Below are 245545 nucleotides of genomic sequence, written 5' to 3'. Positions count from 1 at the left end.
CTGCTTCAGGAGACCCCTGGGACAGCCAGGCCCGAAAGACCTCCTTCTTCAGCTTGATGGCTTCCCTAACCACCGATGTCCACCATCGTGATTGCTGCCATGACTGGCACAGATGACGCTTTGGCCATAGCTCCTGGCAGCTGTGTCCACAATAGAGGCTAGAGACACAGCCCACTTGAATTCCACATCCCCAACCTCCATTGGGACACATGAGAAGCTCTGGTGGAGGTGGGAGTTGAAGAACCCCATGGACAGGGGCCTCGGCCAGACGATCCCAGTTCACCCACACCACTTATTGGGTTTTCTAGGTCTGTGTGGCCATCTGATCCAACTCACCACCAGGTGGTGATCAGTTGACAGCTCTGCACCTCTCTTTACCCGAGTGTCCAAGACATGCGGCCACAGATCAGACGATACAACCATGATATCTTATGAGCCACCTTATGCTCAAACATGGTGTTTCTTTATGGCAAATCCATGGCTACCACAGAACTCAGCAAAACACCACTCAGGTTCAGATCAGGCAGGCCATCCATCGCAATCTACCCCATTTCACTCCTTCTCCATCATTGCCCACATGAGCGTTGAAGTCCCACAGAAGAACTATAGAGTCCTCAGGTGGTGCCACTTCCAGGACCCCACTCAAGAGAGACTCCAAGAAGCCCAAATACTCCAAACTGTTGTTAGGTGCATAAGCACAGACAACAGTCTTAGTCTTCACAGTAGCACTCACCTGTGGGCTCGTGAGTACCCCCACACCCGCCCGGCACCTCTCACCCTGGACAACTCCAGAAAAGGACCCTGCCACCTGGTTCTAGTCTGGCCTCTCCCCAGGAACCAATTTGCTATGTTGCCTGTCAACTCAGTAGTTATTATTATTACATGAGTACTCAGTAGTTGTTACTACCTTATTACATGACTGCCCAGTACTCATGGGTTGCAGCTTACCCATCTTCAAAGTTGGCATTTATTTTGATCTAAATTACACACATCAATAGCAGTCTCACTGTTGCAGCGGGTAAAAAAGTCATTATCATAGCATGCATTATGTTGAATTTTAAATAATCTTGACAAAGCACTTTGTTAAATCTCAAGAATGTAAGAACTGTGTTTTCTTAAATTGTGACATGCTACAACATGAAATAGTGTGTGATGTTGCTCAGGATGATACTGTAGTTGTGTCAGCAGTTATGGCCTGAAGAAGGATTTGCAGGCTGACTAACAGAAGGTGCTAGCAGCGCTCAATATGTCATTGTCTCTTGTTTGGCTAATTGCAGCATGGTGCCGGTGTCAGCCCTCTAGCAAGCCAACACACACACACACACACACACACACACACACACACACACACACACACACACAAGCACACACACACACACACACACACACACTAACAATCAATGCATGATGCCACATTAATTTGTGTGGGCTAAGATTTTAATTCATCTATGGAGATGCTTCCAGTGACAGTAAAATATAAAAATAATATTATAAAGAGTACGGCTAGATCCACTCTATTTGAAAAGCCCCTTGAGATAACTTCTGTCGTAACTTTGCTATATGAATAAAAATTGACTTGACTTGACTGTTACCTTGTGCATAGTTTGTGTAACCTTCTACATAGCGATCTAACCTTTTTCTATCTCTCAGATATCACTATTGTCAGTATTTGAGAGTATTTCAGCATTTTTTCTTATGAAACAACTTTCTTCTTGCCATTTTTATTGCAGTGGCTTCTTGGTGAATCAAACAAGGTGACAAAAGGCTACAGTCTGAGCTGTTATAATCAAGCTCCTCAATCACAGACTGCATGTTCCTATGGCAGGCTGTCAGAGGTTAAAGAGTATAGTCTTTATTTTCTGTTATTACATGTTTGTCTGACTGCTGTACAGTCAAACCTGTGTCTGGGGTCACAGGGGAAATTATGTCTATTTATTTATTAGCCTATCTTGTTTTATTGTGTTAGTCTTTGAATTGGAACATTTATTTTTCCATAGTGGAGCTTAATGAGCTGCCTGGAACTGTGACTGTCCACAAAGGACCCAATTAAATTAAACATGAGGACCATCATTCTTCTCTCCCCTTGCTTGTGTGTTTTGTGATTCTCCCACCTCCAGAATGGTAGGATGTGGAGAAGGGAATGGTTTGATTCATTTTCTGTTGCCAATTAATTGTGTGTTAAGTATGTCAGACGAGACTCTTGTTTGTGTGTTGTGGAAATTAGATTACTTCCTCTTCCATCTGAACTGAAGACACATATTATTTTAACACAATTTAGGGATTGTACACAAATTATTTAGGGGGAGCTGAGGTCAGAAAATGGGGATGGTTATGTATTTTTTCTTTTTGCTGAGAGCAGGGCAGCAATATACACAGAAATATCCTTATTTTTTAACACCCCATATTTATATTTCAGCATGGTCTTGTGAGATTGATAAAATACAATGTCATAATGATGCACTTCGAGATAGACAGAGGACAACAATCCTGTTTATTTCTCCCATCTCACTAAATCTTATGTTTACCGAAAGTTGCGTTTCCTCCTTCAATTTCTTCTGCATCATAGCAAAAAGTTTGAAGAGTAAAATGTGTTATATAAAGTTGGTCTGTAATTCAGCAGCCTTTTGTTATATTTGCCATAAATTTTGAGATTGTTGCTTCCATTTCTAATTTGTGTATTGGTGGCTATTATAGAAATGATTAGCCCATAAATACAATAAGTTTTAAATAAGATAATACCATCTTAAACACTAATCCTTTGAAGGATCCTGCAATTTAAAAAACATAAGATTGAATACCCCTCCCCAGTCTATTAATTTTTGTATAGTTCCTTAACTCAGCATTTCTGCTGTCTGTGGTCCTCAGTTCAATATTCATTATAATCACTTATTATCATCACTTATTATTTCCCTATTCACTATTCTATTTAGTTTCTGACATCTTCAAATTATGTTCACTATCAGTTAAGTGAGAGATCAAAGGTTTTCCTTTTTTATTTCTATCATTATTTTTGCGATATTTGCACTTGTACATGACTGAAGATGATGACTGTAAATGTAAGACAGCTTGTTAAATAGCGTGTTAGATAGCGTGTTATGGATATGGTCTTCCTGAACACAGGAACTATAACTGGAACAATTAACAATTAAAACTTTGGCTTATAATGAATTCTAAAGGGGTTTTAGTTTTGTGGTGGGAGGCCAGACTTTATCCTACATGGCTTTTACTTACCAAGGGCATTTTAGCTTAACACCCACACACATCAGTCCACTACAGTGGAGAAGAAGACGCCGCTGGGTTTCATACCGCAGTATTGAGAGACACAGAGAGAGAGAGAGAGAGAGAGAGAGAGAGAGAGAGAGGGAGAGAGAGAGAGAGGGAGAGAGAGAGAGGTGTGGTTGTAGCTGAGTATTTTGTCTTTGTTTTTGTTAATACCTCTGTTTTTTTTATGTATAGGCTTTTATGCTCACTGTGTGCGCCCATACGCTGCCCTCTGCAACCCCTGTTCCCTCAGTGATTTCCGAAATATACATTTTCTCCCTGTTTGCCGCCACTTCACCAGCAGTTGAAATTGCACATTAGAGAAGTGCGGTGTCTTTAGGTTGCCATAGCGACAGGGTGAGTCATTCTGCTGCAGTCAGTTTAGTCACACTCGCACTGACTGTATGTTTCCCTCTCTTTCCTTTTTTTTTTCCAACTCACTGTCCCTCTGCCTTCCTGCCCTCCACACACGCACACACCCACCCACATACACACACACACACACACACAAACACACACACACACACACACACAGAAAGAGAGGAAGAGTTCTGTCTTGTCTCTTAGTTTATTCTAAAACACATAAAGGTAGAGTGCATGTGTGTCCAATTTTTTGGCCCCAACTCTCATCAGCAGTGATGTAAACACAACACCGGGCTGAACATACAAGTTTTTGGCCCTTTTCCGTCTTTCAGAGCACACAAACACTGTAAACAGACCTGTGACCACGGTCCTGTTAAACCACAAACACCAAAGTAAGTTGTAAAAACACACAATTAATTACTGACTTAAGCATCTCACAGAGAGGCTCTGACACTTACAGGAGCACCAACCCGGGGATGAGACACAATGGATCCATTTTACCAGTCTGCACAACAGCTACCATCTCACTCTTTTCATCTCGGTTGCTGTCGACCAGTTTAAAGCATGTGTAAAACAGTTGCTATCTGTGCTGTGACTGCTGCCTGACTGACTAACTGAAGACAGTGATCTGCTCGCTTAAACTGTTGGACAGAAAAAGGTAAACTTTGTGAGATAGTTCTGGCCTTGAACCTTCGAGAAGGCCTAGGGCTATGAATTTTGGTCCCACCCACTATAAATGAAAATGTGATTAGTTCATTCACCTGCCACTTTCTAATCAAACACATGTGGGCTTCAGGCCTTGTGCCCCAGTTATGAAATCCAAACTAATGAGTGAGGCAGCTAACCTTTTCTCTCACTGAAACAGTAAGCTTTTCAATTCTGAAGCAAACTTGATAGAAAATGAGGACAAAATTAGAATTAGAAGAGAATAATAATTAAATAAAAGAGATTAAATATAACATTTAAATTGCTGATACGTTCTGTGAAGGCTGAGAAGACCCTGAGGGTTCTCCACTGATGTGTGCATTTGTGATGTGTGTGAGCAATAGAGCAGGCTGATAATAAGGGCGAGCGGAATGTCGCTGTTCTTGCTTTGATTACTTATTTATGGATCAGGATAATCAGTTAACCCACAGCTGAGAAGCACACTGTGAAGAAGAGATGAGGGAGGAAAAAAAGAGGAAGGGGCCACCTAACCTTCATTTTCTTCCAAAATCACAATTTGCAGCCAGGATTTTTTTTTTCTCTTTGATTGCCATTACGGGAAGTTGTTTCCTGTTTTCCTATAATAAGACTTTGCAAGTGTACAGCTGTGTCTCCCAGCATTAGCAATACCCCCTTAATTAGGAAATGAATCATCACACACCTCATTGTCTACTAATACAGATGTGTTTGAACTGTAGTTCAGTGTAATTGAACTGCAATTGAATAGATATGGTGTTACATTGTCAATGCACAGTATTTTAATCTCCATACAACCAACTATGTACTTATACAAAGTTGTTGATGACGAATACATCATGAAGTCGTTAACATGGAAATGTCTCCAATCTCCACCTTTCATCTCACTCATAAGACCTATGTTTTCATGGTAACAATCAGTGCTTACATGCTGATTTTTAACACGTTCACTGTTAATCATGTTCACAATTTTAGTTTAGCATGTTTACATGCTAAAATTTGCTACTTAAAACTCAAAACAAAAGCAGAGTTTCCACGGCAGGAACTTTCCCCAGCAACCAGGAACCTTTTGAGGAACTATGCACGTTTCAATCGCAGGAACCAGGGTCTAAATTCAGTTCTGGGGCAATTGATCGACCCCCAAAAAAGTCCCTGGTCGGGGGGTAGTAATTTCCAAAGGTTCAGGAACTTTGGGTGTTGTGGTCTGCAGTGCTGAACATTTCTGCCTGGTCGAGTGCTCGAGTACTGCATTTTATTTCACCCATCATGTTTAAAAGTCTGCATGGAGCGTGCGAGCGAACACATTTTCCACACTGTGAAACAAGACCGGGAGCAGGTAAAAAAATGAATACGGGGCGCAATTTGTCCTAAATTTCATTCATGTTATGTCTTCAAAGTGAGGTGGATAACGTAATGTCAAGTAATAATTTTGCATCATCTTCCCGGGACTTTAGGCCATGGTGGAAACACAGACAACAATGGGCCAGAGGAACCTTTTAGTTCCTGAAGAAAAGTACCTGGAACTAACGCGGCTAGAATTCAGCTGAGGCTGACGGGAACGTCATTAGCTTTACTTTGCTGTGTGATTATGAACATGAAGGGGGCTAGATGAGAAGTCAAGTGAAGTCAAGAGTTGTGCTTGTATTTTACATACACAAACCTGATCTCTAGATCTAATTTGAGCCTAGCTCACACCCATTTATAATACGCAGCAGTTCTTAGGTCTCAGCTATGTCACCACGTGTCTTCTTCGTTTTAGTTGTTAACCTTCTCTACTTTGCTCTCTGCATTGTTTCTATCAGGCCTGTGATGACAACTGGAATGGAAATTAGAATAGAAAATCAGCTAGTTTCTTTGGCAACTTTACTTTTCTTCTTCAGTTCCTGAAGCCCTGTGTGACCTAGATAAGTATTGATATTTTGATGAGGAGGATAGTTGAGTCATAACCCTCCAGTGGTAGTGCTGACTTCAGTGTTGATGTGTTGGATTGCATGTTTCAAGATATAGTGAGTCACTCTTTTCTTGAATTTACGTCAGCGTAGACCCACATCTTTCCTTGCCGTAATGAGAATTGGAGAGATCAGAGCAGTCACTGGGGTTGGCTATACACAGGCTGGACACAGGAGTCTGTGTGTGACAGATTAACAAAATTAACATCTCTCCATCTGCAGGATCGCAAAAAGGTTTGGAAATAGGGTTTTCCACCTTCACCTGTAAGCACAGTAACCACAAACCACACACTGGAGAGGTGAGGAAACTCCCAACAACACATTCATACTGTTACACAAATATTTTCATATGTTTCACCTCTTAAATATTGTTTGCGTCAACTGAAACTTAAATACATTTAACACAGAGAGATGAAAATGAAATCCTTGAGTATCTAAAAGCCAGGGTGGGATCTCTCACAGAGCTTTAATGAAACGCATTGCTACAGTTAAAGAGGTTTTACAGCATGGTTGATAAATAAATGATAACTCTCTATTGTGTGGAATAAGGTCTGCAAGTATTTTGGTGTGTTTTCGTCCTTCAATCCATCATGAAGCATAGCCACTGTAACAAATACCCCAAAAGCCCTAGTCTGAATGTAATAACAAAGCTTAGCATTGGAGAGTTCTCCTCCGTCCCCGAGAGAGGTGGGAGGAGGGTGGGGGCGCGCACACAATGAAGAGCTGGATGACGCAGCTGAGAAAGGAAAGGCAGGAATGGATAGAGCAGAATCCTGAACAAGGAGAAGAGGAGTAGGAGGAGGATGAGGAGGTGGAGAGAGGCAGCGTAGGCAGACTGCGTGGGAAGGAGATGCTGCATAATCAGCTTTCTAGGGTTTTCTCCTGCTCTCTTTTTCCCTTTATTGTCTTTTTTAGATCTTTTTATTTCTGAGTGATACCATTCATCTCTGTCAGCCCCTATATATGTGTCTGCCTCGCTCGTCTGCCTTGCTTTTCTCATCTGCTTGTTTTTGTCTCTATCACCGTCTTAATTTTTGCTGTTTTTATTTTTATGGTTATGCTGCTTTAATAGACTCTCCCTGTGCCACACTTGTTTGGTAAAAGAATGAAAAAATCATCTCATCTCTATGAATATCTGCAGTCAAAACCTGAGTGTCTAATAGAAGAGAATGGTGTTATTGTCATTGTTGTTTAAATGAAAATCGAACTGCCTTTTACCTGTATTTTGCTCAACACAAATAGACCAATACAAAAAAAAATTATTATTATAATTTGGCTATTAATTTCCTGTACAATTCACAAAACAACACTCTAGTAGTGAAGCCCATTTTAGCTTTACAGTTGTCTAATACACAACTAAGGTCAGCTGAGTCAATATTATTACACACTTATCAGCTTTTAGCATCACATTTATTTAGTCGCATATAATAAGTGAGAAACTGAACAGCAGTCAAATCGTGAGCAGAGAGGACCCCAGTGAGTCATCGGCTTCTCTCGCACGTTCGAGCAGCACCTGGAGCTGATCTTTTTCAAAGGCAATCTGGTGAGAGAGAGCAAGGCGGGGGAGGAGGGGAATGCGTGGGTGGAGGGGGAACAGAGGGAGCAGGTGGTGGTGGTGGTGGGGAAGGGAGGGAGAGAGGGATGGGGTTTTCCTCTCAGAAACGTCCCTGAATACTGAGCACCTCCCTGACAGGCGTCTCATGTCTGAGGCAGAGCAGGAGGGGAGGTGGAGGAGAGGTGCAGGGGATTGCGGAGGCAAATATGTGTTCATTCATGTGTGTACGGTAGACCTTAAATGTGCGATGTGTGGGCGGGTGTGTGAAGCAAGGGCACAAAACAGGGAACACCATCGCCATCACTATTTGTGGTTCTAGACGGTATGAGTAACAGTTAAGTTGTGAATGGAGCGGCCTGAATAAGTTAGTGTTTACTTAGTGGAGTGATGTAACTGTAACAAACCATGACAGCTGAAGCATTTCATAATATCCTCATTCACGTAATATTGTTTTTAGTGACGTGTCTGTCTGTCCGCAAGATGGATATTGGTTAAAGGGAGCTCCTGTACACACAAGGTCACAAGTTCAATCCCCACTGCAGCCGTTGTGTCAGTCAGGAGGCATTGAGAACCAAAGTCCTGATGTTGCATCCGGGCAAGCCTCTGTTCCACTAGCTTCTCTCTTTTAGCTTCACTTTCATCAGACTGTCTGACAAAAAAATCAATCATGTCCCTGAGGTTTACTTTCCATATTGTAAGAAAAATTGGGCTCCACTACAGCAGTCACTTTTAGAAGTTGAAGCCTTCATGACTTTAAACAACGATTAATTTGTCAGCATACAAAAAAACAACAACACACTTGTCCCACCTTTGCAGCTGTAATCTGCTGTCTGACACTGCTGTTATTACAGACATGTCTGAACTTGCCGCAGTGCCTCCACTCCCCTGTAGACCTCTTTAACCCAAGATGGTCTAGGGGCTTATGGGAAGTCGTGTTTGGAAAAATTCAATAAACAACAATATTAGATTTCTTTTTTTTTTAATTACCAATAACAATAACAATATTTAAGAAATTGCACAATGTGAATGGAATATAAAATAGATTTTAACATAGTGATCCTCTGCAAGACAGGACCAAAAGATTATGTTATAATGAAGAATTTAGTTGATCTTGAGCTTTTATGTTGCAAATTTGCAATTCATTGCAACTGACAGTGACACTGGTGCTTTTGGGGCCCCAGGAAATGTAATGACTCAAAGGATGCATGGAGGTTTTCATTCATCATGGAGGTTTTCATTCAACTCTACATTGGTATTTTGACAGACTTGGACATGGATATGTGAATGGCTTCAAAGGATGTTTCGCTGGATTTGCCACACTGCACAGACGATGACGTAACTTCACATACTGAAGGAAACCCCCTCTAAAATCGTCCGACTGGCTGACTGTCGAGGTTTCTGGCTCAGTGATTGGCTGACAGACAATAAAGAGTCATGGGGGTAAGGCTCAGGGTGATGCAAAAGAATGAAACACAGTAGAGAGAGGCAGTCTGAAACCATGGCTGTCTACTTCACTTCCAGAAAACCTCAGTGTCAGATTCCCTAAAGCCCTCACCTTACACTGAAGGAATGTAGCTTGTTCAGACTGTACTGTTCACCCTGCAGTTCCTCAGTATGAAGTGCAAAGTGATGTGTATTAAATCAGTAAACTGACAGTTTATGCATAGAGCACCATACGTGTGCTGTAATGAAAATTGTATTTTTCCAACTGAATAATTGGGATGATACAGCTTGAGGCAGAGAAACACACACTGCAACTCTCAAGCCTGTTGAATGTCTCACTTTGTTTTTATATGAAGACTCTTCTTATTGCTTGTCTGGTTATTCTTCATTCATTTTTATTGAATTATCATTCATCGACTCTTATAATTAACAACACTTTTTAATCTATAACAGCTACAATATCTTGGACACAAGAATATGATTATAATGCACTCCCATGTCACTGTGACATATTTTCACTTCAGTTATTGTTACGTGTGTGTGTGACTTTCTTCTCTGCAGCAGCAGCAGCAGCAGCAGCAGCAGTCTCTGCTCTCCTCCCTGCAGTCGTCTCCATTTCATCCACCAGCACTCTGCAGTTTGCCTCACCTTGACCTTGATTTATGGTTTTGAGTGATGGGTTGGCTTCATCGCAGACTTTAATTTGGCAATCTGTGGCCTTTGCTGTGACAAGCGTGTTCCAGTACAGGAAGTGTGAGGCTTCATATTAATCTGGATCAATCCGTTTTCATCACTTCCTGTCCATATCAGTTAGATAGGGACGTGGTTTAGATTGATGCAAAGGAGTCCTGTTTTACACAATGCTCACACCCACGCGTTTATTCACAACTGTGCCTCCAGTAGTTCTTGCATTAGTCATTGCACCCTTTGTAAGGTGTTACATCTTGTTCATTAAAAGTTGTTTTCTCTTGTTTTTCTCCTTATTGAGAAATACCCAAGAAATGTTTTTTGTGGCAACCCTGGCTGGTTGGTCCACAACTTTGGTCCAGACCAAAATATTTCAACAACTATTAGATGGATCCCCATGACATTTTGAACAGATATTCATGGTTCCCAGAGGATGAATCTGGTCTGACTCTGGTGATCCCTTAACCTTTTAACTAGCACGATAGTCAGGTCAGATTTTTAATTTTTCAAATTCTTTGGTTAATTTCCTCAGTTCAATTCTTTGTCAAATATTATATGAAATTATTCTGGTGATAGCTGTCACTCTTCTCTCTGTTTGGTTTAGAGTTTCGGGGGCAGTACATTCCATCAAATGTGCTTGACGGATGTTGAATAACGTCGGAAACCCCCTTTCCTCGCATCTTCTCGACGTTGAGCTGGTGGGTGTTTGTCATTTTCCAAAACCGACTATCCAACATACACACCCACATCATGCCATGATTGGCCAGCTGCGTGGCCGGGGTTTGGACTACTCTCTTTCTTCATTATTTACGCAACTATCTCTGTCATTTCTGAAGTGAACAACCAATTACAACATTATGAATGTTGTTCAGGACAGTCTGAAAACGTGTGCCCATTCCCATATTTTAACAATATCGTGTCTCCTACATTTCTGACAAAGTCGGACAACATGTCTTGCAAACTTATGTTCTAGCATAGACCGATCCTTGTCAACCCATTTAAATTTCTAGTTCCAGTTGTGATAAATGTGTGTCTTCCATAGGCATTAAGCAAGCACCTAGCAGCATAAAGCTGTGTCATTGTATAGCTGTATTTCACCACTGGCTGTTTTCTAAACTATATCTAAACCCTGCAAGGCGTAGATCAGGGGTAAGATTAACAAATGTGAAGAGGAAGGCAGTCGTGTGAGATGTTCCCTTTGTAGATCACAGGCTGGATTTGGCTTTTCTCTCCAATTAATTTAGAGGACATGATAAGGAGAGGCAAGAAATCAATATGAGCCTAAGTAAAAGAGAAAAATGAAATGAGATTCATGAGAGGGAACGTTACCTGCAATCCATTCCCACGCCTTGATTAACAAGCATTCCCTTGGAGTAAGACAAGTTAGAACCGTTTTTTTGCTTCATTTGTTTATTCACAGATTGAAAAACAACCCTAAAATAACACCTTTTTTGATTTGGTCCCTCAAGGCTCAATAGATTTGGATCAACAAAAGCAAAGTTGTTAAGAAAGCTCGCCTTTTTTTCTTTGAGAAATTACGCAGTTTACTAACAAGCAAGGAATACAGAAATACTTCTACTTTCAAAGAGATAAATCCCACAAAATCTCATCAGTTACAGCATCCTAGGATGACTCTTAAAAGTGGATTCCATAAAATACAAAATCTCTAGTCATACCAATAGTTCCACTTCTGCCTTAAACAAATGAACATTAACTATGGACTTGATCATTTTGTACTGTAAGTCTGAGAAAACATGAAGATTTGTACTAAAATGTTAACTCTCATGCAGACCTACACACAGCGATGCATCAATGCATTTGACAGGCTACTGGTTAGTATACAAACACCATTTACCACAGTGTCCCCAGCTATACAGTATCTGTCTAAGCCTAATAAAGGACATTGATTGAGTCTAGCTCCTGTGACATTGTGCTTTTATACACAGTTGAATCTTTGTACAAATGTACCAATTGATAATCAACCTTTATGGCCATTTTCTTTGAAATGTTATGGTTACTGTAGTGTTGTCATCTAGCACTGACTCAGCTCTGAGACATTTTGACTTTTGATCTGTGGGAAATGCAGCTGTCTTCCTCTTTCCCCAGAACTGTCCGAATTTGCTGAGTAATTATTATCATCAAGGAAGCATCAGTACGGTCATAACTGAGAGGGGGATTACCAATATTTTACTTCCTTCCTGCTGATTAGTGCCAACATAAAAAGAATTTAATTGCACAAAATTGTGCTGATTTACCCTGATGTTTCCTCGTGGTGATGTAGTGATTCAGTGTGTGTTTGAGGGGGCTACATGAAAGAGAGAGCAAAAAAAAAAAAAAACACTATCCTCTTTACTCCTCATTTGAGTTCACCTCTTTTCATCTAAGTCATTGTTCCCATAATGAGGAACGCAGCTTCTGCCTCAGACTCCACTTAGCCACAAGAGGAGAGCAGCAGAGAAAGATCTAATCTGGGTAGGCTGGAAAAGAGCATCATCATCGCATGTAAACAAAGTGAGGAGGATAATGTTTTTTTTCCCTCGATTTTCTATTTACCCCCTTCAAATTACTGCATGGTAAATACCTCAAAGAACAAGGGAAGGGAGACAGGATGAAAAGAAGACTTCCCTTTTCTTGTTATTATTAATATTCAACACCATCATTCTGCAGTAGCTCCCCGCACTGCACGAGGGAGAGATTGAAAAGCCCAACAGCCCCTCTGAGAATAAGACTTCATGAGCGAAACTGGGTTACAATCAACCTCTTGCTGCTGCTTAGGATGTTCTTCCCCCACTGGACATAATGTGCTGATGTGGTTTCATTTGAATGGCAGTACCAGTTTGTTTTAATCGCACAGAGGAGGCCAAATAAGAGAAAAACTAAAGTCGACTTAACTACAAATAACGTCTTTGTTCGGTTTGGTTTTATAAGCTGGCAGGAAGTGAAGTCCTCGTCCCCCGAGGGAGGCATCTACTACACTGTCAACTTTCTCAGGAGAAGAGAGGAAGAGGAGGGAAAAACAAGAATGTCAGATGTGGACAAATAAAGCCTGTTCTGGGATCCCCATGCACGAGAAAGCATGCCTTTCTTATAAATTCAATAAACACCAAAGGTTTGTGAGGGCAGCCATCCTGTCTAATAGCTTTAATGTAACTGCCCACCCCATGGCTGTAGACTCAGACTGAGTTTGCTCTAGTGTCAGTGACGACCAGAGCTACTTTTAGAGTAAGAGTACTCTAGGAGTAGCTTATGGGGTCGTATATTATTATCACATCTGTGACTAATAAAGAGCCATCATACCAGAGAGCTAGTGGCTGTCTGGTCTGCTAGTTCTGTCTGTTGTTGAAAAAAACCTGTCCTTTTCAAACCTGCCACACTGTCAGTTTTCATTGTCATTCGAGCAATGCAGACATACAAAAATATATTACAACTCAGTAAACAAACTAATAAAAATAATAAAAAAAGACATTTATCACATAGCTGAGAAGCAATTTCAGTCAAAACCAACAAACATCATGACCAGTGAGACACTCAGTGAGGAGAATCAAAAGATATTTTCCATTTCAAATCAAATAATTCTGGGAGAAACTTTTCTGCCCTTCCTTATTCTTGTCCATCCGTCTAAACCAGTGGCCCCTAACCTTTTTGGCCTATAGCCCCTTAAAAAGGAGCAGTGTCTACCTGTGACCCATAATGACCGCTTCCCTTGACGTTTGAAACAACTGACCAATCAGAGTTTTGTAGGCGGGACAAAGATGTCACCTTCCCACATTGCTAGCTATATCCGTGAAAAATGTGTGGCAGAAAATGGCCAAAAATAGGTAACAAGCATGGATGACACTGACATAGCAATACAGCTCAACGTATTTCATCCATTGATGTGAAAAAAAGTTAACTGCTCCTAGCAACTGCTACAATAGCTTGTATTTTGAGTGAAAATAATGTTCGCGGGAAAGGTACGTCACTTGCGCCTAATTGGTAAGGACATAACCTAATAAAATAAACAAAATAAAAATAAACATGATCTTGTCAAAAGAGAGAAATACATTTTTTTGTGTTATTTGTTTAGTCTCATTCGTATTTAATAACCTAACGACTGTTCAGATCTTTCCTGCTACCTGCTGGGGGATTCTGACCCACAGGTTTGGAACCACTGATCTAAATAACCAGTCTGAACAACTCCATGTAAGTAACCTCTTCCATATTTTGGAATCTAGTCTCAGTCGCACATGTTTAGAAGGTCTAGATAATCACAGAATAGGCCTACATCCAGGTAAAGTATGACTCATATAGCTTTGATTAATTATGATATTCTAACTAATCTCTTAGCTCATAAGTATGATAAAACAACTTATTTTCCAGTAACTTATGATGACAGGGCTGACAGGTACCTGTTAGGTCCAGATCTGTAGTTCTCTTCATGTCTAATAGCACCTGGTTTCACAGTGGATCAGCAAGTACAGAGGCCAAACTGGCCCTCAGCTTCACTTACTCTTACTGGAGAGCAGAGACAGGAATGACAGCAGTAGAGACATGAAAACAGAGACTAATTAGACTACAGAAAAACAAATGGACAAACAGCTATAACTAAAACCATCATTTTTGATATGTTAGCTCTGTTAATTTATTATTTTGATTTCTTAACTTCAAAATGGCAACACTAAACAGTTTAGTAATGCTAACAGGCATAAAGAGAGACTTGATGCACTTCTAGTGGATCAACTGTATCTAACATTATCTGAGAATAAGTTTAGTTATGGACTGATTTAAAGCATACATTCCATTGTTTCTTCAGGGGTCTGGATCACACCATTCAAGCTGTATACAGAGAGACATTTAAACCGAGGCAAGACAAATCAAACAGAAAAAAAGTGTGTATCAGCAGGAGTGAGGCTGACGAGGAGGACAAGTGGAGCCCTGCTACACTGGGCTGTGGTCTGGAGAAGCATGTGTGGCCGTCACCGTCACACACTCAGTGGCTGTGTCTCTGGTCCTGCGAAGGCCCGTGTACAGTCTCTCATCCAGGTTAACAGTCAGTTTGTCTGTGAGCTCTGCTGTGATGGTTTGCGGGCCGTAGCCTGAGGAGTCGGGCAGCTGAGGGGGCGAGCGCTCGTCCGGAGGCTCGGGAGGGAGTCCTGACTGTTTGCTGTCCTCCTGAAGGTCAGGGTGGTCACTCAGCCCTTCATCTTTCTCTGAAATGGAGGGATGAGGAGGTGGAGGAGAAGAGGGGGTGTGGTCCTCAGTGTCCCTGACAGTGATGCCCTGCTTCCTATTCTTGCCCTCATCCTCAATGGCCGTAGTCTGTTCCTTTGGAGTGTCAGGAGTGCTGCCGGTCCCATCGCTGGTCTCCTCGTCAGGAGCGCTGACGATGCGGGGCAGAGTGCTGTGGTAACTTGTGTCCAGTGGGTAGTTTACACTGTCACCCCTCCGCAGTGGGGTCCGCTGTCTCTCAAAGGAGGAGTGGAAGTGTCTGACACCAGGGTCGCTCCACTGCTTGTGCCGCTGCCACTGCTTGCGGAGGTGGATTCGGGACCGGTGTTTCCTTAGCGGCGACTCCTGCTGATCAAACTGAGGGTCATGGCGGAGAAACTCATGGAATAATGCGTCCGTCTTCTCGTCTATACTGTAGTCTCGTCGGTGCAGGGTTGGTGGTTGAGGTGCAGGTTGCGCAGCATCTCGAGGTGTGAGCATCTGACCATATGGGAACCAACTCAGTGAACCAGCACCTGTTTCTATGGAAACTCCTCCACTGGCACCCAACAACAACTCATCTTCTGGCTCCTCCTCAAAGAGATGAGACTCAAAGCTGTCACCAATAGTTCCACTTCGCCCTGCGTTGGTGAAGTGGTGTCTTTTCTCGTGGGCTGTCCTGTCCTTAGGGCTGCCGTTGATGCTGCTGCTCCCAAAGAGTCGCAGGTCTTCTGGACCTCGAGATGGAGCCTCTATCGATGCATAGCCGCTGTCCATCTGTAGCAGTTTACGAGTCCCTGTTTCTCCTTCGCTGCCCCCTCGCTCTGATTCTGTGCTTTCCTGTTTCCTCTTTTTTCCCTCCTTCATCTCCAACCTCTCATCCATATACAACAAAAAGCCCTTGTCATCCTCTCCACCCTCTGCCTCATCCCCTAAATCCTGCGATGGGTAGCTGGGTAGTCCTCCCTTTTCCATCTCTGTGCGTCCACCCAGCGAACACACACTGTCAGCATCACTGCAGACAGAGTTCCTGTCATTGTTGCTGCTCTGATCAGAGGCGGCGTACTGTTCAAGTGATGCACGAAGGGTCCAGATGTCTTTGTAAAGTGACTGGGGGTCCTGGGGATCTAAGGGGTCCAAGGGGTCGGCATGTTCCCTTCTTGCCAGGCTTAGTGCTTCGTCTTGGGGATCAGGGGATAGGCCAATCACCCCTGGTCCTCCATGGCTGCAGCGGGGCTCCACCATCACCTCTACCTCTACCCTGTAGTGTGCACACAGGGATGGAGACACGAGATAAAATGAAAGAAATAAGGAGAGAAGGGAGGGGCGAAACAGCCATGCAAAACAAATGTCAGTGTTAGAGCATTTACCTAAATAACACATTCATCTGTGAAATGGCTGTGTTCACAGTGCACAGAATGATTTTCATGACTGGCAATGGCTGCTGTTGCATGTCCTTAAACTGAAGTCAATAAAAGCTGAATAATGAAAACAAGTGTGCTTCTCAGAAATCCCCTGCTTTAACTTGGGACAGTAAATTTAAAGAATGCATACTGCATGGAACATCACTGGAGACGTAGCAGTAGCAATAAACTAAATAAGTGCCAGGATCATCAAATTTCTCAGGTCACGGAAAAAAGCTTCCCAGAAATTGCTTTTATTTTCAACAACAAACATCTGCAAACATGAACAGGAAATACCCGGAAATACTGATTTAATGTAATCTAATATTAAGAAAAAGAAAATAAATAGTTATATAAGAAGATACATAGGGAAGTTATTTCTGTTGTATAACCTAATATTCTGCAAAAATCTGCATTACTATAATCGCAAACTTAAAACAACAAAATCACCTCGACCCTTGCACTTTTGCGGACATCATGACATTATCAGACCATGTCAGCGATGGAATGGTTTCCTATGCCAGATATAAACCCTGTGTCCCAATTCTCCACTCCACTCTCCTAGAAAAAGTGCACTCTGGGAATCCCCTACATCTGGCTTCAAATCATGAAATTGGTTTTGAAAGAACTCTTGTTTAAAGGGTTCATCGCATACAAATCATAGTTAACTAGTATTTACAGTAAGCCAGCGTGGACTGTTCTCATCTAATTAAATGTCATAGCAAAACAATTAATGTGGAAACAATGAGAGGGAAGTTTTCAAACGTGATTTTCTCTTTGAGTTTTTTGCAATGCGGTTTTTAACCAGGTTATATAAGCACACTTTTATGTCAAGGCAAAGTGGTGGAGAATCATTTCTTACATTTCTATCATTTCTAGCTGCTGTAAAGAAATGAGTGCAAGGCAGCAAAGCAGTGGACAGGATGAATGGCAAGGGAATTAAAGATACCTGCCGAGGGAGGGGGGTGGTGTAGAAGGAGGTGAGAGGAGGCGTGTAGTGGGCTGGCTGGGACAGTAGGTGACGTCCTGGGTGCGGGCGATGTACTGGATGAGGTCTATGTGGTGTGCGTCATTGTCGTCCTGGTCCATGCTCTCGCTGGCGGCTCGCTGGCGCTGGAACTGTCTTCTCTTCGGAGAGCCTGGCTCACACCAAACATGGGGAGAGAGCAGCGAGTTATACAGGTTGTGTAACAGCAGGCTGGAGTGAAGTGACACTTAATTCATGAGAAAGCTTCCATCAACTGTTGTGGTCTCTGAGGGGGATTTGGTGATCTTTTTTTGGTCAGTTGGCGTGATAGAAGACTTGAGCCTCAGGAAGAGCAGGGAGAAGAGTGTGTGTATATAGGATGAAGGGGATCGGCAGTGAGGATTCACTCAGGGGCTCAAATTGACTTGGAAAGACCAATCCTTGCGTCACTGAGCCATCTGTCTTGTATGTGTGTGTGTGTGTGTGTGTGTGTGTGTGTGTGTGTGTCTGTGTGTCTGTGTGTGTGTCTGAATGTATATCCGACTCTTTGCAGCCAAGAGGCATCTCACAGTTGGTTGCTGGAGCCCCCTGCTTAACCACTGTCTATTTACCACAAGAGAATATTGCCAAAAAATACTAAACACACAAATACATAGAAAGAATACACATAAGAAAGACAATATGAACATTATAGCTTTATTTTTCCAGTTATGATTATGACAAAGAACCACAAAGAATCGCTTCACTTCTTCGCTGCATTGGCAAAGATTGTTCCTAAAAATAATACAACAGAAATAGACTTCAAGGATCCATTACCTCTGGTGTCCAGACTCGAGGCTCTCTGGCTGCTGTCCAGCTTCCATTTCTTGATCTTAAAGTAGGGACTTGCCCCTTCCAGACTAGCATGGCGCCGCAGTTTAGTGAAGAATTGTAGCATGGGCCCCTGGCTTCCTCCACTGCCGCCAGCAGGAGGGGCACTGCTACCCACCGAGGCCCCTTCTCCAACACTGACGCTGCTGCCTCTGCCCCGGGGCCCAGCTCCCATCATCTCAATCTGGGTAGAGAGAGAGAAATGGTCAGAAAGAAAACCTGCCAAGACTGGTGGTCTGTGTATAATCCTCTCTGACAGTGATGTTCCACATTGGCTTTCTTGTTTACCCATCAGCCATCACTCTTGTCAGCCCTCCCTCAGGCTCTGTGACCCTCTAATGTCCGTGTGGATGACTCACTGCTTGGCTGGCTGGTTGGTGTACTGACTGACTGACTTAAGAAAATGTATCACTTTACAAATGATTAACTCCACAAACTTCATGTTGACCTCGATGCTACTCTTGTGTAGCAGTATCGAGGTCAACATGAAGCTTTTACAGGTGATTTGTATGCACACTCACTACTTGTGAGCTTTTTGCATTCATGTTTTTTTAATGTCCGGCTTTTCAGCAAGAAAATCACTGTGTGACTTGCCAAAATTTCTTCACCATAAGTATCAAAATTATTTAATACCTGATGACAAATATTTTTTATTTTACAGTAACTGGAGGTAACGTACAGAGCTGGAGCTAGGCTCTTTAGTGCTGAGCACGATAGTGTTCTCGCTGAAGCTGGTGTCCACCACAGAGTTGAGAGCATCTCCAGGGAGGGCACAGCTGGGATTGACACTCAGGCTGGTCAATGCTGTTTGTGGAAGGGGGCACAACATTGGCTGCGGGAAAGAACACACAAAGGTACACTTTTATGCCTTTTGAATCATTTTCTGAGCATGCATGTTTTTCTGCAAAGCCCTGTTAATAAATCCAGTTATGCACAATCGAGAAAACACCGTCTACTGTACTGCAGCTTAGTTGCTACACTTCCAAAGCGTGTTTTCATATTTAGGTAAAGTATTAAGGTAAGTTTTCCAGTCCAGATTCCCTCCTCAGCTGACAGCCCAGTACCAGTGATTAAATAGCCTCACCTGAATGGTAAATCAATGTGCAGGCCCTGTTGAAATGAGCAGGCAAAGGGATCCCTGGTCGCTGTGTTTGGGTACATTAAGCTGATACATTTTCTCGCACAGACCCAAGTGATTGATGTTGTAATTGGCCCCGATCAAGACTAATGATGCATCAGGACAAATGGCAGGTCAAGGCTGTCACCTGGAAGATGGAAAGTGCTGACTTAGCGACAGGGCGTGTTGTCATGGTGATGGTGTTCTCGACTGAGTCGCACTCGTGGATGGTGACTATCTTGAGGGCCGGGGGAGGGATGTGGAGGTGTGTGAGGCGGGCATTCTTCAGGTGGTGAAAGTCACCCTCGGTCAGAGTGTACCTGGGGTGCAAAACACAAAGTCCTATAAAATGCTATAAAATCTGAGCAAGTAGAGACATAGGGTGCATGCACCGTTGATAGCATATCCTTGCATGCGAGACAAACAGCCAAGGGGAAATATGCAACTTCAAACCCATCACATCTACTCTGGATTCTGCATTGAGCCCTGGAGAATGATTCCCTCTGAAAAATTTGCTTATCAGGCTCAGGGCAGTGAAATAATGAGAAAGGGTGAGAGCTCTTTATGTCCACATCAGACATAATGCATTATGAATTATTCTTAACCCTAAACTAGCATACAAGTGAAATGAACCCAGTTGAATATGTACATCCTTTGATCTCAGAAAGCAGTAAAGCTGGAGTGTATGGTCATTAATCAGAGGTGAAAACTGAATAAAAAGCAGAGATTTGTAAATGTGGCCTTCTGTATAAGAGTTGGCTTTCTGACCTGCGGCCCTTCTCCTGGGCCTTCTTTCCATGATCGAAGAGTGCAGCCTCATTGAAGGAGACACGACGGCCTGTGGTGCCTGTGGAGAGGAATCGCTCTGTCTCTTGGTCGTGAGAGCTGGCCATTGACAGGCAGTCTGACTCATCCACCCTGATGGTGATTTCTACCCAGTGAAAAAGGGAAAAACAAAACAGAAGAGATGGACAATTAAGTGGATAAATGGAGGAAGGAAGAGCAAGACGTGATGGCAAAGAAAGACTTAAGTGCACTCAGAGTTTACCTGTTGCTTATTGATAATAATGTATTTAAAGGAAGAGTTCAGAATTTTAAGGTATGCTAACTCTGTGGCTCTATGGATGTCTGAATTGTTCTGGGGTTGTAGGTGTGCAACCATTCTCCAAATCCACGTTTGACTTCAAATGAACCTCAAATTTTGAACCACGGCTAGCCTAACTTTTACCTAAGGTGGGATCACTCAATTATGATTGGTTCCATCTTCTGGTATTGCGACATCAGACCAGAGTCGTTACACCCCTAGTGGATCATTTTTCCTTGAATAGTCTGAACAACATTCATCATCCCCAGAGGATGAATCCTACCGATTTTGTTGATCACCTGACTTTCATCAAGCAGTAGGTCAAAATGTTCACTTACCCAAGGTTAGGATGAAACATCTACAATATGGTTTAGCACCAAATTTCATAAAGACATTCATAATTACTACATGATGAATCCTACTGACTTTGTTGGTGACTTGACTTTTTTTTCTACCTTCACCATGAGGTTGACATTTTTGGTTTTGTGTAAAATACCTCAATAACTATTGGATGGATTACCTTTAGCAACACACATTCATGTTCCCCTTGGGATGAAGTGCAATTACTTCTGATTTTTTGTTCTATCTCGCAATTTAGCATTTAGCTCAAAGTGCCACTATACCTAAGTATAGCCTCACAGAGCCGCTAGCATGGTTGTAGATCCTCAGTCTTGTTTTGTCACATTTTGTATATACACTTTGGCCCAGCTAACAGGTGATGTTTCATCTAATATTTTATAGGATTACTATAGATCAAGCAAAGGTCTGTTATAAGTGGGAGTGCCCTGATGACGTAGGGGCTTAGGGTATTGACCATGATGCGCAATGCCCCCGGTTCAAGTCTGCCCACGGACCTTAATTGCGTATCACTCCCTCACTCTCCCATTTTCTACTCATTTCCTGTTATCTTTCAACTGCACGAAGTGTACTAAAAACATAAAATACCACAAAAATATATTACAGAAGTCTATCCAAAGTGAACCCACATCTGTATAACTTAAATCAAACATCCGATGTTGAGACACCTTTTTGAAAGATGAGTATGGTAATATGGAAAAATGCTGACTGGAAAAATTAAGACAAAAAGCCTTACAAAAGCAGGTGGATGCCAAACTGAAGTTGGCTTTTAATAAATAAGTTTCACTGGAGAGTACATTCAGTGGTCCCAAAATATCAAAATGGGTTCCAGGAGTGGTACGGCTACTTAAACTAATTGGGTTGAGATCACAATACTGTAATGGAATAGACATTACACATTTGTGCTGATGCTATAAAAAATATCCCTGCTTCAGTCAATCCAGTCCTTCCAGCCTTCCTGTCTTAATCACTCCTCCCTCTCTTAGCTACTCTCCTCTTTATCTGTTCCTCTATCGCAACATCTCTTTCTCTTTGTCCATTTTTCTCTTACCATGGGTGGGCTGAGACTCCTCCACATAGATGGTGTTGGTTTTCTCAGGGTCATCGTTGGACCTGGGGCACACAGAAACATTCAGATCAATATGGTGACATGATTGCCCCCGAAGTCTGTCTTTCATCTGTCAGATCCCGCTGATTCGGACGGCCACACTGGCAACCACAGTGATCAGCTGCACTACTATTTGACCTTTCTGTTTGGCAGGAGTTCACATACACATACAAGTCAACAGTTTAAAAATCGAGCTTTAAGACAACTAAAAGGACAAGGCCATAGGACTGAATGTTTACTATGCTGTTTGTCTAAACAGCTGGCTGTCTGGCTGCATAATCAGCGAGGGCCTAAATCATTGCCAGTAACATGATAACCTTCAGGGCTGGGGAACCTGTTGAATGGATAAAGCATGGTGCTTTATTGGATTGCATGTTTCCCCTCATCTTTAAGGACACAGAGAAAATACTCGATAAAGGTCATATTGTTTAGGGGATGGAGTGTAAATTATTCTTTTAGTAACATTTTTCTGTTAACCCTCCTGTTTAAATGTCTTTAAATGCTGTTGATTCTCCATAGTGCTTCTTAAATCCCATGCCCAGGATTTACTTGATGAGGCAGAAGAAAGAAACTGAAAGCTCCTTCCAGTCATTTTTCTCCATCTAATTTCTTTGTGCAGAGATATGAGTTTTGTGTGTGTGTGTGTGTGTGTGTGTGTGTGTGTGTGTGTGTGCGTGTGTGTGTGTGTGTGTGTGTGTGTGTAAAGTGACTTGAGGGATTTCTCCATCCACCCAGATCTGTGCTTCTTCTTGTCTTTCATTTCCTCTGTTGCTCCTGCTTCCCGCGCTTGTATGTGCGCGTGTGTGTGTGTGCGTGTGTGTATTCACCGTGTGCACACGGGGCTGGGTTGAGACGCTAGATTAATCACTGCCGATGGCTGCTATGAAATCTCATTACACTCATCATTTGTACCAGTCTGCCCGATTCTTCTGCTCTCCCCCGGCAAGCCTCGCCTTTTCACGGCTCAGCCTCTGCTCTCTGTTTATCTGCATCTAGCTGGTGAGCTCTCATACGTTCAAGTGTATGTGGTAATGTGTGCTGCTGTGGAGAGGGACAAAGCAACTTGAGGGTAGCCATGTTACTGCTGAATGAACACAGATGAATCACAAATAAGTGAGCATGAATGCTGAATGTGCTGCCACCAAGGTGTTTTCATAACAGCCCCACTGAGGGTCCTGACACTCACACAGCTGACACTTTTAATGAGTGAATGCACTGTGTTGTGCTGCATTAACATGCTTACATGAGTGGGGTTGCTTTTTTTTTTCTAACACTTTCTGCAATACAGCTTTAATTTGTTTAATGGATCACTGTATTGTCTGGCAGTGAAGTCACATCAAAGATGGGTTTGGGATTCACTTGGGTGGAGTAAACAGGAAGAAGTTAGCTTCATTTGCAATTGTAATGAGCCTTATCTATTATGTAAGTATACACATTCAGTGTCATTACCGGTTTGTCTTTAAATAACAGTTGCATGTTAGCTCAGGAGGAGCCATCTGTCTGTCAGCAAACTGTGTGTACTCATGTGTGTGTGTGTGTGTGTGTGTGTGTGTGTGTGTGTGTGTGTGTGTGTGTGTGTGTGTGTGTGTGTGGACACGTGCTTTCATGCAACACTGGTGCACCTGGATATGCAGACGAAACCCCCTTTATGAAGAAAAACATTGTTAGTTTTTGTTGAACCTGCGTAGGAGTGGTGTTAATTTAAGTGTGTGCAAATTTCCAAGGCTGTAGAGTTTGGTTTTATTGTGTTGACCAGTATATTATAATGAAAGCCAATACAACATTGCCACAGAGTTGAATGAACACCTCTGTGGCACAGTGTCAACAAACACTGAACATTACAGACATTCTTTAGGTTATTACAGGGCTCTTGTTATTATCAGCCCTCAACTGTTGGTTCCTTATGGTGTTTTGCACTTTATGTACTTCTTCTTTAAGTTAACTCTGGACGAGGGTGTCAGGTGAACTGCCAAACTGCTAAATGTAATACATCATTTGTGCATCGCACCTGTCATAGCATTGCCCTCCTCGACAGCAGCGACGGCAGGCGATGAAGAGGACAGGGATGAAGATCAGTGTTCCTACCAGGAAGATGGAGAGGATCACCAGGAGGAGCACATAGCCATCTTGCTGCTCCTCGACCTCAAATGGGATCTCCTGAGGTAATAAGGAGGGAAAAAATATATCATTAGATAGATAGATAGATAGATAGATAGATAGATAGATAGATAGATAGATAGATAGATAGATAGATAGATAGATAGATAGATAGATAGATAGATAGATAGATAGATAGATAGATAGATAGGTGTTTTCAAGTTAATTCATCTAAATTTGTGTGTAGGCAGTGAGGGGAAGTTAAGTAGATAGCAGGAGGTAAGGTAGGTGTGTTCCTGTTCTGAGTTTGGACAATACATATGCTTGTTTAAGAGTAAGAGGGCAAGAAAAAGCTTCCCACACGAACAATAAAAGCACTGAAACCACTCACTGATGGTTGATGCAGCTCCTTTCTCAGCTCACAGCTCACTCACAGTTTTCACCTCTTACTCTTATTTTTGCTACCCAGATATAAAATATGGAAAGTTTTATTAAAGGTTTATTAAAAGTCTGTAGTAAGATACAGCCACATACCATCATTATGCCATTCGTATAACCATACCTGATAATGGAAACTGCCCCGAAAGGCATCACTGTACAGTAGAGTGCACTTTGCAGTTTCAGTGTAAGACATTCACAGACATTTGGTTTGCAACGTGAAACGCCTGGCACCTCAACAGCAGACTAGATTTGCAGATGTTTTACTCTTCCAGTAACACCACACAGCTAAAAAGATTGATTTAGCTCCACTGGTTGGTTGGCCTGCCTAAAATGAATCTATAAATGCAACAGTGCAATTAATCAATAAGGGCCAGGGCTATTAACCTGTCTACAGTGTACCTTAAGCTCTCATAGGGAGGACTGCAGCTGAGTGAATTAACCACACAAAAGGCACCAGTAGAGCATCTTCTTTCCATTGCTACAGACAACAGCACTCCGTTTTATAAACATAAACATTTTTCATCAAAAGAGAACGAGCCATCTTGAAATCTCTTCCTCTTCATTAGGAGAAACTTTCTTAAATCCACATGGGCTTTTTTTTTTTTTTTTTTTTTAAAAAGCAGACAGAAAATACCAAATAAATACAATGTTCAAATCAATTCCTAACAACAACAAAAATAATAATAGACTAATTACATTTGTATGTAAGTAGTGTTAAGTATAGGTATACAGTATGTAGTTTCTCCTGTCACCTCCAGTGTATTTTATTATGTAAGCTTTAACATATTAGTATGTTAATGTTAGTTACTTAATTTATTATGTTAGCTTTATTTATGTCAACAAATTTATTTTCTATTTGCAGTATAATGAATATGTGGAATTAATTCATTACCTCAGATTATTCTTGGTTTGTTTGTACATTATATATCATATATTACATAAAAATTTTAGGACCCATTTTATTTTCCTTATACTCGCTCCCCTTAGGTTCCATCTTCCAAAAATACAATATCGCCTATCATGGCTATGCAGACGATACTCAGCTATACCTCCCATTAGAACCTGGTGATAATGTTACTAATTCAGTTAGCTCTCTCTTTGACTTCCTCCAGGATGTGAAATATTGGATGGCAAATGACTGTCTTCAATTAAATGATAGCAAGACTGAAGTGGTCTGGTTTGGTCCCAGTGTAACACATTTTAGGATCCCTGGCCCCTCACCTCCATGCTCAGACCAAAAATCTTGGTGTCATCTTTGACTAAGCCCTAAAATTTGACAAACAAATCAAAAACTCAAACCATTCCTCTCTTTCAATGATTTGAGGGTCGTCACAAATGCCTTAATTACCTCCCGACTGGATTATTGCAATGCCCTCTATTAGGCGTTACCCAATCCACCTTGTCCCGACTACAGCTGATGCAGAACGACTGATAACTGGTACTAGGAAAAGAAATTAGGAGGAGAAACATCATCACACTCATACTGCACTGGTTACCAGTCAAATACCGCAGAGAGTTCAAAGTTCTTTTATTTGTTTTTAAGGCCTTACATGGCCTGGCACCAGAATATATCTCTGAGCTCCTCTGCCCCCTCTCCATCCCCAGCTACTCCTGGCCGTCCCTTGGCCGAGGCTAAGTGGAAAGGGTGATAAGGCTTTTGCAGTTGCTGCCTCAAAACTTTGGAACAGTTTACCTAATCTTAAAACCCACGTTTTCGTTGGCTTTTGAGTGTCCCTAAGACTTTTATCTCCCACTTTTATCCCTTGTGTTTTTAATACAAACTGTTCCATGTCTGTCTCAGATTATGAGATAGCTAATTCTATGTTGTGTGTTTCTTGCTCTATTTTATTGTACAGCACTCTGGTCAACCCTGGTTGTTCAAATGTCCTTTATAAATTAACTTGATTTGATTTGATTTAAACTGATAAAATTGTCTGAATTTTCTTTGTGTGTTTTACCTTTTCCATTGAAAATAGTTGAACTGTGCTTATTAATGCAATTGTAATAGCAAAATAGTGTTTTCCAAGCAGGTTTCTTTGTACCCATGTAGGTTACAAAATGGGGCTTGAAACTGCAGTAAAATGATAGATGGCGTATGAGTTGGGAGAATAGAGGTGATGTAAAGATAACAGATAGTGGATATCACAATAATGATCTTAAAGGTGGGGTGTTATGCTGAATTGTATGAGGGAGAATGCACAGCAAGTGTTAATGAGCGCTGGACTCTGACGTCACACTGTAATTTCTCTGCGAGGGGAAATTAAAACTGAGATTAGATCAGAGATTTAATTATTTCAGGTCCAGGTCAGGATGTTCTCTATTAGCCAGTCAATCGGCCAGAAAAGAATATGAGGCAAAGTATGGTTCTGGTGCTGAGCTGGATACAACACACACACACACACACACACACACACACACACACACGCACACACACAAATACACACACAGGAAGTTTGAAAATAAGCCAGTGGTGAAAGGCAGACTTACTGTGGAGTTTTTTGGTAGGATGTTCCAGACGGTAGACTCATTGCTCATGGTCCAGGCTGACGAGAGGGTCCCCCTGAGAGATAACACATGCACACACACAAACACACACAGGAAATGACTGTTCCTGGTGCTGTTAATCAAATCACAGAGTTAACCACCAAAGATACTGCAGATGATCTGCATTAACAAATCCAGATATACTGTGCATGTAAACATAAAATAAAACTTCTCTGAATACATAGAATGAAGAATGGCAGTACAGTCAACTAATACATAGCAAATTAACATTTAGGTTACTCTGTATAATATAGTAGAAAATGCCCATTGCAGCAGGAAAATCTGGTTGTATCTTAAACGGCCCTGAAAGACTGCAAGAAGAAGCAGAAAAATAATGTATGTGTGTACGGCGTGTACTTCTACGCATGCGCTGAATCCAGAAGATGCAAATGTTAGCATCTTGCCTGTAAATCATCACCAATATTTCCTTATCAGCCCAAAGAGTCTATCTACCTCCCACACACACGACCACACACAAACAACACACACACTCAGAACGGGGAGAAACATCAGCTCTTACTGAACAGGAGCTGAGTTCCACTACGGCTGCTGATATGATGCTTTTGTTCTTACAGATCATAGCCATTAATACTGCTGCTGCACCAAACGCCTACACATACATACACACACACACACACACACACACCCTGGGTAGATCTACTCACCCATCAGGGGAGAAGCAACATGCCAGCAGCACTCAGCACTGCTTGCTCGCCTGCCAGTCACTGCAGCACTCAACTTCAGCACCACAACCTGTAAGCTATTGCTGAGCTTTTTGCTGCAAGCTTGTCTAATTCCCTGCATCTACCGTCCAAGCATGAAAACTATTACGGGAAACACATCGGGCAGGCTGTGACCAGAATGCTTTCCTTTTCAGCACTGTACCCACATCCTGCTTTCTACCAGCCCAGTAGTCTTACCCTGATGGAGGGCAGTGCGCAGCAGCAGCTGGATGTGTGTGTCAGGCTGTGGTTCGGGAGTCTCCTCCTCAGCTCCCTTGCTGCATCCTCAGCACTCCAGCCCACCCAGCCGACTGAGCCTGAGCAGCAGTGTTTCCCCCTCAGGGCTGGCCCGATGGCCTAGGAGCAACAGGATGGCAGTGCTGCATGGCTGCTAACAAATGTACATACAGCAGAATGATTGTTTAATTATTCAGTTGTTTGTGTGGATAAGTTTTACATTACATAAGTGCCTGCAGCCAACAAATGCACATCAAAGACAGACTTCCCTATATAGTCTGTTTCAGTGGCGATGGTCATAGAAAAATGCTATATTTCTCAACACAGTTTCATGTAGAATGACAAAATTTATGAAAAATATTCATTGTTCAATTCTTGCAACAGAAAGAAAGCTAAATATGCCTCACTGTATTCATTAAATAAAATAATACACTTTGGTCGAAATGACAGGCAACACTATTACACATAACTGTCTCTGTTAAGCATAAAGAAATAAAAGGAAAAATAAACATATTCATCAAGGCTATAAAAATCTATTTAGCCTAACACTTGCTTACTTCTGTGGTGTTGCGATCCCGGAGGATTGCTGTATTGATTAGTAGGCTGAGCAGATGGTGAGACATGGGTGTCCCAGCAATGCCATATCCCGTCATGTGCTTAACAAAATTTCGGTGTATTACTGGTATCATACACAGTATCGTTGTCGATTCGAGTAGCCTTTTACAATTCATCTCATACAATAATTACCTCAATAATGGTTCATTTTGGACCCTGTAAAAACTTGTTTATATTAAGAAATGGTTGCACAAAAGAAAGCATCCCACTTCTTAGTGCTCGCTACCGCAACATTTTTCCCCGGAACAAAATAATGAGCATCGGCTCTGCCAGTGGCAGCTGTTTCCTTGTGGAGGTTTAGCTCATAAAATCTTTTGCAAGAATGTAAAATCACATCACACTACGTAATGAAATGAAGCCAATTGTAAACTTAAAAACTGGATGAAAAGCAGCTGTACTCCGACCAGCGAAGCGAGGTAAATAAATATACCATCCTGATATTTCACAGGCGCTTATGATTTTCATCAGTCCGGTGACACCGACAGGGGAAGCTCACGATTTGAATTGGCTGCACAAACAGACAGGCAGGCATGCAGCGACGGAAGCACTCACCTACTCAACTAGTCTGGTCCATGCAGGGGTGGAGGGGCAAAGCCAATAACATGAAACCCTTCGGTGAACACTTTAATGTGGATTTTAAAGCTAAAAGTATTTATGAATGAAACCCCACTGTTTAAGACACGCCCACCACCCAGTCAGAGGCGCACCACGTGACGCAACGAGTGAGGCAGAGCTGAGTGACTTGAACGGTTTCTCAAGATGATCCAGATGCTCAGGTCAGTCCTCACAGCTGCACACAAACAGGGTCAGTGTCGAGGAAGTGCCAAGTGAACGTGTCTCCCTGAATGTAAACTGTAATGTATCACCCTTTTCAAATAGGAACCGTTTCAGCAATTTTACGAATTCTCTTTTGTGCCCTTTACTTCTTTTATTGGTTTGTTTAACATTAGTTATACAGTCACTCGCCTGCAGGTGAGGAGAAAATGGACAAGCAGTGCAGGTTCACGAGTGTGTTAGTCTGTCTACAGGTGGTGGTTCTGTGGTGCCATACAAGTGGCAATACAGCAACAAAAACTTGGTCTCAGATGTGAGTAGTGTGTCTCTACCTACTGAGGCCTATACAACATGACACATGGTTTTCGCGCCATCTAGTGGCGGTGTATGTTCAGTGGCTTTCTACTTGAACAGACAGTAAATGTATGGAATAAACGTTTTGTTAATTGGACTATTCTTCCCTTGTTGTTCTGTAAATCTTTTTTCTGATGAAAACCTAGCAAGAAGGAATATAAAGCTGTTTCCGACTCAACAGACTCAGCACGTAGACGGAGCGAGGGGGGGCAACTTATGCGGCTCTTTTCCCAAAAGCCCCGAATCTTATATGAAGTTTATTATAACATTATTTATAATTATAACTTCAACTTGATGTCATTGAGTAAGAGGAAATGAGTAAGATAGCGCGGGGACAGGACAGGAAACCCTGTAGACCAGGAGAGGAAGCAGGAATGGAAAGGAGAGAAAAGCTGAAGTTAAGAGAAGAAGAGAGGAGAAAAAATTGTGATGAAGGACCATGAGGAGAGGGGTCAAGATGAGGTGAGGGAGGAGTGAGAGAGAAAGTGTGGAAAAGAATGACGGAGAGAAGGGGAAATGATTGTGAAAACTTGTGCAGGTGAAGAGAAAGAGGGATGGAGGTAGATTTTGTCCCAACATTATCTATGTGAACTGATTGACAGTCAGAGTAAATGTGTGATCTGTAAATATAAAACACCTTCCACAAATACAAAAAATACATTTGTAAACTCACAAAAATATCTTGCAAATATAAAACGGATCTACAAACAAATTTCACGAAAATCTGTGAATACATACAATTAATTTACAAATAAATTAAAAGCATTGGTGAATATCTTCCTAATATTTACAACTTTCAAACAAACATTTGTGAATCAACTGTCTTTCCTCTACGCTTGTGGATTTGCGTTTTACACACAGAGTTTAAGACAAACCTTCTGACGGTCTGAACGAAAATCGATTTGTATCCGAACAAAAAAGTGATCGCCTGCTCACGTCGCCATTTCCAGCTTTTCAAAGTAGGAGCACGCAGTCTTCTTTGAGCTGTTTTATTTCCTCAAATAATCGGCGACAAGTAATGTGCGCTACGTTAACGGTTGTAAGATATGAAGTGACAAAACAAAACCCAGTTAAGGTCTTTGATAGTATGGCTTTTAGTGTTGATATTGATAAGATATGGCATATTATAATTAGGCTACCTTAACGTTAACTGCTAAACCGGAACCCGTTGCCAGGGTGACAGTGAACAGTCATGTTGCAGAAAGATGGAATGAAAACAGGGTTTCATACTGATGAAGATGCATTGTAAATAGACCACATTTCATACCCTTCAAACCTGTAAAGAGATAGCTGGTGTCATTTCTTTACCATGGAGTTTATTGTAATCATTCAGTCCATTTGCTGTTTTCTACATGCAAGGAGTATGGACTCACTCAGGACTGTTGTGGAGAGACGCATGTAATGTAAGATGGAGGCCATCTTAGACAATACCAACCATCCTCTCCACTACATTGTGGCAGGACAGAGAAGCAGCTACAGGTGCAGCAAATGTCTCATCTCACTGCACTGCAGAACAGAGAGGTTTAGGAGATCCTTTGTTCCCACTGCCATCATTTCAGTAGGTTGTTCCTTTCATTTATTACAGTTTGATTAAATCTAAGGTGCAGTGCTGAGAGTTGGACAGATGAGGGCACCACATACCATTTAATTCAGCATGTTTGACCTCAGACTGTATGACAGAGTGGAACTGCAGCTGTACTCAATGTAACGTGCAGATGTATGTGTTTGTTCATATAAGGTTTTATTTGATGTATTTTTATTATAAGTAGGCCTACATGATAACCATATTACAAGAGCAAGTAAACTACAATATATTTAATGCTTCTTACAATGTGGCTTCAGCAAAGTTTGTGTGGTCATCATGACGTAATGATGGGACACCTGAGAACTGCAATGGCAGCTGTGGCTAGAAGAAGGATGATTTGGTTTGTGGCCTATCTACCCTAACTACTCTATCAGCCCTATCTACCCCTCTAACTACCCTATCATTCCTATCTACTCTATCAGCCCTATCTATCCTATCTACCCCTCTATCAGCCCTATCTATCTTATCTACCCCTCTATCAGCCCTATCTATCCTATCTACCCCCCTATCTATCCTATCTACCCCCCTATCTATCCTATCTACCCCCCTATCTATCCTGTCTACCCTGCCACCCCATCTATATAAGTGGTGATTCGGCTGATCTGGCTGGCTAGGCGGGTGTTCCCTTCGTCCTCCACCGGTCCCCAAGGCCCGAAGGCCGGTGGAGGAGGACGGGGTGCCCCCGGCGGACTTCCACCCATCCATATGCCGGTAGCTGCGCTCTCCAGCTATAAATAAATAACCAGTTTGAGGTCCTATATACAACCTCGGTTCAGCGAAATCCGTGTCGTCATCATGAGCAAATAATGACCAAAATTCCAAGGGCCATTCTCGTGACTTGTTACGTGACAATCGGTCCACCAACGGATGTGTGTTTGAAGTGCTCATGGCCCCCACCGATGGCCGTGAGTCCACGAGACTCTCGGTTAAACAGCTTGTCGGTGGGGGACTCAGCACGTGCTGAGGTGACACCATATACTGTAAATAAAAATGGTCGTAGGCTGCGGGGCTGAGAAGTGAAGCCAATGCGGAAGTGACTTTACATGCAATACCACTGATGGCCACTAGGGGCGGGCTCCAAAACTCTGGCTCCAATATACACCCATTCAATAAACGCTAACGTTTCTAATGAAATATTCAGTCAGTCAATATTAAAACTCATTACGGTGTCATTGGCTAAATTCACACCTCTTGCTCAGTGTTCCGGTTGTCCATCTGAAAATAATCATCTAATTAATGAGATATTAGGCCTTAAAATCAGTTATTTCAGTTGAAATTTGCTTAGTTATACTACTTCTCACCAATAGGTGGCGGTAGCAGCCTTGTAATCTGAATGACTGACGCTGTAAACCTTCGGTAGAGGAAGTCTGCTCAGTCATATCAAAGACAGTCATAGCTACAGCAGCGTGATTGAAAATTCACAGACTGTCTTTCTGTTTGGTTGCAGGTGAGATAAGTATTGATGTTAAGGGTATTCGCGTTTGTTTGTTACATTTATGTTTTATATGTGTATTAAGCGGTACAAGGAAAGGCAGCTAAAACTAGCTTCAACCGCGATGTTAGCATGGCGGCACGCTAGTTTTATGGCCGTATAGTAATGTTTGACTTGACCTTGTAATATTATTGGTATATAAGTTGATGTATAATGCTGGTTTCAGTCTGTACTAGCCATAAGCATCAGTTAACGAAGAAAACAGGCTTTATTATAGTAGTAGTATTCATTCTTGTATTTACAATGTTTATTGGTTAAAGGAAGTCCGCTCAGTCTTATCAAAGACAGTCACAGTTAGAGCAGCCTGATTGAAAATTCACAGACTGTCTTTCTGTTTGGTTGCAGTTGCAGCATTTCTGAGTAAAAATAAAATCCTCTTGCACCTGCATCACTAGTGTCTGCATTCAGTGTGTAACACCTACAGTTTTAACGTGTATGAAGCTCCCGAAAAGCTAGAGCGTTTTTTTCCTACGTGTTTTGACCGGACAACGGGAGATAGTTAACATCCAAATATATATTAGAGTTAATGTGAATTACGGATGTACTTTGCTAACCTAGCTAGCTGATAACTTCGTGTTTGTTATGCTAACCGTAGCTGGTCCCAAACATGCAAACTTTTGCAGGACAAGGAGAAATATAGTTTAACATTTAATTCAGCATCATGTTCTTAGAAAAAAATAAGTCGCTGGTATAATTTTCCTACATGCAGCAAAACATTCAGGTTCATTTCATTAACGTATTTTCCGTCTCCTGATCTCACTGGTATCGTATTGTATTGAGAACAATGCACAATGTATAGAAGAACATTATCTTGTAGGGGTTTGTCATTTAATACTGTAAATTCATACACAACAGTCTTGAACTAAAGCAGACTGTCCTGACAGCTGATATATGTGTGTGATTAACTTTGATTTACCATGTCTGAACTTAAGTATTTGTCTTTTACTGTCATTCAAAGGTGTCCACACTGAAAACTGAATGACCACTGGCAACAGAAGGAGGAGCTCATGTATGGACAAAGGAGACTGCATGTACTTCCTTAGTTCTGAAATGGGCTGTGGTGGTGTTGGTGGTGATGATGATGATGATGCCAAGAAAACCAATTCCAGTTCATCTTCCTCTTGTGAGAGGACAAACCAGCCGTTTAGACATTTATTTTGTGTGTTATTCTCTGTCCTCAGTGTTCACAGGTTCAGTTTCTTGCCTCTTACTTCATTTCTACTGTTGTTGATAGATGATAGTAATACAAATTTTAAGAACAGAAGCTATAATTATTAAATTGGAATTAAGTGGTGGATCAACTCTAGCACAGTCACCACCTTGACAGGTGAAAGTATTTACCAGTTTAACATCAAAACGTTGTTGAGTATCTAACAGCTAGAACTGACTGACCAGAAGTGCAACCTGGAGCAAAACCAGACTCTTCATAGATGTGATGCTGTTTCCTCATAGGTGTATGTATTAGCTTTACACACTGTTTAGTGTTAACTGAAAATTGACAGTTAAGATTTTGAAGCGGTTGTCAGTGTTGTACAGCTCATGTACATTAGTTTTATTCATAACTTATTATTGTCATTGATCAGGTTTTCAATAAATAAACCTACTGTGATTAACTTGTACCGGGTATGTTTTTCCAAATTGACCATATGCCTCATGATGAATCTAACAGGACACATTGATGAATTAGTGTTTTCAGTGTTATTAGAATTGTTAAGTACATAGGCCACACTAGAAAAGTACAAACTCTAATATTTTATCTCTAGATCCTTTATTGTCAGTGTTCAAGGACAGCAACATTTAAACATTTCTATTATTTTTGTTGTTGGTTAAAGCCAACATAGAAATAGTTTCTTCATCAATTAAAAATTCAGGAAAAACTTCCATCAACGTAATGTGTGATTACAATACCGCATGTGTTGCTACTGTTAAAATTCATACCAGACACGCTCCATAGTGGAGGTTCTACAGTCAGTCAGCCTTTCAGTAGGTTGTTCCCTTCATTTATTACAGTTTGATTAAATCTAAGGTGCGGTGCTGAGAGTTGGACAGATGAGGGCACCACATACCATTTAATTCAGCATGTTTGACCTCAGACTGTATGACAGAGTGGAACTGCAGCTGTACTCAATGTAACGTGCAAATGTATGTGTTTGTTCATATAAGGTTTTATTTGATGTATTTTTATTATAAGTAGGCCTACATGATAACCATATTACAAGAGCAAGTAAACTACAATATATTTAATGCTTCTTACAATGTGGCTTCAGCAAAGTTTGTGTGGTCATCATGACGTAATGATGGGACACCTGAGAACTGCAATGGCAGCTGTGGCTAGAAGAAGGATGATTTGGTTTGTCGCCTATCTACCCTATCTACTCTATCAGCCCTATCTACCCCTCTAACTACCCTATCAGCCCTATCTACCCTTCTAACTACCCTATCATTCCTATCTACTCTATCAGCCCTATCTATCCTATCTACCCTTCCTATCTACTCTATCAGCCCTATCTATCCTATCTACTCTATCAGCCCTATCTATCCTATCTACCCCCCTATCTATCCTATCTATCCTATCTACCCCCCTATCTATCCTATCTACCCTGCCACCCCATCTATCTAAGTGGTGATTCGGCTGATCTGGCTGGCTAGGCGGGTGTTCCCTTCGTCCTCCACCGGTCCCCAAGGCCCGAAGGCCGGTGGAGGAGGACGGGGTGCCCCCGGCGGACTTCCACCCATCCATATGCCGGTAGCTGCGCTCTCCAGCTACAAATAAATAACCAGTTTGAGGTCCTATATACAACCTCGGTTCAGCGAAATCCGTGTCGTCATCATGAGCAAATAATGACCAAAATTCCAAGGGCCATTCTCGTGACTTGTTACGTGACAATCGGTCCACCAACGGATGTGTGTTTGAAGTGCTCATGGCCCCCACCGATGGCCGTGAGTCCACAAGACTCTCGGTTAAATAGCTTGTCGGTGGGGGACTCAGCACGTGCTGAGGTGACACCATATACTGTAAATAAAAATGGTCGTAGGCTGCGGGGCTGAGAAGTGAAGCCAATGCGGAAGTGACTTTACATGCAATACCACTGATGGCCACTAGGGGCGGGCTCCAAAACTCTGGCTCCAATATACACCCATTCAATAAACGCTAACGTTTCTAATGAAATATTCAGTCAGTCAATATTAAAACTCATTACAGTGTCATTGGCTAAATTCACACCTCTCGCTCAGTGTTCCGGTTGTCCATCTGAAAATAATCATCTAATTAATGAGATATTAGGCCTTAAAATCAGTTATTTCAGTTGAAATTTGCTTAGTTATACTACTTGTCACCAATAGGTGGCGGTAGCAGCCATGTAATCTGAATGACTGACGCTGTAAACCTTCGTTAGAGGAAGTCCGCTCAGTCATATCAAAGACAGTCATAGTTACAGCAGCGTGATTGAAATTTCACAGACTGTCTTTCTGTTTGGTTGCAGGTGAGATAAGTACACAAGTAGTGCGATAAGTATTGATGTTAAGGGTATTTGCGTTTGTTTGTTACATTTATGTTTTATATGTGTATTAAGCGGTACAAGGAAAGGCAGCTAAAACTAGCTCCAACCGCGATGTTAGCATGGCGGCACGCTAGTTTTATGGCCGTATAGTAATGTTTGACTTGACTATGTAATATTATTGGTATATAAGTTGATGTATAATGCTGGTTTCAGTCTGTACTAGCCATAAGCATCAGTTAACGAAGAAAACAGGCTTTATTATAGTATTAGTATTCATTCTTGTATTTACAATGTTTATTGGTTAAAGGAAGTCAGCTCAGTCTTATCAAAGACAGTCACAGTTAGAGCAGCCTGATTGAAAATTCACAGACTGTCTTTCTGTTTGGTTGCAGTTGCAGCATTTCTGAGTAAAAATAAAATCCTCTTGCACCTGGATCAATAGTGTCTGCATTCAGTGTGTAACACCTACAGTTTTAACGTGTATGAAGCTCCCGAAAAGCTAGAGCGTTTTTTTCCTACGTGTTTTGATCGGATAACGGGAGACAGTTAACATCCAAATATATATTAGAGTTAATGTGAATTACGGATGTACTTTGCTAACCTAGCTAGCTGATAACTTCGTGTTTGTTATGCTAACCGTAGCTGGTCCCAAACATGCAAACTTTTGCAGGACAAGGAGAAATATAGTTTAACATTTAATTCAGCATCATGTTCTTAGAAAAAAATAATTCGCTGGTAGAATTTTCCTACATGCAGCAAAACATTCAGGTTCATTTCATTAACGTATTTTCCGTCTCCTGATCTCACTGGTATCGTATTGTATTGAGAACAATACACAATGTATAGAAGAACATTATCTTGTAGGGGTTTGTCATTTAATACTGTAAATTCAAACACAACAGTCCTGAACTAAAGCAGACTGTCCTGACAGCTGATATATGTGTGTGATTAACTTTGATTTACCATGTCTGAACTTAAGTATTTGTCTTTTACTGTCATTCAAAGGTGTCCACACTGAAAACTGAATGACCACTGGCAACAGAAGGAGGAGCTCATGTATGGACAAAGGAGACTGCATGTACTTCCTTAGTTCTGAAATGGGCTGTGGTGGTGTTGGTGGTGATGATGATGATGATGATGATGATGCCAAGAAAACCAATTCCAGTTCATCTTCCTCTTGTGAGAGGACAAACCAGCCGTTTAGACATTTATTTTGTGTGTTATTCTCTGTCCTCAGTGTTCACAGGTTCAGTTTCTTGCCTCTTACTTCATTTCTACTGTTGTTGATAGATGATAGTAATACAAATTTTAAGAACAGAAGCTATAATTATTAATTTGGAATTAAGTGGTGGATCAACTCTAGCACACTCACCACCTTGACAGGTGAAAGTATTTACCAGTTTAACATCAAAACGTTGTTGAGTATCTAACAGCTAGAACTGACTGACCAGAAGTGCAACCTGGAGCAAAACCAGACTCTTCATAGATGTGATGCTGTTTCCTCATAGGTGTATGTATTAGCTTTACACACTGTTTAGTGTTAACTGAAAATTGACAGTTAAGATTTTGAAGCGGTTGTCAGTGTTGTACAGCTCATGTACATTAGTTTTATTCATAACTTATTATTGTCATTGATCAGGTTTTCAATAAATAAACCTACTGTGATTAACTTGTACCGGGTATGTTTTTCCAAATTGACCATATGCCTCATGATGAATCTAACAGGACACATTGATGAATTAGTGTTTTCAGTGTTATTAGAATTGTTAAGTACATAGGCCACACTAGAAAAGTACAAACTCTAATATTTTATCTCTAGATCCTTTATTGTCAGTGTTCAAGGACAGCAACATTTAAACATTTCTATTATTTTTGTTGTTGGTTAAAGCCAACATAGAAATAGTTTCTTCATCAATTAAAAATTCAGGAAAAACTTCCATCAACGTAATGTGTGATTACAATACCGCATGTGTTGCTACTGTTAAAATTCATACCAGACACGCTCCATAGTGGAGGTTCTACAGTCAGTCAGCCTTTCAGTAGGTTGTTCCCTTCATTTATTACAGTTTGATTAAATCTAAGGTGCGGTGCTGAGAGTTGGACAGATGAGGGCACCACATACCATTTAATTCAGCATGTTTGACCTCAGACTGTATGACAGAGTGGAACTGCAGCTGTACTCAATGTAACGTGCAGATGTATGTGTTTGTTCATATAAGGTTTTATTTGATGTATTTTTATTATAAGTAGGCCTACATGATAACCATATTACAAGAGCAAGTAAACTACAATATATTTAATGCTTCTTACAATGTGGCTTCAGCAAAGTTTGTGTGGTCATCATGACGTAATGATGGGACACCTGAGAACTGCAATGGCAGCTGTGGCTAGAAGAAGGATGATTTGGTTTGTGGCCTATCTACCCTAACTACTCTATCAGCCCTATCTACCCCTCTAACTACCCTATCAGCCCTATCTACCCCTCTAACTACCCTATCATTCCTATCTACTCTATCAGCCCTATCTATCCTATCTACCCCTCCTATCTACTCTTATCAGCCCTATCTATCCTATCTACCCCTCTATCAGCCCTATCTATCCTATCTACCCCTCTATCAGCCCTATCTATCCTATATACCCCCCTATCTATCCTATCTACCCCCCTATCTGCCCTATCTATCCTGTCTACCCTGCCACCCCATCTATCTAAGTGGTGATTCGGCTGATCTGGCTGGCTAGGCGGGTGTTCCCTTCGTCCTCCACCGGTCCCCAAGGCCCGAAGGCCGGTGGAGGAGGACGGGGTGCCCCCGGCGGACTTCCACCCATCCATATGCCGGTAGCTGCGCTCTCCAGCTACAAATAAATAACCAGTTTGAGGTCCTATATACAACCTCGGTTCAGCGAAATCCGTGTCGTCATCATGAGCAAATAATGACCAAAATTCCAAGGGCCATTCTCGTGACTTGTTACGTGACAATCGGTCCACCAACGGATGTGTGTTTGAAGTGCTCATGGCCCCCACCGATGGCCGTGAGTCCACGAGACTCTCGGTTAAATAGCTTGTCGGTGGGGGACTCAGCACGTGCTGAGGTGACACCATATACTGTAAATAAAAATGGTCGTAGGCTGCGGGGCTGAGAAGTGAAGCCAATGCGGAAGTGACTTTACATGCAATACCACTGATGGCCACTAGGGGCGGGCTCCAAAACTCTGGCTCCAATATACACCCATTCAATAAACGCTAACGTTTCTAATGAAATATTCAGTCAGTCAATATTAAAACTCATTACGGTGTCATTGGCTAAATTCACACCTCTCGCTCAGTGTTCCGGTTGTCCATCTGAAAATAATCATCTAATTAATGAGATATTAGGCCTTAAAATCAGTTATTTCAGTTGAAATTTGCTTAGTTATACTACTTGTCACCAATAGGTGGCGGTAGCAGCCTTGTAATCTGAATGACTGACGCTGTAAACCTTCGGTAGAGGAAGTCCGCTCAGTCATATCAAAGACAGTCATAGCTACAGCAGCGTGATTGAAAATTCACAGACTGTCTTTCTGTTTGGTTGCAGGTGAGATAAGTATTGATGTTAAGGGTATTCGCGTTTGTTTGTTACATTTATGTTTTATATGTGTATTAAGCGGTACAAGGAAAGGCAGCTAAAACTAGTTTCAACCGCGATGTTAGCATGGCGGCACGCTAGTTTTATGGCCGTATAGTAATGTTTGACTTGACCTTGTAATATTATTGGTATATAAGTTGATGTATAATGCTGGTTTCAGTCTGTACTAGCCATAAGCATCAGTTAACGAAGAAAACAGGCTTTATTTTAGTATTAGTATTCATTCTTGTATTTTCAATGTTTATTGGTTAAAGGAAGTCCGCTCAGTCTTATCAAAGACAGTCACAGTTAGAGCAGCCTGATTGAAAATTCACAGACTGTCTTTCTGTTTGGTTGCAGTTGCAGCATTTCTGAGTAAAAATAAAATCCTCTTGCACCTGCATCACTAGTGTCTGCATTCAGTGTGTAACACCTACAGTTTTAACGTGTATGAAGCTCCCGAAAAGCTAGAGCGTTTTTTTTCCTACGTGTTTTGACCGGACAACGGGAGACAGTTAACATCCAAATATATATTAGAGTTAATGTGAATTACGGATGTACTTTGCTAACCTAGCTAGCTGATAACTTCGTGTTTGTTATGCTAACCGTAGCTGGTCCCAAACATGCAAACTTTTGCAGGACAAGGAGAAATATAGTTTAACATTTAATTCAGCATCATGTTCTTAGAAAAAAATAAGTCGCTGGTAGAATTTTCCTACATGCAGCAAAACATTCAGGTTTATTTCATTAACGTATTTTCCGTCTCCTGATCTCACTGGTATCGTATTGTATTGAGAACTATACACAATGTATAGAAGAACATTATCTTGTAGGGGTTTGTCATTTAATACTGTAAATTCATACACAACAGTCCTGAACTAAAGCAGACTGTCCTGACAGCTGATATATGTGTGTGATTAACTTTGATTTACCATGTCTGAACTTAAGTATTTGTCTTTTACTGTCATTCAAAGGTGTCCACACTGAAAACTGAATGACCACTGGCAACAGAAGGAGGAGCTCATGTATGGACAAAGGAGACTGCATGTACTTCCTTAGTTCTGAAATGGGCTGTGGTGGTGTTGGTGGTGATGATGATGATGATGATGATGATGCCAAGAAAACCAATTCCAGTTCATCTTCCTCTTGTGAGAGGACAAACCAGCCGTTTAGACATTTATTTTGTGTGTTATTCTCTGTCCTCAGTGTTCACAGGTTCAGTTTCTTGCCTCTTACTTCATTTCTACTGTTGTTGATAGATGATAGTAATACAAATTTTAAGAACAGAAGCTATAATTATTAAATTGGAATTAAGTGGTGGATCAACTCTAGCACAGTCACCACCTTGACAGGTGAAAGTATTTACCAGTTTAACATCAAAACGTTGTTGAGTATCTAACAGCTAGAACTGACTGACCAGAAGTGCAACCTGGAGCAAAACCAGACTCTTCATAGATGTGATGCTGTTTCCTCATAGGTGTATGTATTAGCTTTACACACTGTTTAGTGTTAACTGAAAATTGACAGTTAAGATTTTGAAGCGGTTGTCAGTGTTGTACAGCTCATGTACATTAGTTTTATTCATAACTTATTATTGTCATTGATCAGGTTTTCAATAAATAAACCTACTGTGATTAACTTGTACCGGGTATGTTTTTCCAAATTGACCATATGCCTCATGATGAATCTAACAGGACACATTGATGAATTAGTGTTTTCAGTGTTATTAGAATTGTTAAGTACATAGGCCACACTAGAAAAGTACGAACTCTAATATTTTATCTCTAGATCCTTTATTGTCAGTGTTCAAGGACAGCAACATTTAAACATTTCTATTATTTTTGTTGTTGGTTAAAGCCAACATAGAAATAGTTTCTTCATCAATTAAAAATTCAGGAAAAACTTCCATCAACGTAATGTGTGATTACAATACCGCATGTGTTGCTACTGTTAAAATTCATACCAGACACGCTCCATAGTGGAGGTTCTACAGTCAGTCAGCCTTTCAGTAGGTTGTTCCCTTCATTTATTACGGTTTGATTAAATCTAAGGTGCGGTGCTGAGAGTTGGACAGATGAGGGCACCACATACCATTTAATTCAGGATGTTTGACCTCAGACTGTATGACAGAGTGGAACTGCAGCTGTACTCAATGTAACGTGCAGATGTATGTGTTTGTTCATATAAGGTTTTATTTGATGTATTTTTATTATAAGTAGGCCTACATGATAACCATATTACAAGAGCAAGTAAACTACAATATATTTAATGCTTCTTACAATGTGGCTTCAGCAAAGTTTGTGTGGTCATCATGACGTAATGATGGGACACCTGAGAACTGCAATGGCAGCTGTGGCTAGAAGAAGGATGATTTGGTTTGTGGCCTATCTACCCTAACTACTCTATCAGCCCTATCTACCCCTCTAACTACCCTATCAGCCCTATCTACCCCTCTAACTACCCTATCATTCCTATCTACTCTATCAGCCCTATCTATCCTATCTACTCTATCAGCCCTATCTATCCTATCTACCCCTCTATCAGCCCTATCTATCCTATATACCCCCCTATCTATTCTATCTACCCCCCTATCTGCCCTATCTATCCTGTCTACCCTGCCACCCCATCTATCTAAGTGGTGATTCGGCTGATCTGGCTGGCTAGGCGGGTGTTCCCTTCGTCCTCCACCGGTCCCCAAGGCCCGAAGGCCGGTGGAGGAGGACGGGGTGCCCCCGGCGGACTTCCACCCATCCATATGCCGGTAGCTGCGCTCTCCAGCTACAAATAAATAACCAGTTTGAGGTCCTATATACAACCTCGGTTCAGCGAAATCCGTGTCGTCATCATGAGCAAATAATGACCAAAATTCCAAGGGCCATTCTCGTGACTTGTTACGTGACAATCGGTCCACCAACGGATGTGTGTTTGAAGTGCTCATGGCCCCCACCGATGGCCGTGAGTCCACGAGACTCTCGGTTAAACAGCTTGTCGGTGGGGGACTCAGCACGTGCTGAGGTGACACCATATACTGTAAATAAAAATGGTCGTAGGCTGCGGGGCTGAGAAGTGAAGCCAATGCGGAAGTGACTTTACATGCAATACCACTGATGGCCACTAGGGGCGGGCTCCAAAACTCTGGCTCCAATATACACCCATTCAATAAACGCTAACGTTTCTAATGAAATATTCAGTCAGTCAATATTAAAACTCATTACGGTGTCATTGGCTAAATTCACACCTCTCGCTCAGTGTTCCGGTTGTCCATCTGAAAATAATCATCTAATTAATGAGATATTAGGCCTTAAAATCAGTTATTTCAGTTGAAATTTGCTTAGTTATACTACTTGTCACCAATAGGTGGCGGTAGCAGCCTTGTAATCTGAATGACTGACGCTGTAAACCTTCGGTAGAGGAAGTCCGCTCAGTCATATCAAAGACAGTCGTAGCTACAGCAGCGTGATTGAAAATTCACAGACTGTCTTTCTGTTTGGTTGCAGGTGAGATAAGTATTGATGTTAAGGGTATTCGCGTTTGTTTGTTACATTTATGTTTTATATGTGTATTAAGCGGTACAAGGAAAGGCAGCTAAAACTAGCTCCAACCGCGATGTTAGCATGGCGGCACGCTAGTTTTATGGCCGTATAGTAATGTTTGACTTGACTATGTAATATTATTGGTATATAAGTTGATGTATAATGCTGGTTTCAGTCTGTATTAGCCATAAGCATCAGTTAACGAAGAAAACAGGCTTTATTATAGTATTAGTATTCATTCTTGTATTTACAATGTTTATTGGTTAAAGGAAGTCAGCTCAGTCTTATCAAAGACAGTCACAGTTAGAGCAGCCTGATTGAAAATTCACAGACTGTCTTTCCGTTTGGTTGCAGTTGCAGCATTTCTGAGTAAAAATAAAATCCTCTTGCACCTGGATCACTAGTGTCGGTGTGGCACCCTGGGCATTTCATGAGTTCAAATTGTTTCCAGAATTGTGTTTAGATTAGTTTATGTTAGTAACCTGGCCCCCACCATTATTTTTGTGATTATAATTATTATTTTTAATACTTGTGTAAATAGGAGAAAACTCATCTGATTTCTGTTGAAGTTGACTTATTAGTTATAATACTTCTCACCAATAGGTGGCGGTAGCGGCCTGGTAATATGAATGACTGACGCTGTAAAACCGTTGGTTACGGAAGTCCGCTCAGTCATATCAGAGACAGTTACAGGAGCGTATGTGAGAACTCACACTGTCTTTTGTTTTCTGTTTGGTTGCAGGTGAGATAAGTATTGATGTTAAAGGTATTGACGTTTGTTTGTTACAGTTATGTTCTACATGTGTATTAAGCGGTACAAGGAAGGGCAGCTAAAACTAGCTTCAACCGCGAAGTTAGCATGGCGGCACGCTAGCCGACATGTACGGTAATATAAATGATTGACGCTGTAAAACCGTTGGTTACGGAAGTCCGCTCAGTCATATCAGAGACAGTTACAGGAGCGTATGTGAGAACTCACACTGTCTTTTGTTTTCTGTTTGGTTGCAGCATTTCTGATAATAAAAATAAAATCCTCTTACACCTGGATCACCAGCGTGGGCATTCAGTGTGTAACATAATTTGGCGAGCCAGCCAGGAGGGACTTTAAGACAGCTGAGAGTCCCTTCCCAAGAGACGAACCTAGACAAGTACGTTCAGCGAAAATCCAAGATGGAGCAACTCCAGGACGAGATCAGTGCAGTGCTGTGGACGCTTGTGAAATCAGAGCTCATCACAGTGTGTCAGCATCTACAGTGCAGCGAGCCATCAGGGGACGGATTCAGAGAACAGTCTCGTCGGGCCCTAATCCGGCTAGCCGAGGGCACTTTGGAAGAGATGGAAGAGAGTGAGGAGCCTCAGGTGTTCCAGCAGTTCATGCACGATCTCCAATTATTCCTCCGGTCATTACAAAAACAAGCTTCAGATGAAGCAGAGACACAACTAGCAGCGCCTAGTGAAATTGAGAGACTGAAACAGGAGTATGGACAGCTCCAGCAGGCTCAGGCAGAAGCACGTCGGGCGCTAGAGGAGAAGATAGGAGCTTTGGGGGCCCGGTTCAGCAGCATGGCAGTAGTGAAGGAAAGGGAAGCCAATCAGCCTACACCCCTCACAGCCCCAGAAGTGACTTTGAGAAAAGAGTTCCGGATTTGGGGCCAAATAGGGGAGGCGGGACAGAAAGATAAATTATCTTTCACCAGCTTGACCAACCAGATCGAGTCTGGGCTCAAAAAGGGCTACTCAGAGACTGAAATAATCGAGGCTGTGATTAAAGCTGCAAGCCCGGGCCTTCACCTTCGAGACCTGCTGGAAGTGAAGCGAGACCTCACACTTCCCACATTAAAAACCATATTGAGAGGACATTACAAAGTTGACTCATCATCAGACCTGCTCCACAGACTCATGAACATTGCCCAAGATCCCAAAGAATCGGCTCAGGGTTTTCTGTTCAGGGCAATAGAGCTCAGGAGAAACTGCTCTGGAAGTCTGGTGATGAGGATGAGGGGGAACAATTCAGCTCAGACTTAATCCAGCGTAAATTCCTTCGCTCATTAGAGACTGGTCTGTTCAGCGAGGCAGTGAAGTTTCAGCTGAAACCTCACCTTAGCAACCCCAGAGTCACCGATGAGGTACTGATTGAAAAAATGAATGAGGCTGCCAGTCTTGAGCTAGAACGACAAAATAAGCTCAGGAGAAACACGGCCGTCAAGCCACCTAGAGTAAACGAGATACACACAGAGCTGCGAGCTAACAAAAGCCAGTTGCCTCCCAATAGTGAAACAGATACAAATGATGAAACACAGACAAAAGTAGGGAATATAGTCTCCACAAAGAAAAAACAAGGACAGAGTAAAGGACCAGATCCAGAGACTGTGAAACTTATTGAGGGCCTCAGGGCTGATGTTCTTGAAGTGAAGAGAATGTTCAGTGAAACATTAGAAGCAACAAAATCAAGGCCAAGCACAGACACCCGGCCATCACCAGCTGCAAGAGGGGCTAGAGGATGTCAGGTATGCAGAGAGGCTCAGGCAGGTGACACATGTAGACACTGCTTTCGATGTGGACAGGAAGGCCACCTTTCTCGTGGCTGCAGGCAGGCCAGAAGCACGCAGGGAAACGGGAGGGGGTTGCTGAGCCGGGATCCACAGTAGCCCTTCCATCCTCCAGGTCCCAATTCAACCCCGTGTCTCTGCAAAATGCCCCCTCACGTTCACAAAAGCCACCAAGTGATCACACAGACATACTGTATGCCAACCCACAACCCGCCAGAAACCCCCAAGAGAACACACACACCAGCTATGTGCCCTCACAACGCCAAAACAAGCTCATCAGTCTCATCGGAAGAAGATGCATGGTCCAGTGCCACCTAGACAACGTACCAACTGAGGGTCTATGGGACACTGGAGCTCAGGCAAGTCTCATCAATAATGACTGGCGAAAACGACACCTCCCACACAGCACTGTCAGGCCACTTATTGAACTTTTGGGGACAGAACCACTGGTAGCATTAGCCGCAAATGGGAGTGAAATACCGTATGACGGGTGGGTAGAAACAGAGTTTTATTTGGACTGTGACACACACCCAGAAAAGACACTCCGAGTTCCCATGTTAGTGTCCAGTGATCCCAATGTTGCAGAAAAACCCATTATTGGATTCAATGTGATTGAAGAAGTCGTGGGTAAATGGGGCAGACGGCAGTCAAAACCACAGAACATTCAAAAAATCAGCAGAATGTTCTCAATGTCGGTGAAAACAGCTAAAGCAGTGCTGAAATTACTACAGACACAAGATCCAAGCCAAAGTGTGGGTACAGTGCGGACAGGGAAAAGGGGAATACGCCTGGCTGCTGAACAGATAACCACCTCATACATCTGTGCACATGTGGGAGCCCAGTTTGCTGGACAAAGCCTGCTGTTTGTTCCCGATGAGCTATCACAGCTACCTGAGGGTCTGGTCATCCAGGAGGGGTTGGTCACTGTCAGCGAGCGGAAGTCGGTATACATCCCAGTCTCAATAGCCAACACCAGCAAGCATGATGTCACCTTAAGCCCTCACACCATTCTGGGATGCCTGGAAGAAATTAAAGCAGTGTACCCCATCACAGTGGATTCCTCTGATGAGACACTGGGGGCAGCAGAACAGAACACCTTGCGGCCTCCCATCCAGCTAAATGAGGTAACCAGCAACCTACAACACAGCCATGAACCACCTCAGTGGAATCCTCCTGTTAAACTGGATCACCTTAGCAAAGATCAGCAGGAGAGGGTGAAGCAGGTGTTAAGAGAGGAGTGTCATGCTTTTGCTTATGATGACAAGGACATTGGGTGCATTCCCACCTTAAACATGCACATCACACTGCACGACACTACACCTGTTCGTAAGACCTATATATCAGTGCCAAAACCCCTGCACCAAGAGGTGAAGGATTATCTCCAAGACCTCTTGAACCGCGGGTGGATTTCAGAGTCACGGTCACCCTACTCCTCCCCAATCGTCTGTGTTCGCAAAAAGTCAGGTGAACTGAGACTGTGCTGTGATTACAGAGAGCTCAACAGGAAATCTGTACCAGACAGGCATCCGATTCCCAGAATTCAGGATATGCTAGACTCCCTGCATGGCAGCTCCTGGTTTTCAGTTCTTGATCAGGGCAAAGCTTATCACCAGGGGTTCCTGGACCCTGAGAGTCGCCCCCTCACAGCCTTTATAACACCTTGGGGCTTATATCAGTGGAACCGCATACCATTTGGCCTCAGCTCAGCCCCAGCAGAGTTTCAAAGGAGTATGGAGGACTGTCTGAAGGGGCTTCGTGATGTCACCTGCCAGCCATATTTAGATGACAACCTAGTCCACTCTCCTTCATTTGACAGTCATGTGGACCACATCCGAGCTGTCCTGCAGAGATACCAAAAACATGGTGTCAAACTCAGTCCACAGAAATGTGAGGTCTTCCAGCAAAAAGTTCGCTTCCTTGGACGGATGATATCAGAAGAGGGTTATACCATGGACCCAGCCGAAATAGCTCCTGTTCAGGCGCTCAAAGACCAACCACCATCGACAGTGGGGGAACTGAGCCGAGTTCTAGGTTTCCTCTCCTACTACAGGGCCTATATCCCAGACTTCTCTAAGGTGGCAAAACCGCTGTACCAGCTACTGACCCTCCCTCCAGACAGAGCCTCACCACCTGTATCCAGAAAAAAAGGAAAAGTGGTTAGTACAAGACAGAAGGGCCGGTCACCACCCAACACACCCATCAGTTGGACTCAGAGTCATCAGGATGCTTTAAATAAGCTGGCTGACTGTCTAACAGAGCCGCCAATTTTAGGCTATCCTGATTTTGCAGAGCCGTTCATACTCCACTGTGACGCCTCACAAGAGGGCCTGGGGGCTGTGTTATATCAGAGACAAGAAGGCAAGATGAAGGTCATTGCATATGGCTCACGGACATTAACACCCCCTGAGAAGAATTACCATATGCATTCTGGGAAACTGGAATTCCTGGCCCTAAAATGGTCAATTTGTGAACGCTTCCGAGACTATCTCTATTATGCACCACATTTTGTTGTCTACACAGACAATAATCCCCTAACATATGTCCTCACAACAGCAAAACTGAACGCAACAGGCCACCGCTGGGTGGGTGAACTGGCCGACTTTAACTTCACAATCAGATACCGACCAGGCCGGAGGAATGCTGATGCTGATGGACTGTCTCGGCTACCCCTCGACATTAACCAGTACATGGCCCAGTGCACCGTGGAGGTAGAGCAGGATGTTATCGGAGCTGCTGTGGAGAGCGCAGTGCTACAGAGAAAGAGCACCTTTCCTGAGACCACTGTAGTCAGCCAGATTGCCATCAGTTTAGTGCAAGACACCACACCACTGTCTGCTGGGAAGTCTCTTTCTCAAGATGACATCAGAGCGAGTCAGGAGCAAGATCCTGTGATTGGCCGCTTCATACAACATAAAGCCAATGACTACCTGCCAAAAGGTCGCGCCCTGAAAGTAGAACCACCTGAGGTCAGAATCCTGTTGAGACAGTGGAGCAGACTGTATGTAAATGATGATGGAGTCCTCTACAGGAGAGCTAATGGGAGAGATCAGCTTTTCCTCCCTAAAGAACACAGAGACACTGTATTCAGAGAACTCCATAAAGAAATGGGACATTTGGGGGCAGAAAGAACTCTGGGACTAATAAGAGACAGATTCTACTGGCCCCGAATGCAAAGTGATGTGGAGCATTTCGTGATGCATGCCTGTGAATGCTTGAAGAGGAAACGGCCAAGCAAGGTAACGAGAGCCCCACTGACCTCCATCACCACTACTTACCCCTTCGAGCTGGTCTCCATAGACTTTTTACATCTAGAGACCTGCAAGCATGGTTATGAATACATCCTGGTGGTGATGGACCACTTTACACGTTTCGCACAAGCATATGCGACAAAAAACAAGTCTGCAAAAACAGTGGTGGAAAAAGTCTTCAATCACTTCGCCGTGAACTTCGGCTTTCCTGCAAGAATCCATCATGACATGGGCAGAGAATTCGAGAATCAGATGTTTTCCCAGCTGCAAAAGATCTGTGGTATGCGTGGCTCCCATACTACCCCATATCACCCACAGGGAAATGGTCAAGTGGAGCGTTTTAATAGAACTCTCCTGTCCATGTTGAGAACACTGACCGACGATGAAAAAGCAGACTGGAAAAGCTCTCTGGCAAAAATAGTGCATGCTTACAATTGCACTCGGAGTGAGGCTACGGGGTTTTCTCCTTACTATTTGCTGTTCGGCCGCTCTCCTCGACTCCCTGTAGATATCTTGTTCAACTTACCATCAAAAGAGCAGCAAGTAAGCTACACAGAGTATGTGGCAAAATGGCAATCACAAATGAAAGAGGCCTATGAGATTGCATCAGCAGCAGCTCAGAAAGAGGCTTCGCGAGGCAAACGATATTATGACCACAAGACCTACGGAGCCCAACTGCATCCTGGCAACAGAGTCCTGCTCCGCAATCTCAGAGAAAGAGGAGGGCCTGGCAAGCTCCGTTCACACTGGGAGGATACAGTGTACGTGGTGGTGAGTCAAAAGAGCCCTGACATGCCGGTGTATGAGATCAAACCTGAGAGAGGGGACAAAAGCCGCACAGTACACAGAAACCTGTTGCTTCCATGTGACAGCTTACCTGTGGAAAAGCCGGAGAGGAAGGGGCGAGAAAAAAGCAAGAAACGTCGGAGACAAAATAAGGGGGAAGATCAGCAACAGCTACAACAACAGGGCACAGATGTGGAAAGTGAGGAGGAGGGGGAACTTGTGTGGAGGTTGCCACAGCAACACAACAATGATGGCAGAGTTACTGCTCCAACTCCTGGCGTTGAGGCCTGGAAACAACAGGTGGGAGAACTTCAAGAAAGAGGGAGTGAGCCGGATGTAGAGGAGGCGGAGCTTGAGCTGCAGATCACACAGGATCATCACGACCAACAGGAGCAACACAAAGAACACACATCTGATGAAGAAGAACACCAACACCAAGGGAACAGAGACTCTGACATAGAACAGTGGTCATCACCTCTGACAGTCCACACTCATCCTCAGAGAGAGCGGCGGCAGCCAAGGATGCTGACGTATGATACGCTGGGACAACCTACTGTCAGACAAGCTGGTATGGGCTGCATAGAGATGGGCAAAACAGCACCTTGCTTCCAGAGACTGTGGCGCCCCTGGGTGCTCATGGATGCAAACAAGGGGCTGGAGACTATGGTAAACTGATACAGTTTAAAGAGACTAAGATATAAAAAAAAAAAAAAAAAGAGAACATTGCAAGGAAAACGCTGAAAAAAAGGATGGACAGAATATTACTCATCTTAACAGATCTTAACAGTAAAGACTGTAGTGTCACAGATTGAAATTAATATAGTGACAAATACATGTTATGGTGTCTTCATATGTAAACAATGGAAGAGTGGTAACAGACTAAAGTGAAGTGTCGGCCGAGTATTGAGTCTAGTTACAGTAGAATTCATCACAGTGAGATGAAGTTGTTTACTAATCTTGATGGGAAAATAATGGTTACTCTCCATATGATTTGCTCTGATGTATCAACTGAGCAGTGCTAACTTCTATGGTTTTAAATGTGTTTAACCTAAGTATGCTTTTATTGGACAGGTAAGTGCCAATAGGGTGCAACCATGATTATTATTCAAGAATAGACACTAGTTGTACAGTATTGGGTTAATGGAGTAACAACAATTTTTTTTATTTTATTTTTTTTTTATTTTTTTTTTATTTTATTTTTTTTTTATTAAGTAGGGGAGGGTGTGGCACCCTGGGCATTTCATGAGTTCAAATTGTTTCCAGAATTGTGTTTAGATTAGTTTATGTTAGTAACCTGGCCCCCACCATTATTTTTGTGATTATAATTATTATTTTTAATACTTGTGTAAATAGGAGAAAACTCATCTGATTTCTGTTGAAGTTGACTTATTAGTTATAATACTTCTCACCAATAGGTGGCGGTAGCGGCCTGGTAATATGAATGACTGACGCTGTAAAACCGTTGGTTACGGAAGTCCGCTCAGTCATATCAGAGACAGTTACAGGAGCGTATGTGAGAACTCACACTGTCTTTTGTTTTCTGTTTGGTTGCAGGTGAGATAAGTATTGATGTTAAAGGTATTGACGTTTGTTTGTTACAGTTATGTTCTACATGTGTATTAAGCGGTACAAGGAAGGGCAGCTAAAACTAGCTTCAACCGCGAAGTTAGCATGGCGGCACGCTAGCCGACATGTACGGTAATATAAATGATTGACGCTGTAAAACCGTTGGTTACGGAAGTCCGCTCAGTCATATCAGAGACAGTTACAGGAGCGTATGTGAGAACTCACACTGTCTTTTGTTTTCTGTTTGGTTGCAGCATTTCTGATAATAAAAATAAAATCCTCTTACACCTGGATCACCAGCGTGGGCATTCAGTGTGTAACATCTGCATTCAGTGTGTAACACCTACAGTTTTAACGTGTATGAAGCTCCCGAAAAGCTAGAGCGTTTTTTTCCTACGTGTTTTGATCGGACAACGGGAGACAGTTAACATCCAAATATATATTAGAGTTAATGTGAATTACGGATGTACTTTGCTAACCTAGCTAGCTGATAACTTCGTGTTTGTTATGCTAACCGTAGCTGGTCCCAAACATGCAAACTTTTGCAGGACAAGGAGAAATATAGTTTAACATTTAATTCAGCATCATGTTCTTAGAAAAAAATAAGTCGCTGGTAGAATTTTCCTACATGCAGCAAAACATTCAGGTTCATTTCATTAACGTATTTTCCGTCTCCTGATCTCACTGGTATCGTATTGTATTGAGAACAATACACAATGTATAGAAGAACATTATCTTGTAGGGGTTTGTCATTTATTACTGTAAATTCAAACACAACAGTCCTGAACTAAAGCAGACTGTCCTGACAGCTGATATATGTGTGTGATTAACTTTGATTTACCATGTCTGAACTTAAGTATTTGTCTTTTACTGTCATTCAAAGGTGTCCACACTGAAAACTGAATGACCACTGGCAACAGAAGGAGGAGCTCATGTATGGACAAAGGAGACTGCATGTACTTCCTTAGTTCTGAAATGGGCTGTGGTGGTGTTGGTGGTGATGATGATGATGATGATGATGCCAAGAAAACCAATTCCAGTTCATCTTCCTCTTGTGAGAGGACAAACCAGCCGTTTAGACATTTATTTTGTGTGTTATTCTCTGTCCTCAGTGTTCACAGGTTCAGTTTCTTGCCTCTTACTTCATTTCTACTGTTGTTGATAGATGATAGTAATACAAATTTTAAGAACAGAAGCTATAATTATTAATTTGGAATTAAGTGGTGGATCAACTCTAGCACACTCACCACCTTGACAGGTGAAAGTATTTACCAGTTTAACATCAAAACGTTGTTGAGTATCTAACAGCTAGAACTGACTGACCAGAAGTGCAACCTGGAGCAAAACCAGACTCTTCATAGATGTGATGCTGTTTCCTCATAGGTGTATGTATTAGCTTTACACACTGTTTAGTGTTAACTGAAAATTGACAGTTAAGATTTTGAAGCGGTTGTCAGTGTTGTACAGCTCATGTACATTAGTTTTATTCATAACTTATTATTGTCATTGATCAGGTTTTCAATAAATAAACCTACTGTGATTAACTTGTACCGGGTATGTTTTTCCAAATTGACCATATGCCTCATGATGAATCTAACAGGACACATTGATGAATTAGTGTTTTCAGTGTTATTAGAATTGTTAAGTACATAGGCCACACTAGAAAAGTACAAACTCTAATATTTTATCTCTAGATCCTTTATTGTCAGTGTTCAAGGACAGCAACATTTAAACATTTCTATTATTTTTGTTGTTGGTTAAAGCCAACATAGAAATAGTTTCTTCATCAATTAAAAATTCAGGAAAAACTTCCATCAACGTAATGTGTGATTACAATACCGCATGTGTTGCTACTGTTAAAATTCATACCAGACACGCTCCATAGTGGAGGTTCTACAGTCAGTCAGCCTTTCAGTATGTTGTTCCCTTCATTTATTACAGTTTGATTAAATCTAAGGTGCGGTGCTGAGAGTTGGACAGATGAGGGCACCACATACCATTTAATTCAGCATGTTTGACCTCAGACTGTATGACAGAGTGGAACTGCAGCTGTACTCAATGTAACGTGCAAATGTATGTGTTTGTTCATATAAGGTTTTATTTGATGTATTTTTATTATAAGTAGGCCTACATGATAACCATATTACAAGAGCAAGTAAACTACAATATATTTAATGCTTCTTACAATGTGGCTTCAGCAAAGTTTGTGTGGTCATCATGACGTAATGATGGGACACCTGAGAACTGCAATGGCAGCTGTGGCTAGAAGAAGGATGATTTGGTTTGTGGCCTATCTACCCTATCTACTCTATCAGCCCTATCTACCCCTCTAACTACCCTATCAGCCCTATCTATCCTATCTACCCCTCCTATCTACTCTATCAGCCCTATCTATCCTATCTACCCTTCCTATCTACTCTATCAGCCCTATCTATCCTATCTACTCTATCAGCCCTATCTATCCTATCTACCCCCCTATCTATCCTATCTATCCTATCTACCCCCCTATCTATCCTATCTATCCTATCTACCCCCCTATCTATCCTATCTACCCTGCCACCCCATCTATCTAAGTGGTGATTCGGCTGATCTGGCTGGCTAGGCGGGTGTTCCCTTCGTCCTCCACCGGTCCCCAAGGCCCGAAGGCCGGTGGAGGAGGACGGGGTGCCCCCGGCGGACTTCCACCCATCCATATGCCGGTAGCTGCGCTCTCCAGCTACAAATAAATAACCAGTTTGAGGTCCTATATACAACCTCGGTTCAGCGAAATCCGTGTCGTCATCATGAGCAAATAATGACCAAAATTCCAAGGGCCATTCTCGTGACTTGTTACGTGACAATCGGTCCACCAACGGATGTGTGTTTGAAGTGCTCATGGCCCCCACCGATGGCCGTGAGTCCACGAGACTCTCGGTTAAATAGCTTGTCGGTGGGGGACTCAGCACGTGCTGAGGTGACACCATATACTGTAAATAAAAATGGTCGTAGGCTGCGGGGCTGAGAAGTGAAGCCAATGCGGAAGTGACTTTACATGCAATACCACTGATGGCCACTAGGGGCGGGCTCCAAAACTCTGGCTCCAATATACACCCATTCAATAAACGCTAACGTTTCTAATGAAATATTCAGTCAGTCAATATTAAAACTCATTACAGTGTCATTGGCTAAATTCACACCTCTCGCTCAGTGTTCCGGTTGTCCATCTGAAAATAATCATCTAATTAATGAGATATTAGGCCTTAAAATCAGTTATTTCAGTTGAAATTTGCTTAGTTATACTACTTGTCACCAATAGGTGGCGGTAGCAGCCTTGTAATCTGAATGACTAACGCTGTAAACCTTCGTTAGAGGAAGTCCGCTCAGTCATATCAAAGACAGTCATAGTTACAGCAGCGTGATTGAAATTTCACAGACTGTTTTTCTGTTTGGTTGCAGGTGAGATAAGTACACAAGTAGTGCGATAAGTATTGATGTTAAGGGTATTCGCGTTTGTTTGTTACATTTATGTTTTATATGTGTATTAAGCGGTACAAGGAAAGGCAGCTAAAACTAGCTCCAACCGCGATGTTAGCATGGCGGCACGCTAGTTTTATGGCCGTATAGTAATGTTTGACTTGACTGTAATATTATTGGTATATAAGTTGATGTATAATGCTGGTTTCAGTCTGTACTAGCCATAAGCATCAGTTAACGAAGAAAACAGGCTTTATTATAGTATTAGTATTCATTCTTGTATTTACAATGTTTATTGGTTAAAGGAAGTCAGCTCAGTCTTATCAAAGACAGTCACAGTTAGAGCAGCCTGATTGAAAATTCACAGACTGTCTTTCTGTTTGGTTGCAGTTGCAGCATTTCTGAGTAAAAATAAAATCCTCTTGCACCTGGATCAATAGTGTCTGCATTCAGTGTGTAACACCTACAGTTTTAACGTGTATGAAGCTCCCGAAAAGCTAGAGCGTTTTTTTCCTACGTGTTTTGATCGGATAACGGGAGACAGTTAACATCCAAATATATATTAGAGTTAATGTGAATTACGGATGTACTTTGCTAACCTAGCTAGCTGATAACTTCGTGTTTGTTATGCTAACCGTAGCTGGTCCCAAACATGCAAACTTTTGCAGGACAAGGAGAAATATAGTTTAACATTTAATTCAGCATCATGTTCTTAGAAAAAAATAATTCGCTGGTAGAATTTTCCTACATGCAGCAAAACATTCAGGTTCATTTCATTAACGTATTTTCCGTCTCCTGATCTCACTGGTATCGTATTGTATTGAGAACAATACACAATGTATAGAAGAACATTATCTTGTAGGGGTTTGTCATTTAATACTGTAAATTCAAACACAACAGTCCTGAACTAAAGCAGACTGTCCTGACAGCTGATATATGTGTGTGATTAACTTTGATTTACCATGTCTGAACTTAAGTATTTGTCTTTTACTGTCATTCAAAGGTGTCCACACTGAAAACTGAATGACCACTGGCAACAGAAGGAGGAGCTCATGTATGGACAAAGGAGACTGCATGTACTTCCTTAGTTCTGAAATGGGCTGTGGTGGTGTTGGTGTTGGTGGTGATGATGCCAAGAAAACCAATTCCAGTTCATCTTCCTCTTGTGAGAGGACAAACCAGCCGTTTAGACATTTATTTTGTGTGTTATTCTCTGTCCTCAGTGTTCACGGTTCAGTTTCTTGCCTCTTACTTCATTTCTACTGTTGTTGATAGATGATAGTAATACAAATTTTAAGAACAGAAGCTATAATTATTAATTTGGAATTAAGTGGTGGATCAACTCTAGCACACTCACCACCTTGACAGGTGAAAGTATTTACCAGTTTAACATCAAAACGTTGTTGAGTATCTAACAGCTAGAACTGACTGACCAGAAGTGCAACCTGGAGCAAAACCAGACTCTTCATAGATGTGATGCTGTTTCCTCATAGGTGTATGTATTAGCTTTACACACTGTTTAGTGTTAACTGAAAATTGACAGTTAAGATTTTGAAGCGGTTGTCAGTGTTGTACAGCTCATGTACATTAGTTTTATTCATAACTTATTATTGTCATTGATCAGGTTTTCAATAAATAAACCTACTGTGATTAACTTGTACCGGGTATGTTTTTCCAAATTGACCATATGCCTCATGATGAATCTAACAGGACACATTGATGAATTAGTGTTTTCAGTGTTATTAGAATTGTTAAGTACATAGGCCACACTAGAAAAGTACAAACTCTAATATTTTATCTCTAGATCCTTTATTGTCAGTGTTCAAGGACAGCAACATTTAAACATTTCTATTATTTTTGTTGTTGGTTAAAGCCAACATAGAAATAGTTTCTTCATCAATTAAAAATTCAGGAAAAACTTCCATCAACGTAATGTGTGATTACAATACCGCATGTGTTGCTACTGTTAAAATTCATACCAGACACGCTCCATAGTGGAGGTTCTACAGTCAGTCAGCCTTTCAGTAGGTTGTTCCCTTCATTTATTACAGTTTGATTAAATCTAAGGTGCGGTGCTGAGAGTTGGACAGATGAGGGCACCACATACCATTTAATTCAGCATGTTTGACCTCAGACTGTATGACAGAGTGGAACTGCAGCTGTACTCAATGTAACGTGCAGATGTATGTGTTTGTTCATATAAGGTTTTATTTGATGTATTTTTATTATAAGTAGGCCTACATGATAACCATATTACAAGAGCAAGTAAACTACAATATATTTAATGCTTCTTACAATGTGGCTTCAGCAAAGTTTGTGTGGTCATCATGACGTAATGATGGGACACCTGAGAACTGCAATGGCAGCTGTGGCTAGAAGAAGGATGATTTGGTTTGTGGCCTATCTACCTTAACTACTCTATCGGCCCTATCTACCCCTCTAACTACCCTATCATTCCTATCTACTCTATCAGCCCTATCTATCCTATCTACTCTATCAGCCCTATCTATCCTATCTACCCCTCTATCAGCCCTATCTATCCTATCTACCCCCCTATCTATCCTATCTACCCTGCCACCCCATCTATCTAAGTGGTGATTCGGCTGATCTGGCTGGCTAGGCGGGTGTTCCCTTCGTCCTCCACCGGTCCCCAAGGCCCGAAGGCCGGTGGAGGAGGACGGGGTGCCCCCGGCGGACTTCCACCCATCCATATGCCGGTAGCTGCGCTCTCCAGCTACAAATAAATAACCAGTTTGAGGTCCTATATACAACCTCGGTTCAGCGAAATCCGTGTCGTCATCATGAGCAAATAATGACCAAAATTCCAAGGGCCATTCTCGTGACTTGTTACGTGACAATCGGTCCACCAACGGATGTGTGTTTGAAGTGCTCATGGCCCCCACCGATGGCCGTGAGTCCACGAGACTCTCGGTTAAATAGCTTGTCGGTGGGGGACTCAGCACGTGCTGAGGTGACACCATATACTGTAAATAAAAATGGTCGTAGGCTGCGGGGCTGAGAAGTGAAGCCAATGCGGAAGTGACTTTACATGCAATACCACTGATGGCCACTAGAGGCGGGCTCCAAAACTCTGGCTCCAATATACACCCATTCAATAAACGCTAACGTTTCTAATGAAATATTCAGTCAGTCAATATTAAAACTCATTACAGTGTCATTGGCTAAATTCACACCTCTCGCTCAGTGTTCCGGTTGTCCATCTGAAAATAATCATCTAATTAATGAGATATTAGGCCTTAAAATCAGTTATTTCAGTTGAAATTTGCTTAGTTATACTACTTGTCACCAATAGGTGGCGGTAGCAGCCTTGTAATCTGAATGACTGACGCTGTAAACCTTCGGTAGAGGAAGTCCGCTCAGTCATATCAAAGACAGTCATAGCTACAGCAGCGTGATTGAAAATTCACAGACTGTTTTTCTGTTTGGTTGCAGGTGAGATAAGTATTGATGTTAAGGGTATTCGCGTTTGTTTGTTACATTTATGTTTTATATGTGTATTAAGCGGTACAAGGAAAGGCAGCTAAAACTAGCTTCAACTGCGATGTTAGCATGGCGGCACGCTAGTTTTATGGCCGTATAGTAATGTTTGACTTGACCTTGTAATATTATTGGTATATAAGTTGATGTATAATGCTGGTTTCAGTCTGTACTAGCCATAAGCATCAGTTAACGAAGAAAACAGGCTTTATTATAGTATTAGTATTCATTCTTGTATTTACAATGTTTATTGGTTAAAGGAAGTCCGCTCAGTCTTATCAAAGACAGTCACAGTTAGAGCAGCCTGATTGAAAATTCACAGACTGTCTTTCTGTTTGGTTGCAGTTGCAGCATTTCTGAGTAAAAATAAAATCCTCTTGCACCTGCATCACTAGTGTCTGCATTCAGTGTGTAACACCTACAGTTTTAACGTGTATGAAGCTCCCGAAAAGCTAGAGCGTTTTTTTCCTACGTGTTTTGATCGGACAACGGGAGACAGTTAACATCCAAATATATATTAGAGTTAATGTGAATTACGGATGTACTTTGCTAACCTAGCTAGCTGGCTAGCTAGCTGGTAACTTCGTGTTTGTTATGCTAACCGTAGCTGGTCCCAAACATGCAAACTTTTGCAGGACAAGGAGAAATATAGTTTAACATTTAATTCAGCATCATGTTCTTAGAAAAAAATAAGTCGCTGGTAGAATTTTCCTACATGCAGCAAAACATTCAGGTTTATTTCATTAACGTATTTTCCGTCTCCTGATCTCACTGGTATCGTATTGTATTGAGAAAAATACACAATGTATAGAAAAACATTATCTTGTAGGGGTTTGTCATTTAATACTGTAAATTCATACACAACAGTCCTGAACTAAAGCAGACTGTCCTGACAGCTGATATATGTGTGTGATTAACTTTGATTTACCATGTCTGAACTTAAGTATTTGTCTTTTACTGTCATTCAAAGGTGTCCACACTGAAAACTGAATGACCACTGGCAACAGAAGGAGGAGCTCATGTATGGACAAAGGAGACTGCATGTACTTCCTTAGTTCTGAAATGGGCTGTGGTGGTGTTGGTGGTGATGATGATGATGATGATGATGATGATGATGATGCCAAGAAAACCAATTCCAGTTCATCTTCCTCTTGTGAGAGGACAAACCAGCCGTTTAGACATTTATTTTGTGTGTTATTCTCTGTCCTCAGTGTTCACAGGTTCAGTTTCTTGCCTCTTACTTCATTTCTACTGTTGTTGATAGATGATAGTAATACAAATTTTAAGAACAGAAGCTATAATTATTAAATTGGAATTAAGTGGTGGATCAACTCTAGCACAGTCACCACCTTGACAGGTGAAAGTATTTACCAGTTTAACATCAAAACGTTGTTGAGTATCTAACAGCTAGAACTGACTGACCAGAAGTGCAACCTGGAGCAAAACCAGACTCTTCATAGATGTGATGCTGTTTCCTCATAGGTGTATGTATTAGCTTTACACACTGTTTAGTGTTAACTGAAAATTGACAGTTAAGATTTTGAAGCGGTTGTCAGTGTTGTACAGCTCATGTACATTAGTTTTATTCATAACTTATTATTGTCATTGATCAGGTTTTCAATAAATAAACCTACTGTGATTAACTTGTACCGGGTATGTTTTTCCAAATTGACCATATGCCTCATGATGAATCTAACAGGACACATTGATGAATTAGTGTTTTCAGTGTTATTAGAATTGTTAAGTACATAGGCCACACTAGAAAAGTACAAACTCTAATATTTTATCTCTAGATCCTTTATTGTCAGTGTTCAAGGACAGCAACATTTAAACATTTCTATTATTTTTGTTGTTGGTTAAAGCCAACATAGAAATAGTTTCTTCATCAATTAAAAATTCAGGAAAAACTTCCATCAACGTAATGTGTGATTACAATACCGCATGTGTTGCTACTGTTAAAATTCATACCAGACACGCTCCATAGTGGAGGTTCTACAGTCAGTCAGCCTTTCAGTAGGTTGTTCCCTTCATTTATTACAGTTTGATTAAATCTAAGGTGCGGTGCTGAGAGTTGGACAGATGAGGGCACCACATACCATTTAATTCAGCATGTTTGACCTCAGACTGTATGACAGAGTGGAACTGCAGCTGTACTCAATGTAACGTGCAGATGTATGTGTTTGTTCATATAAGGTTTTATTTGATGTATTTTTATTATAAGTAGGCCTACATGATAACCATTTTACAAGAGCAAGTAAACTACAATATATTTAATGCTTCTTACAATGTGGCTTCAGCAAAGTTTGTGTGGTCATCATGACGTAATGATGGGACATCTGAGAACTGCAATGGCAGCTGTGGCTAGAAGAAGGACGATTTGGTTTGTGGCCTAACTACTCTATCAGCCAGTGGCGATTGTTCTAAGGCTGCAAGGGAGGCTCAGCTTCCCCTAAAATGTCAACAAAATAATTGGTCAAATATGTACTGTTGTGTGTACATTTCATTGACTAAATATGCGCTAGAACACGTTCATCTTTTGTTCAGAATCAGCTACTTATCACAGGTAACCGACACGACTTCCTTCTGATTCATCCCCGCAGCGCTACAGTGCTTTATACAGTGTAGACGCCGAGAGTCTACTGACTTCAATGGGGAAGCATAGAGTGGGTTGTTCCACTGCAGCGAAACTAGACGGTCATTGGATAAATGGTGGGCTTTGTCCCGCCCATCGGACGCTCAGCGTCTCTGGGGGTCTATGGGACAGTGGGCTGGCCCAGACGCTTGGCTTCTGCATGATGATTGGATGATCTGTCTGAGGCTGAGTCCCTTTTTGATTGACAGCGAAATGAGCGAATCAGCGATCTTGAAGTATAAGCATCCACCGGAGCATTTTTTCAGTTTTTCATTCCGTTGTTCGGAGTTGATCTGGAGACGTTACTGATCCTCAGCGACTTTGTCTATGTTAAAAACGACTAGCGTTGTGTTTGGCGACTCTTCTGTCACTCTGCGAATTTACATAAAAATAAACGGACACATTTCATGATGTAGGCCGAAAATGAGCTTCCCCTCATTATAAGACCAGCAGCCGCCACTGAGCATGACGTAGTACAGGTACAGCAATACGACTAAGACAAAACATGCGCAAATCAGCAGAAACAGTTTATTTTCTCAGAAAAAAAAATAAAAAAATCATCAGTTGACGTAAGCTCAAAAGTAGCGAGTAACGAGAGCATCAATATAAATATAGTGGAGTAAAAAGTACAATATTTGTCCCTCAAATGTAGCGGAGTGAAAGTAAAAGTGTTCCCCAAAAATAATACTCAAGTAAAGTACAGATACTCAAAAACTGTACTTAAGTGCAGTACTTAAGTAAATTTACTTCGTTATTGTCCACCACTGGCGACAAATGATACGGTATGTTATACAAGCTACGGTGTTGATTGCACGCTTAGATGGATCCATGACTGCACGTCTAGGCAACTTGTGTTCCGAAGACTACACTACCCTGCATCCTTTGCGTCTCCGTAAAGCCTTATGGGTAGGTTACCAACGTCCTTGTCCTACCAAGCGCACACCGACTGCCTTCACGCAAGGGCTTGGGGATTCTCTGTCATTCACTTGTACTTGAATTAAAACTGATTTTCTGACATGATGGCAGCAAGATTTCTCCGCCGTGCTCTCCCCGTCCTGAAGCACTCTCGCTCCTACGCCGAGGCCGCCTCCGGTGCACCGCAGATGTCCTTCACTTTCGCCTCCCCGTCACAGGTAGCTAGCTAATGTTAACGTTACTTGCGAGGCTTCTCGGGCCCAGCTAGCCACTCGGCTAACTTATTTCTTCTCGTTGACATGCACCGTCACAGTTTGCAGTAAACACTGCCTCCGGGGTCATTTAGAGGTTTTGTACTAATGCATGGCATTGCTATCATTACTACACATATTATTATAGTTAATGTACGCATGCAGTTTTGACGTAGTCAGAGTTTGCGGTAAAGGGGGTTAGCTTAGCTAGGTAACGATAACCAACCTAGGTGTCATTCACTGTCTTTGACCGGCAATGGGTCAGTGTGTACTTGCGAAACTGTACCATTAAACCAGTTTTGTGTTTAAGTTTAGTAATCTTAAGTAAATATCTGCAGATACAATATCTTTCCACACGTGTGTATCCGTGAAACCGTTACTAAACAAGCGTGAGTTTAGTGTAAAGATCTCTAACCTTGAGACTCATGACAGTGATTCTCGTCTCACTTGCGGGTTTCAGTAAATTCAGTCTAGTGGTTGTATCATATTGATGACTCTATGCTCTGTCTACTCTTAAAAATTTGGCCAGCTGCATCTTTGACCAGTCACCATTTGTTAATGTTGAACTGTTTCAGGGCTGTTCTTATGTCAGTGAATGCATCTCCATTCTCCAGGTGTTTTTCAAAGAGGCCAGTGTGAAGCAGGTTGATGTGCCCACACTTACTGGTGCATTCGGTATCCTCCCTGCCCACGTACCCACCCTGCAGGTCCTCCGGCCAGGAGTTGTCACAGTCTTCAGTGACGATGGCTCCTCTGCCAAATACTTTGGTAAGATTGTGTTTTACAAAAACAAGTGAGTGACTGTGGACAAGCCTTCCCTAAAGGGGCTTGAGGTCCATTTCCTGCTGATTAAATTAATGATGACTTGTAAGCATACATTCTTATGACATGTACCAGTGGCATCTTGTGTAGGCTACTAATAGCTTGTAATAATTTGTTACACATTATGAAAAGCAAAGAAAAATATAAGATCACTGTGTATTAACACTACCATAAGGGGATTATTATAGAATTGGAACCTTCTTGGTTTAATCTGGCTCCTACATCATAGTATTTAATTCAGTATCTGCTTAGACAATTCATATATCAGTGGTGTCAATCTAAATCTAAAGAAGTTTGTGCCCAGCTTCCTCACCTTCTTTTGAGGTACCCCTCACATTTGTTTAAATAACAAGCATGATACCTGGAGTTTTCTGTCGGTATTTGCTGCCATGTTAGCTCTGCTGTCCACCTATATTTGGAAGCTGTTGATAACAAAATTAATATTTATCTTTTTTAGCATCTGCAGGTCATTCATTTTGGCTATCAAATACAATGGTAGATCCCTACACTATTTAGCTTAGAATACCCAGATGTCATGTTTCGGCTGTTCACATAGATGAAAGAAATCCTCAGTGCGAAAATGCACTGGAACAGAAGCTAGCTTGAGAGTGGGGCAGGACATCTGCTTGACTACAACACACGCATCATTGGTTTCAAAAGCCAGTGAAGTTAGTAACACTGTTTATGTGTGTGTCTACGCAGTGAGCAGTGGGTCAGTAACAGTCAATGCTGATTCTTCAGTGCAACTGCTGGCTGAGGAGGCTGTTCCCTTGGACCAGCTGGACGTTGCAGTGAGTATAACAGTTTCTTCATGTCACTCGTATACATACTAGAACTGCATCTGTACTAATACTGGCTAGCATGAGTGTGTATATACCATGAGATTTTGTTGGAAATTTTACGAAACAGTGAATTGTTATTCCTTTCATTACTCAAATGCAATTTTGCAAATCCGTCAGCAGAACTGCAGGACTTGCCGATACTTGATTCACAGGATTGTTGGATCAATGTAATGAAATCCTTAATTTGTCTTTTTTTTCTTTTCTTTTTTTTGCAATATTAGCCAAAAACAGATGTACCTGTCATTTTTAGTGTATATGCATTTTCTCAACTTAGTTTCTTGATATTTACTGTATCAAGATAAATCTATACTTTGTAGTTGCTCTGTAAAATTCCATTTACTGTGAGATTTTATCCATATTACTAATCAACCTATTTGCAATACTGAATTTTATTTGTGTAGTCTACTTTTATCCACAAGAGGTTAAAGAGGCTAAAACTAGTTCTCTCTGTTAAAAAAAAAAAAAGAAAAAAAAAAAGGCAGACAATGAAAGGCTTAACATGAAAAAAGATTAATGTCCTTAAAGTGCCATTCAAAACGCTCTTCTGAGTTTTTAGAGACAGGAGAGCATGAGACGAACAAGTTTCACCTTGGATTGAAAGGAACTGAAATAACATGTAAACGTCACAGCAACAACAACAAAAAAACTCCAGATACTTTAAAGTTGGTGCAGAAAAGTAGGGGCAGGTACAACAATATGAACACCTGTAAAATATGATGCAGTTCAAAATTTATAAACTCTTTTTTTTATTATGCTGACACACTCCCCAGATATTTTTTCACAATGCAGGGTTAATTGATCAGATTGTGTTATATCCTACAGGTTATCCTTTAATTGCATCGACTAATCCTATATTTGCTGTAATGATTTAGCCAACTAATAGTGGTATTTATCTTTTTATCATAAAATATGTAATGGTTTTTAATGATCTTTTATAGTAAATATTTTAATGAGTTATAAATGCTCAAGGTCAGTATTTGGGGCATCTAATGAACCCTGCACAAACACTTTGACCTTGAGGACTAAGATTCAGAATTGCAACATAAGGGATCCTCCTATAAGAAAAATCTCTAAAATGTAAAAAATTAAGAAAACTAGAATTTATTAAAATATTTAAATAAATATTATTCATGTATTTATTATCAAGTAATAGTTTGAATCTTCTGTAAGTTGACTCGTTGGTCAGTTGTCAACAGAATGTCATTTGTAAAATCGGTTTTAGATATTGAATTGCTCATGAAATCCTCTAACAGTTAATTTCCTTTGGTCCTTTGCATTCATATTATAGCAATTGTAGACGTTACGTACAATCAGAAGCTGATTGTTTTTGTCATCTCTGTTTATTTAAAAACAGACTGGATTGGTATTACAGTTTTACATTTTGCTTCTCGAGACCATGCAGCAATTATCTTTGTACCTCAGGTGTCACTTGAGTGTGTGAAAACCTGAACAGTTCTGTAGTTCCACAGTTTTGACTGTTGACTGTGGAGACGGGCAAGCAAAGATGAATTTCTCCTATTGATGTTATTATGATTGTGTGTGTGTGTGTATCAAACCTGATGTCATTCACTATCAGTTAAAAAGGTTAAAGTAAGTATCTCGTCTTCAAAGTTCATGTGAAGTACATTTTTGTCATAAATGTATCTCAAAAGTTTTTACACACAACTAAGGTCAGATTTTTTTTCATCTTTTTGTTGTTTCTGAAATCTGAACATGTGAAGTTATTGGAGCTGTAATCTTTTACTTTGCGCTCTTGACCATCTAGTATGGCCGACTCAGTGTTGACAAATTATATCTTCAAAATGTCAGTCTAGTGTGGGTTAGTCAATTCTTTATGGATCTTTGATGTTTTAATGAGATTTGTGTGATGGGTGTCCATATCCAATTTGTTGAGGCATGCATAATTACCGATTGTTCACCCTGGTTTGTCTCCCAGCAGGGACATGGTCTTTGACAGCAGAGACTATACTTTAAACCCACACTAGATTTCATCCTCTTTCATTTTGATCTGCTGTGCTGATAAGCACCTCCCAGCTGATGATCATCCATCTGATCAGAGTTGCAGTTGGACCTCAACGTGGAGTCCATGTTTAAATGTCAGTCTTGTTAATGCCGGGCTGCGTTATTATGCACTTGCCATGGAGGTGTCTGTCTTTGACCTTGGGCAGTGCCAGTGTCACTGTCAAGTTGACTTCATCGCAGTAAATGAGTAATTTTTTTTTTCCCCCACTTGTCGTCTTCCACTCTGCAGTAACAATGCACATGGGCCCACGCTGTTAATAAGGAGGGAAAGGTCAGTCACTGTTGAGTTATAGCAGATGTGTCAAATCCCTGCTGGGAGACCTTTAACTTCCAGCTATGTTTGGCATTTCTCGATTCTAATCGCTACTGTGACAAATAGAGCTTTCAGAGCAAAGAGGCAGAGAGGATTTTCTCTGCTCATCTTTCTACCCACTTTTGACTTTTACATTTCAGTTAGCCTCAGGATTTTTTTTGGATGATTGGAGTTGGTTAGGTTTTTTTCCCCTTCTCTTTTCTTTTTGAGTCAATTTCTTCTTGGACAGTGAGAGGTTATGTGATTTTTCTGAGAAACAGGATGGCGAACCTGTTTAGAGACTTTGTTTTATTGTTGGGTAACAGATGATAATGTTCCTCCTTGATATACATTATACTTTTCTGTCTATGTCTAGGCTGCCAAGGCCAACCTGGAGAAGGCCCAGTCTGAACTGGCTGGCACATCTGATGAGGCAGCGAGGGCAGAAGTTCAGATCAGCATAGAGGCCAATGAGGCCATCGTCAAGGCTCTGGAGTAGACCTGTGGTACGACACTTCAGCTTCATCACCATGATCAGATTACCAGTCCTGTTAATGTGTTTAATCCAACTCAGAATAATGATTCAGAACTGTTTATAGTTGTTATTATGGAAAGTGGAAACATTGAACATTCAGCATTATGTTTTGTGTGTATCAAACTGAGTTACTTTTTTCCCTCCTCCAGGTAACCTTTTCTGTTTTTTTTTTTGATGGAAATCAATGGTCCATCTATGTTTCCAGCTCAGTCACGTCAGTGTCCAGAAGATTCCATGCTTCTTTGTACAGTGGATGAAATTAAAAATAAATTTATTTGGAATTACCTGCTGGTTAAATTGGTGGTGTTTTCTTTAAATCTGACCCTCTGCTGCTATGATTAATAAAGTCAATGTAGTCCTATTGATTCCACTAGATTTTATAATTTGTTTGCAGTCTACTGTAAAGGAATCAGCTCACAGCAGTCACATGTATCTTCACATGTATCAAGTGCTTTTCATTAAGCAGACTTGCCATGTTGTGTGGAAAAGAACACTAATGAAGAAAACCTCCAAGTCAGGGTTTTTTTAGGTCTTTTTTTGCAGTGTGTTGTGTGTTTCTGCCACTTGGGGGCAGCAGATAGCTGTAGTTGGCACCAGAGCATTTCAGATAGAGTCTTATTTGACATCATACCAAACCACAGTTTCAGGGAAGGAATTTGTGAATATTTGTCATAACTTCACTGTCGTAAATTTCCCCTAGGGGATAAATAGAGTATCTATCTAATTATCTATCCAACCTCTGCTGGATATGATTTCCTTTGAGGTAACTCCTTACAAGAGGGATCCAATTTCTGGATTACAGAGCTGTGTATCAGCTTCTGTATCTGGTGTGAGCTTAGTTACTTTTACTGTAACAGTAAACTCACTGCTTTGATTTTGTGTTGGCAGTGCTTGTTTGCCATGAGTGATGACCTCAGGTTTGTGTGACCAGGCCAGGAAAAGTCCTCCACTGCCCATCCTGTGGAAAACTGGGCCTTTCTCTTGTTTCATAACCACAGGTTTCAGTTCAGACTTGCTGCAGGAGGCGCTGACCTCATTCACGTGCCGACTTGAGGATTTCAGAGCAGAAACCGCAACCCGTTTATTTTGAATGTCAAAACTCTCGAGGACCTTTTAACAAGTGGAAGTACCAGTGTTTACACAGAAATGCTCTCATAGCTATGCTAATGTGTATGATGAAACTGCTGCTATATGTTATATACTGCTTATATGTTTTAAAGCAGTATCATCTGCATCAAGGGCTGGCCTCTCTTGTCAGAACAGGAACATTGATATATTTGTCATTACAGAAAACAGATACACCTCTATAATCAGTGAATCCAGATTACACAGTGTTTTATAAATGTCAAATGTGTTGAAATATCTTCTTTTCCACTGATTAAGCACATGCTGTGCAGACTTGCAGACTGTGACTTAGGCAAGTCTCCATTAATAAAAAAAAAAAAAAAAAAAAACCTTCTCAACACCTCCCGCACATCCTCCTTTCTGTTCTCCTTTCCAATCTGTCTGTCTGTTTGATCAAAACCTTCTCATCTCCGTTGCACACATACACACACACACACATTTGTGGACAATACACCCTCATACTCACTCATCAGTCAGCCTCAGAGCCTGGAGAAATGCGAGTGAGTAACACTTCAGACAGACAAGATGAAACAGTCATGTCAAAACCACCACTTCTTTAATCCATATTTATTATAGGGAATGTTGAAACTGAGCTTTATTCCATTCTCTTTTCTTCTCCACACTCAGATGCATCGCTTGTCGAAAGGCATAGCAGAAAATGACCATGTGCACATTCTGTTCTCTCAGTTTGTGTGCAGTCATGAAGCTTAAACAGAGAGTGCAGAATGTTCCAGTCCTTTCTGGAAAAAAATACTGTACTGTAGATACTGTAATTGAGGAACTAGTCTTTCTGGTCTTTGACATGTCCAGTTTTAGTTTTGGTGGATTTAAACTGCCACAGTATGCGTTTTTAGTGACCAGAAATAACTAGTCATCTCCTCTTCAGCCACACAGCCTAATGAAATAAATGAACTGTCTGGCCCGAGTGCTGAGGTGCTGTACATTGATATAAACATGGTGAAGTGCTGTACATTGATATAGAAGTGGCAAAGTGCTGTGGATTGATAAAGGATGATGAGTATCCAGTGAGAGCCCTTATTCAAGAGCCACTCTGTGTTGTATGGCTGATGAGGCCTGTGATAATAAGTCACAGTCTACATCATCTCCCATGGATAACCATGTGCTGTAATTAAAAGATTGCACTGTCTGCACCTGGGAGAGAATAACATGATACACACCATGACAATCCATGGTGTCATCTTTGAGTGGTACTCTTAACACAAAGCAGCTCCCAGCTTTGTGAGGACTCATTTGGCTGTACAGTTTTTACTGAGTCAACCAAGGCAGGAATATAGGAGACAAGCCCATGTGAGTCAACATATTTTGAATGGCACCAGCTCTAAAATGATAGTAGAGCAGTGCATTCTTCTGTGAGATTTCAGCTTGAAAAGAGGCCACTGACTTGACAGCCTTTGGTGTCACCGACAGCTGAGCAATTTTAAGATGAAAAGCTTGGAATGGTCGAGCATGGAAACAATTCGTTGGTCAACATTGGTACACCCCACCTTTAAGTGGCCCTTTAAAGGGTGCACAAAACTCCACCAGTGACCCAACAAACTCATAAGACACCTCTAAAATAATAAAGGGTCTATTTAACATAAATGTGCAAAAGGACATTAAATTAAGACAACAAAAGATACAAAAAACACACAAGAGAACACAACAAGAATCCCAGGCTGAGAGGCAGCTAAACCAGCAGCCCCCATGCCGAAAGCCTCTCCCTTTCTGCAGCTGGCACCAGAGTTTTTAACCTTTTCTTCCCAGGCCAGGTGGATCCCATGGAATAATCAGGGCGGGCCTTGGCGGAGCTGCAGGGGAGGCAGGACAAGGAAAAGACAAAAAACACTGGGAGGGCATAAATGAATCATCAGCAATTACGATATTCCATTTATGGTCTAGTCATTTATCAAATTTTGGTTTAATCGTTGGTTATACAAACTCTAGGGTTGCAATTAACAATTGCTGTAATAGATTATTTTAAAGATCATTCGCGGAGTAGTACTTCCATACTCTCACTTGCTATTTTGAGTGCATGAGTGCATTCACATTGACAAGTATAGCAACATACAGTGCACTATAAGTATCCGGATAGTGCGCTCAAAACGGTCCAAAAATTGAGTGTTAAAGGATGTACACTTCTCACCCTCAACGGTCACCATCTTGGCTGTGTAGCAGAAGGGGAGGGACCACCAATGTAATTTCAAACTTGTGAAAATGGCGACCGAAGAAGGAGGACACGTTGTCTGTCCTGATAGTGGTTTAATTTCCATGCTGCATGACACATGGGGCAGCCACACGAAAGTAAGACGTTCATTTTTAAGTCAAGTGAGCAAAGCAGATAGCAGGTGTGCAACAATCACGATAACTTGCAATCGTCATTTCCGATGAGCACTCAATGCTAGTGTTTGATTTCGGCCAACACTAACCTGTTGAAATTCTTGCACCATGTCAGTGAGTGCACTGTGTACATGTTGTACTACATGTGAGTGTACTGACTGAAGTATATTACCTGAGACACAACACATGATTCCCAAACCCAAAGATATTTTAGAGGTAATTAGCAAATGATCGCATGCTCAACATGCTAAACTAAAATGGCTTTACCTGCTGTACAATCAGCATATTGGCATTTAGCTCAGAGCACAGACTCACAGAGCTGCTATCATGGCTTGTTGGTTGATAAATGACTTCATCATTGATTATTAAAATAGTTGGCTTTTTTGATGATCGAATTATTGACTGGTTGACTAATTGTTTCATCTCTTAAGAAAAATAAATTTCATGATACTAAATGTTTAATTGGTCAGAAAAAAATAAGATTAATTCAAAATGAAGATGGCAGCCCAAAAGTAGTGTATAAGAAACAGAAGATAAAATATAATATAAATTCAACAATGGAACTAGATTAGATTTGAGCTTTCATCTTATTAAACTCAGCAGGGCGTAGTTCGGCTTGTGCCCAAGCATCTGTCGGTGTAATGGTAAGAGCTCACTGTCAAGTAGTGGGCAGTAAAATGAATCATACGGCCAATGGAAAGAATCAAGGCACAAGATTTTCTTTATGTACTGGCAGTGGATCCAACATGACACACACTGGCTGTGAGACAGTGGGATATTTTCCTGTATGCTTTCAGAGCGTCTTGATACAGGCTTAGTCACCAGCTATATGGACAGGAATATGGAGTGACTTTAACCTCATCAGACTTGGAACATCGATGAGAGTCTCTCAGTGGATACTCAAACTGAAACCCTCTTCATCTGTTTAATATCAATGCTCTTATTAGCCTCATGAAATCATGGGACATACTTCACATGCACCCCCATTGACATTTCACTCCTCATGTTAATGATAATTCATGCAGCTGACAGCATTGGGAGACCTGTTAATTTATCAGACACGATTATGAAAAAATAAAACGGTGTAATAGGTGAATAATAAGAGAGTTACGCATAAAACGGGGGAGTGACAGATGACACATTATAAAAGAGTAATCTGATATTTAACCGGGTGCTGTGACTCATGAAAAACACATCAAGATGTGCATACCTTTACTTTAAACAAAAGACTTGAGATCACACCACAGATTACTCATTCACCTGGAGTAACGTAATGTTTTGATTCGATAACTCAGGGGGAAAAACAATCATTGGGCCCAATCTGTTTGCCTTGTTTGTCCTGTTTTTTTACCCGTGCCGTAAAGATACCCACCCAGTCTTGTTATGTTAACAAATATTTGATTGATCGTCTGAAGAGGAAGTATTTTCCAGTGGCAGGTGGTACGTGACGGGATATTGAGAGTGCCTCATGTGTGAAGGCAAATTAGAGACCGGAGAAGGAACTGAGAGGAAATTAAAGGTCCCTGAAAATTTTAACGCTTCGAGTGATGAGCCAGCTATGATTTTGGGGATGGCAATTTTCCATACACCAAAGTGCAACAGAAATTACACATATCATCCAGCGTTTATAATCATCTGCCTTGGAACTTTAATGTGCAGTGGATGTTATGTGGTACAGATACAAAGATGCGTTTTGGGGCTGCTTTCGTGTGTGTGAAAACTACATTTCCCCCTGTGAGATATGGTCAAGCACGGCTAAGTGTGCATCAAGGGGGCGAATGGAGGCTCTGCAGTGGTAAGAGAGAAAGAGCGGCATCCAGAGAGCAGAGCTGATTGAAGTACTGACCTTTTGGTGGGACTGTGTAAAGAGGGGGCCTGCAGACTCTCAGTCAGCTGTCAGATACTGCATCCAGCCTGATAGTGGGAGTAGGGCCCTGACACCAGCCTCCCACCACTCTGCCCTGTTTGTGTCATCCATCCCTCCATTCTTACAGCCTTCCATTCCACACAAACACCCACCCACCCGTCAAACACACACCACTCACACACACACACACACAGCCGGGCACCGCCGCAAACACTGAACCAGACGCAAACATCCACACAAACACAAACATATTTCAGCCTGTGCCAGCTAGGTAACATTTCTACAAATAGCAGTGTGGGCATTTGGGAGAAAATCGCAAAGCTGCAAACACAGCCTGCTGTAGGGGTGAGATAATCAGCTTTGTGGTAAGAGCAAATGGCCCCTGAGTGGCAAGGCAGGTAATCATTGCAGTGTTTTTGTGGGAGAGGGGAAGTGTGCTTTTCCGTCCTTGTGTGTGTCTATGCATATTCACATGGAAATGAGCAGCTGATTCAAGGGCATGCAGGTATAAAAATTAACCCTAAAAGCACCCGTGACTGCATATCTATCACCAACACTGTCCACATCAAAATAAGAATTCACAAAACAACCCAAAATAAATATACATTGATGTTGCCATGAAATCTGAAGCCATTTTTGTTTGTGACATCTTCTTGTAAACCTGGGTCATAATGGCACACCACTAAAAAGATACAAAAAGGTCCCTGCTGACGTCAGTGTTGCTCCTCAACTTTCTAGAAGCAGCACAGGTGGGGCACCATTTACATAAGCAGCAACAAACAGGCTGCAGATTTGCTTAAATTGCGTTTGGAGTTATTCCATATCCCTGATCTGTTTCCAGTTTTGCATGTGCTTTGATGATCTTCACTCAATTACAAATTACCAAAGAAAACATCCACTCTTCCTTTTTATTGTAAATCCAAGGCCCTAATTGGAAGAGCTGAACGGTTTCATGCACATTTCTACACCAATATGCATAAATGTAAACTAAAGGATGCAATCACTGTAACAAAAGGCGGTGCGAGCGGAATTAAATATTCCCTTGAAGAAAGATTGAATAAAGAAAATGAGAGAAGGCTGAGCATGTGTGTGCATGTGTTTGTGAAAGTATACGAGGATGATGTGGGGTTTTCTTTGGCTGGGATGTGTAAAATATCCATCTTTCCCCAGAAGCTGCTGACAATGGGATTTGTGGCTGTTTGGAATTCCAACTTGAGGTGTCACATGCTACAGGGTTCAAATGAGTGCATTAGCAGGGTGTGACCCAACCTGTGAGTACAGTACAACATGAGTAGGTGTGTGTTCCTGTGGAGGGGAGGAGGTTTAGAGACAAAGATGGTGCTGACAGAAAGGGGAGATCTGAAAAGGAGAGATATGGTATAAGGTAAGAGAATGTAAAGCCACACAAGATGCTGTTCAAGGAAGTGAGATAAGAGCGCACATGGCTTTTCATGCCCCTGCTGATAATATGCACAGATCTATATGAGGCCAGTGAGGAGGCTCAACATTTCTCATGCTTTTTTTCAGTAGGAAGTTTCTGCCTAAGTAACCAACAAAACAGAATATAGTACATAAGCAGCATAAATCTGTTGCTCTACAACAAGGATTTCCAACCAGAGGTGCTTGCACCCCAGGGGCTACTTATGCAGGATGGGGTACATGTAAAGATTGTGCGTAGCTCAACTAATCAAAATTCAAAAATAAAAATTGAAATAGGGGTTAGGATATATATATAACAGGATATACCCATACTTAGTCAGCTATAACACCTAAACACTACATTGTGAATGAAACAGCAAGAATGTAGAGAAGTTGAAAGTTTAAATGGTGGACAAATAACAGTTCAAGTTAGTTAGATAAATAAAATAGCTAAAAGTAATGGGTAAGTAGTTGCAATAAATGGTGGTGTTGTTGAAGGAGTATTTGAATTCATCTAACAGGGCTGTGGGGGAACAGCTGACAAAAAAGGTTGGGAAACACTGCTATATGATCTAGCAATGTAATCATCATACAGTGATTAATTGCCATGGTAGACAGGTGGTACACTTGCCACCTGTGTAATAGTTCATGTTAGAGTCAATATATGGGGGGGGGGGGGGGGGGGGGGGGGGGGGCATCTGAGCTGACGCCTGTGAACCAGAGCTAACAGTAGTATGAATGCCACTAATCCCGATGCCGACACTTGACTCGTTCCAACCAAAGGACGTAACACTGATCCCCCAGTGCAGATGACGTCTGATTTGCTCCACTATCCGTTTGCAGTATTAGTCATCTCAGGGATGATCTCAATTTTCCTGTCCTAGCTAGTCCCATGTGATCTGTCCTTCAGGCCCATGGGGTTTTTCTGCCTCCTGGTACTTTTTCACATACATTTTCCTGTAGTCTGTCTTTAGCTGGGTTAAGCTGCTGTGCCCCCTTTTTCCAAAACGACTCCTGGATCTGCCCGGGCACGTGATGACACATTCACACTTGAGAGCACATGAACATACACACATTCATCATGAAAGTGCAGTTGGTTATTTGTTGCCCTTTTAATTGCATGTTTTGAACAGGTGAGCGCCCTGTTCTGTGCCTATATGTGTTTGTGTGTGTGTGTGTGTGTGTATGCGTGCGCACGTGTGCGTGTGTGTGTGTGCGCATGCTTAACCACAACATGCCAAAAGAGGAATTGAGGCAAAGTGTAAATAGCACCATAGGAGCACCTCTGGGTTTCCTTTCCTTCCTCTAAAGCTGTGTTGAAACCTTTGTGTCATTGTTTCTGTTCTGCCACCTGTGCTGTTTTGAAACTTTCCAACTGACACAGGATTTCTTGAAATCTCAATGATGCTGTCGTATTACCTTACAAATGATAAAATAAGAAAACAATTAAGTCCATTATGAGGTCATTTTAGTGAAATATAAGTGACTCTTCTTTCTGGTAAAGAGAGATGGGACACTGTCCAATGTTAACAAGCTTGTGTAAAGTTTGGGTTTTGTACTACTTGTCTTTGTGCCCATAGAGATTTGTCTGCACATTTGTCATGGTGTCTGCAGTGAGAAATTCACCACTATTCAAATTGTGTGAATGAAAAACAACTTCCTCAGAAATGTCCATTCTAGGTCATCCCTCACACTAAACATGAAAACCCATAACTTTTTGTCAAATTATATGTGACTGAGTGCTGTGCTTTCTTATTAATGCATTATATGTGCTGTCAAACGAAAAATGTAACAGGGGAAGCAAGACATTTCACGTTCAGGCATCTTTTAAACTGTTCATGTCAGTGTGAACTTTAAATTAGAGAAACAATGAGAGCAAATTACAGAAATGAAACTGCATGTGGCACGCTTTGTGAGATGACTGGTGTAAATGTGCTCTCCTTGAACCTTCACCAGACCAGCTAATCCCTCTGAGCTGGGTGACGCTCACTTCTGTTCCCAGAGTGACTGACAACTCATTGTGGCTTCATAGTCACAAGACTCTCCGCTGAAGCACTGTAGGAAAATATGCCAACAAGCTACTGTAGTTTCCACCTAGGACACCGAAGGCATGCAGGAATAACTCCCTCAACACGCATGGATCAGCTCTGGGGTGGATTCCAGGTCTGGGGCCTCGTGCTGGTGGCTCCTCAACAGCACATATTGTGGTTGTAGGGCCCAACAAAGGAGCTAATAATGGTGATGAGTGATGATGATGTACAAACAATAAAGTGTGCATGACTCCTGTTAAGAAAATGACTGAATAATGACACTGACCGCAAATCAAATGTTCAGAGTATAGCACTACTAACAGGGCCTTTTATGCTGCAGAGGAGCAAAACTGAGCGTAGCTTCATTTCACATAACATAACAACACATGTTACCCTGCTTGTGATTGTTGTAACATGCAGTCCATGTAGCATATAGTGCTATTGCATGAGCTGGTGTTTCGCATGAGTTGAGCAGAGGCCAGACATCCTCTGAATGCAGCTACTGACTGATTCCACACGTGGAAGCTGGGGAGGTGGGATTGTTCCATGACTGCAAATAGAAGGCCATGGTACTTTTAAATGACTCTGAAAAGGTCAGATAGATGGATTTCAGTATAGAAGCACTTCGACATACAGACACTACCTATGGTCATAGTGTTTTATCAGCGTGCAGTGTTCAAATATTAAGCAAATATTCAAGTATTGCACCCAGGCAAGAAATAGTTCGACATCAACACACCATAAAACCTAAGCAGGTTGTCTTCACATTTAAATCTTGTTACGGAACTGAACTGTTGTAATAAAAATTAAAAATTAACTGCAGCAAAGGCCCCCAAAATGTTAATAACTAGAATGCCTGACAGCAGGCCATGCCATACACTATGTTGATGTGGAAGTACATTATGTACCTTGCCATCTAGTTACTTATTAGTCTACTGTCTGTCAACAATTCACGGGTCAAAAATCATATTTAATGTTGTTGGTGTTATAGAGAACATTAACAATGAAAGTGTCAGGGAGGAGGAAGCCATAAAAAATGTTTGTACTCACAGTGGCAGTGAGTCAAAAGTCTTGGGAAATGTGAATGATCTTAGTCATGATTTCAACAAAGATCATAAAGGTCCATAATGATACTGATTACCTTTATCATATCTCGACTGAGACAGACTTAACATTTCACATCCACAGAGATCACAGAGTGAATTTACCTGATCCGCTGATGATATTGCCTGACAAAACATTTTAAATTATGATGACACACTAGTGTGTACCAGGGAATTACTGCCTCCACACCCATTTGTAGTCGCAAATTAGCCTTTAAACTCCCTCTGAACTTGGCACATCACAGCCAACCCACCAAGAAATGTGTCTGATTGTATAATTTTTTTCATCCACAGTCTTGATTTTGTGCAAAAAACACTGATTAATGCTGGATAAACACGCTCTTAACAAGCAGTCAACACCAGACACGTCAGCTGGTATAAATAGACACAACTGACTAATTAACCATGAACTCATAGTGGGCAGACTGGCTGTATCAAGTAACATCAAACAGAAAGAATAGACATGACTAAACATAGACAGGGCCAGAGCCTGGTGGAGCGAGCGAGGTGAGGTTAGTTATCATCTGGTTTATAATTCAGTGCTTCAGGCATGTTGATGAAGGTTAAGACTAGCATGATGGTGAGAGACAGGACTGGGATGACAAACAACTGCAGTCAGTTGAATGTAAGCTGATGAGGTCTGTTTGTTGTCGTGACTATTCTGGTCCTGAACAACTATTTTTAAAGGCCTCTGGTTCCTGGCATGCCCCAGCGTCAGCCAACTAATATAGAACGAAGCACGAATAAAGCAAAAATAAAGGAGTTATGATGATTTAGTGTCTTTTTCTAGGTAATCCGCCTTTGACACATTGTTGCTATTAGAGCTATTGATATGATTATTTCCACAAGCTAAGGTTTTTAGCATGGCTAATAACTAAAAATGTATGCACAAATTTAAGAACAACAAAGTGTAAATGTTATATATTGTATGTACTAGGAATATGTGTGTTACTGAGTATTTAACTGGGATACTTCATTAATTGTATTCTTGTTGTGCGACCTTTGATATTTTGATGTGCCACTTCCTGTAGATTCACGCTATTCTCTTAAGCTAAGACTGTACAAGTGATCCCGTCGATAGTGTGCGAAAAGATGTAAAAGTGCTGAAAAGAGGTATTAATTTTACTTTGTACAGGTTAATGCAGTTCCTTGTTGTTATAGTGGTGGTTTCAGTGTATGTATGTATGTTTATCATGTGCAGCACTTTATGTATAGTATGCTAGTTAACTGGTCTCAAGCTAGGCTAATGGAGCTTGGAGACGGTTTCTCATGCGGTCCGCTGCTCTCTCCCTTTCTCCTTTAAAGGTGTGCATGTAGAAAACTGGTCATGAGAAGTTGCTCCACTGATATTATTGTGTTATGCTCAGGTATGTGAGCTCCCTATTTGTTATTTTATTATGATAAAGTGTTTTGTATTGATAATTTAGCTTTTTTCATAAATATAGTGTATATTTACATCTATGTTCATGTATACAGTTTGATAATAATTCATAAAATTGCTGCTGGTGGGTGGGAAAATAGCTTTCACAGGGATACTGAAACTGTAGCTATACAATCAAAATGTGATGTATTCTGATTTATTGTTGAAATAGAAGATAGCGGGTGGTAAATGTAATGATGCAGTCATACAGAGTCGTGTCAGGCTAGGCTGAGGAGAAATGTGCATGTAGAAACCTGGTCATGAGAAGTTGCTATACATATATATTATTAAGGACTTTAAGCGGTAACAGTTGAAGGGATGGCCATGGCGTGACATGAGGACGTAGATTCTATCAACACACCAGTTGTTCTCCTGTAGTAGATAGTTGCTGCAACAGTAGGAAGTGTCATACTAGCCAAAGCTGTCCGTTCAACTGTCGCTACTTAAAGTCCCAACTGTGTTACAAGCAAAGAGCCCGTGGGAGAATAAATCCCCCCAGCTGGCAATGCAACAGTCTTGTCTCATTCCTTATCGTCCACCAACACAACGCAGAATTTGTAGCGTGTCAAGCCATGCAAGAAGAAGAAAAACAGTGGCATCAAAAATACGTAACAACAGGATACCTGCTGTGTGACTGGTTGAGCTGTCACAGCAGAACAAACGCTGCCTCGCTTGTAGACAGGGTTAAATTGAAGCCTCGCCTTTGATCATTAGTTATATAGATACAGAGGGTCAGGTCAGCCTTCCCTGTGTGACTCACTTTTGCTTCATGGCATTCCACCCATACACAGTAAATATTTAACTACACGTCATTGGTGGCATTCTGTTTTCAGTATCCAAGTGCACCTCTTCTCCGAAATGACGACGGCATGTCATTGATTTCGACAATAATGCTTGACTTTTTTTCAAGTGCTGGGGAAGCGGCATGCTGTGGAAGGCTGCATTCATTTGCATGTTAGTGATAATCATTTTTCAGAAGAAACACTGAATGGAGGTTTTCCTGATAGACAATATTACAGAACTAGAAATAGCTGTCTGCTAGAGAGCAATCAGTATAAAGTACAATGAACTCTCTTTAATGGAATTACTGCTGTTATCATGAAACACAAACAGAATGATGGCAAAGAAAAAGGGGGAAAGGCGGATCAGCAAGGGCTGGAAAGTTAGAAGAGGAGGGGGTGGAAAAAAGAGAGCAAATGGGGAAAAGGGGAGAGTGGGGCCAGAGCGAGACAGGAATGGGTGACGTCGTCATTGGGGACAGAGGGCTATTTTAAGAATATGATAGGGAGAAGGCCGCTGCGCACGTCTCTGGGCTGACGTCACAGATGAGATCAACTCGCTGCACAGGCTGCCAACCTGATCATGTGACCTGTAATGACCTTCCCTATCAGTGATTAGATTACTGCATGTCAACTGCAGAGCAAAGACCTGCTGTAGGGAGTAGATATGCTGCTGCAGAGGAAACAACAGGAGAGAGTAACAGAAAGTAAAAAATAGACAGAAGAATCAACAGTCCTTCTGTTGAGAAAAGAAGTGGGGGGTAAAAGCAGAAGGAGAGATAGAGAAAAAAAAAACTAATTAAGCAAGAGTACGAGTGCAAGGACCAAGGGTGGAGAACAGAAAGACAACAGGAGAGATGTAAAACAGAGGAGCACCAGCCAAGATTGAATTAGCCCACAGCTTCAGCTACCCCTAAGCCTGGGATGGAGGAGGATTAGTGGGCAGGGATTCTGGAGTGTGTGTGGGTGTGTGTGGAAGTATTCAACCGTGTGGGAGGAGAGCAGGGTGATTTGGCAAGTTCTGAACTTGCTTGCACCAACAAAGGAAATGCCTGCATCTGGTATTCATCACTGCATACAGTACACACCAATACACATGCACACACACACACACACACACACACACACACACACACACATACGTGCACACACACACACACACACACACACACACACATACACACACACACACACACACACACATACGTGCACACACACACACACACACACACACACACACACACACACACACACACACACACACACACTGCTATTATCTCCTATCTGTTTTCTTTTAGTGCAAAAGTGCTGTGAGTACTGGTGCACATCACAACATGTTGCTCTTAAACTGATTTGGTGTCCCCTAAACAGACACTGACCTCAAAGAGCAAAATTTCTTTACAACCGATATTACTGAGTGAATGGGTAGAACCATTGCAAAAGTCATATCTTTGTTTTACCAGAAGTAATACGCAAGAAGTCCATTCTGCATTGCCAAAACCACCTACCCAGCCACCCACACTTCCTGCCCTGAGTCTCTCTCTCCTCCACTCTCGCACTCCTATTTTCTCCCGTCTCTCCCTCTCTCTCACACACTTGTTCTGCTCTCTTCTATTTTATACACTCCACACTGACACCTAACCTTTGTCGGACCACCAGTTCCTCTGGCGCTACGCTGTGGGCTGTCAAACAGACAAATAAACAAACAGATAGCGCTAACACCCTCCCAGCGTGGCCGAGTTTCACAGCTAGAAAGGTTCTTATCGTGCCCGGCTTGTGTCCTGTGGGTGGATTTCATTAGCTTATTTAGCACATTCAGCCCAGTTCCAGGTTGAGTCCTATTGTAGGCCTTTTAATGTGAGCAGACTGGCTCTGTAAAAGAAAACAATTATCAGGTCCACCATTTGGATTAGGCTGTGCAGTAAGTGGTTAACAGGCCTGGATCTGGGGTTTGGGAGAACAGTGCAGCACCACTAGTGTCTTATGAGTCGTGCAGCACCACAACACGAGAGGCTATGAATATGACAAACGGTTCGCTGCACATGGACAGAATATGGAGAGTAGTGTGAACTATCCTGTTGCAGACGTGATAGGCTTTGCCACAACAGCACATCATATTCTCACAGGATCAATGTGGAGGCTCAAATCACAGTGGTGTGCTGATTTACATTACTATGCTACCGAGAGCCAGTGGTTTTAATTATAGAGGTTGCATTAAGGATACCTAGGCATTTTTCACTTATTTGCTTTCTTGCCAAAAGCAGTCACAAACAAGACACACTTGGTAACCATTGTACGTATCATTAACTTTGCCTGCCACTTGAGAATGTGTTGACTAAGGATCGAATAACTAACATGTTCAAAATGTCATACAGAAAGAAAGGGAGAATATAATATTACTCATCATTGACACACACACACACACACACACACACACACACACATATACAGCATACACTCAGCCTTATGATAAATGTACCACTTGCAGAGAATGAATACAGTGAGCTTGATTGTGACATGTTTGGACAGTTTCCACTGTGCCTCTGGGCGCAGTTCAGTGTATAGAGGTTGTTGTGATTAGTCATTAATCACTCACTCAGCAGCAACTGAAATACATAAACTTTACAGTATGTACTGTATCCAAGTTGATGTTTATCTGATTCATTTATCAGTCGATGAATCATTTGGAAGATGAAATTTCTGCTTCCTATAAAGTTTCATTAAAAAGTTTTGATGACAAAAGTCAAGGGAATGTCGTGACTCACGATACTGGAAATGGGGCTCTGGTCAAAATGTTCCTGGCTTGGATGTTCAGAAGATACTGTAAAGTGTGACTGTGACTAAATCATAGTCTGAAGTGACACTTTCTTTTCTTGTCCCGTCGTTGCACGTTTTTCACATTTTCTCTCGCTTTGTTTCTCGAGCAGGGGCTCTGACACTCTCTCTGGCACGTTGTCTGCTTTAGTGTGTAAAGCTGTAGAGCTCGAGATGTGTCATCAGTCATCTGTGCTGTGAGCCGATGGGGCGAGCGAGCAAGTGCTTCAAACAGGGCTCCTTCTGCAGGTGTGGGATCAGAGGTCCTGTCCACACTGAAATCCTTTCCACTCCCACTCGACTCATCACCCTTCTTCTCTCTCATGACTTTTTTTTTTTTATCCTACACTGTATCTTGGGTGCTTTTTGAACTCCATCCCAACATTTATTACTTATCCCACTCCACATTTGCTACTACTATGACCAGGTTTCTTCAAGCATGGAGGCACACATGTTTATAGCAAAATCTCTGAGAACTAAGTCATACCTGTAGCTAAATGTACAGAGAAATTGGTGTTTCTGGGGAACATAGACAAATCAAACATGTTTAAACTGCTCCCTAATGTATTTTCTCATATAATGTTGTTTTATTCCGCATAAAAGAACATTCTAGGCAATACCAGACTCAAGGTTACATCATTTTTGAATTGTATTTGTGCTTGAATCCTTTTTAAATCTATTTTGTGATGATATTATCTATACATTTGTCATATTGCATGCATTCACATACTGACATGCACAGGCTAGAGAAAAAGGACATTTAGAAATGTGCTTTTATTTAATAATGTCTTATTAATTTTTGAATACTGAACACTTTGGGTCATAGGTCATACTTGTTCCTTATTTCTATGAATCTTGTCTCCAAGTTTGAACATGAGTCTGCATTCAAAAGTCAATCTCACCCACCAACCTGTCTGTGCACACCATTCAAATGGCTGAACATCCAAATAATTCAGAAACTTTATCCACTCACTGAAACCGGCACTTAGGCTGCAATCAATACTGTCTGAAAGATAACATGTAAATCAAATTAGAGACACATAAAGATCTGGGCTGTGTTGTTAAAACCAAGAACAGAGAAGGGTTATATAGCTGGTCAGTCCATATCAGTACCACCATGTTTGCATCATTTCTTCGAAAAACAAAACATAAGAATTTTTCTTGTTCTGATTCTACATGGCCATGTGTCAAATGTTTGGTCAAGTAATCACAGTCTCACTAGTTTCGTGGGAATTAGGGCTAAGTGATGCTGTACCTTACGTCAAAAAAGTGTGATGTTAATCAAATCTGCACCTCACACACTTTTCCTTTGTCTGCTGTATGTTTGTGTCTGTGCATGTTTGTATGAGCACTGCCCACTTATTTTGGAGCCACCCTTACATCTGTCAACGATATAGAGACGGTGCTTGTATGTTTTACAAGCATTCATTTGCACCGTTTGTATCAGCATGTAAGGAATGCAGGCATCTCTGTGTGTCAGCTTCCGGTGGTAATGTTGTGAGCGTAGCGTTGCGATGGCCGGTGAGGTGTGTCTACCCCACTCGCAACCACTCAGGGTGAATCAGGAGGAAATGGTGGCAGGAGAACAACAGCAGCAGGATGAGCGCGTCGGGCATGGTTCATTTTTCTCCCGAGGCAGAGGGCGGCCCACTGGTGACTTTGACGGATAGGAATGTTGCTCACCCACACACACACACACGCCCACACATGTCCCACACACTCAAGCTCTCACACAACAACTCGTGTGCTGTTGCTCGTGCATGGACACACATACGCAAACTCGCAGATGGGTACACGCACAATCACACACAGGCGGCTCTATCCCACCAGATCTGATATCCAACGTGAAATGTTTACGACCCGCCCACACGGCCTTCCTCCCTTGTCAATAAACTCTTCCCAGAAGTATGTGTGATACATTATCATGTAGATGGCTGCATATGAGGGTTGCTCTTGCACCCTCCATCACAGGATTATCCATGTGCATCCTACTGCACCATGCAGCACATAGAGAAAAACATTTGGCTTTTAAGCTGCGTGATGATTAATTTGTGCATTAACACAATTCTTTTACTTAATCACATTGTGATTTGTCACATTAGCACAGATAGAATGGGGGGTCACACTGTACCAGCTACTGGGGATTAAAACAAATGACATATTGAAAGAAGGTCTCAACTCAAAATGCTAAAAAACATGTCCTCTACTGAAGAATGAAAAACTGCCAATTACAAGACAATGTCAGGATCAGGATTACATGTGGTGAGGGTTGCACCTTTGTCACAAAACATATCAGCTTGTCAGCTCAACTACAAAGTCTAATTCAGGCAAAGAAGGTCAGAGTGTTCTGCATGACCAGAGCTGTGTTGACAGCTAGACCTGCTGACGAGCACAGCCAAGCCGTCTCATGGCTGAAAGAAGAACTTGACTCTCAAGCGGCCAGAGTGACACACATCAACGCACATTGGCTTCCTCTGTGTATGAGAGTCTTGTACGCACAGTTCCTGTAATGTGCTCCTGCCAGCAAGACAAGCATCAAAACAGGCTATGGAGCGAGCTAATTCAAAAGCGCAGCATTTGACTCGAACAAAGGGTTGGGTTTCAAGTAGAGGAGGGCGTTTAACCAACTCCTTTCACTTTGTTCCACTGAATCAGCATCTCCCAGAGAGAAATAGAGAGATGGAGACTGATAAAGAGCAAGAGAGGGAGCTGTTGGGGCTAGGCATAGACAGGCACTTTTGTCTGATCGTGGAGTCTCTGGGAGATAACGGCAATGTTTCTTTTGAACACACACTGCTTTGTCTCTCTCCCTAAGACACACAAACACACACACTTACACATGGATGATTCAGTTCTCAGACAATGTGATAATATGCTGGTAGGGCAAAACGTCCCCTGCACAGCAGGGAGGAGTGTGTCTCTGTAATCAGACAGACAGTCTGTGCTGGTCCTGAGGCTGGAAGGAAGGACAGTTCTTGGCTGGTGAATGTGAGCTGACTCTGAGGCAGAGTCAGGTCTTTTTTTCTTTCCTTTGACACATTGCACAACATCTCTCTTGTCCTTCAGGTGAACCTTATTGTGATGATTATCACACATGTGAGCTACATGGACGCAATCAGTGCACAGGCATTATACAATAGCCTGTCCTGACCTACAGTATGTTTACATTCAGTGCTGGAAAGTACATTTACTCAAGTACTGTAGTTAAGTACACATTTAGGGTACTTGTACCTGAGTAGTTCCATTTGTATTATTTTATACTGCTACTCGAATGCACTTCAGAGGAAAATATTGTACTTTTAACATTCCTTTATTTATCTATATATCTATACTTACTACATACTTTGCAGATATAGACTTTGTAATATGGTAGGCTAAACTTATAAAAACTTGTATTTTTTATAGATTAAACAATATGCTTACATGTGAATGCATCAGTAATATGTTTCATACTGCGATATTTCTACTTCTACTTAAGAATCTAAATTATTCTTCCGCTACTTTCTATTTGGTTAATAGCCTACAACAATGAGCGGTATTTCTGTCAATATTTCAGAAGCAAGACTGGTTTTGCTAGCATAAATAATACTGATTTAACATATTTTTTGACAAATATCCATAAAATTCCCCAAAACAAGTGAATTTCCTCAAACACAGAAGTGCAGTTTTTGTTTATCGGTGTACGTGCCCTCGTATCCAGGGAGCCTGTTTACCTGCTCTGTTGCCCAGTGACATATTTCTCTATGTCGTCTAAGTGTGGCAACACCCCTGACATCGCCAAAGCACTCATTTCATTGACTCTCTGTTAAGGTGGTAGGCCACAGGCTGGTGGTGTTTTGTTTCTATTTAGATATCTGCTCCCATTAAAAGCCTTATTCTGCTGCTCGGAGAGCCACGGCATTGACACAGTTGGATATCTTTATCTGTTGCCGCTTTGCGTAGGCACATTCTTTCCCACCGGCGAGAACGCGTTGAACAGCGAAGCAAGGCCACCTTAAATCACATGCTGACACACCAAGAACTCTACTCTCCACCCATCTCCGAGAAGAGTCCGTAAAGAGGTGTCTCACCTTCCCAACTACGCGCTTATTATCACGAAGGAAACCGGTACAGCAACAGCACGCGGAGGACAGTTAGAACACAACTGCATCTCCTCATTGGCCAGCAGTCCTGAGGTCTGGTGCGTAATGCCGCGCGCTGGGCACGCACGGACCCACCAGAGAATTTACTGAAGAAAAATCTTGTGGATATTGAAGAGTTTGGATTTATTTATCTGAGAGTTTTTAACACGGTCTGGGTTTACATTACATGCCAAAGCTGGGGGAACAGACTGGAACACAACAGACTTCTGCGCGAAGCTTCACAGTTTTCGCCACAATTATTGGTAAGTACACTTCAATATCACGTCCAAGTAACTCTATTAGGATTTTATTTTTATAGCAAGTTAACTGAGATGCTAAGTGCATCTCATGTAGTGATGTAGTCGATTACGGATCGATAAAAGCATGTTGTCAAGTGATTGGATCTGCCTCCTTCCATGTAAATTCAGTGGGCATGATTAACTTAATAAGGCCGGTATTGACGACAGGAGAATGTTACTGTTAGTGTAAATTATAATTGGTAGCTGACTGAAAGTCGCTGCTGATGTCGTCTGTTTAGAAGCACAATAACAACCGTATTAAATGATACTGGAGTAGTGACAGTCATGCTAAGAGTATTGTAGCTCATTTTATGATAGACCCTAAAGCATAAACAAGTGAATTCATATCTTCTTAAAGATAAATTCTCGTTATAAAGCCCCACCTGAATTGTCTTCCATTGTTAGGCACAAGTAAACTATGACTCACTTCCAAGTTTTGATTGTGAAAGTTTCTTCCTTGGCCACTGGGTGGCGACCGAGTATCTGCTTTTTAGTGCTGAAACCCTTACTTGTGTTGCAAGAAAATGTAGGGGTGGACTCTGTGTTGGCTATAGATGCCTGTATATTCTCAATCTATCCCTCTTTGTGTGTAAGCGTGTCTGGTTTGTTTTGTCTATGACATTTTTTGGTTACCTCAGACTGGAAAACATGAACTTCTCCAACACCAGTCACAGCTGCACCTTCTTGCATGTATCAAGTCAGAATTAACATTTACCTTTACATGCTGCATTCTCTATTGCTATCTTTTACTGCCAAATGTAACACTGTATAGACAGTGAGTTGTCCGGTATATTTCTTCCTGGAGAGTATATCCCTTTCAGCGGGTAATTTGCATAGGCTACTATTCCCGATCACTTTAATGGTTTCTTGTATGTTGCTGAGGTCAGGGGAAAGAGAATGGCGTCAGCACTATTAATGTCATTACAATCCATCTGATAACTTAGATTTACCAGTGAAGAGTGTAACAACTGCTCTTTATATACAGGCTTTAAAATAGCTGCATCCACACTAGTGTTGATTTGTAGCCTGCTGTAAAGGAAGAGAGTGAAACCTGATCAAAACACTGATACTCTCTTTGATATGGTTACAATTTTATTTTCACTAATGTGATGTCGGATCAGAACATTCATTAATTACAATTATCCTGTCCTTTGAATCACTAATCTAAGATCAGTCTGTATCTCTTAACTTATGTAGTTTTTTTAATGATGAATGCTATTTTAAGCCTGTTGCACACTTCACAAGCAAGATGGCCCTCAAATACACAGAATTACAAATTAAAAGATTAATAGTGAGTAAGTTAGTGGTAGGAAAAAGTAAAGAATTCGTCATTTTAATTGGGTCCTCCTCAGATCATCAAGAGACCTCCAAAGTAACCTCAGTAAAGGAACCACGGCTGTAGGCTACTGTGGTAAGGACACATATTTTGTTCTATGCTGTAATTTATTATGAATGGCCTAAACTCGCTTGCCCTCCACGTGGGTGTGGATCTCATCTTCCTATTGGCTGATGGCAGCAACGTCCTGAAGGAGCTCTCCTGTGATTGGTCTGGCCGCCCCGGGGCTGTGGGCGTATTTTATCGATGGTGGAAGTGGGATACTTTGTGACAATGTTCATTGTCGATATTTCACCGGAGCTGCCGTGGGTATGAGTGCTCGGCGAAGAGCCTCTCACTACTAGCCGTGTGAGGCTTTGCAGCTTACGGAACATTTATTTTCTCCTCTAAAGCTTGCAAAAGCTTTCAAAACACCAAGAGGAATTTATGTTATTTTTATTAGACCTCGCAGGTTTTGTTTTAAAGGTAACCTCTTACGTAAATGAATGTCCGTGGCATTTTTTGCTGACTGCATACTTGCGTTTCTGCCTGGTATTTGCACATCTATGTAGCATATAAGAAGACTTTTGCTGGCACACCGGAAAGGGCAACATTAAAGAGAAAGATCAAACGAAGAAAAAAAAGAGCTTTATGTAGTTTACTTTCCCAGGGGAATATTCTCATGATATCGACCGGAGAGAAGACGGATTGGGTTTTATTCTGACTCTCGGAGAGCGAGAGAAAGGAGGCACCAAGAGGTAGAGCGAGCGAGAGAGAGAGAAAGACAGAAAGCTTTCTGAATGCTGCATTTGATTTACAAGCAGAACAAGGGACGGTAGCCGAAGGACGGATCCGCTTCACCATCCTCTTCACCCTCTTCATCCCCGGCTCTGCTCGTCTTGTCTCCCCCTTCTCTGACCACAGATTATCGGATGGACCAGCATCCCAGCGCCCGGAGCTGCACCAGTCGCGGGGCTTCGTCCTGCGAGGCCGTCCCGACTGAGCCCTCCATGAATCTGTACATCCACTCCACCACCGGTACACGATTCGAGCTTTCCTTGCCCCTGGAGGAGACCGTAGAGGGACTGAAGAGGAGGCTATCGCAAAGACTCAAAGTACCCAAAGAGAGACTCGCTCTGCTACACAAAGAAACGTGAGTAAACCTCATATAAGCATGATTGAAATGTGTTCACTGCAAGTGCCTTTCTGTACCGGGAAAAGAGTCGTAAACATTTAATTATGGTTCTGTGTTAAAACGCCAGCCTGTGTTTGAGACTTTGTACTATAGACGGACACCATGAGCCATAATGTATAAGCTATTCCGCAGTTCAAAATGTGAATAACCCCAGTTTAGGTGCGTTCACTCTTCGACCCTGCAGTGATATATTTGAATCTATACTTTGTATTTATTCGTGCTTGAGCTCTCTGGAGCTTCAGACACAACCTTGGCTGCTTTGGTCATCAATACATTCAAGGAAACTACTGACCACGGTATTGGAATTACGCATAGGGGACGCACCGGTCACTGGAACAGTATTGACAAGGCGATCTGCAGACTTGCATTGATTCATCCCCCCTTCATTATAAATACCGAAGCCTGACTGAATTGCTAATGCTGTGTGAATCATACACGTTAAACATTGATGAGTACAGTCACACAGACTTGGTAGCCTGTAATTTATTTACTGTGCCACTGCAGGCATACATATGGCTCATCCTAGACATGTTACTGTATAATGGGAGATGGATATAACCTGTGCTTGGATTGGGATCTAAGTGTCTAGTTACATGGCAATAGACAGTATCTTTGGAAGCAGAATAACTCCTTAATGGTTTTAGTGAATTTCTGGGTGTGAGGTGTCGGCTGGCCAGTTTTCTTGAGTTCTCAAAATGCTCCTGTAATAGCACATTAGGACACAGCTGCTTGAGCGAGGGAGTAGTTAAACCTTTATAAAATCTTTATTATTTAAAACGGAAAACCTACAGTGTTAGTCGGTTTTCAAACGAATCAGACCCAGGTTAAATGAGCTAACAATAGTGCAGGTGGTGTTATGCAAAATAGCGGGGGGGGGGGGGGGGGGGGCTTTAGTATATGCAAACAGTCAGCATTGTTTTTCAGCCCCCCCACCACACCCCCCACCCCCACCCATTGTAATCACCCAATAAATCACATCATCCTTTAAAACCTGAAACCCCCCTTTTTAATCCCCTCCTGCTCCTCAAACTGTAGACCTACAGTATCTCAGTGCTGAGGGCCTTTGTTCAGCTGCATAGGGTGAGATTTGGGTCATGTTTGTACAGCAGGTTGTCCTAAACAATCTCCATGAGACTATAGGAGGTACTACACCTGGATGTGAGTGGTTTTAGTGCATCGTGACCTGCAAGATAAAAGCTTTTCCTCATTGTGGAACAGATACTCCTGCTCTGCACCAAACATTAAATAGTAAAGCCCTGTAAATGTATTATATATCACTTGGCTAAACTTTCTTTAGAATTGCAGAAACAACCCTCACATCGCTCTATATTTCAACTGAGAACAATAGATTTGCAGTGTCAACAATAGTTCATTGCTGTACTGTTTATCTGTTCTCATAATCATTAAAAGGGCTGTGGTTTTGGTTTCACCTTGGAGTTTCTGCTTATCATTCGTACGACTCAAAATGCCAAAAGAAAATACTTACCTCCACTTAGGCAAGTGGCAGTGGTGCCAAATATCCACTGCGAGCAATTGTCAAGCTCCACTATACTCGAAATTGAAATATGACAGCCCAATCAATACTTCTCTTTCATGGAGCTTTTCACCCACGGCTCTTTTCGAAACTAGTTTTGAAGTGTGTCTGCCCCCCCTGGCTGAAGGGTGTTTGTGTGTCTGAAGAGAGAAGATATTGTCAGCACAGTCTAATTATCTTGTTCTCTCTAACCCTGCAGGCGACTAAGTTCAGGCAAACTCCAGGATCTAGGCATCTCTGATGGGAGCAAGTTAACACTTGTTCCAACAGTTGAAGCAGGATTAATGGTAAGGCTCACCTGACTGTAATTTTATTTTAGTTTGGGCTCCTAATATTAATTAAGTACTGTTTATTAGCATTACTAATAAATATTTTTGCATAGAAATTTCTTTAGATAATTGGTGTATGTGTGTAATTGGAAAATGATTGATTTTTTAACATCCCCTTCTCTTTCTGTGCAGTCTCAAGCATCAAGACCAGAACAGTCAGTAATGCAAGCCTTGGAGAGCTTAACAGAAACTCAGGTAAGAAACAGTTTCTCTGTGTTGACCCTGAAAAAATATTGATGTAGCAAAGTTAGTATCCTACCATGGCGGTAATCTAAACTGAACTATGGACCTTTTGTGTTTGTGTTTGCATGGGGGATATGGGAGGTTATAGCTTTACAGAGAACACCCAGATATGACAGAGACAGAGAGAGAGATGAGATGAGATGAGCAGGCTGCACAAGCACAAGCCTCTTTGCTTGTCTAATCTCAGCCTCTTAAGCAATCCAAGCCAAGCTAGACATCCAGTGTGAGCTGTTAGGATATAATAAGCAGCAACACCCTCCTGTATCCTAGTAACATCTGTGATAGTGTGTGTGTGTGTGTATGTGCATGTATGCCTCTGCAGGAAGCCAGAGTGAACACCACACAAGAAAGGCGTATTTGTGAGATGCTGAGAGGACAAGCACATAACACTTAGTTCCATGTTTCTGTTTATACCTTTATCTGTAATCTCTCTCCACTCCCTCTGTGTTTCATGCTCTAACAGACACACACACACGCACGCACGCACGCACGCACGCACGCACGCACGCACGCACGCACGCACGCACACACACACACACACACACACACACACACACACACACACACACACACATGCACAGGCAAGTTTCCAGGAAGTGTGCTGTGGCTACATGGAGATTGAGTGTAGTCTCACTAACTCATAAACAGAGTGCTGGATCATCAGATGACAGCCTTCTCAGTCAGTATTAGCATAGGGTTCCTGGAAGCCTGGCATGTATAGTCTGAGTGGGGCCTACACCCTGACTTACAGTGAAACAGCTATGTAGGCCTAGTGAAATACACTGTGCTTTTGAGTCAGTGTGGCATGACTCACCAAAATGATCAATAGTGAGAGTAAAGAAAAAAAGGCAAATAGTTCTCCACGCTGGCCGCAGAGAGAGTGCAAGCGAGAAGACAGGCGATAAGGCTGAATGCACACAGACAACACTGTGACGTATGAAACACTCCGCAGCTGACTGACTGACTCAGATCAACTTCCTTTTGTAGCGTTTGGTAACACTGTGATGTACGTAACTGCATCAGTGATGCGCCGCTGAATGATGTCAAAACAGTACAAGATGGTGAAATTGTGTGCGGATGTAAGGAGTTAAGTGTGTCAGCGATGCAGCGGTTACGTCCAGATGAATTTGACCAAAGAACGATTCTCTAAATTTAATGCAATTTTTTTTTTCTCAGAGGATGTGGGCTGTTCAGAGATAGTTGAGTATGGTTGGTATGGCTTCATTCCCTGCTGATAATTTTATGGTGGAAATCCAGATCATGTTGTGTGTGTGTGAACTCAGCATGCCTCTTGTAGCACAGACAGCAGATGACTGCATGTGTGTAGGTGTGCGTAAGTGGAGATGTGTGTGTGTGTGTGTGTGTGTGTGTGTGTGTGTGTGTGTATGTCACAGTGGTAGTGGGCTGGAAGGAAGCCTTGCCCATCATGTGGTACGCCTTTGCTGGGCAGCCATGAGTGACTGTCATTTTCACCAGAGGCAGACTATAATTCAACAACTGAGAGAAGATTTCTCACTCTGCCTTTCTTCTTGCATCTCTCTCTGGCCACATAACCCTGTAACACTCAGGATCATTATGAGTCATGTGCTTGCGTTTTTTCTCGAGAATTGTTCACTGTACATTACTGAAGCATGCATATTTATTGTGATGTTAATCGTAATCCTGCAGTGGGGCTAGAAAGAGTAAAGGGCACAGCAAGAATGATATCAGGCTAAAAGGTTAAAATAAAGGTATAAAGCTGCTTTAGTGTGTTTTTATCCAGAGAAATTGATTCCTCTTTATAATTCATGAAGCGGAAGGGAATGATATAGATTGCGGAGAGATTACGGATCTGAGTAAGATTAGAAAATAGGAACACAAAAGCCCCCCCCCCCCCCCAACCCCTCAACTCTGGGGCTATCAAAAATCAATCAATGCACTTAGCTCTTAAAAGTGTCTGACACGATAACTGATATGCCCATACACCCAAAAATAGCCAAGGGGGGATATGGGTTGGCTGTTAGCTGTGGTAGCCTTAGAAGAAGTGGGTATGAACACCTGGACCTCTTATTACTCTTCACCCCTCCATATATTTTGGTCGTGTCAGGTCTGATTTCCAGCTTGGGTGTTTTCCCAGGAAGTGTGTGTATTCATGGAAGCCTGGGCTGAGTATAACACCTTATGTCTTCTCCTTTATCAGAATTCTGGAGGAGTCTGCAGCTAGCAGCTAGCCAACTAGCCAGACAGAACATGACAGCTTCCAGTGGCTGTTTCAGACTTTTGTGGAGCAAGTTAGATAGGAAATATTTTATGGAAATTGAACCCCAGCAATTATCGAAATGAGATTTTTTTTTTTTCTCCCCGTGCGCCGTCTCCCCCTTTCCCTCCTTTCCCTACTTCTCCCTCTCTTGTTTCTGCTTAACAGCTCTCCCAGGGCCCTATAATTTAAATGTGCTGTGGTTTGCAAGTCCAGCTAGCTGCCTCAGTTTGACCGTGATGGCTCTGGCTTCTTTAGCAAGGACAATCCTGGCTGCCTTAATTCTTCCTCTGGCATCTCACTAGACTTTCTTTGCATGACATGTAAGCTGTATTAAGCCACTGCCTCCTGACAGCCCATCAAAATACAGTTGCCTGCGCCACTCTCTTCTCATTCTGTCTGCTAAATAGAGGTTGTGTGTACAGCTTACTTATGCAGTCATGCACAGGCACGTACACACACACACACACACACACACACACACACACACACCAGAATTGAAAGGATATATTTAAGAGGATTTCTGATCCTGCTCAGTGAATGAGAAAATGTCTGATCCTAGTAGTAAAATGAATGTATACTTACAAGACAAGCAGTGAAAGGGAAATGAAAGCAATATTCACTATTTCTGGGCACATGTAGGCAGTGACATCAGCCCCTCATCTATTGATCTTGGTATTTGACAGAAGGATTATATGTCCCTCTCAGCACACAGGGACGATTTGCTCATTGATGCACATTGATGTTAGAATAAAAGCCAACCAGGCAGGCAGGCATCACCCTTACCATCCCCCCATTGCCCTTCCCCCATGCAGCCCCCTCTTTGTTCCTGTCTTAAAGCATGAGCACCAAACCTGCCCAGCTGACAAACTCTCCAACACACAACAACGATTGAGGGGTCACTCTTTTTAAGTTGGGCTCTCCCCCATGATCCCCTTTCATCCGCCATACATCCATAGGCATCAGCTCTACCCAATTGAGTGCAGCCACAGCAGTGCATACTGGTTTCAAAATCAATGCACGGCCCAGCTGGACCGAGGCTCAGTGGGCTGCAGATTGACAAATTTTGCCTTGAACACTAACACAGATTGCTTTGGGAGGAGGATGTGTGTTGCCATTCCATATGTCCCTGCGGAATACGCTGTTACGTATCTGCTCTACTTTTCTCACTCCCGCTAGCAAGCACCTCCTGTCCTCATCCACTCTTATCCTCCTCCTCCTCCTCCTCCTCTTCTAGGAACGGCAGACTCGGATATGGCACAGTTTTGTCATTGTGTCTAGAAGCAGACAGATGGAAACTAGTAGGATCTAACAATCTGTGGGGAGTCACCTCTGGGTCACCCTCACCTCATTTCCTCTGCTCTGCCTCCCTCATGGGGTGCCACAGTGGGCCAGATAGGTGGAGGAGAAAAGAAAGGGAGAGCTTAGCACACGTTGCTCTGTAAGATGTCATGTCGATGTGTGTGTGCAAGTTCTGCAGGCTGGAGGTAATGGGGAGGATGAGTACACATGCTTGGGTAACTCACAGATGTAGAAATACGGGGGGGGGGGTCTAATGGAAGGGAGGAAAACATACAAAAGAGGACGAAGGCTTTGGCTCTCTACTAGAAGAGGCAGATCTTGGAGAGTGGTGTGCATATAATGAACTATGTACCTGTGCACATCTGTGTGCTCCTATATGACTGTGTGTAAAACAGCTCAGTGCAGGTGGTCAATATGTTTCTTTTTCCAGCCCTGCACCCTGCCCACCACCTTGTCTAGATGCCAGTTAATCAGCAGGATTGACACTACTGGAAATCATTGAAGAGTAATAGTATTGAGGATTTGGGAGCGCAAGGAATTGAAAAATGACTGAGTCAGCCTGTTGGTCAATATGACAGGATCCTCCCCTTTTTATAGCATGCAGCTCCCTCTGTCCTTCTCACTGCCATTGAAATGAAGGCTTTTTATATGCATGCAGCTTAAGAGAAGGAGTCCTTGTTCTTTAGAATGGTAATTTGCTTTTTTGTTACTTAAATGAAAGCTACAGAAATTAATTTGTTGCTGAATGTGTAAATCAAATTGTGTATGGAATAAAAGACAATGCTGATCTAAAGGCCCATTCAGTCCCTGCACATGTAAATCCTGGCCTTGAAAATTGCATTAATAAGCTGATCATGCACTATTTTTTTGCACCTGTGTAATCCCCTTTGTGAGGCTTAAACGCACAGTGGGAGGGGAATGCTGGGACGGGTGGAGGGAATCAAGGTGTGTTGTGGGGCAATCAGGGGATAGATGGATTTTGCAGGGGATTTCATTGTCCTATTGTGTATATGCATCTGCTCACATGTATGTGTGTGTGTATGTGCCAACATCCATTTCTAATGTCTGTGTCTCTGTGTGCGTCCTCGTTCAGCGGCCGGGGGGGGGGGTCTTATTGCTCCATATGTGAGTCATGACCGTCATTGTTTTCCATTCCCTGGCGACACCGGGCTTTTGTGATTCAAGTAGCAGGCATCGTGACTAGTGGGGCTACTGCGTGGGAGGATGGAGGCCAGGAATATCACGTTTGATGGCCACCACCAAGTCTAATGAAGTCAATTAGGTGTATGCTGCTGTTGAAACTGAGACGCAGGGTCCCAGACCCAGTTCGATCCTCTAGGTCATAAAAAATACATACTGAAGAAGTTTTCTGGGGAAAGACAGCTTTTTTTGTACTTTCACAGCCGCTATTCCTTACCGCCACTCTCCTTGCCTTCTTTCCTTCACCAGTCACACAAAGCTCAGTCCTCTCTCACCTTCTCTCCATTTACCTGTACCCACTTTATCTCAAACCGATGAGATGCTATGTAAGACGAGTGTAAGCAGCAGGCGGACGAGTAAGAGAGAGGTTTTTTTTTTTGTGCAGTTGCTTGCCTTGAATTAATTAATTCTAACGCATGAGGGCTGGGGGTTGAGAGCCTTGTATGTGCATATGAATCGGCACAATGTAGCCGGTCAGTTGTTGGCAGCGTTGGAGTGTGAGGAGTGGCTTTAGCAGGAACCTGATCATCCTGAACTTTGCCATTCTGATCTCTGTTTTCACTCAGCCGATCAAATTCAGTGATGACCAGCTGGTCCTCTCTTGCTCCTTTCAGCCCCCTCTGTTTCTTATCAGGCAGTATTACAGACGCCTATCTTTCTAATGGGGCCTTTTGAAAAGCCCCCTGGCTGCCTTTTAGGATTTGGGGCATGATCCAAGTCATTGATTTTTTTTCCCTTCTCTCTTTTGAGAGCCTGTTATTGCATCTTTAGCTGGTGTGTGTCTGCACAGAGACTATCAATAGTGTCCTGGTGCGATCAAAACATCTAGGTCGATAGGCGGGTTAATAAGCAGCTTTTTGAACAGTACATTTCACCTAGCGGTTCGACAGGTGAGCAGCACTGGAACCAAAATATGGCTGGAGGAAACGGCTTCCTCCTCTCACGCCTTCCCTCTCTCCACCCTCCTGTCCCGCCCTCCAATCCTCTATCCTCTTTTCTCTGGCACAAAGCTGCTCAGTTGTTCATGAATGTCAGCTCAGTGCTGCCAGCACGCTCTATCTTTCCCTCCCTGTCCCTCTCACCCTCCCTCAGTCTCTCAGCCTCCCTCTTCCTCCCTCACTTCTTATCTCCCTCCCTTAGTTCGCTTAGTGTGCAAAGGAAGAACGACTGCAAATGAGTTCCTTGAACCACAGGGACCCCAATAAATAAAACTGTCAGCCAGAGATGTCGAAAGAAAAAAAAAAAAAGAAGGAAGGAGCCAGAGGCACACTCTCACTGAATATTTCATCACCCACCACCACCACCACCACCACCACTCTGACACCCTACCCCCATCGCCCGCATCCCCCATCCTCCCTCCCCCCTCACCATCCCTTGCTCTCTCCCTCTCTCATGCCATCCTCCCCCCCGTTTTCCTCCATCTTTTCTCCAACCCCTCCTCCCCCTGCCGCCTCTTATCAAATTCTCCCCCATCACTGCATAGCAACCAAAGCCTCCTGCTCAACAAAATATCACCTCCTGGACACCGACAACTAAAACAAAATGGTCGGTTGGCACTGGCTGTGGGGTCAGTTGCTAAAGAGGAGTGGCGAATGCAATTAAGTGCAAGAGCTCTTTATCAACACCTGTGTGTGTCTGAATAGACTCTGCTATGACATTGTGCCCATGCGGTTTCTGTTGAGTGTAATCACCTACGTATGTTGTTTTCAGCAAACACACACCTTGTTCCTCAGGCATGAGCTCCTCCTCTCTTTGCATACCACTGCTACTGCATCAGAAAGAGAACAATGAAGGGCTGGTTTCTCTCTGTCTGCCTTAACACAACAAAAGTGGGGCCCTCCACTCTCCTTGTCTTGCGTCTCTCATAACAAACCACCACAGACAGCCATAAGTTGCTTTTTTAAAGGATTGGAATTTGTCAAGTGCGCTCCGAGGAGCAAGGTGGAAAAACTGGAGGAAGAGGAGGAGGGTTGCAGACTTAAAGACAAGCCTAGAAGCTCTCTTTTGTTTGCCTGTGATGTTCCAGAAAGCTCTATCTGGTGTTTGTCCTGACGTCAGTGGTAGCCAGCCACATTGGCTGTCTTGGCTGTGCTCCTGAGAGCAGACAGGCATGTTTGGACTGGAGCTGAGCTGCTAGCTGAGACCTCTGGGAATCATTCGCTAGCCAGCTCTCCAGCACTAGAGAACCCCTTCCCCCCTACACACACACACACACACACACACACACACACACACACACACACACATACACGTACTCTCTAACACACTCCCTCCCCTTGTTTCTCTCACAGTCTCTGTCCGTCTGGAAGAGGCTTGTTGTTACACGATCACTCTCGCCAATCTAGCCTCTGGCAGGCAGGCAGGCAGGCCGCACGGTATCACCCTCCGCCTCCTCCTCTCCCTCAGGAAACGGGCCCTATTTCAGGTGTTCCACTCCACAGCTCCCGGCTCCCAGCTACACAAGCTGTTCACTCTCCTTTTCTGGGTGTTCAGGAGTGTCAGGAAAATAGCATGTCAGTTGAAAATGATGCAGCTCTTCATTTTGAGGAGCTGAATTCAACACCTGAAGGTTTACTTTGGCTCCTTTTGTTTATCTACTGAGGGCAAGGAAAGTGACCTATCAGATTATAGTAGTTGAGATGTTCCCTGTCATTTTCCCTGCAAATGAGATGTCTGTGTTTATGTGGGTTTGTGGCCTTTTAATTTCTTGCCTAAAGATGAAGTTGTGGTGGGTGGTGTGTGTATGTACGGAGACCCCATATGAGTCACTCGCATGGTTAGAGAGGAGGAGATCTCCACGCATTTTTAGCTCTCATGTATGTGAGACTAAGCGGGGCCTGTGTGAGCAACCTCCAAATTGACTTTATGAGTCAACGACTGAGACTTCGAGACCAGGAGTGACAAAAATCGACTGGAGGAGGGAAAAGAAGAAGAAAAAAAAAAAAAAGAAGCGTGAGGGAGAGAGCTTGCCTCTCGTGCAGGCTAATTTGATGCCTGCCATGTGGTGTTGGAAGCTCAGTAGGAGTACATGAATTTCATCTTGGTGGTTTTGAATAATCCACACTAGTCATTATAAGGGTAATCAAGCCTCCTCTCTGTTTCTCCTGCTGTCACTCACTGTCGTCCTTTTTTCTTTCACTTTCTCTCTCATTTGCCTGCACACACACATACAAACAGAAAAACAGAGTGGCCCTGTAAATCCTTGACATTAAATTGCATCATGGATGATCCCTTCATAGGAAGTGGATATAAACAGAGCCTTGACTGCTCTTAAAATGCACAATTGAACATATGTAGCACGGTGTGCACAGCATTTAGTGACTGCACATAAGTAACAGTTGATTTGCACTTCTCAAACGACTATGACAATCTGATCACAAGTAGTCACCCGAGACAGACTCTGATGCCAGGTATGAACTGTAACCTGTCTCAGCTTGATGCTCACACACTCTGGATATATCTGGATGTAGGAGAGGAGGTCTGAACTGTACCATAGACAAACAGACACTCACTTCCTGAGGCTGTTTCCCCCACAAACCTCTTCCCTCCCTCTGACTAAACACTGGGTTGATGGTCTCCCTCGGGGCCTCTCACTTTTGTGTGTGCGTCCGTTTGTGTGTGTGTGTGTGTGTTGTTGGTTGGCAAACTGTCGACTCATTCTCTTGACAGCTGTCAGTCACAGGCACAGTCAGCGTCTCCTCCCCCTCCTTTTCTCCTTTCTCTCTCTCACTCCCCCCACCCTCTTTGGGATTCTGCCTCCCCCCAAGGCCTCAAACTGACACACACACACACACACTCACACACACTCACACACACACACACACACACACACACATCTTGTCTATCAGGTGACCTTTTGTATGCGGAGTTTCCTAGAGCACTCTCACGTAACACCCTGCCCCTGTTCCCCTCCTCGTTTCACACCCTGCCTTGGGCCTGCTGAGTTTATTGTCTTACCACGATGGGGTAATCATGGCGGGTGTGGACTGTATCAACAAGCCATTAGTGACAGAGTTTACACTATGAAAAGGCTAAGTTTCTGTTTATCCTGCAGCTGCCTGTATGCTGATTTTTTTGCTGTCTTAGCTGTTGATTATTTACATGTTGAAATGCAGCCATCAGATCATCCCAACCCCCTCGTCCTTTCACTTGCCTCTCTTCTCCCTCCATCCTCTTTTCCACACCATGTCAATATCAATGTGCAAAGGTCACCCTGGCAACAGAGAGTCAGCGGTCGATAGAGAAATAAATAAGCAGAAGAAAAGGGAGAGAAGTGATGGAGGGCAGAGCCTGGTGATTCACAGGGTTAACTACAGGCCACCATCTCAGAAGCACACTCCAAAGGCTGCAGGGTCTGCAGGGAGTGAGACCTCTGATCTCTTTTGCTGTCTTTGTATGTATGTCTCTATTACTTGTTTTCTCTGCTTTGTCATTAGTCTTTCTGTCCATCTCCCGTCCTCTTTGTGTTCTCTCTTCCCCTCAAGTAGCTTTTTGGTGCTCCTTCTGTCTTCCTGTTTCCCCCTCCCTCCCTCCTTCTGTGCTTCTCTTGGGACTGAAAGCACACATGCAGTAAGGGTTGCCGAAACCTTTTTGGACAGAGGCGTCACTTTGTATTTGCCAGTGCTGTTTGTTTCTGTTTGCTTCTATTTGGGGAGAACCTGAGACGTCATTACTGCTGAGTCCTCATGGCCCAAAGAAGCTTTCTGACCCTCGAATGACTCTTCCAAGAAGATACACACACACACACACACACACACACACACACACACACACACACACACACACACACACACACACACACATACACATGCACGCTCTTCAGCAGTGAGTGGCAATACACAGCAAGAGAGATGCAGGCTCACAGGAGGGGGACAAGAGAACTTTTGTTGTTTAGTGTGAATCCTCCAGCCAAGTCGTGACAACTCTGCTATCCTGTGTGTATTTGTGTGTCCATCCGGGCCATGGGTGGGTCAGTGGAGGCCTCCACACTTGGCTTCTGTCAGCCATTGCCAGAGCTCCAAAAATGGGCAGCCCTTCCAGATCCGCCGCGGACCCACGGACAATCGGCCATTCTGTGTTTGAGAGGCAGGCGGGGTGTATTTCCTGGATGTGGGACTGATTTTTCAGGCCCCGGGCCAGACAGAAGGGTGGCCTTTGTCTCTGTGCTAAATGACACTGCTGACTAAGAATGGACTGAGGGGCAGTGGGAAGCCAGCAAGAGTGGGTTCTATTTGTGTGTGTGTGTTTTCCAATAGGTCTCCACATCCACCGCTCCCCAACAGAAGTAAATAGGCCAGTGTTACAGAATGGTGATTGATTGCATGATGGGCTAATGTGGCGTGTCCGTGTCTCTACGAGAGGGGAGCTCAAAGCACTGTTGTGTGTATTTTAACTGCTGTCCATGGTGCAGACTGTCCATTTACAAAGGAGGAAGTCAATATTCATGGGGCAGTCTCTCTTTTTGAAAGGCTTTGATGCAGACTAAGTTTGGAAGTGCCATTGCACCAATAAATGTGTGACATTGTCATTTGGCGAAGCTGTGCTGGAGACTTTTTCTGTAAAATCATAATGAAATTAATCAACTCAACGTTGTTTTCTTTTTTCTGCCTGCAGGTCAGTGACTTCCTGTCCGGCCGCTCCCCCCTCACCCTGGCACTGCGCGTAGGTGATCACATGATGTTCGTCCAGCTCCAGTTGGCGGCGCAGCAGTCCGGGGGTCCCCAGCTCCAGCACAGACACCTCATCACGCGGGGCAACGCGGAGACCGCAATGGGACAGCCCACAGGGCAGCCCCGTGTTCCCCACCCTCACCCAAACTCCCAACATCACCCCCATCATCCACACATTCACCCCAGCCCCCACTTGACCCAGCCTCATACGGTCCCTTCCTCCCCCTCCTCCCCGGGCTCCCCTTCCTTCCCCCTGCCCTCCACGCACCACCAGCCGCTCCCTCCCATGTACCACCAGTCGCCCTCCTCCGCTCATTGTAGCCCTCCTACTCCTCCTCCTCCACCACACTCCCCTCGCCCGTCCCACATCCCTGGAGGTCTTTTCCGCTCTCCATCTCATCACCATCATCATCATCACCACTACCACCAGCCTTCCTCAGGCCAACCCAGCCACGACATCGGCCAGGCCAGCCCTGTAGCCCCAGTCCTCTGCCCTGAGGTAAGCCTCAAAAATATTATTAGTACTTCACATTATTTATGTTTGTTTTTTTGCTGTCATCAGTCCTAGATAACTTTTACAGAAATAACTAATGTCATCATAGCCCTCTCATGAATGAAAAATGGAGGGAATGGGTTGTGACTGTTTGACACGAGTGACATGCTCACAGCTAAATCATCCTCCATTAAATTGATTAGATTAGTGGGATACCCCAGCAGCATGAGGGTAGAAGGTGAACTCGTGGTTTAGTCAGGTCTGGAGAAGATTTGCATGTGATGTGTGTGTTTCCAAAGTGCACATTGCAATTAGTCATCACCGCAGTGCAGTCTGCTTCCCAAATACATACAAACAGGCCAACACACACAATTAGCCAGGAGGACACGACATTCGTATGACCTCATCCTGCCCAGTGAGATGTATGGGGTTAAGGGGAAGATAAAGAGCATGAGAAAAAGAGAGGCAGATTTAATAATTCAGAGTTGGTTTTTCATGTGAAGACTGATCATTAACCTTGCTGTTTTCAGTCATTTATCATTAACCTTCACAGCCATTTTTTTAACTTTGGTTAACTCTAAGAACAGCTGCGCACACATTCACAAACACACTTACTCGTCTCCACCAACCAAATTGGCTGTTTATACTTTGTCTACCTCCCTGAGCTCCGGCCTATGGAAAGAGAATAAGAACCAGATGTCAGCGGACTATGTGGGAGGGATGGTTCACAACAAGAAAAACAGAAAGACAGGCCAGTTTAGCAGTGAGAAAACGGAAATGGCTATTCCTCATCGGGCTTTCACATGGGTGATACACACAAACACAGACTAACACACAGAGATCTTACCATGGGTTTCACTTTCAGACGTCAGTTGAGTGATCCACGTTAAGCAAAGGCGAAGTAGCAGGGCTGCCATGTTTGGTCCGACCTCAGGTTTGAGGTAACAAGATATCCTGGGTGTTTTGGGCCATCAATTGGCAGATTGCTCAGGTTTCCTTCTTCCTGTGGTTTTTTATAGCATCAGCCTTTACTGTATAGGTTACTTACATAGTGCAAATAGTAGTTACAACTCCGTCAAGTAAAGGTCACTTACAGAACTAATGGAGATATCCTCATTACAGAGCTTACATGACTTCAACACGTCACAGCTCACAACATGCTACAGTATGTATGAATGTCATGTGATGTACATGTTAACACAGTATGGGATGTGAATGTTCTTCCGCACACTGATTGACCACAGTTGTTGCATTCTCCTAAAACAGCCTTTCATGCTTTCAAGCCTAACTGTGCATGTGTCAAATTTTCCCTCCAGGCTAACTGCAGCACCAACAGCCCTAACAGTGGCACCAGTCCCTCGCCACGCTCCCGTAAACCTGGCGCCATCATTGAGAGCTTTGTCAACCATGCTCCCGGAGTCTTCTCAGGGACCTTTTCAGGTGAGGGGACACTGAGCTGCCATTAAGATTTATTGCTGCTCTAAGCAATAACCATTCACACATTGAGATCCACCTGAAATCCCTTTTTATTAAAAATTGTAAGGGAAAGAGGAAGAAAAAAAATACCCAGAAAATAAAATAGGCCCACAGTCGGCTGTTGTGGGAACATGAGTCTACAAATGACTTTAGATAATTTGGACTTTTTCTGCTGTTTGTTAAAAACTAAACAGACCCCTATAGTAAGACCTTTTCATCTTTCTTGCTCCCCCTCTCAGGCACTTTGCACCCTAACTGCCAGGACAGCAATGGGCGTCCCAGGCGAGACATTGGTACCATCCTGCAGATCCTCAATGACCTCCTGAGTGCCACACGCCACTACCAGGGCATGCCCCCCTCCCTCACCCAGCTTCGCTACCAGACCCAGTGTGGTTCGTCCACTTCCCCATCTCCCTCCCCGCCTCCTTCGCCCCCAGTCGCTGGCGTGACGGGCCTCTCTGCCAAAGCTACCTCTGTGCCTGCCGGCAGCCCTAGCAGCCCTCCGCCGACTCTTCATCCGCTGGTGCAGTGCCAGAGCCAGATCCGCATGTGCAAACCCCCTGGTGAGTGACTCTGCTACACACTCCCTCAGCTCATGCAGGCATGTCATGAACACAAACACACTCACATACACACATTAAGACATTGTGCATCCCTTGAGGCCCTTGTGAAGCAGATGTTGCAGCAGTTTCCACAGCTTTGGAGGAGTGTGTGTTCCTATGTGTGTGTGTGTGTGTGTGTGTGTGAAATGAATGCAGTCTAGAGCCTGTCATTTATCTGCGCTCTCCTCTTCCATTGCAACCTGCTAAAGAATTCATTGTCATCTTTGTCTTTCTGTTTCTATTCTCATAGCACATCATGGTTAGCTAACAGTTCTGTTGGGATGATTTGGCATCATTGTCTTACTGAAACACTTATTTTCATCTTTAAAATTCTGACAAAGCAAGAATGGAAAAGTCAGATTAAAGAACAAAAACAGTCAAATATCTCTCTTGGGTTTTGAGGCAGAGGAGAAGAGGAAAAGACTGGGGGGGGGGGGGGGGGTCTCCTTAGTAATGCAATACAAGCTTCTTCAGACCTGTTCAGTCAGGCTTCACTTGTCAGGCAGCAGAGTTGGCTTTGTTTTTGTGCACCAAGGATATAGGTTTACCCCCTTCAAGCCTGGGCTGAGCTATGTTTAGATTAGATTAGGCTTTGGGTGGTTTAACCAACCTCTTAAAGAATGGCTGCAACTGGGGCATGTATGGGCTGGGACTGGTTGGGGCTGGACAAACCTCGACATACCAGTGCCCAAGGGCTGGGTCAGGGCAGGTGCTGGAGTTCAGATGATACCATTTAGGGACTGGGTGTGGGTGTTTTAAAACCTCCTTTTCCTTGCAGAGACACAGGATGTTGAGTGTCAGACGGATGTCCAGAACTGATAACATTCAGTCAATGTTGTAAGGTTAGACTTGCTGTGCTGAGAGAAACAGCATTGTCCTCTACTGTCTCCTTATCTCTTGCTGAGGAAATCGAGCCAGTCTTTGGTCAGCTGCTAGTCAGTTTTGTTGAATAGTCTGGCGGGGAGGGTCCTGGAGTACATTGATTAATGTTTAATGTTTTCTTTTGTTTGAAAAAGCAAGAGCGTACATTTCTATTGTCATACTCTGGCTTTATGACCCTCTGTTTTGTGAGCTGAATGGCGACTTTCAGCTGTCGCAACTGAACACAGATTGACCAGGATTGTCCAGTATTCCTCTGCGTCACCCTGGGTGCCCTTACAAGTGCTCAATGAACAGTTGGAATAACACAGGCATATTTTCCTAACTCAGGGAACACCTTTCCTTCACTGCCCCCACCAACACCCTCCCCCCTGCTCTTCCCCTCTTCCCCCATACTTGTAATCTCTCTTCTTCTGTACTCAACAGCCCACACTGCTGTTTCTCCCATTTGCTGTCCAAAAACAGCCTTGTCTGTAAAATCCATCTCACTCTCTTCTGCCCCCCCCCCCCCCCCCCCCCCCCCTTCCCATGTCTGTGTTGTGCATCAATACGTTGTCTGTGTTCATTTGGCCTTTAAATAGATAGGTTTATTCCGAAATGCAGCTCTGAAAGGAATGTGCTTTGTGAACTAGTAAGAGGGAGGAGGAGGACGCGGAAGAGGGAGGCTGTTAAAACCACAATACTAAGCCTCCATTCATCATATGGGTGTTTATATCCTGTCCATCAGTCTACTAACTGCCCACTCACTGATTGACCGAGGGCGAAGTAAAAAAAAAAAAAAAAAAAAAAGGGTGAAAGAATAGCCTGTCTAATGCCCTTTTCCGACTTTACTGCCCCCGTCCGAACTTCCTGCTGACAATATACACTTACAGAAAGTGATGTGAATGGGTAACCTACCCAACCAAGCACAGGCAGCACACTGAGACAGTGAATGTGCTGGTGTGTTTTTGTGGACAGAGGCTGCGTGCCTATTTGTATCCTGTTCCACATGGTGTCCTAAAGAAGCCGATGACTAAGCGCTCTCAGGCAGTCTTATCAGCCGACACCTGATGGAAGACTTACTGGACTTAACACCGCGGCTTAACTCTGCTTCACAGAAACCTGCCTTCATTCAGCTACAGGAATAACCTGAGCTTCCCATCTGCCTGAATGTGTGTGTGCAGTCAAACACAGGTTGAGACAGCCTCTTGAAAATGTCACATAGCTTGGCTGTCTCCTGAGAGCCTTTACCCTTTCCACTGCAAGTTCATGTGCGAGGGGGAGAAGACAAGCGTAAATAAAAAGCTTGAATATACACACATGTGCGCACACACACACGCATATACACACACACACTCAGCCATAAATGCCTGGTTAAAGGCTTGGGTGACTAGCTTGGTTTCATGGCTTTGCTGTATAGTATTGCTGAGTGTGGGGATTTGTCAGCCCAGGACCCGTGTTGGATTTGAACAGGAAGGCTTTGGGATGGCCTGGCAGGCTGATTGTTAGCAAAATTCCTTTACTGAGTAGGGTGGACCTCCCCAACACCCCCCTCCAGCTCTCTAGCCCCCTGCCCAGCCGAACCCATTGTGCAGGGGCCAGGGACAGGGGCTACATACAGGGCACCAGGCTGAGCCATTGTGGGGTAGATGAGGGGAGGGCTATGGGATTATAGGGCTGCCTTTTAGTCCAACTCCCACTGCAGCTGCCTTAGTTCAACACAGGCACACAGAGAGGGGCAAAACAGGGGCAAAGTTAGCTCTGAAAGCTTCTCCAGCACCCCCTTCCTCTCTTGTGTTCCTTCCGCATCCCTTCACCCCCTCCTGTCCCTTTTCGATTTGTCAGGTCATGTTAGCTTCGTGCTGGCTGGGACTGGGCAAGCCAAAAGAGGAGGGATGGTGAGGGAGACAGGGAGAGAGACGCAGAGAAAGATCCTACACACTTAACCTTACCGAGCCCTGTATTTAAGCCCTGACCTGCTTGGCTGAGGCACCGCACATTATCCACTGGTAGGCCTTACTCCTCTCCCGTCACACACGGAGGTTTGGTGTGACGCACGTACTCCGGTAACTCAACAAATGCCCCAGCGATACAGCACAGCGCAGCGCTATCTAGCAAAGCCAGTCAAGCACATCAGGTGCCCTTTCATTGTCGACAAGTAGAGCAAGAGAGAGAGAGAGAGCGAGAATGCAAATGAAGTCTAAAAGTCATTGAAGAGCTTGTGTCCCTGCAGGGCTGTCAATGCCCTTTCACTGGCTGTCAAATGCTCATATTAGCTCTGATTTGATTGGCTGCTTCAGTTTGTGTCTGATAAGTTGGTTTATTATTTTTTTTTTTTTAGAGGTGGAGCAAAGAGCAACATAGGTCAGGTTTCCCAGTTTTGTAGCCAAACTGTTCTCGGACACAGAGTTAGATCCATCCGTTGTAGCCTCCAACCAGCCAATTAAAGAAATAATTGTGACACGCTTCATGTTCAGTGGTCGCTTGGTGTCTAATTTGTAAAATATCATAATACTATAGGGAAATTTTGAACCTGTTCACATGTTGACAGTTGGAATAGAATAAAGTGGTGCTAGACAAATAATTCAGTGTTATCGTGCATAATCCTCCCATATAATGATATTTTGAAAACTATACCAAGACATATTGATTTGGTTTACTAAAATATTCCAAGCTCCTGACTCACTGTTATAGCCACAATTTTGAATATTACAGTGATTATTGTTACATATTCATTCAGAAAAGACAGTAATATTGGAGGAAACTGAGGCTGACTTTGCTGCAATGTGATTTTCTTTCTTCCTCTTCTTCTTTCTTTCTCTCTCTCTCTCTCTCTCTCTCTCTCTCTATCTCTCTCTCCACCCCTCCCTCTTTCCCCTGGTTCCCTGGATGCTGAGCAAACACAATGTTCTCTCTGCAAGATCACAAGACTTATCAAGGCAAACAAACAAACAACAGCACTAAGACAACTGCAAATGAAGGCCAATCTTTATACAATCAATAAAAGGAGAAGCTCCTTTAATCTCCCCCTGCGTCCTGCACACTGCAGCCCTCCTCCCTTTTTCTCTACCTCCATCCTCTGCCTCTCCTCCTCCACCCACTCCTCCCACCCTTCCTCACCGTGCACTCCCTATCTCAGTCCTTGCTGTGTTGCTGGGCTGGGCTCAGAGGCAAGGAAAACTGACTGACGCATCGATTATTCATAGATCACCCCTTCTTTCTCTCTCTCTCTCTCTCTCTCTCTCTCTCTCTCTCTATCTCTCGCTCTGTCTGTTTTTCTCTGGCTTTCTCTGCAGTGCTCTGTGTATTTACAGGGCCTGTGTCAAAGTCTTCAGAGAGGAGAGTTTGGAGATGGAAAAATGCGCTGCTCTGGATTGAGTGCTGGTGTGACTGGCAGGTCGGGGGGGTGGTTAGAGGAGAGAGAATGAAACAGAGACTGGCGTTTGCTTCCTCCTTGTGCCCTTGACCTGTCTTAGGTTTGATATCTTCCACTGTGCGTTTCTAAAAAAAGACCCATTGTTGCTTAATCATTTCTTTTCTGTGTAAATTGGGTTTGCATCTGAGCATGGTTTCTCTCTCACTCTCATTCATTTCCTATGTCTCTTACCCACCTCTCTCTGGGTCCTCCAAGGTTATTGTGCTCACGTCAAACCCTAGTCTCTGCAGCCAGGCTCTGGGCCAGCCCGTGTGTATCTCAGTAGGTGTGTGTGTGTGTGTGTGTGTGTGTGTGTGTATGTGTGTGTGTGTGTGTGTGCTGTGTGTATATTCAGTCCTTCTAAGCCAGCCCTAATAATAGCCCTACTGTCATAAACATAGTCTGGAGATCCCTGTGGCCAGCTGTGTCCGGCCCAGTCGCCCAGGGCTCCGGTAGTGACGCTGATGAATGGCCACACACACACACAGGCACACACATACACACCAATTTTGGTGTAGCTCCAAGCACATTCCCAGAGCTCTTGCCAAGCCAAAGGCCAAGACCTCCTACAGCACCACCAAACTGCCCTTTATGCTGTGTGTGTGTGTGTGTGTGTGTGTGTGTGTGTGTGTGTGTGTGTGTGTGTGTGTGTGTGTGTGTGTGTGTGTGTGTGTGTGTGTGCATTTGTTCTCATATAATGCCAAGTTGTCTTTGCACTGGTTGGAAAACAGGATCATGACTGAGAGACTACACTGATGAAATAAAGAAAGAATTTAAACTGAGAGACTCTAAGGACATATTGCACCAGACCAAACAGATCTTGTATGTAGGCATGTGTTGGCTTTGTGCCATTTCATTGTGTACAGCCATATTTCGACACAGCCGATGGGCGGTTTCGCTTTTGGCTAGTCAGAACAGGGGAATAAGGGGAAGAGGGAGGACTGGAGGGGGAACAAAGCCTTACGGCAGCGTATATGGATGTCACATGGAGCTGAGGCAGTGGAACAATGGCTCTAATGTAGGAGAACCCCCCTCTGGTATACCCCCTTTTCTCTGGAGATGACATGCTGCCCTCACACACAGCATCTGGATGCACACTCATACATGTGTATCAGGACAGAGCATATTGGCAGGAAGTGGAAAAACCCCAGTCTGTCTTTGTGGCTGAGTGTAACATGAAGAAGTATTCTTTCCTGCTAACTCAGTGCCAGTGTTCACATCCTTTCTGTTCTGAAAAAGAAGCATCAAAGGTACTCGACGGCAGTTTAGTTCTTTAGTATGCACTGCCAAACAATGGTGAATATTTATAGCGGGAGAAAAGGCTCTGCGCTGCTCGATCCGATAAGCAAATGAGGGAAAGAGGTAAATTAGGCCCACACAGAGTCCGGAATTCATTCCGATGGGGGGAAGAGCAGAGGAGGGCACGATCGATTTTGAAAACTGCCACCTACGGCTGATCCTTTACCCTCTTCCATGTTCCTCCGTCCTTTTCTCTACCCCCCCTCCCTCCCTGGGGGAGGAATTCCTTAACCCACACCACCACAACCCACCCCCTCCTATTCCCTCCTGCTTCCTCTTCTTCACACTGCCCCACCTAGCTGTCTCTAGGGAGACATGGGGCAAGAGCTAGAAGAGGGAGGAGGGTCCTCCGTGTCTGTGTGTGAGGGGTGGAAAGGGGTGGAGGTGGTGGTGGGGGGTGTTGGGTCAATGAGCTGAGAGTAGGAAGCTACAGCCATAATAAAGAAAAAAAAATAGAAGGAAAAAACCCAATCTCTCCCTGTCTCTCTCTCTGCTTACAATTTCCATTTGCTTGCATTTTCTATTGAAAGCCAATAGCGTTGTCCTGGGCCCGAGATGGATGGCTGCACTAGAGCTAAGGTTTAATCAATAGGTCTTTTTAATTTGCCATCGATCCACGTTAAAAGCTACTGCGGTTGTTGCTGCTGTTGCTGTGTGTGTGTGTGCATGCACCTGTGAGCGCACACTTGTGTGCAGCTGTGTGTATGTGTGTGCATGTGTGTGCATATACGTACGTGCATGCGTGAACACATTGTGTATGGGTTTTTGTGTGAATACATGATGTACTCGAATGTGGATTTCAGTGTGTGTGTGTGCGTTGTGCTGTGCAGCAGAGGCAGAGATGGCCACTGTGCTTCGGTTTATTGACATTCTAGCCCGTTATTTAATTATTTAATTCCCAGACAGATACTAATGGAGCTGGCTAATAGATTGCGGTTGCTTTCCCTTCCTTCCAAGCTCCTGAATATACGTATAAATGGAATTAGGCTTGACTCGGTCACTGTAGGAAAGCATTCACAGTGCGATGCAAAGCCTCTCCCTCGAGACAGGATTCTCCTATAGGCACATCAACAGCTAGAAATGCACTTAGTAGCATACGCAGTCACCGAGGCATGTCATCTGCAATTATATGTGCAGATACCACAGGCAGCTTACACATAGTGTCGTCTGTGTGTTTTTGGCCTTGCTATTGGTTCTCAAGGAGATTCAGGTTGAAGAAGGTCTCCCCACTCAGCGATAAGGGGATGAAATAGCACTGAGGGGGCTAATGATGCTCAGTGGGGGAGGTTAAGCACCAGATTGCAGAGTTACATTGTGTGCATGGTGTGTGTGTGTGTGTTAGTGTGTGTATGTGTGTATGTCAGAGCCAAGGGAATGATCCTAGCATGTCTTGGCTTTATCATAAAGGCTGTGGGGCCTTATCTGCTAACTGCTAAACACAGACACACACACACACACACACACACACACACACACACATATTGACATCCTTCTCAAACCTGTTAGTGTAAATTCTGTTAACTGTAAGTAAACCAGTCCTCATGCAAACAGAAATGCCTCACTGACCAACTCTCCCCTCCCTCGTCCTTTCCCAGGTGACCGTCTGCGCCAGACCGAGAACCGTGCAACCCGCTGTAAGGTGGAACGCCTGCAGCTGTTGATGCAGCAGAAGCGTCTGCGCAGGAAGGCTAGGAGGGACCAGCGCGCTCCTTACCAGTGGCTCCCCAACCGCAAGGCCGGACGCAGCAACAGCAACAGCAGCATGTCCAGCGAGGGCTCCCTGGACCTGGACTTTGACGATTCAGTGTGGAAACCCGACGTCAAGGCTGATTTGAAGTCTGAGTTCGTCATGGCTTGAACCGTCTGATCCCTCATGCTGGGGCATAGATTCAAAGATGTGCAAAGCATTGCTTGGGATTTACTTAAAGATACATTTTGAGGGAGTGGATATGCAGGAGGGGACACAGAACTGTTCAAAGATGTGTTGTGCAAAGAGGAAATCAGAGTTGTTTCTAGTGACTGGAGTCTGTCACATGAAAATAAAAAAAGGCTCCCTGCAGACTTTAATCCCATTCTGTCCTTCACAGTTGACCTTGTGAAAAACGGCAACAATAGCAACAGAACTTTCTTGTCATGCTTGGATTTGGACAGGCAACAACCGGACTTAACAGTGTACAAGACTTTTTTAAGGTGTGATCACAGAGACCATACCTGAACTTGAGCATAGCAGAATTCAGTGGGTGGTGGTGGTGGTGGTATTTTCAGATTTTTTTTTTCTAAGATTTGTTTTTTAAGCGCACTCTGGACAGCAATGAAGAGATCTACACTGGACTTATTAAGAGGACAGGAGCACCAGAGGCCTCAGTGTTTCCTAATCACAAGAAAGGCAGAACTGCCGAACTATGGATTATTCCAACGGGCATTCTTATCGATCTCAAAACTCACCAACCAGAGTCCAGTTTTTACCTGTTACGGGGTGGTTAAACTTTTTTCTTTTTTCCATTTTGAAACATATTATTATATTTTATAAACAAAAAATATGTAGCATTGTTCACAAAGCATTCAGGTTTTCATAAAACAGTTCAAAGTAGTTGATTTGCACATTTTCTTGATTTATAACAGCTGGTCAATGTGTGCAAGAAGAAGGAGGAGGTGGGGCCTGAAATAGAATAAAAAATGAATATGGAAGTATTGATATCAACCTCAGTGGCATAGGGTATCGATAGGAATGATTAATGAATAAACAAAATGAATTAATATTAACAGAAAGTGCTTTAGAGGATTTTAAAATCTTTAAAATGTATATGGAAAAAAATCTATTTTTATTTCTCTTCCTATCTGCTGTTTTCAAAAAACAGCAGCCCTCTGTGGCTTTAGTCAAGTCCTTGACTACCGACAGATACATCCATTCAATCATTCATTAGCTCATTCATGAATTATAGTCGTCTAGCCACAACAAATGATACGGAAAGACAATTTTCATCCAGCCCGCCTCACGTCTTACAGACCTGAATGGACTTGTTGAGGGTTTGTTTTAGTTTGTGTACATAAATGTGACAATTGGCAAAAGGTTTATGAGGGTGTGTGTATGTTTGACCTTAGTGTAAATTGATTTAGATTATCCCATGTTCTTTTCCGACTTGTCTTCTTCCAATTGACACCATAGTTTTCTCAAAATCATGATGATCAGCTGCAGCGGATGCATGGGTCATAACAGGATAAAACATCAAATTCTAAGTTGGTTCCCAGTTCTAAGCCCATGTGATGTCTACTTTTACCACAATTCCTCATGATAATGACTATTTTTTTATTGGCAAAGAGGGAGAAGAGGTGGGATCTGTATCCAGCATCATTATCTAGTGCCTCCACCAGTACATCCATTGACATATCAGGTTAGGCCTTTCACAGTTTTGCTGCTACACATGGGGACGTCAAATGAAAAAAAAAAAAAAAGTGGGAGGGAAAAGTGACTTTTCTTTGCATGCAGAAGTGTGAAATTACACTGATCTTTTTTCTATTGATGGAAGAAATAAAAAAGAAACTGGTGCTGTGAGAATGAAGGTTAACAACATGCATGAATTTGTGAAGAAAATAAACAATGCTGCTTTTGTTGGTTAGGTTTTTGTAACTTTTATTTTTCAATGTTAGAACAACAGTGTCCTGCTAAAGTATTATGACGCAAAACCAAAACAGATGAAGTTAAGTGTGGACTCACGTCTTGCTCAGCACTGAACATTCCTGTTGTGTGACAATGAAGATGATGATGAGCAAAGAGCAGCTGACTCTCTCTACTCCCTGAACGCTGGTTTTTACCCCCCATGACTCTCAAGGACCCAGACAGCCTACAAACTGATAAGCCACCTCCCCTCCTCCCAGCCTGAATGCCAACCGAGGTTCGTGTGGACGCGTTTTCACAGGGAACCAACAGGCCGGCGGATTTACAGTACTGTCCGTCTAACCTGCTCAAGAGAAGCATCTGTCTGGCGTCTGTCTCTTTATCTGTCTGTCTGTCTGTCTATCTGATCGATCGACCACCCTACCACAATTGCACTCCCAGAGATTGCAGTGAGAGATTACCTTTTTGGTGAACCTCATCTTTTTTTTAAGTGGCCTTACCTTTCACTAAAAAAATGAGACACTTGGGGACAATGGGGGCGGGAATGGTTTTTTTTTTTTTTTTTTTTGGTTTTTAAACTTTCTGTGTGTATCGTTGTCGGACTTGTTGTCATCAAGGCGCCATTTTTGTCACTGAGGACACTGGGCATCTGTTGTTTAGTGCTTTTAGCTGGTGGAGTCTCTATTATGTCAAAGGCTTCTGTGCCTTAAAAATGTTGCCCTTGCAGTGTCGGTGTCAGATTTAAGCTTGTTTTCAATGGTTGATACACACGACTGTAGTATTCGCAGCCATGAGAGTTGTAGATTTTAGGGGTAAAGCTTGTTTGAGTGAATCAAATACTATTCAAAAAGTCGGTGTTGTTCCTCAAATACGGTCTTTGTCCCATTTCTTCATTGTGTTGCCATGCTTGTTGGTCTCCGTTGTTCGAACCTCACATCCCTCTTAACTCAGTCCTCCCACCAACAAGCTACAAAAAGCTACAAATCTGTGTAACTTATGCTAATCGAGGAAGTTTACACCACAGTACTTAGATGGCAAGAAACAGCCCTAATTCAGAATAAGAAAGGTCCTCTGAGGACTCCAGACTACATGCACTTCCTTTTTCCTTGGATACAACATTATCAAAGGACAGTTTATCCCTGCCTCTCACAAATTTTATTTAATTCTTTTTTTTTTTTTTGTATATGTATACTCTATACTCTGTGTGTGCCTCACTTCTGTGTGAAACTCAAAAAGATGAAACAAAACAAAAAAGATGACAAAAGCATTACAGAGAGGGTAAAAAACAGTATGTTGGTGGAATTCTGATCACGTCATTTAAGTTGCCTGTTCTTTCTTGTAGCCAACTATTGAAAATAACAGGATTCAAGAATACAATTTACAATGTTCTAGCTCTAGACCGGTGTAGCACATGTGTGACTGTATTAATTTATGAAACCAAAATGGTAACTGTGAATTATGTATTTCTTTGTGCATTTTTTTTTAAAAGCGGGGGAGAAGGTTGTCGGGACATGGCAGCAGCTGATGTCCGAAAAAACTTTTTGTTTTTGGTGGAATATAATGGAAACAACAATATGTTTTCGAAAAAGAGAAAAAAAAAGGAAAAAAAGGAGAAAAAAAAAAAAAACGAAAAAATATATGAATATATTTTTTTTTCTTAAGCAATACATTTCAGTGTGACTTGTGATAGAACATTTTTCTTTTTTTAGGTAATAAATAAAAAACAAAATGAGTACATCAGGTTGTCTCCATGAGTATTCATTACTAACCCATTCAATAGCATTGCGTGAAAAGCTGTCTAATATTTCATGTGAGAATCTATTTCATGAGGTAACATGATACTAGAAGCATATGAAAAAGGGCCTTGGAATTGCATGGATAAAATATTATCTTACCCTATATCAAAAGCTAATGTAATTGATGATTGGACTGAACCATCTCAGCTGATAGATGGTGGAGGTGGACAAGCCTATCAACCATGGGATCAGGGACACAAGGAGTCAGGGGGCCCCTAAGAGCTCAGTGTAAATATGGATGTCCTCATCATAAATTTTTACTGTTATTACTGAAACAATTCTGTTAATAATCAGTATCTGCTAATAATGTTAGATCATATATACATACATATATATACATATATATATATATATATATATATATATATATATATGTATCTGAGCAGACTACTGAAGTTCAGGTGCAGTTTTCAACCAATAAGAAAAGTTTAGACTTTTGGTTAACCTGTGAAATGCTGCTGAAAAGGCCCATAGACCAGGGGTTATGTGTGTGCGTGTGTGGGTGGAGGGAGGTTGAAAGAGGGCAGGTGGTTCAGTGAGAGAGCCAACAGAAATGTTCTCCACATCTGCGAGTGCAGCCCGCCTCAAGATGAGACAGAATGCGAAAGTGGAGTGACAGATTGGAGAGGGAGAAAGAGCTGTGCCTCATGTGAAGCCTGTTTCCTGACACATGTACTTACAGCAAAAGGTGTTTTGAAGCAGCACTTGTAGCTCCCTGCTCTTGTTTCCAGCGAGGCTGAGAACAGAGCTTGACTTGGAGCATCAAGAAATAGCTGAAAGAGGATTGAACATGAAAGGACAAAGCTACTATATGTCAAAGCATTGCTCACCCAATAACACAGCAGACACACTGAGAGAAGCTGCAACATAGCATGATGACAGACATCTGCTTCTGTGCTTGGGTTGCTACAGTGATCCACACCTGGTGATGAGTAAAAATTAATCTAATTTAAAATGGAATCAAAGTAACTCTTATTTACACAGACTAGAATACTAGGCATCTCTCAACAGCGCAAAAATGATCCAACTTTAGCTAAAAGCCTTGGATGACTTGTATGTCTGATATTTACCACACAAATTGTCAGTAATTCCAGATTAAAAAGCCATGTGTTCCAGCCGGAGAGGCCAGGTGCCTTGTGTTGTTTACATTTTCAGCCTGATAATAGCCAAGGACTAGAAATTGTTTCCTTTGGCCTTTTCTGATGCCTGGCCTCCCTTCCTCTTTCTGCAGAGACGATTCTGGTAATGAAAGCCTCCTACTCAGTGGCCTTCTGTAAATAAGCAAACACTCTTCCTTTCTGTCCGTGGCCTGTGGTGAACGCTGGGCCAGCCAAGTTTGATAAGAGAGAAGGCTGATGAAAAGAGAATATCAATGAGAGCTCATTTGTTGATTTGCTGATCAATAGCTTATAGTCATGTATTTCCCCGAAACCACAAGTATAGATAGAGGAAATTCCAAATATGGAGCAAATGATGTTGTTTTTATCAGCTTCCATCCCAGTAAAGTACCCAAACTCTCCATGGTTCATTTAATATCTGTCACTCTGCTATTCAACCTGGTTTAATGTTGGGTAGCAGCTGCTGTCCAAAAGCCACCACAATTATTTTTAACACTGAAAGCTTTTTTGGCATTGACCTACACACAAGGATATCTGATTGTGAATCTCAACACAGATATGGACTGAAATGTGAGGGTAAAATATAAATAATCGAAAATTATGCAACCAGAACTGCTGTGGTCATTTAATTCTGAAAGACAGAAAAATAAATGTATTCCTCTCCAGACACATTTTAAACTATGTAAAAAAAAAATACTTTGCTGTGATTAATATTTTGTTTAACATAGTTTCCCCACATAAAAAGTGACAAAAATGGATAACGGGGCAGGGAGCACGTCTACTCTTACTTCCTCATTGAGAAATTTGGATTAGGCTTTGTGCCCCGCCCACCACCGCTGCTTGCGCTAGATTGACAAGTGAAACGGTGGTACCCATCAATATTGTTAGTGGAGGAAACAGGCCACAGCCATATGTTTGAGCCTAAATCTGACCCAGACTCAGGAGTTTGTTCAGGAGTGAGGATATTGTTTTGCACCAAAATTGGCGACGAGAAGACATATCAGAAAGGTAAGCTAGTTATTTGTTTGTGTTGTTTGTTAGCTTGTAACTGGGGATAGCAGACAGAGTGGCTGTGCTAATGCAAACTCTCGCTCTCATGACAAGGTTTCGCTGACCGGTGAAAGTGTATCAAGATGGTTTGAGTTGGAGGAAACATTGAAGAGACTCAGCCACATGTTTGAGTCTCAGTCAGACTCGGATGAGGAGTGTGTTGTGCACCAAAGTCAGTGACTAGCTAGCATATTAGGACGGTTAGCGCAGTTAGCATCTTTTATTTTTATATATATATATGTATATAGATATTTATTAGCTTGAAAACTGACAGTGGCTGAATCAGTGTTAGTGGGTGTGTTAAATTGCAAACTCTTGCTCTCTGTACTGACAAGCTTTCCGGTTTAATTCGCCCGACCCCGACCCCATAGGTTGATGGGATTGGTTCCTTAGGTGTGTGACATAGGAAACTCTAGTTGTCAGAATCTGTTTTTATGACACTGTCATTGGTTCACTGCCTTTCCAAGGTGGAAATACACAGTCATGGCGTTGACTGATTATTTTGGTCACAATAGGTCTTGTATTAAATATCATATGGACATGTTGACAAGGTTAAAAACTTGATTTTCAATGGAGGGGGTCATCTATAAAGGACAACCTCCCTCTAGTTTTACAAGCCTTGTTCAGTCTTGCATTCTGTCTCTCAGCATTTATCTGTTGCTCTCAGACCTATGCTCAGCTTTTTCTTTTTTAAAGGAGGTCTGTAATTTCCTAAAACCCTTGGGACACTCATAGTTTTCAGCAAACATTACTCAAACAGAAGTCATTTGTTAGGGATTACTTTCAGCTGCGGATGAATACATATTTGTCGCTCTAACAAGTGTTTATGGCGGCAGGGCAGTGTATGTCGGATTGACTCAAATTAAACCATGACCACTGACAGTTCTCTATCCTGACTGGCTGGAGGGTTTATTATTAACTTAATATATGAACTTTTAGTAACCAAACACCTTTGAGGTTTGTTGCAATTGTAAATGAATGTATCACTATTAAACTGTAGGTGAAGACAGCAACGCTCAGTTTTGGCTGCAGAGCTTGGACCACCAGTTTTTGGACAACAACAGAGCTCTATGACACAAAGGGATAAGATATATCAGGCCCTGGATACATAAACAGTACTGGTTAGTAGGATCATTGTTGTTTATTGTTCTTGGTCTTTTCATGGGATTTACAGACAATAAGAAAAAAGTATATATAAATACCAAAATTCTTATCCTTTGTGTGGATGTTTTTATTTATTTGTTTATGTAACATTTTTCTCGATTCATGAATTTTGAAAACCTAAAAAAAATATGGCTAAAAAAGAGAAAGAACCAAACTTTATAATGCCAATATGCTTGTTTGATGAGAAAGTTACCGCCTCTGAGACAAAACAAACCACAAGCGAAAATGTTGACATATATTCCCAATGAATATTGCAGGTGTACCTACCGATCTGATTCTGCTCTTTTTGACTGCTCACTGTTTTCAGCTTTGCATTTTACTGGATATAACATGAGCTCGAAGCGCAGCAGTGCGCTTATAAATTCTCATGGCTTCCAGTCATACTGCAACTATCAAGAGCCTCTTCTGAGAAGTCACTGCCTATTTCTGACTGCATCTGACTGTCAGTCTCAGCCTCCACACTTATCTGCCGCTTTCTGCAAGCTTGCTGTCTGTGGATGTAACTGACTTTAGAGACAGAAAAGAACAGAGAGAGAGACAGAAAGACAGATGGAGAGAGAGAGAGAGAGAGAGAGAGAGAGAGAGAGAGAGAGACTCAGCTGCCACCGCAAACTGAAACCCTGTGGCTCTGGGATTGAGAGGAGTTCCGCAGAGTTGGGGTTTCACAAGTCGTTGTGTGATCTAAGATAAGACACGCTCAGCTGTATCCTCCCGTCACTTTAAATACACACACACGCACAGACACACACCCCACACACACACACACACACACACACACATAAGCGTAACGGAAAATATTCCAGGATGTCGCACTGCAAGAACACGAATGTCATGTACCCTCATGTCATAATGAAAGTTCATATGTGTACTTACTTGAATGCTACTTGTGTGTCTGTGTATGTATAGCCTGCATGTGTTGTGTGCATGCTCTGAACGCTGTTTTCAAAACCACAGAAAGATGGAGGTTTTTTTTTTTTTTTTTTTGAAAGAAGAAAAAATGGATGGATTTACTGTAATTCAAAAAAAGTTTGTGTTTTCTCTGTATATTGGAGAATCACAGTGTCACAGATCAGCAGAGATAGATTAGCCTTTAAATGAACGCTGTTTTTTTCTTAAAACTTTCTTAGCACTTGCTTTCTTCCTGAGAGTTCATTAGAAGATTATACCAATCTCATGGCTATACAGTAGATATGAAGCCACAGCCAGAACACTGTCTGATGGTAACAATCTGACTATGAGTGGCTCTATAGTTCAGTAATTCATGTTATAGCTCATCTGTTTAAATTAAACAAAAACTACAGTATAAAAACTAAGATAATTGGCTGTTAGCAGTAGGCTAGCTTCATATTTACACAACCATTATAGCTGTACATTTAAAGGCTAAAAGTTACTTTTCATTTTCAAGCCTCGCTGTTCCTCAAAACCTTCCCTTTTCGCTGTTCTGACATTTTTTGTTTTCATTTCTCTTGTTAAAGTAGATGCTTTTATCATTTTACATGGGGACGGCAAACAACTTCTTTTCTCTGATGAAAGCCCCATCTGCACAAGAGAGTAATGAAGCGAACACAGTGAAGATGCATTTTCTTCAGGTCAGGGCATAAACATCAGAGCTAGGCCTTAGAGTCTCCTCCTCTGCAAGACCCAGGGCTGTTCGCATGGTCAGCAGGGACCTTGTTGTCTTTTGTCTGTTCTTGTTTGTTCCCTGCACAGTTGAAAGAGAAGAATGGCTTTCTGTTTGAAACATTACCTGATGGATATTTATGCAGCTGTGAGGCTGTGAGGAGAACCTTTGATATCTTTTTCAGGCTTCACACACACACACACACACACACACACACAAACACATACACACACACACACACACAGCTCCTCTGTGAAACCCTGAACAAGCCATCACTGGGCCATTGCCGGACAAGTGAACACACACATATGCACTTATTACACTCAAAGGTGTTCAGCTGTCCATCCCCATCAGTGTGGAGCCCACTTTGGAGTTTGACCTCATGACCCACGAGGGGTAGTGCCACAGAGGTCATGGTTAAAATAAACCCCCCCAAACTATGTAAACAGGATGTGTACATCCACCCAGACATATGGCACTCACTAATCAAAAGCCACTGAGCTGAGAGAAAAACAAGTGGAAATCAACTCCACTGAAGCTACGAGCGCACGGTGTTAGTACAAACCTGCTGTACTGTAAAATAAATGGACCAAGCTGCTTAGCAACAAAATCAGCCTCTGGAGCTCAGAGATAGTTCTTTTATCAAAGGCACTGTAATTTATTTTAAGACTGAGACAAATACTTGTGAGAGGGAATTATACATGTCAAAGTATTATGTACAGAGAGTGGAGGTCCCTCTCACCAATAATAGACCATGATGCACTGATAATGAGATGGTTCAAACAGGTCGGTTGGTTTCTTATCAGGCATATACCTAGCATTACTGCCTCCAATCATGTTGGGTAGACTTGTACGTCTGCATGTTCCTAATATTACAATTAAGAGAACACACCTTTGACGTCTTGTGCTTCAAACCATATGTGCACCTATCTTGAAATGTGTTGTTTTCAGTCCTGGTAGCTGGCAGATATAAGTGTCTTACCATTCAGTGCAATAAATTCTTACCTTGCAATGTGGGTTATAATAAGCTTGATAATCTGAATTCCTGTTTTCTTTCGATTCATTCATTCAGTCTGACATTGTGTTCATGTAAGCTGATTGCTTTTTGGGAAGTGAGGGTATTTTGTTTTGCCCTAACTAGTCAGTAGCCGGCGATGTACAGCTCCTGCTGACGTTGTAATTGAAAATGAAAGTTGTGGTAGTTAACCTAGCATTTTTCACTACAGTCAAAAAAAATAACAGACTTGTTTTTGGTTTTAGATTTTACTCTTCATTATTAGTGCAAACAATTTTAAGCTTGAACGTCAAGGATCATTCTTGACCACAGAAACACTGTCACCTCAGGGTCCATTTAGCAGCTGTTCTAGAGCTTTTCATCATATCTCATGATATTCACCAACAGATGGAAATTGCCCAGTTTTCAAAGACTTGGAGATCTTCAAATTTACACTTTTACACACTGATAAATCACTTTAAGTTAGGTGAAATTTCAACATCTACGCATTCATGAGGACTCCCATCTGCTATTGAAGATCATATGATATGATTGAAAGCTCCAGACCAGCTGGACCTTGAAGTTAGATTGCTTTGTCAAAAGTCATGTTTTTTGTGCTTTAGTTGGTCTTGTTAGTAATTGGTTACAATTACATCGCAGGTTACTCTCATTTTCCTAAAAATGTGGATCACTTCATCTTTTGTGATTTTGTAGTGGTGTACTCAAACCTTTTACTTCATAGTTTCCTTTTGTGGCTGTCTCTGTGTGTCAACATCCGCACGCTGTGTGTGCGAGGGTTGCTGTTACCTACAGATTTAGCACTTGGGAGGTTTCTGGCAACTGTCATATGTCAAATGCTCTTTTTGTTGGTGTCCTCCACCTGTCTGTCTTTCTTCTGAGAAAAAGATCAGGTACCTTTCAGCAGTTGCCCCAGTGACCTTTAGCAGCTGTGGGGGTGAAACTGGCTGAGCCTCCCTCACCTCATCCTAGTTCTCTTGCTCTCTCTGTATCTCTCCCTGTCTCGTGTCTAAATACGTAGACCGTATTACAGAGCTGCTGTACCACACATTCCCAATCTTTGTTTTTTTTTCTTTAAGCCTTACATGAGAATGATTGTAGCTTGAATGACATTGAAGCAGCACAGTAAGATGTGCCCTTGCCACATAAGTCAATAGCACACGTTCTTCCCTTCACGGCCTTTGTTGACACATTACATGAGAGCATTACACAGCATATCTCAGCACGAAAAAGCCCTGACAATACAAACATCAGCCCAGACTAAGATATAATTATACACTGCAGCCTGGTATGGCAGAAAATGTCTGTAAATGCTGAACTGGCCTGAACAATCCAGCATTAATAAAGTACAATCCTGGTCTCAGTTTGGAGTCTCGAGAGCCTCACCTACAGTAGATATCCAGGCTTGTAGCCTAATTAGGCCTGTGTCGGAGTTAATTGTGAGAAGTGTACTGTTGCTGCTCGGTGCTGACCATGCTTCTTGTACAAACGATGTGATTTCTCGTGCTAAGCACTCAATGAAAAGGACAGGCCAGCAGTTTGGATGCCCTCCAACAGGTATTTGTGGCAGCCAGAGCTGGCAGGGCATGAGGGCAGAAGGGAGGGAGAGATACAAGGAGTTAGAGAGTGAGGCAGATAAATGTACATTTTTGCTGCTTCCTTCCCTGCCGTCTACACTCGCCCCCTCGATCCCTCTTGCCCCACTTATTCAGCCACCCTTCCATCCATCCACCCTTGGCCCCCATTAGTGAATGCGGAGCTAGGAGTTATGGAATGGCTTTACAGTATGTGGAAACAGCTGAGGTCATGGATACAGACAGAGTGCATGCAGCCTCGTGCGCTGAATGTAAATGAGTTGGCCTTTCTCCAGCCGGGAGCTGAGCTGAGCTGCGCGTGATCTTGTCTGCCCCTCCCTCTGAGATGCTGGGCAGGGCAGGGATCCTGCTAATCAGCCCAAAATATGTATGACAGTAGTCAGTGCTTAGAAAAGGACAGAGATCTTTCACTCTTGAACACAAAATAAGGACACTTCTTGACTGCTATCTCTCAGTCTTTCCCCTCTTTTTGTTGCCTTGGCTTGCAGAGCGTGTAGTGAGGAAACACCGCTCATGTGCGTGGGTTTAACATAGTTTCCACTGACAGAAGGTGAATATCAAACTTCCTCCAAAGAGAGACAAACTCAACTGCAAGAGGGACAAAAGAAATTGCAAGAGAAGGTGAAAAGCTCTAAAAATGCTTGTTTGTTTGGCGCAATCTTGTTAACAACAGAGAAATGGATTGCTTCCATGCTGTGTAGAGCGGTGTAGTGCTGTGTAGCCCCAGTATAATTTACATTAAGATCAAATAACAGACTCCAACTTAACATAAACTGCTTTATATATTATCCTTTGTTCTACAGTCCCTTGAAATCCCATGTCAAGTAGCATACACATTTACATTCCATTTGACTGTAAGTGGAGATAATTGTGTGTAAATGGGTGCAGTTTTATACTCCTGATAGGGAGCATAGCACAGGGCTATGTTTTTGTGTGAAGTGCATGTGTGTGTGTGTGTTGTGTGTGTGTGTGTGTGTGTGTGTGTGTGTGTGTGTGTGTGTGTGTTGATACTGTTAATGGTATCTATTTGACTTTGGGGGAAGCCCTGTGCCCATTGTTCATAAAACCCCATATATGGTAATGTAAACACAGCGCTTCGTAATTCCTCTGGAGCGTGCACACAAAAATGAATGAACACAGGAAGACCCACTCTGGCAGGAAGTGGCAGCTGCTGCCATGGTAACAAACTGAAACCCGAAGCAGCGAGTGAGAGAGACTCGCCTTTCTCACTGTCTTGACGTCATTTCTAGTACACTACAACTAAAAGGCAGCAGCTGCAGATCACACACAGACGCAAACAAAAAAAATACAGGGAACTTTTGAATGCTTACAGAAAAATGATGAGAGACCAAATATTTTGTCACCACTGACCTTTCAAGAAAATCATTGGACTGGAAAATCCCCATATGTTTATCAGAATCAAGGACAGTGATATTAAAGAAGCATTTACAGCATTAACAATAATAACAGTATTAAACATGTGACTGATGAATATGCAAATATTGTCTGTTTTTATGCCAAATTTGCAATATGGTCGCAACACATTTTTTAAATTAGCACTATTATGTTTACGGCTTAGTGTTGTATGAAACAAGTGCAGTTTTACTGTTTACACAACCACTGGTTTAGTTAATCTGCGCTTCTCAGTTTGGCAGAGAATACATGCCAGCAGGACGTTACCAAAATGATAGAGAGAGAAGTGGGAGCAATCAGATAATTTTCTGAAATTACGTTGTGAGGCTTCAGAGGATGAAATACAACACAACAATTGCCACCACCAGCTGGAAGGGTGATGAAGATGGTGGAAAAACTGGGAATCGGAGAAGGGGCTTCATGCATGCATTAGAGATGGAGCACAAAAAAAAAAAAAAAAAAAAAAGTCATGCTGTCAGATTTTTAGGTCATGGCTCAAATAGAAGTATGTCATAGCGCTAGCTGCCTTCAGGGCTGAAACATTTAACTCATTCCTTCTGTGCAGGAAAGCGTTTTTTATATTATTATTTATAGCAGTAACTAGCAAGAAAATCTTTCTTCCCTTAACTAAATATGTTTTGCTTTTATTTCTGCCCCATTCAGGTGGAACAGCCGTTGCTACAAATATAAATCAAATTCAATAAGGAAAGTCCACAAAACAGGGAAATATGGAACTAACAAAAGGGCCACCCACTTTCCAAGCAGGTGATTTGTTGCCAGTCAAAGAGTAAAGCGTCCTGGGCCCAAGAAAACTACTCCCTCATGGTCTGGCTCATCTTTCCCTCACCTTTCTCCCCCTTGCCACCTAATTAAAAACTCCAGTATGTATCCAGCTCCAGTCTCTACAACAGTCCCTCTCTCATTAGCGGTAGCGGCATATCCTTTGTAATTAGCTGTTGCCTCTTAATGGTGCTGCCGTTTATTAGAATTGAGGTTTAAAGAAAGGTGGGGGTCAGATTTCGTTCGCCCCTTAAGGCTAAATCCATAGACAACAAACCTCTTTTAAATGGGCGAACCAGAGGGGATACAAGTGTGTGTGTGTGTGTGTGTGTGTGTGTGTGTGTGTGTGTGTGTGTGTGTGTGTGTGTGTGTGTGTGTGTGTGTGTGTGTGTGTGTGTGTGTGTGTGTGTGTGTGTGTGTGTGTGTGTGTGTGTGTGTCTTGGTGTGTGTGTCTTGGTGTGGGGGCTTATAGTGCATAAAGCACGTGCAAGAGGATATCGAGGGGGCTTAGAAGAGGAGTGTCTGCATGCACATAGGGGAGGTTGGGGTAAACCCTGAGCTCACCGCCAGCTACACTGACCCTGTGATGCGTACATGTGATGGGAGGCCCAGCTTCAGTAACACACTCACCTACGGACAAACATCTGCTTTTTTGGCACTGTAATCATCCAGACAGATTTGTTCCCCACCTCCTCCACCTCGCCATTGTCCCTCTTTTTCCTACAGCGCTCTGAAAGACGAGGGACAGGTGCTGCTGCCTCATGGGTTTTAAGCTCTGCAGAAATTGTCTTCCACTCATTAGCCCATTGCACCCCCCCCCCCCCCCCACACACACACACACACACACACACACACAGTGATGGAAACTGAGGATTGTTATTTCGTGTCTGTCAGTGGTTATGATTTATGATGGTAAATCTCTCAGAAGAGCCATACGTTGAAACATCTGTGTCTGTGGAAGGTTGTAGGAGTCTGAGGTGTCAGCAGTTGTGTTCCCAAATTGTGCTTTTTGTTGGAACCGTTTTACTTGATCTGTTGGGTCACTGGTAGTCAGAAGACTGTACTATGTAAGTCTGGAACATTTAGGTTTAAATGTTAGGGTCAGTGAACCAAATACAAGCGAGAGCCGGGGTTGTAGCAATCCCTAAGGAAATGTCCTCAGTATTAATGTTAGGTATTTAGGGGAGTTTAACAACCTAAGAAATAGCTGTACAACAATTACATACAAATGTAGTCTGATTCTGATATTCTTAAGGTCCAATATCTTCAAACGGGATTAGGGTTAGGGATTGTTTTTTTGGCAGAACAAACTAAATAAAAGTAAAATAAAGGGTTATATGTGCTAATTTCATTTCATTTCATTGTTACCATGAAAATGTTCAATGGCAAAAAGAAATTACCAACACTGCACAGATGTGTAGAGGAGAAGAGTTGCATGGATGGATTTACATATAACTTTTTTATTTTTCAATATTGAATCTCAGTAAAAATGTCAATGACTATTTTTTCAATACTTAATAGAGAATTGTGTGACAATGGTAATAGACCATTGGCTTACCTAATCTAAGTACTTTGAGTTGCTTAAATATGACCGTAAAAACAGGAGCAGATATTGTAGGCAAAACAGATTAAATGTTTGAATATCTTGCATTGACAGTGAATAGTTTGCAGATTTGTTCAGCACAAATGTTTCCTCAGTAAGTTAATAAAAACAAAATATACGCAGAATCATTTGTTACCCCATGCACAAAACAATTTACTGTTACAGCTTAGTCGTTTATGAATGTATTTTTAGGAGACAGGGTTGGCAGGGCTGTTAGTTATAAAATCTGATGTTGAGGTAAAATACACCTTGTCATTTTTATTTCTCTATTAGTGATGTAGTTTATGTGTCAGGGTTGTCCAGTAACAAAGGAGTCCTGAGTGACACATCACCAGCCCTCCAGTAGATACCTCTGAGTGTGATCCAATTGTCCATGGTGGGATCAGTGGATCATCCGGGACCCTCCTGCTATGCTCCCCTCCCTCCCCCCTCCCCCATAACAGTGTGAGGCCCCTGGTACAACAGGGGGGTGATGATCAATAGGGATTTTGTGTGTTTGATTGTCTGTGTGTGTATATGAGTGTCTGCGGTGGTTGTTTGGTGTCTGTTTCCCAGTGTGTGTGTGTGTGTGTGTGTGTGTGTGTGTGTGTGTGTGTGTGTTTAAGTGATGTGGGGAGGGGTTGGAGGGGGAGAGGTGTCTTTTAGTTCAGTGCTATGGTTGTGACTGATAGGGTAGCGGGCCCCAGCGTGTGGGGGCCCAGGGGACCGGCTCTGTATTGGCGGACTCTGTAGAGAGGCTTTCTGTTCCCCCATCGATCCCAACATGTCAATTAGACTGACTCAAATAAATGTGCCCTCAGCCTCAGCGGGCCGGCCGTATGCAGAGCCTCCCCATGTAAACGACACCCACACATCAGCCCCCGTGTCACCGGAGCCGGGGCGATACCAAAGGGCCTTCTGGGTTAGAATTGACCGAGAGCTTTTCCGCTGCACAGATTGTTTTTCTCTTTGACCCCGGCTTCTGCTCGTGAGCAGTGCGACAATGTGTGTGACGCTGCAGAGATCATAGGTGATTTACCTTCTGTGGCTCACACTTTCTCTTTGGTTTCTCTGAAAACCAACTGCAGTTTACAATAATGAAAACACATGTGCAATGTGCCCCAAGCTTGTTTTTGTTTTGAAGAAGAAGAAAAAATGGTAATTGGCTGAATAATAGCATGAAACCGAGGTTGTTTGCTCTTGTCAAAGACTTTCGATAACCTTTCAGTGAAGTACGCAGAGGTGTTTTGCTGCAAGATCTCAGGTCCTTTTTTTTTACCATTGTGAGTATAAATTACACATTACTGCAAACGATGAAAGGCTTTTATTGGAGTAGTTTTTCATGCTTTATGTAGAAGAGTTCACATTGATGCATGTACTAATACTGGTAACATCATCAAAGAGCAAAATCCATCACACGTTTACATTCAAAGCAAAAGTCTGACATTTTGGAAAGTAAGCTTATTTGTTTTTGACAGTTAAATGAGGAAATTTATTCCACTCTCGTGTCTCTGTAAATCAGGAGCCAGCAGTAGTTAGCTTAGCCTAGCATAAAGACTGGAAACGGCTAGTCTGGCTCCGTCTCAAGGAAACAAAATCCACTTACTAGCGCCTTTAAAACTCCCAAATTATAGAAATGTCACGATAGTTTGTTCAATATGTCCAAAATTCAAAGTGTAAAAATAACAATTTGCTGCTTTCATCAGGATTTTTGTGAAGCACAATTTTTTTGTCAGCTACAAAGAAATGAGATAAACAGAGCTTTAGTTTGCTAGTAGGTGGATTTTTTTTGTGGATATCACAGAGACAGGCTAGCTGTTTCCCTGTTTCCAATCTTTGCGCTAAGCTAAGCTAACCGGCAACTGGCTGTAGCTTCATATTGAAGAGACAGATATGAGAGTGGTGTCAATCTTCACATCAAACACTCCCCCCAGAAAGTGATAAAGCATATATAAATTTTTGCTTTAAAACCAGTTTTAAACACAAGATTATTGCTCTAATCAGTTTGAACACACACGCATGAACACATGCAGACACACATTGACACAAATAGACACTTTAAGGACCTGGATGAGACCATAAAATTGACTGTGTCCAAACAAGCCCACCATTATAGAGACAGATTGGGGGTGAAGCCTCTTGAAGATAATGACAGGGAGAAGTGAGTGACCCCCCTGACTGGAGGTGATAAACGATACTACCTCTGTCTCTTCCCCTCACTCTATCACCCCCTCTTGCTCCATATTCACTCCTCTCCATCACCCCTCTAAACCCAACTCTTCACGCCTCCTTCCCCTGAGCAGACACCCCTGTGAGAGGACGCCCCACCCTCCTTCCACCCCCTACTCTCTACCCCTCTGTACTGATCAGTGGGATTTACTGTGCAGTCGTCCATAGTTCTCAGCCGGTCACACACGCCCTCTGGATCGATCCAGGTCGAATTCAATTTGTAAGATATTATGTATTGATCCATGTGCTCCGTCCTGCTCCCACCCCCCTAACCCACACCGTCTGTGAAGCTCTGGCAGGCGCTCATTGACCCACATGCACGATTCTTTGGATCATCATCATCACACAAGTGTGGCAGTCTGAGCTAGTATTAGGGTTGGTGGCCTTAGGCTTATAGAAGTGACCCTCAATTACATCTGCTGCCCAAGATCTTCTACACAACATCTAAGACTGTAAAATAGAAGTCAGCTTCTGATGAGGGCACTGCTTGGGTTGAAAAAATACAGCTCAGAATCTATGATGACTCCTTTGTCAATGCGCCACAGCCCTCTTTTATGAAAATTTGTCACTTTGAGAAATGAGTTAAATGGAAAATTCACTTTGTCTCTTTTCTACAGATTTATTTTGCATGTTCCTTATGGAAACCCACCCCCCCACCCCCATGCTTCCACTCAAAATCACAGGCTGCCATTTGGCTTAGACAACAGGCTCTAAATCTTTCAGATCAATAGCTGTTCCCCAGTCTCTCCATCAAACCCACAAGTAAATAATTCAAATGAGATAGTTAAGCCCCTTAGAATATAAATTATGGAAAAAAAAAATCCTCATTGTGATTTCGATGTGCGATTTACGGGCATAACAGTCACTGTGGTGAACTGGGGGGGAAACAGGAATCAATGGTTAAATCAGTGCAGGTTAAATCAATGACTGCTTTGACTGGATAAATTGAGATCTGAAAAGCTTTTATGACTTTCCTATTACATTAACATCAAATATTCAAGAGGCTCCAGATCACTTTCCCATTAGGCAGATCGTGGTATCAGTGTTGTCAAAACAAAACAGCAACCACACGTTCAACCCAGTGCCTAAACATGCACATGTCAGCCGAGAAAAAACACTCAGACCCAGATTCTAGCAGACATATTACGGTGCACCACAAATGACTGACACATAAACAGATGAGCCCAGGTCCTGCATGGCGGCCACAGATAAGAGAAATAAGGTCACATGCTAACAGGGGAGAAAGCGCTACGCCAAGGTGAGCAATGGCTATGACATTTCACAAACTAGGCTAATTCCCCAGAAAATTTAGAAAGGGCACATTGCACATTATTGCATCACGATGGTGATCATGTTCAAAGCATATCAGAGTCCCTCTTTTTTTCCCTTCGCAGCTCTGGGTTTTTTTTTTCTGTGCCCTGAAATGTTCTTTGTCAAGGAAACATAACCCGTCCCAACAAGCACATACCTAAATTACCACGCTTCATGCTGTGCATTCTAAAACAAAGCTCGAAAAGTGGATATCCGCTGAAGTTACTGAATGGAACAAAGCAAAAATCTTTAAAGAACAAATGTGATTTAAATTCTTATCTCTGCCAGACGCCGCACAGAAATCCTTTGTCTCAAAAGGAGGACATGAGGGACCCTCTGCACACACATGTGCACTTAAGCGGGTAGCAGTGCACCCATGTGTGTATATGTGTGTATATTGGCTAGAGAAGGAGAGAGGCAGAGAGAGAGAGAGAGAAAGAGAGTGTGAGGGAGACGGAGGTAGTCACAAGGGTCCCTGCGGGGTGAGTGTAGGACGGCACTGTGGAGTTTCCTCGTCAGCGTGTGGGATTCCCTCTGTTTACCCCTTCACTTCCTGTCCCAGCTAGGAAGCATGAAACACTCTCTGACTCCCCTGTCAGGAAACATGAGCCCGTTCTGCTTTGTGACTCACATCATGACCTTCAGCCAAACCCTCATCACATGACAGTTTTAGAAGAGCCCAGTGGGAAATTTAAATGCTCTAAGAATACAAACGTGCATGCTGACTGTATTTTCACATCTCTCCGTTTTGCCAAGGCCCTTTAACAATAGGACATTGCTCTGGGGTAAATTTAGCCAGTGAAAAAAATATAACTAACATTGACCTCACATAGTCACTTGTTCATTTCAGAAACACAAGCTTGCAGAGGCTAAAGATAGCAGTGGTTCTAGGTTTGAAAACATTTCCATGACGATGTAGCACTCTCGTACACTTATTGCTTAGCATCATAGGTGCTATTACACTTTCACTGACCCAAATTGCAACTTGTTTATGCAACAGTGCAAAGTGACATTGGTTTGATGAAATCTGATAACAGCAGTGGCAGCTTTTCGTTTATGGCCATTAGTTTTCTATTCTCCTTCTCTGTTCTAAACAGATGAAATGCAAGATTGCTCTGAAGTATGAGCACTCACCTCTGAGCTTGTTGCTTAATGAAAATGCTCATTCAAGGTGAGCACAGTGACAAATGACAATGTGACAATCAGAATCCCAGCAGGGTCTACAACGGTTTACAATGCCACATTCAATGTAATTGCACTAGATTTGTGCTTTTACTGTGATCTTGCCTAAAAACATCTCAGTATGTCATTACAGGATGATATGCAAATTTATTATGAGTAAGCCAGCCATTGCTTATGGCCTTGGTGGGGTAAAAAAGCTCCTGAATTTCAACTGCACCTTTTTTTAGCCCCTCATAACTGGCCAGCCACGTCTCCCTGTAAACATTGTATAGTGTAGTAGATCAGTGGGGCAGCCAGTTGTATAGTACAGTAAGACTGAAAATCTCACTCAGTGAGTGAGAGATGGAATGAACATCTGGGCACATGGAGTAATGTGGGTTTCACCATCAGCGAGCACAGAAACCTGAAATTAATCTTCTGCTAGCTAGCAAAACATTTCCTAGAACAAATTTAAATTTCACAAAATTGTAAAGGAAGTTCACTCGTTCCACTTACTCAAAAAGGTTACTGCTACAGGCAACTCAACGTATGCAGCTCATTAAGGACCTAATGAAAAAATCTCTGGCCAACATCAGCATTTGTAGATTTCTAAACCTCTGGCAAGCCTTAACACATAATTTCTCACTAATTTCTTCTTATTCACTTCAAAAAAACATTAATTATTCCTTGGGAAGGGTAATTTGTTACACTTCTTGTAACATTACTTCTTCATAATTCAGCTGTGGCAATTTAATGTTCACTTTGCCTTCATTAAAACTGGGTAAGTTGAGTAAATCAAAGCAGTGACAATAGATCTACACAAAGGTAACTTTTCTGTACTCTCTGGAAGTAGCCCGCATGGCGCTAAAAAGTTTTTGAAGTGCTTAGCAAGCAACAAGGTAGATCAATAAGGTTGAGTTATTCCAGCATATATAATTCACCACAAATGAAGAAACAAGATAAGAGCGTTCAGTATGCTAACATCCTCACAGTGAGGCTGATGGGAAAGCATTTAGATTTGCAGTTATCTGGCCATAAACCAATGTATTAGACAAAATAAGACTTGGTGATGGTGTTAGATGAAAAGTCAGGGATCACCAAACTTATTAAGATTCATCCTGTGGAGAACCTGAACGTTTGAACGCAATCCATCCCACATTGTTTTTGAGATACTTCACTGGAAACGTGCACCTCATGGTGGCGCAACAGAAAAAGTCAGAGGATCAACATAGTCATTAGGGTTCATACTCTGGGGACGATGGCGTGTTCCTTTACATCTGGAGAGTATGATTTGTAGGCGGAGGTGTCTCTGTAGCACCACAACGCTTATGGTGTTCACAATGCACAAAAGTGTTGTGACACATTTTATCTTTATCAAAAAAAATAGCAGATCCTGTGATTTTTTTTTTTTTTTTTTTTTGCAGCTCCTATCCTTGGCCATCCTGCGATTTCGATTATATTTTGATTAATTGTGCAGCCCTCAGACGAATCGTTTCTATTTTTGGAAATTGCCTAACCATCAAATTTATTTCCATTTCATTTTCACTCCGTTCTCTGTCTTTGGAATCCGTTGAAAACAACTCAGCAAAACCTTTGAACTATGTCACAATGTATAAGCAGTGACTGAGTGATGACTGGCTGTTGTTTTTCTTTGAGTTGACTGTCTTGGAAGTGTGCTTCCTTCCTTCCTCCCCTTCAGATTTCAGCTCTGTCTGAGTTTGGTGTCATGGGCCAACAGTCGGAGACAGGGCCGGCGGTAAGCCTGGACTACATCAAACACACGCCAGACGCTGCAGCCGGAAGACAGGCAGGAACCATGAAGCTCTGCTCAACTCTGTCACTGTCTATCATCAAAAAAAAAAGACCTAGAATAAGCAGTGCTGCGCAGATGGGGGGGTGTCGAGCAGGTGGGAAGGGATGTAAACCAACATTCAGCCTGCTTTTCATCAGCGTGTTCCTCTGCTCAGTCTTGTCTGAACTTTATGTTCAAGGGGAGAGAAAATGAGAATATCAGAGTTTATGTCAAGTGGCAAGAGTATCCTCATTCATCTGCAATTCCTTCTCTTGGTGCAGGGCAAATTACAAAATAAAGTACATGCCAATTTTCTGAGGGAAAAGGTTATTTTCAGAGGATGAAGATAGACTTTCCACTTGACCTGTGTATAATCACAGAGCATAACAATGAAACCAGGTTCTCTCTGTGGTTTCCCCCCTGCAGCTTTTTGACATTTAGCAGAGCTGTCTTTTGACTTAATGACTTGTGAATGAAGGGAGAAGAGAGGTAATGTGTGCGATTGTTGTAGCATTCACATGGTCTACGTAGCCATCTATCATTTTGTTGCTGATTTCTACTTTTAGACACACACACACATGTAGAATAGATTAATGGATTTTGTCCAAAAGTAAGACATGTATTTGAAGAAAAACTAGCAAGATAGAAAAGCGAACCACAAGTAGAGAAAATCTTAGGACATGTGCTTTCAAAGCAGGCATTTGAAGGACAGCCAGTTATTTTTGAAATATTGATTGATGGATTGGAAAATGCATTTGCTCACAAATTGTACATTTCAGACTGAAATCCAAACATGTCAGACCTGAACGATACCAGACTAGAGTTACCAGACTAAGCTAAACTAATCTGATCCAAGACCTGAGAAAACAAGTGCAGACTGGACTGGACCAGACCAGGGCCTGTATTCACAAAGCTTCTTAATGCTGAAAGCAGCTCCTAACTTGTCAATTTAGGAGGAACTCGTAAAAATAATGGGCATGTCAGTCCTAACTTTAGGACTCCGAATCTTTTGACTAAGTGTAATTCACAAAGCCACTCAGTGCTAAAAGTAGCACTTGAGTGAGGGAGAGAGATGAATGAGATGTATGTAAAGTATTGGACTTTTGTGCCTTCTATGAACCCATATGTCAGAACGTACAGTATTTCATACGGCAGTCGTAAAGGACGGGCTGAGTTGAGCTGTTGAACATTGCAAACACAGCTTTAGGGATCTTTTGTCTTATTATGAGAAGTGTGAAGATATTTCTACGCAAAAAATTTGATGGTAGCATCGCACGAACGGCTACGGGAGGGGTAGGGCGAGGTGTCACCAAACAATAAATGTACTCTCTAATTCTCATGGGTCTACACAAATGTCACCATACAGATTTTGGAAAATGCACTACTTTTATAGACAGCATTTAATCCGTTATTATTGACTTTGTATACAATAGGCCTATGTTTGTTTATTTCTAACTGTTTTAAATGCTGTGCATTTAACCGTCATAGACCGAGCTCTCATTCCCCAATAACTGTGGTTATTGTAAGCAAGTTCGTCCATGAGAAATGACATCAGCCATAGCAACAGAGTTCTTGCTTTTCCTTTTGTAAAAGTTGATCTCAGCAGCTTTGTGAATAGGATGTACAAGAAAACTTTTAGTAAGAAACTTTTTGTACGATTTAGGAGTACTCTTCGTGGTAAGATAAATGCTCTGTGAATACGGGCCCAGATCAGTCGTCAGATGTCCGTCAGTCTGTACAGATTGTCTCAGCCAGTCTGGGAAGTATTGATCTCTCTGATTGATCTACGGCTGTGTCCATCTGCCTGATCCAGACCTTAATGCCACAGAGTACACAGGAGGAAGAGGTGGGGAGGGTAGGAAAGGATAGCAAAGGGAAGATAAAACGGATAAGAACACAGATAGGATGGTATAGCAGAAACTGTAAAGCAGGGTAGGAGGGGATAGAGAGAGTCTAGCCAGTCAAGTCTGGACAGCTGGTGTTGATAACTAATCTGCCCATTGCTGGCGCTTTTTGTAAAACATGAAACCCGGCAACCTGATAGCATGAATTAATAAATGAACAATTTCTTCTACAACAGGGGCCCCCTGTTCCATTGGGGGTTTCTTTACACAGACACAATAGACGCTTAGAGGGGCCCACAGGGGTGTTCATTCCCTCAAGTACTAACTACACAGACCACTGGATGACTGAGAACCACTTGATCAAATAATGACACCAAGAGCTGATATCCTCGCTCATGTAGCCATCGGAGTAATGCACAGTGTGGGATCTGTGAATTGCTTCTGGGAGGGAAGCGACTGCCGCTTCTCTGTTTCTTTTCTCGGTTATTTAGAGCAGGCTTAATAAGCAGTGTGGGTGGTGAATGAGGAACCATTAGCTCAATAGCTGAATGAAGCAGCCTCCTCTTGCTTCTTTGCTTTTTACACACCAGCAATGGGAACACCTGCACAGAGAGACAGGCACAGTGAGAGGGGGCAGAGGAAAAAGAGGGTCAGGGTTAAGAGCTGCAAAGACTTGGGTCAGGAGAGGGGGGGGGTGAGAGTAAGATGTTAATATCACCCTTGTCTTTGTCCATTTTATATAATGCTACATTTAGTCAATGGTTAGCTTAGCGTAGCATAAAGACTGGACAGTTTGCCTGGCTCCTTCCAATGGTAACAAAATCAGACTACCTCAATAGATCACTTATTAAAAAGATGCATCTTATTTATTTCCTCTGTTCTGAAAACTTGAATGGAAGAATGAGTTTGTGATTTTATGAGGATTATGTCCCGGGTTGTTGTAAAATTGCAACCATACATTTTTTTTTTACACATAGTTTTTTGGTATGGATTAAATGAAGAAGTAAACCAGTGAGTTTTATAAGTGCTGGTAGGCTAAGCTAAGCTAACTGGCAACTGGCTGTAGCCTTCAGACAAACTCACACAAATTTTTGCCTCATGTCATTCACTTTAACTTGACTGAAAACACTTCAAACAACCAATGCACCAACTGTACAAAGATTCGTTTTAAGCTAGCTAGCAGCAGACACAACAAACATGTCTGTAGGAGTGTGTTTGTGTACAGCTCAGCCTCTGACTGATCGCAAAACTCAACAGCAACTTTCAGTCTATCTCCTTTTTCCTCTGCTCCTTAAATTTATGAAGCAAATTCATGAAGCCCTGGGATATTCGCTCAGCATTGTCAGAGTTTTTGAGCCTCGAAAACAGAGACTTTTGGAAATGCTGCTGGCTTCGTTTTAGTTTGAAATCTCTGCATTGTAGTCTGGACGGTGAAAAACTGACACCTTTAGAAACAATGACGCAGACATAAGTTTGCCTCCTGATTGGGTCTTATCAGTCATGGCTACCAGTGGTGAATGCAGCATGGATAACGAAATTAAAAGCGTTACTGACCTTGTTGTCTTTGCTAGCAGCTGATGTGCACTTAAATTATGCATTTTAATGCTACAACTGCCTTTGCTGTCAATAGATATGCGTTTTCAGGTTTGTTAGAATGGACGGAGATTACTTCAGATACGCAGCAAAAACTCTCATCTGGATTGAGAACATAGTAGTGTGTATATAGCCTCAGAGATTTTCCCTGTCAAATGCATGTGCTTTGCGTCAGTTTGTGACGCCTCATAAAACAGCTTGCCTGGCTCTTGACAAAAGTAAGAAAAAATTCACCCTCCAGCACATCTAAAACTCAATAATTAATTTGGTGGGTTATTTCTTGCTTGGGTGCAGTGACTTGCTGAAATCTTTCCAAGTTGTTCCCAGTCAACCAGCACAGACTCCAGGAACACTTGGTTTTTGTATGGATTAAACATACAAGATATCATTTGTTAACTAAAGATCGTAAGAGGTGTTGGTAGGCCAGTTTCCCCCTGTTTCCGGTCTTTATGCTAAGCTAGGCTAACTTGCTGCTGGTTTTAGCCTTAAGGTGTATTCAGACAGAAGACAAAGAAAAATTTTTGCCCAAAATGTTAAACTAGCTATTCCTTTAAATACATACCACTAGAGGAAAAAACACTAGATGTGTTGTTTCCAGAAGGTGAAAAGAATGAGACCAAGGCATTGTGGGAGCTGAGTGAGGCTGTCAGAGGGCTGATGTATGGCAGGGCAGATGCAGCGAGGAGGAGTTGGGGGGGGGGGGGGGGGGGGGGGGGGGGGGGGGTAGTTATAGGCTTGGCTGAGGTAAACTGGCAGGCGGGGCACTGAGGAAAAGGGAAAGAACAGAGAGAAGAAGAGCAGGCATGCGAGGTATGTGATGATTATTAGAAAACACAGGGGCCGTCTGTTCTCTACCCTGCCCGGGCTCGGAGGCACAGGGCTGGGTCCCAGAGCAGGTGTGCAGGGTGGGGTAAAACAGGAAAGGAGGGAGGAGGGGAAGAGACAGTTAGGGAAATGGAAACTATAGTGGGAATGAAAAGGAGAAGAAAAGACAAATTAGAGACGGACAGAGGTGAGTATTGATAAAAAAGATTTAAAAAACTGAAAAGACAGACAAGCTCTTGATGACATCATAGCCGTGAGCGATTGTACACCACCGAGATCAGAACAGAGGTCAACATTGGTGGAGGAGAACAGCACGCAGGCTTGCTGGAAGCTATCCTGGTCATTAGCGTCTCTCGCATGGCTTAATAAAGAGCTCAGACACTGAAAGTCCGTATGCCTTCTAGCATTCGTCTGTACGGTTAGATGTCAATATAGAAACAGCAGTGTATCGGAGGAATCAGAGGGATCAATGGAGAGGAGAGGTGAGTGTAACTGGATCACTGTGACCCTCAGCTGACCCTTCATCACCAGGACACACACGCACACACACACACACACAGATACACACTATGTCACCTGTCCCCCAGACGCACACTTGCTTCCCTCTCAAATACACGTGCACAAACACAATTGACCTCTCACCTCATTGGTTTATTGTCACACTAATATTTCTCTCATGTGTCTGTCTCTCTTCTATTCATATTTCTTTCCTTCAGTGAGGTTATCGCAGCATGTGCTTTTATACTTTCAAATTCAAAGCTGTAAGGGTAATTAGTGGAAGCTGGTAGTTTAGATCCTCTCTTGAGCAGAATTGCTCATTTTTTTGGTTTTAATTTCTGTCACTAGGACTGTTCTCATTTTGTGCCCAATGAGTCATATTTATAAAAAAGGTACACTTGTGCTCTCACAAAGGCCAAAAATGTACCTGTGATAGCAGCACATCTCTGTGCTTCAGCTGAGCTAAAAATATGCCTCTATTGTACTTCTCCTCCTGAGTATGTTCTAAAGCTTTGAAAGGGCAAATAATTGGCTTGTGACTCTGCAGAGCAACATAATTAAGCACAGATAAATCAGCAGAGACCAGCGTAGGCCCTGCCTGTGTACATACACACATATACACACACACGCACTCGCACGCACACACACAGCCACTGTTACCTTGTCAGCTGCTGCTGCTGCTTCTGGTAAAGAGCGCAGGCTGTGGGAGTGCAGGGACATTTCTCGCTAAGGGAAGTGGTGGGTTTTTGTGGTCTCGTTTTTAGCCCTGTTGAGAAATGGCCGAATGCTGCTTTCATTTTGAGCCGAGAGGCTAGCAATTACACTGTGCGCGTCACGTGACTGAGATGCATGGCTTTTTACTGCACCACCGAGGCCCTCCAAGGATGATATGCCAAGAATGAAAAATAAAGAGTCGACACCTCCTCTCCTCCACTGCTCTGGTCCTCCCCTTGCACACACTCATATAAACCGACACACACACACACACATACAGTCAGTATCTTGCCCTCTGAATGGCTTCCAGGCCCATATGTGCATCCAGCTCATCTTTGCATTTATCAGTCTCACAGTATAATGAATACCTTGCGCTGGAATGAATGGATTCGCCAATAACACTCCAAAGGTTCTTGGACTAACATGGCCCCAGCCCGTAATGCTCTTATTGTTCTCTGTTGTATTTGCTCCATTGAAATATAGATCGATATCCAGAGACAATGGATAACCAGCAGCATCAGATGAAAACAACAAACACTCATTTAATTGGTGGAGAGTTGTCATTAATCTACACCAGTGTGTGTGTTTGTTTTGCATGCGTGTGTGCTTCCCATTGTCTGTATGCCCTCTTACTTTGTTTCAAAGTGCTAGATCTCTTTTCTCTTCCTCTCCCAGCGACAGGCAGAGCATCTTTTTCTGGTCAAGGAGGACATTGATGAATTGCTGCAAGGCGAGCTGGAGAGGCACAATTAAGATTCCATCAGGATAAAGGTAAAGGTAAATTATTTACATTAACAAGAAGGCTCAGCTCTCCCAAACATTCCTCCGTAAATGGAGAGAAAAAAATGCCCTTACCTCTGGAAGCTGGAGGAGCTGGCTTCTGTAAATTGTTTGTGCTTTTAATTAATGAGCCAGGCAATGTGTGTGTGTGTGTGTGTGTGTGTGTGTGTGTGTGTGTGTGTGTGTGTGTGTGTGTGTGTGTGTGTGTGTGTGTGATATTTTGTATTGGGTATGTTCTGCAGGGAGGTAAAAAGAAATAATGTGGTGGGTGGTAGAAGAAGGGGTTTGCTCATTAACACCACAGTCCTTGTTTTTATCTGTAAGACTTTATTCTTCAGCTTAGGAGCATTTCCGCTTTACGGCACTCTGGTTTCCTCTCAGTGCTCAAATTACAATTTCCAAAAGAAAAGTGTGTTAGCTTGCGAGATAAAAAGTATAAGTTCACAAATCTTTATTTCAATAAAGGATAAATTTTGCTTTCCTTTGTGTAGACAGCTAAGATTTCCTTATTTACAAGAATGTCATGTCGTGTTTTTTGGGGCTGGAGAAACATGGTGTAAAAGCAAAACTGACATATTATCATGTTTAAGATGATATGGAAAACTTCCTAGCAAACTTCCCTATTAATACAGTAGATACAGAGCAACATTATCATTCATATGGGGTCGTGTTTGTGTTCATTTGGTGTGTCAAGTCCAATATTCAATATATATTTGCCTGCTGTGGTGTGAAAACTGAGATGAGTGCAGTGAGAATGAACCACAACAGTAAAGTTTCGGGCCGTAAAACCAAAACAAATGAGCTGAAAGATGCTAAAAGAGCTCCAGAGAGCTGAGGGGGAACTGCAGCGTCTTGGAATAATTATTTGTGAATTCAACACTGAGTGACCCCTCTCACATAAAAGTAGTCACATGATCCATTGTTAACATCAAAACATAGACGCTTAAAGTAATTTACAAGCTACAAGTCACTGAGAATGTTAAGAAAAGAATTATTGTTAGTTTTCCAACCACAAAAATAATAAAACTCTCCACACTTAGGAGAGATAGGGACGCAAGAGAGAAACTAATATGGAAGGAATCAGAAACATAAACACATCTGTGTTTAAAAAAAAAAAAAAAAAAAAAAAAAAAATCACTGTGGAAAACTATCTGGCTATGAAACACTCATTTTGGACTACAATAGTTTGACGAATTTCCAAAACAAACTTTTCCCTCAGGTGACATTTAGATAACATTTCTAAATTGACAAACCGCATTACAATTAGGTTTGTTTGGAACGTATACATGCAAACATTTATGCGCTTCCTCAAATTTCTAGTGCTGGGCTGTCTCCTTTTGTTTGCATTAGCGAGTGCTTGAGTGTTTTTTGGCAGCACTCAGGCTCCCGCTCCCCTGTATTAAAGCTTACAAAGAAGAAATCAGGCGGGGGACAGTGGTAGCTCAATCATCTCAGAAAATATGTGCAGTCACTCTCCCTCTGACAACTGTTTGCCTAATGTTGTGGAACAAGCTAATTAATTAAATTTTTTTTTTCCAAACCACAGCAATGACTTGTTATATGTATCTGTATTACAGGGTTGATAAGTAACCAAGAACATTTACTCAAGTACTGTACTTAAGTATAATTTTCATGTGCTTTACTCAGTATTTCCATTTGATGCCACTTTATACTTCTACTTTTATGTAATTGCTCAAGAGTCAAGCAGATAAGATTATCCAGTATTTCACAAAAACAGAGATTAGAGAATAGAAAAAAGAACACATTTCCTCTGCAATTTTTCACTTATTAATCATCTCACAGCCTTTCAGATTTATATTATGACCCTTTGGAGCGGGCCAGACCCGTGGGGTTCGGAACCACTAGATTAAATTACCTTATTGTAAATTAAGTAGATAAAACTCATCCGACCTTGAACAGATACAACAGTAAAATGCTACTTGTGCAGCGCTCACCTGTTCGAGCGCGTACTACATAGGCTTATTTCTAACTGCAGAGGTCATCCCCTCTCTCTCCCTGACTTTCCTGTCTCTCTCTCACAGGGAATATCACAATGCAGGCAAAAATGCCCCAAAAAATATTAAAAAAATTCTACTTGTGCATTAACACATACATTTGGTTATAATACTTTTACCAAAGCAGGATTTTTAATAAAGGACTGAAACTTGTAATACAGTATCTTTATTTTGTAGTATCAGTACGCTACTTTATCTTTAAATAAATGATCAGAGTACTTCTTCCAACATATATATATATATTCCGCAGCAGGTGCGGTGCAGCTAAGCCATATGTCTCGCTTTGTGAAGTTGTGAAGTCTTTTAGATGTAAACAAGCCTTAGTTGAAGTTTTTAATCTCTTATCCTTCATCACTGTCATCTGATCTGCTTGCAGAAAGATGGCGAATGCCACTTGCATCTCCACAGGCAGAGTCGCCCTTGGCTTGTGTGTGTGTGTGTGTGTGTGTGTGTGTGTGTGTGTGTGTGTGTGTGTGTGTGAGAGAGAGAAAGATAGAGAGAGAGAGAGAGCAAGAGAGAGGGAGAGCTTGTCTTTGTGTGTATGAGTGTGTGAGAGAAACCAGGCAGAGACAGAGAGAGAGAGAGAGAGAGAGAGAGAGAGAGAGAGACGGAGAGAGATAATGTGTGGGTGGGACACGTTTTGACAAAGTTCCCCATTTTTCAGAAATAATCACTTGTTCCCGTTACAGAGACAGAGGCGTGTGACTCCGGGGCTGCTGAGAAGGCAAAGCCAGGAAAAAATGCTCTCTCTCTGTTTCTGTCTCTGTCTCCCTCTCTCGCTCCTGGAGCATCCAACCCTTGTCCTTGTGGCTGCTAACGAGGGGGTGTGGCTGTCACTGGAGGCGTTGGGGCTAAATTACCATATTAATTAGCTCATCCTTTGACCGACAAACACAGAACTGAAATGTCACCACACTCACATTGGCCATAGGAAACACAATTAGTGGAAGTCATTATTGTTTTAGCAATGCCCTGTGTTTCTCACTCCATTTCCTGCATCCTCCATTCCTCCCACTCCTCAGCTCCTTCTGCTCTCTCACTCCTGTCTTTGTTGTTTGACCCATACAAGCCTTCCTGCGTGTTTGCGCTGCAAAGCTCATATAGGAACTACATAGTATATGGTGTCATATACTGGAAGTGTTCATGTCTGTCATGAACTCGCTGCTCAGCCCATCATGCTGAGCTGCAGTAGTAGCCTTCACTCACAAAACTCAAGAACAGTGGGGTTTCACTTCCACATACTAATGATGTCACGCTGAGCAAAACTGCAGGGAGTTCTATTTTGACAGGCAGGGTGTGCTGCCGGTCGACCAGTCAGTGTGTTTTTGTTGTGACCTCTCCCTGAGCATCTCAATTTCTCCTTCTTCTCAGCCTGCTATCCTGCTTTCATACAGTACATGCACACACACAGCATGCCATGTTTCCTACCAAAGCACTAATTATTCTTGGATATTATCGCTGTTATTTTTGCGTTTTCATGGTCTTCAAGGCCACATGATGCTCATGTTATGCTATTTTTCTAACAGTGAATTTTGAATTAATAGAGTCTGAAAAATGACGCCAGCCGTGGCAACGTGTAACCCTGAAACTATTAGGAGAAAGTCTGCACTAAGAAAAACATTAATGAAATGCTTTAACCCTCCCATGCTTCACAGACATACTTCGTTCCTGAGTTACTACCATAACTACTAGCTAGTTTTAAACTATTGACTTTATGATAACATTAGGGTGTGCTTCTTGGCATTGACTCAAGTCTCTTGACTCTACTGGTGGGATGAACATCATTCTTCCAAAAGATATTCTCTCATTTGGTTTTTGGCACTGGTGGTGGTGGTCTAACACATCAGTCTAATATGTCGGTCCAAAATCTCCCATAGGTGTTCAACTGGGTTGAGATCTGATTGTCGTATATACACACATACATATAAGAAAAAGGGAGATCTGATGCTGCCTGTATGCTAGTGAGCCAGAATAACTTGTGGCAGACACTACCATGTGTATGCCATATGTATATTTCTTTTGATCCAGAAATCTGCATTGTACTGCAGCACACATGCTCACAACACTATTCTTTTTTTGAATCACTATTCATGTCAATTTGTATTCTTAGTACACGCATCTGATGAATAAGTTAAACCAGAGGGGACTGTAAGACTCAGATATCCTCCTGTGTAGATCTGACCCTGGACCGCTGCCTTTGTGTTCTTATATGCTCTAAGAATGCTCTCATCATTTTGACATCAAAGATCCTGTCCAGATATCAGTGCCTTCACATGCATGATAGCTGGAGGCAACCTTGGAGCTTCCCATGCATGCCTGCAGGTCAGGGTACACGTGTGCATGCATTAATATTGTGTGCCGCCATGTCTTTGGTCTTTGTATGGGAGTAAGAGATGTGATAGACCAGATGAAACTGCAGTCTGATGCTGAGCAGGAAGTAGTTTGTCTCCAGTTCTGTCTTAATCTCACACAGCCAGACCTCTGTCTCATTAAGGTAATGAATGTGTGGAGTAATTCAAACACAAAAAGATGAGGACACAGTGGGTTATCATTATAATTTGAACAAATTTTAACTACTCAATGGAGAATTTGTTTATACTCACAGGTGCTATTTCCAGAGATGGATGACTTCTGTCTCTCCTGGCTGAAAAAAAATCTCATTACCTTTATTTTCCACCAAGATTCTCTTGTGTACTCCATGAGCTCGACGTAATGGAGGTCCTGCTTTGCGGGACTAGTCCTGTCCTATCTTCTGTTGTCCTGTACGGCACTGTCTCATCCAGCAGCAATACGGTATGTCCTCCATACACACGAACACATGCGGATTAATAGCTCAGTGGCTGTACTCTATAGGTGCAGATTTTCATGAGTTCATATATTCAAATGTGGATAAAAAAAGTAAATATTGAATCTGTAATGACCCATCAGTATGGGGTGAAAGCACATCTCATTAGCAAGCTATGTTATAGGATAATCATGACACCAGAGAATAAATCTGAGGAAACATTTTTGAATTTATAACCACAGATGGAAAAAAATCATAATAAGTAACAGTTAGGGTGTTTCTTGACTTTGTAAAATGAAACTATCTCACAGTAACTTTAGCTTACTCACTCATGCTAATGAGGAATGAGGCACCAGAATAGTTTTTGATTAGGCCACATATTTTTAGAATTCTTTCGAATGAATCATTTGTTAGTTTTTAATTTGATCTAACTCAAAGTTTTGAAAAATATGACACCCCTCGCACAAAAATACATCAAGTACATTAGGTCACAAAGCTGAACCAGGATTTTCTCTGTAAACTGTGATGGATGTTTACAGTGGATCAGTTTGGATAATCATTTTACTTTTGCCTTTGTTGTCTCTTCCAAATAAGTCTGGCTAACCTGGGAGTTTGTTTAAAGCCTGGGTAATTTTATCTCTTTGTGCTTCTTGCCCATTATGACTTAATTTCAGCAATGTTGTGTGTGTTCCCAGATCTCAGCAATTAATTTGGTTAGTACAATGCTATTATTAGGAATGACAGCTGAAACTATGAAAATAAGACCCAGGTTGTACTAAACTAGAATTATTCTCTCATCTGACCTCTTGCTTTTTTTTCCTCCTGTGTATTAATCCCTGTTACGTGCAGTGTTTTCAGTTGCTGTGCTAAGGATGATCCAGAGGAGCTGTAGATGCTACGGTTCATTGATGAAATTATTAGATACCAATAATGTCATGTTTTATTCATCAGCGTATGTGATTGTATGTATGCAGTCATGTATAATGTGATGTGTTATGTTTGGGTGTGTGTGTGTGTGTGTGTCTGTGTGTGCTCTGGCTCTCCTGGGGGCCGTCACTTGGGCCCACCAGTGTAAGAAGTGGGTCAGTCCCACTGTGCTGTGCAGCGAGAGTCAAGCAGTGACAGGTCTGAAGCAGAGAGGAGGAGCAGCAAAGGGCCCCTGTGAATCAGAGGCCGTATCGCATGTGGCAGTCAAGGCATCCGCTAGAAACATACAGCGTGTGTGCAGCGTATATGCTGCATGCTGCGTACGTGGGCGGACTGTGCAGAAAGCTAATCAGATGTGTGATTTGTATGGGGTGAAAGTGAGGCATCTCACGTAATACATGAGAAATCCATCTTTGACCTTGAATCTGAACTCATCTTCATGCTGCTGCACTTGATGACTTGTCACATGTGGTCTGATTTAGACGTGTTTTGAAGGACAAGCCAGGGGGCTGAGGGAGAATAAACCCTTCAAAACAACAGACAGTGATGCATCAAAATGAGAAATATTTTATGAAGCAAAAAAAGTTGATTGTTTGGCTGCTTTGCCGAATCATATTGAATCTATTTAGATTTTTAGATATCCAAACACACACACTGACACACGATCATAGGCTTATATTATAGTCTATGCTGATGTGCTGTTTTGCAAAAAAAATATAATTTTTTTATGGTTACTGGATACAGAATGATTTCACATAGAATAAATACTAAGCAAAACTGATACCGCAGTGCTGTTAAGCTCTGAGTTATGGTTCTTGCTTTGATTTTGTTTGCACAGTGGGGGTGTTCTTCTTTTCTTCTCTTCTTTCCTCTCCATCCCTAATAGAAGATGCCGTTAGAAGTCTTCTCCCATGGGAAGAATGCGACAGATCCCACATTGTTCATTGTTGTTTGTCTCTCTTAGAAAAAGAAAAGCAAAAAAAAGAAAACAACTTCACAATGGTGTGGGCCGGGAAGGGGGAAAAAATGGAATTACAAAGATCACATTTTTGTCCTCTGTGATCTGATGTGTTAGGAGGGTGTTTTGGTGAGTTGTTGTGTGCGTGGGGGTGGTGGTGGGGGGGTGAAAATGTTTGTGTGAGTGTGGCGTGACAGAGAGTGGGGGGTGAGAAAAAAAAGTATATGAGAAAAAGGGACAGTGAAAGAGAGAAGGGGGGGGGGGGGACGACAGTGATGTGAAGCTTGAGGGTTTGAGATGCATAAAGGCAGGAGTTGCTCCATGCAGGGAGAGTGGGCTGTTTATTTACTGCAAAGAATCTGTGTCCCTCCAGGGCTTTCCAGGGGAGCTTGTCCCCATCACTACCTCAGCTCCTGCACTTACCCTCCGGCTAAGCACCCCAGTTAAGCTCCACCCAGCCAGGGAAGACAGAGAGAGAGAGAGAGAGAGAGAGAAAAATAGAGACAGAGAGGGACTCTCCTCCCATAGCCCTTGGCCGTGTTCTCTTCTGCCTCCGTCTGGAGCTGAAAATGGGGGAAACCACGCAGTGCCTCTGCCTCGGCACCAAGGAAAACAAGCAGACTCCTAATGCCATAGAAGTGCTTATTAAATCCCAGGCAGCCTTGCAATTGCGCTGTGCAGCCAGTCAAAATAAGAAATTGTTTGTTGTTGGTTTATTCACCCTGCCTCCCTTTTATTCCACATGCTTTCTTAACCTCCTCCAAATCAGCCTGGACTTTCTGTTTTCTCCGTTTCATTCTCCCCCTCCCTTCTTTCATCCTGCTGTTTGTGAGAAATGATGTGTGGCTGAGGCAAAAACACGGGACATGACAGCCAAGCAGCAAAAACATGCAGATGTGACAGTATGAGAGGGCCACTGGAGGGCAAAAAGAAGGAGGGAGTATTAGGGAGAGAAAATGACAGGCACAAACAGAAAATCTGATAGAACCGAGACGAGACACTGCGAAAAAAAAAATATTGTGCAGGAGGGAAAGAGAGAGAGCCTGAGGGATGAAATATTTGAAATAGTGAAGGAGATTGTTAGTGTAGAGCGAGAGAGAGAGAAAGAGAGAGGGAGGGAGGGTTGGGGTACACTGTGAACAGCAGATTGTGGGGGCGCATGTTGTCGAGGTGGCCCGGGTCCCTGGTGCCCTCCTGTTTCATGGCTCTCACAGCCTGTCAGTGAAAACAGCCCAGCCATGTAGACAGCTGTGCTCAGGAGGCTGCGGGGGCGAGAGGAGAGAGGAGAGGAGAGGAGAGGAGAGGACCTTTGTTTTCCATTTTGCTCCTCATCTCCATCAATGTCCTAATTTTTCTCCAGGCTCGCTGTATATCCATTCCATCCAAATCTCTGGCCTCTGCCATGTTTGTTCTATTCATCTGAAAAACTACCACAAAAGAAACAAAAGCCTCGGTTAGCATTGAGCAGCCTGTTTGTTTAGTGTGTGTTTGTTTTTGCCGTTGTCTGTCAAGTCAAACCATGTAGACTAAAATGTCCTCCTTCTTTGTCTGTGCCCTAAATTAACCCAGTTCCTTGAGGCTACAGTGCATTTTGGAGAAATGGATGTGTGTATATGAGTGTGTGGTGACACATTAGAGAAGAAGAAATCAGAGTTGGAAGAATTACGCTGAGCAATAGATGGAAAGAACTACCAAGCTGCCACTTCCACTTGCTTGAAATCAATCACAGGTTTGCTCAAGTGATTTTTATTGGCCCTAAAAAGTCCTAGCCACAGGCTAATGGGATAGATTCATCTTCACTCCCACAAACAATACATCTCCCAATGTGGGGACTTAAAAGAATATGACAGCTTGTCATCCAGAGCGTCTATGCGTTAGTCCCTTTTTGTGTTCATGTCCTCTACATCAGAGGCATCACACAGATCAATGCTCTCTCCTCTTCCTTTGAACGGACAAGTGCTGTCCCTGAGGTGCCCCCCCCCCCCCCCCCCCCCCCATACCCTCTCCATCTTTCATGAAGGCCTCCGCTTACCTCCCTTGTCTCCCTCCACCTCCTTCCCGGTTCCCCCAGCCCTTCCTGCCATCACGGCCTTGTTTACGAGCCTCTCCCCTGGAAGGACAGGTTAATAGAGGACCTGGCTCAGCTCAGGCCCGCCTGTTTCCCATTCGCTCCCTAATAAGACATTTCATCTCCTGCCTTACTGCCTGCTCGCCAGCGGCAAAGCTCTCCCCAAAAGAAGTGAGTCCAGTATGTGAGTGTGTGTGTGTGTGTGTTGGTCTCACAGCCCTATGGTAGCCTCGATGTGTGGAAACACAACCACATTTCACAAATCAAATATACAAACCTGAAGAAACAGAAATTCCTGAAAATGCATCAATACTCAATATCCAATTTTTAAACAGTAAATGTACTAAAACAAGGTGGAGATATTTTATTTTCCTCCATAGGGCATCACATAAACCCTATTCACACATACATGAGGACGCCATTCATAGGGAACTGAATATTGAGATATTATCTTGGCACTGCCCAAACTCAAGACTCAAAAGTGTCCCAGTTGTGTGATGTGGGGAAGCTGAGAAAGATCCAACCCAAAGACAACCAAACACTTTGATTCCCTTGGGGAAGCAGCTCAGCTAAGTTCTTCAAACAAAATGGAGGAAAAGCTGATTGTGATGGTCAAAAAGTTCCACATTCTGTATATAATGTAATTTAAACAAGTTACCAGAATTTCAAGGGGAAAAGATTGCATTGAGAAACATTGTTTGGGAACTACTTTGCCCAATCACAACCCCAGTTTGCATTCACTGTTGTGTTTTGCCAACAATTTCTTGTACAATATCACCAGATACGGTGTTAGGGAAGGCAAATGGTTAAGGTTGGGGGAAAATCAGGGTTACAGCTGATGAAAAGGCAAATGTTAATTGCACTTGCTACACACCCATCTACCATCTCAACCTTCAAATTATTCTTTTTACCTCACTACTTACAGGCCTAGAATACTTCCTACATTGCAAAAAAATATTGCAGAGTACATATCTCTCCTAGTTATGTCTTTTTGTGTGTGTGTATGTTCATGTGTTTTCTGAAATGTTGTGTTTTGCACCTCAGAGCTACCATACTGCAGCCCACAATTAAAGACAGAAGAAGAAAACCTATGAAAGTAGCTCCCAGCACACAAGGTTACCCTGTAAATCAGCTCCCAAGGACACAATAACAACCTCCTGAAAACACTGAAACACAAGGACTGTGATCTTTTTACTGGGGAACGAATGAAAGACAGGAACTGGAGGAATGGGGAGCCAGGCCTGGTCCATAATGCCGCGGCTTTAGGTGGTTTAAATCACCTTGACTGGCCGAGCTCTAAAAGAGAGCCAACTCCCTCCTATCCAGAGGGAGACCATGGAGACTCGTTGTCCAGTAAACAATGTCCGCCTACCCCTCTGGAACCCTACTAGGGAGAGGAAACGGCATGTCCTTGGGGCTTCAACTCTGACCCCCCTCCCTGATGAAATATGGGCCCTGCCCTGTGGTGTAGACTTGTTTGAACTTGAGTCCCTAATGGGCAAGGGTGTGTGTACGTTTTTCATCGTGCCTTTGTGTGCATTTCTGTGCACTTGCAACACTGGGGACTCATGGAACACACTTATGTGATTGCAAATAACTCAAAAATAATGACTCACTTACTGAATAATATGTTTTAAGAGAAAGAGATGTTATGATTGTGGTTCTGCGCCATTTGAAATAATGGCCTTAACATAGTTTAGGTTATAAACTCATTATGTGAATGAGAATATATTATTAACTTCCTAGTGTATTGATTTTGCAACAAAAGGAATCAAAAAATCTGTGAAATAAGGGGAACTTGTGTTACTTTTGTTCTCTGTTGTTTTAATTATGAATATATGCAATTATGAGTCCACTAGAAGAGAGCAACTGTTTTATTATTAATTGTACTATATTCATAATCTTGCACAGGGAATGGCTGAATGGTAGAGGGTGTTAGGAGTTATGAGAAATGTTTACACAGTTGTCACTGATACTTTAATAAAATGTAGTAGGAAATGACCTGCAGTTTCTACTTTGTATTCAGTATGATACACAAAGGCTTTGCCCTATGAGGATATTTCCAATCTGTGTTAGATACGGGAGGATTTATGCCTCTGAAACATCTGTGTATAGAGGTGAATAGTGACATTTTGGCAAGAGAGATTTTAAGAGGCAATTATGTCCCACAAAAGTTTAAATAATATATAAGTCAGTCTTCATTTCACCTAATTTCACATAATTATCTCTTCCCTTAGATAACTGTAAAATACGTTGCCATTTTGTGCCAAAGAACGAATACATGGGTCTTTATGTTTTTAGGTTGAGGAGACATTTGCTTCAAACAGTAACTTTTTGAAGCAAAATGTCTCCTCATTTAATAGAAAATGCAAATATACAACTGCTAATAAGGTATTGTTAAACTTTGTGTTGCCTCAGTGATGGACAGCAGGTCCGAATTGGCATTGATATTCAGTATAAATAAACAGACACACATGAACACACAAACAGGATTTGCGTTTTTCCACTTCCCTTCAATTCCTCCTGCTCCGGCTGTTAGTTGAGGTAATTTAGAGTCGTCTCTGTTTCCATGGCACATCTGAAATACAGACCGTCTTTGTACAAATTGATCTGTAGGATGTCCCTCATACTGCGCCTGGTGTTCCCCTAATTGACAATGCATGTGTTTCCATTTCTGCTCTTTTAAATTTCAAATGATGGATGAAAAAGAAGGCTGCCTTTCTGAGAATGCAAAAAGCACCTTTAGTCTGTGGATGATGGCCACAAGTGTCGTAACCTAGCAACCAGGGAGTCGTTGTGTGAGAGAGCGCGCACACACACGCACAGAGCAAGAGAGAGAGAGAGAGAGAGAGGGGCTTCCTCTTGAAAAAAAAAAAAAAAAAAACTCACACTCATTCTTGTTTATTCATGCCTTTGTTTGACCAGCTATTTTAGGCCCTTTGAGCATTTCTCTCTCACCCAAGGATTCATTTATTTTTAGCGTCATCTCGAGCTTCCTGCCTTTTCTTTCTGCCTGCTTCATCAGTGAACACTGCTTAACCCTTTTCTATTTCTGCTGTGCTGCCTGCATCTGCTCCTCAGAATCACATGGGAGGATGGATTTGTGGGGAAAAGGGGAAAGGGAAGATGGTGGTGTGTGTGTGTGTGTGTGTGTGTGTGTGTGTGTGTGTGTGTGTGTGTGTGTGTGTGTGTGTGTGTGTGTGTGTGTGTGTTTTCCTGTGTGTGTGTGTGTGTTTTCCTGTGAGTGTGTGTGTGTGTGAGGGCTTAGGAAGAGGGGAGGAGAGACAGGAGGAAAGAGGATGAGGGAGGAGAAGAGACAGAGGGAGTGTTTTCCATCTGTTTTTTTGGCTGAATGTGTTCTTTTTGTTTGAGGCCATCATGCCGGGCAGCATGTTTTGTTTTTTGGTCTTTTTTCACCATCTGGACTATTGCCTATTACAGAACATTGCCTTTGGTTTTACTACATTTGTGCTAGCTGTGCACACACACACTCATGTTCGACTTCACAACACTGTTATGTACGCTGTTCTCTGTTGTTCATGACAACGCTGTAGAAACACAGACTGGTTTTCAGTGTCAGTGAATTCATGTTACCTTACTGCTGCTATTTGGATGAAAACCACAATTTCAGTTTTGCTGAAGCTAAGAGGAAAAACAGTTTTATGGCAGGCAATATTCTGTATTTTTATTGCTATCAACAATCCAACGATAGGACCAACATGTTTCCGACTTCTCCAGTTTTTCGGTGGGACTGAGCCATGAGCCCATTTGTTCCTAGCTAAGAGATAAATCTTTAAGAGTACTCCAACAGTTTAGCTTTGCACTCCTGTTACACTTTCACACTCATCACTGACATTTACAAAAAGAAAAATGAAAATGCAGCAAATCCAGAGATCTTTTTTTCTACCTTTTTAAACCCTGTTGCCTACCTTACCCACAATGCAATTCACCCCAACAGTTTCATCAGAGAATCAGGTGTGTTATGCTACTAGTAGCTAATGTTGCCTCGAACCGCAGGCCTCAAGCAAACTTCAAACTTGCAGTCTTCCACCCCAAACAACGCTGACTCATGTGACGTCACTAAATGTCACTATATCACAAAAACACCTATAAACGGACTTAGATGTGTAAAAATCTAAGCACTTCCCCTTTTACAACAGGTCACAAATATATACTTCAATTTAAGAAAATGGGAGGGCCACTGTAGTTCATAGCAAATGTTTGTGATCAGTGTGTATTTGTTGGAGAGTAATTTTCAGCAGTGGATGTGGGACTGAAAACAAGTCAGCCAGTAAAACAGTGTGGCTCACAGATGTGTTTTTATTCATGTTCTATATTATTTTTTGACACAAGTTAAATCAGGCTTTTGGTTACACAGTGGGATCAAAATGTATTTTTGGTATCTATTAATCATTTCCACAATACGTTTCTTTTAAATGTATCTTAATCTATCAGTCAGAAAATTGTGAGCATCATGTCATGCATCGATTACACACAAAACATTAAGACCAATTTTTATGTGACACCAATTACATATCTGCATGTGTTTGAATTATTAATTACCACGTTTCGCTGCCTGTTGTGTATAAAGCATCAGCAGCATATACATGGATGAATCTTGAATTGATGTCTCCTCTTAATCACCCTCCTCCTCTGACTGCGCCTCATTCTCTCTGCCCCTGAATTTACATAGTCAAAGCTGTGATCATTTACATGAAGGCATAGGTACAATTAATTTCAGTCTGAAGCACTGCACTGCTCCGGTCTGTGGGGAGCGATAGGGAAAAAATAAATGAGGAAATCATATAGGGGTGCTCAGTAGCTGATGTGTAGCTCTCTAGTGGCAATGTGATTTTACCGTCATTGGCTGGAGAAAGGTCACAGCAAAGGCGCATTGAAATGGGGGAATAAATAGGCAAGCATACTGCAGTGCAAAGGGAGAGTGGGCCTGCCAATGAAGTCCCAATCTATTCCCCTCACGCTCCCTGTTCACTCCCATTACAGACCTCATCAGCATCAAATCCCCACTAGCAGCAGCAGCAGCAGCAGCAGCATGCCCTCCCCCACATATACAGTATGGTCCCACTTTCTCACAGACACACACACACACACCTCATTTGCAGGCTGAGCAAAAAGGAGGCTATTTGTTTAAATCTTCTGGGCAGTCTGTGTGTGTGTGTGTGTGTGTGTGTGTATAAGCTCTATATGCATTTGTGGGTGCATGTTGACTATTGTACCTACCTCAAACTACCTTCCTTTTTAGCTTGACATAAATCTTTCTTGTGTATGTTTTTTAGCATACATCAATAAAGCTGGTTTCGAACTGATGTCATTTGAAGTATATGTGCTTTTAAAATGGATAGGATAGGAAGAAAAACGCAATGCTTTTATGAAAATGTAATTATTGGTTATTTGCCTTGTGATGATGACTGGCTGGAGGTCATAGTTTATATTAACCACTACATCACTACCCCTGTGCGCTCTGCCTCTATCCTCTCTTCGTCCCCACACCTTCCCGTTTCCTCCACGCGAGGCAGTGGACCGATAACTTTGCTACATCCAGACAGGCACACCACCACCACCACCTCCACCTCACAGTCCTAAAACCCTCCTCTGTCCACCTCAGCTCAGCTAACATGACAGGCCGGGCAGATGATGATAAATGCAGAGGAGGAAAAGCAATTACTGGATCAGTTAGGTGTAGTAGGGAGCGCTCAGGGCACTCATTACCAGCAGACTGTAGAGTTCAGGATGCGCACACTCACACACTCGCTCACAGGAGCAAACACACATACATCTCAACAGGATTAGATGCATCAACAACCAGCGTTACTGTCAGAGTTACATGTGAGAAAACTGTTTCTTTATTTTGTTTTGTACTTCCATTCATCTGAATCTATTCAACCAATAGATCTATCATTATTCATTTAACGCTGCACATGCAAACATACATAACATGTTCTAATGATAACAAAAATAAGATCAAAAGTGGAAAGCAAATGACAAGTAACATTCACATCATGAATAGCTAAATATCATTGCGGCAGTAATGTGGCGTGCATTTGTTGATGTGAGCTATATAGTTGTGTGACGTGCCATCTGCACACCTGTCAAAGCCGAGGAAGCCACATGTATAGAATATAAGCCAAGGAGGATAAGGTAGTCTTGGTGATTGACAGTATCACTGGGGTTGTCATAGGGACAGCTGCAGTCCTCGCTCTCCACTGAGGAGGATGTAGAAACACTAATAATAAGGGAGAGACATATTCACACAGAGAGGGAAAGAGAGAGATTGAGGAAAAAGAAGGAAGGGATGAATTTGTATTTACCCTGAACACACACACACACACACACACACACACACAGGCATAGACGCACACTCTGAGGCAGTTGCCCAGGCTGTGTGTGTATGTGAGTGGTGGGCGGTGAGATCGCAGGTCAGGCCCACGCAGTCCCCATTCAGCCGTACAGTGTGCAGCACACACTATCTACACGGGGGCCAGAATGGCAGACGGAACAAAGAGGAGCTCATGCATGCACGCAGAACAGAAACACACACACACATATATACACGTGCATACACACACACACTCACACACGCAACTAGGCTCCTCCCCTTGCCAAAAATCATCCATGGTGCCCGGCAGCCTCGCCTCTCCACTGCTGCCCCCTCTCAGTCAAAGACATGATTATTATTACTTCATCAAGAAATAGTCTAAATGTTAAAGGTGGTCACATTAGGTCAGTAAAACACAGAACAGGATGATACACATGCAGTAGGTTTTATTTTACACTGCAACACACAGCTATAGTTTGTGCAGGGAGAGGAAGAAGAAGAAGAAAAAAGATTGTAACTTTATGATGAAGTACTGTTTAAGCACATGTTCTTTTTTGGCCTAAAAAAACTTCATTTTTCTCCAACAGAACGTCCAGCCACAATTACATAAGAGTCTATGGATTGTAATTGTGGGTTTCCTTTACCACTACACACAGTAAACATGTGATTATGAAAACGGCTTGATTCTGTTGGACATCTAATCACCGGTTGCATTGCGGTTCACCCTCATATCACTTTCTTTAACCTTAACTGTCAGAGGAGGTGTGTGTTTGACTTTGATAATGGGTATGTTTGGTTATTTGGCTTGCAGGGGCATTTTGTCACATGTCTGACCACATTTGGACTGGACAGGATGTTCTAAACAAGTTCATGCTTGAGTGCCGCTGGGAGAGGATGATGTAGTGGCACCGTAGGTGGCAGAGATACACAAAGTCTCAAAGTGTGTTTGCGTGCGCTTCTACGTGTGTTTGTATGTGTGCTTGTGTGTGCGTCAGCGCCAGAGTGAATGTTTGTGTAAATGGACGAGTGGGGGTGGCAGGGCTATAATCTGCTCCAAACTGCTTGCGGGCAGAGGCGAGGTGGGCGAGACAGTGATACAGAAAGAGAGCAAGGGAAGGAGAGCATGCGGGGGGGGGGGGGGGGGGGGGGCAGCAGCAAGGAAGAAATGAGTTGGCAAGAGAGAAGAAATATAGAAAGAAAGGAAGAACAAGGAGAGATGGAGGGAGAAGAAGAGGTGAGCTCAGAGCAGTGGAGCTTCGTACGGCTTACGGACGCTCTACAGCTACTGTACCCACTGTCCTCACTCCACTCCCACCCATTGTCATGCCCGGGCTCCGTGGGCGCCGGCAAGGCAGCTAATTCCTCTGACATTTACGCTGCTTTCTCAGCCCTCCAGTGACGCAAGCCTGGACGCAGCCACTGTCAGCACGCACAATGGCCTCAGGTGGATGAGAGATGGTGGATGGTGCAGACCAATCAGGTGCCAATGAGGAGGCCTTTATAAACACTCTCTGAGCCAAGGTCCTGCATATTGTGTTATATTATACAGTATGTCTTGAATAAAATAGGATTAGTGTGGGTGGAATAATACGAGAAGAAAACATTGTGGAGCAAAAGAGTGAAAGAAACTAAAGAAGAAGTAGAGGAGAGGGAAGGAAGACATGGCTAAGAAACTGATAGTGCGAGGAATTTACAAATTTTTCACTCTTCAGTGCCAAAATATGCACTTGGGATTTAAACAGCGAATTTCATGAATTCAGTTAACAACATCAATATATACTTTCAAAAATACAACAGCAACTTTTTAGGAGTTTGGTTTGTTGTTCACCTCACCTGACATCACTTCGCATCCCAAAATCCCTTGCTGCTATGTAACCTCCTCACTCTCGTGCATCACTCTCAGCGCTCTGCTTTTAAAGAACTACAAATTACTTTATTGCTATTGTTCTTGTACCCCAAACTCACTGCTGATGTCAAGGTTACGAACATCTTTTGGAATATAAAACCTTGCCTTACAACTACAATGCAAACTATTAACTACTACTGCCAGTGTGTGGATTTGGCTTGTGTTGAGGGCAGTGTGAGAACAGCTTGGCAAAATGACAGCGATGGAAAGTGAATAAAGTGTGAAGGGAATGTAGCATTTTAACTGAAAACTCTAAACTTGATTATTTATGAAAAAACAATTCAAATCTTTCTTTTGGGATTATGTATTTTAAAGTACACAGATGCTGTACAAGAGTAAAAACAAAACAAAAATGTATACATACAGACAGCAAAGACAAAATGTGTCACAGTAACAAGGCCTTGTCTAATGTAGCCAGCAATGCTAACACGCTATTAAATCATAAATAAATTCTTCAACTGGAAGTGGAGATACGAGCTCGATGGTCGCAGGTGAAGTTATGCTGTGTGAATGTTATTCAGACTCACTAGTTCAAAATAGTTTATGACATAGACTTTGGGAAAAAAATAACATTAATATACCACTTCTGTCATACCTCCACAGCCTGCATGTGCAAAGTGCTGAAGGGTAGCTAATTCAATGAATCGCTTGCTAGGAAAAAACACTCACTTGTACATGATACTGTAAAAGTGGAAATTCGGCCAGGAAGTGTAGCACCCAGCTAGCAAAAGATCAGAGGGGTGGCAGTTTACCATCTGTGGGCAGATCACTTGGTCATTAGCCGTCCCCTGTCGGCCCTTTGCTGGCACGCCGCTCAGAAAGTGGTTGAAACATGATGATGTATTGGAGTTTTATGAAAGTAAAATTATTTCAGGGCGCAGAGGCTTGTGTGGCTTTTTTAAGTTTACTGTTGAACTGACCCAGAAAAAATGTCTTAAAACTGAACAAAATGTAGTTAAAAAACGTGAGTCTCAATTTAGTTTTAGCAATTTTCAGTTCACTTTATAACTTTCAGCAGATAACCAGTTCCTCCAGCTCTTCTGGACAGATTTCTTGGCAAATCTTTTTCAGACACAAGTTTTGCTGAAATTTGATGTGTTTATTTATATATACTGTATAGTATATCATTGCAACTGTGACACCAAAATACTTTGAGTATGCGCTGTGCATGTGCTGCTCTTCCGGGAAATGTGTCAGACATAAACACATTTGTATGTTACATGGGTGTGTAAGGCATTCCACAGTAGCTATGAACTCACCACCTGAGCATGTTGACTTGCAGGCAGGATGCTTTGACAGGATATAAACACCAGTCACCAGTTCTGGTCTTATTTACGCTAATTGTCAGTAATAGATTGTATCTGTAGACATGAAGTCATTACCTGTATAAGTCCAACGCAAACATTTAAACATGATTTTATCATAGTGCTTTTGTTGTTTGTTGTGTTAACATCATTACTTGAATACCTTTTTTTTTTTTTTTTGTCAGACTCCAGGGTTGAACTTGCAGCTTTGTGTCAACACATAAAAGGTGTCATCATCTGTCTTCCTCTCAAATGTGGAAAGAAGAGGTAAATGGCAGGTATACGGTTTAAGTGTGTTTCTGTTGAATATAACAGAGTGCACTCTCATAGTCATATAACATGCAGAGTCCTGTCTCTTTATAGAGCAGCCTGGGGCTCATACTGTTCACTTTTTCAACAGTATCTCATCTTAACCTCCATTTGCTTTTTTCTCTCTTCCTTCACGTCTGAGTCTCTTCCCCTGCATCCCTCCTTGTACTCTGCAGGGACGCACTGATAGATATAATTGTCAGGACGCTCACATAGCCCGAGGGAACAAACTAATGCGCGCACACACACACACACACACACACACACACACACACACAGACATACATACATAGACACGTTCATTACTACCTTACATAACTCACTAACACGTACTTTAAGTTAAATAAAGTGGAATGCACAACAGTGGCATTTTGACACCACACACGACATGTGAATCCATCAGTTTAATGACGTGACGGCCTCGAGAAAAATCCAGAACTTGTCATTCCTGAATTGCCTTTGCAAATGACTGTAAAGTAAATGCAAATATCTCTTTGTGGGTTTTAACGCTCGCAGCTTAAACATGCAAATGATAGATAGGATCCATTCTCTTGCAGAGGGGTTGCTTTGTTGATTATCGTCTGTACACTGACAAGTTCTCTCTCTCTCTCTCACCATTTTTTTGATTTTATTTCTCCAAGTCTTTGTAAGAGTCCGGGATCCCTCCATCTTCTGTCCATCCTTGTCTCTCTCTCTGTTCATTATAGCCAGCCTTGAACTTGAACACAGTCCAGGAAGGTAAGTGTTTGCACTGTCATTGGTCACTGATCACTCTGAATAAAAATCTTTCTTTTTTTTCCCCCCTTCTCTCTGATGTCACATCTTTGTTTCTGCAAAGGCGTGGGTTCAAACAGAGTTCGCGGCTGGAGTGGAAAAAATCTGGAGGGATGTTATCTCGGGTGGGATGATGGGAGTGACACTGACCAGAGATCAAATGATGAGATGTTAGATTGATTTGACCATCCTTTAGTCATGTCAGTGGTGACAAGTGCTTTCCGAGAACATGAAAATGAACAATAGATTCATTAAAGTACATTTGTCACTTCCTAACCATATAAAATAATTCAAACACCGACGACTCAAAACATATTTGCCACAGAAAGAAGTCAGTGTTTTGTCGTTGTTGTTTTATACTCATATCAAATCAAAGATCATTTGTGTGTCTAATGCTTTCTCCCTGCCAACTCTCTCTCTCTCTATCCCCACCTCCCACATACAGCATATACATACATGCTGGGTGGATACAGACATGGCCCCAGCATCAAAGAAGTGAAGATTGAAGACAAAGTCATTATGATTGAGCTGCAATCTGTTACCCCCCTCCTTGCAGCCTCCAGTGCTCACCCGAATAGATCTAAATGATATTGACAGTTGAATAAATTTTCTGCATGAAATCATGTCAGCTCGAGCATGCTGCCCCCCCACCCCATAGCCGCCGCTTTCTCCCCTCCTCTATAGCCCACTGGAGTGCTAAATAATTACATTAGTTTCCAGAGGCTAATTTGACTGAGAGCAATAATTCTGGTCCCATACCACCATAGCTGTTTTCATATATTTAATATTGGTATTGGTTACTGCAGTACCAATATTGTGTGTGTTGTAGATTGATAATTAAGAATTTGGACTGTGGTGTAGCTGCAGTGATGTCTGTCATCATCAGATATTAATTATCAGGTCACCTTGGTATTTCACAGAAGGAACTGTCACAGCAGCCACATCAATGCGTAATTTGCAAACACCTCCAGTGTTGTATCAACCAGTAAACATGGAGAAAGACTCTGTGGGGCCAATGCAGAACTAAGTGATTAATATACAGTACCTTCATATGGGGCACATGTTCTCATTCTGTCATAAAATAGAGGAAGTGCACATATGAAATCCAGTTGTAAAATTGTAGTTCCCCAGGTCCGAACACCGTGGCGACGGTGGAAACTCACAAAAAAACTGAGGACAGATCAATATATATAACAATTAAGAAAGCACTAGAACAATAGAAATTCACATTAGAAGTAATAAAAGTAAACACAAACCCTTCTGGAAAGCCAGTTAACATGCAATGTTATACCTGGTTCATTAAAAGAGAGTGCTTGGTCTATGCTTTGTTAATGCATAATGTCTTACCTGACTCAGACAGACTTCTAATAGATCCATTCATCATGATCTGTCTGTAAACAGTGTGACTTATGAGGCTTATATGGCCTTTATGTCTGTTTAATGACAGATTGTGAGCCTCTAATAGTCACTGTTTATTCCTTAAGAACTGTAATTTATGACTTCATCAGGTCTTTTATGTGTGTTTAATGACATTACAATTACAGAAATAACACAGCATTAACACGATGTATAATAGTGCGTGTTTACTGTTGGCGAATGCTTTGACCTTTACATGTCTGCAGACTACAGTACAATGGGGCTGTTTGGCTGCAGTTTCTTGAGATGGGTTTATGTGTTTTGGTGGTAGACACACTGCTGTCTGCTAGTGATGTTGTGTAACTCTGTTGGGTTTGACTGGTCTTTTCACTGCCGGAGTATCTGCCCCCTGGTATTTGGAACAGCGAACGTCTGACTCTTGTGACTACAAGACTGCATTCTCTTGATTGTGTGTGTGTGTGTGTGTGTGTGTGTGTGTGTGTGTGTGTGTGTAGGGGTGTGATCTAACAGCATAATAAAAGAGCAGTTACATCATCTAAGAAAAAAGACAGAATGCTTTCTCTTTGCCTACAGCTTTTCAGTCAAAACAAGGCGCTATTGGACTATTCTGTCTGTGTCTCAGAATTCATGTGAGACTCAATGTGTTTCCTATTAAAGCATGGCTGTGTGTGTTTTCACTGTTAGGTCATTGTCACATTAAAAAAATGACAATTTATTCCAAGTCTTTTTTCATGTACATCGTCATAACTCTTCTGGGAAGAGTTATGTTGTGTGAGACAGGAAGTACGAGGATTGGAGAATGGACAAAGGTCATTGGCTGCAGGGTTAAGGCAACACGGGTTAAGTAGCGTTAAAGCTTCCTCTCACTGAAAAGCCCTTTAATCCTGATGAGGACAAACAACTCGCTAAAGCACACACACATTCAGTAACACACACACACACGCACACACAAAAACACAGACTTTGCTGATGAGAGAACCAAGGGTCACCCTGAAGGATAAATGCTGATAATGATAAAAACAGTGCTTCCTCAACGCAACTCAAGACAAACACACAGACATATGTGCGCCACACATGTAAATAAAGTCCTCATCTGCTCAGGACATAAGTTGTGGTCATTGTATTTTTAGGAACCAAAATCATGTTGTGAGAGTCAAATGTGTTTCCCAGTTTGAAGGCCAGACACACATTTCCACTTCCCCTCGTCGCTCATCATCATTCCATCTCGCCGTCATTACCCCTGACCCCGACGCTCAAAGTAGTTTTACCCAAATTTCTCTGTCTCCCTCATCTCATCTCTGCTCCCTTGGCAGCTGTGTCAACACCCACAGGCCTCTAGCCTTAAACAAACCTTCCACACAGCCATTGTACACCATGCCACTCCCCTCACGCAGCTACAGGAAGGCTGCCCTGACAACTCTATAAATGCTGGCAGTCAGTCCCTGAACAACATTGATTTTGTTCCAATCAATCCAGAGAGATTGAAACGCATGGTAAATGACACAGCCTGTGTGCCATAGCATACGTTCCAGCTTTAATTGTTGCTGGGCAGACTCGACTGGCCCAAATGGTGGGTTGGTCCCGCGAGAGTTACGACAGCGTGAAACATCAGCGTGCTGTCTGTTTGCTGGAGCTCTGTGGGAGGCCCAGCTGTCAGCCATATCTCAAGTCTGACTGGACAAACTTGATCTCTAGCCAACAAAAATAGCTTTCACCATTATTTCAAACACTCTGTCCAGCAGTAATTCAGCACGAAACATCAAAAACATTTAAAGTCTTACTTAATTTAGGCGATAACAAGGCAAATTTAAATTTATTCATCTTACTTTCTGTATTATTATTGTAAAGAAATATTATGAAATATGCTCATTCACTTTCTTGTATCTGTCCATTAAAGCTAGAAAGGTACAAGCTGAGTTGAGCTAGCAAAGTTAACATAAAATCGGAAACAGGGACAAACAGCTAGCCTGCATCTGAACCAAAGTTAACAAAATCTCCCTACCAGCAGCTCACTAACTAAAATATATAAATTCATACAAAAACCAAAGTGTAAATTCACTGTCTTGGCTAGAGTTTCCCACTGTTTCAATTTCTTGTGATATGCTAACTTAACCGCCTCTTGGCCATAGTTTCATATTTAACAGCTATGAGAGTGGTGTCGATCTTTTCATCTAACTCTCTGCAAGATAGGAACTAAGCAAATCTCCCAAAACGTCTGTCTTTTCCTTTAATCATTACTTCAGTCATTTTTCAGGAACCACCATTTCCGTCTCCACCTATGAGCTTTTGATTGCTAACATAAATTGATATTGCAGGCCCTTGTTGGCGGAGCGTATGCACGGTCAAGGAACTGCTGTGGCTGTTATTCTAGCTGTCAGGCTTTGTTTACCTTTCATTCGAACATTTTCCTGTCTCTCATTCCTAAGTTTTGTATGTTTTCTCTTCACCCCGCCTGTTATTTTGTGTCATAACAAAGTGAGTTATATTCCCTCCTCCAATACTTTTCTCATCCTCTCTCCTTATGGTTGATTTTGCTGTTTATGTTTCCACTCCATCATTCTTCTCCCCTCGGACGGAGCAGAGATGAGACAAGGCTTGCTATTCTACTCTGTGTGATGTGGGTTTTAGGCGTGTTTGTGTGTGTGGTATGGTTTCGGCACAGGGTATGTTTCAGAAAATATGTCGGGAGAGGTGTGAGCGAGCTGTGTGACGTCTGCTGATGCAGGTCTGTGAGTTTGTGTCTTACGCGAGCTACATCATGCTGCATTTTTATCTTCCTTCATCTTTATGGACACAGATTGTGAGAGGGTGGGGTGGGGTGGTGTAGGGTGGGGGGAGTCTTGTGCTGACAGGCAGCCTGCTGCCTCCTGACTGTAGAAAAATATTAATGTACCAGTGAGCAGGAACACTGCCAGCACTCTCTTTCTCTCTGTTTCAGTCCATGTCTGATTGCTGGGAATGACTTCTAGACTTTTATGAGTTTTGCTGCTGGACCTGCCGCAGGCTTGGCTTAAGGCCCTGACAGGGATCAGAGTAGCATAACAGCACTCACACTGGGACACACACACACACGCACACACACACACACGCACACACACACACACACACACACAGTGGCAGTAAATGTGTCTGGTAAGAAATGTGAATCATATGTACATGTCCTCCCTTTTCATCCCTGGAAATTCTCAGTGGTGATGTGTTATGCCACTGGTTATACAGGAGGCTGCTGGACACTGGTCGCAGCATTCACTTAGAGACACACACACACACACACACACGAAGGAAAAGGAACAGTTTGACCACGTAGAAAACCTGCAGACAACCTGAACAGCCTTGGGCCAGCAGACTGGGGATTATGCCAAGCTTGAGCGGCTGCCTAGCGAGGCAAAGGGCACTGGGAGCAGATGTGACGTACTGCTCAGAATCCAGTACGTAATCATATACGACAGCAGAGCTGGTCAGGGATAATAAAGATAAACATTTGCTCTTCAGGTTATTTCCTGAGCCTGGTGCTAAATTTGGACTGGTGACTGCCAAGCAGTATCTCGCCCAACTCGACCAACCTGTGGCTCAAGGCCATTTCCTATTGGCTTTTCTCCTGCTCTCCCTCTCTCTCTCTTTCTAACAGATATGATAATGTACAGTATACAGACTTTATGCTGACACACAACCAGAGAAAATACAGAGAGAGCAAAATTTTATTAATCAGTGACCAATGAGTGCACATGAATGAATGGATAACCTAAAGTAGAAAAGATAAAGAGTGAAAACATCGGAAAGGAGTGAGATGACCTGAACAAGGCTCGTTTGAGGTGACGGTGTGTTGTAACAGCAGTCGAGCAGAAAGAGCAGAGAGGTACTGTCCCTGTTCATAAAAAGCGCTCACTGCCCTTTGTGTTTGGTTTAGAGGAGAAGTTACTGCTGACCACATCAACCACAGACCTTTAACTCACGGCGCAAGCACTTTCTGCATGACCTTCACATTAGAGTGGTTTTAAACTGATGTCTGGAGTTCAGTCAAAAAAAAAAAAAAGGTAAACTAGAATTGTACTTTTCAGAGGACAAAGGCTTAAGTCCGGTGCAGTGCCCTATTAAAGTACAATTCAGTACCCTTTCTTTCAGAGTTGTTTTTCTACCCCTTCCATTTGTACTTTGAAAAGGACAACTGTGACCAATAAGCACCTTTAAGCAAACAGCACCTTTAAGCAATGATATAATCATTAGGGAATGTAAAGAAAAAGAGTGCTGTTTCATTTTGTTGATTCTGCACGGGCCTGCCACCCACCAAACTTCTCATTTGCTTTAATGGGGTCAAGCCAGAAGTCCTGTGGCCACAACCTTGAGGGAATACTGTGACATTTTGGAAAATATGCTTATTTGCTTTATTGCTGCAAGTTAGATGAGAGGATCAATAAGACTGGAAACAGGTGTAGACAGCTAGCTTGGCTCTGTCCAAAGGTTAAAAAAATCCTCCTACCACTTTTTCTAATTGTGCTATGTGCCACACTGTGTCTTCGCTGGGAAGAGGCAACCAGCAGAGACTCCATGAGGTTTTTGCTCCCAGTCATGCCATAGTCCAGCATGTAATCCCTTTGGTTTCTGTGCAGATTAAACAAAAATAATTCATTCATTCATTTTCTACCGCTTATCCTCTAGTAGGGTCGCAGGGGCTGGAGCCTATCCCAGCATCTTTTCGGGCTTTCCCCATTTTTGCATGTCTTTGGACTGTGGGAGGAAGCCAGAGTACCCGGAGAGAACCCACACTTGCACGGGGAGAACATGCAACTCCACACAGAAAGATCCCACGGCCGAGCCGGGACTCGAACCCGGAACCTTCTTGCTGTGAGGCGACAGCGCTAACCACTGCACCACCGTGCAGCTCAACAAAAATAATAGACTAGCTCTTTTCCCATCTTTCCACTCTTTATGTGATATACCAAGCTAGCTAAACTCTCCATCCCCTGGTTTTAGCTATATAGCTAACATGGCTTTGCATTTTGAATTGTAATTTTTTGTACAGATTAAATAACAATATATAACATGTTAATTATTGAGATTTTGAGGTGCTGGTAGGGGGATTTTGTGTCCTTTGGATAGAGCCAGGCTAGCTACCTCCGCTGTTTCCATTCATTATGCTAAGCTAAGCTAACCGGCCGCTGGCTGTAGCTCGATATTTGCCATTCAGACATGATAGTGGTATTGAAAAAAGTGAATAAGCTTATTTCCCAAAATGTTGAGCTGAAATAGGCTACTTACAGTATCTGCCTGCACAGGATGAAACTGAAACTGAAACTTTATGACTACCTCTTAATTTGAGTGTGCACCATAAGTCATTCATTTCTGCTCATCTGTCTTTTGTGTTGACTTAGGTTCTTCAGGCCTGGAGATTTACATTCACCTCCACGGACTGTGATTGACTTCAGAAAAGCAAGAAACTCGTTTTCGTTCTCTTGAGTGGCCAACGGACCAACACTAAAGCAAAGGTCTTTCACTTTACTAGTGCAGTGAAATTAGATGCTCTTATTTTATTATCACTCAGGGGAATTAAGATTGAAACTAACTTTGATCACCACACATTGTGACACATACACACACACTTTGATAAATATAAATATTTAATGATCCCCAGAATGAACATTAGAGCAGTAACAAATAACAACTCGGGCCTGGTAATAAAAATTTATAAAAAGCCAACCTAAATTATTCTTGCTCTGACTGCAGTAGTTCATATTGGAACATAGGTCTGTCTGGCCTCTCCTGCAGTGCACCTTGTCTTTTTGTGGAGGTTTAACATACTGCTGGCTTTGACAGGGCTACTTCTTCTCACCTCTAACTGTGTGCATTTACTAAACACTGGCCTGGGACTGATTACCTCCCCTCCCTCTGCTCTGGCTGTCTCTGTATATGTCTGCTGATGTTGTTTAGAAGAGTGCAGACCGCTTCAAATTGTCCTCAGCGTGGAATGGAGAGCTGCAGCGCATTCTTACATGTCACTTTTTAGCAAAACACACAAGCAGAGCGCCTATTCTCTGTCTCCACATGGAGTTTGCAGTGTGGGCAGAGGGTGATGAATACAATGGAGAGAAAATAGAGGAGAGGAGAGAGGGGGAGTGGGGATGAAGGAGAGTGCGTGGGTGAGCAGATAGGACTGGAGATGAGGGGGAGGGGGGCAGGTTAAGTTGGTGCCTACACAGGGCTCTATCCCACAGGCTCTCTCCTGTCTCCCACGCCTGGCCCCTCTAACCTGGCCTAGCTTCTGTTTAATGTCTGGCTCTGTCACACCTCGGCCCACTCCCTGGAGATCTGCATGTCTGTGGAGTAAAGTACATTTCAAACTATTTCTCCAAAAGAAACAAAACACACTAGAGAAGACTTCAGTGTGGATTTTTTGGGCCTTTCATCTCTCAAGCAGCTTCTGCTTGGCTGCATCTTTGGCTCTGTTTCTCTTGTGCCTCTATTTTTTTTAGGACTTGCGTTTGAAAATATCATTTTATCTCAGCTCATTTAATTTAACCCCTTGCGTGTTCAAAATACTCAGAAATCACAGTGTCAGTCTTTTAATTGACTTTAATTACCTTTATTTGGATGTAAATGAGTGTTAAGTTACATTTCTGGTGATGAGGAGGTTCAGGTCATGTGATTACTGAATTTGAGACTGTTCTCTACATTACCTATATTTATGTTTTTGCTCAAATTGTGATACAGATGATGATATAGATCATGATGAGCAGAAGGTTTGCACTAGAAATAGTTTTTCTTCATGTGTGATAGTTAAAAACAATAGATCTCAGAAGAGCAGCTGTAGAGTCAGTAGGGATTCAATCCATACTCATACTTACATGACCTAATAATTTAGTCAGAGACACCATTCAAAGAAAGTGGTTATATAATTAGATTTGTTGGACAAAGCCCTGCTCTATGAGGGAGCTCTCAAAGTATCCAAGCAGCGGGGTTGCCAGGGTTCTGGTGAAAGAACTAATCCCCAGTTAATAAACACTCAAATATTAAATCTTAGTTAATTTCCACATATGGAGGGTTGGTGGTCAGTGTTATGGCAGCACAGCCAGTAGCATCTCCACATCAAGATGAATAACATTTTACTTGAGCACATGATTATAACTTCTCCTATGAAAACATATTTTATGTTGTTACAACTGTGTTGTACCATATTGTCTCTTTGCACTGGCCCCCACTGATAGATTATATAGTTGAGGTGTTATAGTTGTTATAGTTGTTGACAATTACTTTCATAAAAACCTCTGCTTACAACTGGAACATAACTCTAACACTAAACATTTATTAATTGTTTATAAGCAGCCTATAAATGCTAAATAGAGGGGGTTAAAGTGAAGTGTCAGGATACAATTGCTGCATTGTATACCTACCTGATTAGGATTGGACATTACTAGTCAGCTGGAAGTCAAACAGCTGATGAATGGGCCAATGAGCATTAAGTATTAATGATTAATATTAGAAATAATGTCCAGGCAACTAAAATAAAATATAAGACGATAAAGAAAATGGGTGGGGTAAATTCACACAGCACATGCACTTTAGCTGTAGCATGAAAGCGGTTTCTTTGTTGCTAGCCTAATCTTTTTACTTTTTCACCACTGCTAGCTACAACATTCATGCTGGTAAGGCCACTGGGTTAAGATGTTTGAATTGCAGTTGCAATAATCACAGTCTACTCAGGTACTAATATCTATTATGTCACATGTAAACCCACTGAATGTCTCAGCTGGAATACTTACACAAGAGCCTGAATAGGATTTTCTGTCTGAATGGTGGTTTCCCTCCTCGCTGCTCCTCATTTGCTTGTGTTGGCCAGGAAACAGGTAATACTTTATCAACTGCTGGTCTACATAATCACTGAGATATTCAGATCCACATGAGGGCTGGATGAGCAGATTAATAGTATTGACGAATCCTAATTAGCGTCATGCTTATTCAAATGATTAATGTGAACAGTTGTTAAGGAGGCAGTGTGTCTCCAAAATAGACCCAGAGGCTAGATAATAAAGTAATAGCCTATGATTCACACTTTTCGCCGCTTTAATGAGAGACAGATAAAAAAAGACGGGGAGGTAAAGAAAGAGAGAATGACAGAAAAGTAAGAAAAGGGGGGGGAAAGAGCGAAAGAGAGCAAGTATTTTGTGTCACTCTGCTGTTGTCTGCCTGCCTTCCTGCCTGGCTCCCCCCAATGTTTTTACACCTTGAGTTTTAAGCAGCGATGGGATTAGTTTGTAGGATTGTTGGCTTGCATTGTGTGCTGAGAGGATAGGCAGTGAAATCCCTTTTTCAGCCACCACTACTTATCCTTGTCCCTGTGTTGTCTCTTTCAAACAGAAGCGCCTCGCTCTACATGCATGTAATCTAGGTGACAAGAGAGAATGAAAGGAGAATTGAATGTGTATGAAGGGAGTGAAAATGGGACAGCTGACAGAAGGGAGAATGCAGAGATGTTGGAGTAATAGAGTTGGGAGGAAAAAGAGGGAGGGAGTGGGGCTTAATGTGGGCTGACTGTGGCATACAGGTAGCCCCCTATTCTTTCGTTCATTTAAAAGTGGGGTACAGGACCAAAACATGAGCACAGTGCATTTATGTCTGACATCAGCATGTGAATAATTCATCCTCAACTTCATGCCTGAATTATTGATGTCTTAAAGAATACAGAAACAGGCTGCAGAAAACAGCAGTCTGAAGGGAAGGAGCATGATGCAAGCCGAAGAAAAGAATTATGATTTCATCATTATTTACAGTTTCATACCAAAATGAGTTATTCACCAAATGAAAAATGTGACATTTAATCAGATAAAAAATGCTTACTAGCATGAAAATAAAACTTGTGGTTTCATATATTTAAGTAACTGCTTTTAATTCACAAAATAATAACATTTCAAACAATGCTTGTGTAGAACAAATCTCAAAACACGTGTCTCACACAGGAAACGCTTGATTATCCGAAAGAACCGAAAAGAAATGGTTGGCCCAGGTACAGCAGACACCAGCTGTGTTCATAAATACTGCATAGTAATAGAATGCAGTGTATGTTTAATGTAACTATTGGAGAGATGGCTGTGAAATTTTTGCACAGACATTCATGGGCCCCAGAGGATGAATTCTACAGACTGCGGTGAACCTTTCCTTATCGCCACTGTGAGCTCACCATTTCTGGTTTCGAGTGAAATATTTTGACAGCTACAGGATAGATTCCCTTGGATTCCATTTGCTGCAGAATAAATTGTGGTCTCACTGCTTATCCTCAGATAATCCTCAGGTTGGTTTATGACAAAATACCTGCAAAACTAATGAAAATCCAGCCTCAGCTGCACTTTGTCCTTCACAAACATTAACCTGCTATCATGCTGAAATAAGGTGAGGGACAAGGTAAACCTGCTAAATATCTGCATGTTGACATTGTCATTGTTAGCATGCTAGCATGGTTAGCATTAGCTTTTTAGGGCAAAGCGCTGCTGTGTCTTGTTTTTAAATATATTGCTGGAGATGTTTTACCTTTTACCTTACCTTTTTTTTAGGGGGACAATATGCTTTGGGACATTGGTTTACATGAATAGCGCACTCAAAAATCAATATGATTTAGTAGACATACTCAATGAATTGAGTATAGTACACACAGTACATACTGAAAAACTGCTTAGAATATGTATTTCCTGTGGAATTTGGATACTACAGTTGAAAACATGAAGTATCTCTGCTCTCTGCTAGCTGAATGGTTGGATGGATGGTTAACGGGTAGATTGAAAAATGGATGACGGGGATCTACTGAAAGCCAATAATTCTTATTACAGAATGGAAGAAAGAGACCACCCATTTGTCTTTTGTTTACTTTGTTATCCCCCTTCTGCAGCACCCTGAATGATAACGTGTGTGTGCTTACGTACATCTTTCTGTGGGTGTAACTGTGCGTGTGTGTGTGTGTGTGTGTGTGTGTGTGTGTGTATGTGTGTATGTGATGGCTGTGCAGCCTTCTCAGGGAGGCACGGGGCCCAGACACTTGGAATCATTTAGTGAGAATTTCGAGTGTGGGAGGAGAGGAATGTGTGCCCAGATAAAAGAAAGAAAAGTGAAAGAAAAACAGAGCAAAGAGAGGGGGTGGAGAGTGCAAGAGATAGACGCAGATATAGACAGAGAGAGGGCAGGCAGGGAGAGTGTGGCAGGTGAGGAAGAGGTGGAGGGAAGATAAGGGGGTGGTGGTGATGGGGCGGGGGGATTTGTGCCACCTGAGAGAGAAACATTTGGAATGGAGGAAGACAAGATGAAGTCGAAGACGGGGGTGAAAACGATGGTGCGCAGAGGGAAACAAAACGGAGAAAGGGAGGCAGAGCGCAAAAGACAGAGATCTAGAGCAAATGACAGACAGTGGGAGCAGCAGAGAAAGAATAGAAGAAAAAGGCTCAGAAAAAAAGTACAAGCTGCCCACTCCTTACCTACTGTTCTCCATTAAGCTGATTTTTTCAAATGGCTCTTGCAGGTCTCGCTTAGGGGGAACATCTATTCCTATCACAATGCTGCCTACACACACCTCGCAGTGACAGGCAGAGCGGGAGAGAGAGAAAAAAGGGGGAGGTGGGGGGGCACAAGTATAAATCAACGATGATTTTAAAAAAAGAAATAGTAGAAAAAGGAAAGGAGGGGGAATGTCAGTCTATGTGACTGGAGGTACAAGCCAAAAGTACAACATATTGTTTTTATTATTGGTAATACAGAGGCAAATATACAGACAGGTAACAAATTAAAGAAAAAGGCTGGAATAAATGAGTGGGGAAACATAACGAATGCACAAATAGCTGCATGGCAGGGTACAATTAAACAGTGAATATCCCATCATGCTCTGTGGTATGCATGAAAATGCTGAACAGGCCCAGTTGTTTCTGATTTTGTATCAAGATGGCCAGAGGAAAAGATCTAAGTGGCTTTGAAAGAGGTTTGATTGTTGGGGCATAGATGACAGGAGCTTCAGCCACAGATACCGCTCAGCTGGCTGGTTGTGGCACACCACTTTTGATCCTGTGTGTTCCTTTTGAATATCCATGTATACAAACTGTTGTAACCTCTTTTCCTCTTTTCTGTATATCTGTCTTTATTTTTTCGCTGTTCGCAAATATATCCTCCCACATTTCCTCCTCGTGCTTCCGGTCTTTCTTCCCTTCCCTGGTCTGTGCCAAAGCTATCAGCCTTGTGTGAGTATTCCTCACTGCTGTGTGTGTGTGTGTGTGTGTGTGTGTGTGTGTGTGTGTGTGTGTGTGTGTGTGTGTGTGTGTGTGTGTGAGAGAGAGAGAGAGAGAGAGAGAGACTGTGTATCTGTAGGTGTGTGTTTGGGTGTTTAAACATGTGTGTTTGCAAGATAGTCAGATAATTCCCATTGAATACAAATGACTTTCCAGCTTTTCTGAGGGAGTTTGGAGTGCTGGTAACAACCTGGAGGGTGGATGTCAAATGTGGCTTTAAATAAACAGAATTATAGAAACTATAAGCTTCAAATTAAAACTTAATTCTTAAATCAGTCTTGTTAATATCATTTTTTCTGCCAAAATGAGAGAAAAGGCCAGGCTATAAGCAGCATTTATGTAAGCTTTCATGCGAGTTGAAAAGGCAAAGGATTTGATGAAAAGTGTCTACCCATGCAAATCTGCAATTGGCCTCGTGACCCAGCTGATGAGCTATGTAGTTTAGTTGGAAGGAGTATACACTGAAAACAACACCAAATCAGCGACCATTGTTCACTATCGACAAGGACCAATCCCTTGCCAGCCCCACGCCTGCAGGTCAAGATGATTGCCATCCAAAATCAATCCCAGAGCGTAACGTGTGCATCTGTATGGCCATTCCTCGATCTTCAAGGGAATAATATGCGCAGGCTACGAATTAAAAAATCTAATGACAAATCAGAGTTCAGTTGATGGACGTGAGGAGCTATTGACCAGCCGAGGTCACAGAATGAACTGGGCCGAGCTGACCTTCATGGTTCCTGGCGACGAGGTGGGCACATTCAATCTCACTTGACCCACTCAGCTTTGACCCTTGACCCCTGGCAATGCTACCCCTGTGTGAACTCTCACCTCCAGGGATCAATAGCTCTTGACCATCGCCTCAGGCCTTTGGTCAGAGCGCTGAGGGCGATGGAGGACGGTGGAAGTGGGGTGAAGGCCGGTAGACGCGGCTGACCTCAGAAGGCAGGGCCACTGACCAAAGATGATGTAGGAGATTTACACTGAAATTGGATCTGATGAGGGGAGAGGGACATTGGAATGTAAATCAGTATTTAAATTTACAATACATCAAAGCAAAGAAATTTAATCCTTTTCTGAATATCACGATAACGGGGAAATTTTGACTACAGACTTCAAAACCTCCAAAAAGAAACTTGAACTCAGTGAGAGGAATCCTTTCAAGCTCTCCCAATCTATTTATGTCATACATGGATACCTCCCTCTTCACTTCAAACTAGGTTTCCACATTTTGAGCCTTAGTTATTGTGGTTTTGTTGTGTAGTTTAACAAGTCAGATCACTAATCCTCTTATGCTGGAATGGTGTAGCAGTGTGGCATCTGAAAGTTGAGCTTCCCTGCATTCTAATCAGCAAGGTAAAGTTCTTTGATCTCAAGTTGAAAAAGCTTCTTCAGTTTCTGCTTTAGAGATGATACTGTGCATGGTAGCAGCTTTGTGGTCTAAAATCCCTCTAGCATTTGCTCTGCTGTTGCCACAGACTCTGGTATTAGGCTACTTACAAAAACAGCCATTTCAATCCTTATTCCCATATGACAATTTCCAGCCTCATTTTAAAGTTAGGCTTGAACGTCTGGATTTCAACACACATAGGATCACACCGGCAAAACGCACACACTAACGACTACATAGTGGGTCTCAGTGGGTGTCGGAGAGATATGCTGAGGGTGTTATAACAGCAGTGAGTCATCAGCAACATAACACAACAGAACACTGAAGGCATTCTGGTTTCTGAATACACTGTGCCGATGCAAGTGCGCTAGACAATACGAGAACTACTAAAACTAAAACTAAAACTACAGGTGGCATAAGTGAGACTCTGTAGCTTTTTGAAAGAACAAGCAACACATGGATGCGCTCACAAATGAAATGTTGAATAGGGCAGCATTAAAATACACTCTCGCTTAACTCAGTGCGCTCAGGGGTTTTGCTGCTACAGCCTGACTTGGTCTGGTATGACCACCTAAGTGAACAACTTCATCACTTTGACAACATAAATGTTAAATTAAGTAAAATGAATTGCAGTAAATGAATAAAACACAAGCAACTAAGTAGCACGGATGAATACAATCACTCAAATGCTAAAAAATAAGATAATGACAATTAAGCTATGCCTATTTTAACATGATTGCCTGAATCCTACATTACTGGAGATGCTGGCAACATGTAATGTTTGCTTTTTGCTAATAACAATACTGCACGTTTTACAGAACCAAAGAAACTACAACTAACAAGTTTCTTGGTAAAAGGCATTCTTTGTAAGCATATCTCCAGCAACTTTAAACTAAAATAAACATGGTTAACTCTTAGCATGAAAAGCAGTCGATTAGTTTTTCTTAGTGCCTCCCACAAATATATGATGTATTCTGCTAGCCTTGCAGTTTCTGTATTAGTAAATTGACAAATGTGTTTCATAATTTGTTTTTTTTTCTATCTTTATTATGTTGACTTTGACAACATAGTTGACAAAGTAGTAAAGATGCTTTCGTAGTTTGCCTGTGCTTTGACTATTTGCATGTGTTCTTAAGTTGCATTGATGCAGGTGCACAGTTTGAAAAGATTCAGATAGTTTCCAGTGCATTTTTGAAAGATCTAATGGAGACCATATAAGCACAGTCACAAATGATCATTAGTTGTGGAAAGTAAAAGTGTTATAAACTTGTGTCCTACAAAGCCACATCATTTTGCTGCAACAGCCAACACTCATTGTGAAAGACAGGTGCTCCAGTCTGGCTCCAGGCTTATTCATCCCAGAATGTTCCTGGTACGAATATAACCCTGTGTGTGTGTGTGTGTGTGTGTGTGTGTGTGTGTGTGTGTGTGTGTGTGTGTGTGTGTGTGTGTAAGTGAGCATGTGTGTCTGTTTGTTCTCTCATTTCCCATTTCTCATATCTCATGTCTGTGGTTTCACAGACAGCAGGGCCCATCTCACAAGAGCTGAGGCATGACTCAGACCTACGCAGACTTGTGGCTGGCGGCTGTGACTCAGAAAGGAAGGGAAAGGGAGGGGAGGGAAGAGGGAAAGGGAAGGGAGTCGAGTTGTTTGCAGAAACAGAAAGAAGTGGAGGGTGTCAGAGATGGGATGTCTTCTCCCCACTCACCCAGGGATGCAGATATGAGCAGCTGGCCATGAATACATGAGTGGCAGCATCACTCAACATGCACAGTGTACACACATTCCACTGATACACACATGCAGACACACAGGAGCAGCTGAAAATAGCAAAACAGAGGCCTTCCACAACATCTGCTAATTATCTGGCAGAAAGCAGGCCTGGGCCCAGGATCAGAGTAGTCCCAGCTGTGGGCCTGGACTCGAGGATGGCACTGATAGAAATGGAGAGTGAGAGGAGAGAGAGAGAGAGACAGAGAGAGTGAAAGAATGGTGAGAAAAATTGTCAATAACAGACAAAGGGCTTTACAACAAGCGAACTAGCTCCCAGTGCGACAGGCGCATAGATCAGTCTGTCATAAACACATAGATTTATTTTATCCATATGTGCCGCAGAGAAACAACCAGGGCCCCAGCCTTCCAACAGCATTGGCAGGAATCACAATATCCTTGACAGTCAGTCAGTTTGCCCACCTTCCCTCCATCTCCATTCCTCTCTCCCTCCCTTTGGTCTCCTCTACACTCAGAAAAAGAAAGACAAACTCATTTCCATACAAATGGAGTGAGAGCCTGCAGCCCAGGGACCCAGTGGAATTGCAAATATTTCATCTTTGCCTGGGAGCCTCGCGCTATTACTCCTTGGCCATTATCCCTTCTCTTTCATTCTTTCTCTTCTTTCACTTTCTTTCTCCTTCTTTGCTCTCATACCTACTCACCTCTGCTATCCACCCCCCATACCTCCATCTATCATTTGGTCTTCTAAATCACCCATCTAACAGAAAAACATCCTCCCACAATTTATTTTTTACAGCACTACAGCCATTCACTACTCCATCTGTACAGTCAAAAATAACTTCACTACAAAGCTAGACTCAAGCTTCACATTCAGTGTTTGCGATGGAGATAGTTTTTAAACAAGCTTTCCGGTGAACACTGTCTTGACTTTCAAGTGCTGCAGCCCAGTCGGAAAGTAACTGCTGCTTTCTGTTTCAACTTCTACTTCTGTCTTTCTTTTCCTGCAGCATCCCTCCATCCTTACCTCCTTCAGAGCATCTGCCCAGTGCCCACATTCTTGGGCACACATGGTGTCCAGCAGCTGCCAGGTCAGCATAGGTGCTGGAGCACAGATTGCCTGGCGCTGGCCTCCTACCCAGGCGAGCTGCCAGTTGTGGACACAGAGACAGCAGGGAGGCGCTGCAGAGGGTAGAGGATTTAACAGACTTTATACAGCACAGGCTGCGTTCTCTAATTCTTCCTTGACTGATCAAAAGTAAGGAAAAGCATGCAGAGATGAATCGCTAGATATTAATCTATACATGGATGGTAATTGCCAAATGAGTATCGGATTGCCGGATTGGAATCATTCAATTAACATTAAAATTTAAATTTGACATTTTAGCTACCATGGAGATATTGACGGGAGCACTGAACCTGCAAATCTCAGAAGCATTTAGTATTCTGTTTCTGTTCAAGCTTGCCAAATTTCCATTGAGCATACAAAACTTCTACTTACTGTCTAGTATTTTCTGCTTGCTCTACATTTTATTCTCGAGAGGAAGGCCTTGGCCAGGACATAGGGAGTCCTTTACATGGCTGAGTTTTACTAGTATACAAAGGAGAGCAGAGGGAGGACAGGCTAGGCCCCAGATGGACAGTGTGTAATGCTGTTAGCTATAGTTAGCCAATTTAGTCACACTGCCAGCAGCTCTCATTACATGATCTAATTCTCCTTCTCTATCTCTCTTCCTTCTATTTCTCCAGCACACACACACACACCCACACAGGCCGGAGAGGATGGAGGGAGTGCCAGGAGGTGAAAGACAGACAGACGTGTGTGTGTGTGTGTGTGTGTGTGTTTGTGTTTGTGTGTGTGGATGCAGGCGGAGGTGGTGGATCTGCAGCAGCACCGGTATGTGTTCAGGAGGTTATGCAGGGCCTCCTCACTCAGGAACTTCTAGTTTTCCAACAAGAGAAAGGCATCAAAATTGAATGAAGATATTAATAATTCAATGTCAGATTTCTCAAAGAAAACTGTTTTTCTGAAACGATAAAGCAAAAATCAATGCTGCCTCTCCTTTCACTGTCTCTCCTTCACTCCCCATCTCTTCATGCATGCGTGGAGGAGAAAGGAAAAGGGGGTGGAGAGGATCAGCGTATGTGGCTGTATGCCTCTTTGTCTGCACCCCATGTGTGGGAGCTTCTGTTGGTGTGCCTCAGTCTGCATTCTAGCAGGGTGGACATCAGCTTTGTGCCCGCAATCCTGCACAGTTACTCAGTGAATCCCCTGGAGGCAGGAGCGCTGCTGCCTCAGCCTCGCCACCTCCAGACTGGGTCAGAGGAGAGGAGACACCACGCTGCTGGAGGTGCAAATCTCAGCGGGGCTGGAGGAAAAAAACAGGCGCTCATGCACAAGCACATGTAAGCACACACCCATCAGAGCGCACACACACTTAACAAAAGCCCTTGCTGTGAGACAAACAGGCTGCTCATGCCTTTGAACAAAGCTGTTCTGTTTACGTGGTCGTGTGTCCATTGTGAGGTTGATGTGTTGAGTCAACCAGCGTACAGCGTGAGCTAATTATCACCTCTGTATGAAGCTGTCTGGAGATGAGCAGGTACACACCCAGTGCACGTGTGTGTGCGTGTGTGTGTGTCTGTATCTGTGTTTGTGTGTGTATGTGTGTCTTTCTGTTTCAGAATGTCAGACACGCCACTGTGTCTCTGCTTGGTGTTGTCTTTTTTTATATATATCTCCCGAACACCAACCTGTCTTAGTTCGCTGCTTTCTCCCACTTAACCCACAGAGACACAAATGTAAAAATAAAACCGAAATCTGTCATCTCTCTTTTCATTTTAACTCAGTGGTCGCATGGATGGCTTGTCAGATTTTTCTCCACAGTAATTTTCAGTTGGGGAGTTTGTAGCAAGACTGTGTGGGCAGGGTAGTTTACTAATGTTTTTAGAAACACTCGACTCTTAAGGTTAGTTGGTTGGAACATGAGGAGTCTCTGTAAATCAGACACACAAATTGGAGGAGGATGGTTTATTAAGTTGTTCAGTAAATAAGAAATATATAATTTTTTTTACTTTGGAGAGATACACAGATTTGACAGAACCATATGAAGACATGCAAATTGTAATGCAAACCAGTGTGGTGGATATTTTTGCATTTTGTGGGAGTGAGGGAGAGAAGTGTTGGTTCAACTCCCTGTATTAGTTTTACTGTGACTAGTGCCTGGTTCCCACTTGCAAGAAGTCGAGTCTCTAGCAGACTTTTCCCAAAAGAACAAATTGATTTTCTGTCAGAATAATTAAGAGACAAATAATATGAAAGCTAATAGTAATTTTATTCTTTTGTTTCCTGTAAATTTTTACGTGCATGTTAATAATAAAATACAGCATATAAAGATGGTTAAGGTCTTTGTGGACATTGTTTGACCTTATGTATTGTATCATATCATATTTCATATTAGAAAGTGCCAACGCACCAGCTTTTGTCACTTTTTTTTCTAGCACTGGGAAGTGGGAGGGGCTAATATTACATCAGATGTCCCTGGTTGAAAGTAAAAGTCCCAGTCATTTTTCCTACTGGCAATGACTCACAGTTTGTGCACTCCTACATCTTAGATAGACTTGAAACTCTCCTGGATGAATCATCACAACAAAAGATGAACAGCTGTATTAGAAAATATTTGGTCCTTTGATAAAAAAAAAAAAAGAAAGATGAAGGTACAAGCTTGTGTACGTAAAAAAGTAAGATGGAAATTGACTACAGTGCCCAAGGTTCATTTCTGCAATAAACATCCAATCACAGAGCTTAAAAACCTAAATCTATATGACTGTCACTTCATCCAGTGTCCTGTGTTTCTACATTAAGTAACATTACGGATGTTGTTTAAAGAGAAACCTGAAGTGGGAATACAGAGTGAAGAAAAAACCTCCAGAACCAGCAGCTCCTCCCTCTTCATAACTCTTCCCCTCTTCACATGAAACCGTTAAATGAAGAACAATGAAGAAGAAAGGCCTTTGTTGTTACAAGCAACTATAGTGACAGATGAACATTTTTTTTCTTATGTACTCTGTATGGTGCTGATTGTCCTTATTTGGTGGAACACATCCTCCTTGGGGAGATAAGAAGCAGCATGGACTAACTTCCTGTGATTGTAGAGGACAAACGACGAGGCCTTGCGTGTTTGTGTGTGGGTGGCACATCTGGCACTGGAAGCTAATAATCTGTGTGTGTGTGTTTCTTCCTTTTTCCACATGCCCATAGGGGCATGTATCTACTTGTGTTCACCAGACTGTGTGCATTTGCACTATATGTATTCGTGACTATGTATATTAGTGCTCTTTGACGCATGTGTGAATGTTCCTACGCATGCACAACCCTGAAAGTTTGTGCACGCATATGTGTGTACATTTGTTCCAGGTGTGTGTTTGCCGTGTAGTGAGAGATGGAGGAGGTTCTGCACCTCTGAAACAGCCACTGTGTCATGCAGACATATCCAGAGTAGAAGAAATCATTACACTATATTTTCTATAATAAATTAGTGGGTTGAGGTAACCCAAGGCAAGGTAATACAAGGTTAATAATGTGCTGTTATTCCCCACTGGCAGAAATAAACAATCTCCTCTGTTTATTTGCCTTCGCTACACTCCCACGAGAAGCCAGAAACAGCAGGACAGAGGCGTCGAAAGAGGGAAATGGAGGGAAAAAAAAGATAGCGGGATGAGAGTGAGAAGGATAGATGACAAATAGATGATGCTCCATTCCCAATCTGACACCCACCTACCTCTCCTGCCGTGTCCTTCATTTCGCTGCAGAGAAAAATTAAAACAGGTCGACCCACGTTATTTTATTTTTCTTTTTCCCCCTTTTTCTCTCATCCACGTTTCCTTCCTCCACGTCGGGCCATCTCTCTCTGTTTATCTGTCCTCCTTTCTGTCTCTTCCTCCCACTCTCCTGGTCATTGCATGGGTCAGGGTGGGAGTCACGACAGGCTCTGGGATGAACCTCCCCACTATCTGTCATTCATCACATCCCACAATTGACAGCTGTCTCTACCCACTCACACTTTCACCTCTGCATTTCTCACGGAAGACAATGTGTTGCATGTGGCTGTGATATACCAAAACGCCCATTCGTTAAAAAGACTATTGAAATAACTCCTCTCAATATTCACCGTAACACATTGTGTTTGTGCATAAACAATGTTCTGCCCTATAGGATAGAAGCCATGGACAATTCCTCTGTGATACTAACAGCCAGTAATGAATAGTCAGGCCAGTAAAATGCATTTGAACTATTAGGTGTGAGGAGTTGATGAATATAAAAAGGCTTAAAATAGACTACAATGTATTTATGTTTACACCAGTCATTTATCTTGATTATGAGAGTATAGCCTAAACTAGGTAATCATGTCTGTTTGTTGATCTCCTTGGCAACCATGTGGTAACCATGTAGCTCTGAGATATATCTCGACTGCAACACCTCTGTGTATACATTTAGGTGAGTGTGTGTGTGCGTCTGAGGAAGGAAGTAGAGAGACACAGGCCGTCACCATTATTCAACATATAGTCTTTAATTAGCAAGGGGGGGCAAGGAGGGTGTGCTGAGATAGCACAGGCATTCTATCTTCTTGATGTGGAAAGAAAGAAAGAAAGAATGAAAGAAAGAAAAAGTCCCTGTCTTACTGTGAAGATGTACAGTATTTCGTGACTTCTGTGGGAGCAGTGTGTGTCTTCATTACCATGCAGCGACACAACAAGAGCAGAGAGAAGAGATGGATTACAAACTTGTCACGTTTTATTGCAAGAGATGGTGTTCCTTCTTCGTGACAGTTCTCCCCGCGGTGACATTCAGGCCCCCACAGCCGTCATCCGATGATCTCATTGATGACACACACACACAGACATAAGAACTCACACACTCACCTGCCATGTCATGACCTCAATGCTCTTCCTGAATAGACAATTCTTAGAATAATGCTTACTTTAAGCAGAACTCTCGTATGCATGAGGAGCCCACACATAAATACAAGGACACACATGTGCCCACGCACACACGCACACACACACACACATGCAAAACCTCAGCTGAAAGGTGAACCGGACTGATCATTGCTCATGCAACCCCTGTCACCTGCACAGTGAAACAGGACTGATAATGTGAGAGTAGGAGGTAGAGGCCAGAGATACAGAGCAGAGTGAGCAGCAGTGTGAGAGTCAGATAGGAGGTGAAGGAGCTAAAACCAGAGCTCACATGCGAGGCGAGCCTGTCAGAAGAACTACTAAAACCCACCACAGGGACTTACTAACTAGGTCACCCAGGACCTTTGGGTGTCTGGTTGAGCACTGCACTTTTCAAAGAGAGGCCAACTTCTCTCCATTAAGGTAGAATAGAGGAGTTTGGGATCTATCATGTCCACCTTAATCTCCACCAGGGGAATGCTCATTATGCCCTATCTACCACCATGATCATTTTTTAGCATTTGTATTTCCCCAGGTAAACACTTATTTTCACCCTGGGCTGCTCTTTTGTGCTGCGTGTGCATCACTAAAATGAGGTCGACGTATCCCTATTGATTCCTTTCAAAGGACTATACTTCCCTGTAAAATTCATTACATCGTTTCTCCTGAGGTGTGTTTAAACTGAAGCAACCTGTGTTAGTGAGAATGTACATTAAGTCATCACTCAAACAAATGGAATACCAACACAGCAATAATGTAGCACATTCATATTTAACAGATTTGCTTTTGCTTTAAACAAATGGTGTATCCTCATTTTAAAAATGTACCAGTGACGGATGAAATGGTTCCCAGCAGGGGAAGAAAACCTCATTATAGAAGATTATTGTCTTTGTTATATGAACACTGGGTTCTCTTTATTGTTTTAAGACCTTTTCATCGTTTTGGTTTGACAGCTATGTCACTCCAACTTTCACACCAAAACAAGACAATTTTAACAATTTTATTAAGCGTCGCTAAAATGAAATAATGTGAGAGCCAGAGATTTGAAGTTAACACTGCTTCTTTATAGAATAACCCCTTTGGAAATATTATTCATATTGATTTCAAAGGCAATTTTACATTACAAAAAATATTTTCCCACTAGCTTTTATTTTAGCAACACTAAAATCCACAAGGATCATAAATCTCTTTCTAAAGACCAATAACATGTCCCATTTTAGACCAGCTTGCCCTCCCACAAGAAAGTATCACAAAATAAAACACTTAATAAAATAGCTTTTGCTAGAGGTTTAGCAGTATTATAAATACCAAACTAAAATGATCTCTCATGATTTAAGACCACATGTATATACATGTATACTCTAGTAATTAGATAGATGCATTTGTTTACATGAAGAATTGTATAGAACATTATGACTTTCTTGTTGGATACATGAGCTATTTCATCCCACGTATTAATTTTTAAAACCTTTTTTCTTTGTGACTTATTGGATTGAATTGTGGAAAGTTTTCTTTTCTCAGTTATTAAGAAATGACATTATAAAGTAGTGCTATTATATGTATTACATAGGTTTTGTGTTGGTTGTTGTGCATCGTAAGGGTTGTGTAGTGTATTGTGGGTCTCATTGTGAGTATGAATGATATGGATGTGTATTGAGGTATCTGTTGTCATTGAGGTATTCTTTATGAATTTAAGGGGACCCTAGGAAGAGTAGCCATTATTATAACACAGTGCCTAATGGGGATCTAACTAAATAAATTATGCAAATAGTAATCTAGTCTGGTAAGAAGAAACTATCTAGCTACTGGTCTTCTGAATAGTTGATTTATTGACCCATAAGCATTGTAAATGGTTTTCTAAAATTTTGGCCCAGCATGTAGAGAATATTCTTCCCACACTGATACACTTAGACCAAACTGGTTTTGTGAATAATTGACTTAATTTGAATATTTTAGGTTTTTTGAAAATAATGGATTTAATTTTGTATCATTATATGCAGATGACATACGTTTGTATAACATTAATAGACATCTTCCATATTTTTACTTTACCATTACTTTTAGTGAGTGGTCTGGATATATGTTGATATCTGTTTCTTTTAGAAACGGAGAAAGTGTCCTCCGAGCAGTAATCATTTGATTATGAAATGTGTTGTATATTTGAACAGCATGCATCTTTGTTGTAGAATACATGATATACACTATAGTGATTTAAAACTGCTATCCTGATGTGTAACCGAAACCATTGCTCTGGTCTATGAGATGCCTGATCAGTGGCCAGAGCATGGTGTTGCGCTCACAGTCTGTTGTTGGATGGTCCTGGTTCTTTGCAATTAACATATAAGTGTATTGGGATTGATCTGATTGACAATGGAGTGCCTGGTTCCGTCATGGTTTTCTATTGACAACTAATCCGCACATCTTGCTTCTTTTCTATCTTAGGTGTTTGAGTGTGTTTATTGTGTGCATGGATTTGTACTCTTGTCTTTTCAACCACAAGTTAACACTTGACACTTGGGCCAGTTGTATTCACTAAAAGATGACTGTGAAATATGGGTGAAAATTCGTCATTTGTAAGTAGAGCTTCGAAGTTATATTCTGAGGTTTATTCGGAGTTTATGAGAGGACAGATACTGCATAAGACAAGATTTGAAATTTTGTACATGCATATGTTTGTTTTAGCCTTAAATTTATTTAAAAAAAATAAGGTGCTGTAACTTTTGTGGCAACTCCCAGTTTGTTTCAAGCTTTGATACAACATTTCAAGAATTGTGTTTCAGATGTTTAGCTAGCAATACCTACTTCAAATCTATCTAGAACATGTAATATGAAATGTATGAAAGTAAACTGTATCAATCATACACAACATGAGCTTTGGTTCAGAAAATTACTACCATTTTCTATAGTTTCTATGAAGACAGGAACAGGACAAAGCTGTATATAAACTGACACTCTAGCTGGACAGTACACACTATAACATACTTTCCATACCTGTGTGTACACATCTGCTGTGCTTTGGCTCACAGTTGTGATGAACAGACGTGATTAAGGTTCTTGGCTCAAAGACACTGTAATCAAACCAACACCCAAAGCCCACACATAGCAGAGGGGCCAGCAGCCCACACACACACGCACACACACACATCTATACACATCTTCACACAGAAACACATACAAACATTCTCTTCCTCATACAGGGTAACCTGTGATCTCACATAGCTCTAAGCACTTACCTGCAGCCTTTAATTGTGCTTCCTGTGTTCTTATTCCACAAAACTCCAGACACCCACAGCCTCTTTGCTGCCTACCTTGTTAATAATCCCTTTTCTCTCCTCTAAGACATCATGCAGCCGCTTTTTTCTGTGACTACGCCTGTGAGTCAACTCATTACATCTCCTTTTGTCTGTTTACATACACACTGTGTACGGTCAGTTTCATATGGGCGGTCAGGCAAGGATGTGAATGAGATCCAAGCATTTTTGTATGATTAATGCAGGGTGACTCATTCACCATGGCTTCCCATCATACACACATAGGTGTACGTGCACAGAACACGCATATTAAATACATAAAAGGAATACATGTATGTATTCATTCTAAACACCCACACACGTTTCAGGACTCATAGAGTTCTTGCCAGATGTCAAATGCTTTTTATGCTTTTAATATGTAGGCTGTGGCTGTTGATGTTTTTATTCAATCTGACTACACTTGGACTCTGCAGTTGACATTCAGTCCATTCAAAGGCTAGCACCGGGCGCCGAAGCTTCGTCACAAGAGAGTCTCCTTTCACAAAGCCTACCCGTATTTTACGGTTTTCTGTCATTTTGTGTGGTCTGGAGCCAGTACAGTAATTCCATATGTGTCAGCAAAGAAGGAATTCAGTGTGGGTGATTGTAAAACATAATTGCTTGAACATAAAACCTCAACTTTTCCCTGAATGTGAATACTGGATGATCTGACACATGACATGCCCCCCCCCCCCACACCTTCTCGCCCTCATGTCAATTAGACTTACTTAGGATGGAGAGGCATCTGTTTTGATCATTTCGATTTCTGTACAGTCGCCAATTACAGTGTAAGACACACCCAGACTCTTCCTTTCTTGGAAACACAAATCTAACAGTAATTTATATGTTGGCACATGAAAAAGGCATTTTTAGAGGACTGATAATATACATAATTCATACTAACAACAGACTCTATATCCCCTGAGAAGGAGAACATATGTTTATATTAATATGTATGACCCTGCACATTTTCAACTGTTAATAAAAACATGCATGGATTTGTATGACAAAGCTGTGTGTGTATACTGCAGGCCAGTGAGGGCCAGTAAAAGTATTCTGTCCTGTTGTATGTGTGTCCGAGATTTTCTCTGCCTGCAGTCCCCTGCACTTTGTCACTCACAGCTCCTCTGGTTACGACCTGGCCCCTCTTGGGGGCCTCTGGGGCCCACTGGCTAAATTAGTTTCAGCAGCACCAGGAACCAGAGCTGCAGGCCCCTAACCTCTCTTTGGATTACAGAACTCTAACCCTTCTCTCTGTCAAGGCCTCCCAAGGCCTTTGAAGTTGCTCATGGCTTTTCCTTCCTCACGCCACCTAACTCTGAATGAATTATCTACCCCCACCTCTGCCCTTCAGCGACCCTTTCTCCTACTCTCACCCTCTTTTTCTGCTATCTCACCACTCCTCCTCATCCCTCTTTCCATTTCTCTGCCTCCAGGGTGAGGTCCCCCCCTCCCATTTTACTCCCTCCCACTCCTCTGGCCTCTATCCTTCTCCCTCTAACTTTGCTCCTCATCCTTTGTCTCTCCAACCCTAGAGGCACCTCTCCTGTCATCTCCTGATCCACCTCCTGTCTCCATCTTCATGTTTTTGTCCACCAGTCCATTTTTTTTGGTCTCCTTTAGCATTTTCACATCACCCATCTGTTCTCCTCAAAATCTATTTCCTCTCTCACTCTTTTTCTCAACTTCTCACATCGTCTTGTGTTACTGTCTTCTACTCTTCTTCACCTACTTTTCTTTTTACCCACTCTCTTGTTCTCTATTCCATATTCCTCCCCCTTCCTTCCTTTCTTCACCCCTCCCATCCTCCTTTCGACTTTGTCCCCAGGGTTTTTTGCGTGCCTCACACATTCCTTTGCGCTGACTGGCTGTGTTTACATTGACATCCCCTATTCTGTGTGTGCAGACCACAGCACCGCAAACCCAACAGCACAGAAGCACACACAGATGCACGATAACCAAGTTCATTAACCCTCTTCTCTCCCCCTCCAGAGAAAATAAATGAAAGTAAGAGTAAATAACATGTTCAAATAAATCAAAGGTGTAGAAATAGAAAGATGTGCTTCATAATAAATAAAAGACAACAAAACTCTGTCATGTTTTATTTCTTTATGTTCTGGGACCCTTTGACTTTTCCTCCACTAATTACTCTTGCACGTGGTAGTAGACATTTTTCATCAGGGACATCAGGATAGTTGGAAGTTCAAATGGAATTCAAACACATTAGAGTACATTATGCCAGCAGAGGTTACAGAGTAAAGTCAAGAGCTGCCAAACTGTAATAGCGCCCTTAATCATATACCACCTGATCCTGCAAAGTGAGAGCAGGGGAGGCACAGCCCAGATTCATTGATAAATAAATGCAGCCAAGTGGATCTTTTTATAGCTACGGCAGCCAGAGGACAATATGTAGCCATGTGAGCTATGTTTATTTTATTAAACAGAGTAAGGGAGAGAACAAGGTAGCGTGGGCAGGGGGGTGGGGTAGAACAAGACAAAGGACAGCGACAGGCCTAGAGAATGAGGGAGAGGTAAAGAGGGAGAGAACAGGAGGGAGCATTAACAGTTGGTCTATCATAAGGTCATCTTTTTCCGCTGCATACACGTCACCTGTGCATTGCCTACCAAAGGACAGTCAGCACATTCAAATGTCACTGTCTACTGCTTGTATTGTGTAACGCTATGCTCACCCAACCGCAAACACATGCTTGTGTGTCGTGTAAAAACACAAGTGTAGCATAGACTGATCACATGTGCATTTTCTGAGCCTTACCCTGGCCATCCCAGGTACTGTGTTATGCAAGATGCTCCCAGCCCATCCACCTCCTCTTCGAAGCTCGTCCATATTAGGATGTTATTTCTCCTCCATGACATACTGTTACTGTATGTGTGTCACCATTTCCTGTCCTGCTTGGTTCTTGTATTCACCTGTCAATCTGGCTTAATGTGTCTTATTATTCGCTGAAATAATGCTCTATTGTGGACAAGTATTAGATATTCAATGGGATGACACATTAACAGTCGGCTTTATCACTAATCTGCTATTGTTCATAATGCTCATATAGCCAACATTCATGATTTAGTGCAGCTTGACTAAACCCAGTGTTTATGGGTTAAACACAGGCGTGACCAATCCAGGGCTCCTCCTCAGTTTTCCCTGTTTCATCTTGCGTTGCTCCTTCGCTCACCGATTGATCCTCTACTGTATCTGTGTGTGTGCACTCTGCTCTTGTGTGTATTCTTTATGTGTGTGTGTGTGTGTGTGTGTTTGTGTGCTGACACGTCCGTCATGCCAGGTCACAGTTAATTGCCAGGCGGATTATAAGGTGTTGCAAATGGATAAAAACATTTGCGTAGTGAATCATTTCGACTTTACTGGCACACACGCCTTTACTTCCAGTAAGGATTCGTAGCAGCACGCCCGCCTCTTCCCCAGGCTTCCACGAAAAACCGTCATCAATGCCAATGGCTCTAGAACTGCCCAACAAGGAGTTAACACCTCAGATGGAGAGACATAGTGGAGGGAGGAGTGGGAGGAGAGGGAAGAGGATGGTGTGAAGGAGAAAAGGAGTGGCTGGCAGGCGCAAAGGTGGTGAGCTCAGGACTGTGGAATCAGGAACTGCTCTTTGCTCTTTACTCTGCTACGCCCCTGCACTACCGCCACCGCAACACCCACACCTCCACCCATGCTCTCCTTCCGCACAACCTCTGCCCCACTCTGGTCTAGCTGGAATGCCGACTTTCACCCCCACCCACTACCCTCTGTGTTTCTCACCCCTCCCTCTCTTGCAAAAGATTGGAGGAATAAAGGGGAAGCAGCGTCCCCTGTTACAAGATGTGGCTTTGTGTGACCAGCAGTCTTGCTGTGAATGCGAATCACGCTTATATCAAAAGTCACAAAAAAAAAAAAAAACTAAATCAGAAAAAAATGTACCCTCTGTGCTGTCTTGGTGTACTTGAGCAGAAATGACCCAGTCTGACTAAAAATATCTCTCAGAGCAGCAGAAGGAAAGTCTGATTCTGCACGAGGCTCTATTAAAACCCACAGATTCAGCAGTGCAGACCTCAGTCTGATTCCAGTGAGGATCATTTCTGCCTCTAGAGCTGGAGTTTGTACTGATTGAGACCAGGAAAAATATTCATACACAGTCTCAGTTGGGGCAGATTCCAGTAAAAGCAATTTGTGTAAATTTGTGTCCAGGGAAAATGGCTTCAGAGTGGGCGTGCTGATCTAAAAAAATATATTACTTTTTAGCTTCAAATGAACAAGAGATGTTACATGAACACATGGTCAAATTGTTGTAATATCTCTGAGTCACACATTTTCTCTGTATAGTTCAGGAAAGTGTCATGCTGCATCTTTCATCTGTCCGCTGTGTTTCACAGCTCAGCCTCTCACACTAGCCGGGTCCAGTTAACCTTCCCTCAAGTTCAGACACTTCAGGCATGGCTGGCATGAAGTACTCATCAACAAATTTGTCACAATCTATCTTTGGTGATAACGGACCATAGACACTGTCTGTCTCCTGTTCCAGGAAAATGAGTCACCAGACCATACTGTATGAATAAAATGTGTTTTCTGATAGCAGAGCATTTCCAGTTGGCTTTTTAAAGTGTGCGATGGCCAATGTTTCTGATAAAGATGAAGATAAAGATGTTTTATTAAAGATATAACCCTTTCCTTTCATACAAGTTCAAGGCTGTTTGCCGTAGCTAGGTCAACAGCAGAGAAATGGTTTGGGGTTTAGAGGGAGAACGAAAGAAAGAAATAGGGCGGTAGCTGGCACATCTGTCATCCATTTGGGGTGGGAAGGGAAGGGATGGCTTTCTGCTTACCTGTGCACCGTCAGCCCAGGAGGGGCGGCGAGGACATTTGTCATGGAGCCGGGGAGTAAATAGTGAGGAAACAAACCGCCATCTGTCTGGGTCCATTGATTTTCACATGAAAAGCAAATACATCCATTCTGTTTGCGCTGCCTCCCAGCCCTGTCTGCCTGTTGGGCGGGCGCAGGGTTGAAGTTTACCTTTCGACATCATGTTCCTTTGATAATCCTTATATATGACTGAACCTCCAGCCTGGTGACTCCCTTTTGTGGGGGGCCACTGGCTGAAAAGAGGAGCACACAAGAAGTGCTTTAGCCCTAGTGAGTCACTGTAGGATAAAGAGGGTCGGCCTTGCCAGAACGGCGGCAAGTTGGCGAGGTAAGCAGATAAGCATGTCTGCTCTTTATAACAATGAACAATACAAAGAGGTAGTCATGTGTACACGGCTGACGGGAACAAAGGGAACTGACAGCTATGGTCAAGGATCCAGCCTTTCACATCTTGTCCTTTTGTGGCACCTGTTTGAAAATGCAACGTTTTCCTTCCACCTCAAAGCGATGTCCATTCACATCTGCAATATGTCACAAATGTGTGTTTGTAGGAGAAAAAACAGAAAGAGCAAGATGCAGCGATTGATCCTGTGACAGAGAGAGAAAGAGCTTTAATGTCTTGTGTCACCACCACCTGCCTCCTCTTATGAAATCTCTTCATGTTCCACCCACTGAGTTTCCAATCCTCCATTCTGCCCTTGAACAGACACTAATTCAACCACCGAATCTAATCCCTAATGTAAAGACCTGATAAATTCCTTTCACTGCTGCCGTGTAAATGTTTATCATTAAATGTGGGGTATTCACCAAATTATCACTGAGGGGCGTAATGACTTTTTATGAGGTCTGACTAAGGTTTGTGGGAAGATAACCTCACAAAGAGCGCTAGGTGCTCACTGTGTGTATTATACTCCCTATTTGGCTTTGATCGTTTTGGCATTTTGCTGCAGACACTTTAGATATACAGCTGATGAAACCAAAATGTCATCCCTCTTTCTGTACAACCGCTGGAGAGAGGGCCTTTTCATTTAGGGGGAGAATTTGAAACAGCTCTAACCTTTCATCAACAATGCCGCCACTTTACGCTGTGGAATTCCTAATTCAATGAGAGGCGTACCAAGGCACCTGCTTTCATCAGTGCTAAGGTCCTCTGAGAAAGTCTTTGGAAAGAGAGAGAAGGGACACAGAGAGACATTTGCAACTTGTTGACAAGACCGGGACGTCACAAAAAAATGAAACAAACACCTCAAGGCTTGTGATGTCATATGGCACAAACAGGTTTTTACTGTCGGGACAATAACAAAAGATGTAACACAGAAACAAAGACACGCACACACAAAATATTATTTGGATCACACTGTACTGACGATTAGGACACTGATACTGAGATAATTGCGTTCATGTGCGCATTTTAATGTGTATCTGCAGTACAGTTTGTGTGCACATGTGGGTGCATGTGTCCACGTGTGTCTGTCCTTGTTTTGTTCCCATGCCCTTTCTTGATTCCATGTCAGACCCCACCTGTTCAGTAAAAGACAGAGTGGAAAACGCTCCACCACGCAGTCCCCCCCCTTCAAATGGCCTCCTCTGCATCGTGGGCTATAGCGTGATGTGTCATGTGCCGGCTTTTGACGTTGCATTCCTGTCCCTGCTCTCACATTGTCGCATTAACCACACAAAGAGTCGAATGAGAAAACTCGCAAGGGCTGTTTATTATGTATTTCAAATTTTGTTTTTACTTAGTCTTTCCTCATCTTCTTTAATTATGTCTTCCTTCGGCTCCCCACCCCTCCCCTCCCTCTATATACCCCATCTCTGCCTCTTACAGCCCCCTCCTTCCCCTCCCTCTCTCCGCATTCCTTGGTGAGTGGGTGGAAAGTTCAATGGGGATGTGGGATCCCAGAAGGGCAGGGGGTGGTGGGCGGGGGGTTTGCCTCTTACCAGAACACAGTATGTGTGCAAACCAGGGGCTTCTTATCGGCCAATCCAATCTTTCTCCATGCATAGCCACAACTCAGCAGCAGCCCTTTGCTCCTACACAGTGTCAGCAGTGGAAGTGACTGCTTGATGGTGTGGAGCTGCTTGAGAGAGTCCAGAATATCTCCCAAATAATCATTTTTAAAAAACTTAGACTCTCAACATGTAAGAAAAGTAGATGCAACTTTGTAAGCATCTGTTCCCTGTTATGTTGCTATAGCTGAAATACTGGAATTGTTTTGGTTCTCCTTCATCACCTATTCACTGCTGTTCCCCACCTCAACATGGGCTACAGAGACAGTACTGACAACACTTAATGAGAGAAGGACCTCTGCTGGATGTGTCTTGATACTGCACGCCTCCTGTGTTTTGATGGTGGGGTGGGGGGGTGGGGGTCAGCTTTGTTGACTGTACTCTCAGATTGACAGTAAAACTAGATCAAAGCTTTGTTAAATCATACTTGATATTTATATTGGACTTTGATTTCACAGGGATATGATCAGGTTGACAGACAGCTCATCATTTAAAAAAAAGAAAAAAAGATTTGTTAGATGCTGTTGCTTTTGTTATTGTAACACTTGATTGCCTCACGTCACACACTTGGCAAGCAGAAAATGAAAGGGTAGGGCAGGTTTGGCAAGTCATTTCCAGCAACTTGCATAACCTTTCAGTGGTGACAAACCCGTAAGTATTTTGTTAGTAGCATTCCTTACCCTCTTGTCACCTTGTTTACCTTTCGTTCTGTCTTATCTTTGTTGTGCTGCAAGCAAACAAACTGGTTATAGAAGCAGCTCTGGTCCGTGGGCTGCGAGTGTAGGAGACACACAGGAAGTGGTGGGCGACCAGCAAACTGTATTTCCCCTTCCTGTCTATGTCCTCCCTCCCTGCCTGCCTGCCCTTTGGCTATTAATGTAACTCTGAGCTACCCACCACACACCCACATAGCCACTGGGAGCTGTTGTGCACAAGAAATCACAGACATACATGGACACACACATGCGTGCACAAAAATAAGGATGTGTACAGTCCCAGCAGCAGATGCCAAGTGATATCAGTGTAAATAATTAGTAGTTAAACAAACAGGCAGCATATTAGGTTGCACAGAGAGACACACAAAGTGAACAGTACAGTATGTGCCCTCATGGCTGGCTCTCATTTAAAACATTAGTTCTTGTCTCTCCCCCCTACCTGGCTGATACATAGACAACAAACAGCAGGGTGCAATTAAATAGATGTCCATCACTCCATCATGATGCTATTGCAGCCAAGGAGGAGGTGATGTACAGTGGGAAAATACCCGCCGCGTGATAACAAGGTTGCCCATTTTTTTAAGTAGCTGCAACTGCCCCTGCACACAAACAGTCACGTGTACAACACACACACTCACGGCCAGACACATTACAGATGTACCATTGCAGTTCACTGTGAAGGAAAATATTGTTAATTTAATATTTGTTCATTGTTCACCCCCCCCCCCCCGACCCCCTCCTTCAAGTAGGCCTGATTTTTCTGAAAGTGGGCTCAAAAGTGGGCAAATTTGGCACTTCAGCTGTGCACTTTCAATCTCCCCATCTCTTTCTCTCTTTGTTCAATTTACCACTTACACACGTGGCACAGCCTACACATACACGCACACACACACACACACACACACACACACACACACACACACACACACACACACACACACACACACACACACACACACACACACACACCCATGATCCATGTTCCCATTGCAGTCCTTATTTCCTCCCCCTGGTCATCCAGCTCATCTGTGAGAACAGAGAGAACACACACTGGCATGAATCACAGTGAATCATGCAGCCCAAATAGCAACCAAAGTGAGGTGTTGCATTTAACCAGGACACAGGCTATTTATTATGGCCTGGGCGTGCACATTCTCATTATAGGCCACGGAGGATGCTGACAATGGTCAGGCAGATGAGGGGGTAGTGATTCTTTTTAAATGTCACCGGCAATGTATCTTCTTATCTACAGGCAGTGGCAGTCTGTTTGAATACAATATTTAGAGCAGGGTGAATGAACTGGAATGTAAGGGGAGAAAAGATCTTTTATGAGACACAATGATTTGCAGATGAGGGGACGCACACACTCTATCACCACATAACAATATTGATTTTTCCAGATTCAGTCCTGTAGTAAAGGATTCAGATGTTTCACCTGTTTAGAGTCAAGTCAAATAATTTGATTAAGACCAACCACGCTGATTTAAATACTGACTATAGATTGTTTATAAGTAAATATACCAATATATGATTTTATCATCAATGATTGTATTTTTAATGAAAAGAAAAAGAAAAAAAACTTCGAACAACATACACATGACAACAAAGTGTCTCTCCCATGCAGACTGCTGCCTTGTTAGTAAGCTTGTTAAAGTCTAATTAGTGTAACAAGTAGCCTGAAAATAAATAAACATAATTATCATATCAAATACATTAGCTGTTGGGGGGATGATAGATTAATTTGACAAACACTTTGTTCTTCTGTTTTCTTTTGGCTTATTTTCTCTCCCCACATGCCAATCATGCTCAATGCATCACATCAGGACAGAGTTGGGAAGTACAGGCTCATCAATCTGTGGCAAGCTAACATTCAAATTACACTGTGTCTGAACTGCACACTCTGAAAGCAACAACGCACCAATCCCTGCCCCCAAAATTGCCAACTAGGAGGGTAGTGGCCCCATCTCGTTTCTAGAAGCAATCAGTGCCTGAACAATTACATCAAGTGAATTGATTAGATATTGACTGACGGTAGCCAGACACCTGACCAGAATCTGCAGATTCTCAATACCTACGTTACAAGTCAACACAGGCCTGTGCAACCCAACACACTGGAACACCATGACAGGTAGCCTGTCTTTCTTCTGTTCCAGTGGAAGAGGGGGAGGAGATGAAAGGAGGGGCAATTTCATTATCAGCCAACATGTAGGCTCATGCCACACGGCTTTACCCAACCAACCGTTGTCATGGTAGCAACTTGTCATGTCATCTGCGTCTCACCTTGAATGAATGGAGACCTGTGGGATATGTGCCCTCCCCCAGGAGCATGCACACATGGGTGGCATAGTGGAAGTGCTTCAGACTTACAAACAGCTGGGGACACACCCACAGCAACCTGTGTTACTGTTTGTGTGCACCTGTGTTTGTATTACATGCGTAAGTATGGAGACTGCAAGCAAAGCTGACCACGTTGTCACCACAGGGACGACAACAACAGCAACAACAGCAGTAGCAGCAGCAGCAGCTGCATCTCCATCTGAAAATGTCTTCTCATGGAACCCTGGTTTGGTGTTTGGTTAAATGTATTAATAAGTCTTGGCCTACATGGTAGCACCACTGATTTGTTTATAAATTAGTAGCTGTAATCAGTATATATAACCTCTGTGCAATATGTGCAATAGAGCAGCCAAAAGGAGATTGTCTACAAATCTGTGAGGTAAAATAAAAAATAACTGGAAAAACTATGAAAAACGCCTTCATCTTGGTGTTTAACAACCTTGTTATCTGTACTGCTTTTATGTGATAGTGTGGTACTATCCAATATCGATCATATATCAGATATTTGAGGTGAACATTTATGCTAAAGTCATCTTTATTGGAGCTGTATAAGTCATTTTCTTTTGAAAAAGCTCAACTTTCAGCATTATTCATTTACATGTGTAGCTAATATCACAAATACAAAAACGCAAAATGTTTATTTTTTCTTGTTTGTTTGTTTTGTTTTAGTCAACAGATCACTACTGATCAGATGGTCCAAAGAGAATTTGAAATTTGCAATGAAAACTTGAGTTGAGTAGGTTAGTGTTCTTCCTATGGGGTGTAGTGTAGGATATTGACAGCAAAAAAAAAAGTTTGTATAGGCTGAACTGTAGTGGTTTGCAGTTTTTATAGTATCTTGTATATCTTTCTCTGCATTCTCACTCTGTCTCCGTAAGAGACGTCTTTTTCATGTTTGCCTATTGAAATTGCCCGTGTCTCTTGAGTGTTTATAGAATAGATTCAAGATAGCTTTGTGTATGTATGTGTGTGTGTGTGTGTGTGTGTGTGTGTGTGTGTGTGTGTGTGTGTGTGTGTGAGAGAGAGAGAGAGCATGCATGTCTGTCTACAAGTTTGAGTGTGCTGAGGGGATGATGAAGGGAGAGGAGGAAAGGCATGGCAGGTTTCCATGACAACAGCTTTTTATTTTCACTTCCTCAATGGTGTTGGTGGAGGAGACAGAGATATAGATAGATAGATAGATAGATAGATAGATAGATAGATAGATAGATAGATAGATAGATAGATAGATAGATAGATAGATAGATAGATAGATAGATAGATAGATAGATGGATAGATGGATAGATGGATAGATAGATATTAGGAAAAGACAGGCTAGTTTGTTGGCATGCATGGGCAGGCGGGGGTGGAAGAAGGCACTAGAGTCGTATGCCTGCTTGCTTGCTTTGTCTAGAACAGAATGTCCTCTTTGTATACACCCCTCCCTTGTTGGATGACAAGTAACTAACAACTTGCTTACAGTCATCCAGAAACACTTTATGAATAATGATAATAATAATAATATTTTATTTATAGAACACTTTTCAGGGTACTCAGAGATGCATTTCATAATTAAAAATGATTATAGAAATGCAATAAAACTTATGACACACAACATTAATTGCGGACAGATTGGTGCAATCTCGGATGTGTTTGGGGAAAGAGTTCCAGAGGGAGTAATGAAAAACGTTCTGTCGTCCCAGGTCTGGTGCTTGGTCATGAATGGTGTAGACAGGAATTTGGCATCATAGGAGCAGAAAGTTGCAGGAAGGAGTGCGGTGATAGAACAGGTCGAGTGAGGTTGGAGGGGGCCTCATTATGGAGGGCTTTGTGAGTGAAGAGAGGGACTTTAAAATGGTTCACTTGTAGGACAGAAAGCCAGTGAAGCTTCTGGAGGACAGGGGTGATGTGGTCACAGGAGTGAGTGAGCAGGTGTGCAGCAGAGTTCTTGGTGTTTGTTTGGGACTTTGGATGATGTACCATAAAGAATGCTGTTGCAGTAGTCAATTCTGGTTTCAGTAGTTTCAGCAGTAGAGAAGGAGAGTGATAGACGGAGACAAGCTCTGCTTTTTAGGTGGAAAAAGGCAGTTTTGATTTTTGTACAAAGTGTTCAAAGAAGACGTCAAAAATGATTGCGGATGTGTGGGGAAGGATTCAGAGTGGAGATATTGAGAGATTTGGGACAGATTGGGACAGATGTCTGATTTATCACAGTTTAGTTTGAGGTAGTTGGCTTGCTTGAATTTTAGTGATGCAGTTGGTCAAAGTGGAGTAAGTTGCAGTGGTTATGGACTTGGTGGAAATGTAGAGCTGGACATCGTCAGTGTAGCTGGAAGTGGAGACCATGACAACGTATGATGTTCCCAAGGGGGGAGCATAGAAGACGAATAGAAGAGGACCAAGCACAGATCCGTGCAGGACACCTTGGGACAGAGGAGGTACAGCTGTTAATGCTGACACACTGTTGTCTGTTTGTGAGATATGACCAGCCAGGACAGGGCAGTACCAGTAACGCTGAGGGAGGATTCAAGGCAGGAGAGAAGGATGATATTGTTGATGGTGTTAAAAGCTACAGTGAGGTCGAGGAGGATGAGGATGCTGAGGTGAGTCTGAGGAGAGAGAACATGGTGAGATCTGTGTCTATACTATCCGATAAGTCTCTCAAGAGCAAATGGAATAACAGGAAACTCATGCATACCTAAACAAGCGCTGTGGGTGGGTGTTTTTGTGATTGCATGCTCGAGATCTAAATGATCTGCCACTTTGTCCACGACTCTCTCTCGAAAAAAAAGAGGTGTCAACCTCAAGAGACTATCCTGGTGAGATGAATTAAGTAAAAAATATGACACACACATGGTAGTTAACCAAATGATCTTGTTTCAAGATCAGGAGAACATTACAAGGCCTGCTACTGAAACCTCTCGCTGTCCTCATTTAGTTTGACGCCGAGACCACATGAATCTGACGCCCACCTTTGACAGCGGAATCAGGTGGCCTAAAAATACAGTTGCTATGCCTCTGCAACAAACAGAAATGAACTAGAGATACACACATTGTTAGTTTTGCAACAATAAATGTACACAGATGCACACGATCAAAAGTGTGCAAATATAGAACATGATTGCATGCTTAACTAAATGTGTTGCTGTTTTGGCCAGAGCTCTTTCAGTAGAGACATGTCCTGTTTTTTTTTAATAAACAACACAGACGTAAGATGTACTGTCACAAATGTACTTGATAACTCAGTAATTCAATTTATCTATAAAATAATTATTTTGTTGTACTGAAACTCCTGTTTGCATTCAGTTTGTTTGATGCTGAGCCACAGGAATCTTACGCTGACTTTGGGAATTGGAGTCAGGTGGCCTAAAGACCATAGATACAGTCACTATTCATCTGCAGAAAACACAGATTAACCGGAGATATCCACTGTAATCGGCACACAAAATCACAAAAACAAACACGCAGAGATGCACAATGTATACAGTGGCATTCATTCTTCATCCCGCTGTTGCTCACAGCACTATTTTATTCTCTCAGCAATAATTTGGGCAATGTACACATGCACGCATACATGCACACACACTGATAGACTGTCTATCTGTGTGGGGAATGACTCACCTCCTCCACCTGGAGTAGAGCCAAGCCTTTCTCGCCTCCTCCCCCTTCATCTGTGTGAGCCCTTCATTTCACTCACTCCAGCTCCACTATGGAAGCATTTCAATCATTCAAATTAGCTGTAATCACAGCCAAAGGCATAGAGTGGGAATGGCAGCACGTCACTCTGCATACTTGAGAACACTTAATACATCGATTTCATATTGAGCATGCTGTGTTTCAAAAAGGGAGCTGGTGAGGAAATAAATAAGCTCTCAAGGCCAAGCCTTGTCTACCATGCATGGTTCCAAGACAAAAGATGGAAGCAGGGATGAGAGGCCGGCTTTATAATGAGCGGTGCTAAGACTCCTTTCAGTCTTCGGCACTGACATGTGAGAAGCAGTGCATCAGTGGCACCAGCTGCAGTCTTCACATAATGACACAAATTATTGGCTCGTTAATGGGCAGCTTAGCCTTGAGTGTTCAGCCTGCAACACCATTCTGGAGAAGAGGGGAACGCAGGATCAATCTCTGCCTCCTTGGACGTGCTGTAAAACATGGGATGCATCCAAAGGACATCTTATCCCCATCGCAGTGTCTCTCTCTCTCTCTCTCTCTCTCTCTCTCTCTCTCTCTCGCTCTCTTTTTTAATCCATACTGGCCCCTGGAGACTCATATTAGGAGACTCCTACACACGCTCCTCCCACATCTTCGCTCTCCCCCACACACCACCCTCAGAACCACTATCTGTCCACCTCCACAGTCGGCTTGTGGACAAACCCAGAATAACAATGTGATCTTGCCTCTTAAAGGCACACAGGCAGCCTTTTGCATCATTATCTTTCAGTTCAGGACGTGTAACTTCATATATGTGATATTTGCAACACAGATGTTTGGTAGAATGAATAAAAACTACATATATCTTCTATGCATATAATTCGTATCTCTGGAATGTATTGGTGTATTGTGTTCAAATATGCATTGATTGGTATTATGCAGTAAAATAAATAATGATAAATGAATAATCTTCTAAAATAAACAAAGCAGGCATCACAGTCATATTCAACCAGTGAAGCACCGAAACGCTGAGCCTCTGCAAAGCTGCGGCTCCGGAATAGTAATCAACATCAAACAGAGTCAAGTGCAGGACATAGCACTTGTAGGTTGCAGTCAATGAACCTCTTAGAGGAGATGCTGGTCCAGACTCCAACTTGCATGAGGAAGCCAGCTATAGGTTTGCTTAGAGTGCCCCCTTCTGTCTTCTGTCCCTCTTCTTCTATCAAATGAAATTACAAAAATGACAAGGCAAAAATACAAAAAAACATTAATTGTCTGGGACACTTAAAGAAGAAATAGTGCTGCACACAGCACTATTATTCTGTGATTAATCGGCTGATTGACAGGTTGATTGACAGGCATGTTAAATTATATAACAAGTCTGCACCAGAAAAACATTTACTACTTAGCATAAACACAGTTCTTCTGTGTACATTCTTTTCAAATATCTCAGTCGGTCTGTTTTGCAGGTTCTCACCTGACTAAAGTTGTCAGTTAAGCTTGCCACAATGGAAAACTGTGGTGTTGCACAGGAAGCCATGAGGTGCACTTGTGTGTAGGAGGTGCTGAGGTAGAAAAGGGTAGTTCAGAAGTTAAAGTGCTTACTGCAGCAGTATCTACTTCTATTTTTAACTTGACAGTAGTAACTTTCTAATCATAATTGCCTACAGCAAGCATGTTTGGTTTCTAGATAGTCCAGGATCACAGTTTCAAAACAGCTTAATGCAAGTATATGTAATTATATTTTTTCTCAGTGGTCTGCAGTTGTCATTGTGGTTAAAAATAAATCCTCATAATCTCCCTACTTTATTGCTTCTTTTATCTTTTTACTAGCTTTAACCTCTTGAAAGTCTTCCTTTCAGACTTTCAGGTCAAGGAATATAACCTTTTTGTCATTCTAACCCATCCTATTTATTTACTAATTTTCCTGCCTTGCCATATTCCACACTGAATGTGAATGATATTATAATCTTTGCTGCACCTGGTTTAGGTACCACTAGGTAAAGGGTCTACTGTCTTTAAGTCTAACCCTAAATATGACCCAAACTATGTTGCAAATTGCATGTTAATGCCAAAGGGACCAGTGAGGAATTTTGTCAAGATTCAGTGCTGTCACCTAGTGGACTAGAGTAGTATTAGTTTGTTCAAGCCTCTTAACAGTTTTCCTCAATCGTTTTCATACAAGTCACACATCAGAAACATCATTCTCACAACTCTTAATGCAGTTCTTAAAACAGACACCAAATGTTTTGATGTTTTAATAAAAACCTCACTGACTTTAGAGAAAGAGTACTGCAAAAGAATTTAATCAAAAGTAGAAAAAAAAAGTTCAGACACAACAATGAAATATGACACAATATAATTGCTGTAACTGAGGAAAGCAAAATGATGAACATGGAACTATGCATCAGAAAACAGACAAAGAAAAATATGCCATCAAACTTAGAACAAAGTACCAATTATACACAATAAATACTCACTCAAAAGTAAAGAAAGTACATTTGGATGAGTAGAGAAATATCCTTAGAGTATCAAAAGTAAAAGCAGTCATTATGCAAAATTGCCCCATATAGAGTGTTATATTTATCATATACTGTATATTATTTAAATATTTTGACTGATACATTATCCTATATGCAGCATTTTAATGATGTCTTGCATTACTTGCTTAAAAATCCTGTATTTGATGCTTTATGGAAAGAGATTCAGAAAACCTTCTGTCCTTGGTGCAAAATGTGTTGTAAAGTGAAACTGAGACTTCAGTGTGGATAGAAATGAGACAAAAGATATGGAACAAACACTGCAGAAGAGGATACAACAATTGTGGTGGATACTCTTTGGGTGGGGGATACAGGGAAAACTTAGAAATAAGTAATATTTTCTATAAAGCTATCGTCACACACGCTAATGTTACTTGTTTGTCCTACATTTCAGGAGTGAGTGATGAGATGGAGATCCACCAGCCACCTAGGTATGTTATAACAGCTATGGTGAGTATCAGTGATGTAACTAAAGTAGGTTGTCATGTAGTGTTTCCACTGTTAATGTGCAGCTATGCTGAAATGTGAAAAGTCCTCGTCAAGCCTTGTTATGAATGTTTCTGAATACCCTAAAAGCTCTTACTCTCAATTATTAGTATGATAAATGTTCAGCGCCACATTAAATAGTCCATCTACCCATACAGAATAAAGTAATTCGAATTTTGCAGTCTTTATTTCTATTCAGTGGCAGGCTACAAGATCTAAAAGGACCCTTAATAGAATCAGAAACATGCTTAGGCTATATTGCCCATCAACATAACGCTGTATAACTCCAATGTGAAGAAAAAAAAAAGCAAATTAGGACATAGCTGTGTTATGAAACATTTTGCTTAAGTACTTAATGAACCATCATTTGATCATTGCAATTTGAAGCAATATCCTTTTTTCAAGGTTTAGAGGACGATGATTCTCCCTTGAGACTGCAAGTTTATGTCATAGCCACCGATAACATTTACTGTTCATCGTACAGCGTCAGGTTAGGACAATCTGCACTTTATAATTCTCACTAGTCGCTCTGCTGCGGGGCCATAGAAGCTCGGTATGTATTTGTGTTTGGCTAAATTTTAGAGAGACAGAGGGTGGGGTAATTGTCGGTGTAGGAGCCAATCGATGTCATGCATGTAGGTATACTTTGGTTTTCATTGGTCAGTGCACTGAGTCATTGACTCTAATGCAGCAGCCGCCGACAGAGTGGGTAATTTTACTACTACTAGGTAAAATGGCGTTCCTAGGGAGCAATAAAAGAAAAACAAAACAATTAAGTCTTTGGATCTTTTCCGAAAGACATCACAAGGTAAGGGAAACAGGCTTGTACAGGATATTTTAAACCAGCCTGTTCAATCAATGAATGTCGTCAGCAACAGCGACGCAGAATGCGTGAATACTAATTTTCCATGACAACTACAGTAACGCTAAAGTAACGTGAGTTCTGTAGTTGAACTAGCTAGCGTTAGCTGGTTGTTCACCTACCTACATGAGAGTTAACGTTACAACCCTGTTTGTCAAAAAAAAAAAAAAAAAAGCTTTATTGAGCCCATCTTCCTGCTACGGCTCCTTGACTTTGAATTGGCATATAGGCAACACAAAACAAACCTTAATTCTTATAAACTATTGAACTCAGGTCACTGCATGCATAGTTTGATGAACATTAAAGTGCAACATGAATGCTTGTGAATGTGACGCATGATAAATAAACGTGACTATGAGGAAACAACGAACTGGGTTTCATTAGTCCAAATCTGCTGCATGAACTGTTGACATGATGCTGTGATACTAAGACATTAGAATATAATGTTGAGAAGTTGTTTGACATTGACAACAAAAGAGACTAAATTAATAGTTTAGTCTGTTCTTTTCCATTCACATTTAGTATTACTGAAAGAAAATTTAATGGATTCATAGTGCACTGAATTTGAATTGGAACTGTATTGTTAGATAGTTTTGTGTTTATGTGCATGCAGTCAAACCAACTCAGAATATGTTATTTTGAGCTTCATGTACTACGATTTAATGATTTTCCAGAGGGCAGCAGAGACAAGGAGGGTGATGAGCTACAGAAGGAGGAGAAGCAGGAAGAAGACAGAAGAGATGGTGACAGAGAGGTGAGCAGTTCACACACTAAACTGCATCAACCATATATTAAGATTTGAAAATATTTAAATATTTGCTTAGGGAACACGTTATAATTATGTGTTAATTCGGTGAGAGATAAAGATGTAAAGTCCTTCTACCCCTTCATTACCTGGGCAAAACCAAAAAGCGAGAGCAGAGGACACAATAGAGCCAGACACATCAGTAACAGAGGAGAGACGACAAACAAGGGTGGAGGGAGAGCTAGAAAATGCTCTATAGGCGAGCTTAACGACTATCTGTTTTTTTTTTGTTGTTTTTTATGATCATTGAAAGATTTTCGGTACTTGAAATGGTGTGTGTGTGTGAGAGAGAGAGATATATGTAGTTGAAATAATGCAGAAGTTTAATAATTCATGAATTTGCTATGGAGACCCCCCTGGTAAACCCACTCAAGGACCTATAGTGGTGCACCCGACTTTGAGAACCTAGGCTCTCAGTATTCATCTCAAATTGCTCGAAAATTGAAAAAAAAAAATATATATATATATATATATGTGTGTGTGTACATATAGAGTGTGCATGTACTTACTGCCTGTGCATTTTCTAATTGGTAATCACCAATGTTGTCATGAAAGAAATAGAAACTGTCTGATGGTGGTGCTAAAGTCAAACTGATCACCACAATCACCAAATTCAAAAGATTTCTTCCACTTTTGAGCATTAATATGTCTACGGCAAAATGCTGCTTAAAGCGCCATTATTTGAAATATGCTGGTCACAGATGGATAACTGTGCAAACAGTTAAATGCATTTAACTACAAGTTCCTCACTGTTACCTATGGAACCAGATAAAGTTTTTAATAATTTTACCATGATAGAAAATAGGCCAGTATCATGACTGTAAAGCATATATGATAGAAAATTTCATACTGTAGGTATAGATGAGTGACTATGTAAATAAGGTAGGTAAAATTCTTGTAGTAATGGTGTCTGTTGCAACAGATTTAAACTTACCGGAGAATTTAAATGGATATAATTGATCCACATGAATAATGTGGGGGCAAGTACCAGTTTTCAGAAGTTTCAAGTAGAAGTTTCTCTCTGTGAAAACTTCTAAGAAGTCTGAGTAATCTACTTTGTTTCCCCAACTTCTCATCATGTAACATCTGGTTTGCACCACTGCTGTTGAAAGCAGACCTTGCTGTAATTGTGCAAAACACTGGGTGACTAACATCGCTAATGAGCAACAGGAGGGTTATTTTGTCCTTAAATTTTTCTCAACACAAATATACTGACAGTACATTATGATTTGTTATTTATTTCTTAATAGCATCATATGCTCTTGCTAACTTTGGAGTGGTAACAAAGCAAAATGGCCTAAATTTATTTCATGTCTAAATAGTCTGAAAATAGGAAGACTTGATTAGGTTTAGAGCTTATAAATGAGCACACGCTTTCAGCTCTGACTTCAACAAGTGAACAATTTTTGCATCAGTACAATTTGTTCACAAGGAGGTAGTGTTGTCGTTTTTGTTGGCTTAATTCATGTTCAGACAGAAGTGTAAAGAGGCACTGAGAGAACACGATGAGAGAGCAACAGTTTATTGTTTCAAAAGATGGTACAAAACAAACTTAGAGGATCTTGTGTTCTCATTTTGTCTAGTGTAAAAGAGAATGCACAAAGCAATAATGTATTCACATGTATATGTTTTAAGAGCATAGGCCACATTATATATGAAAACAATAGCTGTTACATCTGTTTAGGATTGACTTAAAGGTTCTGTAAACAATCACCATTGCCACTAGATGGCGCACTAAACCACCACCATCTCAGACCAAAACAAATGCTGTCAGCCTCACCTCCGGCCTCCCAATACATGTTCTCAGTCAGCAAAGTGTTACAGGGCTCAGTGAAAGTGGCCACTAAACGCCAAACAAGAGGCTCAACTGAATAAAGTTACTTAAGTTAAATGCCATTACTCCACTATATCTTTGCATAGAAAATACTTGTTTGCTGCTATATTAATGTTTAAAATCTTGTTGACAGAACCTTTAATATATATACTCAATTTGTATTTCATGATTGGCTTGTTTAAATCCGGCCTGCTTGGTTTAAATTTCTATATTTCTTCATAAAACCTAAAGCATATCGACAGAAAATGTAGAGTCCACACTGCACCAGCGTACACTATTCTCAGTCTTCTGACTCAACTTTATACACAAAAATTTGTATCATGTGGTATCATCAAAGTAAAGCATATTTTGATTAAATCTGTTTCAAGCATTTGCTGTGGCAGGTAATACTAGCATCTCAATCATCAACTCTATAATTCTGTAATGTTATACAATACCCTGAAAAACTGTAAATTCAAATGTTGTGATTTGATGCATTTGGACCATTTCCAATATGTCCAATGATCCCATCAATCCAGTTTCTATAGTCAGGTATCTTCGTGAAACAATAGATTTGGGCTCCATTTGAGTTTAAGATACCAGAGGCAGACACCACCCCGTACGCCTTTCCATCTTCACAGACCAATGGACCGCCAGAGTCTCCCTGGAAGTACATACAGTTTGCAGTGATTACCTCAGTAACTGTGATTTAATTATCAGTTGACCAAAGTGGTTTTGTACATGTTATGTTTCATAAATGTACATACCTCAGCCGGTCCATTCTCTCCTTTAGAGCAGTACAACTTTTCTGTGGTACACCAGTCATTGTCAATGAGTGTTACATTGACTTCCATGAGCTTTGGAGTCATATGTCTATTTACTTTGTCGCTTCTTCCCCAGCCAGAGACTATACATGATTTAGGCAGTGAGGCATCATCTTTGCCTGCGAGAGCAATGGGTTTCACATTTTTGTTGAACTGTGCCTTGGACTTCAACTTGAGGAACAGGGAGAGAAAAAAATATATTCGAAAATTATAAACATTTATATGTACAATATTGCTGTGTCCTTTTGATTGAATACACCACTTGTTACTAACATGATAAACACAAGGGGGAAGAGATGAAAAAATAGATATTTCTACCATTAAGTACAAGGGTTTTAAATACAATTCTATTACTAGTACCTTAAGAAGCATTATGTCATTTTTTAATTCTTTTTCATCGTATTCTTTATGTGGAAATGCTTGTTCCACAAATACATGCTGTATTTCTTTACTGTTATGGACATCGTGGAGACCTAGTAAGACTTTGTAGGACCTGAAATGATAAAAGTTAATATGAAAAAGTTATCTGGGAGGAAACAGATTAGTTTCTTGGTCAGAGCATTGTATTCACAAAAATAGACATAAAAAAGACATTGAATTTATGTCACCACTGCCAATACATTAGTCTCAGTGGTTGTTGTTGGGTTAAGAAAACCAGAATTCTCAGTACTTCAACATAAAGTGTGTAAAACTGACTTGGCTTGGCAGTGGGCTGCCGTCATCACAAAATCCTCATTCAGAAGGAATCCACCGCAGTGTTTTATTCTGTCTTCCCCCATGTGCTGCTCCAAAAGCACCATGTGTGGCCTGCTATGTGGCACAGCCTCGTGGCCTCCAAAGATTTCTCCTGTATACACTGGATAAAGAGGAAAAAAATTGAATTATATAAAAACTTCAATTTTTTTATTTAATTGCCATATAAACATGAGAATTACCTTGACCATGAAGAGTCAGTGCAAGCATCAATGTGACCAGTTTACAGTGGGAAAACATGGTGAGATCAGTCCAACAGAGCTACTGAAGAACAGCTGCACACATCACTGACAAGATCAGCCTTTAAATGCTTCCTTGTATTAGAGAGAAAAGGAAGTGCTTTTGTAACCTGAATAGGGCCAATGCAAACATCACCGTAGCACAGTCATAAGGAGGGGCTTTAACCTTGAGTTTCACCTTGAGTACTTGTGAAATGTGACCCCTGAGCTACCAAAGAAACAATTAAGTAACCTGGATTCTGTATCTATTCAGTTAGTCATAAAGTTAGTCAGAAACATTTCTATAGAGCTAGTCAGCTACTCTGTAACAGTACATACTGTATTTGCAGATTCATTCAGATCTCAGCATGATATCCCTCTCACCAAAGTTGATGACTGAGACATATTATAGCACTGTTAGTTTATGGCAGGTGTTTTGGAAAAAGAAAACTGCTGTTCACAGAAATTATGCTCTTTGCCACCAGAGAAACAACATCACTGTCGCTGCTTCAAAGTCAGTGGCAGCACTCACTACAACAGACAGCAATCATGACGGTTGGAAAAAGGACCTGATGATTTTGTCATGGGGCTGGTGTTCAACAGCTTTGACATATGAGCGTTAATAATACAATATTAAGGGCAGGACCTTAGAGTGTAGTATAGCAAAAATTGGATGGTGTGTCATGGCAGTATATTAATTAATTTACATACGTATTTTGTGACAAATAATTGTAATTCTTTACTACATCCCTTTTCTTTGGCTTACATATGCCTTACGCTTTCCATTGCCAAATGAAAATTTCAATTTCAATTAATCATAAATAAAATCTTCATATGCTGCAAGGCAGTCTCGAATACCTGCTCGCTCTGGGTCTTGTGTACATATTGCTTTTTCACATCTGTTGGAACAGCTCTTGCATCCTTTATTTCATTTGTAAACAACAGGAAGCATAGATAACACCACAAACCGTTTCCTCTGTCTGAGTTGTGAAACAGCAGTATATCATAACATGTTATTACTCATACTGTACATTGAAATCTTATTTTCAATTATATGTGAATGAACCCCATGTCCTTTACTTTCCCCATTAACAAGCGCCAAACCATTTAAGTATGAAAATGAAGTCAAACGCATCTCAGTGAAGCTTTATGGCTTCATTGTCCACCAAAAGTTCTTCATATGGAGGTGAGACTGACCGCCTGCAACAGTTTAGTCAGGGATTCCTTGCCATGATGCAGAGGAAGCAGTTTGGATATGGAAAGACTCTGCGGATTTAGGCTGAAGAGAAATATGGAGTGAGAGATGCCAAGCTGTTCCTTAAAACTCAGCTTGAGATTGAATATGAGGGAGTTAGGAGCGGGAATAGTGATTTGACTTGCACACTGAGACACGTTGCAGGGGGCAGTGAATTCGCAGCATTTCGCAAAATCAAGTAATGTCAGCAGACGCATGCATGCGGGTATCGATTTGATGAAATTAGATAATTTGGTCTGATACCAGTTGGAAACGTTTAGTCATTCTTTTCCTGGTAGATCTTTGATTAGCATATTGATGTTGTGAGAAACTGAAGTACATGAAACTCAGCTTGATGTTGCTGATGTAAACCTGAATGGTATGTCTTTTATTTTACAATCGCAACTTAATTCAAAGTAGCTGTTTAATTATTATCAGAAGACACTGATATTGGCTTTAGCCAGTCAAGTGCTATAGCCTGTGAGACGGATGAAGTTAATTGCATAATTTATCTTTGTGTAATGCAAGGAGGAATCTGGACGAGGGATTCAGCTGTTGATATGGGATGGTGGGAGACCATGGGGACAATAAAAATGTGTCTTCTTGCCAGAGTATTTCCTGGTTTCAATACCAATTGGATTGATGTAGTGATCTGGGAAAAGAGGGCTAGTAAATGGACTTATCATGCTGCAGTTTTGCATAATTTTATACAGTTTGTGCTAGCCCGTGTGTGCTTTTATTGGTGTTTTTATATCCTTGTGAAATGGTGTATAAGTGCAATCCAAATTACCTTTTCACCCTTTTTTATCATCTAGTCTGAAGCAGATCGTGCCTGATTGTGGACTGGGCCAGGTTTGTTCACACATGGTTCATCTTTCTGATTTACAAGAAGTATAGATTTATATCATTAACCACATCCTCTGCCATAGCTGTGAAGCAGCAGAATATCAACCCACCAAATCTGTCATTTTTTTTGAAGGCTACCAAGTGCAACTTATTTTATTTAGTAGATCTGAAAATAAACATATATGGAAGACAAGGTTTTATGAATTTGGGCTAGATTTTGTCAGTTAAGTGTGGTAAAATACAAAACCCTGGCCCCCCTTAACTGGTATGATCCCAGAAGTTACTGTAATATCAAATTATATTAAAATAAATGTAGAATACATTTAACTAACATTTGGTATGGTAATATATTTTTTTAATGCTTAAATAACCTGGAAGTTGGAACCAAGAAGTGCTTTAATAACTGGAAAATGACAGCAGTGGCAGTGTCCACCCTGAGCTGTTCTGTCACATGTTCCTAAAAATGCAATGACAGGATGTGTTTAACAACAGATAGAGACTTTATTAGATTTAGAGCTTATAAATAAGAGACTTTCAGCTCTGACTTCAACAAGTAAACAGTGAACCTCTTCTTGTTGCATCATTAGACTTTGTTCACAAGGAGGCAGTGTTGTCTTTTTTGTTGATTTAATTCATGTTCAAACAGAGATGTGTACAGAGGCACTGAGAGAACATGGTGAGAGAGCAACAGTTTATTGTTTCAAAAGATGATGCAAAACAAACATACAGGAGCCTGTGTTCTCATTCAATCTAGTCTAAAAGAACATGCACAAAGCAGTAATGCATTTAATATATGTAATGTTGTTTTTAATAGCATAGGACATATTGTCTAACATCAGTAGGTAATACACCTACTAAACAGCATTGAGTCTACAGTTAAGTTTCTGATTTCAAGCCATACCTACACAGTCACTTAGGTACTCAAATATACATGTTCCATCATGCTATTGATCCACTTCATACTCTCAGGAATTTTAGTATAAGCATAGATTGTTTTTGACGCAGCCAGTTTAGCTGAGGTAGCCACCACCCCGTACGCCTTTCCATCTTCACAGACCAATGGACCACCAGAGTCTCCCTGGAAGTACATACAGTTTGCAGTGATTGCCTCAGTAACTGTGATTTAATTATCAGTTGACCAAAGTATTTTTGTACATGTTATATTTCATAAATGTACGTACTTTCCCCGGTCCAGTCTCTCCCTCAGAGCAGTAGCACTGATTCTGGGCACACATCTCATTGTCAGTGAGTGTTACATTGACTTCCATGAGCTTTACAGACATCAAGTTATTGTTTTCGTTGCTTCTTCCCCAGCCAGAGACTATACATGATTTAGGCAGAGAGCCATCATCTTGGCCTGCGAGAGCAATGGGTTTCACATTTTTGTTGAAATGTGCCTTGGACTTCAACTTGAGGAACAGGGAGAGAAAAAAAAGATATTCAAAAATTATAAACATTTATATGTACAATATTGCTGTTGTCCTTTTGATTCAATACACCACTTGTTACTAACATGATAAACACAAGTGGGAAGAAATGAAAAACACAGGAACAGGGGAGATAAAGGAAAATTCAATTCAATTTTGTTAATGCATTCAACTGAGCATTTGCAAATAATAAGAAACGAAAACTTGGAATAACAAAAATAGACAAAAGCCAAAATTTGCTTTATAACTGTGAGGATTTTCTTACCTTAAGAAGCATTATGTCATTTTTAAAACGAATAGCATCGTAGTCTTTATGTGGAAATGCTTTTTCCACAGATATGTTCTGTACTTGATGTGTGTTAAAGAAGTCGTGAACTCCTAGAAGGACATTGTAGGACCTGACAAAATTTAAGATAAAAAAGTTATATGGCAATAAATAGATTAGTTACTTGGACAGAGCATTGTTTACACAAAAATACAAATATTTAGAGACTTAAATTTATGTCACAGTTCACAGAGCTGTCATGAAATATATCTGCCAATTTCAACACATGAGTCTAGGTTGTTGGTGGGTTAAGAAATCTCATCATGGGAACCAGAATTCTCAGTACTTCAACAAAAAGTGTGTAAAACTGACTTGGCTTGGCAGTGGGCTGCTGTCATCACAAAATCCTCATTCAGAAGGAATCCACCACAGTGTTTTGTTTTGTTATCCTCCATGTGTTGCACCAGAAGCACCATGTACGGCCTGCTATGTGGGACAGCCTCGTGGCCTCCAATGATTTCTCCTGTATACACTAGTGAAAACAATTGGTGTTGAAACTGGTTTAGAGGTGTGTTCATGTTGTTATGTTCATTTTGTATGCCCACGTGTGTATACATGGGGTGTAAGCTTACTCTTGTTACCGTAACAAAATTGCTTTTCTTGTGTAGTTGTAATTTTGGAATATTTAAAAAATCAGTAATTTCATTCTTAAGTTTTTTTTTAATTCGGCTTTCAGTTGCAGCCACTCTGGAGTTTATGTTTATAATATTTATAAATCTTCAACTTTTCTGCGGCTTTATACTGCTGTTAGAAGTGGCAGCTATTTTATTCATATAGCCTAATATTACTATGCATCTATGGACTCCAGCCGTGGTGTTATTATCAGCTGTATGCAAAGGCTCTAAAGGTGGCTTGAATTTATTGGTTGCTTTTGATGCAGTTCTCACCTGGAAACAATCTATATGTCTGGGAGCCTAAAGATGTTCCTTAATTTATTAAGTTAGGTATATATTATTATTATCACCATGTAACATTTTTTTACTCTCTCATAACGCGTAACCTTTTCAAAATGTAACTCAGTAACATTTACTCAGAGTATATTTTAACACACACACACACACACACACACACACACACACACACAAACACACACACACACACAAGTATATATACATTATACCTACACTTACCTTGACCATCAAGAGTCAGTGCAAGTATCAATATGACCAGTTTACAGTGGAAATACATGGCAAGATCCGTCCAGCTGAGCTACTGAAGAACAGTGGCACTCGTCACTGACAAGTTCAGTCATTAAATACTTCCTTATATTAGAGAGGGAAGGAAATGTTTGTGTACAGCTTGCATATGCAAATAATGTGGCTTCAAACGACATTCAGGAGGGGCCTCTATCACCTCAGTAGAAATGTTAGATAATCACACTACAAGTCTGAATTCTTACACAATATCTATTTAAGTAGATATTCTTCATTTGGATTGGGATCCTTGATTTTTCCAGCTTTCCACATGCTCCTCTGAATGTAGAGGTCCTGCATGGGTCACAGGTCAGGTCTGGTGATGTGTTGAGCAGCTCTGCAGGACTTAATGGTCCTGCTTAGAGCTGTTGCCATACCGTGCAGCAAGAGAGGACACTCTCAATGGTGAATATGTAAAAAGTTGCAGAGTATCCTCCTGTAGACGCCAAACCTTCTCAGTCTCCTGAGGAAAAATATGTTGGCTCATGGACCTCACCACTGACTCAATATGAGTTGACAGCTTAAGGTCCTTGTTAGTGTGGACCCCAAGGAAGCTGAAGCTGATGATTCTCTCCGCAGGTGTTCTATGGATGTAGATGGGGGTCTTTTATGGCCTCCTCTCTCTAGTCCAACTCGTCATTTCCAGTGATCAGGCTGATGATGGTGATGTCATCAGCGAACTTTGTGATGGTCGCTGGTGAAGCAGGAGTACAGGATGAGACTTAACAAACATCCCTGGGGGACTCTTGAGTGTTATGGTGGAGGAGGTGATGTCTCCAAGTGTCACACTTTAGGGCAGGGGTCGGCAAGTAATCCATTAAATGGCAGGCCAGAAGATAAACAGGGGCTAATTTAATAAATTGATTGAAAAATGCAACTGAAATTTGCTTTGTTATTGTTCACATGTGGCACTGTGGTCCAGTCATATATTATAAATTTGACTGAATTAACTGAACTGGTGTTGTTTTTTTCAATCACACATATGACCTAGACCACTGCTCTGAAATTCAGGAGCCAGCTGTAGAAGGCACTGCTCAGTCCAAAGTCTCTATGCTTGATGGCCAGCTGAGAGGGCACAGTGGTACAAAATGCTGAACTCATCAGCATTCTTCTATATTGTGCCCCTTTGCTCCACATCAGTGAGGAAGGTGTGGAAGGCATGTACGATGGCATCATCTGTGGATCTGTTTTGCTTGTATGCAACCTGTAGGGCGTTCAGTGAGTTCTGCATGGAGATGAGGTGGGCTTTGACTAATTGCTTAAAGAACTTCATAACAATGGAAGTTTGTGCTAATGTGTGATAGTCATTGGGGCAGGTGGTTTTTAGATTTTTCAGGACAAGGACAATGATGGTCTTCTTAAAGTGGGGCTACACACTGAGCTTGAGTTTATGGCAGGTGTTTTGGAGCCAGAAGCAAACTGCTGTTCGCAATACTGATGCTCTTTGCAAGAGAAAGAAATTGACGTATCCATAAACTTGACTGGCACCGCTGCAAAGCCAGTAGCGGCACTCACTATAACAGACAGCAATCATGATACTGCAACTGATTTACTGAGATCAGTTGACTGACTCAGAGCAGATCTGGAAGAGAGGCCCTCAGTATAAATGCACATACTTTATGTCAAGGCTGCAGGACATCTGCCCTGTTTTATACCTATTACTGCTGCAGATCATTCCAGACAATGTGGCTCCTCAATAAAACCAGAGAAAAATATAAAAATATGAGATTTCCAGGGCACACAGCTGATGCACGTAAGGAAAAAATTATCAAGCCTGGCAGGTGTTTTATCCAACCAGGTGAGTGGCGTGCCATCAGGACAGTTAAAGATAAAAAATAGACATCATTCAGAATGATACTGAAGTGGAAGCTATATCTCTCCTTACATCTCAGAGCAGTATTCTGTCCTTTAAAGGATCTGATGCCTGTTTGCATTCATCAGGTAATTTGCTAGCCAAGCGAGAAGGGGAGCGGTATTTTTTGGAAATTTGCACATGCACATTGTTGATAATCCTGGGATCTTTGACAGATGTTTCGCTAGCTACATACAAGTGTGTTTGTTAAACTGTCCTTGACTCAGCTACCAATGTTGTGCAATCAGTTATGATTGTAGCTGCCCATTACGTGCTGGAAACTTGATTTGCTCTATGCATGTGTGAAAATGCAGCTTTGTGTTGACCCCCTTGTTAATGTGCAACGCTGATTGGGCACTGATGCAAATCTGCTAATGACAACAATATTGCATGCATTATTATACACATACGCAGACGTGTGGACACTGTACTTGTGCATTTGAAATTTACTTCACCAGTCTTTCCGTCCCAAGCATTGAGAGGTGGCAGTAGCAAGTAAACAAGCAAATTACAGATTATCATCTCAAATAGTTACAAGTTGCTCTGGTCCACCTCACAACTATATTATAACCTGGCATTTATTCAATTTACATATTTATAGCTAACCACGCTAGATAAAACCCAATGCTCAGAATTCAAAGTTGCTTTTTAGTTATGTTTTTTCCTTTCCGTCAGTCAAGGTGTAAGGTTCTCTGTGTAAGATCTGTCATAAGTTTGAGACAGCATATTGAGGCAGGAAAATAAAGGATTGTGCATTATCACAGAAGTGTGTCATTGTGAGTTAATGGTAAATATTTTGAAGATTATTTCTTAGATATTTTTCCTATATACTGCGCATTTGATGTTTACTGTCAGTTCAGTTGGTTCTTTGGTTCATTGGCTCTGTAAAAGAAACCATACATCACTGGTTTGGGACCCCAATATGTCACAAGTTTCTTGCATCAACACTTGTGTTGTGTACAACTTGCTGAGGGAGACATGACTACCTGGCCACACAGCTGTTTTTGTGTTTGATACATTCTCTCACGCACACTGCAGGTACTCTTGATGATCTCAGTGATTCTTTATTGACAGGACCCACCAAAAATCCGGATCTGATAAGCATTATTAGTATAGGTTCCATGAAACGGCTGACATGGCTAATATCAAGAAAGCTTTTCTGCAGACACCATTAAGACGATAAGAGAAAAACAGGAAGGTTTGTGAGCTAAGAATGATTGGGGGAGGCACTTCCTACTAGAAAGTACCACAAAGAAGCATCTAAAACAATATGAATCATAACATCCACAATGACCATTAAAACTTGTACGGACATGACCATGATCCACGTTGTCCAGTCAGTTGCCAACCCAGTAACAATGATGACAAGGATTATCATGCTTGCTGCTGGCTCATTGGCATAAGCTAATATGAACACACCATGAATTGGGTGAAAACTCCTCTTGACATTTTGATATTTATATTATAATTATAAGAGATACATGTGCCAGCCAGAGGGTGAGTATGTTCACCAGTTTATGATTTCTGCAAAACATAGAGATACAGTAAATAAATAGGCAGTTCACTCAGGGTGTTGTGGACGTGGGTATTGCTTGTTCACATCAATCTGAACTGCTCTTGCACTGTTTATCCTGTTGGTTATTAACGAGAAACACTGATTATATCACAAACCATTTCCTCTGCCTGAGCTGTGAAACAGCAGTATATCACCCCATGGTTATCTCTCATTCTTTGGGATCTTTTTTTTTTTTTTTTTCAATTTATATCTTCAGAGAACAGAATGGACCCCATGCTCTTCACTTTCTTCACTAACAAAGACCACACCATTAAATATGAAAATGTGTTTATTGCAATGACAGGCAGGGCAAGGAGACATTAATTATGGTTGGGAAGGGAGAGATAAATGAGGGTTGTAGATCGGCTGTGGACTGGATAAAATGAGTCGAGCACAAAGAGATGAGTTGGGCAAATATGATCAATAGGATCAAATATGTCAGGAGGCTTGCTAGTAGGGATGGATTTTCAGTAACTTCAATATTCAAGTACTCATAACCTTATGATTGAGTACTTTATTACTTGCAAATTATATATGTGTGTGTGTGTGTGTGTGTGTGTGTGTGTGTGTGTGTGTGTGTGTGTGTGTGTGTTTTTTTTCCGACTGGAAAACACAAGTGAAATGATAAGCGAACATGATATGCAAGTTTAACGCCACATGTCTTGCACTGGATGTTATTGTTGTCTTTTTTATCAAAGTATTTCCAGACGTCACTTTTCCTGGTCACTGCTGCCTTGGTGCACGTAACGCCAACTGAGTTGAACTATTGTAGCCGAAAACAACACATGCACGAGTAGTGAATTGCAACTCGAATAATGACTTCAACAATGAGTACTCGGGGGGGGCACCTCTTATTTTTCCACATAAGAGGTGGCAACCTTATCTGTGCTACTTGCAGCGTGTTTCTGTATTAGCTTGTGTTGTGGGTATTTGCAGCACGTGTTGTCAAGTTGATGATGTTTTCTGAATTTGCTTGTGTTTTGTCTATTTGCATGTGTTTTCTTAAGTTGCAGTGCATTGGGCTCTCAGGGCCACCATAGAAGTGTGGTAAAACACGAAATTGCAACAGTTCCATTTCAGTACCAGTTGAAAGACGTAACCATCTCACCTTTGAATGAATTCCGGTATGCATGCAGCGTCATCTTGGGACGGAAGATTGAAGCTGTAGTGAGTAGAATAGACTGCAACGAGCACGGTCAGCTGGTCCTGTGCCACTCACAAATGACGTGCCCCTCAATGCTGATCATGAAGTGGTGAATACAGCTTCCTGGTGTTTCACCTGAAATTTGACAAAGAAAAAACTTCACTGACATTGTAACACTGCAAATGTTACATGCCAGGGAAACTTAAATCCTTTTACCCATTCACAGACAAGTCCTGTTCTGTTTGCTATATACATTATGGTGTTGTGATATAGAACTGAACCGTGTTGAACAACCACATTGTGTCTGCTCTGTTCATTGTAATAATACTGGACGTAACAAATGACAGTTTAGCTAGCTGGCTAATATTAGCAAACAAGTTCCCGGTCAGTTCAGTCCCGACAGTAAAGTAACGCTATGTAAATAAAATCAGCAGCGTCCTTTGGAGACGAGCACTTAGCAGATGCTAACACAAAGTAAAGTGAAGATGAAACTCACCCTGTAGTTTGGAGGATCAAGATCAGAGTCAAGCTCCTCTCTCTGTCACACGGTGAAACTGCCAGTGAAACGGGTGATAAAAAGTTACCATTCCAGTGTTACCAACGTTTTCAGATCACAACCCAAGGATTTTTTCCTACTTAGCAACTGTACAGCTATACCTCGAAGTAGCTAACGTTAGCTGACAAAGTACACACTGTTTGCTTGTGTTTGTCAGCTCAGACTCTGATCTCAAATAACTTTAAACTTAATTCAAGTCTAATGCTCTTTACATTCACTCTGAATAAGGTTCATTTTAGTGAAATAATCCTGAACATAAAGATAAGTCAGGAGGAGATCTCTGGCATAAAGACTAACGTTACAAGTAAAATAACTCATCTGTTTAATGGCATTCAACTGGATAATCAATACAACTTGATTGGAAATGTGATGTATTTTGTCTATGCTTACAAGCAGGGCAAAAAGACACTCACCTATTCATTTGAAGGATGAAGATGGGTGAAAAAAAATCAAACTGCATTGTCCGGTCAAACTTGTCTCACTCTCTGTTTTGCAGTGCATTGCAAAAAATACTGTAACTGACTGTTTTCTTTCCTCCAAGCAATGATACTGTAAAATACTGTTATAAACAATTCACTGAGAAAAATTTGCAGTAATATACTGCAATTAAAGATAACGGGATTATACTGTTGAAATTTTCCTGTAAATTTACAGCAATTTGTTACAGTGCAACATTTATTGTTTGGTTGTTGATTTGTGGTGTGTGATTAGAAATGTGTTTCAGGCATGTGATCATCGAAGGGGTTTTCCTGTTAAACAAGGGCTCACACAGTTATTTGAAAGACAGAGTGTAACAACCCTTATAGGAGCAGAGGGTTCTGTGATGGCAGCATCTCCTGGCCATTATAGGAACTACATCTTGAGGCATGTCTTGCAAAGCAGCTTCAATATTCATTCATAGAGTTACCTCCTCAACTGGATACTCATATAAGTTAAATATTTTTAGAATGCAAAACTTTTAAAACGGCATTAAATATGTGAACCCATTAACAATGTCTGCACATATTTAATAATGTAGTCACTAATATTGTCATGTTGAAATGGAAACCATGTGATGTGCTGTTGCTAAATCGGTAACTAAAATCAAAGGCTTCTTCTATTTGTGAGCTACTTAAATCATCACTATTCAATGTATGCTGGTCACAGAGTGTTGCATATAGTGAATCTGAATAATCAGTTTTTCCCCAATTCCCACCTTATATGTGTCATGATCCTGATGTGGTGGCTCTCTGTTGTCCTGGCAACAGCCACATGTCCCATCTGAGCTGCACCACTCAGTGTTGACAGCAGACCTTGCTGTAATTCTTTCTGTCTTTTAATATCTTTGTTTTAATCTGTAGACTATAAATTTGATGTAACACTCGTACAGATGAGAAAATCACTAGTTACCATCAGCAGCAGGTTTATTCTGTCCTCAACACAAGTAGTTTAACGTGATGTATTATTTCCATCATCATATCATATTCAGTTTAAATTAAACATGCTTTCTATAGCATGTTTTAAACGTAAATGCCTTTACAAATGTCAGTCCCCACTTTTTGTTCATATTTTTCATGTAATGTAGTATCATTTTTATAATATTGTTCCAATTTTGGAGGATAAGTTGTGAATTTATTCAGATGTAGGATAAGAATCATGATTCTTAAGTGAATCAGTTTGTTTTACTGCCTGTTCATGTAGAATGTAGTCTACATTTGGATTGCTAATAATTAGCAAATTACCTAATTTAATGCCTACATTTATTAAATGCCTAATGTTGCATCCATACACTTCGTTCGCAAGGAGGCAGTGTTGTGTTTTGTGTTGATTTAATTCATAGAGATCATTTCTAGAGACAACACTTGTCAACACTGTCGTGTGCAACTTGTTAAGGGAGACATTATTTATATATTTGAGAGGCGTAAGCATCAGACAGCATAGCCTACTATTTTACAAGATATATCTATATTGATATTATAAGGAGCTATATGTCCCAGTCAAAAGTCAGTATCTTCACCAGCCGAGGATTTCTACAAGAGATACAGTAAATGAACATCACTATTTGTGTATTATAGTATTATAAATTAAAATGCAACCAATGTTGTCCATGTTGATATAATTAATATGATGTCAATAAAGCAGAAGTTTAATATATTCATTACAGTTTTGGTCTCATGATTTTGGTTTTGGAAGGATGATGGAAAAAAAGACATAACTCTTCAAAATCGAAAATCTTCAAAATATTGCTCCTATGCACTGTTTTAACATATTGAAAAATCCAGAGCTTGACACGGCCACTGTAATCATAAGCTATGGTTGGACAATCACTGTTTGAGGAATAGGTTTGGAGAATGGTTGGATGGTGTGCTGTATATTCATTCATTTGCACATATATTAATGAATTAATTAAAGTAATCGACTCTTTGACATAACTCCACACCTACCAGCCCAACAGTCTTTTTTTAATTGATTCATTTATTTATTTTTGATGCGTCTCCTCTATTTGGCCTGCATAAGCCTCAAGATTTCCATTATTGGTATTATTTAATCAAAGTCTCCTCCATGTCATTTACTTGTTTTAAAATTAATAAAATCTTCACAGTTGGTAAAGCAGTCTTGTACATGTACTTGGGTATTGCTTGTTCACATTAGTCTGAACTGCTCGTGCACTGTTTATCGTGTTTGTAATTAACAGGAAACACTGATTATATCGCAAAATATTTCCTATGCGTGAGTTCTGATAGAGCAGGATATCACCTCTTGTTTATCTCGCATTCTTTGAGTTTTTTTTTTTTTTTTTCTTTTTCTTAAGCTTAATTTCAATTATATGTGTTCAGGGAACAGAATGGACACCATGTCCTTCACTTCACTGTGTTGGTACAGTGTAGTCAGGGATTCCTTGCCTGGATGAGGCAAGTGGAAAGATTGACCACAGTATAGTTATGTAGATATTCCACACCTAGAGAGAATGTAAGGAAAATGTTGATGAAACAAAAAGTGTGTCATGAGAAGAGTAGGGAGGGGAATGATAATGGTAATTTGACTTGCACACTGAGACAGGTTGAAGAGGGATGGACTACATGTTGAATTTGGAGAACCATAGGAAAAAAGTGTGAGAAGAAACATGCATTTGAATGCTGAGGGTGGAGGGTTGCTGGGTGAAGAGGTCTGGTGTCAGTGGTAAACATTTGATTAGCATATTATGTTGGTGTGAAAAGTGCATGAAACACAACTCGATGCTGCTGATGTAAACCTGAATAACAGTAAAGATGAAGGTCGGGGGGCGAAGGGTCAGTGAATTCAGTTGAAGGTGGTGGCTGACATCAGTGGGACCGGTGTGGATTAGGATGCTGTGTCTGGTGCTAGGAATTAGAGTTTCTGGAACAAGAACAAGACAGGGAGTCAGTAATTTAATTATTGTAAAATGGAATGAGGTTGACTCTTCTGATGAATTGCGGTTAAGCTATTTATTAAATCAACAAAAATGTTATTTATTGAATGCTTAAGGAAAATCCTTTTTTTGCCATTCTGCCCCCAAAGAAAGGCACTAGTAATGGCACTAGTAAATTGATGTACGCGGAACGTCGTTAGGACAGAGTGGACATTCTGGCATCCTAGAGGTATGAGTCGTGTGCGACTCTGAGAAACTGTGAATGAAACCAGATATTTATGACTGAACAGATAGCTATGCAGCTTTCCATTGCCTTTTGGTGACTTGTTAATGTTTTGTACAGAACCTGAGCTAATTTAAATACCATGTGCTTATGCTAATGCTAATGTTTGACTGCTCCAATGAGTGGAGGTGTTAGAGTTAAAAAAAAAAGGCTTGTATACACTGCAACTTAAAGGATCAGTGAGTGGGTAACTTCTTCTTTCTGTATACAACTGGGGTATTATGACATTACTGTTTATCTGTCAGTTACTGACTAAGCATATGTGCAATAGCAACCAGATGATAGGAATTCTCATTTGTATTTCAATTTATAAGCCATTTAATTTGAGTATATTTGGTTATTTGAATTCTTATGATATTTGGCTTCCTTGTATTGTGTTATAGACCACACAGCGTTCAACACTCACCTGTATGCCTGAATGGTTGAAGAACTGTACTGTTGTGTTCAGTGACGTGCGGTGAGGTTCATGGCTGGTGAGGCACTGACTTCATCACAGTCAGATTTACAAACATATGAACCCTAAAGAGTATCTTATTCACCATTTGATTGGCAGCAGTTAACGGGTTATGTTTAAAAGCTCATACCAGCATTCTTTACACATACAAACTGTAGCACACAAAAAAGCACATTTAATAAAAAAAAACGTTATTATGGTCTTACCTTTACTTAAAAAATAAACGATCGCTGCCGCTGCACTTGACTTGCTAACTGTAGCTTGTTGTCACTTATTCTGCAGCCGAGGAGTCGCAAGAAGGATCCCTGGGATCACTAGCGCCCTCTACCATGAGGCAGGAGAACTGCGTGCCTCACCCAGTGCGTCTTCGCAGCCGTTTTATGATTGCTCAGCACAAGAAACACGTTACACACATACAGTTGTTGATCAAATACACTGTACATTATATACCTCAGCTAACTAAACTATGGAAATTTATAATATAATTCATATAGCAAAAGTGTTTGAACATTTTAATAGCGACATACAGAGAGATAGCAATACGGTCTCACTGCACAGCAGGCCAGCAGTTAGCCGAGTCATTGCGCAATCCATGGTGAGGCTCAGCTGGCTGCTGCCTCACCGCAAGTCTCCTCTCAGTATTTGAACGGTAAATGTCAAAATTCAGCGATTTTGAATAAAAATAATCTAAAACTGGTGAAGTTAAATGGAAAATAACTTTATGGTATAATCACTGTATACATATAACAATTTAATTAATTTTTTTTCTTTTTACTTTTTTTTTTCTTTCAAATGATGGCAGGTGAGGCAGGGCCTCACCTGCCTCCCCTGACTGCACATCACTGGTTGTGTTATGTCTACATGTCATTAAAAGAAGAGTTAACTGAATGTCCTGCATGTTCTGACCGACACCCCAAGGTGAGCATCACTATATACCATATATATACCATCACCTATACAGTCCTGAGTAGTTACCAATCCAACAGTGCTGGAACATGTGCTTTTATTGGTGTTATTAGGTCCTTATGGAATGGTGTAGTTTAAAGGCAATCCAAATTACCTTTAAACCCTGTTTTATCATCTAGTCAGAAGCAGATTGTGCCAGATTGTGGCTTATTTATAATTTACAAGAAGTATAGATTAATATCATTAACCACATCCTCTGCCTTAGCTGTGAAGCAGCAGAATATCAATACCCTTGGTTGCTTGTCATTCTTTGATGTTGGAACCTGAACCACATCATTTCCTTTGATTTGGACAACCAATGGATCTTTGGCTGTCTAGATCTTACAGTGGAAAGACTCTAATGCTCTTAGCTCAAAGGAAGTTAGGAAGACATGGAGGATTCCTCAAGTAATATACTACTTTATCTGAACTGGAAGCTCTCGCCCTGACTACCAAGTGCAAGTTATTATATTTGCCAGATTTTAAATAAAATTTTGAATTAGGATAAGATTTTGTCAGTGAAGTGTGGTAAAACACAAAATGTTATGTCCTCACTGTTTCCCCACCTTTATGCAATCCAAATGGGGTCATTTGAAAAACCGTTCACTGTGACCTTTTTCATTTGACATCACATTTGGAAAAATAATGATATTTATAGTGTATTTTGATGGTGTTGCATTTGGGATGTGAATATGGTTCGTTAAGGAGATATGGATTGACCGGCTCTTGTTTCTGTCATGGTAAGGAGCAAAACCAGCAATATTGCTGCCCAATTGAAGCAGAATAACAAATAATTATGTTCTTGTTTTGCTGAGAATCAGCCAACCTGTTTCATTAAAAGTAGGTGTGGTGCTCTATAAAGCAACTGACAATTGAGGGAGCCGACATGCTGTACCTATACCAGTGTAACAATAAAGGGAAGTTACACCCTCATTAAAATCAAGAAAAACTACCAAACAAGGTTCCTGACCTGCAGTGGCTGCAGAAAGCCCAAAATTTGTTGGTAATTTGTTTCTTTTACAGACTTGTGATCTTGGAAATTTCCTGTTAAACAGCAAACAAAGGTTCACACACTCAATTGAAAGACAGTGTAAAAAAACAATTAAGAGCAGGGGTTCAAAGCTGTGAAGTCAGCATTTAGAGGCTATTATAGGAACTACATCTTGAAGCTTATTTTGCAAAGTGGTTTAAGATTCATTCATAGAGTTGCCTCCTCAACTGGATACTCATATAAATTAAATATTTTTGACATGTACATTTAATAATGTAGTCACTAATATGGCCATCATCAGAGTTCAATGTATGCTGGTCACAGATAAACAAATGGGCAAATATATTTTGAATATATTTATTTAAAAGACTTACTGTTACTAATGCAACCAAATAATGTGTTTAATCTTTTTAACTTGATAATAATTAAAAGTATTCAGACAGTTTACCGTGGTTCATTATTTGTATCATCATAACACCATACTCTGTTTTAAATATGAAATGCCTTTACAGAAGTCCGTCCCCATTTTTGTTCATATTCTTCATTTAGTGTAGTGTCATTTTTACAATATTACTCCAATAATGCGGGATAATTTGTGAATTGATTCAGATTCTTGAAGGATAAGAATCATGATTCTTATGTAAATCACAACAAGTTTGTTTTACTACTTGGTCATGTAGAATTTGGAGTGCTAATAAAGCAAAATTACCTTATTTAATGCCTAAACATCTGAAAATTTGAACCCAAAAATGCTTTAATAATTTGAAAGTGACAGCAGATGCTAGTGTCCACCCTGAGCTGTTCTGTCAGATGTTTCCAAAAATGCAACGACAGGGTGTGTGTTAAACAACAGGCAGAGACTTGATTAGGTTTACAGCTTGTAAATAAGAAGTGACTTTCAGCTCTTCTTCACTTCAACAAGTGATGAGGCCATGTTGGTTTTTTTTGTTGTTGTTTAATTCATGTTCAAACACAAAAGTGTACAGAGTGTACAAAAAAAATTGCAGGAGCCTGTGTTCTCATTTTATTCTAGTCTAAAAGAACATGCACAAAGCAGTTATATGTAGTGTATATATATATAATGCTGTGCTTAAGAGCAGAAGACAAATTCTCTCTAATGTTAATAGAAAATACACCTATTAAACAGAAATGTACAGTTACATTTTTGATCTATTTTCACCCTAATTTCTGTGTCATTGGCTTGTTTGAATCTAGCTTTCTTGGTTTCAATTTCTAATTTGCTGAGAGTTACCAAAAGATTATTGACAGAAAATGTAGGGTAGCCAGAAAAAAGACAGATTACTTTCTGATAATAATCAAATCATGTTCATCTGTTACCATTCTTTTATGTGAATTTTCCAAACAAATATTTGTATGATTTGTTATCATCAAATTAAAGCATATTTTTAATTAAAGTCTAGACTCTGGTGTGGCAGTCTCATTGATGTGGGATCAGTTGTAATATGAGCATTTCAATTATCACCTCTAAAGTTCTCGAGCACCAGAAATACAAAGATAGGACATATTTTCTGAAATCCAATCGATCTGGTTTCTATACTCGGGTATCTTAGTATAGCAGTTTAGAGGCGGTTCATCTGCTGCTGGTTTGTATTTGAAGGACATCACCCCGTACGCCTTTCCATCCTCGCAGACCAATGGACCACCAGAGTCTCCCTGGAAGTACATACACAGTTTGTAGTGACAATTAAATCAAAGTTATTGAGGCAAAGTGTGTTTGTACATGTTATGTTTCATAAATATACATACCTTCTCCGGCCCAGCGTCTCCATGAGAGCAGTACAAATTATTCTGGACACACATCTCATTGTCAATGAGTGTTACACTGACTTCCATGAGTACTGGAGACATATAGTTACTGCTGTTGCTCCTTCCCCAGCCGGACACTGTACATGATTTAGGCAGAGGGCCGTCATCTTTGTTTGCAAGAGCAATGGGTTTCACATTTTTGTTGAGATTTGCCTTGGACTTCAACTTAAGGAACAGGGAGAGATAAAAAAAAAAAAAATACAGATATGAAGCTGAAATATCAATTCACATTTCTCCAGTGTTCACATTTGCCTTTTGTCAACTTATTGTTGAGTGACATGCATGCATCTAGTATTTCAGGCTTCCTTTTGATCAATGCATTCAACAAAGCATTTGCAAAAAAAACACTAAAACTAATTTTTACTATTAACAACAAGGATTTTCTTACCATAAGAAGCATCATGTCATTTTTTAAATTAATAGGATCGTAGTCTTTATGTGGAAATGATTTTTCCACAGATATACGCTGTACTTCATTATTGTCTTGGACGTTGTGAACTCCTAGAGAGACTGTGTAGGACCTGACAAAATTTAAGGTAAAAAAAGTTATATGGGAGTAAATAAATTAGTTATTTGGTCAGTGCATAATAGTCACAAAAAATACAAATATTTAGAAATTTTATTTTTTGTCATAGTTCACAAAGCTGTCATGAAATATATCTGCCGATCTCAATACATGAGTCGTTGTTGGTGGGTTAAAAAATGGGAGCATCATGGGAACCAGAATTCCCAGTACTTCAACATAAAGTGTGTAAAACTGACTTGGCTTGGCAGCTGGCTGCAGTCATCACAAAATCTTCATTCAGAAGGAATCCACTACAGTATTTTGTTCTATCGTCCTTCACGTGTTGCTCCACAATCACCATGTATGGCCTGCTATGTGGGACAGCCTCATGGCCTCCAGAGACTCCTCTTGTAACTGAATCAATAAGAATTTTTTTTTTAAAAGTACGCACACACGCACACACATATATGTGTGTGTGTGTGTGTGTATATATATATATATATATATATATATATATATACATACAGTATATGTGTGTATAAAAATGCATATAAATATGTGACTTACCTTGATAGTAAGGAGTCAGTGCAAGTATCAATATGACCAATTTACAGTGGGAAAACATGGTGAGCATGGTGAGATCAGTTCAGCTGAACTACTGAAGAACAGTTGCACACATCACTGACAAGTTCAACCTTTAAATTCAAAGTAGGAAGTGTTTGTGTAGCTTGAATGTGCAATCAATTTGGCTTTGAACCAAATTCATAAGGAGGAGCCTCTATCACATCCAGAGCATGACAATAGTTAGATTTTCATACTACAAGTTCTTTAGACAGTGTTGTATTATATAATATACTAATATAATGAAGCCTCATGTCAAAATACACTTAACCACACTTTATACCCCATATGTTCAAGGCAAAAATAGAATTTTTGAAACTTTTTAACATTTATTATAAAGGAAAAACTTTCTTCACTAAGAAAGACCACACCTAAAAATCAGGGATTCTTTGTCTGATGTGGTGGAAGCAGTTTGGATATGGAAAGACTGACCATAGAATTATGGGGATAATCCAGACCTAAAGAGAATCTCTTTCTTTTGATCTGTAACCTATAAATTTGATGTAACACAGATGAGAAACATCACAGCAGCAGGTTTATTCTGTCCTCAACACAAGCATTCTGGCAGTTTACCATGATTTATTATTTTTGTCATGTTATCATCATATTCAGTTTGAATAAACATGCTTTATCTTGCATGTTTTAAATATAAAATTTCTTTAAAATGTCTGTCCCAATTTTTGTTCATAGACTTCATGTAGTGTAGTATTATTTTTATAATATTATTCCAAGTTATTAAAAGTCATTTCAGTTTGCTGTACAAAATAACTCTTGACCCCCCCTTAAGGTATACATTTTAAATTTTCCCCCATGTGATAGTTTGAGAGGTTACTGGAACATCAAATGACATAAAATATAAATGAGCTGGTCATGTAGAATCCATTTAGCCAACATTTGGTATGTTAGTAAAGGAATGTTGCCTTTTTAGAAATGCCTACGTAATCTCAAAATTGGACATAAAATGTGCTGGCTTGTTAAACAACAAGCAGAGACTTGATTAGGTTTACAGCTTATAGATGAGAACAAAGAGGAGACTTTCAGCTCTGACTTCAACAAATGAACAGTGAACCTCTTGTTGTTGCATCAGTACAATTTGTTCACAAGGAGGCAGTGTTGTCTTTTTTGTTGGTTTAATTCTTGTTCAAACAGAGAAGTGCAGACATACGTGTATCATATATTTTTACTGTGTAAGATTTCCATATAAAGGCTTGAATCATTTGCTATCATCAAAGCATATTTTGATTAAATCTGTGTAAAGCAAGCAGGTACAGACTTGGAATCAGTGGCATTACTAGCATTTCAATCTTTTGCACTTCAGTTCTGCAGTGTTACATACCTACAAAAACCTGAAATACAAATGAAATTCAAATATTGTGCTCTGATCAATCACGTGTTACATGCATTAGGTATTTTTCATGCAGTTTTCACAGCCAAATTGATCCAGCTCATGTTCTCAGGTATCTTTGTATAGCAGTTTATAGGCAGTCCATCTGCCGCTGAATGGTATTTGTGGGACACCACCCCGAACGCCTTTCCATCCTCGCAGACCAATGGACCACCAGAGTCTCCCTGGAAGTACATACACAGTTTGTAGTGACAATTAAATCACAGTTATTGAGGCAAAGTGTGTTTGTACATGTTATGTTTCATAAGTATACATACCTTCTCCGGCCCAGCGGCTCCATCAGAGCAGTACAAATTATTCTGAACACACATCTCATTGTCAATGAGTGTTACATTGACTTCCATGAGCTTTACAGACATAAATTTACTGCTGTCGCTTCTTCCCCAGCCGGACACTATACATGATTTAGGCAGAGAGCCATCATCTTTGTTTGCAAGAGCAATGGGTTTCACATTTTTGTTGAGATTTGCCTTGGACTTCAACTTAAGGAACAGGGAGAGATAGAAAAAATAATACAAATATGAAGCTGAAATATCAATTCACATTTCTCCAGTACTCACCTGTTTAGCTATTGTTCAGTGATGTGAATGCATACAGTACTTTGGGCATCCATTTCATTAATGCATTCAACTGAGCATTTGCAAATTACATAATAAGAAACACAGAGAAATCTTGAAATAACAAAATTAGACTTTTAACTTTGAGGATTTTCTTACCTTAAGAAGCATCATGTCATTTTTATGATTAACAGCATCGTAGTCTTTATGTGGAAATGCTTTTTCCACAGATATACGCTGTACTTCTTTATTGTCTTGGAAGTTGTGAACTCCTAGATGGACTGTGTAGGACCTGACAAAATTTAAGGTAAAAAAGTTATATGGGAGTAAATAGATTAGTTACTTGGACAGAGCTTTTTTTACACAAAAATTCTAATATTTAGAGACTTAAATTTTTGTCACAGTTCACAGAGCTGTCATGAAATATATCTGCCAATCTCAATACATGAGTCTAGGTTGTTGGTGGGTTAAAAAATCTCATCATGGGAACCAGAATTCTCAGTACTTCAACATAAAGTGTGTAAAACTGACTTTGCTTGGCAGTGGGCTGCTGTCATCACAAAATCCTCATTCAGAAGGAATCCATCGCAGTATTTTGGTTTACCATCCTCCATGTGTTGCTCCACAATCACCATGTATGGCCTGCTATGAGGGACAGCCTCGTGGCCTCCAGAGATTTTTCCTGCACGAGCTAGAGAGAAATTAATCGATGAACATTGATGTTATTGATGTCCTTAATACATATGCCTAAACTGACCAAAGAGACTTAAATTAAATTAAAATATACAAATCCATCTCATGCATCATATATCCCACAGTGCGGTATATAGTTCCTCATGTACTGTAGTCTAATGCATTTTCTATAACAACCTGGATGGAATACTATATGTAAAAACACTTCTTACCTTGACCCTGAAGACTCAGTGCAAGTATCAATATGACCAGTTTCCATTGGAAAAACATGGTGAGATGACAGTCCAGCTGAGCTACTGAAGAGCAGTGGCACTCATTACTGACAGGTTCAGCCTTTAAATGTTTCCTTATTACAGAGAGAAGGAAGTGTTTGTGTAATTTGCATATGCAAACAACTTTGAACCACATTCATAAGGAGGGGGCTCTACCACCTTCAGAATATGACAATCGTTAGATTTTCATACTACAAGTCTGCATTGATTTTAGACAGTGTTTGATTAAGTAGATGTAGTGTATGTGGTTTAAATACGCAATATGGAAAGTGACATTATAGTTGAGCTCTGATGAAAATATATATGTGGTAAGAATGTGCAGCCATGACACCAAGCCTCATTGAGTTAATTTGTTACTGTATTTTTCTGATTTTTCATGTCAAGACTTTTTTTGGTGACTAAAGCTTTTGGCAGAACACTCTTTATCACAGATATCTGGCCTGGATTGACATTTCCGTAAATTTAATGTCAAATGGTGCAAGCTTGAGCATAAGTCAGACCAGTCTAGTGAACTCTGATATAATTGGTCTTAATAATGATGCCTCTGTGGTAACACTCACAGCTTTGAAGCTCTATTGGTATTTCATGTTCAAAGCTGTAGCTTTCTCAGAGGAGCCTCCATGTCTGTCACATTGCCCCAAAGGTAACATTAGGATGTTATCACATCATAAGACAGTGCATAAAAATAGGATTTGTTTGAAAGTGTGGTTCGTGGAACACTGAAATGCGACCCCTTAGTTACTCGAGGAATGAAGAAATCATCAGGATTCTGTTGAATTGATTGAAGGGAGCAGGAGATCAGTCGACACACTGCATTTTTATAAACCAGCATTATACTAAAAATAATATTTCAGTCTGTCTTCTTCTTTTAAGTGAGCAGCCAAAGTATGAGAATTTCTTTATTAGAAAAATGTATGTGTAACATAAATCAAATGCAATTCATAATGGCAGTCCATAGCATGTGGATTCTGCAGGCCTATTTGTTTCAGTTTGGCAAAAATAAAGGAAAATATACCTGTGAGGTGCTGACTGCTGTATCATTTTAGCAACCAGTGAGGGATGAAAAGGGAATCTGGAGGTTCACTCAGAACAATGACAGTGGATCAAATGTGATTGAAACCCTGCAATGAAAAGCTTTGCATGAAAATAGTAGTGGCTATAACCTGCCCCCCCCCCCCCCCTTTTTTTTTTTTTTTCTCACAGACGAGTCAAGACTAAAAGTATGCAGCTTACTGACCAGAGCACAGATATGTCTGTTACATCACTTCCTCAGTCTAGACTCAAGTATGTCCCTCTTACATCTTAGGCACAAACGTTATTGTAATTGTTTTGGATGATGCACAGCACAGTTTTCATGTGTTAAAGAGGGGGAGAACAGGAGCTGGGGAGGATGAGAAGGGAAAGAGCAAACAGGTTTCTAGCCTGTGAGATTCTGGAGCCCAGGGCAGTAATGGGAATTACAGCAGGAGATGCAGAGAAGAACCTGACCCCTTGAAGAACAGGGTCCTCACAGTTAGCCTGTGTCTTATATGGGGAGCACTGGGTTGATTGGTTTAGCCATTAGACATAGCAACAAGGAAAGAGGGAATGTAATAACAGCCATAAAAAACAATTACAGTGTAATTGAAAAGTAAAGTGTTGTAAAGTGTTTATTATAACAATAAAAGCCAACAGACACAGAAACTGACATTCCTCCATCAGTCACAATAGATCAAACTGAAGGGGTTTACTAAAATCACATATTGGAACAGAGGTTTATGGCCCTTAAGCCATGCTGATATGTGACACTGACTGTGTTCAATAATTATCCCGATGTGAGCTGTCTCATGTCGTTGCTGTTGTCACAAATATGGTTATCACACTTTCTTACATTTTTTTTCCCCTCAGTGTTTTCATCTAGGTGTTGCCATGCACTTTGATAACCACTAAGATTGCTACTGACTTAGTATAAGAGAGTAAAGTATAAGTATAATAGTAAGATAAGAGAATATTTCAATTATTTTATAAAATTAAGTAATGTGACATCCCAATTCAAAAAATGTGAGGGAACTATATATTTACAGTGTTTCAAGTATTCATGCAGATGTTTTCCAATAAGTATGTGCTGCTTATATGCTCTTTCTGTAGGATTCAGGATTACTGAGTGTGTTGTGGCCCAACGTTCTGGAGGTGGAAGCCGAACAGGAGCACTTGCTGCCCACAAGAAAAGACAGGACAAGTCTGGATTCCAAGACTGTAGCTCAGCCTCTGTGATGGGAAGACGTCACCACTGTCAGGAGAAATAAGACTGTTCCCAGACAAAAGTAAGACAGCTCTCCCAAATGGGCTCTACACACACTCATTCTTAGTTTAGCTCAAATGCTTAGATCGCAAAGCCAAAGCACCACTGACCTCACAAGATGGTCATGATCTACTTCCCCAAAACCACATTTTATCTGTTCATTGACACCACTGCTCTTCAGTTGTTTAATATAGTGCCTAGAGAAGAGTGATGATGCATGACCTCATCTTGTACTTTTATCAGTTTCACTATTGCATAATAACTCAAGTTGTTGACCACAGAGCTGACTGTCGTTAGAATTTCTTTATGTGTCTTCTTTATGTGATTATATTATGTATATATACATACGTACAAACAGTATGTATATTTACATTTGACACGTATTCCTTAATTTTCTTAATAAGACTCAAATCAGGAAATATCAGATCAAAGAACTGAGCACTAAGCCAACTAATACATAGTTTATCCCATTAAAGTGTTCACTACAATGACTTTCTGACTTGATTCCAATGCCCTATCATGGCCAACCTCTATCTGCAGTATTACAGTTATAGAGCAGCTGTCAAACAGGTGAGAACATCTTCTAACGTTTTTTTAAGCAGTATTTTCACAGCTGGAAAGATTATACTAAACAGATATACAGACCTGCGCCTGTGATTTCAATAAACGAGTTTTCTTCCAAGTCCAGCTTTGAGTGTTTATACTCATTTACAGTAGATATGTGCTGTTCAAATTAACTTTGACAGACATAGCATAATGAAAACATCCAACACACTGGAGGAAGATGTACAATTGAGCAGTCATTTTTATTTTGCCAGGAGCTCAAATGACTCGACATTCTGTCTGTAAATGTATTTTGTATGTAGTGCGGCTCCATCAGACTGACAAGTTTTAGTGCCTCACTACAAAACCGTGTTTCACTCTCTGCTTTCATGGTGTCTTAATGAAGCTGTACAATGCTGTGGTTTCTCATGTGTCAGTGCTGCCTTCAATATTAACCTGCAGTGTATTTGACTTAAATGGCACAAACTGATATTTTAAGAGAGGGGTATTCATAGCATACATGCATACATGTCAGTTTGCTATAAATATTTATATATCATGTGTATGTGTTAATGCTGTTGTTAAATACAGGAAAATGTTTGTTTTTTTTCTTTTCAAACTGTTCTTACTATCACAATCTCCATGGCAAATAAAACACTTATGTCCACAACCTTTCAAGGGACGCTGTGTTTGTATGTGTGCTGGACACATTAGATGAAGAAAAGGAATTCAAGACAGTTCACTTTCCCATCGTAGTCACACGCACACATTTCTCTGAAAAGACATGTGATGCAAACTTTGTCTTTTGATCTGACAGTCAGTGTTGCCGCACTCCCCAAAGCTTCAGGAGATTAGATCTTATGATTCAGACCTATATGTGCCTATGTTGATTTATCTTGCTTCAGCTTGTTTGACAGCTCATACAAAGTATATTGTAATTCTCAAGCAGCATTCGTACTTTGAAACGATGCTTTGTTTGTTTTCATGTCATACATTGAGGTTTCTTGTTGGTCTAAACCTCAAACAAACAAGATCAGCAGTCCATACTTCTTTCCCGACTGCACTTTTGTTCATATATCGCAGCTGGCAAGTGTGGCTGTGTAAGCATCCAGTCATGATATTGATCTAAACGATGAAAATATGAACAGGCAGACAGTTAATGACTATATGTAATTACCGGAGCAAGCAACGTGTTCTTCTCGCCAACATCAAGTAACGTGGACGGCAAAAAGGAGAGAGAAAAGAGTCAAATCATTTCACTGAGCCATGAATGACATAAATTATGTCAGCTCTATGGGTGTTTTTCTACTCTGCTTGACCCAGTTCAATCCAAAAAACATATGGTGACTCTCCACTTTAGACATGGGATTCATATTTAGATGTATCAGATTTAAACCAGTATAATAGGAGGATGGGAATTTTCTTCTTCCCCAACTTTTTCATTTTGTTGAAGAATGAAGATTTTCCAACAAAATAGTTAGGCCTAGAAAAGTGATACCAGTAGCTAAGAGCTTTCATGTCTTAAGTTGTGCTATTCATCAGGCCTTTGTAAAAATGAGGAAATGGTATGAAGCCACTTGTGATTGCTAAAGTAAATAGCATGTTCTCATAAGATGTTGGTCTATTTTAGTCAAGTCACAGGCTCTTAGGTAAGAATTTAGTAGTATCTAGTGTCCCTTCCCCACAAGATAAGTTACATACTGTTATGCTCAAGTTGTCCCAAGCACCACTCACCACTTTATGATCCATGTGGAAGATTGCAAAATAAAAAAACATTGTCTTTGTAGTGTAGAGTTTGAAGAGGCAAATTAACTTTCCCCAAATCCAACAGAGCAGGCTCAATGACTGTATATAAAGATGGACAACGTGTCTCTACTTGCTCCCGATGTACAAAAATGAAGCCAAAATATCTCGGATACAGGCGCTGCCATCTTTTTTTTGTTTTCTTTTTTTTTTTAGTTCAGTCCCATCTGCTAATATGTAGGGGGTGGGGTTTATGATCTATACTGCAGCCAGCCTCTAGCAGACGGTCAAGATGTTCTATTGTGTCGTCCATCCTTAGTCTGTATAGTAGCATCGAAATGAAATGCTCTTGGCCTTGGAAGTAACGCTATAGATTACCAGTGTAAATAAATAGTTAGAATGATGTGCTCATGTTATATTATGTTACGTTCACATTTGCTTATGTCAGAGCATATCAACAACCATGTTTCATCCATTCTTTACATTTTTTTGCTCTTGTAATTCTGGATTTGGAGGGGATTAAAATAAACCCATGCAGACTGCTTTAACCTGAATAAATCCAAAGCTTGACAGGCTTTCCATGCCTGGTTACAGTTTCTAAGCTATGATTGGACAATCATTCTTCATGGGAAGAGTTTATGGACAATTATTACAATCAAAAACCTTTGAAAAGTTGCAGTCGATTTTATTCCTCATCAAAAAATACACATAAGTATAAGCTCTTTTTTTTTTGGTCTGTAAAGTCTGAGACATACAAACCCTCAGGGTATCAGGAGAAATATCAGAGGGTGACAACTGACCCTCAAACACATACACACGCACACACATAGATACTTTGTATGCATACACACATACAGAAAACCTATAAGTTCGTCCGTCTCAGATCCTGTGTTCAGACCACAGAGAGCGCTTCTGAAAGAAAAACGTGTCGGTGGAACAGCGTGGAAACAAAAACAGACCTTTGAAATGTTGCTGTATAGGTTTTCACAGTGGTGCAAAAGAGGTCTGTAAGCAGGCAACAAAAGACCAATACATCAGCCCTTTTCATGGAGGGCAAACTAAGGGTCAGATGTAATTAATAGGAATGGTAAGCTGATATTTAGACATTCCCTTTAGCATGCTATAGCTGAGGGAAATGATCGAAGTGCCAGATGTGGAACTTAGAACTAGTTTGGTCTGACAGTGTCATATTGGGTCATGGTATATGTCAGTTCAGCATCTATTTCTATTTTTATGTTGGGATAGGAGCAGAGTTTTTTTTTCTTTTCTAGTTCTTTTCTAGTTTTTTTTTTTTTCCATATCTAGCATTGAAGTGAGAGATGTAGAATTGGAAAAGTTATTGTTACTGTATGAAGGACCGGTGTGCAGAGGAACAGGGTGACAGGTACCTTCTTCGATGTTTAGCTTCATCCTCTAAGCCATGAGTCTCCCTGCCAGCATTTGATTTGCTTTTTTGTTTTTCTTCTGATTTGATGTGTGTGAATGAATTCAAGTATCGCGTGTTTCAACTTGAGATTAGAAGTTCCCACCACATTAGACGTGTTTTCTTTCATTGCTGTTGAGGAGATATGAATCAGGCCACACTCTTGAACTCTTACTCACTCTACATAAGGCTTCTTCATTATATTCTGCCATGTGGGGATTTTTTATAAAGATATATCTGATTCTTGATAAATATCTACCATTATCTATTTGTGCAAAGCAGGAATACATAAAGACTTTTGTTCGGGCCAAGCTTCTCAGTGCCCAACTCCCCAATGTTCTCTTTTATACAGGAAAACTTGAATAGATTGGTCCCACCAGATGGAAAAGAACAGTGGTATTCTGGGTATTTGGCAGTCAGTGGGGAGAAGAAAATGTAGGTATTTGGAGGTATTTGGACATATAGTGGACAGACAGGAGGTGGATAAACAGGATGAGAGTGAGAACAATAGAGTGTGTATCTTTAGACTAGCCTGCCGGGGGGGGAGAAGAGTCAGACAGTCTGTGTTTGTCATTAAAGGAGATTTTTTTTCAATGGAGAAAACAGATGAGTACTTCTTATCTGATGATTCCTGACAGCTGTGATCGGACAGTAAAGGGGGGGGGGGGTGACAGTGTGTTTGTGTGTGTTCATTTGTACCTATACTTGTCTGTGGGAGGACATACTCTCTGTTTTGCTAATGAAAATGCAACATGGCTCATTTCCTCCCAAAGACCATCCTTGCTCCCACAAATGTGCTCTAATGTTTCTGCTACATTCAACTGGAGGTCAGAGTTGAAATAATAACACTATAATGAGCATCTCTGTACAGGACCTTCACACTCCTAACTACTGCTGAAGCCTGTGACAGTCAGAGCTATTTAACTGCTTCGTTGTGAATCATTTTTGTGGCTTCACGTTAGAATAACTGTTATTGTTTGTTTTGCTTTGTTGTACTCTTTTACACCAAAGCCAGGGTGATCTATTTCTTTAGTTGATTTAGTTGTTGATTAGTGTGACATCAACATTTCAGTCACTCACTAATGGCAGCTATATATCACTGTCACACTTGCTGCTTACTGACCTGGCTCTGACTCCATGTGGCTTGGCAAATCAAAGCCATTTAGAACAACTGTTCAAAAAGTAATGAGGAAAGACAGAGGGATAAACAGGAGGGAATGATGATGGTGAAGAAGAACCTTCAAATGATGGAGAGACAGATGATGGGACAGGATACCTGAGGTGTTGGGGATGACTTTTCTAGCAGGTATCTCATTCGCATTATTCCCAAGGGAGGCTGTTTGTCTTTTCTTACAGTAGATATTAAAACATATATTGATGCTTGTGTGATTGTGGATCAGTTCGTCTCAGTCTTGTTCCATTGGAGTGTAATTCTGATGTCTCTGTTTTTAATATCTCCCTCTCAAATCTGAAAACAACACGTAAAAACCAATTCTAGATCACATTTTGCTGCAACGACTGATTGTCAAGATTACTGATTTAGTCTGCAGATAAGAGCAATCACTATGGACTGTCTCCACGTGTTATCTTGCAGGATGTAGAAGATAGTCACAACTGATGTTCTGCTTTTGTGGTAATAAATTTCCCTTTATGTGAATTTTATTTTTGCTTTTTGCTTTTTCCCATGTTGAAAAGCTGATAGTGTAGTGGCGAAAATGGCAACAAGTGTTGAGCTGTATTAAATTAACTAACACAATTATGAAGAAATTGCATATATGGTATCATGACATTTTGTTTTTGTGATGAGATATACTGTATTAGTTCAGCACATACTCGTGCAAATGAGTATGTTCTAATGCACATACTGCTGCCTTTATTTTGATGCAGAGAAGCCTGGGCCACAGAATAAGAGAACTATAACCTCTGGAAAGTAAGATTGTGTCGTCTTGTACTTCTTTAGTTTCACATGCTTAAAGGATGAACAACAGCTTGTTTTGCCACAGTGATTCATGTCTGAAATGTCTGGCCTGCACAAATAGTCCCAGTATGATCTTCCTTTCAAGGTCTCTGAGATTTCACATTACAGGCCACTCATGATCTGGCAAAACAAATTGTGAAATAAAACAGGTTATGGCTGGGGTCAGATGCATCAGCAGTGAGGTAAGAATCATGAATGATCATGAATTTGTCATTCTGAAACCGTGGTGATAATTTCTCAAAATGAAAGAGTAATCAATGCACAACTCACACAGAACTGCAATACTAGGCTATACAATTTTGAATCACTGTAGGACGTTTCTGTGTCTGCTCCACAGTTCAAAATGTTGACTAAAGAAGTTAACTTCTTACCATTTATGCATGAGTGTTTTAGCTGCAGAAGCAGTATAATCTGTGGAAAAGAAGAGTAAGCAGTCAGGACTGAGGGATGGTATTTGGAGCGAAATAGCCGGCTTGAATTCACCTCTTTAAAAATATGCATAACTGCAATTTCAAACAATAAGTACAGATTCAGCAAAGCCATACAGGAATTCCTTTTTTAAGTTGGATCAAATGGAAATTTCATATTATCCACATTTGTTGAAGTCATTTCAGTGTTTTGCTCGTTTGTTCTTCTATTTCATTCTTCCACATTTTACCCTTTCAAACCCATCAGACAAGTCAAACTAAGAAAGTAAAAGATGAGCATGCATGAGGCCGTGTATCGAGGTCAAGTGTCAGAGCAGCTGCTGCAGTTATCTATGATTTGATCTGAGACACTACAAACAAACAAAAGTAGTACGTAAAAACCTGATGTCAGTTTGAATTTCTCTTGCATTTACTATGTAGTTTACAGGAAGTATAGATTAATATCATAAACCATTTCCTCTGCCTGAGTCGTTGAGAAGCAGAATATCATCCCATTATCTCTCTCAATCTTTGAGGCTTTATTTTCAGTTATGTATGTTCATGGGGCCAGAATGACTGGATGTTATTACCGTCAGTTACTTTTGGAAGTATTGAACTGGACAATCACTGGACCTTTGGCCCTCCAGATATCAGACTGGAAAGACGCACAGCACCTCATTAAGTGTTCCACTGTGACTTTAATGCTCCTAGCTCACATTCAAAGGCAAGTCAGGAAGACATTGAGGATTCCCTGGGCAATACGCAGGTTATTCCAGGCAGGTAGCTCCTGCCCTGACCTAGTTTTTAGCAAGTGAAACTTATTATAGTTGCCAGATCTGAAGTGAAATGTGGGAACATGTGGAAGACAAGAGGTGTCTGTGGTTGGGGCGGATTATGACGCTCCAGATGTAGTGTAGTAAGTGTAGTAAAACAAAACAGCAAATCCTCACTGTTTCACCAACTGTGCAATGAATAAGTACTAATTGAACTAGCCACTCAAAATAGACCCCTCATTTGATGTCTGAAAACTCAGTTATATTCATGGTGTATTTACACAGCAGTGCATTAGGATCTGAATCAAGTTTGTTGACTGTGACTGTGAGATGATTTTGCATCTGAGTTTTTGCTGCCCAACTGAAATGAAGTTAATAATAATGATGTTGTTCCGTATTTTTGAAGGTGGGTGTAGCATTGTGTCAAAAGTAGTTTAAAGACCTTCTGTGAATATTGTGTTATAATAAAGTGCATATTGATCATATTACTAAAAACTGGTATTGGTTGGAACCAGGTTTGAGGCTGCCATGTGTAGTCTCCTGTGTGTCTGTACATAATGGGTAGTTGAAGGTGACTGGGTAAATACACAACACATATAGAGCGAAAAGAATGGGCAATCAGGGTTGCCCTTATTTCCTTTTTGCACCATGAGCTGTAGTAGGTTAACCCAGCCATGTTCAAAATATATATTTGCCATTGGCTTTAAAGGTAGATAGGAAGGTCATTTTATTTCATAAATGTGTCAAACACCAAAAGGTGCCCAGCCTGCATGGGCTTACAAGTAACTATAAACATAACAAGCAAGAGCAATAACATGAAGAGAGTGAAGGACAAATATCATATACCTCCATGTATGCGACTCAGTGTCAAGTCAAATATGAACACAATCCTGCTGTGTGGACATCACAGCTATATAAGCATATCTTTATATAGACAACGTTTCAAACATAAAGAGCCCTCATAAGCTGTTGGTAAGCATCTAACACAAATTGAGAAGGTGAAACACAGGCACTGAAGTCTACGTTCATCAGACGAAAAAAACAAACAAACAAAAAAAAAAAATCAGGACAGTCTGCAAACACTTTATGAAAAAAAGCCTATATCTAAAATTGAGACATTATGAACAATAGAACAAAAAGTGCATTTCATTTTTGACTTCCCCAAATCTCACTTTCTACTGTCCTCTAGAATTCACTTTGATGGAATTGAAATCGGCTTTAAAAAGTATTTATACTACAAGTATAACACTGTTGAACAGGACCAATGGACAGACTGCAGATTTCTCATGGCTATCACTAAGTTATCTGGTGCAGACCTCTATCTCACTGAGACCCCCCAGTGACATGAGGAGCATGTCTGTGATCTCTCAAGTTATGCACAACTTTGCATTTCACACTGCCACACCAAGATGTGGGTGATAAGCTCTTTAGGAAGTGAATTAGTGATTTGTGTATTTTGCAAACAGCATGCCTTGCAGAAAAGTTTGGGTTTGAAGAGTTGCAGAGGCATTTTGCAGTAGAAAACATATTAAAGCATTTGTGATTGAACGCTGATTAAATACAGAGCTGCTGATGTTGTACTGAGCTATACTATACTATGACATAATATTGCTGTTTTCTACACATTAATGTAGCACATTTTACTTTTCACTCTGTCTTGGCTTTCCACTGATTGAACAATGTCACAGCCGACAAATTAGCCGTGATTAGAGGGTGACAATTATATGTACGACCCTTGAAAAATCACTGTTTCATGTCAACATAGATATCTGACAACAAAGTACGATGATGTGTCTGCTTGTGAAAACCAGTGATCGGACAGGGGGTTTAATTGATGAGACCAAACTGGTTATTTATTGCTGGATTCATATTTGGCACAAAAACAGCATTTTCATTTTAATTTCCCCATTCATGTAAACATTATGCGAGTCTCCCTGAAGATGCAGCATAAGCAGTTAACATGTTGAATTTCACTCCACGAGGCCTTTGTTTCTGAATGTTCACTTTCCCAGATGGATGGGTTCCCCTTTACAAATCAATCCCTCCCCTCCCTGCACTGTGAGTCCTGTGTACTTTCATACCCACTGAAGCTGGAGAGGCTGTCAGCCTGAACGCTGTGATGTGGTTTGAAGCTGTAGGCCAATGCAGATTACATCTTTCCTTTCATGGTCTATCAAATGGCCTTTTATAGAGCTGAGCTTTCTTTTCTTAAATCCTTACATTCATCTTAAACATAAGATTGATAGACATGTCCAGTTTCGTGTTGTTTTAGTGACCTTTTACATCTCCTCTGGGCTGGCCATTACACCGTCACTCTGATGGAAACTGGGGAACATGTTAGATCTATTGATGCTAGGGTGTAATTAAGGCAGAATTTCTTTGCTGTTGATCTCTTGAGCAAACTAATATGGAGATGTATGTCTTGCAAGCTCAAAACCTGGGAGGTATCTCCCTGCACTGTTTGCACTGTTTTATAATTTGTCTCTAATATAACACGGGACAGGCACACATGAATTAAATTTTTGTTTACTTTGTGAGAAAGCCATTGGCCTCCATTATCCAGTCTCTGATCTATCTTGTTCCAGACTGTAATATTCTTTTATAAAATGCCCAACGTCTGTTTCTGAGGGCCAGGGAGTACAGTATGTCTCTTTAAGAGTGCTGTTACGGGTCGCATGCAGATCAGTGAGGCTTGAAGTATCCATAAGAGGAAAACTAAGACTTAGTTTGAGTCAGAGATGGAATCTGCAGCAGCAGTCAGTCCTGTTGATGGAAACAGATGGGAACAGACTTAATGTCTCCATGGGCCACTTTCAAATGCAATGTTCCAACAACAGTTTCTCTCTCTTTTGCCTTCTCTCTTATGGGCCCTAGTTACCAATATTTTCTTGACCAAAATTTGATCCAAGTGTGTTTTTAACCTGAATCTATGCATCATTCATTTAGTGACTATGTCAACTCTGCTTCTTTTGCAAACTGCCATCTCTGAGAAGATGGTGTTTTTGTAGGTTTGTATGTATGCATTAGTGTTTTGTGTGTTTTTTGCCTTCAAAAGTAATTAAACGTGCTTATTTTTCTTCATTTCATCTGGCTTAATTGGTCTCATGGCTTTTGTTTTTGGCCTGGTGGAGCCAAAGTTGTTTGTTGCTGTTCTTTGTGTGACTCAGAACTGAATATGAGTGCACTGATAAGAGGGAGCGGGTCTGGTGTTCACATATCTGCAGAGTTAGATGCAGAGTGGGTCTAGTGTTTATAGGTCTGTGAGTAGAACACTTTTTATCAGTGTTTGATAGCAGGTTTGTGAGCTTCCAGTCTCTCTCTCTATTATCTGCTTCCGTTGATGTGTGTGCGAAGTAATGAGAGCGTGGGATATAGGACTCATGAAGTTTACATTTTTTATTTTTATTTTTGGCTTCATGCATGAAATAAGTATTTTTATTGGTTTTCTGTGCTTCTCATATTTAAATAAAGTATTTCTTTTTTTTGTTTCTTGTTCAGTTCAATAAGTCTTTATGGTTTATTTAACATGAGCGCATAGTTCTAAAAGCAACGGCAGAAAATCACAACGTTTGACGTCTTTTATGTTTTATAATGAGAAGTGTAAATGCATTTTCAGTTCATTATGAAACTGTGGACAAATTCAATTGATGAATGGGGAAACAGTAGTATTGCAGATTTACAAGGTAGTAAGAAAGAACACTCCTCTGTAGACCCTCATTTATGTCCAAGAGACATCCATGACGCATGACAATATTATGCAATATGCCACAAAAAAGGCTCTGACCTTCTGAGGGCCGTATAGTAATGTTCCACCTGACTCATCCAAACATCTGAAGTGCATTTATAACACACTTTGCTTGTGCGTAAAAGGCAGAGCGTATTTGCGTTGTCCACTCGCCTCTGTAGGCGCATATTACTTTCTCTCTAAAATAACTATTGTGCCATTGACTTCGGACCAGGTTTTTTGCTGCAAGCGTAATTGTAACACGGCCACTGGACAGGTAAATGATAACTGCGTCGGTCTGAAACTATTAAAGACACCTGCGTTGCACTTTGCAAAGCTTTGTGCCGGGTGTAAGATAGGGCCCAATACCTGCTAAACATCAGTATGTTAACATAATCATTGTGAGCATGTTAGCATGCTGACATTAGCATTTAGCTGAAATCACCTTTGTGCCACATTACAGCCTCACAGAGCTGCTAGCATAGGTGTAAACTCTGTTAAATTAATATCCACACAAAGTGACAAGTTTTATGAAGTAAGGAAAGCAGAAAGAAAACATTTCATACATACCTGATACCAGATGATGCCTAGATTGTAATGTTTACTTTGTATAAACACTGCATATACAATATATTGTAGCCTGAAATGGCAACAGTGCAGAGTTTGTATAGCCTCATCACAATTTGCAAGCTGTGGTTACTTAAAATCATGTACCAAGTGTCATGTAATATAGTTGTGTGTTATGATTATTTAGCCACATACCATGAACTGAATCACAGGCTTCTTGAAAACTACACTGTGCCTAATCAACATCATATACCTCATCCTATTTCCTCCAGTCAACACAATACTGTATATCAACACAATCCAACGTAAACCATATGGCACACCGTAAAACCATCATCATATAGGCACGTCATGATAGCTACACGTCTGCATTTTCAGATGGTGAACTCTTGCCTCTTCACTCTTCAGACCCTACCTCCCCTAACAGTCCGTCTGCTGAGCTTGGGAACCTTGAGGAACAAGACGTATTGTGTCTGGATATAATCAGGACTGAGGACACGAAGGAAGGAATGTAGCATAGTCTGATCTCTCCTGCAGACATGTATGCCGTGGAGGTGAAGAGACGGGGGGTGGACTTTACAGAGAGTGACTCAGCGACTCGATGTCATGCCCTTGCTGTCTCATGGGTACAATTAAATGATGTCTTTCCTCTACAAACTGGTTAGAGAAAAACATTCTAAGGTTTAAGATGTGTGCAGGTCAAATAAGGTGCACTTCACTGAGCGATGCCATTTGGAAAATTGGTCTGAGTCTTGCTCTCTGTCCTATCTATTGTCAGACTGTTTCGTAATACTACACCTAAAGAAATTATGCTGCACAGAATCACTTCAGATCGCATATATCCTGTCAGAGAACATCTCCAAGAGAACAACTCTTTGTATCTAAGTGTCAGCACTAACCTTTATACATGAGAAATGACATTGGTAAGTAACATTAAGAATGTCAAAGTGAGTTTGCAGAGAGATGTTGTTGACAAGTTGAGAAAGTAGACTGTGACAGAGGAAATATTAGCAAGTATCTGCATTCACTTACATTTCAACGCCATCGATCACACTAATATGATCACAAAGTCCAATCTCAAGAGACGCAAACAAGACCATTAATCAATACTTCAAACGTTGGTTTCTTCTTTTCTGTTTGAATTTTGATTCACTCAAGTAATCTGAGTGATTGAGGTGGGGAAACTAACCCGCAGAAATGACTGACCTTGAAGTAGGTAAATCACAATAATAAATCAGCCTTCACAGGTGTCACGCTAAGCTGATTGCCAATTTAGCAGCGAGAACTCTGCTCATTGTCCTGTTTTCTGCAAGTTTCCATAATTCATACGTCAGTTCGGTCCAATGAGTCATTTCGCCTTTCACCCTTTTTCCTTCACTCAGGCAGGCTTTGTGTCTGGAAAAAGCCAAAAGATGCCTTCAGTCTGCATGGACTGCTGCCAGCATTTTAATACTGTGGATGTGTAAAGGTGTTAGCAGCCATCTCGTGTCATTAGATCTGATTATTGCTCTGCATGGTCATATAACAGTCAACGAATGAGACTGTTTTACAGGTCCAGGTGGTGCAAACACTGTTCCCTAACCATGGTCCTGTTTTCCAAGATCCTAATGCGCCCATAAACACTGCTAAACAAATCACAGAGTGGTCTCATGAACACTATTAAGAACAAGATCCTTATGTGGCCTCCCCAGTAAGCAGATTTAAAGATCATCAAACCTTTATGAGATTGGGGGCAGAAAGTGTGGAGTTGCCTCCGTCTCATCCCTCACAGAATTGGAGGATTTCCTTCTTGACAAATGTTCCAGTATCCCACTGCACAGATTTGAGTGGCTTCCTTCCTAGAAGAGTTAAAGCTAGTTTATTATTATTTGGTGTTTTTATTGTATTGTCCACCTCCTGGACGTAAGACTCGGTATGGATGTTAATCATAATTTGATTAACATCAGCTATGTAATCATTTTTTTCTTTCAGATCATTCACTTTTATTCTATTGCCAGTCTACTGCTTCATACTCTGCTGTAGTAGGTTATCAGCATAAATTCTTCAGTATGGGAGAACTCAAAATGCTTCATGGGACAGCACTTTGGTGAAATCACATACCACCTGGGCCAGAGGCATTTCTGTGGCCACCAAAATGTGAGACTCATTCAGTTTAGACTTCTGTAGGTTCTTTAAACTTAGTGTTTGACTAAATCCAAATGACTGGACTTGCCTGAACTTGATGATGGCTGTGCAAAACCACAATTCATCAAGTTCACAGGGTGCCTCAGGTGGACTTTCTGCAGAGTCTGCTTGGGTTACCAACTTTATCAGATTAACCATAGTTCATAGAAATATGGATTTAATCATATAAAAGTCAGCAATTATAATAAATACCATATTTATTATTGAACATATTTTCACATTTGATGTACACTGGGATTTAATATTATAAACAAAAAATATGCATTGACTGAATAATTTGGATGTGTGTCAGCACCTTTAGACAAATACCATGAAATGGGCGACAGGATCAGGAATTTTGATTCATCACCATGAAAATGAGTGAGGTCTCACGTCCTGCTTCATAGCGTGTTTTATCCATTTGTGGTCTAGAGCCCTCACATACTTGACACGATGATGGTGAACACATCACAGTATGTATGATTGATGTCTGTGAGGGCTCAGTCTGCAAATCAGTCTGCAAGAAGAGACAGTGCTTGCTGCTATATGTTAACTTGCTCTTGATCATTTCAGACTACCCGTCATCTCCTTTTTTAACATTACAGGGCTGAATTGCGGCTTATTTCCTGAAGCAAAGTCAGCAGCATTGCAGACTTACATAAAGTGTGCATAAAGAGCTCAAAACGTTTATGAAAGGGTTCTCAACCACTTATCGTTTTCACAGTGGGACAGCACTGAACCTTGGGGCTTATGGGGAATGCAGGTCTGTGAGTCTGTGAGGGCAGACATTGGGACTGGGCCGAGGAGCCAGTTGTGGCTTCAGTTTCCTGTCCACTAAACATCAAAGTTGAGTCTGGCTTTGCATTTTAAGTGACATAACGACATTATGGCTATTCATGTTCCATAGTAGAGGTCATCAAGTACCAAGCAAACAGTAGTGTTGTCCTTATACTCTATGAGCTCCTTATGGGAGCTTTAAATCACGCTGCCCTCATATCGGTACATGAAACAAGAAACACGTGAATGACAAGCTCTGTTAGAACAAGGAGCAAAGCAAGCAGGTAGTGGTGTTTTCTGTTTGGCTGAAGCATTTGCTTAGCTAATGAAAACCACACTGGCTGGAGATCTGGACTTCCATCCATCCTTGGCCGATGAGTTAAGAGACTTTTGAGGGTGGTTGCTGGGTTGTGGACAAGACGAGGCTAATGATGGATGAGTTTGGGCTCCACTCTCAGTCTAATATCTCATCCGAGCCAGACTTTCTCTACACCAAATTTTGCCCCATGCAAGTAGTTATACTGTCCAGTGGTCAGAGTACTGTATCAGGAAGTCAAAGAAATTTATTGACGTTGCAATACTCCTGTGATCATTTTGGCCTGCGTCTCACTGTCTGCAGCTTTGTTTATTAATCCCATCCAGCCTGCTGATTCAGATTTTCCACAATACATCATTTTGATTTCTATAATTATTTCTTTTTCTCTAATAGCTCAAATCACCTGGAGCTCATTTAGTGAGATCCAGAGTCTGTGCGCAGCAAGTTTTCTCACCTTTCAGGGTGCCAAAGCAGAGCTGTTGGTGACGACTGTCAGTTTGCCGGTGCCCGCTCAAACCTGCAGACTGTCCGCTTCACTGTACAGCTTTTTGGCTGAAATTCTCCATGATCTATTTCATAACCTCATGACCCCACCCTGTTATAAAGTAATACTTGGCAGCACTGTTGAAAATAAACACCTTTGGGGATTTTCCAATCTAACCCTGCTCTGTGAGTGGAGGCTGCATGACTCAAGCCTACCTGTGATAATCAGTATGCCAAAATATTACCAGCTGTGTTTCACCGCTAGTTGTTTGGGTATTTCCAGAAATGCTGTAATGACTGAACACTGTTAAACTCTTGCTGAAGTTAACTTAAAGTCATTGATTCAATAGCTAAAAAATCAAATAAAGGGCTTATATATATATATATATATATATATATATATTTGAATATTACTAAGAAAAAAAACTGAAAAAAACTATACAATGTTGTCATATTTCATGTGGGGTGGTGTTTTAGAGCTATTAAAAGCAAAAACTCATCACAATTGTACAAAATCATGCTGAGCAATGGACAAGGCCGAGCAAATGTGTCAACAAAGTGATGTTTACAGTGGGAAATCTCCGCAAAAAATGCTGCAAAAAGTAGATTTCATTCCCAACTCTTGGCATGTACAAGTCTTTTGTTCACACTTGAAGCATCTACATAGCAAGATTTTAAAGGTTATAGATGGTAACTTGAGTAGAATGAGTTACAATGATGATAAATCTTCCTGTCAGTCTGTTTAAGCTGTTAGCTTAGCACACAACATATATGAGAATCCAGTCACTTACTGTAGCTCAGGTTTCTTTACACTGGCTTTCCCTATTCTTCAGTGATTTGACTTCACGTTTACATTTGCTGGGATCCAACTTCTGACAAGACGCAGTAGCATTCTTTCTTCCTCCCCGTGACACGTTTTCACGGCATTACTGCTCACATCTGCGCTCATGCTGCAGCCTTACATGAGTCAGTTTCTCAAAGTCAGGAATCAGAACAAGTGGCCTCTGTTATGCATCATGCCAGTCTAGACAGCAACTCACATTACTTACAGGCTTAACTGCCAGCAGCATTATTACTGGCACAATAAAGCGATGGAGACAAGGTGAATAAAAGTTGAAGAAATACAGATACATATATGTATTTAT

General features: G+C 41.6%; 7 protein-coding genes and 5 long non-coding RNA genes across 16 annotated transcripts; 7 read left to right on the top strand and 5 right to left on the bottom strand.

Annotated features, from left to right (window-relative positions):
• Nucleotides 1–12223: 12223 nt before the first annotated feature.
• Nucleotides 12224–29408, bottom strand: cbarpb (CACN subunit beta associated regulatory protein b). Of its 3 annotated transcripts, none has more exons than XM_056378856.1 (11): nt 29241–29408; nt 28035–28227; nt 27058–27130; nt 24041–24189; nt 21976–22037; nt 20252–20414; nt 19632–19803; nt 19046–19198; nt 18313–18550; nt 17479–17668; nt 12224–16387 (listed from the first exon to the last, which is right to left on the bottom strand). In XM_056378856.1, exons 3-11 carry the CDS (start codon nt 27103–27105, stop codon nt 14857–14859), a joined length of 2706 nt encoding a protein of 901 aa, XP_056234831.1. In that variant the 5' UTR covers nt 27106–27130; nt 28035–28227; nt 29241–29408; the 3' UTR covers nt 12224–14856. The 3 variants fall into 3 exon arrangements, with proteins under 3 accessions (XP_056234831.1, XP_056234832.1, XP_056234833.1); XM_056378857.1 differs by having other exon boundaries at nt 28035–28224; XM_056378858.1 differs by lacking the exon at nt 29241–29408 and adding an exon at nt 28631–29184.
• Nucleotides 29409–32771: 3363 nt separating this feature from the next.
• Nucleotides 32772–38066, top strand: LOC130171067 (uncharacterized). 2 transcript variants are annotated; one of them, XR_008828074.1, is made up of 3 exons: nt 32772–32848; nt 33852–33902; nt 37399–38066. It is a non-coding gene; the product is annotated as an uncharacterized LOC130171067 (long non-coding RNA). The 2 variants fall into 2 exon arrangements; XR_008828073.1 differs by lacking the exons at nt 32772–32848; nt 33852–33902 and adding an exon at nt 36303–36375.
• A 1822-nt stretch (nt 38067–39888) lies between these two features.
• Nucleotides 39889–41637, top strand: LOC130171068 (uncharacterized). The gene is made up of 2 exons (XR_008828075.1): nt 39889–39965; nt 40970–41637. It is a non-coding gene; the product is annotated as an uncharacterized LOC130171068 (long non-coding RNA).
• A 14592-nt stretch (nt 41638–56229) lies between these two features.
• Nucleotides 56230–60275, top strand: LOC130170478 (uncharacterized). The gene is made up of 2 exons (XR_008828001.1): nt 56230–58583; nt 59599–60275. It is a non-coding gene; the product is annotated as an uncharacterized LOC130170478 (long non-coding RNA).
• Nucleotides 60276–62164: 1889 nt separating this feature from the next.
• atp5f1d (ATP synthase F1 subunit delta) lies at nt 62165–67223 on the top strand. The gene is made up of 5 exons (XM_056379596.1): nt 62165–62393; nt 63041–63194; nt 63951–64039; nt 66781–66910; nt 67089–67223. The coding sequence occupies exons 1-4, from the start codon at nt 62277–62279 to the stop codon at nt 66901–66903; spliced, it is 483 nt and encodes a 160-aa protein (XP_056235571.1). The 5' UTR covers nt 62165–62276; the 3' UTR covers nt 66904–66910; nt 67089–67223.
• An 18584-nt stretch (nt 67224–85807) lies between these two features.
• midn (midnolin) lies at nt 85808–114775 on the top strand. 2 transcript variants are annotated; one of them, XM_056378456.1, is made up of 8 exons: nt 85808–86217; nt 88493–88721; nt 90497–90584; nt 90759–90821; nt 101221–101775; nt 103086–103209; nt 103485–103808; nt 111015–114775. In XM_056378456.1, the coding sequence occupies exons 1-8, from the start codon at nt 86142–86144 to the stop codon at nt 111275–111277; spliced, it is 1722 nt and encodes a 573-aa protein (XP_056234431.1). In that variant the 5' UTR covers nt 85808–86141; the 3' UTR covers nt 111278–114775. The 2 variants fall into 2 exon arrangements, with proteins under 2 accessions (XP_056234431.1, XP_056234432.1); XM_056378457.1 differs by having other exon boundaries at nt 85810–86217; nt 88393–88721.
• Nucleotides 114776–116692: 1917 nt separating this feature from the next.
• On the top strand, nt 116693–158233 carry LOC130170475 (uncharacterized). Its single transcript, XR_008827999.1, has 4 exons — nt 116693–116957; nt 138809–138904; nt 157399–157480; nt 158164–158233. It is a non-coding gene; the product is annotated as an uncharacterized LOC130170475 (long non-coding RNA).
• A 42232-nt stretch (nt 158234–200465) lies between these two features.
• LOC130171393 (uncharacterized) lies at nt 200466–230774 on the top strand. The gene is made up of 3 exons (XR_008828131.1): nt 200466–200700; nt 201429–201508; nt 229350–230774. It is a non-coding gene; the product is annotated as an uncharacterized LOC130171393 (long non-coding RNA).
• LOC130171390 (granzyme B-like) lies at nt 203072–205239 on the bottom strand. The gene is made up of 5 exons (XM_056379377.1): nt 205132–205239; nt 204893–205052; nt 204557–204689; nt 204140–204367; nt 203072–204036 (listed from the first exon to the last, which is right to left on the bottom strand). The coding sequence occupies exons 1-5, from the start codon at nt 205187–205189 to the stop codon at nt 203848–203850; spliced, it is 768 nt and encodes a 255-aa protein (XP_056235352.1). The 5' UTR covers nt 205190–205239; the 3' UTR covers nt 203072–203847.
• Nucleotides 207852–210241, bottom strand: LOC130171391 (granzyme E-like). The gene is made up of 5 exons (XM_056379379.1): nt 210130–210241; nt 209312–209471; nt 208940–209072; nt 208429–208656; nt 207852–208325 (listed from the first exon to the last, which is right to left on the bottom strand). Exons 1-5 carry the CDS (start codon nt 210185–210187, stop codon nt 208161–208163), a joined length of 744 nt encoding a protein of 247 aa, XP_056235354.1. The 5' UTR covers nt 210188–210241; the 3' UTR covers nt 207852–208160.
• On the bottom strand, nt 221663–224376 carry LOC130171389 (granzyme B(G,H)-like). The gene is made up of 5 exons (XM_056379376.1): nt 224242–224376; nt 223932–224088; nt 223558–223690; nt 223110–223334; nt 221663–223016 (listed from the first exon to the last, which is right to left on the bottom strand). The coding sequence occupies exons 1-5, from the start codon at nt 224306–224308 to the stop codon at nt 222828–222830; spliced, it is 771 nt and encodes a 256-aa protein (XP_056235351.1). The 5' UTR covers nt 224309–224376; the 3' UTR covers nt 221663–222827.
• On the bottom strand, nt 225409–227276 carry LOC130171392 (granzyme B(G,H)-like). Its single transcript, XM_056379380.1, has 5 exons — nt 227163–227276; nt 226789–226948; nt 226417–226549; nt 225958–226182; nt 225409–225864 (listed from the first exon to the last, which is right to left on the bottom strand). Exons 1-5 carry the CDS (start codon nt 227218–227220, stop codon nt 225709–225711), a joined length of 732 nt encoding a protein of 243 aa, XP_056235355.1. The 5' UTR covers nt 227221–227276; the 3' UTR covers nt 225409–225708.
• Nucleotides 230775–245545: the final 14771 nt, after the last annotated feature.

This window comes from Seriola aureovittata, chromosome 6 (genome assembly GCF_021018895.1).
Source record: "Seriola aureovittata isolate HTS-2021-v1 ecotype China chromosome 6, ASM2101889v1, whole genome shotgun sequence".
In the NCBI taxonomy this organism is placed as follows: Eukaryota; Metazoa; Chordata; class Actinopteri; order Carangiformes; family Carangidae; genus Seriola; species Seriola aureovittata.
The sequence above is the reverse complement of the archived record's forward strand: the minus strand, read 5'-3'. Positions and strand labels throughout refer to the sequence as shown.

Bases quoted from the DNA above. Each gene is read 5' to 3' on its own strand.
- cbarpb (XM_056378856.1), bottom strand. From the start codon at position 27,105: ATGAGCAATGAGTCTACCGTCTGGAACATCCTACCAAAAAACTCCACA. The intron at 20,415-21,975 runs GTAAGAGAAAAA...TTCACTGGGTAG, and splicing joins GGAGTCTCAGCCCACCCATG to AAATCACCATCAGGGTGGAT. The intron at 19,804-20,251 runs GTCAGAAAGCCA...TTTGCACCCCAG, and splicing joins GCCCAGGAGAAGGGCCGCAG to GTACACTCTGACCGAGGGTG.
- atp5f1d (XM_056379596.1), top strand. From the start codon at position 62,277: ATGATGGCAGCAAGATTTCTCCGCCGTGCTCTCCCCGTCCTGAAGCAC. The intron at 62,394-63,040 runs GTAGCTAGCTAA...TCCATTCTCCAG, and splicing joins CTTTCGCCTCCCCGTCACAG to GTGTTTTTCAAAGAGGCCAG. The intron at 64,040-66,780 runs GTGAGTATAACA...GTCTATGTCTAG, and splicing joins TGGACCAGCTGGACGTTGCA to GCTGCCAAGGCCAACCTGGA.
- midn (XM_056378456.1), top strand. From the start codon at position 86,142: ATGCCAAAGCTGGGGGAACAGACTGGAACACAACAGACTTCTGCGCGA. The intron at 101,776-103,085 runs GTAAGCCTCAAA...TTTTCCCTCCAG, and splicing joins CCCCAGTCCTCTGCCCTGAG to GCTAACTGCAGCACCAACAG. The intron at 103,210-103,484 runs GTGAGGGGACAC...TCCCCCTCTCAG, and splicing joins CTTCTCAGGGACCTTTTCAG to GCACTTTGCACCCTAACTGC.
- LOC130171390 (XM_056379377.1), bottom strand. From the start codon at position 205,189: ATGTTTTCCCACTGTAAACTGGTCACATTGATGCTTGCACTGACTCTT. The intron at 204,368-204,556 runs GTACTAGTAATA...CTGTTCCTCAAG, and splicing joins ATGACATAATGCTTCTTAAG to TTGAAGTCCAAGGCACAGTT. The intron at 204,037-204,139 runs GTATGTACATTT...ATGTACTTCCAG, and splicing joins GAGAGAATGGACCGGCTGAG to GGAGACTCTGGCGGTCCATT.
- LOC130171391 (XM_056379379.1), bottom strand. From the start codon at position 210,187: ATGTATTTCCACTGTAAACTGGTCATATTGATACTTGCACTGACTCTT. The intron at 209,073-209,311 runs GTCAGTTTTACA...AAATTTTGTCAG, and splicing joins GCAGCCCACTGCCAAGCCAA to GTCCTACAATGTCCTTCTAG. The intron at 208,326-208,428 runs GTACGTACATTT...ATGTACTTCCAG, and splicing joins GAGAGACTGGACCGGGGAAA to GGAGACTCTGGTGGTCCATT.
- LOC130171389 (XM_056379376.1), bottom strand. From the start codon at position 224,308: ATGCTCACCATGTTTTCCCACTGTAAATTGGTCATATTGATACTTGCA. The intron at 224,089-224,241 runs GTAAGTCACATA...TTATTGATTCAG, and splicing joins ACTGACTCCTTACTATCAAG to TTACAAGAGGAGTCTCTGGA. The intron at 223,335-223,557 runs GTAAGAAAATCC...CTGTTCCTTAAG, and splicing joins ATGACATGATGCTTCTTATG to TTGAAGTCCAAGGCAAATCT.
- LOC130171392 (XM_056379380.1), bottom strand. From the start codon at position 227,220: ATGTTTTTCCAATGGAAACTGGTCATATTGATACTTGCACTGAGTCTT. The intron at 226,949-227,162 runs GTAAGAAGTGTT...ATTTCTCTCTAG, and splicing joins ACTGAGTCTTCAGGGTCAAG to CTCGTGCAGGAAAAATCTCT. The intron at 225,865-225,957 runs GTATGTATACTT...ATGTACTTCCAG, and splicing joins GAGCCGCTGGGCCGGAGAAG to GGAGACTCTGGTGGTCCATT.